This window comes from Symphodus melops, assembly GCF_947650265.1.
Source record: "Symphodus melops genome assembly, chromosome: 2".
NCBI lineage: Eukaryota > Metazoa > Chordata > Actinopteri > Labriformes > Labridae > Symphodus > Symphodus melops.
In genome coordinates this window covers 16,592,030-16,815,548 of record NC_136692.1, presented here as the reverse complement: position 1 = coordinate 16,815,548, position 223,519 = coordinate 16,592,030, and the positions used below count along the sequence as shown (strand labels likewise).

The window sequence follows — 223,519 nt, the reverse complement described above, 5'->3', positions numbered from 1 at the left end:
CTTTTTGTTTTCCAAACAACCATTTATTGAGCCATCATCTCTTTGTGTTCTGTATAGGGATTCTAACCCTTGCATTAACACTTTTCTTATTAACTTTGAATCATGGGATGCAAACAACTCACCTGCTCGGACTAAGTCTTTTTCTCCTTTTCTAAAACAAAACAACAACAACAACAACAACAACCAAAAAAAACCGTGTAAGTTGAAGGTGAGTATAAGATGATGAGACACCGAAGGAAAATAGTTTCATATTTGATATCTTTTTTCTTCTTCTTGTCAGTTTTTAGAGAGAAAAAGGGGACAGGGAAAATGAACCAACCATTCAATGAGATCAAACTTTTGAACTGAGCCAATTCTAGTTGCAGGTTGATGTTGGCCTGAGAAACCTTAACGTACAACTTCCTGCCCCCTTTCTTGTCTTTTATTCATCCCTGAAAGTCAAACCGGACACTGTCCTGGTCATGTTTCTTTAACCTCTGAGCTGCCAGCAGCACTGTGTGACTGCAGAGGTGTTTTTAGGCTGTGACATTCACAAAGGTCAGAGTAAGCTGAGAGAGCCTGTGGTTTGGGAAACACAAGGCAGAAATAGGCAAAGGTCGGGTCAGAGGGAAGATTTGACCTCCAGTGTTCCTAGTGTTCACCTGCTGAGAATGAAAGCATGGGAAATCAAGGGATTATTTTGTTTTGCACAACAGTAAACTTCTCTTAAATGAATTTGAAAAAAAAAAAAAAAAAAAGCAAATTTGCAATTTCCTTGTTGATTTCTAAGTAAAAGAACTGAGCCCTTGTTTTGTGTTGAGCAAGATGAGACAGACACCATTTAAAAATGCACATATTACAAATGATGCCTTTTCTCAGTAAATCTAAAATATGTTTTTGGACATTTTGCGACACTTTGGATCGGCATTTCTTAAATGCCAGTAGTTTATTAATTTTATTAAACTCAAAGATTATACTGAACTTTTCAAAAAGAGGAAATAACAAGAACAAACAAAGAACAAACAGTGACACATTTTATTTTTTATTACTTTTATTTAATCCTGATGATATTTGGCATTTCCTGGGAAACATACAATAGTTTTGATCATTGATTCTGAGATTATGGGCAGAAATGTCTCCAATGAAACCATTTCTGTCCATCCTGCATGAAATAAAGACCCCGGAAGCCTGTTATGGGTTGCCACTGTTTGTGATTTCCTTTAATGCAACTTTATTGGCTACTATAGATACCAGTTAGAAATTGTTACAAGTCCCTACCCAACGTCCTGCTTTTAAAGAGAAGAGAGCGATGACTTTCATTGTAACTTTTGAAAATAAGACAGACTTTTCCTGATTAAGAAACTTTAAAACATACACATTAACATCAACAGCTTGGTCCCCCCTTTAGTGGCTATATATATATATATATATATATATTTTTTTTTTTACATTTGACAAACAACAACAAAGCCCAAACAAAACAGACAAGCACAAACAATCTGACAGTTGGAAAGAACAAACAACAAAAAGTAAATTATTAATTATTATTATTATTAATTATTAATTATTAATTATAAGGATCCCTTCAGAATTCCTAAATTCAACAACACATTTTAAATCCCAGTAGTTTACAAACCAGGACTTAGGAAAAAATCAGTTGATAAAGTATGAATACAATGACTTGTACCCTTTAGATGTGTTCAGAGAAGCCAATCGGCAACGTGAAGTATTTACTTTATGTACTCAAGTTATGTACATGACCATCATTGTTAGCACTCTCAAACAATCATACAACACAAAGCAAAACCTTATTGTTTCTCCTTTCGTTCTCTTAAATGTTCCTCTACTCCTTCACTTTCTCATCTCCTGTATTTATTTATACTTCTCTTCTTCACTTTCTCCTCTGAGGGGATAAAGAAGCAATTTGCAGTGCCCTCACGCCAAAGCTCGAGCTTCTTGCCAAAACCTGTCACCCCAAGGCCACCAATTCTCACCCACAAATCACTGAGGGTGTCTTTCTACATTTCTTAGAACACAAGTTCTACACACTGTTGGATTTTTTTGCAGTGCAAAAAGATCCCTAAAAACAATAAAGATCTAATTGGTATGAAAGCCCACAGCACAACCGATTAATATGTGTGTTTGAAGAAAACACACACAGTAATGGTAATTTCAGGGAATCATGTCGTTATGTGTTTGTTATGTTTGTTCTTAGTGTTCCTCCTCTACTCTGCTTATCCATTGCACAAAGTGCTACAAGAGCAGCATTATGTCTACCTGTCAATCATGGTGTTATACACCTAAAGCATGAAATGATTAATGAAAACTAAACATATCAGGCAGGTGAACACTTGGGTATTGAACACAACTCTAATGACAGAAAGCCTTTTGAGATCAATTATTTGACCTTGTGTCTTGGTTATTAAGATTGTGAGATATCCCACCTGTTAACATAGAGGGGGCACAGCTTATGACCTATATGTAGAGTCAGTAGGGGGAGCTTCAAATGTTTTAGCTTCACTTTTGGGGAGCTCACATGTCATCCATCTGTTTAATAATAAATATAAATAATAAAAAGTATTGACACTTACACTGCCAAGATATTACACATGGAGACCAGCCGAAGGCTACAATCTGGCATATTTACATGCTTATGTTCATTAATGTGCACTGTCTCTTTTCTAAATAAAAACATACAATACAAAATCCCTTCCAGTACACCACTCTCTTCTCAGGGTTTTTTTGTTGGCATGTCTTCCTCCTCCACTGATTTTATCTTATCTGATAAGTAACAAATAACAATTTACCACTGAGAGACTTCATCTTTCCTCAGATTAATCAGTCGAATTCTTCCAGCTTTTCAACAACAGTCCAGCATGATTACCTCCTAATTTTGCTCCTGTAAAAAAAATCAATACTGGAATCATGTGGCCTTCAAATGTTACCCAGACAGCAACTACTCCACAATCGACCGAGTTGACACAGTTGTGTTTGACAAAAGAATAAAGTGTTAGTTTTGGTGACAGCATTGTGTGAGTGTCAGTAAGGGAGAGTGTTTAAACACAGGAGGAGAAAGTAAATCGCCCCTCCTCCTGTCATTCTGTGTCTCTGTCCTTCTGTCTGTAGCTGTCTTTCTGTTGAGTTGTATTAGTGCCAGCATCAGTCAGTTTGTTTTGCTGGCTCTGCGACGTCACTCTGCTGCCAGCTGCACTTCTGACTGGAGAGTGCACATCATTCATTTTAATATTTATGCTCCTTCTCCCTCTCTCCCTCCACCTCTCCTATCCATTTAACCATGAGTCCTCACCTCCTCTCTCCTCCTTTTTATTTCCCTTCCTTTTTATCTTTTATTCCCTGACCCTTCCTTTTACCTCCAATTTGTCCCTCATTTGTCCTTCCCTTTTTCTGTCTTTTCTCCAAAGAATTATCTTTGTTACCTGGACCGCCTCCTTCAAACCTCGTCTTTCACATCAGCCTGGGCATTAGCTGGCATTATTACTGATGAACTGACGTGCCTGTTTGCTTGTGAAGCACAGTGATGACAAGTTTTTTTTTTCCCCCATATGTTTTTATGGATAGGAATTTTGTTTTCAGTGGTTAGAAACTCTGGCTTTTCTATGACTTGGTTTGAATAAGGAATGGAAATCCATATTGATATTATATCCTGTTTCTTCAATCATTCTGTTCATTATAGACATTATACACAGGATGCCAACTTTTTGGGAAATTGAAAAACACCTCATATTATTGATTATCAGCCGTCTGCATGTAGGACTATCAGTCAAATTCTACCTTGTGCTATAAGTATTGCATTTTACCGCCTGCTATTTTACCTTTGCCAAAAGATGTAAGCCAAAACTGACCTCTACTAAAGTCTACTAAAGACTTTGGTTGTTTGTATTTAATGGGGGGGGTTTTTTTGGTTTACGGAGAATAAAAACTTCAATTTAATTTTAAACTTAAATAAATTTATCAGGACAAACTCAGATAACACTTTTGAATTGATGTCTGAGAACTCAATCCAAGCTGAGGCTGTAGCTGACAATCATATGAGATGTCAGACATTTTTTCTTAAAAGGTATCCTATAATGCCACATTTTGTAATCTTTACACTATAGGGTTTAAACTAGAATTGGAAAGTTAGATATAGTTCTAGTGGAAGTCAATGAAAATGACACCTGACAAACTCCTACAATGCTGTGAAAATAGAGGCAAAAACCTTGGCATTTCAGTTGTTAAAGAGAGTGTCTTGGAGTTATTTGTTGTTTCTCATACTGAGACCTGTGCCACTGCAACAGTAGAAATAATTTGGGGTAATGTTTAGTTTGTTAATAACCAAAAAGAGGAGAAAAGTGGAAAACAAGAAACATTTTATAAAACATGACATGAAGTTAATCAGGTTAATGATGGTAGGTAATGACCAAAGCTACAACAAGAGCAGCAATTAATACCACAAAGTCAATCAATCAATCAATCTTTATTTGTATAGTGTGAATTCATAACAGGTGTTATCTCGAGACACTTTACAAAAAGCAGGTAAAGGACCTTACTGTTTGTCTGTTAACATTAACAAAAGAGCAGGTAACAAGACCATGCTCATTGTTATGTTTACAAAAAGCAGGTAAAGGACCTTACTTATGGCTATATTACAAGAGCCCAGCTTAATCCGTCATAGCGTGGCAAGAAAAAACTTCAGAACAGAAATCTTCAGCAGACCCGGGCTCATGATGGAACAGCCATCTGCTAAACTGTGCTGGGCTTGAAATGGGATGGTGGAGATGGGATGAGATTCAGAAAGAAGAGTAAAGTGTCAGTGAAAAGTAAATGAAACAAAAAAGGGGAGTCATTAAAGCTACGTTAATAATATTGTATCCTATTTATCCAAACTCACTGGCTCACACACATTCCCCAGCAGCCAGTTTGATCAAAGTTCTGATGCTTCTTGGAATGACAACCACTAACATCAGCACACGCTGCATTAACACATGCAGAGATGCTTCAACAGGAAGTGTAATACTGCTGCCCTCTTGTGGTGATGCTGATAAGAGGTTGTGTTATCTGTGATGTGTGTGTTTTATTTTATGAGCCAAAGAGAATAAATCAGATTCTCTCCTTCTCCATTTTTGTGTGTATGTGATTTTAGACCAGCAAGGTTAAACAGGACCAAATGCGTCATGCTGACAGACACTGTGACGCAGGAGGGCTCCATGCTGACACATAGAAACCCACACACGAACACACACACTGGACATGATTTAATGATAAGGAGACCAGTTTCAAGGCTTTGAGGCGTCATCAAAGTGAATCATCTGTGATGTTATGAATGGGCTGCTGGGGTTGGGACTCAGTCTGCAGTCACCTAAAGTCAGCATAATTAGAAGAAAAGAAAAAAATCCCATTATTTCAACTTGAGAATGTTATTCCAAGATGTTTAACTCCTCATTTGACCTTGTTATCACGCCGACAGGAAGTGTGCCAGGATTCCTAGCTAATTTTAACACACCCTGTTATCAATTCAGGCTCTGTCACAAGTTGCACATTGACTTTAATAAAAGCGTATTAATTCATTCGACACAGCTTTTCTCTCTCAGATTATCCAAGATACTTAATTTGAAAGAGGATAGATACTTACAACTTCACTTTAAAGCTTCTCTATCTGATACATTTATGATCCACTCTGTGACAGAATACATGTTAGAAGATCACCTTGCCTTTCTCTGAGGAGTCTTTGTAACAAATCAGTTAGTACACAAGCCTCCTGTTAAATTAAATCATTATGATGCATTACAGGGATTAGAAAAACTCTATGGGGAATTTACATTTAAATAAACAATGAATCACTGCTGGAGTTTCAATTTACGCTAGGTGTCAGTAGACACACACATACAGGTTTTAATTAACTCAGAATGGACTTAAAGTTTTAGTATTTTGCGTTACAGTTCACCTCATGGACAGGAACCATGACACACATAGTGTCAATGCAACAAAGATTTTCTTTTTAGGATAAAACAATAGATTTACAAATCAGTATGCAACTGTAAAAGAAGCACTCAGATCTTTTCCTTTTTAAAAAAAGTAGTCAGTACTTGAGGAAACATTGTAGGTATAAACAAATGCTTCAAATCTTTCAGTTTTGGTTTCAGATGATTTCATCGTAATTTGTTTGAAAAAAACAAACAAACTATGATGTAAATAACATACCAAGAGTAAAAGAGCTCATTATGCAGAGTGGCCCATTAGAAAATAAAGTATGCAATATTATGGAATTAATATTGGTGTTGTAATGTGTATGCAATTTACTTTAATGTAGCAACTTTGGAAGGTGTGTCTTCATTCGATCACTTTCAGGTGAATTTCCATCCCATGGATTTAAAAAGCTTCATTTTGACCTATACAAGTGCATCATAATTATCTGCAATGTTACAAAGTGGTTATCAAATAAATTAAGTTGAGGAAAAACTATTTAAATGTTCCCCCTTGACTGTCAGTGGACAAGCAGTTAAAAAAATAGCAGAAAATGAAAATAATCAAGTAAAGTAAACCGCCGATCTGCAGTACCTGAGGTTACCATAGGGTGTCAGTAGAGGACCGTCTGGATGGTCCTGTCTCGCTGTCACATAGACATCGCCATTTGACCACTTTAAGTATATTCTACAACGACTGCTATGCATCATGTCATTTGTTTAATCTTAAACTCTTTATTTGCTAGAATTTAAGATACAATTTGCAAAGCATTTTAAATTTTAAAGCATTAAAAATTTGTATATTTGACCAAAATATAAAAAAATTGCTTTGTTAGCAGAACCAAATCAATAGAACATAGCAAAAGAATAGAAAAAACAAGAAAATAAAATGTCTGCATTAACACCATAAAATATGTAATTGTAAATGTATTCATTCTTTTGGATACATTAGCCCACTGTCAACTTTTTTTTTTTTTTAGCAGTTTACCCCTCATCTATTAACTGGTAAGTTTATATATATATATGTGTGTGTGTGTGTGTGTGTGTGTGTGTGTGTGTGTGTGTGTGTGTGTGTGTGTGTGAAGGTGTGTGTGTGTGTGCGTGTGTGTACGTGTGTACGTGCGTGCATGTGTGCAAAGTCATCTAAATGTTACAAAGTCATCTATATCTAAACCTAGATGTTATTTTTAGTGTTTCATCTGTCCAAAGTAAAACTGTTAGAAAAACCAAATCTGATTCAGAGTGACTTCAGATGCTAATGAATGTGTGAGTATAAACGTGCAGGAGAGTCTGTACGTCACAAAATGCATGACTGCTCAGCAAGTCTCCTCTTTTTCCTGGATAAATAGGAGAGGTAGAAATCATTGATTCATGCTTTATATTAAGGAAGGAGAAATCTGCAGGGATGGTGTCTGTTCTCTCTGAGGAGTGCATCAGGCAGCACTATAAACACATCCTTCTCCTACAGCACGCACAGGAACAGACACATACGTCGTCATGCATTAATGCACACTTCACAGTCATTAAAACTCGGATCATACTTTTTTCCATTACAGTCTACATTTTCAGTAAATAGTCAGACAAATGGAGATTATGAAAAGTAGCAGAACAGTCTACGACAGAATGAGACGAATTGATGGATTTCTTTGTTAAAGTTAGAGACAAAGGGAAGGACAGGTTTTAATGTACTCTTTGTCATGTAAGGAAGTGGGACGCCTCCCTCTAGTACATTTTACTAAATATTTTTGAACAAAGCTGCCTTAATCTTGTCATATTTGTTCAACTATTCTATTTAAATGGTTTGAATTAACAGAAATGCATGACACATCAAAGTAACGAGCCTGCTCTTTCGTACGAATCAGTTGCATAGAAAATGCCTTGCTGCTCTGAATCAGCTCCTCTGTCCTTTGCCATGGGTGCTTCACTTTTAGCTTTGTTGCTACAAGTTGGTTTCCCTGTCAGTCATAAGCTATGAATTAGTTTAATCTTTCTTCATCGTAGTTTGCCTTTCTGTCTTTAATGTTCACATTGTTTTGTCATTTCAGTATTTTTCTGCTAATATGAACTCATTGAAATGCCAAAAAATAGACTTCCTTATGTGTTACTGTCCATTTAATTTGTCTAAATCAGCTTAAATATATGAAGTGAGACACATTAAATAAAGCAAAAAAGTAGTTGATAGTTTAACTAAAAATGCATGCAAGCTTTCGCAAAAGTCATTTTTCAAAGATGTACAAAGAAAGTAAAGTCTTTGTGTAAACTTTAAGTGATAAAAGAACTTTATTTATAAAAAAAATATAGAAACCCAGGTAAAGTAGAGATAATGGAAAACTAAAGCTATTAGTTATTAAGTATTTGTACTTTTAATACTTTTATTTCTGTACATCTGCTGATAATCATCAAGGTTTATACCTCCATTTGTGTCTATAAGTATAGATTTTGTTTTTTTCACGTGTCACTGCCCGCTTCATACATTTATTGTTATCTGGTAGAAACTGCAGTATGTTTAAAGTGCACCATCAAAAGACATCTGCTTTGATCTTCAATTAAATTGGAGAGTTTGAACCTCAAGATGGAGGATTTTGTTTTGAGGAGCAGCGGAGGTATTGTTAAAAGAGTTGTTTTCTATTAGACCCCATTCACATGCTGTCTTGCAAAATTTGCATATTGGGCAACTTTTTTGTCCTGCCCTGCTGGGAGTTTAGATGTTCTTTAAAACAAGTGCAGTACACATTTGTTCGAGAGTTATATTTGTGTTATTCTGCAGGAGACAAAGATTCAATCTTCTTCAAACAAGTTATTTTGTGAGCAACTCTTTGAGATGGACAAAAATGCTGCAAGAGCAGGGTTCGTTTGTTTCGTTGTGTCAGCCTGGACGGGCAGCCAACACAGTCAGCCTCTCAATTAGCTAATAGTCTTAGTTGCAGTAATCTTCCTGAGATGATGCAGCCATTTCTCTGTTCAGAGAGAAGGTCCTATTGGATGGTGATTTAGGGTTAGGCTGCACAACACAACACTCTGGTGATGCTGCTTAAATATGATCAATCTTAGAATCTGACAACTACTTATACTGACTCTTAAAGAAACAATAAGTGTTTAAGAAGGGAACAATGAATGAGTGGAGTACTCCTTCCTGATTGGCTCAATGTTGACTGCATCATTTTTGGTAGATGGCATCCTGTACGCCAGCTCTTTACATCCCTTCTCGCTCTCTCTCTGTCTCTCTCTCCCTCTCTCTTTCTCTCTTTCTTTCTCTCTGTCTCTCTCTTTCTTTCTCTCTCTCTCACTCTCTCTCTCTCTCTCTCTCTCTCTCTCTCTCTCTCTCTCTCTCTCTCTCTCTCTCTCTCCCCGGCTGCCCCCTCTTTGTGACTGGCTGGCTGCCAGCATTTCCCCGTTTAGTAAGGACACTGCCCTACCCTTCACGCCTCGGCTTTTTCTCAATGAAACCTTTACACTAGGGACATTTACAGCACACACACTGGCATTGTTCTTTTGTGATTTATTGACTTGTTAAATGAGTTTAAACTTTCAGTGGCTTTTAAACGCAGTAAAGCTGCTCTCAGCAAGATGTTTATGTAGAAATCCACCTGTCCTATTACTTAAAACAAGTTATGGCTGTAGCACAGATTGTGGGATTGAGGCTCTGTATAGGATCAAAAATGTCTGCCAAATACTGTAATTCAGCAACACCAGCAATGGGTCAGCATCTTCAGCAACTTGAATGAAAAAAGTAAAAAAGTAAAACGGTGCCTCATATATATGACAAGACCAAGGCCAAGGCCCATAATGGGGGAGGGTTGCCTATCCCCCCGTTTCTTAAAATGACATCAACATTTTTTGTATACCCATCCCAGGACCTGCACAAAAAGAAAGAATAGACAGACTATGCTCTAGGGCATTTGACGCCAACAATAGGTTGTTAACAAACTTTTTTTCAGTCAGAACCAAAAGTCGATTTGATCAAGGCAGAGGATGTGAATGATTGCCAGTAGAAACATGCACTCTGATATTATCAGACCTGCAGAGGGCCCATTCAGGCATTTTCAAGAGCTGTGATGGTTTGAAATGAGCCAAGACTGCACTTTTTTTTTTCTTTTTCTTTTTTTTTTTTTACTAATTATAAGCAATCATTTGGTTTAAGCAGACTTAACAGACCAATTTCCTGGTTCAACTTTCATTTACATTCAGTGTTTAAAAAGATCCTTTGAAAGCTTAAAAGGTCTGACACTAAGCCAGAGTTTAAAAAAAATGCCACAACTTCTGGGGAATTTTTAAACAATAATCTATATCTATGTGTTACCTGGTCATTTCTTAACAGCTTGTGTTTGGTTGACAACTAGCCTCCTCATCCTACTGCCAGTTGCCTGATTGACCTTAGTGGTTGTATTCTTCTTGTACACCTTTATCCAAGTTATCCTCTAATAGGCCAGCTGTTAAAAAGTTTCTCTACAAATGGCGCAATTCTTTTGATAGAACATGTTCATCTTGATTTGTCTGAGGGGTAGGCATAGTGCAGACAAAACGTTATGCAAAGGAACAACCTTTTTTAGTCTTATGTGCCAAAGAGCTGCTCCAATATTGGCACCATGGTCGTGTTTGTCCCATAGCTTTTGCCACACTTTCTGTCTATACATACGTAGCTAGTTCACCTCTCGAGTGGCGAAAGGAAATGAGGCAGGGGAAAAGTTAAAAGTCGTGTGATGAGGTATGACGAGAGATAAAGTCTATTTGAATGGTCAAACAAATAAAGGAGTTTCGACAAAGTCCTGTTTGAAACCAAAAGTCAAGGACGACTTATTTTAAGATGTCAATTACAGAGACTTCCCAAATGTAATTAGTTAACAAATAAACAGTTATTTTATACCAAATATGACCTTTTGCACATTGTGATGCACACAGAATCTCAGGACATGTCGTGATGATGTGATGGGTTGACGAGCTTCTCTTATTAAATAGAACATTTTCTGTTAGAAAACATTTAAAATTGAGAACACTTTATGCAACACTACACAAATCACGGACTGTACCCTTTGAGGGGCACATTTGAAGACGTGCCATCAGTCTTCAAATGTGCCCCTCAAAGGGTGCAGTCCGTGATTTGTGTAATGTTGCATAAAGTGTTCTCAATTTTAAATGTTTTCTAACAGAACATGTTCTATTTAATAATCATGAGGGACATGAGTTGCTTGGAACATCCTGTAATCTTAACAGTGTCTCAATCAATTTCTCAATTTTAACCCATTTAGGGATTTTTCTGGTAAATATTACCTTTTGTAGGTCAGGGTGCTATTCAGATAAAAAAAAAAAGAAAGAACATATAATTTGTGGTTGAATGGGTTAAACAATCAGCATGAAATCATATTATAGACAAACTTAATATTTTTAGAATGATGATGGGAAAACTATAACAGCTGTTTGGAAGAGGAAGGAGAAGTATAACATAAGCCCAAAAAAGACTCAGCAGAAAAAGGCTGTAAATGCATACCTGTGTATACTTTGACGTGTGTAATCAGCATGAATAGCAAAAAACAAGAACAACAAGCTCTTCTGCCAACCTATCTTCATATGTCTCCTCCTCCTTTTCTCGCTATCTCCCTCACTGTCCCTGCTCTCCTCTTTTTCACCTTGCACAACCTCCTTATCGCCACCATTCAATCTCACACTCGCTCACTTCTTTTCGCCTCGCCTCTTTTTGTCTTTTCACTATCTCTCTTCTCTCACTTCCTATCTGACCTTAATTCCTGCATTCTCTGAATCTTTCCTCCCCCTCCACCTTACCTTCTCTTCATCTTCCCGTCAGCTGCTTTCTGCACATTTTCACTTTTTTTTTGTTGTCCTTTAATGTTCACTGGTCTCCCAAACCCACATTCTTTTCTTGTTTCTCATTGCTGTGGTGTCCTTTGATTATGTACATTATTTTACTTTTACTATTATTTTTTTCTTTTTCTTTCTTTACATTGTCCACTTGCATTTCCTTTTTTTCATTCTCTCTACTTTACAGTAACTGAGATTGTTTTTAATTCTTCATCGTCACTTTTTCGTCTGTCTCTGCTTTTTTAACTTTGAACTCAGTCAGAGGTAGCCTATTCAGAGAATTTTTTGGTTTGGCTGAGAGTTTTATTTATTTCTAATTGTATTCTCCTCTGGGCTTTGCTAAAAATGCATTCAACAACCATTAATCAAATTTAACCCAATTTTTCCCCTTTTACCACTCCCGCTGTGCATTCGGTGGAAGGCAGGGAAACCACATGGTGAGATGAATGTTCAGTCCAACACACAGTTCCCAAAATAGCCAAATGCTCTCCACTTTTCTCTCCAGTCCACCTGGTCTGGCTTTATCTGAACAGTCCCAGATAGGGAATTAAACATCCCTCCCTATTTTTCTACTTGCTACATGGAATTTAACTTCGGAGACTGTGCTCTCTCTCTACAATGTAAAAATTAAGTAATATAAATTAGCTAAAAATATAAACAGGTAATTAAAGAATAATATGTGCAGGACTAAATAAGTTAACAGTGCAGTGTTTAGTAGTGTAAAAACATGACAAAGTAAATAAGTTATCTTTCACTGTATTTACTTTATAGTGTGCGTAGATGATCATTTAAATTAAATAATACATGTACATTCACATGCAGTGACAGTTTAGTTTCAGGGTTATTTCACAGCAGCAGGCTTGACACTCTTTGACTGTTTAGTGTTCATCAGAGTGACAGCCTGGGGGAAGAAACTGTTGTGATCTGTAACGCTTACTGAAGGGGAGGAGTTTGAACAGTTTGTGTCCAGGGTGTGAGGGGTCTGCAGTGATGCTACCTTTATGTTTCCTGACCCTGGACTGGTATAAGTCCTAGATGGAGGGAAGGTCGACACCAATGATGATATCTAACTAACTCACTAGCATACATTGTACACACAGTACAAATATGAACCACAGCCTTGTATGATTGAGGCAAATTGTGTACAAAAAAAGTTCAAAATAGTCAAATAAACCTTAAAAGTTTGGTGTGTGATAACATTATTTATTGCCTTTCTTGCATCTCAAAAAATATATTGTCATATATTGCCTCTTGAATTTGAACAGAACTAATGGTGCACTGTTATGTCAAAATAAGAAAAATTACACAAAAGACGAAAGGGATTAGCACTGCTTTGGCCTACTCTGTAAAAAGAACGCTGCAACTAATTGCTGGAAATAAGTATATACATATCTTACATTAATATGGGTAGAATAGAACTACATCAATGACTTATTTCAAAAACCAATTCATCAAATTTTAAAACAAAACAACATAAAAACCATAACAAAATATAAGCTCTGCAGACATCAGCTCAGCTAATGAAGTTGTAAATAGTTGAAAATATACGTTTGTAAAATGTAACTGTGTAGTTATCGTCCTTTGTACAAACGTGAGTCCTGCTGGTACCTCTCAGTCTGAGATTTCAGCAGCTTAGACAGTAGCTTACAATTAGTCTGCTAGCCAGCCGGGTAAGAAGTTGGCGCTTGTTCCAACCAACAAGATAAGTCTGCAAACAACTTTACATGATCTCATTGGCCCGATCTAAGAACATTCAACATGCATTGGGAAGCCAAAACCCTCATATTTTGACCACAGAAGATGAAGTGTCCTCACTAAAATATAACGTGTTTCCCTTAAGTGCAGTGAAAGTAATGTAGTAATGTATTAAGGACAGACTACCTGCCATAAGTTCCTTTTCCAGCTTTCTAACCACTCAGTGCTTATTAGACTAGATGTCACATTTATCCATTCCCATACAAAAAGATATACTCAACTGCCCATACTTTGTATATAGTTTCATTCACATACATTCGCTGTTGTAGCAGAGGGAACAACTTTGGGCTCAGTGTCTTTCCCAAGGACACTTTAAAATGTAACTGCTTGAGATAGGGATCAACGACTAACCTTCTAGTCAAGAGACGGCAGATTCTACCACTAACTTAACACTGGTGACTTACACATCACTTATTGGTGACTTACACATCACAGTGACTTACACATCACTTACCACTGGCCTTTAGTTTATGTTACCATTGTTTACAATCCTACTCGTCTTTGAACAGTTATTTTGGAGATATTAGATAAAACTTAATGGTTGTTAGGTAAATGCCAAGGATGAGGGAACTGCAATATGGCATGTGCCTCTTTACTCCCCACATGGACTGTTTTCCTCCATTCATTTAATGCCTGCTTAAACGCTTGTATACAATATTAATCAGACGTATACCAAATAAAATACATAAATTGTATTTTTTAGAAAGTAGCAGTCTATTCCATCAAAATAAATCTCCATTTTCTTGTACATTAGGGAGTGGCATCTTGGATAGAGAGACACAGAGAGGTACACACAGACAGACAACCATCAGTGTAAATGCTGGCAAAATATCAAAACAGTATACTTGCCTTAAACCATGAGTACATTTACACTAAGTACCCTGACTGGCCGATTCAACATCAGAAATTTTTCAGGAAAAACCCAATGCTTGCTTCAATGCAGTATTTGGAAACCAGCCAGCAGAGTCTGAGGGATGGCCAACGGAAAAGCAAATGAAGCACGTCAAGCCCATATGTCTCAGGATGTATAATACCCACCGAGGGGCTGTGATAACCATCCAGCTGGATAAATGTTAAATTTACAGAAGAATCAACCCGAGGAAAACTGGTTAATGCGCTCAGTTTGGTTTACACTTTCACTCTGGGCATGATTGAGCTTATTAATGATATCAAAAACAGGCTTAAAAGGATCCACCTAAATTCAGAGAGTATGAATCTTTTTTAATAAAAGTATATAGTGGATATCCATCAGTAAGTAGATTTCAGTTAAGAGAGAGTCAGGAGTTTTCCTACACTTTCTTATACTTATTTTACAGATACTTTAGACGACGTGTTATATGAGAAACATTATGATTAGTCATTACAAAGCGGATGTAGAGTGGGAACTGCTGCTTTTGACAGTGAGTGAATTATGACTCCTACCTACTACTCTCTCTGATTAAAGATGCCCCCCCTTTGCATCTTTTTCTCACTTAAAATCATTTATGTCGATTGGGAGAGATGGAAGGTTGAAGAGGTTAATTTTGAAAAGAAAATCCTTTATTGGAGATTGAAGGAGAGGAGAGCTTGACTGCAAAGAAAAAGGGCATGAGGGAGATAGTCCAACTGGATGTTCTGTAACACAAAAGGCAATGAAGAGAGCAGGAGTCAGGAGAGAGAAGGAAGCAGGAGTGATGAAAAGGTGCATGGCTGTTAGGTAAGTAAAGTGGGTCAGCCCCATGTCCTGCAGCTTCGATAAGCAATTTAAGGCAGAATTATCCAACATGTTTGTAAAGTCCAGTAGCCCAGTCTAAGAAGACACAGAGAGATTACGCTTGTTTTTACTTCACCATACCAAATTAAAGGAAAGAATTCAAATAAATTTCTCTTTAATAACGCAAAGAACTAGGACAGATTTTTTTTTCTTCATGAGACTTGGTCAAAAAAGACATCTGACACAATCGTAAATGTGCAAAATTACCACCAATTCCTGACCCCATGTGGTGACATGTAGAGTGCAAACAGAAAGTCCAAAAGAGTCCTTTTACCTGGTGGATACATTAATCTTCTTTACTTTTTGGTGAAGTATTTTAAAGAGAGCCCCAAGAGCCATGAACATTGTTTTGGTGATATCTCAAATCATGTTTCATCACATGTGTTACGTAACAGAAATACACAGTCATGCTCAAACTAAAAATAGTCATAATCACATTTTAACCCTAATCCAAGCCATAATCTTGGAAAAAATTATCTGATCAAGTAATTTGGCAGCAAGTATGTCTTCCTCATGAAAGAGGGTAAGAGATGACGGTGACATGGCAAGCTGCATTATTTACATTTTGTCAAGGAAGTAACTTGAGCCTTGTTCACAATTGTATAAAACTTGGACTAAGCTGTGTAAACATCCATCCATTTTCTGTCGCTTTTCCGGGGCCGGGTCGCGGGGGCAGCAGTCTAAGCAGAGACGCCCTTCTGGTGACCAAGCTCCTCACCCAATCTATTAGGGTGCGCCCGGCCACCCTACGGAGAAAGCTTATTTCAGCCGCTTGTATCCAGGATCTTGTTCTTTTGGTCATGACCCAAAGCTCATGACCATAGGTGAGGGTAGGAACAAACATGAGCATGTTGATGGAGCCAACAAGACCACATCATCCGCAAAAAGCAGAGTCGAAATCCTCTGGTCCCTGAACCGGACCCCTCCGGCCCCTGGCTGCACCTAGTAATTCTGTCGATAAAAGTTATGAACAGGACCGGTGACAAAGGGCAGCCCTGCTGGAGGCCAACACACACCAGGAACAAGTCCGACTTACAATGCGAACCAGGCTCCTTCTCCGGCCGTACAAAGACCGGACCGCCCTTAGCAAAGGGCCCCGGACCCCATTCTGTCGGAGCATCCCCCACAGGTCGCCACGGGGGACACGGTCGAATGCCTTCTCCAGATCTGCAAAGCACATGTGGACTGGTTGGGCAAACTCCCTTGAACCCTTGTGCAACCGTTGGAGAGTGTAGAGCTGGTCCAGTGTTCTGCAGCCAGGACGAAAACCGCATTGTTCCTCTTGGATCTGAGGTTCGATTAACGGCCGGATCCTCCTCTCCAATACCCTAGAATAGACTGTCCCAGGGAGGCTGAGGAGGGTGATTCCCCGATAGTTGGAACACACCCTCCGATCCCCCTTCTTGACAATAGGGACCACCACCCCGCTCTGCCAGTCTAGGGGCACTGTCCCCGACCTCCACGCGATGTTACAGAGATGTGTTAACCATGAAAGCCCCTGAACATCCAGATACTTAATATACTCAGAGCGAATCTCATCCACCCCTGATGCCTTGCCACAGAGGAGCCTGCCAACCACCACGGTGACTTTGGCTTGGGTGAGGGCTGTGCTACCTCTGAGAGCACAGCCTCTGCTTCCGCAATGGAAGACATGATGGTGGGATTGATGAGATTATCGAAGTATTCCTTCCACCGCCCAACTACATCCTCAGATGAGGTCAGCAGCTCCCCACCTCCACTGTAAACAGTGTTGGGGAAGCACTGCTTCCCCCTCCTGAGGCGACAAATGGTTTGCAAGAATTTCCTCGAGGACATCTGAAAGTCCTCCTCCATGGCCTCCCCGAACTCCTCCCAGGCCCGAATTTTTACCTCCACAACAGCCCGGGCTGTGGAACACCCGGTCAGCTGCCGATAGGATTTCTTCTTCAGCTTGACGGCTTCCCTTACTTCCGGTGTCCACCAATGGGTTCGGGGTTTTCCGCCATGACAGGCACCAGAGACCCTGCAACCACAGCTCAGAGCAGCTGCTTTGACAATGGAGGTGGAGAACATGGTCCACTCAGACTCAATGTCTCCAGCCTCCTCCGGGATCTGTGAGAAGCTCGCCCGGAGGTGGGAGTTGAAGACCTCGCTAACAGAGGGGTCTGCTAGATGTTCCCAGCAGACCCTCACTACACGTTTGGGCCTGCCGAGTCTGACCGGCTTCCTCCCCTGCCAGCACATCCAACTCACCACCAGGTGGTGATCAGTTGACAGCTCAGTCCCTCTCTTCATCCGAGTGTCCGAGACACACGGCGGGAGGTCAGATGACGCAACCACAAAGTCTATTGCCTAGGGAGTCCTGGTGCCATGTGCACTTATGGACATCCCTGTGCTCGAACTGCGTGAACAATAGACTTTGAATATTGATGGACTGATGGAGTGATGTCGGTGGGCTCCAGAGGCTCAGCAGCAGCAGCCGGCATACTCAAAATCCTGTCTCAGCCTAACTTTTAGTCAACCTAACGACAAGCTGAGAACTAAAGCTGAGGCGGGTTAATAGCCTCTTGAAGAACCCTTACATCACGCCCACCTGTCAATCATGTCAGCTTCACGCCTAACTATGGATAACTTAACAATTTCAAAAAACTTTTTAGAGACTGTTTAAATGCAACCGGTACGATTTTTGTGTACTTAATTAAACTGCTGCGTTTGCTTCTTCTCTACTCTATTGTTGATGTTGTGAATCTGTTGAACTAGCACTGATATAAAACTTAATGAGAGAACACAATTAACATATTGCAGTGCAGATTTCTTTGACATCTCAGAGTTATTATGGTTTTATATTAGTGTGAAGGAGCCAGATTCATGTTCTGGCCCTCACCTGGACCTCCGAAAATCCAATATGTTTTGTACCCAAGCTTAGTTTTTCATCTGTGCTTGATCAATTTTAAATTGAAAATTGTAAGTAATTCACATCATCAGCATCATTGTGTAGCTTCTCAGCCTTGATGGCCAAAGAACATCATCTCCTTGTCTCTTTTTAAAGTTCTCAAAGATATTTAAGTTGTCATGTAGTGCAAAAAACTACCGCCCATGTTTTCAATATCCAGTGGTTAAAGGTTGTTATCTTTTGCTGAGCATGAATGACTTTCCGAATGAAATCTTGACAATCAACTGAATCCCTGAACCACTTCCTGCTGCTTTCTACAGACAGCAATGTTTTGTTGTTTCATTCTGCTTTTGTCCAGGGTTGTTGCTCCTTTCATTCATGTAGTTTTCTTTTATCTTACTACATTTATGGCTGTAGATTTTCATTTTTATTTACTGTATTTATGTATGATAGACGATCAACCCACCAGCCTCCTTCTTTTTTTTTCAGTCTCTTTATCTCTGATCTCAGTCTTCCTTTTCTTCTGCTGTTCATTCTGTTCTCCCCTCCTCTCTTTTCCTCGTTCTATCTGCCCCACTGTGCTGATTCTTTGACTAGAATGCTTACTCCACACACCAGAGCTGGGCCCATTAGCTGAGACCAGCAACACTCCTCCTCCTCCTTCTGCCCTCCTGCATTCCTCTGCTCCACTTCCATTAACCAGCCAATCAATTAATACAGGTTTGAGTCGTTGGAGAAGGAGCCAAAAAAGAGCAATCCTCTAATTAGCTTGGACGCTAGATCAGCTCCCTATATCTTTCTGCCTGTCTGCATAAAACACCCGGTACACCAACACTGCTATTCTCTCATTCTCTCTTACTCACACCACACACACTCTCACACATACATGCACACTCACTCACACACAAACCCTTTTGACATAATGATTATGAGCATTGTAGTAACCTTTCCAAGTATAATCAGGACACATAGGCTCTTATATTTAAGTATACATCAAGTGACCAAATATTGCTTCAATGATTGTTCTTTTCTAACGTATAGATGTGGTACGTTTGTGCTTGTGATTGTTTTGGGGTCCGGAATTTGGCTGGCGGTCTTTTCCATTTAATTTCATGGATCTTTAAATGGGAGAATGTCAGGTTTGCCCAAACATGGGATATTTGTTTTTTTAAGACGAAGTCCTATTTATCTGTATAGTATCTAACCGTTTGTAACAACTTAGCCTTTGCTTGTTTCACACACCTTCTCTCAAAATATGGTTTATTGCTCAAAAAACAAACAACTAAAGAATTTCACATGTTTTGTTCATCCCACATATTCCATCTATAAAAGTTAAAAAGAGGTTCAGGAGATTTAAATAGAATTAAGAACCAAAAAGGTACGTTTAACATAGCCTTTAGAGTTGTTGGACCTGGACCTTGGATATTATTGCACTCTATGAAAATATAACATAATAAGTATAATCATAGCTCCTTTGAGGAACTTTAAGTTAGCTTTGATTTCGGCAGCCCTGTAAAGCTGTTTTCTTGACTTTGCCTCCTTCTTTTTAACATGAAATGAATCACTCATGGAGAATCTTTGCTCCGGACAAAACAGGCTGTCTCTGCAGCATGCAGTCAATCACTTCGTCTGGCACCTACCCAGCAACTGCAGATTCTGGCAATGTGAATTACTATATAGAAATGATCAATCTTTTGCTGATTGTTCTGTCTGCTATGTCATAAAGAGGCATCAGTATTAGTTCATTATGTTGCATATGCAGCACATAACTCCTCACAGAATCTTTAAATATATTAATACTTTAAACTTACTAACTGACAAGGTGTTATGACCAAAACTTCAGGCATAAAGACAGTGTTACACAAACCAATGGTTGTTTTACCGTACTTTTGTATGACCCAAACTTCTATATACAATCTATGTTTCATCATCAATCTTGTTGTCTTTTTTCTGTGTCTTACATTACCTTTACATAACTAACCAACATTTTACATTTTAAATGAAGTATTTCCTGTAACATCAACTGAATTGGTTATGTGCTGCTATTAAAATAGGTTTACTGTTATGACTGACAGTTCACCAATGCTGCTTCTGCAAAGTCTTGCTTTGAAATTTTTATTGAAACTGTTTGGATGTTAATATACATTTTACCTAAAAAAAATTATATATATATATATATATATATATATATATATATATATATATTTATTTATTTTTAAATAACACAAAGTATGTTGAAGTACAAGTTTCTTTTTGGTCTGTCCTTTTTTTTTTTTTCTTTTTAGCCAGAATCCAACAGAGTTACAGGTGACTTAAAAGGAAGAGGAACTAGATCAGTTGCAGTTGAACTTTTGTTCTTCTGTACGGATTTATAGTGAAATTCAACAGATTACAACATCATCATCAAACAGTCCACTTTATCTCATTCAGATTAATATTCTGTATACATTGAAAGAGGCATCTTAGTGCTCCACTTGTCCTCTACTCCTCCAGTGGTTTGTATCAGCCTCTTTGTGCAGATTTTGTGTTAAGGAGCCCAGTTGGATCAGTTGTGTCACTTTACTTTCCCAGAAAGGGTCCTTCATTTTTCAAACTTTTCTGTATCCAGGGCAGAGTTTTGCTGATCATGCAGACTGCGTTTGTTTTATTTGAGACAATCTCATGTTCCCATATGGATTCACACCTGCATGTTTCCAGGCAGAACAACTATAATATTCAATGTTCATTACAGACTGGCTATCTTCCTTGAAATTTCTCAACTGTAAAAGAAGATATATAACCTCTTTATCATATTACTTATTAATTTAGACATTAATGATATGCCTGGAAAGTATACTTGTTTAAAAATATGCAGAACCCCAAAATGACATTACGAATCATCCCTCCATAATGACAAATAAAACATTTCAAACATATATTTCTAGGTCTAAACATTCAAGATTTAATAACTTCTCACAAAACCAACTCATCTGTTTAGAGGATATTAAGGGATAATTAATTAGGGATGTTGCTGATCTGACTAAGGGGTGGATGCCAGGAAGCTAAAGGCCTACCTCAGCTCTACTTCATTGCTTTTTTCTTGGTTGACCGATAGTTCGTTTGAAACAGCCTTTCTAAAATGGTGACTGCCATTGTTGGGATTAAAAAAAAATAGGTGACATTACTTAGACCACATCCATGTTTTATACAGTAGATGTTCTCGTCCTATCATGATTCCAATCAGATATAACAACCTGCTCACTATATGTTATTCCCCACTATCTTTTATGAAACATGATGAATATGTGCCAGTCTATATGTATGAAATACAACTGCATAGAATGTCCCTACAAATGTGCCTTATGGCCCATAGTTGGGGCAGGGACTTCTTGCATGTCAGTCAGGTAATATTGTGAGTATTAAGGAGTGTCTTTAGTGCAATGGTTAGAGAGGATTGATGTGTGAAACAGAGACGAGAAGTTCACCTAGTAAACCACATTGATTGTATTTTACTGTTCAAGTGCATTTTAAACTGGCAATAACAGAGGGAAAACAACCTGTGTGATCATATGGATTAGAGGTTGTGTTGCTTTATACCCACCAGCCCCCAAGCTGCATAAGTACGTTTGTTTTAGATTAAAAGACCATTTATACCTGTATATTTTGAAATCAAAGTTAGTGCTGCTGTTAGGACTCAGTTTAGCTCAACAGACAATTAAAAAATGTTGATTTGAAGTGGAATCAACTGTTCTAAGTGGACAGCTCTCTGAATGTATTTTTAAGCATTTGTATTGCATTGTTTTACCTGTTTAAATTGTACTTGTGATTATATGTAAAATCAACCATTATAGAGTAAAACAAAAGTGCCATTTCACAAACTGCAGCTGAAGTTGTCAATGAAGAAAAAAGCAGCTGACCACGGCACCCTCAAATAAAATCCACTCAGAATTAGGAAGATAAGACTTTTTGTCCAGACAAAATCAGTCTGAATCTTCATATCAGTTGGAAGAAATTCTCAGAAAAATACTCTTCATTTATTTGTTAAATGTTTATTGCCACTCTTACTGTCTGATCTTTTTGTAAAGCACACTCTTTCTCTGAGGCATGTAGAGACATTTTTCCTGACTGAAAAGTGAATATGACTTTGCAATACATGTGAAGTATTCATACTAAGTGGGCCATAATGTTCATTAAAAAAATGTTTTAGACAAATGTGAATTTGCACTTGTCCTGCAGTGTTCTCTCTCTTCTCATCTTCCACCTCTCAGACGCACTTTAGCTAAGGCCTGCTGAGCAAGATCAGAGAACAGGAAGGGGAGGGGGAAGAAGAAGCAGGAGGAGGGGTTAAGGGGAGGGGGACAAGGGGGGGACTTCGTTTCAAAGGGGAGGTGCCAGGGCTTCCTGCGGGGGTTGCCTGTGTGAATGCTCCCTGAATGACAATGCTGCGCATCAGGGCCTCAGCACGACTCCCTTTAGCAGCAGCACACACACTTACACACCCACCCACCCACTCACAGTAGCAGGGAAAGAGCCTGAGAAAGCTGCATGAGCATGCAGTAGCAACAGTCGCAATTACAGAGGTATGCATTGTGCTTAAAAGGAAAAGGAGGTAGAGAGTGCAAATGTCATCCTCTTTAAGCCTTGGCCTAACCATCCTAATGATCTTTTAGCGATTGGCGTGGGGGCCAGCTTGTCATCCCTCGCATCCCACCAAAGCGTATTTCCCTTTAATAGTGGGAAGCACTGGCAGGCTTGTCCACCAGCATCAGGACCACCCCCTCCCCACCGTCTCTTTACCACCCACCCACCTTTTCCCAACACTTTTACTCTCTCTCTCTCTCTCTGTTGTCAGTGGGGTTTTTATCATACCTGATAGTAGCCACTAGTCTATGGAATCAGATGATGAGTAAATCCAGTGATGCTCACAAGTTATGACGTTGAGATGGCATCCTGTAAATAATAGCACAGCCATGAGATCCACTACATCGTGTGGGTTATACACACGGTGTGACCTCAGGATGACTGTAGCACCCCATCAGAGCTTGATGTGAGATAATTTATTCATGCTGCATAAACACCCTATATACCATATTTAGAGAACGTGTCAAGTTATATTTGACAACAATAAAATTAATCTGAAAATTTCAATGGGATACATTTGGGCTGTTTCATTTATAGAAAAGGGCTTTTTGTTCTTTTTAAATGCCAAACAGTAAAATAAAATAACAAACAGAATAAGCTGGCTATCTGTGAAGGCCAACTCTGGTCCCATCAGGCACCAAGCCTTTAAGATTGGAGGTCAGGGGATGTTTCCTGGTGGCCTGAGATTAAGCTTGTGTAAAAAGAATATCAGACAGGCTGTTCCATGCCAAAATACACAGCTTTAATGTGATACATACAGGATAAACAAAATTAACCAAATACAAAAACTAACCAACTAACTAACAGAACTAGTGTGTATTTAGACTGAAGAGTTCTTTGTTACCATGTAATGAACTCTTGGATCACCTACATCTGGTTGTAACAATGTCATTTTATAAGGCCAACTGACATCAGGCTAGCAATAATATTAAACCATCTTTGTCATTGGTTTGTTTAATAATAAGTGACTTTTAATGATTCAAGTCTGTCTGTTGTCTATACTGATTTTTTTCAGGGTTAGCAAATACTTGAAATCTTCAAATTCATTTAATTACATTTATTAACACATTTTGACAAAGAGTTTAATGAACAAGAAACATAAAGAGAGAAAATACGAGTCTGTGTAAAGACATATTAATGCTGTTGCATCACATATTGGACACACAGGTTAACCCCCCCTCTTATGAAGTTTTTATGAGTTCTACATATTCAACCACAGTTTTCATATATAGATCCCACCCAAAGCCCACCATATGGCCTACATTAAGTGTTCTCCCAACAGTTTTTTAGAACAGAAATCAGACCTCCAAAAGATGAGCAGTTGTTCCAAAGTAGTTGGTAGAAGAGACAAACAACGAGCATAACTCTCAAACACTTTTCAGCGTTTGACAGATGGCTGGAGGTATAGTTACTAAGCCACCCTGATGCACGACAAAGGCAGTCGCTTCCAAAGACATGCAGGTGGTGTTCCGAGCTTTCTACTCTTATTTCAGCACTTTGGACAGCGCCGCAAGGCCTTGGAACAAGGTAGGGAGCTGTTTCAGGACCAAGGACAGCTCCAAAATGACCAAACATTCTGCTGTTAATGTACTTTGAATCAATTGTTCTTCTTTTCACATTGTACGGTAAACAAAAATATCTCAGAGACTCAGCTTTTAAAGAGATTCATTTGGCTGCTGTAGAATTTTTATTAAGGGTTTCACTAGCCCCCACCCCCACCCCTTCATGTCTCCACCCAAACCTTCATTTCCCTGCTCTGGAGAGGTGACAGCTTGCTTGGTTAGCCCAGGCAAACAGCTTGCTGAATTGCATCAAAGACGACTCAGATGCCAGAGCCAGACTGACAGACTGCTTGGAGGAGAACGAAGGGAGTGAAGGGAGATGAAAAAAATGCCTTGTTCAAAGTGTCCTCAAAATAACAGTGCGTCCTCAAAAAAAAAGAAAAAAAGAACTCCAACTCTTCAAACTCTCCTCCTGGCTGCACACATGAAAAAATTTAATCTATTGGCAGTATCTTTCTTTCATACATATCAGTAGCTGAAATAACACACAATACATTATATAACACTAATTGGTGTCCTGTTGAGGCCTTAAAAAACTTTTAATTAAATGGTCAAGGCAGATTTTTCATATGTCCTAGTAAGGGATCCTATTCAAGCTAAATTGCATTGGCTCTCAAGGATTACATAACAGTCTTTAAGTAGGAACTCTAACAACTCGAAAATGAATCACCTGTCCACATATCTTACCAACATGTGCGGATAAAACATGGATGTCAAACTTGTACACCCTTATTGTCTCCTTTTCGACCATTTCACCAGCCTTTTTTCCTTTCTTCCCATTACATGGAACCTTCGAGTATACCGCATCAGTCTCACCACACTTTCAGCAAAATGTTTCTGAAACAAACGATGTATCAGCCAGGAAGCTGACTGCATGTCCCTTGTTAAAGCATTTTGTTTGGTACTTTCTCTATCTTTCTACTGTTCGTTTTTAGGCAACACTTAACCAAACTGCCCATTTTACTTGACACAACAAGGAGATTTTATGCGTCCATGTATGAAACCTTGACAAAATGTTGGTATTAACGAACTGGGAAAAGAACACGTTGCTTCACCTTACTTCAAGAGCTTACTCCCTCCTCAAAGATACACGGACAGACAGACACGCAGACACACACGCGCACGCACATACACACATGCACCGGTATACCACCTATTACTTCCACTAAAGGCTTCTGTTTAGCTTGGTAGGTTTAAGTAAACAGTGTTCGTAGCATTTTGGATTTTTCTGTTTGTGATTTTGGCTGTTGGGAGGAGGCCATGACGTGCATCTCTTGCAGGGGCCTCAATCCATCAAACTCCTTTCATTTTGGAAACTCTGTTATGCAACATTTCTGGTGATCATGTTAATATAAACCTTATGATAAAGGTAAAGTATTTCATACATTAGAATTAATCCCATGTTTACTTTCTTACAGGTAAACCATCATCAACCTGGTCCTCCATTTTGATGTTTGTTTTTAGAACAATAAAAAAGTTTACATTTAGATTATGGCTACAGTGGAGCTGCAGCACCGTGCCGTAAACCCATAGTGGTACCCATATATCTCCGTCGTGCGCTATGAGGAGTGGGTTGGGAGTGGGGGAGGCACCGGGGAGGCGCCGTGCGTCGTGCGCTGCAAGGCTTGGCCACGGATCTGCGCGCGGCGCTCGGTTCCCATCAGACTGATCAGATGCTCAGTGCGCGGCTCAACCCCCGACGGCTGACTGAAAGCAGATGAGCCAGAAAAAAGCGCTCCGCTCGTCGGGTGTTCTTCGTTTCTAAGGCAGATCTCCACGGGAATACACAGCCTCAGGACTGTGTTGGCTTACGTCCCCCAGGGGGGTCGAGGGAGAAAGAAACAGAGAGCAGGAGGGAAAAGGAGAGCTAGTAAAACAGAGAGAGAGAGAGAGAAGAGAGACGCTGGACTTGCTGTAGCTCTGCGGGGCTGGTAGCCTCTCTCTAATTTGGGGAGCCTCGGGGGCGATGCTGCTGGGCGGGGATGGCGTTCGGTTTCTGCCCGGTGGCAGAGGAGAAGATGCGAGCCGCTGCTACAACACACCAGCACCGCCGTCGTCCTATTTTCCCAACAAGTGTTGATGATTGTGATGATGCTGCCTCCCCCAGTGGTCTTTTTCTGCTCCTCCGGATCCTACTCACCCGGGATTCTTGGTCTTCAAACGTTGGATTATAGATGATTGTTGTGGACATATTTTTTCATTTAACTTCATCAACTCATCTATTTTATTCCCCGGGGAAGTGGGGAATATATACGTTGTAAGATTGAGGACCGGTGTGTTCTTTTTTTATCTCCAAGTGCGCGCAATCACGCCCAAAATCAGTGAGCGACGCCTTAGTGAGGAGGAGGGGGAGGAGGAGGAAGAGGAGGGGGAATGCCGCACCGTCCATCACCAAATATCAACAAATGTCACCAGGCTCGGATTTTGGGGAAGCCCCCCCTCGGTTGGCGTTTGCATGTAACCCGAGTGGCGTAGTGGCAGTGAGAGGTGGCAGCAGCTTCAGCAGCAGGGATTTCTGCCGTGCCACAACAATCCTTGTGGATATATGGCACAGGAAAAAATGAATAATTAAAGATTTTACTCTTATCTATTTCTATTCTTATCTCGCAGAAGAAAAGGGACCTGGAGAGGGTGAAAAAAAAGACAACTGCAGATCATGTCAAGATGCACTAGGCTGTTGAGAAGGAAAAAAGACGCAGTCTCCAGCCAGGGTAGCCTACTTATAGTGGAGATGTTTGCAACACATCTGTAAACGCACAGCTATGCATTATTTTTGCATGTATTTAAGGTGATCGATCGGTTTTCTTGTTGAACTGCAAGAAGAAGCTCACTCTTTGAGAGGTTTTTCCCACAAACAAACAAAAACAGGATGCCTTGCCTTTTTTCGACGGATAGAAACGCCAAGGCATTGACATGGACCCTTGACAGTTTTCTCACCTTCCAATAAAACCAATCGCGTTTTTTTTTTATCTTGTCAGCTAACTGACTTGCCAGAAATTATATAAACACATCGCCTTCTTTCCGATTCAAATTCCAAACACAAGATCAGAGACACCGTGCGCTTTCCTTCTCCCCTCCCCTCCTCTCCCTCCCCTCCCCTTCTCTTCATTTTCACCTCCTCCTACTCCTCTCCCTCCCCCTCCACACACAAATGGAGGTATCTTCTTGGCGCTGAAGACCTAGGAAGGAGACACAGATAGATAGCAGTGGGAAGGAGAAAGACAGAGTGAGAGACTGAGAAACCATCTCCATTCTGCATGTGTGTTTGGAGCCGAGGCTGATGGAGTGGTGGCATGTGGAGGTGTCGCTCTGAAGTCCCCCCAAGGCTCCTTCCTAACCTCTGGCGTTTGGTGTCTGCAGAATGGCGCGTTTTGGAGACGAGCTACCCAACAGGTATGGAGGAGGAGGAGGAGGTGGTGGTGGCGGTGGTGGCGGGGGTGCCGGCGGACAAGGGGGGCCCGGCCGCGGTGGCAGCAGGCAAGGGGGGCCCCCCGGAGCGCAGCGGATGTACAAGCAGTCGATGGCCCAGAGAGCCCGGACCATGGCCCTGTACAACCCCATACCCGTCCGGCAGAGCTGCCTAACGGTCAACCGCTCCCTCTTCCTCTTCAGTGAAGACAACGTGGTGAGGAAGTACGCCAAAAAGATCACAGAATGGCCATATCCTTTCATACACTGTGAACGAGCTGCCCGAGAGGTTTGTACCGAGAGGTTGTGGTGTGTTTGCAGGAGTGCTTGGTGAGGTGTGGCCATGTGAGGTGTGAAGGGTTTGCTCTGTAGCCAGCCAACACCTGCAGAATAAAAGTTGTGTTGGTCGTGGTGATTTTTCAGTTTGTAGTGGTGTGTTTGTCATTTATTTTCAGATATTGTGTGCTACTTTTGCTTGCAATGTTTGCAGTGTTGTGAAATGTTACATGCTGTGTTTCAAAGAGTGTTGTTGTAACATGTATGGCTCTTTGAAGTGTGTTGATGAGTGCCTTGCATATCCATTGGACATGTCATCATTTAAAAGTGTGTCTAAACTGGAATTTAAATGTCAATCAAAAGCACCCCCGCAGTGTGTCCTTGGAATTTCCTATCTCAGAACGAAAATGCCCCTGCCTATCCATCTGAACTCCTGATTAATCTATGTTTCTGTGCACCTAACATGGACCCTGAATACAGCTTCCGCTAGAACCTGCTGGTGACCAGAGAGAAAGAGCAAGAGAGAGAGCGAGATTGTGTGTGTGTTTGGGCTCCAGTTGTAGTCAGAACTGAGTGCTGATGTCAGCAATATAAAGGCTTAAGCACCATGCAACCAGAAGGGAGAGGAAATGACTCTCCCGCTCTAATTACTACTGACCATATATGGGAGTCCTGTGGCTGGCAAACAGGAAAGCAGTGGAAAAAGCTGTAATTGTCAGGACAGGTCGGTCTGATGCTGTTAAAACCTGGAATACTTTGATCTTTGGCCTGGCCTCAAGTCAGTTTATTTTGGTTTGAACGAAACAGCTTAACCTTGTGAACACTTGCTTTTGGGTTTCTTTGACTCTTGTAGATGTAAATTTAGGCTTTTGGACATATTTTTTATATTTGACACTGTAGCATACAATGAAAATACACTGCACGTTAGTGTTAAAACAAATACACTTTTTGGATATTTCAGGTAAATTGTTTTGTTTAGAAGAATAAAAAATACAGAATAAAAAGATGTTTTGGAGTAGAACTGAGATATATATCAGTGGTTGATATGAGACAATCGTGTAAATCAGTGGTGTCCAAACTTGTTTTCTTGCGGGCCAAAATTGTCGCGTTAGAATCGCTCACGGGCCACAGGGTTTTTTTTTTTTTTTTTTTTTTTAATATTGGAGGGAACTTTTTGCATTTTGACCTCTTCAAAAAATAATGTAAATACACAATAACTAATTGTAGTGGGAAACTGTTGTGTTCTAATTTTTTGTAAAGAATAGTCAGGCTTTTATAGGTCTCCCTCGCTAACAAGAAAAAGAAAAAAAGAATGAAATATGCCATCTGATGAGGCCTGGGGCCAAAATCTTCTGATTCTTCGATTTGAAGTCAAGGGCCACAAAAAATCCACTCAAGGGCCACAAATGGCCCCCGGGCCGCACTTTGGACACCCCTGGTGTAAATTGATATCAATTTATGTGCTGTTCCAAACCAAAAATATTTTACACAGTCCATATTCTGCTAGAAGGAAAACTTTGGATGATTTAAAGATGGTGCATGTCAATAGGATCCATGGCCATTGCAGTGTTTCATGGGGTGGCAGCACCTCTTTTCCATAGAAATCCAACGCAATTCAGGGCTCAGTTGAAAATGCTGCTACGCTCAGCAATGTTACCTCTTGCTTACAGACCATTGCCATGCCAGGACAGATATCTTTTACTTTGTTTTTAGTCTTTTCTTTCTTCAAATTTCCTTAACTGAAAGCAAACATTTAGCATATAGCGCGATTCAATGTAACGATCATGAGGGAAGTGGAATGGGACAACTTTTGTTCCATTGCAACAATCATTTTAATCCTCTAAAACCCAGGTCATGGGTGCTGCCAGCGCAAGAAAACACAAGGTCTAATGTAGTTTGTTCAACTCTTGTTGAAATTCTTACACCACTGTCTGCTGCATAGTATCACATTTGTGTTAACTGTAGAAATACAATTAAAATCCTTCTAACACGGACACGTGTTAAAGAAATATATGTAATATTTTAATGTCGGTATCAGGTTATTTGTACATTTTTACACAGAAATTGGCATCATGTACTTTCTTTTAGTTTACAATTCAATTCATCATTTTGCCTTTAATGCTTTTGTACATGTGACTGCATCTTCACTTTATAACACATTATTAATGGAATTAATATTTGCTTGCACACATTGAAGATGGATGGAAATATAAGCAGTGTGCCATGCGTCACTGAATAATGCTAATTTAGATTTTGCTTAGTACTTTTGTTAACTAAACTGTTCATCAGTCAGTTTGTAGACATTTAAATAGAAATATCCAACAGCTTCATGTAGTGACTATGTTGAAACTGAATTTTCTCACACACACTTAGGCCCCTCTCAAAGATCGGGATTCAGAGCTTTAGCATTTAGTAACATAAAAAGAATTTGTGCTGAAAAACTTTATATTCATGAACACATGCCCAATTAACTAAACTGTTACAAACCAAATGTGGCTTTTGGTTGAACAGGGACAGTTGCTCACTTTTTTTGGCACCTGCTATGTTCTGCCATTCTGAAGAATTTGTCACAATTGGAGATGTCTTTGAAGAGGCAGAGTGAGAATTTTTTCCTCACCAATTGTTGCTCCATAAATCCGAAATCTGAAGCCAGAGGACAAATTGTGCTTTTAGAAAGAATGAGTAACACTTTTTTTTTCTTTGAAAAGCTCTTTGATTGTTTTCTTGTTCACTGTCTCTGCCTGCAGTGCAAACAAATCAATGCAACACCAAATGACCAAAAAGTACATACTGTACGTTTCTCATTAATTTGAATTAGTTAACATAGAGATATGTAAAGTATGTGTTGCATGTTAGTGTATGTTCAGAGAACGAGAAGCAGAAGTTTCCTTATTTGATTCTTCTCAGGTTATTTGACAGTAACTTAGAGCTCCGTGTTATTCACGATTAAACATACGATACAGCCACTTTAGCTGTAATTTAGCTTTATGCAACGTTTTCCAACCGCAACTGATACAATATGACAAAAACGGAGATTTAAAACAGATACAAGATGTTACATACCTTAAAGTGGAAAGAAAGCTTTACGTAATGATAAGTATTTGTAACTTCGTAAAAATAAAAAAAGCTGTATAGATTAAGTTTTGAACCAAATTTTGTGAATTAAAAATTAGATTTGAAATGGAAACAAAACAATAAAGCATCATCCAAACATTCACTCTCACATACTGTATTAGAAAACATAATGGTACCCCACATGTCCACTTCCTTGTGGCTCATTGAGTAATGTGGGACTGTCTGGATACTTCACATTTCAGATAACTTTGTGTTACTTAAGCTAATAACAAATAATGAATCTGCTTTCATGTTTGCAATTTATTGCTTTATGCAAACAGATTTTCAGACATAATTCCTTCTTACATGAAGGTCACTGTCAGGGATGTCCTGTTAGTCAAAGTATTATTAAATTGCAATATAACTAAGTGCAATACACTCATTTTTCTTCCATTTAACAGCTTAATTAAACTTGCATTAAATAAACTGCATTGCATATCTTTATTATATAACTGAAATTGTAATTGTGAAAACATGCCAGGCTGTTTTTGATTCAATTTGAGTTGTAAATAATTCCAAGTGGTCAAACAAAATCAAGTTGAAAACTTAAATTCATGTAACTCCTGTGTTGGGAAAAAAACAACAACAACCAAACCTTAGCTTTACAGAGTCTGTGCAGTTTTGAATTGTTTGCAATGTGTTTTTTTTTTTCAAATGGCAAAGCTTTTCCAAATTGAAAGAACATTCACTTCCTGATTTGAAAGCGAGCTGAGCATATCTCAGCATGCAGCCATCTGTACAGAGGCTGTCAGCCAGGCTCTGCTGGCTGGCAGGTGCAGTGGCTTCTTCCACCAGAGACCCAGAGGACTTCATTATACCTCCCTCTCTCCTGCACTTCCACATTCTCTTTCTCTGTCTCTTTCTCTGCTCCTTTCATCTTCTTCATCTCCTTTCATCCACTGTACAGCTCTTCTACAGTAACTCTGTTCACGTCCTTCTTCCACACTCTCTCTCATCCCTTTTGTTTTGTCTTTAATCTTCTGTTACTCTCTATTAAATTAACAAGATACAAATAATGGCAGAATTCTTCATCATAGAGTCAGTAAATGGGAGGGAGGGGAGAAAGAGTTAAAACATATTGTTCATAGTAGGGGGAGATGGTAAAGCATAGAAAAAAAACCACAACATGTGATAAACCTAAAGTTTTTAGGCAAATTTGGAACTTCTTTTAAACAGAATTTCTGAAAAAAACAATTAAAGTTCATTCAGTGTGTACACAGCGATGGAAAGCTCTGCTCTGATAGTCAATGGTAAAAAAAAAAAAAAAAATTTTAAAAAAAATCACATATCAGTGTCTTACATCTATGTATCTGATAAAACATGGAAATACAACACAATATTAAACCCTTTTAGAAGCTGATTGTAGCTGCATCACAATATGATTACAATTCTTATTGAATGAAACACTAGAGATGACCACCATAGCATTCTGAGCTTGTTGCACTAATAAAGCAGAAGGAACTTCATGTCATTACTTGAATCAGAGCTTTAGTTTAAAACGGACCATTTAGCCAAACTCTAAAATACATCCTCAGAAGTTCCCCTTTCTTCTCTTTTACTGAAACATGCTTCTCTCTCCTGAAAAAAGAATACTATCTAATAAGGTGATAGTTTATACCACCTCTCTCTCTCTTTCTCTCTCTCTCTCTGACCATCTGTCCATGGCGATTTTTGTCAGTGTGGTTTTCACACTGTGCTGGTTGTGTTCTTGACATGTTGCCTATCATGTGAAAAAAAAAAGACAAATGCATAGAGAGGTAGAGACAGAATTTGGCAGAAAGACGAGGAGATAACAGATTAATGAGAGACCCCTCCCCAAGCTCTTATCTTCTAATCCTTTCGGGACAATCTGAAGGTAAAATGTCACCTTGTCTTGGGAACCTACCTGAGTTCAGCTGCCTTTCATGTTAATCTGTGGTTAAAATGGAATACAGAATTTGGTCGAAATCTTAACCTGAGATCACTGCTTTTGACATTTAAAATCTAATGAACAGAATTTAAGTGAGCTGTCAAAGTGTCACTTTTGTATGTACACATTCATGAGCTGTTTTTGAGGTCAGTCATAAGGCAAATATATATTGTTTTCAAGTTTTATTTTGACGTAAGGTTGGACCATTGCACGTGCAACATTTCCAAGTCTTTCTGAGATTTTCCTTTCTTCCACAGAACGAGCTGCCATATTAAGTTGGCTGAAAAAATTGGCTTCCTTGTTTGCATGACATACAAATATTGTATGCTGTCATCTTAAAGCATTTGAATGGTGTCGCTTCCACAGACCTCCTCTCGCCATCTAGACCTCCTCTCCTCTAACCGGACTTTAACAATTGGAACCTTGTCAGTTGATATGATCCTTTGGACTCTCACAATGAAGCGAAACAATAGCAGAGGTCATCTATCCCTATTAAATAATGCTCCCAGTTCAGAATCTCTTCAAAACTGCTCGCTGCATTTGTATTGTGAGAAAACTGGAAGTGTGTTTTGATTCTTTATAGCAGTGCTTCTCAGGACGATATTTCTTGAGCACCACTTCTTTATAGTAAAGTCTTTATTAAGGTTGTAGTGGAAGCATTCTTTAAAAGAGGATAAGCCACTCCTCCCCACTCTTTGCTCGTCAAGGAATGCGTATGACAGGGAGGCTTAACACTGTGTTTCACGACGGTACAGCTGCACTTACAGTAGGGGGCTTTGGTGGGTGCATCAAACCAAATTACTATTAAGGTTACACACACATATATGGAGACAGTCAAACTAACATACACAAATATAAGAAGAATGTAGAAACATGTATGTTTAACAGTGTATATAAATGTACACTGATATGCATGTGTGAACAAACATCAGCGATGCACAAAAACACACACGCATCATTCACTGATCAGCTGCTGGCTTGGATTCATCTGTCTGCTGTGGAACAAGCAGATCCGTTCAGATCAGTCACGGCTGACAGCAGCTCTGAAGTGTTTGTGTGTGTGTGTGTGTGTGTGTGTGTGTGTGTGTGAGGGTAGGTGGGTTGAGACAGGTGATACTGTAACACCTGTTTAGCAGGATCACTTACCTCAGGGGGCTCGGCTGCATCCCAGCACACACACTAACACGTGCACACACAAATGCACAAACACGCACTCACATAGCCCAGTGGTTGGCAGAAAAAGCACCATTTGGGACGTTAACGCTCCACTGTGCAATATCTCTCTCTCTCTCTCTCTCTCTCTCTCTCTCTCTCTCTCTCGTGTGCACTCGCTCTCTCTGTCTCTCTCTCTTATTTTACACAATATTACCTAGTGACATAAAGACACATTAATGGTGATGTCATGATATAACGGTGATACAATACTGTAACCAGTCAACCAATGAAACACAACAAGCCTGTCTTACTGTTCTCCATCCTTTCATCACCTTCACGATGCACTTTTGAAAATGATTCATTATTAATTAACTTACTGTTTATAATTTAGACCTGAGCATACTTTAGGACTCAGTCTTGATTTGGGGCTTAATAGGCAAGACCTGCGACCTTGCTACAATTCACTCAACCAACTTCTGCTGCATAACTTTTCTCATACTTACATTAAATAAATGAGCATATACAAATGGATGACAAGTTATGAAAATGGCTAAATGTTTGACCTCCACTGTGAGGAGGTACAATCTTCATTAGCTTCGGCATAAGCTCGACGCCAGTCTTCCTCGGAGCTGCAGTATACATTAAGACAAATATAGGAACACTTGCATTGTTGATTATCACTATGTACAAATGCTACACAACATTCATCACATCTGCATTTAATTAAAAATAACAATTGACACAAATTAATTAACATAAACTGGAAGAAAAAAAATGCAAAAACCTGTGGACAGAACCTTACGTGATCTTCACAGTCTATTCCCGTCTGTCTGTCTGTCTGTCTGTCTGTCTGTCTGTCTGTCTGTCTGTCTGTCTGTCTGTCTGTCTGTCTGTCTGTCTGTCTGTCTGTCTGTCTGTGTGTGCTTAAGTGTGTGTTTTTTGTCTGGATCGCACTGTGGTTGAAATATGATGCTCCTGCTGTGAGCTCCTCAGCTCTGTGTGTGGATTACCACTACTCTACAATATGTGTGTGCATGTGTGTTGGGCAGTTTTGAAGAGGTCCAGACAGGTGAAATCATCACAAAAAATATTGGAAACCGAATAATTTAGAAGAAAATGGAAGGGGGGGTTCAAAAGGCACAACAAAGCCTTCAAGAAGTAATGTAATGGAGAAAATTATCCAAATCTCTAGAGATCTTTATTTTCTGTATAACAGAGGTGGTTTGTCTTCTATGGCACATAGTCATGAGAGACACTTGTTTCTATAAATTCCTAATTAAATGTTTACAATCCTATATCAATGAGGGTAGATCACAATACCCTAAACCCTACTGGCTTATGCTTCAGGGTCTTCATAATTTTCAAGGCTGAAACAGAAGTTGATGGTGATGCTGCTCTCACTATAACAAGAACATTTTCACATTTCATATTTGGCATATTGGTCTAATGATTAAGATATAGAGGAGAGCGTCTGATAGACAACTTTAACTTCTGAGGATTTTTCCAAGATAACAAAAGGGGTTACACGTTCACCAGGGTGGAGACAGGATCAGAAAGGAGACAAACACAAGTTGAAAGAATCCGTAGTATATTTGGAGGTAGAAATTATTTAAGATACAAAGAGAGAGAAACAACAACTGAAAAAAAGAAATGGAGCAGGGGAGAGATAAAAAGAGATAAAAATGTGAAGAAAGGAATCAGAGAGCGATAAGAGAGCAGTAGTGCCCCCCCCCACCCCACCCCCTGTGTTGAGTCACTGATCTACATTCAATCTGCACTATGTGAATTATTGATTGGCCTTTAGCCAGCCTGTGTGTGTATGTAAGTGTGTTTTGTACGTGTGAGTTGGTGCTGAGATGCTGTTGCTGAAAAGCACAGTGGTGGCGTTTTCTCTTTTCTTATTCTATTGATAGATAGAGAGAGAGAGAAGGAGAAAAATGGAGAATGGTAGAGATTGATGGTAAAACACAAAAACACACACACACACACACACACACACACACACATGCAAGTGCACACCAGTTCACATTGTGATTCATGCACATGTTCACGCACATGCATTCTAGGCTTGCAGATGTCCATAAAACAAACACACATACACACGAAAAATGTTCACGTTCATTTGCCAACGAGCACATTCACATTTTTTACTCTCAGAGCATGTGTTAACAAATTACAACAAACAAGAATACATGCATGAACTCACACCAACATTAGCTGTTTATGTTTGAACCAACCTCGATGGTTTCTTCCACCAGTTCTCCTCTCATTATGAACTCACACATTCCTAAAATGGGTGGCACTAAATTTGTGATTTTTGGATTTCCTGAATGTTTGGATTCAGCGTTTCTTCAGAACACCTGCAAAATATCTGTCGTTGCACACCAGGAAATAGTTTTCAGTAAGCATTTTTCTGTATGTGGGTGGCTTTCTATATTCAAACCCTGTCTCTCCTCTTGCTCACTTGGCTGCATCTCTGGTGTCCTGATAATGTCTCAGTCATCTTCTACTGACTCAGAGTGCATTAATATTCATTTTTATATTTATACTTCTGTGATGGGCAGTTAGACATGATGGTCAGATATTGGTTTGAGTAAATCAGCATTTAGAACATGGAAAGGTTTGAGTTATTTATGTCCTGGATGTTCTGTACCGGAAGGCGACGAGGAACATGGGAAGAAGGGAGTGTTATTTGAATTAAGAGAAAAGAACACAATGTCCTTAATTGTCCATTTATTCGCTCCTTGCAAAAGAGAAACTTTCTTAAGCAGTAGACTAGATGATACGATTGAGGCAATACAAACACTAACTCAAAGTAGCCTTGCAGGTCACAGTTGATGAGGTTTTCAGTTAACAGTATCTACACACCTGTACAGTGCAGAGGTGGATCAAAAACGGTCTAATACAGTTGTAAAGTTATTCACAAGCATGAGAAACATTTCCCCTAACATCCAGAATTGCCTTTTTTGATGCTTCGTAATCAATATATTGTTTGATTTAAAATGTTGTAAGACGAAACAAGGCATGCTAATTAAAGTAACGTTTGGTGAAATTTGCATTTTCTTATATTATCTACATCAATTGATCAATGGATTTATCCAAAGTTTAAAACATTTGACATAACAGTGAATTGTTACGTCTATTTGTTTATTAGAGATTCAGTGCTTTAAGAACGGGGACTGAGAGGAGGGGGGGAGGGGGGGACCTGGCTGCTCCTAATAGTTATTTTGCCAGATTAATGAATGCTGATGTCGGGAAATGATCACCTTAATGATCGTAATTATTGTAATTGAGCTGCAATAGAAGATTATTGGAGGTTCCAGACAGATCAGGAGAGGGGTTTTTGTGATGTGAGGGGTTTATGGGGTTGTGTGAGGACACGAGGAGACCACATAGAGAGCAGGAATGCGACTAAAAATAAAAATGGGCGACTCTCAATGCAAACAGCTGCTCATCTTCTTTCTCATCACTTCTGTTTCTCTCCTGCTCTTCCTGACTGAGCCTTTACACCCTCCCTCGTCTCCCCCCCCCCCCCCCCACCACCACCACCAATTTACTCTGACTGCAGTGTTTGGAGAGCAGATCGAGAGCGATGTAAATGCAGAATGGAGTGAGAAGGAGGAGAAAAAGGAGAAAGAAAGAGGAATGAAAGAGAAGTGACAGGCTCAGTGTGTGTTTGATCTGAGCTGGTTTCCTCCCCCTGCAGCCCTAAGCGCCTCTCCCCACAAACAGGGCCAAGTGCAGGCATCTTAGTCAGTGAGTGTGTGTGTTTGTGTGTAAGCTACAGTCTATGTGGGCAACTGTGTGTGTGGTGTGGGTAGTTGTGTGTGCTATCTCCTGTGTTCTTCACATTTGTGTGTGAGGGTAATATATGCGTTTTTCTTTGAGTGTGTGTGTGTGAGTATCAAAGCTAATTTGAAGGTGGTTTTGTTTTGCAGTTGTGTCTCCAGCTGCTAGAGGCTATTCTTTACATTACCCAACTATCATTGCTGCAGCAAAGTAGTTTAGTCAGTGTGACTGTGTCATCACGACATTGTCCTTCATGTCTGTTTGTCCGTCTCTCATATATGTCATAGATTAGAAGAAAAGAAGTTATTCATATGTGTGTGTGACCCATATCATTGTGAGCTATTTTGAAGAAATATTTGGACTTCTGAACCATCTAAATGAGGTCAGGGTTTCATCTGACAAAACAGCAACAATATTTACAGTTTTTTACATTTGATTAATATGGTTAGGAAGGAAGGACATTTAATTGTTTTTGCGCATTTGCAAACGAGGAAGTACAGGTCTCTATTAATGTGTGCAGAAATCTCTTGTTTATGGGTCACTTTGTTTACTGTATGAAAAAAAGCGTTTAACTTAGGTTGAAATCAAAATATTAAAGGCTCAGTGATACAGAATAAAGTAGAATTTAGTGAGTCGACGAAGTATTGTACAGTACAGTAAGCATTCAGTGTCAACAGATTGTTAAATAAGAATCTTTTCCAGGGTTAACTGATTTGTTGACAAACATTAAAAAGACAAAAAAAAGGCATAAACATTCTGACCTGTACGGCTCACACGATGACAAAATAACGTTTCATTTCGGTGGCATTGACAGTTACGAGGGGGGCTAGGGACCAAGCGGCTATTGCTACTGCTAACAATAGCATAAATTAAAAGTTTTATGCGAGTTGTTTAATTTTGAAAACATGCAAGAGAGTTTTGAAGTTCCATGAAAGTTTCAGTTACACTCAAAGAATGTTAAGACTGTTTGGAAAATGACCCAAAACGACTGAAAAAACCCTCTAATCTTCAACGATGATGTGTTTCAAAACTTGACCTGCAGAAAAGAAACAAACAAAATAACATGATTTCACAAAACAGAAAACAGTTATCAGTTAACCAAATCCAAACAATAAGTGCTCGACTGCAGACAGTCCTGTGAATAGAATAAGAAAATATTTTCTTAAACAAATATTTCCTAAATTCACAATTTAAAGGACTTACAAAAGGAAATGTGCCACATTAACGTGTAAAGAACTCCTATAGCAACAATCCCAATAGTTCATATAAACTGTAAAAAAAAGAAAATAACCAATCATAGTTGAATTCTTTGAGGTTGCACCATTTATGGCCAGTCAGATTTCTAGAGGGGGCCTAGAATATATATGGTGGCCCTGAAGGTCAGCTATCTAAATATTTCACCTGCTTTAAATATATTTCACAAACCGGAAATGGTATGCACATACAACTTGTTGGTGATTGGACTAAAGTCACGTCAGTGCAAACGTGACTCTGTTCATCTGTACTGTCCACAGTGTCTCGTCTACAGTGCTGCTAGTTTCTTAGACCGTTAACAAGAGAATTTTAGTGGTGGAAGACAGGAGGCCTTAAAGTCAATTTTCCTTACAGCTTAGTAGTTGATCATTTGAAGTAAAGGGCAAAATTTGTGTTTACTTGCATGTGCATTTGTTCAAAAACTGTTGGCATCACGATCATGCAGGGAATACAGTTGTTATGGGGAAACAGCGAGTGAGTAGCGCATGTGTTTTCTACACATCCCAAACATACCACACAAGGTCCCTCAAGTGAATTATGTTTAATCTAAAATAATTTTTTCTGCACTTTTGCTGCACACATTTAACTACACAGGTAGTAGAACTGAGAAAATATCTTGCTTCCTGTTAATCTTGAATCTCGGGAATTTGCAGAAAAAACACATCTTTAGCTCTTTAGGTGTGAGTGGGTGTTTGGTCAGGGTTGTTCAGGTGCCAGCCGAGAGGCGAGTCAAGCTGACGGAGGCGCTGCAGATTCAGCAGCATGCCAATCAGCCTGACAACCAATCTGCCACCATACTGTGTCACTTGGCCAAGCCAAGGGATTGGCCCTGTCACTCTGAAAAGGCGGGCCCTGAGGTCACTCATGGCTGTCAATCAAGGCGGCCTCGAGGCAGGGACGCTGAGGAGGATGAGTAGATAAGTGAACGGAGGACAGTCCTGCTGTGACGGGAGAGGAAAGGAGCAGGCAAGAGGGACAGATGGATAAGTGATATGATGCTTTAATGAAATAAACGCTGTGGAGGCTTTAGAGGCAAGTTCATGACGTGTAAGCGGGTTACATCCAAAAGTGAGAGGGAAAGTGGGATAGACTATAAAGGATCTTAATTGAAGAAGAGCGCTTATTGGGCTTGAAATAAAACGTTTTTGTTAGGATGTGTTTCTCACAGCTGTTAAGTTAAAAAAAAAGTTAATCTTTGTGTTCCTAAAGCTGGAATATTTAAAAAAAAAAGAAACATCTGTGTTCAGGACTTTCCAGTTATCCTTGATTAAATAATGAAGTGATACACCTCAATTAAAACTGATCAAGATGAAGTAAATACAAGAGTTGTAATGATAAGTAGAGTAATCATTAGTTTTATCAAAATAAATCTTTTTGTCAACTGGATTGATAGTCAATACATTCCTTTATTATAATAAAATTTTAAGCAAATTATTATTTTATCTTACTTATTTTTATGCTTCAGAATGAACATTTGAGTTTTATACTGTGGGTTAGACAAACTATAACATTTAAAGGCAACACTCAGGGCAAGAAATTAAGACAAAAGACAAAAATGTCCATGTTTTTAACACCTTCATTACTGTATGATATCAAGTAATGCTAAAAAATAATTAGTACATTCATTAATTATGGGAAATTTTGTTTTGTTGTTTCTTTCATCTATGCTAGCTTTTATAAACTAATAACAAAGGATGTCTGTCCCATTACACACTTAATTTAGAATTTTTTTAGGGTCAGTGTTTCTTAAAGATTTGTCAAGATTGTAATGTGTTGTTTTAGTGTCCTGTGATGGAGAAACTGCTGTCCTAAAACCTGTTCTCAGATAATACAATAACTAATAATGAGTACATGTCTTTATTTGTGACATTTGAGGCCTATATTGGACTGCAATTGAATCTGTATTTGTCTGTTCAGATGTAAGAATCAACTTGACACACAAAAAAAGGAGGAAGAAAAGGAGGAGGAGTTGGGGAAAGGAAGGTGTTAGTTCAGCATCAGCAGCTGTTAGTCAGCTCCTCCCTTCTTACTCCCAGTCTGACCTCTGCTGTTGTCCAGAGGGGGAGAGAGAGGTCAGACAAACGTCTGTCTGACTTCACCCTCTTCAGCCACAACACAAAACCAGATCAGATGTTCGTGCTGGAAAAGATTTGTTCTTACTTGTCAGCTCCATATAAGTCAGATTAGTAGATGAGCCACTTTGTTCCTTTATTACACTACTTACTCTTAATAAACAGAACTCTGCATTTCATTCACACTAAGAAAGAAAAGCTTTCAAAAGTCAAAACTGTGTGAGATTGCAGCAAGTTGTTTGCCAGCATTCTGGTTAATCAAAGACAAGAATTACTCAACACTGGGACTGGGGGACTAAGAATTGTATTTTTGTTGACTACGATATGGAAGGTTAAACGTTTGGTGTTTTTCCCACATTTTCAAATTTTGTTTTTCCAAAATATTCCCCGATGGTTAGCCATCCTCCCTTTTGTGTGGTTTGAAAACCTAAAATGATCATATGAACTTTTCTTTTTAATAATGTTTGGTGAATGAGGCCCATTGACTTTGTCTCACCTGGGAATCAAATCTGAGGTTTCAGAGTTGAAGCCCATATAAACAGCAACCTTGGTATTTATCATGTGACCTTCTAGAGGATGTCTATGTCCACCATGAAGGTGTTTGGAAGAGTACATTTTTGCATACCACCATAATGTCATTTTGGTTTTGGTAATAGTCATGGGCATTCCACATTTTTCGGAGACCAAACTAGTCAAACCTGCAGTTGTGTTGTCTGGTAGGATCTCCACCTTCATCAAGGCATCCTCATTGCAATCATATTGATTTAGAAACACCCAACTAAAATCATTTATTGCTATTTATTTTCTTGAATTTTTAAATAGCTTAAAATAACCGACAAACTAAACACACAACACAACCTGCAGCATGATCATGTTGACAAGTTTGAACGGTCTGTTCTCAAGCTAAAGGGTTGTATTTAATGTATCTTTTATGCAATTACCTAAGCATGTTCCGTGAGGATGAACGATCTGTGAGGATTTTGTTGTGCGTCTTAATTAAGCTCGTCAGCATCAGTCAGGAGGATGGAACTGTCTCTGAGTCTTATCTGAGTCTATCAGCCAGCCCCTTACATTAGCTTGGGTCACAGCATCAATACTGTCTCAGATCTCAGGGTCAAAGATCGAATGTTTGAACTGGGGAGGGCGAGACGTCCAATGTCATTAAGTCTCCAAAGGACTTCTGCAATCACAGGGTTGCTGTGTGTTAAGGTAGAAAAGACAGATGGAGAGGTTTGACAAGTAAAAAAGTTAAATACATACATGATGAAATAATAATAATCAATAATAATATATGATTTCTTATCATGTAAATGTGGGTTTTCTATTGAAATTCAACCACTGCACTTCTGCTGCTTCTGTTTATTTCAAGTTACATTACTAAGATGCCATTATTTGAATTTATTCAGGGTAATTATCTCACAGATAAAATAAAATAATCCTTTATTCATCTCATAAACAGAGAAATGTACAAGATTTGACATTTAACTGGAGCTAGAGAACAGCTTTTAATTGCAAAACAGCAACCGCCTGATTGTTTGATTCTTTGTAGTACTGTCATAATAGTCGTTGTAGTGCCTGCTGCTTTGTATGCTATGTCCTCATTGCTTCTTTGTAGCCTACAGCATATGCTGCCCCTTGAGACCCACCCTCTCCCGTCCTACAGGGATAGTCTCCTTCTGGGAAGTGCATGTGTGAACAGGCAAGTCAGGAAGATTACAGCGGTAACCTGATTACGGGAAATCAGAAATTTCCCGGAATTCTTCGTGTGTAAATCAAGATTTCCCCAAACTTTTTTTGTCCTTAATTGTACTGAGGAAAACTTTTGACTCTTGCAGACAGCCAATTCTGAAGATGAGCAGCGAAATCTGCAAACAGATAAGTTGACTAATCACAGTAACAGTGGGACCTCGCCTTCTGTTAATGTGACTACTTAGAAATCTGGCATCAAGAACTGGAAGAAAACCACAGCTGATTGACCATGGTGGTCCACTGTGTGTGTGTGTAGAGAAAATGTGTGTGTATGTACAAAAAAATACCATTGGGGGAGTGTGCTGAGAAGGTGGAAAAAGACAGCGTTAAGGACATAATTATAATTACAGTCTTGAATTCTCTGGACACAGTCACACTCTTGCACAAACCAAGCAAGTTTTTAATTAACTATTTGGCAACAGGGGATTCTGGTATTGGGCTAATTTGAACGGCACATCCCTGCACTCCTCTTCTCCTTGGAAATACTTCCAGAGAGGCAGACAGGTAGCCCTCTTTCTGAGCTCACCTGGTAATTAAAGTTTTTTGCATGTAGACCAGTTCAGGCTGAAATCCCTTGAAGCTGAAGTAAAAATCATCGGGGATGGCAGGCGAGCTAAAGTTAGGCTTCTTTTCTGCTGCAGACTTATCCTCAGTGTAATGCGGATTTAGAGTTAAAGGAGGACAAGAAGGCATAAAAACTGCCTATTGTCTCCTTATTAGAGGTTTTTAAGGCTCCCAGACTACAGTATACCCAGTCTGAACATGGTCAAATCCTGATTCTGTTTGCAGGAAGGGTTCACAATAAGTACAATAAAAAAGATAACATACCAGATAACAAGAAGTGACACTACATTTATTTGTTAGCAGCAAAGGCTCCTAACAAAAGAGTCCTTCACTATTTGTGGTTTGCTGGAGTGTTTTACCTCTCTGAGCATGTTTTTAAAGACATCGAATATAAGCTGTCGTCTGAACACCTAATCACTGTCTGTCTAAGTGTCTGTGGATGATTTTGTATACATCTGATTGTTGGTTTGCATAAATATTTCTATACAGATGTGTGTTTGCATATGTGTGTGCGTGTTTGTGTGTGTGTTTGTGTCTGTGTGTGTGTGTGTATGGTAGTGTGTTTGTGTCTGAACACGTGTGTGTCTGTTTGCCGGTGGAAGCAGCAGTCAGGTGTATGCAGTCTGTTTCTAAATCAGATCGCTGTGTGATTCACCGTACTGATGAGTCACCACAGCAGAACGAGCACAACCATCCTTGTCTTCGGTACACCCCCTTAACACGTGAACACACACACACATGCATTCAGTACCCCAAAGCTGTGTCTTTCTGTGGTTCAGTTGTACATGTATGTGATGCTTGTTTTCATACGCATTCATGTGCATGGAGGGGCAGGTGTGTGTATGTGCGTGTTTGAGTGTGTGTACTAAATAATGGGATAGCGCTCTTTCTACAGAAGTGATTTGGTGACTAATGTAGAAGCTGCTGATGTCATGTGTTTGCTTCTCCTGCTGCTGAACTCCTTATTTCCTGGGCATTCATCATTTATCAGCTAATCACACACACACACACACACACACACACACACACACACACACACACACACTTGTGTCTAGTGTATAGTGGTGTACACTTAACACAAGCTTATTTGCAGCCAGCACAATATACGGGATATCAGCTTTTGACAATTTGCTGTTATCCAATGAAAGATGAGGAAGGAATCAGAAAACCTGAAAAATATGTCATTCAACAAAGCAGCAAGTAGGGATGTGACTGCAAATGTGTGTAATTAAACTAGTAACAGTAGTACTACTACTAGTAACATGCCCTTCTGTTTTGGAAACTTCATCTGCCTTAGGTAGCTGAGTGTAACTTATAGTAACTGTATTAATAACATCAGACATAAGAGGATCTTAATAAAAACTGTTGTTTACAAATGTAGCGAGATTGTATTTTGGATTAACTAAAAGTGCTTCAAGACAGAATTGGTTCGAATTTAAGCCAATGCTCGAGAGCAAAGGACGATCCCAGCCCAACAACTGCCTGTTGTACTACTGTTTACTTGGACTTCTACACATCTTAATCCCATTTACACGTAAACCCCCCCCTCAAAAAAAAAATCCACCTCATATTTCTGGTAAAACTGATTTGAAATTGTAGATTATGATGTTCATAAAGGGAGTAAAACACAGATTACCAAAATATTTTCCAATGTAACACATTCAAAACTGGCAAAGACTTAGTGCTGAAACGTTTCCGTTGTTGTTTTGTATGCTGCTCTTACCCAGCTAAGGGAAACTTGAAGGGCATTTAGTGTGCTGACTTTTCTGTCTCTTTTCAGTTTAACACACTGCCTAAGCTTGAAGAAAAATGAAAAAAAGGCGTTTCATTTGTGAATTGAGCACCATTTCTGCACCTCAATGACTTTGCAAAAGTACAAAAAATAAAGCTGACAACTGTAGTCAACCAAAGCGAACCTTTGTCTCAACAGTAAAGCACATGTTTTGCATGATTCTGTTCGATTCTACAAACCCTATGTATGAACCATGTGAGATTAAAATACAGTTCAAAATAGATATTAATCAAATGACTTACAAAAAACCCCATTAATATTTGACAATTGTAAAAAAGCCAGCGTGCAACCGCTGACAACGTTTGTGAATGTTCTATATTAAACATTAAAGAAGAAGGTTAGGTTAGCAGGAGAAAAAACAAAACAAAACAAGAACAGCTGTTGTGAGAGGGGATACAAACCTGAGGCAACAGAGGAAAATGTGTTACACACCCATTCACCATCCAAACTTTCACACCTCTTTTTTAATAGATGTAGGCATTGGATGCAAGGTGTGTAGACTGCATTCCTCATGTCTAAAGGGAACATTGTTCTGAATGAGTCATTTTAATGGTAATCCTTGGCATGTAGTAAGCCTTGGTTAGACTGACGGATAAAACAAGTGAAAGCGTCTATAGCTTAATGTGACGGTCATTCTTTTGTGCAGTCTTGTACAATTTCATTGTACATCCTGTAGTATCACCCAATCCTATGCCCTTTATACTTTTCTTCACAAATTGTTGCTACTGAGGAAACCTTGTAGGTGCTTGCAGCGTTTAATCCATTCACTGAATGTTCAATTTGGACAAAGCATATCCATTTCCTTTTCTTTGTGCAAAATTGAAGCTTGTAAAGGACTCTGCATTAAATAACAACTGCAAACAAAAGATCTTCTCAGAAAAGTTAACACTTAGATATCATCAGCATGAAAATAACTAACTGTGTTGACAGAAAGCCTTCTTCCGATTTTTTTTTTTGACTTATTGTAAAGTTTTCCCCATTTCATCTGTTAACTTGGAGGGGGCAGGTTTATGACCTATACTGCAGCCAGTCAGCAGGAGAAGCACTAATGCTTGTGCTGATCATTCTGTACACAGTGTATGGTTTCATCTGCAAAACATAAATGTAGATGTTTTGTTCTTTGAGTCTTGCTACTTTCAATCCCAACAGCCTGATTTACTTTGAGTTAATGAGAATAGTTTGCCTAATAAGATGCTTAATATAGAAACATTTGCTTAGTTGTGATGTAAACCTTGTTCACTGTCCTTCAAAATCAGACTGTAAACAAACATTATTGAAGAAAACAATTTCACCACAAATTCATCTCCTGAACTGTGTTTTTTTTTCTTACTGTTGTCCTTGTATCTGCCAGTGGTGACAATACAAGCTGTGGTTGCAATATGTAGAGCGTGAATCATTATATCATCTTAATGTAAGTTTTTGCATTTAATTGAATGGAGATGGTGGCAACTGCTAAACTTTTTGTCTGAAATCAGCGCAAATGGAAGAATTGCCCAAATCAAATTCACACTGAGCCCATTATGTACCTTCGGTCATTTTGCCAAAAGCATTTGGACACCTACACATTTGATAAATCTAGTTTCACTGCAAATAAGCATTATTTATCAGTATTTGGAATTCTTCTTAATCTAATACCATAATTATAGCTTTTAATGCAAAACATGTTTGTTTGTCACTGCATTTTTGAGTATGTACACAAGTGTGTGTGTGTGTGTGTGTGTGTGTGTGTGTGTGTGTGTTTAGCTTGAGACAAGCAGGGAGAAGGAGGTGTTCAGAGATTTGTGGCAAAGGTGAACATTGTGCGTGTAGGCTTTGTGTGTGTGTGTGTGTGTGTGTGTGTGTGTGTGTGTGTGTGTGTTTAGCTTGAGACAAGCAGGGAGAACATTGTGCGTGTAGGCTTTGTGTGTGCGTGTGTGTGTGTTTGTGTGCGTGCGTGAAAAGACAGAATACTCGGTCATCAGTTCTCCTGACAGTTTTACGGCTGCTGAGCTAGCAGGCTGCTGTGGGACGTTAGTTAGCCCACCTCACACATCAGACCTGTGTGTGTGTGTGTGTGTGTGTGTGTGTGTGTGTGTGTGTGTGTGTGTGTGTGTGTGTGTGTGTGTGTGTGTGTACGTGTGTGTGTGTGTGTGTGTGTGTGTGCGTGCCTGCGTGTTTGGCTCACCATGTTGGATGCTGACCTCCGTGGAGCTCCATTGATGTTCCATCTGATCTCATTGACTTCGACTCAGCCTGAGCAACCTGTAGCCTTGAACATGTTCTATTGTACACTGTGTGTTTGCTGGTGTATCAATAGTGTTTGTTTATGAGGTCAGGTGGATTTGACCGGCATCTTACATTTTTCTTTGAATTTTGGAGTAGTTGTAAAAGCTATTTTTAACTTGTAAGGCCAAATATGTTATTCTTGATCAATCCCCCTCTTTAATTAGCCATTATCACATTTAAACTGGGAGAATGTATTTTTTATTGCTGTCGCTGATTTTGATTCTGATTAAACACAATTGTTGAACGTAATTCTTTGGTATTTGGTCAATTTCAGGATTATATTCAATGCATGTTTGTGACACAAGTAGCACAACCTGTTATTACAGGACATTATTTAACATTGGATGTGTAATCCCATGAAATTCATATACTCTGAAAAGTTCCAATCGTACCTATTAAGGCTCATCAGAATTATCGTTTTTTTGTTGTTATTTTTTTCCAATCTATCCTTTCCACAAATAAACATTTTGAGGATGAAGATTAATGTTTCAGGGCTACTAGTTTATTTGTTATATACTTTAACCTTTTCCCATGGCGATCTGATAACTGATATGCGCTCAAATGCTGGAATCTATTTACATAGATTTAACCCAACGGCACTTGGACCAATGTTGCTCTCAACGTGGACTGTTTACCCCGTATCAAAAAAAGGACACTCAAACTGTATTGTTCAACACCTCCTGACTACAAAGTGAAGCCTGATCCCATCTGACACCAAAATGATTGATTCCAGTCAATACTGATTTTGTATTCATGTGCAGAAAAAGCAGAAAAAGAGATTAGTATGAGAATTAGTACCAAATGAAACATGAACAATAATGCTGGAGGAGATCTGCTGAAATAATGATGAGAGAACTTTATTTGAACGATCTTAAAAATCCACTGCATGTAATTTTTTTATTATTATTTTTTTTTTTTTTACTCTGTTTGAATACTTGTTGACTAATATTTTTTTTAAATATCTCAGCATACTTTTTGTCTTTTTCTTCTAAAAGACAACTTTACCCGTGGAGAGTTACCGATGTAAAACTGAATCGCAGTGACATAGAACCAGTCTTCGGCATTCATGTCTGCTCTAAGTTAACCTGACTTGTTTTCACAGTGCATTTGATGTGAGCGTCACCAGAGGCTTTGAGGGCAGCAATGTTCAGCTCCTTCAGTTTCTCATGCTGCCATTTAGACAATCCACTTGGTATTTTCATGTTGGAACCAACACTTTAGCTGGTGGCTCACTGAGCATGCTCCAGGCTCTCTCTTATACACACATAGACACACACACACACACACACACACTCACACACCCACACACACACACAGATACACGCACACACACGCACACAGATACACACATATGCGCACACACGCTGCAGCTGCTTCAGCAGAACTAAAATGGAGATGGTAAGTGTAGCTGTGTGTGTTGTAGCCTTTCCTTGTCTGCTGACAGTAACCTACTTTTATGGAGCCCACTCACTCAGAATGATAAAAATACTGCATTCCTCCCTCCTCTTCTTCCTTCTTTCTCTCTGTTTGTCTTCACTTACAACTCCCCTGATACCAATCTCATCCTCCCCTTTTCCCTTCCTTCTCTCCTTTCTTTTCCCCTGCCCTCCCTTATTCTTTTCCTCTTTAAATCTGTATCTCATTCAAACCTCCACCCTACTGCTTTTTCAGCTATTCTATTCTATTTCTCCTGGATTTTATCCTTGCATTTACAAATGTCTCCTTTCTTTCTTGTTTTAATACCTCTGTGTTTCGTGTTGCCGTCCTTTCAGTTTTCATATATTCTTTTGACGTACCCCCTTCTCCCTCATGATGCTCTCCCCCCTTTCTTCCACTGCTCTCTAACTTTCTTTAACCTCCCATGTCTTTGTCTTGTTCTCTCCTTTTCTACTCATCATCAATGCCTCTCTACATTTCCTTCTCTTTCTATGTTTTTACTAATTTATTCCCCCCCTCTTCTTCTCTTTTCTGTTCTCCTATTTCTTCTTTTATCTGCCTTATTCATGCAATCTTTTACCCCTTTTCTCATATAACATATTTACTTTTATTTATCTTTCTCCATTGATCCCATCTCTAATCTTCATAACTTTATTTAATACCCATCTCTTTGTCTTTCATTCTCGTTCTTCCCCCTCTTCATTTCAACCTTTTTTTGAATTGCATAAAAATGTTTTTTCCTTTTTTCTTTTATCCCTTTCAATCCTCTTCTGACTTCCTATCATGTTGAGGAGATGCCGATGCAGCCGTTGGCCATGCAGGCTGAGTTAAGGTTGTATAATGGAAGGAGTGAGTAAAAAGGAAACGGAAGGGAAGGGAACAGAGGTTGGGAAACGTATGGTGATATGGATGGAAATGAACAGTCGACAAGTATCTTCCGGCTCAAGTGGTCCAGATTAGGATGAAAGAGAGAGGTGACTCAGCTCAGGATAGCTTGAGAAACAGAGGGAGGGGAGATTAAAACAGAAAGAGGACAAATAGAAGCAACACCTTTGGCCTGATATAAAAACAAAAATGCCTCATAGATAGAAGACTCGGGGTGAGAGATAGATTTTGTGGATTTGAAAATCATGCAAATAGTGATCAAATTATGATTCTAAATGTAATGTTATTTAAGAAGAAGATACTTAATCCATCCTGCAAGGGCAAATTCGATTTTACACTCTGGTGTTAAGACATGCTTCACACACATGTAGTCTGAAATACACTTGCACAAACAGGACCGTTTGGACATGCACTAATAGAGAGATGTTAGAGTGAGGAGGCTGCTCACAGCAAGCTCTTCTGAGCTAAATTGGGGGGTTCGATGCCTTTCTCAAGGGCACCTCGGCAGTGCTCAGTAAGTGAACTGGCTCCACACTGAGACTTGAGCCAGCGACCATCTGGTTCCCAAACTAAGTCCCTAGAGGCTGTGTCTTATCGTCTTGGACTTCATTTTTAGTTGTTGATAAATTATAAAATCATTTCAAACACGGCTGTCTCTCTGTTAATATAAAAACGGATCCCTGAGTATACGTCAAAATGCAGAATCTGTACTCAGGGGTGTTAATGTGAGTTTTCAAGAAGTGTTCTGCTCTTATTTGTTGTCTGTTTATAGTCCAAGTAGTCAGGCTTTGGTTTGTATCAGTATCAGAGTATCACTCTGTAAATACAAGAGCAGGTGGAACGCAATAGATTATCTGATAACAATTTTTTCATCTCTAGAAACAGAAATCTGCATGCAAGTGCAGCTAAAGAACTGTAAACCTCAACGTGACATCTGTTTGACACTGTGGGGCAAAAGATTTCTCAGACTCAGAAGGCATCAGAAATGATCAATCTGACCTTCATTCAACATACAAGCACTTTTAAGTGACTTCCTTCTCCCCCCTGAGGACAGACTTGACAAAGCTTGCACTTTTACTTTTAAGAAAGCTGCAAAGCTGATATTTTGAATTGAATTGAAATTGAAAAAGATGCTGTGTGACTAAATACTTACAGTTACACTGAGACTCACCAGAAACAGCTGATGATTCTGATGGGGGGAACAAATATTCTTATTAAAATGATGCAGCATGTCTGACACTTCTGCTGCACTTCTTTGACGTGCCTGAGACTGACCGCAGAGCGTGCAGTGGATATGCAAGCATTGATAAGTGTGGGGCACGATCAGCTCTGGAGTTTGTCACACTGATGGAATAATGCATTTACTTTAATAAGATATTGTAAGAACTGTTTTTTGAGATTTTGCTGAACTCTGAAATGTTTAAGAGGAAAGCGTATCCTTTTATGGTTATGGGTGCTGATTTGAAACATTTCTACTGCTTTGTATTTTTAAATAGAGTTTAAAACTGTTTTCATTTTGTGTAGTTTTTGTAACCCATAGCTTTGCCTTTTGGCTTCTTACAGCTTACAGATTTTTGGGACTTTCCAACAAACACCAAAAGTAAGATTTCAGATAAGAGAAATATGAGAGAAAAAATAAACACTTTAAGCGACGGGAAAGTCATGATAAGAAAGTAAACTTTTTTGTCCTCTGCAGTCAGTAAACTCAGCAACAACCACATTTAATAATTCAGAAGAAGACTAGATTGTTAAAATAGAACAGGACTCCAGATGATGTCTGACCTACAAAGAAGCTGCTCCAGCAGAGTTACCTGCCAGAGACAGAATCAGAAGAACTCTGGTGACTGCTGGTAGATACATCTGTACATTCATTACAAAAACACATTAGTCATTTGATTACTAACACAGACTTTTTGTACAGGTACCTGCTATAAATATAAACTGATATCATGAGTTTATTTTATATAACAAGTGCTATTCTTTGTTTTATTCCTAACATATAACATGCTCGAAAAACAAGGACTTTTCATAGTTTTTTGTAGCCACGGTATTTTAGTCACATGTAGAATGTTTTTATTTCATCTGTTTTTCTAGTATATTCTAAAAATGCCCCAATTGCAATGGCCAAATAAAATCTAATTTCTTCTCTCATAGGCACCCTTTATTTAATATGCTTTGATTACTTGTGATGAGCTAATTAAAATTTAGTTAACATGAAGAGAACATCGTTCAGCTACATGACTACAGTGTGCGTAGAATAAGAAATATGCTGTTGAATGTTAGTTTCAGATTATTTTAAATGGAAAAAGCTCAGATGCATGATGATAGGAGCTGCTTCAGCATTACTGTAGTGTGTGCATGTGCGTGTGTGTGTGTGTGTGTGTGTGTGTGTGTGTATGTGTGTGTGTGTGTGTGTGTGTGTGTGTGTGTGTTTGTGTGCAGCTGTCATCCTCTAGAGATGAGCATGTTACCATGAGTTGCATCATGAAAGATGCGGCACAGTGTTATAACTGTGTGTTTGTGTGCTTATCCATGCATGCATGTATATGTGTGAGAGAGAATAAAAATTGTCTGTGAACAGACGTGTTAGTGTGTGTGATCCATTAAGTGAAATGGATACAATTGCTCTGCTTAGACCAGTAAGGAAGGACCAAGTGTTCGACTACATGTTTGTGTGTGCTTTAGAGGCAAGGGGTGGCATCTATGCATTTCTCATTACTAGCTTGCAAAGTGGTACAGCAGATATTTGAAAAAAAATTGAAACAAGCTTCTTCCACAAATCAAAAAGAGCTGGGGTCAGGGGAAAGAAAACAGAAATGCTCTCTTTTATCTTTCTCTGTAGAGATTCAAGGAGGAGAAGAGTGGAGCAGTGTAAGAGGGAGGGGGGGATTTCAAGGTAGAGGAAGAGAGGATGGGACGATAGACAAGATGGCTGGATTAGAAGAGGAAAGCAAGAGATGAAAACAAGATTTTGAGGTGGGTCGAATCTGCTGAAAGTGAAGCAACGGAATTGGGAGGAAAAGGGGGAGGGTGGGATAGAAAGTATGGAGATATGAAAAGTGAAACAGTAGGAAGAGGAGAATAAAGATTTGGGAAGCAGTTGGTGGAATAGGTTCTTGCTACGGCTGCAAAAGTGGCAGATACAGTGAGCAGTAAAAGACCAAATAGAAATTAATACACAGTAATAAAGTTCATGTTCAGTCACAGCAGTGTAGAGTTGAATGAAATAGAAGTTTATTGACCTTCTCACAAAAGAAACATAAAGTTGCTCCTGGAGTTTGCTGCATTAAATATGAAAGATAGAAGAGTGATAAAAACAAATATATTGTGATTACAAAAATTCACAAGGAGAGTACACAGTATACAAACACACATAAGGGAGACACTGTAGTTTTTATCTATAATGCATTTGAATACATGTTTATTGCACATGAGAAATGTTACACATATATTATTTAATGTGAAAAATGTTGCACACCTACTGTATTGCACATGGGAATTTTGCATGTCAGTAATTGCACTTCGTGTTATTGTAGCCTTCTGTTTGTTGCTTATTTTTATTGCACATCAGTGTATTGCACTGTGAGCTGTTTAAGATCGCATTAATGTAATTACTCTTCTCAACACTGTTCTTTTGTGGTGCTTTATGATGTAGATTTAAGTAAGATACATGTTCGTGTAAGTTTGTAAAGGAGGATTTGTTGAGGAGACCATAAGCTTAATGCCTGCTGCTAATGTGCCATTGGCGCTTTTGTGTTTGAATACTTACAGCGCCTTGCATATTGAAGTGATAGACTTGGAAAAACTTGAATCTAAAACCAAACAAAAATTAATGTACATTTTCCATCAAGTAAAAAATAACGTAATATAGAACAAGAGCGCTGATATAACAAAAAATAAAACAATCACGTAACCGTAACAGATTTACACTTGAAAAACAATACAGTTAAAATAGTTTATAAAACAAAAAAAAGTACCGGTAACAGTAGAAAACCAAGTTTATATCTTGTAGAAATAATGAACTGTACGGGTCGCCATCAGCCTATATACACTGTAGGTGAGTTGAAGCGCCCCCTGTACAGACAGAGGCTGTGTGCCTTCGCTCTCACTCTCCACTCTCACTCCCCAATTCCCAACTCTGTTGCAAACAGACCTGAAATACATCTTAAAAATCACAATATTAATAATATTTAACTGTATAAAATTATATATTAAATGCATGCATTCATTAAAGAAATATGTTGCCCTTGAAAAGACATTTTTAGAATATTACAGATAATTATGCAAATAGCTCTATTTATAGAAAGTAAGAAATATTTTTTTCTCCTGTTGTCATGAAGCTCCTGATGTCGTTTGTGTTTTTTTTAATCTTGTTGTCCAATCAGATTTTTGAAAAAAGATCTGTCCGTTACTTCACAGCAAAATCTGGGTTGAGCCAAGGACAAGTCTGGCTGTGGTTGCCTAGCAACAATGAAGGAATTGGTTGGAGCTGCTCTTTTTTTTTTTTTTTTTTTCAAATTATGGGCTTCAACAAAAAAGGCATCAATGTGCTCCTCGGGTTCTGCAATCTGCAAAAACGGCTCTGACCCAACTCTTAGTTTTCCACTGCAAACGTTCAGTTCTTTGACGAAAGGGTCTTATGGCTAAAATATACAGAATTACTTGTTTTTTCGTTTAATCAAGACTTTTAACAAGAAGTTGTTTGGTATTTTTAAGCAATATACTAAAAGGTCAGCGTCATTAAGACTAAAGAAATAAGGATTTTACAGTGAAGAAAGTTGCATGTATCATCTGTACTTCAGAATATTTCAAGTTGATCATTTGACAGAAGTGGACTGCAAGTTTAAAGTAGAATATTTATTTTTTGAAAATCTAAAACACTTCTACAAAACTGCTATTAATAACCATAAGTAGTATTACATGTTTTTACATACAAATGAACACATTTGTTTTTTCTCATCCCATCCAGGCTTACTGTTTGCATTTTTTAAAGATTTAGTTTGGGGAGGTTGCTTTGTTGTACCCAAGTAAATAATGAGGGTTCATTGGTTAAGTCCCACAGACTGCATAAGTGCAAACTCACAGAACCGGCATATTTCGGTGTTCTTCAGTCTTCATCAGAGTCCTCAAACACTTGATGGTTTGATAGTGGGACAGCATGAGCTCAAACAGACTTAACAGGAATGTACCTCTAAGTCCTCAAGCATGCGAGCATAGAGATTGGGATCGGGCCAATCTGTCTGACTCAGGTCGTGGTTTTGGTTTTTAATGTGTGAACCCAGTAAGACCCCTTCTCGTTGCTGCTCTTTTAGATTCTGACATGATTTCTGCTTCTTGTGGTTCTTTACAATGTTCTTGTTCTAGCAAGAACTCAAAGGCTCAATTTAAATGTTGTCCCTTTTTTCTTGTGGTCGTAACAACCAACAGTCATGATGCACCTGACATCAGCACAAATGTTCATACAGGAAACAGAGGAACATAGACCATCTGTTGTAAATCTTACCACACATTGACCTTCTTTGCAAACTGGAGAAAGCCCCTTGTCTAGAATATAAAACAAACTCTGTTGTTAGATATTTACTTTTGTTCTGCACACTCTCTTCTCTCTGCATGTTTGTGAGGATGGAGAGAGATAGGGCGAGTGAGCAAGCGAGTTCTTGCGTCACTGCCATAAAGGACCTGACTCTTGCTGAGTCGAGTGCTACACAGTTTCATTTATTTGATAAAGCTTCATTTGGTGTGATTTAAAATCTCCCCCTCATCAGGCTCGGCTCCCCTAAAGCACAGCCTCAGCGCCACGCCAAACTGCCTCATCAGCTCAAAACACACACACACACACACACACGCAAACACACACACACGCAAGCTGGTGAACAAGGACATTTTTCACAGGATGACTGAGACGAAGGCATATTTAAAAAGGTGTGGGTAGATTTGTGGAAGCTTGGGCTTGTAGTGTGTAGACAGTGGAGGATTTTTAACAGGTACAGTCATTTATTGTCTCCTTAAAGGAAACGCTTCACCACCGTGGGTAAACTTTTAACATTAAACTGAGAATGCTGGGACAGGTTGTCTTGTAGTAATGAGACAGTTATGTATCTGGGGAATAACTCAATATCATTTTCTCTTTTGTGTACACCAGTAACCAAATGAACCAGCAATATTGGAAGAAATTGTATATTAAAGGTTAATTCATTTAAAGAAATAAAATCATCTTTGTATAGTCAGCCCATTTCACAAGAAAGCTGAAAAAAAAAAGATTATTTGAAAGATTGAAAGACCCAATAATAAGTGACTGTAGCATCAATCAATTAATCATTCATTATTTGTATGGTGCCAGTTCTTAACAACTGTTACCTTAAGATACTTTACAAAAGAGCATATTGGATAATATACAGGCAGGATTTCTCACTTGATTCCTCGCGTTCCGGTTTTCCACACTTTCTTGCTGATGAGGTCGACTTCGGAAAACAGTCCTTGCCTGAATGATGACGGCGATGGTTTAGGGGACGAAACAGTCCAATGGTATTGGCTTGGCGTCAGGCGATGATTGGGATGACACAGTCCGATGGTGCATTCATTAAATCTTTAATGTTATGGAAAAACCCTCTTTAATGTGCCATACTAGTTTGAAATCGACTACTACTATGCTATGCTTGACCCTGTACATGTCAAAACGATGCTACAGAACTACCTACTACGTTGACAAATCATGAAAAGCTAACAAAACAGTGCCAAGATATCTGGTCCTTTATGAATTTCAAAAACTATAAATACATGCGTTTACAACTACAAGTCTTTGAACTGTGGCATGAGTTGAGTGAGAACCCATGCATACTGTACACAGAGAAAACATGTAAACTCCTGACACGAAAGGTTCCTTTCGAGCCACAGATTTCTTGCTGTGAGGTAACAGTGCACCACTTTGCGGACCCAATCAAAATTTATGAAAAGGCCCCAAGGTTAATTTTAAAAAGTGGTTGCCTGGCTTGCCTCCAGACATGAGCTTTGGTAGCTGCAAACTAAAAAAGGGAACGTTACATTTTTACTCATCTTATATTCTAAACAATAAAGTTACTCAGCAGTTAAAGGTCAGTTACACAGACAGTTGCACAGGCAATATGTGTAACTGAGATAGTAGCTTAGACAGAGGCTTAGTGTTTATAAGGATCAGCCCAAAATAATTTGCTCACTTTGTCCTTGCTGTTTGCAGTCATTTTGATATCTTGCCCGAAAGATTTTTCTTGAACTTCCTCATCTCGCTCCCTCTGTAGTAAGTTAATACATTTGCTGGCAATATATGTGTTTGTGTGTGTGTGTGTGTGTGTGTGTGTGTGTGTGTGTGTACACAATGTGCAGTAGAGCAACAAAATATTGCTGATGCCAGTTTTCTCACTGTGTGTTTTGTGTACGATAGTACTACCTGTGCATATTAATGTAAGTCTGTCTACTTGATTGTGTTTGGTTGTGTTCATTCAGTTTGCCTAATGTGTGTACTTGTGTTTCTGTGTGTTCATTTCTTTAATTGTTAGCTTTGAGTAGCCGCCTGCAGTTGAAAGAAGAGATAAAAAGTGAAAGGAGTGTGTATGTGTGTGTGTGTGTGTGTGTGAGTTTGTGTGTGTGTGTGTGGTCAGTATATTTGGCAGGGCAGGGCTTGTTTGTGGCCACAAGAAAGCCATTTTAATTAACAGGAGAGGAACACACACTTTTTGCAGTTCTCAACAATTTTACTGTTGCCAAAAATGTTTCCTCTCCAATTGCTTCTGATTCACCTAATCATTCTTTCTCTCTTAAAACGAAGGTAGAGGGGGAAGTTAGAGACCAAAAGAAGGAGAGGAAGATACTTTTTAGAAGAGGAGAGAAACAAGGAGTGGGGTTGACTGCTGCTGAAAGAAAGGGAGGAATAGAGTAAAGGAAAAGATCTGAGGAGATATAGAGACTGAGGAGAGGCAAAGAAATGACAGGAAACAAGATGGAAGGACAACGCACACACACACACACACACACACACACACACACACACACACACACACACACACACACACACACACACACACACACACACACACACAGGCAGTGTTACCTCCTGCTTTCAGCAGGTTGTTAGGCCAGCAGAGCGTGTGTCTGCTGAATAATAGATAGTGTATAGCAAACTAGCATGTAGTCTGAAGACAAACATGCAAAGGCTGCCTAAGGTTTGTGTAAAAATAATTTCAAACAAAATTCAACAAATTGTTCATACAAGACTTAACCACAATAACTTAACATGTTACATGATAAATGTACGCAATACATTCATACAGAGTAAGAAGTACTGTCAAGTGCCCAAGGATAGCTGCATATTAGCTTTATGCTAGCAGTACGGTTATCAGGAGGAGTAATACAGTGGCAAAAGTGTTGTTTATACTGTGTATCTTCTCTAACTTCAAGTTAGGGTCTTAGGGTCTTGTTTTTTTTTAGAGATACCAAAAAAAGGGAGTAGAGAGCTATATAGACCTTACGATATTTTCAGCATTTTCACCCCACTGCGCTATAGTTCTAGACTTGCAGGCTCAAACTCTTGACAGGTACTCAGATATATTCTTTTTTTGCTCTGACAGCAGGTGTGTGTATTTGTAAATGTGTATGGGTGTGTGTGTGTGTGTGTGTGTATGTGTGTTGTGTCTGTCAGCCGGCATGTGCAACGTACTTCAGCTTTGTCTTGTTATCGTGACGTGAACTCCTCAGACTGACCTGTCTGATCCCCTCACATCAACCAGCTTCTCATCCAGAACCCAGCCACACACACAAACACACACACACGCACGCACACAAATAGTGGCTGTCCTCTGGCCAAAGTGTCAATGTCAATGTTGCATTTGGTAAACACTACAACAGACACGTACCCCAGCACTCACACAGAAACGGACACACACACACACATATACTAAAAGGATAATGACTGGCCAATTAGGCACAGGCTTGATCTGTCTGGATGTATCCAGTCATCTTTGCCCCTCCAGCACACATTACTCAGGCATGGATGTACACACACGCACACACGCGTACACACACACACACGCGTACACACACACGCGCGTACACACACACACACACACACACACACACACACACACACACACACACACACTACAGCACAAACGCTGGATTGAGTGCTGTGAAAAGCTGGTTGCTCCACCAGGCGACCTCTCTGAGTCAGCTGTGTGGTTTGTGAGCATGTGTGTGTGTGTGGTTTGTGAGCGTGTGTGTGTGTGTGTGTAAGTGAGTTTGTGCATGTGCTTGTGTGTGTGTGTGTGTGTGTCTCGATGCATGAATCTTGTTCTCATACACAGTTAGCAGAACTTTTGTCTCTGAATGTTGTATTTTCTGTCATTGCTGTTCTTCTGTTATGCTTTTTGCTTTAGAAAGTTGTGAAGCCTGAACAAAGTATAAAAAAAGACATGCGTCTAAACAGCATTAAATGGTTTTAATACCATACCAGAACTCAGAGTTAACCGGTTTGAAGAGTATTTTCAAAGTCACTCTGTTCTTGAGATTCAAAATACATAAACAAATAGATGAGATGAGGATCCCAACTTGGTTCTGTTCCTCTCTCTCTCTCTCTCTCTCTCTCTCTGCCCACTACACACTCTACCCCTTACCTTAATTGCAATAAAAACACAACTTTTATTTTAACATTCAATGTTGAAAAATATATGGAAAGAAACAAAAGCAACAGAGCAACAGAAAAAGAGGTCAGGCCCCTACATGAGTGCGACTGCTACATCTGTCCAATATCTTTTGCTGATGCACTTCATCCGCTTTGATGAAGGCAGTGAAAGGAATTCAAGTTATTGGCCATAGTGGGCCACACCCTTGTAACATTTGGTTGCCACAGTGTTCTTGTATCTATCCAACAGCTGTTTGGCTTATTGCTAATATTCAACCCTACTTGGTGAGAATCAGAACTGTATGATGTATGAATCTTATTAAGAAGTGAATGTGCACTTAGTTCGTCCCCTCTCATTGAATGATGGTAGTGTTAATGTTGATGAGTTGTGTGTGCGTTTGTGTGTGTGCTCCTTGATCTTAATGTTTAGCCTTAACTCCAACTGTACTCCATTTGAATGGATGATCCTCTGCACCATCATTGCGAACTGTATCGTCTTAGCTCTGGAGCAGCATCTTCCAGATGGAGACAAGACGCCTCTGTCTGAACGACTGGTAACCACACACACACACACACACACTCATGCTCACAAGCAAATGCACACTCTTTCCAAAGATGCACAAAAAATCAACCACAAAAATATACATAAATGGCTAGCTATCACACTTTTACAAATACAATATTCGAACAGGCAAATGATGATCTCTATCCTCTCCTCTTTTTTCCACCCTGCAGGAGGACACAGAGCCCTACTTCATAGCCATCTTCTGTTTCGAGTCAGGGATAAAGATCCTTGCACTGGGTTTTGCGTTACATAAGGGCTCCTACCTCAGGAATGGCTGGAACGTCATGGACTTTGTGGTCGTACTCACTGGGTGAGTCCACAGAAAAACCTTTTGAAAAGCTTTTCACCTTACGTTTATTGTTTACTGATGTGTTTTTGTTTTTCAGTTTAACATTTTATTTGTGTGTCTACGTTTCACTGTTGTCCTTTTACATTGCTACTCTCTATGCAAAACAAACTGAAGGTTTGCAACCATGGTGTCTCCTAAAGATTTTAAATGATGGAGGATCTCATGTTTCAGAGGACACTTCTGGCTTCATGTTTTTCCTGAAGAAAACTCTTCCATGCATTTAAGCCACCTCTGTTAAAAGATAACTTATTTATTCATTCAATGTTGCAACCTGACATACCTGCAAGACCAATGCTGCTATGCCTGCATGACATAGCATGGGCAATGTGTGTGTACTGTGTCAGTACATTAAGATGCACAGTTACGTTTCATTTAATAAGAAAATTGACTACTGAGAATTAAGTTTTGATGAAAGCATGTATGTTGCCACTACGGTATGGTGGGAAAATGACTCCTTTTAGCTAGATGCTATTGGTCCCTCTTCTGGTTTGGTATGTCCTTCTCTTATTATGTCTGTATGTACAATCGGCAAACAAGTTAGCAAGTTAGCAAGCTGCAAGCTAGTTATATAATTTTAACATGAACTAGCCACGTCATGTTGATATCTATCTTGTTTTCTTTCTGCTCTCATCGACACATTTATGCTGCTTGACTTTGGGGTTAAAGCCTGACATGGGAACAGTGGAGTGTGCACATAATGTCTTGGCCACACTTGGGTCTAATTAAACTGTATACATGTAAAACTAAATCTAAATTGACTTCCAACCTCATAAGTGGTTTTAAGTGATTCGATGTTCCTTCTGCCATCATTTTGGAAAGATTTCCTATAGCTTTAAAGGTGTTTTTGTTAACTATTGAAAGTCACTCCAGACTCCAATGACTTGAAACAGTAATTGTACCTTGTACAGATTTAAACACAATATTTAGCCTTTAATGATATTTTCAGGTATTAAGATTTGACAGAACAGTACAGATTACTGTTTCCTCCTCCTTTTACCTTTGTCTCCCCTTATTCTCTGATTTCAAAAGTAGTGCACTTGATTCCTGGTGTTACTGAAAAAGTGTAAGCCAGGTTACAAACGAAACTATAATGCAATATGAATCATAAAAGTCACCTAAAGGGATTCAGATTGATCTTTTATGTTTCTTTCCATTTTTCCTAATATAAGGCCTTTATAAGGTAAGATTTGGTGGGTAGAGTAAGGTCGGTTGTGTATTCTAAGCATGCTCCATTGTGCGAGGGGGGGATGGGCAGAGATGGTAACAAGACATAGTGTTTGCCAATGGGGAATTCATATATAAGAAGAACATACACACATACATACTCAACACTCTCACACTCACACATACACACAAACATAATTTACATGAAATCCTTTTGAATTCTAAAAGTATTTTATTTTCATTATTCTTGCTTCAAAGCCTGAAGATAACAGATCTTCTTATTTTACATGAAATCATTTGAATCATTATGTGTGTTTTTAGTGTGTCTGCATGTGTGAGTGTATACATATAGAGCAGCATGAATCCCCCTCTCTCCTGAACTAAGGCGCAGCAGACTCCCAGCAGAGGTCTGTTTTGACAAGGTGTATGTGTGTGATCAGGGCCGCTCCCCATCCTCAGCAGCCCCCTTCCTTTAATGAGGACACACACACACACACACACACACACACACACACACACGCACACACACACATATGGAGGCTGGATCAGAGCAGCGCTGCAGGGAGCAGCAACCAGGGCGAAGTGAAATGTCACTTCTGCATGAGACGGGGAGCCAGTTTGTCAATATGGCGATAGCTGAGCGAGGTATAATCCGTATGTTTCTCTCTACAGTGCATCTCTTTCTCTACCTCTTTCTTTTGTTTTGTCTTTGTTTCATAACATTGTTTCTATTAGGGGAGGAAATTCATTCGTCCTCCTGTTTGACACAACCATCTTTGCTCAATGCAAACTGTTACCACAAGAACATAGGAGAAAAAATACTGGCTTTGATTTTGAAGTTTCACCAGAGGAATTTGCATTTGATGCTCAGAGAAGCTTAACAACACTGTGAGGATTGGAGTTTAGTAGTAATAATCATATTCTTGACTAAACACCAGATCAAAAAAAAAATTCTAAATAAAAGTACTTGTTGTGTAAGCTATTTACCATTGACATTACATTGGTCACTCTTTAATTGAACTTTTAAAAGCAGTGATAGTCTGGACATAGTCTTGTTTTGTGTGAGTTCTTGCCCATAAATGTATTGGTTTTTGTTGGCAACTGCTGCGAGGTGCGTGCTCATTGGTGGATTAGTGCTAAATCTCTGTAAATAAGAATTATAGAGAGTGCAGATTAGACCTGCTTTGAAGATGAGATTACTTTCTTATTATTTGACACTCTGTAAATAAACTGGATTGTCTGTCAAAATGATCTCCAGCATTAGATCAAAGAGAGTGTGCACTGAAGAATAAGAGCTTTAAAAATGTTTTTTTTTTTAAATGTTGCTAATGTTGCATCTAGACCCCTTCATATTTCCAAACTGGACAATACACTTTTTAAGGTTTGGGCAATTATTGGGCGGGCTTTGTATCATGCAATAACCCAGGCATTAGGACATGACTTTGAAGCCAGAGCAATGACCTTAATCATAACCTGTAAATTAACCATAAAAAATAAAGGATAAAAGAACTTTGTCGTTCCCACAAAAAAGGTTGCAAACAAACAAAAGCCCTCAGCAACGTTGAAGGCCACATTGAGTGCTACCAAGAACAAATGGCTTTTTTTGAGTCACAGATTGCATTATTTTTCAAAAATAAATCCAAAATATTATTTCCAATTGTTACTACTCTGCCTTTCTGTAAGAAAGTGTCTATAAAACTCCCCTCATGCCCTATTTTTTTTTTCAAAAGTACAGCTTTTATCAATTCATTAAAATAATTTTACAGTTTAATTTCTGTCATTGCTGCTTCTGTGTCGCAGATTTTTAAGCTGCAGGAGTTCCGTGTTTGAGGTTATGAATAGTGTAGAAGTCCCAGTGGATCTATAGCTACATACACATTAGTGACATACACATTTAAATTATATTAAAGTTCAAGCGGCATAAGTGTATTTTCAAAGAATTTAAAATAAATAGATGATTTACACTCATATTTTCTCCCAGAAATATCAAGGATTCAAAAATATTAGATCGATTGAGAGATAGGCGAAGAGATATGGTTGCACAGATAAATGGCAGAGCTCTGTGAGCAGCAGCAGAGTGAAGCTGTACTACTGCAGCCATGAGAGGAAAAGGAGGAGGTGGAAGAAGAGAAGGACACGTGACGATGTCTCTCTGTTCCCCTGGGCTGTGGATAACAGGACAGAGAGAGAGAGAGAGAGAATTCAGGATGGGTTTGGCTGTTAAAGAAGGCATGACAGGGATTGAGAGGAGGAAGACCACAGGAAGAAGGGTGGAGTGATTGGTGGGGGTGGGGGGTGAACGGGGGTTGAGGTGAGAGTGATGTATGTTAACGTGAAAGAGAGAGAGACAGGAGGGAGGTTTGGAGAAATGGAGAGGGAAGATGGAGACTGAAAAAGGAGGGAGGAGAAAGAGTGAGAGGAAACAGAAATGAGCATGCTCGGAGAGAGAATCACGCATGTGTGTGCGTGTGTGTGTGTAAGTGAGAGAGAAAGAGAGCGCTGCAGTAACCTGCTTTTTCCCTGCTCCCTATGATCAATCACTCAGCACAGCCTATATAACACACACTCTGCTCCTACCTCGTGCTGCATACAAACACATACTAACACACTATACACACACTGCTGTAACATAGCACACACATAATTATTATGCGTGGCCTATATTGCTGATTATACTCGTATTTCAAGTGTTCATTTATATTCATATAAAACATTTTTTGTTTGAGTGAGAGGTCCTGGTATGAACACAACAAGCTACATGTTTACCATGTTTTGTTACTGTGTGCATAAGAGAGTAATCTTTTATTCCTTTGTGAAGACCTCATTTTGAAATAGAGTATTGGTTTCCAACCTGGGGTCTGCAATGACAACAATATCTGACTTTTTTTTTTTAATGGGGCCGCACTGGGCCTCAGTGGTAGTCAGTCAGCACTGTCCTTGAAGGTCGGGGGATCGATCCCAAGCTCCTCAACAACATGTCCGGTGTGGCAAGACAAATAAGTACAGAAGAATCATACAGAAGAGCAGTGTGTTTTCGGTGTTTTAATTCTGCTCCGAACATCTGAAAGCCCGCCTACCCATATCGCTGTGACATGATTGGCTGTTGAAGATCTATTTCTTCTGTTTTTTAATGTTTGGTGGCAACTAGCGTTCGATGCGCATTAGCAGCCTGTCTCCCACTGGTTGAGCGGTAGAGGTTAAATTCTATCAAACTTTTACTGAACATTTGTAATATTTATTTTAAGAAAAATTATATTATGATGATTGTTGTTATGGCTTTATCGCCCAGGCCTATCCACAGTTTAAAATATTTCTATTTCAAAGAAAAAAAACTGATGCACCTGACCAAATGAATGTACATCAGAGATCTTGGCTGTTTGCAACTACCTGAAGTGTGACGTACACAACCTAATCCCCGAGCATTTTTCTCTGCACCAGTCCAAGACATAATAGTCGCAGAGTTGTTTCCATTTAGTTTTGTAGGTTTCCACTTAGACTGCTGCTGGACCTAATCTGTTGCCTTTTTTTTTAACGGTCATGTTTTGAGCTGTACAGTGGCAGTGACACATTGCACGATGTGGATAATTGCAGAATTGGATTTGCCATCTTGTCTTCACAACGTTCTTAAATTGCTGTCCCTACTAATGTGTTGACCTTGTGTTACTGTAGCTCTTTGTCTCTCCACTGCTTCTAACATACATGTGCATACTGTATCTTTAACCATGTGGCATTAGAAAGACACCAGTTAGCCATCATGCAAACTAATGGTTTAACACAGAGTTTGAACCTGCTCTTCTGTATTCTGTATTTGTTTGAGCTACAATATTCATCACAATATTTATCACTCAGATTTCTGTCAGTGTCTTCCATTTCTGTGGGGCGACTGTGGATCAGTGGGTAGAGTCGTCGCCTCTCAATTGGAAGGTTGGATACCCAGCTCCTGCGAGCAACATGTCCAGTGTGTCCTTGGGCAAGACACTGAACCCCCCACGCCATACAATCAGCCCAGGAGCGCCACTCACTCGGAGTGCAAAATTCAGAGTGTAACCACCTAATTTCCGACTTCACTCCCCATCTTCTTCATACTTTGTCACATTGCTGCAGCAGAGAATCAAAACAGTGAGTTTGAGGACAATGTCTTGAAATGACGCCAGACTTGTCATATTTTACAAAGCATCTGTAAACGTTCTATTTGGAATTGAGAGCAGGATGGATCACCACAAAACTGAAGGGGCTTTAAGAAAGGACCAGTTAAAAAGGCTTCACACGTTTAGCAAACTTTGGTTATTAGTGTGAATAGCATTAGTCTCTCCCTTTCTCTTCCTTTTTCTTTCCTCTTGCAGTCTCTGAGAGCGTACATGTCTGTTCAGTGCAAGTCGTGACTGTGAAGTCTTCTGCCACTGGGTCGTGAAGTGTGTGTACGTCCTGACTTCATTCTTGGCAAACATACTGGAGAGAGAGGGACATACTTGATGAGGATAAGAATAAATGAGAGAGAGGAAACACACATACAGAGTGACTAGTGTATTTAGTATTCAGGGATGACAGTTCATTGATTTAGAGTGCCGTGCTGTGACGTCACACAGTAATCTAATCGTTTACGGTAGACTCTGGGCCAGTCAGTCAATGAGAGGACACATAAACGTCCTTACGACTCTTCTGATGGATGTTCACAGCAACAGCGTTAAAAAAAAAAATCCTTTGTCATTTTACATGTACAGAATATTTATTTTGAAACTGCATACAGTAGTTATGTAAATCTCACAGGACGGGTGTAACTGTAGAATGCACAATATATAATATATTGAAAAAAGGGTTTTCCAGACATGTATAGCTGGCAATGTTAATAAATAAATTACTGGTGCTTTGTCTTTTACGAAAAGAGAACTATCTTCAACTGTATGTATTCCAGAGGACTCTGTTTGGAGCAGAAACTGTATAAAGCATGTGCTGTCACCCATTGGTTTCTGAAGATCAGTTTTGAAGCCAAGCAAATGATGGCAGTTGCCCTTTAGGAAATGCTGCCTTAGGCTAACTTTCTATCAACTTAGTAATAGGAAAAGGACTGCAATGAGGGGAGAGCCTTAAGCCTCCTGGCCAACAGTTACACGTGCTACCCCCATAACGTGTGTGCTGATACAGACAATTAGCTAATAAGACCACAATCATGGTTATAACAGGCTGAAAACATGAAATGAATTTTAACATATTTTTATGGGACTTCTTGGTCTTTTGTGGACACTCAAGGAACTGCTGTTTTTTTTTTTTTTTTTTTGCACTTCTGCTTGATTTTTTTAGCACTGGCACAGGTTAACTTAAAACGTTCTCTGACCATCATCAAGTTCATGAAGTTGGCTCCTACACTTAACAAACACCCCTGATAAATTTGAACTGAAAAATGAGTCATTGATTTGATGTAGATTTTCCTCTTATTTTCCAGTTTTCTTTTTTGTTTCAACACACTAAATGATATAATGTAAAACCACAAAGAAAATGTATTATTTCTTGTGACACGGATTGGGAAACAGAGATTCAAACTATAAGAGTTAGCCAGTTCTTTTTTTTTTTTTTTTTCAAAAACTGCATTTCCTATAATGAGCACTCGAGGGTGTCCCCCAAAATGAGTCAATCCTCAAAGTAACTGTTTCAATCTTAATATATGTGATGAAGCTGCTTCATGGTATTTTCTGATGCCAACATGTTCTTTTTCACTCTTTTGTTTAAATATGTTTGAACCCAATTACAGATATTATTGATATAACGGTCAAAAGGGTTTAGTCTTAATTTAATTTAGTTCATTTCAATCAAAAATAAAAGAAAAAAGAGAGAAGAAAGCATAAAGTAAAAAAAGTAATCTGGACAAACAGTGAATGAGATCATACAAACAAGCTCTCAAATAGGACTAATCCACAATAGAGTGTGTGTGATCCTTATATCCGACATTGTGAATTATCCTTATAGCTCTTTTTTGAAGTGTGAAAAGTGGATGTAGTGTAGTCTTGCATATGAGGCCCCAAACCTCTGCACAGTAACTTAAATATGGGACAACCAGTGAACAGTACAGGATGTGGAGTGAGTGATGATCCAGAACCTGCTTTGCTTTGAATAATACTGAAATGCTGCAAGACAGTTTGGCTTGTATATGTTGTATGTGTAATTTCCTTTTTTTTTAAATTTATGGTCATATAACATTGGACTTTGTTGCCTTGTCTGCCATTGTTTGTGGAATTATTTTTACATCTTGTCTTGCCTCCTAAAACATCACTTTCAGTCTAACAGGGAGATCTCCTGCTATCAGGGATAGATTTGTAAAATCATCTCAGGAAGATTAAAGGGGCAGGTTGTCCTGACATTTTCTAGAAGTCTTCAGTCGTGCATGTGGTATCTGCCATGCATTAAACTTTAACAGAATATTTTTAGACTATTTTGCTCAATAAGGTTTTAATAAAGTTAAGGTATACTTTTATTAGATGGTTATGACACTACATAAACTAAGCATGTGATGTCTAGCTGAGGGCACATGGATGGACAGAAACATCTGTACATCTTACTCTATTCAAAATAGAACATGCCGAAGACTGAAACTGCCTTTTATATCCCTTTTAAGGAGAAAGGGAACAAACTGTGTAGGTGAGACAGAAAAACCCTAAGGGCCAAGATAAACATTTTGCCTCCTGTCGGGTAAAAAAAGATGTCATACTGAGTCACTCCTGTTTCTGGCAAAGGCACCAAATGACACCAGAGCCCAACACAAGGGGAAACAGGGACCTCTGACTCACTTTGGGGACAAACTGCGGCTGAATTTGCGTCACAAGCCGGACTCAGTGGATGAAACAGGTCATCAGATATTTATCTAGGTACTTTGTCTAAGACTTTCAAGGTGAAAAAAAATACTTCACTGTGCATGAATGATCAGCTAACTTTAGTTTGAATCCGGTCTCTCTTCAACACTCAAAAATTAATACAAAATTGGTATACAGGTGTTACAGTAAGCAACCCTGTGAGATAATACTGTATGAACACTGAGCGAGTAAATGAAGTCCAGCAGGGAGAGAAAAATGAGGTCACAGAGGAGAGAGAGAGAGAGAGAGAGCGAGAAGGGAAGTACCTGACTGAAAATTGTCCCTTTGCCATCACTTCCATTATCATTATTGCTCTGCAGTCATTTACAGGCTTGTCACTCTCCTATATGTTCTCCTATACCCTCAAACTCTGTGCCCTGCAGCCTGTCAGCTGCGTTGCTTTAACATAAGGGGTGTAACGTTAGCACTGTAATGTTTGATAATGCTCAATGAGCTGTTCTGATATACCAAAGTATTGGTCAAGGTGGAGGTGAAGATCATGCGAGTGTAAAGAGGACTATATACAGTATAGTGTGATGAGCAGCTTACAAAGTGGTCGTTTAAGAAAGGAAAAAATATGTAGAACATGCCATACTATTCACTCTTTTCATAGTTTAGTTTGAGTTCAGCGAGGTCAAGTTTAGGTGTGATGCAGGCTGCAGTGTGGGCTGCTGGTATCCCCTGATTACCAGAGGTCCTTATGGACTCTTTTTTCCCCCCACTTGTTAGTTCTCTGAGATAATGGACATGGTCTCACTCTTTACAAACACGCATGATCAGGTTACTTGGGACCTGTCCTGACCCCCAATTTCCACTGAAGTTTCCCCTCTCTAATTTTCAGACTTTTTCCAAACAATAAATGGCATATCATTAAAAACAATAAACAGCATGTCACACTGTTAAATATGCACATGTTTAAAAATGGTTGTATTGGTTGTCCTTTGAAGCAATGCTGACGGATCTCTCTTGTGGCTAATACACAAGTACTTACTACTGTACTATAAAAAATATAATATAATATATAATATAATAATAACATAGAATTGTTGAAAACTTTTCACTTATGAATCTAAAGAGTGTATATAGCATTTATTTTAGATGATGAATTCTTGGCTACATACAGTATGAAGATTATTAGCATACATAAGCTTTGTTTTTTCCTGCCAGTGGCTGCTCATGAACTTGACATTTAAACACAATTAAATAGGTAAGATGTCCCTTTACACAAATAATTTTCACTGAAAGCCTGCTTCTGTATGTAGCTCTTTGTGAACACCCACACACCCTTGTGAACAGAAATAGAGCCACAGACACAAACACACACCTACAGACTCAAACACATACCTACAGTTACTGTTTGAGTGCAGCACAATGCGAAAGCATCTGTTGTGCTGAAGTGTCCTTTTAGCAAGACATCTTAACTCCACTAAAATTGCTGGTCTACAGTATCTGAGTCGGACCATGGGCAGGGAAGAAAATACTTGTTTTGTGGTTAGGGCTGGGAAATACTAATATCAGATGTTTTACATCATACCTAAATTACAACTAGAGTGGTAATATTACCTGCTTGTTAGTGGATGTTTTTGGTAGAGATGCACCGATTGTAAAATATCTGGCCAAAACCTGATTTCTGGGTCTGACAAGCCAATTCCTATTTTGTCAGATTCTGATATTCTTTCTTTAAAGAACAAAAATGTTGATAAATATAGAGGGAGAGGGAGTGCACATGCATGGACAACACGGACATTGAACAAAACTACTAGTAGTAGTAGTAGTAGTAGTAGTAGTAGTAGTAGGTACTTTCGGACAAGAAGACACTTGTCCCCCTCAGATGATGGGCACCACACCTCCAATCTGCCAATACATGGTTTACATTGATGTCACTCACTGCATGCAAGGCATGAAAAGTGCGGCTCATGTTTGTAAATCTGACATTGGCACAGAGAAATATTTGAGGGGAGCCATTCTAAATAGACAGACAGAAAAATAAAAATAAAACAAAGGTCTGACTAGTGAAGTCAAACACAATCAATAAAATAAATGAATAAATTAGAATTATTAAAATGCAAATAATATGGAATACTCAGCCCGATATAACTGCAAAGACATCCAAGAAAAAAAAGCAAAACATTTACACATAAACATTTCATTGTATGACATGTTACATGCTTGCAAATACACTAGAGGAAAAACGTGCGCAACAAGGAAACAAAAGTCCATGTGCTCTGTCCTTGTGAGGTCCATGATTCATGCTGGCAGTGGACAGGGGACAGGTAGGACAATACGCTCGTTCATTCACTCAAAGGGAGAGAGAGATTGACAGAGAGAAACAACGATAGAAAATGAAGAAAGGTAGAGAACGATATAGGTGCATGGAAAAACTGGAGGAGAATTAAAGAGATGGGAGAGAATGATGTGTGAGAACAGGAAAGGAAAAAGATGAGTGTCCTTATAATTAATAGACCTATAGAGAACAAGGCACAGCATACCTAACAAACTGTACCTGATGAATGTGTCACTTGATTTAAGTCTGACATTAATATGGAAAATCTGGATTTCTATTACTGTTATTGAGCAAGGCAGCTGTTGATGGAGCTGGAGTAAACATTTTCAATAACCAATGTTTTATCAGAACAACCTTTTAAAAGCAGAGCTGTGGCTTGATAACATCCTTACTTTTCCTAAAGAGGTTTCCTAAAGGGCTGTTGCAAAATGCAACAGGAGGAGATGAACAGTTGAATTGATCTGAAATACAAAGAGTACAATAAATAGACCCTCAGTTCTTTGTGAAACAGAAAGGTGAGCATTTGCTCTTTTGTATCATCAACACTTACACGTGAAGATGACTCCATTATATTGAGTCATACACAATGTAACATGATGAAAAGGCACAAGAAGCAGGGGCAGCCACAACACAGTGAGACTAAGCCTCCTGATCTGCCACCGTGGCACTCACTCTACCTGATCATACATGAAGCTCAATTATGATAAGAAAGACTAAGATAAGAGGGGAGAGAAAGGCAAGAAGGGAAAATAAGGCAGTCTGGGTTGGAGGTATAGAGAGAGATAGTCCATCAGCTGAGTGTTAGCACTCTGCTGAGATCAGCAATAATGTGTTAGCTAGAAAATGGGGGGGGGGGGGCGGTGAGGATGGAGAATGTGGTCAGAAGGAGAGTGCTTCTGCCAATGAAAGCTTCAGCAACCAGGAGACAGAAAGAGAACTGAGAAAAAAAGAAAAAGAAACAGAGTAGAATTGAAAGGAGAGACAAAAAAAGATGTTTGGATGGGAAAAAAAACAGTGTCTTTGATGATATAAGCTTAAGGATTTCTGAAGACTGGGTTGATGGAGCACAAAAAAAGATAAAAAGAAAACACCCCTTCACCTCCAACCATACAGATTTCCTTTCCTGACACCCCTCTTTACCACGAAAATGGATTCTCCCAATAAGCAAAAGTGTTGTACCACCTTGGTAGCAAGGGTCAGGGCGAGTAGTGACGTAACAGTCGTAAAATTCTGCTTAATGCCCTGTGTAGAAAAAAGAGCACGGCTGCTGTGAGAGGTTTAGAGAGCAGAATTATTACATCTTGCCATGATTCTACAGAAAGGTTTACTACCCTTACTATGTCCATGCTGACCTGCACACATTTGCACATAAGAGACAAACATAGAGGTACTCATTGTCCCTGAAAAGTGCTGAATGGAATTAAGGGGAGGTGATTCAAGACACATACTATTCGGCTGTTAAGGAATACAATTATTAAGGAACTCCCTGAGCATAGTTACCAAGGCGTTGCTGTAGGCATTGACAGCGAACACCTACAGTAAACCCTAGGCGATTTTAGACATTTATATTTTTGTAAAAATAGTTTGTTTCAAGGCTGGCAAAAGAGAACTTGTGATATACTGTACATTTATTTTTCCCCCCCAAATCTTTATGTGCAGAATCAGCTCCAAAAGCAAGCTTATATTTGTGATGAAGTCATTTTTTCTTAGTTAACAATATGCATGATACCATTTGTTTATTATTTTCCCTATGTTCGAATATTGTACAAATGTGTGTGTGTGTGTGTGCGTGAGTGTGTGTGTGTGTGTGTGTGTGTGTGTGTGTGTGTGTGTGTGTGTGCGTGTGTGCGTGTGTGCGTGTGTGTGTGTGTGTGTGTGTGTGCGCGTGCGTGTGAAAGGAGGATGAGGGCTCAGTGGGAGGGGACAGGAGCTCACACTGTGATGACACATGGCACTCCCACACTATTTCCACACAAAACACACATAATCCATGAACATATACACACACGAACACACACACACACACACGAACAGCTCATGCACATGTCAGTGTCTGGAACTCGTCCTGGTCTTTGCATGTTGTGAGTCTGTTACTATTTTAGTGAAAAAAGCCACACTGTGATGGCTAGTATTACATATAAACACACTTGTAAATATTGGTAACATATTTTTATATAACTATATCATTTCCTATTTAAAACTATATGCAAATATTTAATGTTTTCTGTTATTAGCTGCTATTTCAAAAGGTTTTCTTAGCCATGCCAGGACTTTCTTTAACAAAGCCAAGACTGTTTTGTCCCTAAACCTAAGTAAACTCAAACATTAATGGTGTCACATTGAAAAACAGATTTTTTCATTTTTATTTTTTTGTAGGTATTATTGACCAATTTAGGTGGGACTCTGTTCTAATTAGACAAGAGGTGGAACAAATACCTGCATATGTGGAAATACAACAAGCCAGTCATAAAAGGGACGCATTGCATCTCTTCATCGCTAGTTTAACTGGAAGTATCATTTTGCTACATTACTGCCAATACACAGTCCTATTTTGCCAATAAAGATCTTGGATTTTACGATGGGGTATATAATCCTTATTGTTACCCAGCTACCCATCCTCTTCTTTTTGGCAACAGTTGTACTGGGCTGGCATCATGTAGCACGACAACCTGAGTCTTATTTTTGAAGATTTGCCCATCAGGCAGATTATTCCAAATCCTCTGAGGCCTGATGAATAAAGTAAACTTATTTTAGTCCTCACTCTGAACCTCTTTTAAACAATTCAGAAATGCGGGAATACAGATGGCCCTTCTGGGGATGAGCAAATCTTGAACTCATCAAAACACACCAGTAACCAGAACAGATCATTCTTAATAGACATTCACAATAACTAATGTATGTGATCACTAATGTGTGTCTGCGTAAGATAAAGCGTCTTTGAATATGTTGTAAAATTAAATACTAGTGTTCAGCACCATGGAGGGACAGAGAAATGGATCATTCAATACCTGTGCTGTATTCTTCATTAGAGTGTAGGCCTACTCGTTGTGTGTGCCATGTGTGCACATATTTATGATGCATGTGTATTCCTATTTGTTGGGGATAAATAATGCAAATCGATTTGATTTGACTGTGAGTGTGTGTGTGTGCTGTTTTATTTTCTGCAGTGCGTGCACGCCTGCTTGCTTTTGTGTGCGCACACATTTTGGTGTGTGTGTGTGTCTAGGTTTGTTTGTGCGTGCAGGGAAAGTTCTGCTACCGTGTGCACCATGGACAGGAGCTTGTGTAAGAGGAGGGTTTGAGGGGGTAGGTGAGGATAATGTGTGTGTGTGTGTGTGTGTGTGTGTGTGTGTGTGTGTGTGTGTGTGTGTGTGTGTTTGGGGTTAAAAATCAATCGTTAGGAGACACACTTGTCTTTACTTCCCTGCTTCTGCAGCAGTGCCAAGATTCCATCAATGAGTGAGTGTGTTGCCTTGGTTACGCTTGCTTATGAATGAGAGCGGGTCGGTAACCGTGGAGACTCGGCAAAGAGAGGAAATGCCGGTTGTCATGGCGACTGCATGGACTGAGGAGAGACTGGGCCAAGGAAAGGTGCGGAGTGACCCATAGGGTTTTCATCAGCAGAGCAATCAATCATCAACTTTATTGTCATGGTTATCGTCATCATCATGTTTAGGTATCCTTATGAAGAGACAGAGATAACAGAATAACATAAACTGCTCTCTAGGTCATGATAGTTTTTCATTGTCCTAGTTTCAGGTTTTAAAATGTGTCTCTTTTAAGATTTTCAGATTTAACATCTTACAATTTAGCTTCATACATTACCTTTGCATTTTGACGGCTTTTACAGATTTAAGGAGATACTAGGGGCTTCCTCTTCTTTTTTCTTTTTTTTATAACAGGTCTGAGTCTATATAACTTGTACACAACGTTTTACTGGGCCCAGTTGTTTAAATATAATCTTATCTCATTAAAGCTAACTAGACTGGACCAATAATGAAAACGAATGAGAGGATTTTGTATCAGGTAATCCAATCGTGGTTTATATCTTGATAAAGTCTCCAGTTTGTGCTGTTTAAAACTTGTCAGTACTCTGCTCCCAGCAGATGGCTTATTAGAGGAACCTTTTATATTACTTTTAAATAGGTCAAACAAAATAATTCCTGAAATTTTCCATGGTAACAGCTACATCAATGCAGTGACAAAGATATGTCTAATATTAGGGTTGTGGGGAAAAAAAAGTTATAAATACACTTTTAACGTATTTCTCCAAAATAGCTGTTAATGAGCAATTTCACACATGCAGGTTTGAGGAATTTTCAGTTTGTGTGGGATTTGGTGCCCCCTATGGACAAACTTCATTATATGATGTCCTTAGATTAAAAGTCTGTATCTAGATCAGGTTGATCCAATCCAGTTTTTCTTTGAAAACGCTGTGACAAGAGTGAACTTGATGACCTGCTATCCACAGGACGATGATCATACTGAAAGTTTATTTCTAAATCAGGACCTAAACCAGAGGAATACTTTCGAGCAGCTGGGCCCAGAAAAGTTCTAAAGCCCACAGATGTAATCTAGTGATATTGGAAAAAGACTAAAGTAAGCCCCAAACTAAAATAGTTCTGTATTTCCTCAGTAATTGTTTTTGTTTTGTTCAATCAAGTCTTCATTTAAATCCAAATAGGGCTGCAACTAATGATTATATTTTATGTCGACAAATCTATTGATTATTTTTTCAATAAGTTGATTAATCATGATTATTTGGCATACTATTTTGGACCACACTTTAACGTTAAGCATGCATAAATGAGAGAAGGAATAGAATAATGTAAACAGCGGTAGCGATACTGCCCCCACCACTTCCTGTAGTGAACTGCAAGTACAGTTTTTCCCGTCCGGTATTTGATTTTACCAATAACAAAAACAATAATACAACGCGTTGACTCTTGAATTCATGCGTTGATTCTTCTCCGTAGTCAATGTATTCAATTATGTCAAGTATTCGTTGCAGCCCTAAATCCAATGCTATGAATAAATTATTCTAATGTAAGTCTGCCATCTTTTTAGTTTGTGAGATTCCAAATGATTAAGATTTCATATATTTGTCTGATTATGGACAATGGATAAAACGTCAAGTGTTTATCTGTCACTTCAGAAATCAATGTCATATTCTTATCCTCTTCCCTAGAATTCTCTGTCCACTGTGTTAAGTTACACATATAAACATTGGAAAGCAAGAGTAATAATGTCTCTAGTACATTAAGACACCTTGTTGTGCTTTAAATTTTTTTTCTTGTTTTTTTATAAGGAAAGTGCACAACATAGTGCAAGAGCTCTTTTGCGGCTGGGGGAAGGTGAATACCCTGTTTGGATAACGTAACCCAGTATAAACTGTGTCTCTCTGTTCATATGCACTCTGCAGGTTGATTGTAAGGTGTTTCCCTCCAGTGCGAGCCTCTGTCATCACAATCCAAACACCTCCTCCCTCAGCTGATACAGCTCTCTCTTTCTCCCAAGAGGCTCTCTGTCAGTATGCCTCTCTTCCTCTCTCTCTTTCTTTCTCTCTCTCTCTCAGCAGTTGAATCTAACACTTTTGACACACAGGACTATCACTCTCTTTCAATCTGTTCACTCTCTGTCACTTGAGGGATTTTCCATCTCTTCCCCTCCCAGTTTGTATTTCTTAAGGGAAATCTAGACCAAGAGTGGAATAAGCACACACCTCCCATATGTGTTTGTAAAATTTCATGAAAAGAAATGATTTTGTATGTTTTTGTCATGTCGTCTCACTTATTCATTATTGAAAATAAATAGAAAGAAGGAGAATTGTGGGAAGCGATTTACGAGAAGGATTAGCATCTAAACTTCAAGTACAAAATTCTGAGATGAATACACAGAGCTTGACACAAATACTCTTGTTTAACATTCTCTAACAACATAAAGGTCACAAGCAACATACATTTTATTATGTTTTTCTCACACTAAGATCAAAATCACTAATTCAAATTACAATAAGTACATCCAAACATCACAGAGCGGCATTAGACATAATGAGCAATTTTTAAAAAAAGCTAAACGCTGCTGCATCGTGGCAGAGTTGTCCAAAGCCTGTCCACAAAGTAAATTATAAAAAAAGTCCATTTGGAGATTTCCCCTTTGTGACATCAGAGGGAGCAATAACTCCTCCTCTATGTGGGTTACACCCATTAGTGTTTGTTGTGCCTACTGCGTCTGCCTTCTCACTGTAAACAATCAAGCATGTTGCTAAAAAGCTCAAGCCACCCAAGCCCTTCCAGAAGGGCGTTATCAAACTTATTTGCACAGAAACAGCCTGCTCTGAGCGAATGTGAAACAGTGGGGTTTATAGGCATGATCAAATAGGATCAGAGTGGATTTTTGGCAAGATACTTAAAAGAAATGTTTTGAGAACCGCTGGGACATATTTGAACTTTTTGAAAAGGAATATAAGATGTGACCTTTTAAATTACTCCCAACTTGACAGATATTGATGTTGGAGAGTACCAGTGCATATGTAGATTATCCAATAACCCAAGTTTGAGCTCCAAACTAAGTGGGGAGGTTTATATATATGACTTTTTGAACAAATAACCACATTAGACATAACATATATCCTCTGTTATACATCATTGAGGTTTAGTACATTCTATGTTAATTTAAGCAAATAAAATAAATCCATAACTTTTACAGAACAAAACAATAACATAATATCAACAATGCTTAAAAAGTTGTTAGCATCAAGAAATCCAGTCTATTCTAGTTGTAATTCGAACATAAACAAGTTTTTTATAGTTACATCATTACCTTTAAATGCATTTCTAGGTTTAGTAAAGAAGTAGGTTAAAACACATTTTTTCACTTTTTACACCTAAAACCATTTTTTAAAACCTGATGATTTTTACCACACACAGTTTAACTGTAACCTTACCTTTCATAAAATTTGTTTGTAAAAGCAGCAGCTTTTTTAAATATTATGTGAACAAATTGTGATTGAATTGAATCAGATCAATAAAATTGAATAATAATTGTCTGAATAGTTGTGCCATTTCATTTCCTCTTCTGACGCTAATTACTTTTGTGCTTACTCAGTTCAATTTCCCTCTCTTTCAATTAAATTCTAAACTGTTCCTCCTTTTACACTGTAGTTGTTTCCTTTATCCGAACAGCATCCCATGCCCCTCCTTCTTTATTCTATTCCTCCATCCATGCTGCTTCCTCTTCTGGCCACCTCAGTGTATTGCATTCCAGGTTCAGTTGTTGCCAGGGGTGACAGCATCCTGGAGGTTTGGGTTGTCTGACAGAAACTGCTGGTTTCTGTCCTGCATGGTTGAATACTGAAGCTCTGCATTCACCCTGAAAAAAGGAGCAGTGCAATCTGTAAGAAATACATCTCGAGTGAAAAAGAGAAAAAAATGAATTACAGAAAGAGTGACACTTGAGCTTTTTGGCTCTATCCATAAATTCATTTAAGCATATGCCCAGCTCTTTGACAGTTAAAATTGTTTCTGATGCTTAGGGATAGTTACTCTTTAGGCTAAATATATGAAAGGGAAAATGCAGTAAAAATATGTTTGTTAACATCACTGTGGGCATATTTTTTATCGTGACCACCAAGGGACTGCAGAAAGTGAAATCAAAAGTCACAGGCAGATGATGATATTTGCCATTATTCACAAAGAGACTGTGTCAGATGTTGGACCTGAGGCTGTCTGAGACTCGCTCTGCTGAAGTCCAGTTTTTTTGAAGCTTTGCATCATGGTCTTAAACCGGGGCAGTTAAAAAGCCATTGAGGTAATGAGGGGCTTGGCTGCCTGTATAGTGTCTGTTAATAAATTACCTCTTACTGGAAATAGCAACGAACCTGGAGAGTCGGAAGAGAGAAAAAAGGGTTTATAGAAAAGAGAGAATGTTTAGGTTTAGTATAGACTCACTCACCTTTGTTTCCCTCTTCCTATTTTCCAAGTCTATTGGATCTCTTTTTTCTGTTAATTTTTCTGCAGAATTAATCACTATCAGGAACTATAATGTTACATCAGGCTTATTTTTTTTCTTTTTGGAGGAATTGTGGGGGGAAGCGTATATGCCCTGCCCCCTATGATAAGCCATTAGAGATAGTATCAAAAGGGTAACGGGGGGAGGACTGTATCCATGTGTACCGTTTGAGTTGGAGAGGCAGAGAAGCAATGTGTGTGTGTGTTTGTGTATGAGCTCACAAGCTGTGCCTCTTGCACTTCCACATAGCCTAAAATGCCATCTACATTCACACACTGGGACACCAGTAATACGCCATCACTGATGCAATGTGTGAGTACGAAGGCGAAATGGCTGCGGAACTATGTTGTGTTTGGGCTACCTTTTTGGATAGAGCTCCTTAACAAATCCAAGTTTCAAAAAGCGGGATGTCCATGGGTGCCCCCCCCCCCCCCCCTATTTTAAGTTAACAAGGGTTGTTTTGCAAGAGGCACTTTGTGGAGTGTCAAGTAACATATTTTTATATTGTTACTTTTTTTTCTAACTTCAGAAAAACATATCCTTTTGGAGTCTGACAAGAGTGCAGTGTATTTATGTGTATATTGGGATGGGGGGGATGGTAGGGAAGGGCTTTTGTATTTTATCAGCTATCACTGCTACTACCACAGGATGCATTGCCACCTGTCTTTTATTAAAAAAAAATTAATGCATTTATTTGAGATTCTGAAGTGTGCTTTCATAATTGATTAACTAACACAGATGTTGTTTGTTAGGACACTAGAAAATACTTTCTTGGAACAGGAGGAGACCAAAATCACTTTGAGGTCTGATTAGTAAAGACAAATAATTTCCTTCAGTTTTCTGATTCTAACTGAAAACATTTGGCTGCAACTGAAGTTGAAAAATTGTCTGGCAAACTTAAGTGCCAATTGGAGCTTTAAAAAAGCAGAAATGATAAAGCTGCAGAAAATATACACTTTATTTTTATCATCAAGGGCTGTTCAATCTTTAATGATGTCTGGGTTAAGGTCAGCGTGGTTCCTCCCCTCTCTTTCTCTCTCTCCTCCTACTCAGAGCATCCCTTCTCTTTACGCCCCCACACTCTCCCCACACCATCCTGTTGAACAGACCTGTCTTCCGCCCCCGTTCAAAACAGAGCATGGAATTTTCCAGCCTGTCTGTGGCTGGCTTTACACCAGGGCTTCACACACGCTACAAGAGAATCACAGACACGATTCAGTTCTTAATATTGAAATTGTCCATTTAACAACAGTTAAAGGCTCTATGCTGCTTTTAGCCAAATAAAAATGTCTTTCTCGGATAGACCATTCGACATTTTCTCATGTGTAAACGGTATTTTAGATTTGAATTCACATTTCTTTACATGTCACATGTCAGTGAAAGTGTATCATTGGTTAAGTTTTTAATTGCTTCAGCAGTGTGTAACACAGTAATGTTGCAGCCATTTTGCCCAGTAAACAATTTTTGGTTATATTGTGATTTGGTCAAAGAGCTCCGGCAACACTTGCAGTATAAAGAGAATCATCAAAAACACTTTAAAATGCAGACATCATTTACACAGGGTAGTAATCCCTACTGGCAGGCCTTCCTGCATGCATCAAACCCGTGCAGATAATACAAAGTGCCTCAGCATGACGGGTCTTCAACCTACCTTAAAGTGCACAAGTCACTTTGCTGTTCATCTCCTTACACTGGCTCCCACTTACTGCTTATATCAAATTTAAAACTCTGCTGCTCGCTCAGAAAACAGCAACCAAAACAGATCCTCATTACCTAAACTCTCATCCTGCATTAAAGGCATCTGATCCAACCTTCACAACAGGGTCTTAAGACGTTAACTAGACTCTTCTCCTTCGTTGTCCCATGGAGGTGGAATAAACTTCCAAACTCCATTTGATCTGCACAGTCCCTTTGCACCTTTAAGAAAACGCTAAAGACAAAGCTCTTTCAAGACAACCTTAATAATGATGATAACGATTGTCTCGATATTATTGATGATGGTGGTGATGATGATGATGATGATGATGATGATGATGATGATGAAGGTAATGATGGTCATTTTTGTTTGAAATTATGACTTTTAAGATGTTTTTATTACGAGTTAGAGCTTTTAAGTACTGGCATCAGTGATGCGCTTTGCCTCTGTGCATTGCCTGTCAGCACCTGTGTGTCCAATCGGACTCAAAGATTGTTTGCACCTACTGACACTGTTTTCACTTTTTTCTAGATCCTTGCTTGTGTTGTACTTACTGTTTTATGTACATCCTTTTTGGTAAAAAGCAAAGTGAATTGTAGAATTGCAAGTCCATCATCTTTGCGGAAATGTGTCACTATAGTAACATTGATAAAGTTGTTACTGCTAAGTGTTGCTGGAGCATCTTGACCTTTTTCATTCTCCATGTACCTTGGTAATTGGTGAAGTTGTGCAAGATATGTGCTGCTAAAGATACATGATGATTTTAAAGAAATAGCCTAATAACTTCATCTCTGTTTTTCTCCCTTCAGTATCCTGTCGTCACTGGGGTCTCAGTTTGACTTGAAGACATTGCGAGCTGTCAGAGTGCTGCGACCACTGAAACTGGTGTCTGGGATTCCCAGTAAGTGCTGGGTTGTGTGTGTCTTCATGTGTGTACAGTACTCTGCATGCTTTACCAATGAGTGCAGTCTCTGTCCTCTTCTTTTTATTTAGGTCAAAGAAGTACATTTTCTCTGGCATTTTGCATCACTTGCTTTTCATTTGCAGCACATTTCCGTTAAGAAATTTGTGACCTATGTCGGCCACGGTATTTATTAACCATTTTACGTTAGGGTTATAAACCTAAGTTACAACTTTATAGATGGTTTGCAGACCATTTAGTGACACATTGTCACTATGCATTTACATTATTATAGATGCTTTATAGGTGTTTCACAATTTATCTAACCTTTACATCATTTGGTAATCATTAATAAAATATTGAATGCAATTTAGAATTGTGATGTTGACTAAAGTAATAAGGTAGCAGCAATAATGCAGTACATCATTTGAACACTCAATCAACATTTTCCATTTTCTTTGTATTGTTTGTATACAGTAAAATAGCTATTAACTAAAGTAAATTCACTTTCCAATTATGGTTTATTGATGATAGTAGTACAAAGTGTTAACTAAATGAGCTTCATTAATGCACACCAAATTTAACATTCAGATGCAATATTAATTAATTTCACTACATGTTCCTTCTCTGATTTTCTTCCTTTGTCCTCCAGGCCTGCAGGTGGTGCTCAAGTCCATCATGAAGGCTATGATCCCCCTGCTACAGATCGGCCTCCTGTTGTTTGTGGCCATCCTCATGTTTGCCATCATCGGCCTGGAGTTCTACATGGGAAAGTTCCACACAGCTTGCTATGATGAATTCACAAGTGAGGATACAATGACAGACAGTACAATGCTGGCATGAACCATTCATTGTTGGTAGCTTCATCCTATTAAGGCTTGACATTAACCATTGAGCCATGAGCCAGCATGCACAATACCATGGCCCTGACCTGCACACCTACTGTATGTCACATAGTATTTGCATGTGTTGTTAAACAAGTCCAAATGCGTGCTGTTTCTTATGCTATCAATGTTTTGCATTAGATAAACGTTACTGTTTTTTTTCTTCTTTTTGCTCCTCAGCTAACTTGGATGATATAACTTCAATGTACTCTCTCCTTCTGTCTCTCTCTCCCTCTCTCTCTCTGAGCAGATGAGATAGTGGACGACATACCGTGTGGAACAGCAGAACCTTCCCGGTTGTGTCAGAACGGCACGTCATGTAAGGGTGGCTGGCTTGGGCCAAACAACGGCATCACCCAGTTCGACAACATCCTGTTTGCCGTGCTCACCGTCTTCCAGTGCATCACCATGGAGGGATGGACAGATATGCTCTACCATGTATGTTATTCTGTCCCTCTGACTTTGTTTTTAATATGCAAGAGTTTCCATTGACAATTTTGTTATTCAACAATTACCACCATTGAAAAGGCATTAAAAAGTGTTGCAATAGTGATTTTTTTAAAGCTCTTTTTCAGATATATAAAAACAAAAGAACTATAGTTCAGCTGCATTAGTTCATAGTTCTCACTTGACAAGATTTACACATAATAACATACATAATATCAATAACATAAAATGATCAATAGAATGTTAATTGCAAACAGGCTTAAATAGTTGATATAAAGCATCAAGCTTGTATTAAAAAGTGTCCGTCACAATTTTCACGATTGGAAATGTTCACCATATTTAACGGACCCAATGGACTAACAGAAAGGCTTAAATCTCAAAATATACTTTTCTAATCTCATTAAAGTTATCAGTGTAAGTGTCATTGTATCTATGGAGGGTATAATCTTTCTTGTGGACCAACCACTTGGACGTCACTTGTGATTTGTCCAGAGGGGTGGTGAAGGGGTTTCATTAACCCTCATGGTTCCAGCCCAAAATCCTGATTGGCTATCTGCCTTGTCAGGCCAGGACTTAAATTAGAATCAAATATTAGGGCTGTGCTCCAACATGCTGCTGGTATCTTTCTTTGCATTTCAATGAGGGAACATTTTGTTTTTGAACTTGAAATTGTGACTTTCTATAAACATCTTTGAGCCCTAAAATAATTCATTTTAAAATGTTTAGAACATACTACTGTGTTGTGTTACTTTGTAAAGTTACAAAATGAATACACTAGAACAGTGTTTTTCAACCAATGTGCCGCAGCACACCAGAATACCCTTTTAATATGAGTCGTTAAAGTAGATCCGATAAGTTGAATTAGAATTTCTTGGTTGTCTTGTTTGTGTCTGTGTGTCAAAATTTCATACCAGCCATGGTCCTTTGTTGCGTCTTTAAACCGATGTCAGTGGAACATGTTCCATCATAAGCATAAAATAGTTTTATATTTGATTCCAAACACCATCAATTCATCCAAAAGGCATTCTTCATCCTCCCCTTCTCTCTTTTAATCATCCTCTGTTTTACTTTCTTTAGCTCCTCATCTGTCTTTTTCTCGCCGCTCCTTCTCTCGCCGCCTCCTTCTCTTCCCCTCTCTATTCTCGTCTGTCTCGCTCTATATTTAACATCTTTCCTGATGGATAGAGGCTGAATTCCACTCTCACACAGGCAGTCAGGAGGAAACCAATGAAAGTTTAATAGAGAACGGGTTGCTCGCACTCTACCATGCGGTATAAAAACTTAACAAACTCGTTAAGCACTTCAGCAGCAGATAATCATCAGCTGATAGTTCCATTTAGATCTTATAAGGGTCACAGAATCAGAATCTCTTCCCGGAACCTGATTTTATCTGATTGTCAGCTTGGTCTGTGGAGCGAAAGAAGTGAGTTTCACTTGATTTTGACGTCACCGAGTGCAGTGAGTGTTTAGGACAGCAGAAGACGTTGTAATGTCTCACAGCGCATGGCGTGTGTCTCTGCACGCAGATGCAACATCTCCGCTTTGAGGTCAGGCTTTTAGATAGAAAATGGGACACTCCTGAGCCAGCATAAAATAGTTCAGGTCTCCTTGGTCCTTAAGCAGTATGGAGAAAGGTGCCAACTTCTGTCAGACCGTCTTTGTGTCTTCAGGTTGTAATGCCTCCTGTTCTATAGAAGACTTTAAAAAGACTTTGAAAGGACTTTCATCTAGCCTTTTAACGTCTAAAGACATTTAAGTTGCCTTTCACATTTATTTCACAGTCTGCATATCATGCAGGATAACTATTTATGCTATTTCAAAACCCATCGTTAACAACTGACATCAGATATCAAGTTCCTTTTAGAGTGTCCACAGTGGTTACAAAATGTCTTCTAGCCAAGACTTCCTCTAGCATGTGCTACATTGTTTACTGTCAAATTAGCTATTAGAGAAGAGACTGTGTATTCAGATAAAAAGAGAATCCCCTTTGAATAAGTCTATACGACCCACTTCAGCAGTATGAGCAAGAAAAAAAATCTATATATATGTTCTTGTGATATACCTTCAATTAATGATTCAGAGATTTAACAAAATTACAACACTGACATGCAGATTTGAAAAAAGGAAAAATGCAAGGTTCAATAGGATAAACCTGACACAGTGGGAGAAGGAAATTGCTTTTAAAATTCTAATCTGTAGAATGGAGGTTGGACCCAACATTTGACCCAACATTTGAAGAGTTGAGACAGAATCAAAAGTTAACCACAAATAATAGTCAGGCAGTTTAGAACACACTAAAACCTAAAACTAGCACATCGGCATCATATCAAGCTGTAAACAAAAAAACATTTAGTGGAATGGGTGACTCTTAAAGGTATTTAATGAAGATTGTGACAGCTAGTAGTATTAAAGAGCTGTGTTTTTAGTAATCAATCTATGATATGTTTGAGTTATGCACGAGGACACACAGACTTAGATGGGAACGTACTGTAGGTATTGAATTTGGTAAATGGCCTTGAGCTTATATAGTCATCAGACATGTTGCTGCAGCAGCTGCTGACCGAACCCCCAACCTTCTGGTTGAGAGGATCTACCTCAGAGCCACAGCTCTCCATTTGTTTATATATTGATGCCATGTTGATGGTATCACACTATTCCCTGTGGTGGTAATGTGCACACACAAAAAAACACTGTAGAAGAAGACTGACAGTAAACAAACAAGGATTTCAATAATGTATGATTTCAAATGTTCAAAGAGTTATAATTGGAAATGTTTTAAAGGTAGAAAATGTACTCCACACCTTTTTAAGAGCACAAGGATACCATCGAAGTGTTATGAAAAACTTGGTTACCAGAACCTTACTGTGCCCAAGAAAACTTGACATCCCACCTTCATACAAAATGTTTTTTTTAATCTTTTTTTTTTTTAATTTAATTGCAAAAATGAGTAAAAACTGTCTCACTTCCAGCCGCTGGTACATAAATATTTATCACCAAAACAGTTCCAAATCAACCAGCTGTATTTCAGACAGAAATGTAGACAGTAGTTTTGGAGATAAAACATTGACAGATAATTGTTGAGGAGAAAATTTGCATTTCAAGTGAAACATATTTTACCTTTCAGGTCGGAGTAACGAGACATTTTAAAGTAATTCATTGTAACACATCTGTCTGTCTGTGTGTCTGTCTCCCGCAGAGTAACGATGTGGAGGGCAGCGCCTGGAACTGGTTGTACTACATCCCACTCATCATCATTGGCTCCTTCTTCATGCTCAACCTGGTGCTGGGTGTACTCTCAGGGTAAGACTTGTGTGTGTCTAAGAACACTCTTAGTCATTTCTTAATGCTAAAAATGTTGCCCTTCTCTTAACATACCTAATACAGTACTGAAGAAGATTCTCAGTTTTCTTTTCCGATTACAGAAAATAAAAAGCAGAAACTTTTTTGGGGTTTTTTTACATATCGGGAATAAATATTCCAATAGTTCCAATGGTAGGCAAATATAGTCCAACAAAATGCAAAGAAAAGCCAAGTTGTGAAGAAAAAAAAAATTGTTCCAGATTTTAGAAAAATAATATATTTTTTTGCATTATAAATTCAAAGTTTGAACATTGAGAAGCAGGTAGAAATGTTGAGTATTAAGTCAAAATGTCAGTCAAAATTGTAAAATTAGAAAAAAAAATACTACTTCTTCCCTTTTCCCCCTTATGCAATACTTGAACATTCTGTATTCGATGTTCTTTGTGTGATTTATATTTTGCTTGACGGTAAATCAGCAAAAAACAAAACAAAACACATCCAATGTGACCACAGTGAATTTGCCAAAGAGAGAGAGCGAGTGGAGAACAGGAGTGAGTTCCTCAAGCTAAGGCGACAGCAGCAGATTGAGAGAGAGCTCAACGGATACCTGGAGTGGATCTGCAAAGCAGGTCAGTGCACACAGACTAACACATTACAGATACAAACTAACAGACACTGCTTGTTCACATTTATAAAAACGTGTAGAGAGGGAAAACTGAAACTATCCTCATGCAGCATGCTAACAATGTGTAACTTCTTTTCTTGCACAGAGGAGGTGATTTTGGCTGAGGATGGCACCACAGGAAACTTCGATGGTAACTTTTTCACTCTTCTATTAAATTGTATTATTGAACTGTTGTCTTACAGCTTGAGCATTCTGCAAATAAAAAACAAAACAAAAGAGTGATGCAAACCATTGCTAGATGTAATATCGTATTCACAATTACAGTTTTTACAAAAAGTAAAATGTATATATGATACATTTCTTGTTTCTATGGGGTTGAATAATGATACAGGACACGTTTTTGTGTGAGTGTAGGGCTGAGCACAATACATCTGCAAGTGACAGACTGTGGGAGAGAGAGAGAGAGGGAGAGAAAATAACATTTTCAAGACAGACAGACAAAGGTCTAATAATGTTTTCTTCATGCTAGGTTCAAGGCGAAGACCAACCCTCAAAACCAAAAACAACAAGACGGAGCTACTGAACCCTGAGGAGGGAGAGGACAACATGGGGGATGCATTAGGTAGGAAAACACAGGGATCCCGGTGAGCCTTCACTGTGATTTCACCATTGAGATTTTTGTTCAGAGCATTTCAGAGGCAGAGGGCGGTGGAAATAAGAAATAAGCATATGCAGTTCATTACAAGGCAGCAAGACTTATGAGTGCTTATTTAATTGATGGTTACCAGAAGAGTCAAAGGGAGCCATAGAATTTGTTAAAATGTATTTTGTGTTATTTCAGCTTTAAGCATTTAAGGGTCAGCCTTATATTTGATTGGTAAGTTTGGGTAATTGTGTAAAAGAATAGAAAAAAAGAATCTAACCCAAAAATTGTTCCTTTCATTTCACTTACCCTGCAGGTTTTGCGCGTTCCAGCATAAAGAGTGGAAAGGACGGATCCCACTGCAATACAAAGGAGCGGCGAATACGATTCCTTATCCGGAAAATAGTGAAGACACAAGCTTTCTATTGGACAGTGCTCTGCCTGGTGGGCCTTAACACCATGTGTGTGGCTGTGGTGCATTATGACCAGCCAGAGCTGCTCTCTGATTTCCTCTGTGAGTAAAAACGTATGCATGTTGTATGTAAAAAAAACAACAACTGTATATCCAGAATTTTTGGAACTCCAGGAAAACCAAGGACGTGACTTCACTGAAAATATAAAGTTAAAGATACAGTCCCTAATGTTTTAAAAAATAAAGCAGACTTGTACAAAAGCAATACCAATTGATTAACAATTATGGGCCTCTATATATATTATACATGTGTGGTGTTTTTTATGGGGGTAAAACTACACATCTCGGTAAATTATTAAATGGTATAAAAGTGGTGACTGTGTCTGCAGACACCCTGTCCTCTGTGTGTATTAACACGTTCTGCAGCATATAAACAAAGGATCATTTTTAATTTCCACCGACTGTCCCCACTTATACTGTATATAGTATCTAAAATATTGATGCATTTTTCCCTGCTCCCATTAAACAGCTCCTACCTTACCACAACAGGTCCTGTGCATGCAATGTCTGTAACTTTCCCATATTACTGTTTTGTTTTTAAGATAATGAAGCATCATTTAAAACACCCCCTCTTGATGGAGCACATACTGTATATAATTTTCTGGACTGTGTCCAGTGTCATTAGCATATGAAGCTGTAGCTGCCAATGGAGTCCATTCATCACCACTCTGTCATACACTGCTGGGCTCGCACTACTTGACTTTTACTTATCAAACTCTCTCTCTCTCTCTCTCTCTCTCTCTCTCTCTTCCTTTTCACTTATCTTCTCTTTTGTTTTTCCTTTACTTCTTCTTCTCCTTGTTTTTTGTCATCTCTCGCTTGCGTCTTTATTTACTGCTTTATTTACTACTACTTCTTTATCTCTCCCTGACCTTACTCACCGTCACTTTTATCCCACGACCCACACCACCCACCCCTGCCTTGTCTTTTCCTTTTGACTTCTCATCTGTTCCTCCACTCCTTTCTTCCTTTCCACTTCCTTTCATTCTTGTCTCCTTCCTTTCTCCTTTTCTACTCTCTGCCCCCCTCTTTATTCCTTCCTTCCTCACTCCTTCCCTTGCTACCTTGGATGCTACTCTCCTTCCTCTCCATTTCTGTTTCTTTCTATTTTTCCTCCCATCTTTCCTCCCTCTCCTTCTTCCACTTGTTTCCTTCTCTTTTCATCCTACCTTATTTCATTACTTCCTTCTCTGTCCTTTCTCACTACTACGTTTTCTCTCCACTCCCTCCTGCCTTTCCTTCTCTCATTCTTCTAACCCCTTCCTTTTCTCCCTACCTTCCTTCTCCTGTTTCGCCTTTTCTCCTCGATCAACTTTTCCTCTTGCTCTTTTGTCCCTCTGTCTTTTTTCTCCTTCTTGCTTTCCTTGCCTTCATTGCACTCTCATTTGTCCTTCCACTTATTCTCTTCCTCTTCTCTCTCCCAGTCTATGCAGAGTTTATCTTCCTTGGTTTGTTCATGTCTGAGATGCTGATCAAGATGTATGGTCTGGGCGTCCAGCCCTACTTCCACTCTTCATTCAACCGCTTCGACTGTGTGGTGAGCACTCACACACACACACACACACACACACACACACACACACACACCTACGTGCACAATCTTGAATCTGAGGTTTGGATGAAAAACACAGCACTCTCTTTAATCAACTGATGTGAGAAACACACTTTTCTCATGTTGCTCTGCGAAAAATGAACAACAGATTCAGACGCATCAATACATCTGCAATAACTGCATTAATTTCCAATGCTCACATTGTGGCCGAGACTTATTGATAGTTGTACTTATGTTATATGCTGACATACAGAACATGGTAAAGTGACACTATATAATGCTGTGTTCATTTAAATGGTAGCAGATTGAGTTTGAGACTCTAAATGGTTTTGGCTGTGGTGCACTGCAGTTTTTTGTTTGTTTAATGGATTCAAACTAATTATCAATCATCAAAAATGTACAAGGTCATGTTAACCTGTCACTTCATAAAGTTTGTGCTCAGGTGGTAAGTTCTGTTTAAAATTGAAGCCAATGCACAATTGCAAGACACTACAGCATGCTGAAAAAACTCAGGAAACCCCGATCTTGAACCTTCTCAGTATACTGTTAAAGCCAATAGGGCTCCTTTTAATAAACACCTCTGCTGCTAGTCAAGCATATAAACAAATCACACCGGAAATAAGTTGAAAGATTTATAGACTGCTTGACAGCTGCCTCTAACATGAGGGATGTTAATCTGTAGGGAGGTATATGAACTGTAATTCTGTATGGCTGGCAGTTCTACAAGTTATATGCCAGAATGTTTCTTTCGTGGTCAAAAATCCTTAAACAGATACAATACAATAAATCCATTATTAGTTTTCTTTTATGTTTTTGTTGTTGTTGTTGTTGTCAACTAACAGCAGGATTTATTGAAGATTTGATCCTCTGCTCATGCAGGTCATTGTGGGCAGTATCTTCGAGGTGGTGTGGGCCACTATCAAACCAGGAACATCATTTGGGATCAGTGTGTTACGAGCTCTGAGACTGCTCCGCATCTTCAAAGTTACCAAGTAAGTCAAACTCACTCTTGATTAAGTGCACACGTCCATAGGCTCGTGCACAAATGAGACGCTTGTTTTGACAATCAGTTGTCTTTTACCTGAACAGTTTTGTTGTTTTTTGAGTTTTACACTTCTTTAAATCTCACTCTAAAAAGACATTTTAATTGGATCTGGCTTCAATGTCTGTAACAATGCTGCTAATTTGAACGATTCTCAAAAGTGTTTTAATCTCTGGAGAGTTGATTTACTGTAAGCCTGGGACAATCCCTCAGGTGTTAACTGTACAAAAAGTTACAGCTGCTCAGCAAAGTAAGTACTTTTGTTTTAGGCCACACACATCATATGAAAATATAATGTCTACTGATTTATAATTGTGGGATAAAATTAAAATGGTTTTCCCGTTTAATTAACATATGCGCAACAAATCTCCTCTATGTTAATTTCCATTTTTTCACATATTCTCTCTCTTTATGTTTCTTTCCTCCTTTTTTCACCTGCTTTTGGCATATCCATTATTTAACGCTCCTCTTCCATCTCAGATACTGGGCTCCTCTTCGAAACCTGGTAGTTTCTCTGCTGAACTCCATGAAGTCCATCGTCAGTTTGCTCTTCCTCCTCTTTCTCTTCATCGTGGTCTTTGCCTTGTTGGGGATGCAGCTGTTTGGAGGACAGTCAGTATCAACAGTTTTCTGTATCAGCTCTTTATTTATTGTCTCTACTTTTGTATGTGACTGTTCATTTTCCCCTCTCTGACTCTTAGATTCAACTTTGAGGACGGGACACCTCCGACTAATTTTGACACTTTTGCAGCAGCTATCATGACAGTGTTTCAGGTAGGATAGAAACACAGAAATGTGTTATGGTAAAAGGTAATTAACCTTCACTTATTTGACAACGGTTTAAAAATATCCTCTCCTTTAAATGCTATAGCTTCTTCTCAGTGCAGAGATTTATAGTCTTTAAAATCTTCTATGATCACTTTTTACAAACCTAACTGCAACAGCAACATTTTGGACATCACGCTTCAAGCCTTGAATCAGTTTTTTTTTTTGAGTTTCTTTGGGAATTTGTGCTGTTTCAGACAAGAGGGCATTTGTAAGGTCAGGCGTTGATGTTAGACGAGAGAGCCTCTCTCCCTATCTGCCTTCTGAATCCTCCCAAAAGTGTTCAGAGAGGTTGAGGTCAGGCCCCAGTTCATAGAATCATATCTGAGTTTAGTATTCTGTAGTTGTGAAACACAAGTTCTCAATAACTATTGAGGATGTCCACATTGTTCCTGGGGTATCTAGAATAGACCAGAGCAGAAAATGCAATGGGTAGAAATCTAAAGTTAATAAACTCTACTTTGTTTATTAAAAAACACAAGCAAAATATTATTTTTTAAACCAGACTGTAATTGAATATGTTAAATATATTTAAAATATTCAGTTAAAAATTCTAGGTTGTAAAATCTGACCTTTTGCAAATGAATTACTCTATTTTCAAACTGTAAGCACCCTTGTTCACACTTGTGTACATCTTCAGAACAGATGAAGCCTGTTTTTAACATTCACTGATGGATGAGGACGGCTTTGTAAAGGAATGTTTGTGCTGACATATATGGCGTCTGAATGACTCAGGAGCCTGCAGTTAGTTGTTATTATTCCTTGGACGATTTAAATACATTTTCCTCATTTTTTAGGCATAAGAGACATGTGAAGGGTGATAAATACGAATAGAATCATTTTTTGAATTTCTTAGGCATAAGGAAAATTGCAGAATGAAGCAATGTTTTCCAGCAGTCCACAGATTTAAAGCACAAGTAAGAAAAAAAAAAAATGAAATTGCAAACATAATCCTCATCACTGAATTAATGAGTAATACTAAGAGTGTAAATTACTGCAGACTGAAGACACAAGTCATAGCTTTCACAGGATATACACCAATACATTCATGACAATTTACAGCGTTCTAAGTCCCAAATACATCAAAGTAGTGCGCTGTTATCCTTGACCTCCTTGACCTACTGTATGTAAGAGATTCTCCTTCACCTCCTGTAGATCCTGACAGGAGAGGACTGGAACGCAGTGATGTATGACGGCATCAAGTCCCAGGGAGGAGTCAATGACAAAGGGATGATCTTCTCCATCTTCTTCATCGTCCTCACACTCTTTGGCAACTGTATCCTACCCCCAACATTTACAAAATGTCAACACAAATTTACAATATGCACAAATGTGATGTGAATATAAAATATAACATGTTCACATACCCCTACGTAAGGGGTTTGCGTTGAATCAAGTCAGATATAGATAATGTCCGTTTGTAAAGTCTCTCTTTTCTTCCTCTTTCCTGTATCTGAAACTCAACACCTCTCCTCTTGAGAAACCGTCCTTTCTTTTTGTCTTTGCATCAATGTTTCTTCTTAACTTTTGCTACCAAGACACACTGTTGAACGTCTTCTTGGCCATCGCCGTCGACAATCTGGCAAACGCTCAGGAGCTCACAAAGGTACATGATCAAACCACAAGACATATTTTGTATAACTTTTTTTTAATCATAATTCAGAAAAATAAGTGACTAACATGAGAAATGTTTTTAACTGTAGTGGTAGACACTGAAATAATCCATAAAACACTGAACATACCAGGATGTTTAACTTTGATTGTCTTAGAATTTTGTCAACATTTGTTTAACAGTTTTTGATTAATAAACTACCTGATTCATTTGAAATCGCATAAGTGTGTTGACATCTCAAACTGAATCATCCATGTGAAATGGTTTTCTGTACCTGCAATAGGACGAGGAAGAACAAGAGGAAGCAGCCAATCAGAAAACAGCTATGCAGAAAGCTAAAGAAGTTGCAGAAGTCAGCCCACTGTCAGCAGCAAACCTGTCTATTGCAGCGTGAGTACACATTAGAATTAACAGGGTACACAACAAACATACAAAAAAATGCTAACACAATTATATCAAGTATCAGTTTATGTTGTCTTATTATTTCCTTTTATCCTCTCAAAATTTCTATTGTTTTTAAAGGTGCCATAACAACAAAGTAATTGAACACAATTAGAAAAATAAGCACCTGTTAATCACCGGAAAACATACAGACATTCAAACACTGATGTGAAAAATTATCTCTTACATACAAACTTCTTTTTTCCCTATTCTTTGATAGAATTCCACACACTGTTTCTTTCTTTCACTGCCTCTGTTAACACCTTTGATTGGCAGGCATTCATATACACGTGATTTGCACACTCACACACACCACCACACTCTCCCTCTTCTCATCCTCTGTAATCTAAGCATGATGCAGTGATTGTTCTGAGAGTGAAAGGAACAGATTCAGGGCTTTGTGAAGTAAAAAAGAGCGAGAGGCGGACAGTCTGTAAAATCTGCTCTTGTCAGCAGAAATTCTGACAATAGGACACATCAAATGATTCTCTATTTGAAGTCACTGGACTCTTCTGTCGCTGTGGTGAAGGGTTCGGCTAGATTAGAAGTCATTGGTGGGTTTTTTGTGATAGTGTAGTTATGATTGTCGGTATTATACTATATTGACGAACATTTAAATTAAGTGTTAGCATTGATATGCAACATTTGTTCTTGAATTATGTTCTAATTTGATAATACTAAACAGCCATGTTGGGGGCGTATGTAAAATAATGTATACATAAGATAAGATTATTAACAATAAGAACATACAGTTATTTTTTTAATCATTCAATGATTTTTAAAAAAAAGGAGAAGATGATGTGAATGAGCTACATAAATACTCTATGTCTTGAGCTGCAACTAAGCTAACATAGCAAGAAATAGCAGGTTATGCTAGCTTGCTGGAGTTTCAGCGTGTTGCTCCATTCCATTCCAGTGTCTCAAGAAATATGTTTGTCGAGACCGTGTCTCTGCTATGGCTTTTGCTCACAACTGTAGAAGTTTGTAATTACAACATTGTTTTTGTTGTAAATATAATCTTCCAGGATTGTTTTTTATGGTTGGTGACGTACCTGAATGTCCTTTCTGTGATTTACGTTAACAAGGGAACTTTAACTGCTGTCGATTGACCATAGTTTCCTCTTTTAAAATGGTTTAAAATACTTTTAATCCTGAGTTTTTGTAAAAAAAAACAAAAAACATTATGATAAGGTCACGCTTAAGTTTTTCCCTGTCAAAATAGTGACTAAACACACGCTTTTGATTGGCATTTTTTACCGTAATCTGTGAGCGCTGTATACCTGTTACTAGAAAATATCAGCCATAATGAATATGAAAAACTGTCATCCCTAACAGCTTCCTCCTTCCTCCACAATTTCCCTTTTCTTTCCTTTCTTTGCTTTATAAAACCTTTCTTCCTTTACTGTCTTTATTAATCCCTCATATTCAACCTTCTTATCACAACTCGTCCACACCCTATAACAGTAAGGAGCAGCAGAAGAACCACGTCAAGGGTAACATGTCGGTGTGGGAGCAGAGAACGAGTGAGATCCGGCGACAGAACCTGATGACGAGCCGGGAGGCTCTCTACAACGAGCTGGAGCAGGAAGACTGGAAGGTGGGAGGGGAGGGAGATGAGGTGAGAATTCCTTCCTCCAAGTCACTAATATACACATATATATGCAGTTTACTCCTGATATATATGATGAATATTTGCGGTGTGTTTAAAATGTTGTCATTTATTTTTATCACTTAAAGGAACATTATCACCCATCTTCACTTATACCACTTACACTCATTTCAGATCAGCTCTTGGATGTCAGTGTCAAGGTATACTTGTCAAGTTTATAAACTAGTTATAAAAATAAAAGGGACTTCATTCACATGTATAGTTTGAGAAAATAAAATATATGTACTATATACAAACTATGATGATAATCAGTCACATGCCTAAAGGGTAGTGTTGCAGACACGGGTTGCTCCATGGGTTGCTGGCTTTTTCAGACTTTATTTATCTATTGGTCATTAGTTTGTCTATTTTTTATGAATAGACATTTGAAAAAGAAAGAAAAAACATAAAATATTTCAAAGGGAAACTGAACATTAGCTTGAAATCTGGTACCCTGACCTAAAACTTGTCACGTTGCTGCAGTAATGTTTAAGTGCATTAAAAGTTGTGTAAGAGCACTGCAATAAAGTTTAAACTAGTGGCTCAGTTGATGTCTTCTTTTCAACCTTGTGTAAAGTAACTCTTTAATAAAATGATATGTAATGCCCAGTGAGTAACAGAGGAAACCCTGTACTAACACAAAGGCATTATGTGGTTTTTATCACAGTGTATTCTGGGTCATGCTGCACTTCACGTAGGTTTGTTTCCAGGGTCTAATGTCTCTTTAAGGAAGTGAAAAAGTGGTGTTATTGCGCTAGCCACTGCTATATGGGACGGCTTGAAGCTGCGTGCTTGAAGGCAATGCATTATTAAAGTGGGGCATGCAGAGAAATTCAGAGCTGTGTACCCAAAGAAAGCAGAGGACCAAAAACTGGAGCGGTATGAAGTAACACACTTCAAAAACAAGAAGATGATTAGGAGTAGACTGGATATGGCTTGGCAAACGGCAAACGCACAGCTGGAGACTTTTTTGGGGGATATAGTGTTGGCAATTTTATATGAAATTGCTCACACAGAGTTTAAAAGGTGGAATGTTTGCCCAGCTGTGTATATTTGTGGCTCAGAAGGAATCTCTTTGGGGAGTTTATACAGGGATTACATATGCTGGGTTTATTCTGGGTGAAGTTTGACATAAACTACACGAATGGAGCCCAAAGTTGGCTTTTTGCCGACTTTGACGCAAACTTTTACCTTAACAATAACTGCAGTTTTTAAAAATGTCCTTTTCTTTAATAAAGGGGCAGCCTATAAACTAGTTTAAAATGCAAAATCAAACAAATAATGTCTCATTCAATGCATTGTCCAGGTCTACATCAGTGCTTCTTAATATTACTGCCATTTGAATAAAAGAGGGTCATTTAAACCATCAACATCTCAGGAGTTAAAAAAACAATATTTCATATCTGAAAGATACACGTGGACTTTTGTTTGTGGTGTGTTTTTAGCCAAATTAGAAAGAAAATAACAACAATTGGTAATGTGAAACATACAAACTAAATTAGTATTTCAAATGTTGATTTAAAGCTCCTGTGGACAGATCGTATCTTTTACCCGCATCATCTTTGTTTCTTATCTGCTGCGGCAAAAAACGATCTAAAACCAAACTGTTGTCGTAGAGACAAGATGTACGTGCAGCGCTTTTCATCTCAAATAAAAGCTTCATATGCTCCCGAGCGCACAGCCAGGGGGCTTTTGTAGTTTATATTTTGTTCTGCTATCCTGCTGCTGTAACACTGTAAATTTCTCCGCTCTTGAGATGAATAAAGGTTTATCTTATTTTATCTTATCTTATGAAGGCATATGTACAATATCAGCCAGCTTCTCAACCATCTAAGAACTCCACACTGGACCTTTAAGGTCAATCATCGAGTATTTGAGTATTATTGAAGTTAAAGATTTGGTTAAAGGTTAATGTTATTTGGCCTTTCAGGTTGAGTTCATCCCAATAACCAGCAGAAATACTTTTTTTTGGCAATTGTTTTTCAGATACGTTTTCAAGTCTGTTCAGGGTTTGAGATAAAACTGAAGTCAAAAAGGATTATTTTTGGATGTAAAAGGAAGGATATTTCCTGAAACAGTATAATATACTTTTCATTTGAAGCCAATAACCAAGGCAAGACGGTGTTTGCTGATAGATAAATTAATTAAATCATTATTAAAAATAATTAAAACAGGTGGAGATGAGGGCCTCCGTTTCAAAACCAAACTTTAACTCAAATTAGAATTAGATAGCACATTTTGGTTGGTTTCTTTGTTGGGCCCCCTAAGATGTATCTGAATTTTGAAGTACCTTAGACTCATCCATTGTGCCCCACTGTGATCCCACCCCAGGTGCCATTTCCACGGCAAGGACGTGGTGATATGAAGACCCACCTTGACCGACCACTGGTGGTCAACCCACAAGACAACCGCAACAACAACACCAACAAAACACAGCCAGGTGAGCTGCCTCTAGACCAGGAGTACCAGCGCCAGGATATTGACCACAACCGTCGAGCAGCCCACCACTACCACCACCACCGCCATCACCATCAGAGAGCCGCTGGGACAAACGTTGGCGAAGGGGTCCAGACAGAGACCCACATGGAGCATGGTTTAAGCTGCACGTCTTTAGGTAATGTTGAGGGCCAGCAGGGAGAGGAGAGACACAGCCACAAGAGCCATCGCGGCCACCGGCACAGAAACCGGGAAGGCCGGGAGGCTCGCAGCGTGTCACCTCACCACCAGAGCACCGGGGGAGAGTGGAAGCATGAACACAGAAGGTCCAGGCAGCACCGCAGGGCAGCCAAGGAGGGGGAGGAGGGCAGGAGGCACAGATCTAAGGGAACAGAGGGCGAGGCGGATAAAGGTGAGGAAGGAGAGGGACGGAAGATGAGACGGCACCGCCAAAGGAGCCATGAGAAGAGCAGAGGGCATCGCAGCAGAATGTAAGTAAAAGAAGGGTTTATTTTCTGTGTGTGTGTCTCAAATTACAACCTTTGTATCAGTGAAGGACTTGGAAGAAACTCAGGCAAGGAACCTTTCTGCTTAGTCTACAGCTAGAGTCAAGACTTACTTAACCTAAGCAAACACATGGAGACAGCAGTGTAAAAACCAGTGGTGTCCTAATTTGTTTTCTTGCAGGCCAAATTTGATGTGTTAGAATCGGTTGCCGGCCACAGGGTGTTTTTTTTATATATATATATATTTTGAATAATATTTGAAGGCACTTTTTTGTATTTTGACCTCTTCAAAAATAACGTAAATACACAATAACTAATTGCAGTGGAGAAACTATAGTGTTGTATTTTTTTTTTAAACCATAAGGCTTTGTAGATCATAATCAAAAGGTTCACAAAAGTTCCCTTTTAATAAAACAACGTTAAATACATTTATTTTTTTGTACTTATTTTTCTGTTGTTTTTGTTGTTCACATTTGTTTTTTCTATTTTTCTCAGAAACAATCCTGTTATTTGGTATTTTTTTGTTAAGGCTTTCTGTATTTAGCTCAGGTTTTTAAATGGTTAAACAACAGTCTGCTTGTTTGCAAAAAATATGCATTTTCGTTGTTAACAAAAAGTGTGGAAAAGCTGTTTAAAAAAAGAAAGAAAAATATTTACATTGTACTGAACATTTATTATTCAATCCTCGCTAACATTAAAAAGAATACATTACAAAATATGCCAATCTGAATGAAGCCTCGGGCCAAAATCTTCAGATTCTTCAAATGAAGTCGAGGGCCACAAAAAATCCCCTCAAGGGACAGTAGTGGCCCCTGGGCCGCACTTTGGGCACCCTGATCTAGACTGAACCAAAACAAAGACCAGACTAATCTGACATAACAGGACACACCTAAGATAGCAATTATGAAAATCAGATATCTTCAAATATTGTGTCCTTAGTAATACGCCGGCAAAGAAGCCTACTATAGATCAATGTTTTTCAGAGGATGGGGGTCTAGTCCCCTTTCTACAACTGCAATAGCTAAGGATAATGAAACTAAATATATATTACCTCTGTGTGACCTGTCTCATCACTGTGCATTGATTGAAGTAAAGATACCAATCGATATGCAATGATGAGGCTGGCCACATAGAGGTTATGTGTATTCAGCTACATTACCATTAGCTGTTGCGGCTCACATTTAAATACTCCTGCTACAGAGGGAGGAGTGTATCACATCATAGTAATGGAGCTATAAATCAGATAACGCACCGGCAATTTAGGGATATCCCCTCAATGTGGCCTTGACCAGTCTTTGAAATATAATCCTGAGTGCCCATATACTGACACTGTCTGAGTAGAAACAGAGACTTTGAAATGTTTAAAGACTGCTTCTGAGATGGAGAATTATGTTAAGTACTACAAAACTGGTGCCAACTAAGGGCACTTTGGGCTGCCTTTTTTCTTAGACGCTTGGTTGCTCGTCAGAAATTGGTTGCACCTAAAATTTTGTCTGGGATTAGGCCACATGGATGCATTCAAATGTTTTCAGTAACTCAGGATGCTTACCAGATTTAGTTTCTCTATGTGTTATTCATAAGGAAATTTCAACACTTCCATTAATCACAATGCTTTCTTGACTTGCATAATCTTTTAGTTCTGGCCAGACAGATTTGACTGATATGAAACATTGGAAGATATTCAAAGAAAGTACATTCTATTGACCAAAAATTACAATATAGCCTCTCACAGACTTATTTCTAAAAGTTCAAAGGGTTCACAGTGTAGTTGTGTTTGTGTTTGTACTAATGGTACAGAAAACGGTGCACTTCTTGTGACATATGGTATCACATCTGGTGTTTTTTGAAAGATTATTCCCTTCTATTACTTAACCCCATTTCATGCTTATCCATGTGCCGTTTCCTCTGCCACTGATTTCTCCTTTTTCTATCTGTCTTCTCTTCCTCTTTTCCTTCCCCTCCACCATCAGGGAGAACCACGGCACCTGTCCCAGCCTCTCCACCACGAGACCCATACAGCAGTACAATGAGGATCTGGACAACTTCCGCAACAACAGCAAGCTGGCCATCGCCTACGAGCACCCATACACCCTCCCACCAGATCACCCTGACCATCCCGACCATGTCAACAACCTGCTGAACTGCCGTGACGCTGACACCCACACCCTGCTCCACAGCATGGACAGCCTGATCCTAACCAGCATGGCCAAACCCGAGTACACTAAGATAGACATGCCCCCAGTCTATCCATACCCCTCAACCAACGCCATCCTGCAAGGTGAGGGTGATGGTAATAATTTAGTAGTAGTAGTAGGTTTACTGCAATCTTGTCCTACCTAAAGAGTATATTTAGAAAATGGTTGCAGTTGTTGGGACATTAGCCATTCTTATCTGAATTATTGTTTCTCAGTGCTGCAAAAATAGGCATAAAATCAAAACAAATTCCTTTGTCTGTCCTAATTGCATTAAAGAGTTGCACCTTAGTCCCTTCATTTGGTAAATTCCAAATTAATTGTGAAGTGAATCACCAAAATGTAAGTGTTTGACTGATAAAATGTAATTGATAAGGAACAAAGGATTCAAGTTAAGTTAATATTCACAGCAGTACTTTCATTGTTGTTTTTTAATTCCCAATTAATGCAATGACTTCTTAAAAAAAGCAGTAGCTGAAAATGACCAAGCGGGTCATAAAGGACTAAAGGGATGATATAAAGCCTAATGTTCCTCTACAGTTCTCTGGACTATCTAAGAAATTCAGATCCGTTTTTACCAAGCGGTTCAGTTCGGTTCGGTCAGCACGCCTGTTGTGGCGTGTCCATAGACTGAAGCCAGGAAAGATTCTCAAATTACAGACCCGTACTGTCCTACTTTTTGGGACCCTTCTGTTGGTGTGCCAAGAATATCGATCCGACCTAAAAAGGTGGAGCTAAACACTGCCGTCACGCAGTTTCATAGCTGACGCAGCTATCGGCATCTGCCTACCAAATAGGCCACGGTTGGCTGTGAAAACACAAACAGGATTAGGCTTAGCCGATCTAAACTGTACCAAACTGTTCTGATCCACACCGGACCACTTAGTGGAAACGGAGCTGCTCCTCAGCATTGTGTCACACACATTCCACTTGTCACTGATCACATCTCCTGTTTCACAGCATGTGGAGCTGTAGTTTAACAGTATAATAGGTCTATCTGACTTAAAACCGTGCACACAAAGTGAATAAGTATGCAAGATGTGCCCTCTACTGCTCAAGGTAAGCTATTAAATGTTTTTACCTGTTAGGCAGGTTTAACATGCTCTTATGTTCACAGGTTGGGTTAAAGCTTTAAGTACAAGTACAGTTGTCTTGATAGATAAATGTATTGTTTCAAAGTAGTTATTTTCATGATGTTCTTGGGTTTCACTAGACATTTTATGGCTGTTTTGCAGAAAATGGTAGTAATCTCCATGATAAGTACATTCACTTTTAAAATCTTTACTTTCTTATCTTACTCTATCAAGTTAATCCGGTTTTATTCAGCTCGGCTGGGGAACATATTTCACGTTTGTCTTTCTAGCTTTGCTGAGGCTGACCTCTTTCTGTCTGTCTGTTCCTCTTCCTCTGTCATCTTTGTTTTACTCAGTCAACAAGAACGCCAACACCGATCAGAAAAAGAACGAGGAGAAGAAAGAGGAGGAGGACGAGGGTGGAGATGAAGACGGCCCAAAACCTATGCCTCCTTACAGCTCCTGCTTCATAATGTCCACCACAAACCCGTAAGTATTTATGTGTGTGTTAACCTTAACTTTAGTCAAACACTGTTCAATTGTGAACACTGTTGATTTCTTATATAAGAGTTTATAAATATTTTCTCTTTCGGTCTGAAAATGCTGAAACAGTTTGGTTTGTCTGCCTTTCTCTGACAACGCGTGTGTTTCTTTACAATAGGTTTCGAAAGTGTTGTCACTACATCCTGACTCTGAAGTACTTTGAGTTCAGCATCTTGTCCGTCATCGCAATGAGCAGCATAGCTCTCGCTGCAGAGGACCCTGTCTGGCCTGAATCACCCCGAAACAATGTAAGATATGGCTCTAGTGTGCATGTGTGTTATCTTCACTTGTAAATGTCTTTGGGTATTTGTGCTACATGTAAAAACATCATTTAAGTGCTTCCCAATTGACTTTTAGTTTAAACAATAAGGGAGTAACGTGCGCTGTCACCTTTTTGTCAGTGTTGACCATCACATTTATACTGACTCACCAGAAGTATCTGTGCAAAATCAGAAGAAACCGGAATATTCTAGTTATAGCACCAGAACAGGAATAATTCTTTTAGATTTCTGTCAAAGAAAAACACTGTAAAAGGAAACTTGATATGGCACCTTAGGATGTGCTCTGCTCTTCTTTGTGCTTGATTATTATGTTCTGTCTTTTTTACCCTCTACTGCTGTGTTGTGTATTTCTTTCTCAGTGATTCATCTTTCTACTGCTCTCTCTCCTATTCTCTAATGTTGTACCTATTTCTCCCACTGTTGTGTTGCTCTGCAGGTGCTGCGGTATTTTGACTACGTTTTCACAGGCGTCTTTACATTTGAAATGTTGATCAAGGTAACAAAGTATCACTGTTTGTTTGTGTATGCATATTAACACAAGTTTTACATCTTTGATTTGCATACAGTATGTACTTGTATGACTTTGGTTGGTGTTTTTTGGGGAATAGTAGTATGTTTGTGTTTATGTGCCTACAAGGCTATTTTTGTGTTTGTCCTGTACGTCTGTTCCCTTATCAATGACAATTTAAAGTGTTAAAGCTTTAATGTGTGTAACTATGTGATTATATCTCCACCTTGCCAACGATCAAAGGTGATATTACTGGAATTTTAGTATTTGAAAATACTCACAGATATCAGGACTGTCGACAGATACTAGTCCATATGCAAATAATGTGCTATGTCAGTAGATGGTGTTTCTCTGCTGTTTTGCACTAATTTATTGCTGGCAAGCTAGTATTCCCATTGGCCCTGATTCTCACAATTGTTACATCTCTAGCTTCAGAAAATATATACATAGCATCTTTATCACAGATGTAAGAAACTGTTAAAAGTGTCATTTGAGATATACATCTTACAAATGCATATACAAAGACTGCTACCTGTCAATGTGAATGCTATTGGCAACCTACAAACACGCCAACAGAGATGTATGTTTCTGCGACGAACCAACCAATTAGTCTCCTGTTATGTACTCACAGTTTTGTCTGCTATTTGGGCAGCCCTATATTATTGTTTGTATCTTGTAATAATAGTGCTCCATGTCTTCCAGATGGTGGTGCTTGGCTTATTCCTCCACCAGGGTTCCTATTTTCGCGACTTATGGAACATTCTGGACTTTATAGTGGTTAGTGGTGCTCTGGTGGCCTTCGCTTTCACGTAAGTGTACCCCTATCCTCTCTCTCTCATCATTTCCACCAACCCAACCACAAACACCAAACACACATTTTTCCATCGGCAGAAAGACCCTCGTCGCCCAGCCTTGTGTGTTGGACACAACAGGCAAAGCTAATCCTTCTCCTCTATTTTCTCAGCCTACTATACTACTTTAGAAATCATCACCTCCTCCTTGTCTTTTTCTACTCTTTTCTCTTCCAAGCTACCTTCTGCTCTGCCCTCTCTTTATCTCCTTCATGTCTTTAAACCTTATATTCTCTTTAAATATGTTCTATTTTTCTCTTGTTCTTCTTTACACTTTTCTTCTTTCTCTCCGCACTCTCCTCCTGCCTTGTTCTTCTTGTATCTGTAGTTCTTTTCTGTCCTTCATTTTCTTCCCCAAAACTTTCTTCTGAGATCTTGTCATTTGTCATCTTACATCATTTCCTCCTGTCATCTACCCTTTCTCAATTTCCATCTTTGTTCCCCCCCCCCGATGAAATCAATCAGCAGGTCTTTCTCTACGTTTCATTTGCATCTTCATCTGGTAAATCACCCCATTTGACACCCTTAACTAAACCATTTCCCAAATGGTTTGAATGATCATCAACCTCTGACCTACACTCTGAAAAGAAAACAGGCTCCTCTTGTTGTGTTATTTCCTTATGATGCAATTTGAAGGGTACCTAAAGGGGACACCAGAGGCACTCCTTCAAAACAATTATACTTTGGCAAATGTCCCCACCTTTTATATGGTGCTTTCATTTTCATTTCAAGTGAAGGAACCCTGAGGGCTAAAAGTATTTCTTTTAGAGTGTAGTCACAATGTCTACTGACCCCCACAAACCTCATCCCTTTCCCCAAACAATCAACCCAAACCAATCCCTCCACTCATTTCCCTTTATTGTCTAATCGTGTACATGAAAAACCACCACCTATTACCTTCTCAACATTTTCTTTTCCCAATCTCCCTTGCTCCTGTTTCCTTGTATATCCTACTTACCAATCCATGCCGCTCTGATAATTCCACCAAACAGGCCGTGAGTTATCCCTTCCTCTTTTCTTGATTTAGAAAACTTTGATCTTCCCCAACCCTTTCCCCACCAAAACTTCCCGAAACCTTTCCTGAAACAATTTCCCGTTACTCTCTGAACTTGTACATTATTAAGCACCACCAACTTTTCTTTTCCCAATCTTCTTTGCTTCTGTTTCCCTATGTCCCCTTTCTACAAATCCATGCCACTCTGTTTCCACCAAACAGGCAGTAAGTCATCCTTTCTTTTTTTTGTTTTAAAGCTTTGAACCCCCCTACCACCCAAAAAAAAACTTTGTTGTAAACAAATCAAGTCTGAGAGTTTTCTCAAACCATATCTACCCTTATTTCCCAGTTTTGTCTGACCTTTTACAATAAAGAGCACCATCTGCTTCCTCTCAAACTTGTTCTTTTTTCCAATCCTCCTTCCCCTGTTTCCTTACGTACATTACTGACCAATCCATGCCACTTTGATAATTCCACCATACAGGCAGTGAGTTACCCCTTCCTCTGTTCTTGCATCTCAAGTCCTGATATTCCCTTAATTTTTGCCTACCGACCCTCCCCACTTTCAAGCTTTGGTTACAGGAAGCTTTTTTCCACACACATTCATTCAAGATTCTCTCTTCCTATGTATCATTACTATGTGATACCTGATTTCCGAACTCATCCCCCTTACTCCTCATCTCTTATTCCTAACAAACAGCAAATAGAGAACAAGGGTCTTTCAGTACTATGAGAGGTTCAACCACCTTTATCACCTACATAAAATTGTCCCCTTATATTCTAACTTGCCTCAGAAAATAAAATTGTAAACCAAAAACCAAACATCATGTTCAGGCCAATTATTCCTGCCATCTCTACAACGCTTCACAAACCTAGAGTATAGTTTAGAAAAATTAGTCAAGTTAGTTAATTAGACCTATTAGTTTTGTGATGTTACTAACATTCTTTAATACAACAAAAACACACAAACCAAACTTCTTTTTGGAACAATTAAACGTTTTGCTAGAGTTGTCCCTCACTGGGAAAAACTCTCTCACAAGACAGACAGACGCTTTGCTGCTGAAAAATGAACTGGAAGTGTCCGAGAAATGTTGGCACCAAGACTTGCTAAGCTGAGTCTGAACTAATCATCATATAGATCAGAAGTTTGAGAACTAGTCAACTTCAATTTGTTTGTTTTTTTGTTTGTTTGTTTGTTTGTTTTAAATGTGTCTGCATTTAATTTTGCAGAATAAACTTTTGGTCTGAACACAGCTTAAGCTTGCACTAATATAATGCTATACCTAGATTAACTAGGGTTTTAATCCTATCGCTATTTCTAATATTCTAACTTCTTCACACAAACAATGTACTGTAAAGATTCCAATGATTATAAGGTACACGATATTGCTGGCCCATCATCTTGGTTTAGCTTGTTAGTATGTATTAATTTAATTTACATGCTGTATGTTGGGAACAAGTGTGGTCCATTGCTTTCTAGCTTGCTGTTCCCTTACCCAACCCCAGCTTCCTTCCTTGTCCAAAGTAAACCCCCATAATCTTTTAGTAATCCCACTGATCCTTCAAATCCTTCAATCACTCTCACACACCTTTCCACTCAATCTCTCCTACAACCATTAAAGCCAACATTCTGCTGTCCAACCGAGCCACACCACTCTCTCCTGCCTCTTCATCTTTTCTCATCCTTTCTGCTGGAAGTCCCTGCCAGTCAGTCTGTGGGGGTGAGGGCACCCCAGACACCTTTAACCCTTTAAGTGCCCAGGCTATCAGTTCAACACAGGGAGGAACACCCCCAAGGATCATCGCCTTACCCCACCCCCGCCCCCCAACCCTTTTCCTCTCTTTTTTATCCACATACACTCAAACATCTATACTCACCCATCCTTCCGACTATGTATACGTACCCGAAGGCTCAGGTATTTAACTCTCCTTCCTCTGCACGACCCGGGGAAATCATACTGAGCAAGGGAGGGTAGGAGGGAGGCATGTTGGGGCAGGATGTGGCAAGTGGAATGGTTTGCTTTTATGCTAAGGTAGTATAATAGATATACAATGTATTCAAAATGTAAGATAAATGATACTGGAAGGACTTCATGTGTATTTGTAAATGAAAACTGAGATTGACTGAAAGAGAGAGAGAATAAGAGACACTTGTGTGTGCATCTTCCTTACTTCTGATAATGTCCAATTAGGGCTGGGGGATTTGAACCAGAAATCAAATCTGGATATTTTTTAGCTGAATGGTGATAAACAATATTCTGTAAAAATGTCACACAAGGACTTTTATTAACAGCCAGCAGAAAATGAACATATACATGAAAAATAAACTACCAGTTTGTGAAATATATATTAGAAAATATGAATATAAAAATGCTCCTTAACTCAAATCAAGTCAAATACATAAAAGTGTTTTGTTTTTTGTTTTTCTGACACAACCAAATACATACAGCTTTTACTTTTATTTTCTTAAAAGGGGTTAGTTGGGTTTTGCTCAGAGAGGGAGAGAGGTGAAGCAGGCTGAAGAGGGACAGAGTGAGAGGAGAAATGACAACTGGTAGCTCTATGGAAAAAACATGACAAAACGTCATTGCAAATTAAACTATATTGATAGATAAAATACTGTCTTGTTTAAAAATGTACCGATATATCTTAAAAACTTGATATATTTCCCAGCCCTATGTCCAGTGTGTGTCTATCCAGCTGACTGTATAAACCTGAACACACACGTACACTGCATCACTCAGAACTCTGTTTATGGTGTTCAGAGTCAATCCCAGGCAAATTATGTCTCCTTGTATCCCACACTGACTTTTCACTATTGTAAACAAAAATATTCACACATTTTCAAAACAGATTTTCCTATTCAGTCTGAACACATCAAAACCTCTGTTTTATTATTTCAGATATAGCTTTTTGTGCTTGTCAGAATGTAATTGTTACCATGAGTTTACTTTGCAGGCAACTTAATGTTTGTTAAAAGTCCTTGTCTTGATGATCTGAAAAAAGTTTCAGCACCAGATTTGATCTACTGATGAATACTCAAAACTTGTGATCGTATTACGGAAAGGTCCGTGGTTGATTGCAATATGAATGAAGACTGAATAATATTCAAGGAAACCAACAGCAGTATTTCAGCATAAATAAACCAACCATCAAGTAGTACGGGGAAGGTGCACATCAAGTTTTTAAAAGCAAAGATCAGGAGCAATTTCAGGACTCATGTTGTGTAAATGTTTTAAGTGATAAGCCAAATAACTTTGATTTGATTTAACATTTCCCATCTGAGTCATTATTCAAGAGGGGCAATCCTTTACTCTTACAGTGTGTACAATTTTAGAAAGTTCAACGTTTTTCAAGTATGTTAAGTCACATTATTTTAGCTTGCCATGATGTACGTTATAGTGCGTACATGATGTAAAACTACCTAATGTATCTTAAATTTAATATGTACACGTTTGTTGTGTTTGGATTATCATACTTTTCTTACTTGACCAGTCCTTCTCTTTGAGAATTTTTTGGTCCGCCACATTAGTCATCCACATATGGACGTTCAATTGGCACAATATTATTTGTGCTGACATGTTATTTTAACACATTACTTGTAACAACCCCTAAACCCCAAAGATGTCCTGGGAATTTCCCAAACCTCTGTGAGACTTCCATTATTGTTCACATACAACTACATTTAAAATGGAAAGCCTCAAATTATCACCAGTCACAGGTTCTCAAAAAAGAAAATCATTATTATACAGCAAAGAGAGAAATGTTCAATCAAAGTTAGATATTAATCAACAGCTAGTTGTAAATTGATAATCACTCCGCTGCTGCATCCTCCACAGCATGACTCCTCGCCAAAGTAAAGATGCCTCCTTTCCCTCCTCTGCTTGTCTCTTCTCGTCTCTCCTCCTTTTCCCTTGCCGTACCTTTGTCTTCTGTTTCCTCCATAACCTGTCTCCCTCTCCTCATCCTGTTTCCTCCTTTACCTTTTCGCTCACACCACCTGCTCCAAGGCTGAGCTTTTGTACACATGTGCTCAACAGACTAGTATTTCACTGTGACGCATGATATTGTTCCAAAGCAGGTACATGACGGAACCATTGTCGACAAGGAGTATTTGCATGGTCAGAGTGAAATGGCTTCACATTTAAATGGGTTTTAAACACAACAAATAGTGCTTCTTGCTCCCTTCATCCTCCAGAAAAAAAGAAAAAAAAACTGAATGAAAAATTGAGAGCTGCATGCCGTTGCAGGACTCTGTGTGAATGCATTTTCATTCTATCAATGGTGTGTGTGTATAGGATAATACACACAAATCCTGGTTTCTTGAGTCTCTGCTCATGATGAATTTCCTGAGTTTATGTCATGTGCTTGAACATGTCAAGAAAACCTGGAACCAGCCTTTTTTTTCCTGCCACTGTGCAGATGTGCATGCAGAAGAGCTTTGATAAAATCCCACTAGATGATTGCACATCTAATGAGGGCAATTTGTGCTGTAGGCCTGTTCTAATTGATCATTATGGTGTGATAAAATATAATCGGTGTAAATGGATGCAGCAATCGAGATTCCTCTTCCAACTGTGAAGGTAATTCTTCATATAGCTGGTATAGCACTGCAGAAGGCTGCCAGGAGGGAAGGAGGGTTTATACATGCAGAGTCTCAACCAGGGGCAAGACTGATTAAAGACTTCTCATTATAGATATTAAGAGAGGTACATGGGAATTAATGTGTGGGAGGAAATGTTGTAATCAAAGCGGAATAAGTGTACTACAGCAGTAAATTTAGATTAAATCATGTATTATTTCTACTAGATTATTTATTTCTACTGGATTATCTCAGGGTTATTGATTTATTTGATCATAGCTCTTTTCAGATTACAATTAGGATCCTACCATAATATGTCATATATATTTATTAAATTAAAGTGACATTTTATCCTATTTGTTCACAGCAAAGCTGCTTACTTTGACATTCTTACCTACACTTGTGAAAAAAAATAGAAGAAGAACATTGGAATCACCGTTTTTAACATTAAATGCAGCTAAAGCTGACATTTTATTCCAATAATTTTCCCGACAGTCCTTTTTTCTTTCTGAATATTTGCAAACTGTATTACAGCTTAAATTCTTGAATGAAGTGACAGTGAAGTATACTCAACCAAAATGGTTTTACTCAACATTTTTTGATTCATGAAGCCAGCTTTTATCTTATTAAATTGATCCATACAACATTTATAAATAAAGATGTATACACCTTATAATGTGTATATAGTATACATAACACCCATCATTTACCTTAAGTAGACTGGTATGTATGTAGACTTTCCATAAACTGATTATTGAGATGATAGATGAGTGTGGGATGAGGATGTAGAATAAGATTTCTTAGCAGGTATTTCCATCTTGCTGTCCTTCCTTCTTTGTCTGTCTCTTATATGGATGTACTTTTTCTTTCCTGTTTCTGCCAACCCTCTCTCTCTCTCTCTCTCTCTCTCTCTCTCTTTCTCTCTCTTATGTCCGTCTTTGTGTGTTTCTCTATCTATCAATGTGTGTCTCTGTTTATGTGTGTGTGTCTGTCTTTCTATCTATGTGTTTTCCCTCCCCTTCCTTCCTTTTTTCCCGTCCTTCTCGTTCTCCTCCTCTTCCTCTTTGGTCTCTGTCACTGTCTTCCTTTCTGTCGCTGTCACTGACTCTTGCTGTGTCCACCCTTCGGTGAAACTCGACAGGAGCAGCACCCGGTAAAGTTCTTCCTCATCCCCCCTCCTACTCCCTCCTCCTGCTCTGCTCCCTTCTCTCCACCAACCGGATCAAATTGGCTTCTCTCTCTTTCTTTCTTTGTTCTTCTGACAGTTCGTACTCATTGTCACCGTATTGTACCGTCGATTAATCAGCCTATTGTACCGTCCCTTGTTCTGTCTGTGCCAGAAAAAAACATTCAAACAGAATGAGAGTTCATTGATTGACTAATTTGATTTGATGCCCTACATTTAGTCCTACAGGTGTCGATTGTTTGGGGCTCATTTAAAGATCATTTTTATTTGAGGCTGCAGTAAAGTTTGTTTAACAGTAAAAAACAAACATATCTATAGTGAGACTCAAAGTGTGTGTGGGAGCGTGTAAGTTCTTGTGCTAGTGTGTATGCATGTGTCGGGATGCTTTGAATTCCCTACACCTCTGGTCTTACTGGGCTTTACTCTAATACTCCTGCTGCTCTGATAGAGAGACCTCAGTACTGCTCCACTTCTTAGGGAGAAGGCCAATTGATAATCGATCAAGTCTCACTTACACACAAACACACACAGATGCACACATAGATACACACATACACATAGTACGTCCAAGACTCAGACTCAATCAATCAGCCTGGAATTGAATTGTCTTTCGTTTTCTGCCACGGCAACTGCGTTCATAGTTAAAGAGTGAGCCTTGATGGACAATCTCTGTTCTGCTCAGGTTTGGCAGACATCAATGCACCTTCTTCTTTTTTTTTAAATCAATGCCCATAAACTCACAGTAAAGATCAACTCAACTTTTTACTTTCTTGACACCCTACATTTGCCTCTCTGATATTGTTCTATGGGCACACAAATCATGAGCAGAATCTTCAGGTGTGGGTTTCGGGGCTGAAACAATGGAATTCACATTCTCGTGAAGGGGTTTGTCTTTTGGGCCATAATCAATTCCTGCGTTGCACCCATGGCTCATTTGATGCTATTGGTGCAACTTGTTTGTTGGTGTTGTTTGACATGCGATATTGTGTTCAGAAAACGATATCACATGTCCCAAGAGTCTCACATAGCCTCTGTTTTCTGTTGCAATTAGGTTGCGGTAATGGCTGAAAACAGAATTCTGAAAAAACCCTTTCCTGAAATCTAAAGTTCAATGAAGGGAAGCTATGTGAAACATTTACTGTTCACCAGATACAGGATTATCAACATAATCCTGGCCATGTAATACGTAAAACTTTATCTGATCACATCTAAAACTCTCATTTCTTCCGAAGAACCGAAAACAGCGCTTCACTGAAAAAGAAAGAAAGAGGTTTGGCTGGGCACTCTGCCGGGAGATGCCTGTCAATATGGAATGACTGAATGTCTATTGTTTGATGGTGAATGTTGCAATTTCAATGCTGCTTGTTGGTGTCCATGAAACCAAACAGTCAGGCTACTGCAGCGCTTCCTCCCACCGGTTTCATGTTTGACGTGCACTCAAAAGTTTATTTTCTCTCCAGCTTAAGTGACTGAAATCTTTGATGGACTGCTTAAATGCAATGTACATTGTCTAAAACTGTCACATCTTGTGTTGCTTTATTGACTGTCAGTGGAGGGATTGTTTTATTTCACTTTAAATTAGCATATTTGAGCCCTTAAGACAATACAGTTGATATTAGCAAATGGTTTGGAAGGAGCCCTTTATATTTGTTCCATCTCTTTTTTTCACCATTTTCACACAACAGCAATCTTCCTCTTATGTTGTAGTATTGTAATTATGTTGTACTGTCAGGAAAGCAAACACTGAAGGATAATTTTTTTCGTTTTACAGCTATCAGTTGATCAAAACATTTTTTGACGTTTGTTTTTTAAATAGATTTTTCATTGATAGTAGAAATTAAGTGAAAACAACATTTTTATAACCTAGTTGGTAGAAACAGCTTCCTAGCTAACTTTGATGTATGTAACAAAGTTATACACAGTTTAACAAAGTCAGTTATTAGCCTAATGATAGTTAGGAAGAGCTTGAATGCTAACCGACTTTAATTTTGTTACACTTATAAAGTCCTGAGAGCTCAGTCAGAATTGCTAATATTAGCAGTCAACACTTTCCAGCTAATCTAGTTGATTTAGCTAGCAGATAGCTTACATAGCCTTATAGTAAAAAACACATATGCAGGCTGTTGTCTAGCAGTGGCAATGCAAACTTGAAATATGACTTCATGTTGGGAAGTTGTGACAACAACAACAGAGCAGTAGCCCACTACATTAAAGCAGCATTTAAGCTTCCTAGTTGTAATATGACTTCAGAAGAACATGTCTGTTGTGTGAAAAAGGTAGATTCCACTATACTGCTCTCTAATTGAATGTTGTTGTTCCTGTGCTTTTGCTGACCTCCAGGGGGAGCAGCAAGGGAAAAGACATTAGTACGATCAAGTCCCTTCGTGTGCTGAGGGTGCTGCGTCCTCTTAAGACAATCAAACGACTCCCCAAATTAAAGGTAAGGCTCCTCTGAATTAAATTAAATTAAATTAAGGATATGTATAAAACAGTTATTGGCACAGAGGTTTGAGGAAAAATGAGCTGCTCACATATTAGGACAACAATTTCTTTATTTGTCTTCAAAGCAGTCAGATTTTTATTTTTAAGGCTTCTCGTATTGATTTTATTACAATTTCAATATCAAAACAGGCCCAATACATCAAAACAATCTAACTGGGAGATGATATAGATGGCTGTGAGTAAATCTCAAAGTAAGCCAAACAGTCTGTCACCAACTAATAGTTTAGAGTTGGTCTTTCTCATTTTGTTTTCTCTTCAGCGCTGACACCAGCATTTCTCCGTAGGTACTTGAAAGGTTTCATTTATCATAAATATGGAAAAGTCATAGTTGAAAAAACATAATTCAACATCTTTAATTCAGAATTTCTGAAATGTCTCATATCTGTAAGGGTGGCCCGGCCTTGAAATTATGTAAAAGATTATTTCAAGGCTGTATAACTGAGTCTTCAAAGTCAGTGTATAACATTTGCAAACAACAGCTAACCACCAGCTAAAATACATTTTAAATGTCTTGTGCTTGCAGGCTGTGTTTGACTGTGTGGTCAACTCTCTGAAGAATGTGCTGAACATCTTGATCGTGTACATGCTCTTCATGTTCATCTTCGCTGTGGTGGCCGTGCAGCTCTTTAAGGGCAGATTCTTCTTCTGCACAGATGAATCCAAAGAGTTTGAGCGTGACTGCAGGTTGGTTTATCCATATTTGGTTTAGTGCTGTTAATTCACAATAATAACAGTACAATAGTTGTTTCTTCATGTTTAATATGAAGTGACTCAAGTAACTAAAAGCTTACCAGATTGATCAAAGATTGACCCACAATTCTAAATATTTCACATAGGAAGTTGACGTGAAAAGGTGTGGTGCTTTTCATAGTGCTGCCGTGAAACATGTAAATGCTATTCAAAAATGGTTGGCGATGTAGGTCATGTTGCTGCTCCACACAAAATTAGTCAGTTTTAACAGACTAGATCAAGGTGGCTTTAAAATGTGACCTGACAATTATGCATAGTATTTGACTTATATTTGTTCTCTTAAAAGCCATTTTATTTGAGCCTACCAGACTGATTGTTTAAAGGAAGTGGATTTTTTGATGGGGTTCAGAAAAAGCAATAGCATGGTTTACATTTATTTTTAATACTTGAATATCAAAAACATTATGTTTTACTAAGCATATTACACTCAAAGAACTATCCTGTTATTCATTGCAACTGATACTTTGCTGAAGTATTTGTGTGAAATTATAGCAACATTAACTCCTGTTAAGAGGGTAACATTAATCAAATGGTGTCAGCTGTGCAAATGCTGCCATCTTGAGGAGTTTCAGAAAATTTCACTGGAGAATCTATTGCAAACCATAACATCCATAACATGTCTGTTCAGCGATATCCAACATGTTGTGCACACCCGTTTCTGAATGTTTTAAGCATTTGATACAATTGTGTTTTTCGTCTGAAACCTTGTGTTTTCCCTTCAGGGGCGAGTATTTGGATTATGACAACGATGAGGTCAAAGCTCAGAAGCGGGAGTGGAAGAAGTGGGATTTCCACTATGACAACGTGGCTTGGGCCCTGCTCACCCTGTTCACTGTATCCACTGGAGAGGGGTGGCCAATGTGAGTGGATTAACATAAACACATAACTTATAGCAATTGTTATCCGATCCTTGTTATCATTATAACCTTTCCTTTCCTTAACAATCAACTTTGTTTATTTTTTCCATCATATTTTTTTTGCAGGGTGTTAAAACACTCAGTGGACTCCACCTATGAGAATCAGGGCCCTAGCCCAGGATACCGGATGGAAATGTCCATCTTTTACGTGGTGTACTTCGTTGTTTTCCCCTTCTTCTTCGTAAACATCTTTGTGGCTCTCATCATCATCACCTTCCAGGAACAGGGGGATAAAATGATGGAGGACTACAGTTTAGAAAAGAATGAGGTAAAGAAGGAATCAAGGGTCACATTTTAGCAACAGAAAAAGCTTTAAAAGCCAAAAGGGAATGAAAAACAAAACTATTATCAAAATATGTTCTCTTCTCCTCTCCAATCTTTTCCTCCTACAGAGGGCGTGTATAGATTTCGCCATTAACGCCAGGCCTCTGACTCGCCATATGCCGAAGAATAAACTCAGCTTCCAGTATCGCATGTGGCAGTTTGTGGTGTCCCCACCCTTCGAGTACAGCATTATGGCCTTAATCGCGCTCAACACCATTGTCCTCATGATGAAGGTAGAAGCCTGCCGTCTATCAGTTTTTATTGATACTTAGATTAAGAGCTCATGTCTCATGTTTTGAATTGTATCTATAAAAGGTGGGTGTATTTAGTTTTTATAATTGCCATTTTCAGAACTTGTTTCCCATTTAATTTTCTACGTTGCTACTTTGTTGGATTTCTATAGAGTGAAAGTTGTACAGTACAAGCAACTAAAAAGTTGCACTCTATGGTAACTGTCCTACAGTAAAAGGCAAACACACAAAATGAGTATTCTGAAGTGAAAAGAAGGGCCATTTTCATCATCACCATGGATTATAGATGGCCTGTTCCTTAATAACATATCAACATATACAAATGTTGTTTGAAAACAACGCTTGTCTTTGTGATTCTAGTTTGACGGTGCTTCAGATACCTACGATGAAGTCTTGAAGAACCTTAACATTGTGTTTACCACATTCTTCTTCATGGAATCAATTCTGAAGATCATCGCTTTCGGCCCTCTGGTAAGGCTGTTTACGTCATCCCATTATTCATTTATAGAGTGGGTTATTTCAGTAGACAGATCCAGAGCATGTTCTTCCTGTCCCTGAACAACCCTGAGCATACGGTGCCGAATGGCATTCACGCTATCAGCCGCTGTCCAGTCTGTCACCACGGTAACACCACCACCAGTGGCCAGGGGTGTGTAATGGATTGCCCTCTGCAGGCTTCAGCTCCACAAGGTTGGGATTGGTTACCTGCTCTCTGTCTTTTTTTAATGTGTCTTTTTTCTTTTTCTTTTCCAACAGAATTACTTCAGAGATGCCTGGAACATTTTTGATTTTGTGTCTGTCCTTGGAAGTATCACTGACATTTTAGTGACAGAACTAGGGGTAAGTGCCAAGGAGCTTTTAAAAACTATACTATTTGTGCAGCTGAGAATAGTTAATGCTGTGTCACATACAACATTTCAGTTGCCAAAAAAGTCAGTCCCCTATCTAATATCTGTTAACTGACTTTTGATCAGTTTCCATCATCACAATTTACTGTTTATTCTTGTTAATAATTATTTAGTAACACAATAATTGCATTTTTCTGTAGCAGCCTGTTAGACTGTAGATTTACATGTATTATGTTACATATATCTTTTGATGGATAGAGCACAATATATAGTTCTTCAGTCTTGGACAGTAAGAAGCAATCCTTTAACACAGAACTCCAAATGGTCGGCTTGTGTCTTCCAGTCACTGTAGTGAAGTACAGCTCCAGAAGAGACCTGTAAAGTTTAATGTTGAGGGTAATGTAGGGATTTAATTGTATGAATGATAGATTATGGCATTAATGTGATGTGAGTGTACACAACCTTAATCTTATTGCTGACTATGATTTCTTTGTATGTCAGCTCCTTTGTGTGTTTTATGGTTATAGATATTTAGGAGAACATTTGTGACATTTATTAGAACATTTCAGCCCCTCTATGAAGTCCAGATGCATTAAATAAATGGACCTTTATGTTATGTTATGTGTATCCTTAATTTACCTCTAAACTTCTTAAATCTGTCGGACTGTAATTATAAGTCTCTCTCTCAGTAGGGCTTCATGACCTGTTGGTTAGTTTGTGCATCCCATTTGAATCTGACCTGCGATTCCTTCTGCACTTGATTCCCCACTCTCTGTATTTCTGATTTCCAACTCCTATCTATTGTCCTGTCTCAAACAAAGCCAAAAAAAGCCCCACAATATATATATTTTTAACAGAATCTTTCTCTCAGCCAAACTGACTCAATTCACAGTTGTTGAGCTGATTACTGCCAAACAAAACTTTGTTTTCAGATGAAGACACCTTTAATTTACTTCCTCGCTGTCTGAGCAGACTTTAATCACTGTCTGCCTCAGATCCTGAACTGATCATTTGAGACATCTCATTGATTCCATGCCAGCTTGAAGCATCTGACCCACTGGTTGAGCGTATCTCCTTTCTCCATAGGATAGCTAATTAAGTAGAAGCTTCTAGTGATCACAAAGTGACATTGACAGGTTGCTTGTTCCAATAGTTTTCTTGTGTGAGCTATGGAGACTAAATTCTCAAAAACATTCTCCTTGGACCAAATTCTTTGTAAAAAGCCCAGTTCCTTGTCTTTTATGCTCCTGACACACAAGACAGCCAATAATTCATATAAGGGAAAGAAGAAAGCTCTGTATACAATAAAACAATGCCAAACTAGTTGGCTTATTTCCCAAAGAACTGCAATAGCTTATAAAGATATACAGATATATCTTCCAAACTTGAAGAAGTCCTTTTACTCGATGCAACTTATTTTATCTGTTCACTTTCCACCCATTTTCGTTTAGTAGTTTTTATGTAATCCTGCTGAGAAAAGTGCCATTACATTATTAGCTATAACTTCCATAACAAAGGCAAGAATGAGAAGTATGGGTCAGTGAGAGGAATCATTCAACAACAACTTAAATACATTCATGGTTTAAATTTAAATACGTGAACAAAGCAACCTAATATACCTTCATCATTTGGAATGGGAAAATATCCTTGCCTTTGACCACTTTGACATAAGTTTATTTGTTATCATACATCATGCTTTTCCTGTAAAGTCGGCATCAAAGAGGGGCTGATCTATTGTATCTGTTGTTGTTTGACTTGAAGTTCACTGTCTTTTTAATGACACCCATAATGATTCCGTCTTCCTCTTCTATCTCTTTACATGCTTTCTTTAAACCTCTCTACTTTGTTGGCGCCCTACACCCACTCCCCTCCTCCTCTGATAAAATCCATCCAATCAAAATGCACTATGAAATCCTTCATCGTGTTCTCCATCCGTGCTGCGCCATGACATGTGGTGGTGGTGCTATTATGATGATGATGATGGTGGTGGTGGTGGTGGTGGTGATGGTGTGCTTTTGGCCCCAATCCCCTCACCAATTAAACACACGACAACCCACCCCCCCCCCCCACCACCACCTGCCCTGAAAAAATGTATTTCACTCACAACCCAAAAAAAAAAAATCTATATTTATAAAAAAAAAATATCTCCCTCCCCATTCATCTTTCTACATCTTCAAACATGTAGAATCTGGTTGGTTTGTAATTTATCTCTCAAAGCTCTCTGCTGCATCCTCATTGGTCATGTGTACCCCAGACCCATTCCTTACCCCCAATCATCCCCTCGCCCATTACCCCTCTTAACCTCTGATTTCAGTGCATGCGCTCACTGGATGTTAATCTTTCAAGTTTTGTACCGGGTGATATAGAACAGTGCATTTTAAATGTAATACACTGTTACAGCATAAAAACACAAAGATAAGATAACAGTTGATACATTTAGCAAATTAATTAAGCAACATCAAATCACAGTAAGTGATTTTGTACTGAATATCAGTGATTGTTGAAGCTGTGAGTCATTCATAGGCTTGAGATCTGAAGATCACCACAGCAGTGATGATGATCACTACAAGATCACAATCTGGAGTGTGATATAGTTTACGTCCCGCAGTTATATTGAGTCAAATAGTAGTGAATAGTAGTTCCATAACTTAACTTGTACTCAACTTTTGCCAAGCAACTTTTTTTGTTGTTTGTGTCCATGGCAACCACCGATCAGCTACTTAGGGTTACATACATTTGTTTTAATTATTAACACAATTAAAGGCAAGGTCGGTAATTTTCGAAAACTAGCATGATTTTGAGAGTAGTATCATCTTTTTCGTTTCTTTTTCAGAGCACATGAATTATTAATTACTGTCAGGACCTAAAGACAATTTCATCCAAAATCTTAAAAATGTTTCTGGTGAAAATTACCTACCCTGCCTTTAATCATGCAATTGATAAATCTAAAAAAACAGTTTTATTATTGATAGAATGAAATCAAACTCTCCTAGTGCAACTAATTAAATGAAGTATAATTAGTCTATCATATGCTTGGCGACAATGGCGCAGACTGGTCTGCATGTGGGCCAGTTCTTTTTTTTCCTCAAGTTTGCTGCCGTGCCAAACCATGCCTGCACTGAGGCTGTATGCTAGATCTTTCTCCCTCCTCCTCCCACCTCTCCAACCTCATGCTTCTTTCTTGCCTTGCCTGTCGACCACACAGTGCAAGGACATCACCAGGGAGTCTGGCTGCTGTACTTTACATTATTCTCTCTGTGACTATGTAAAAAACATGCAATAAAAATCTGCAGTCTGTTGGACTGAATCCATATGAGGACCACAGTTAGTGGCAAACTGTTAAGCAGTTCATGCTGGAACAAAACCGTGAAAAAACTACCATCAAGAACCAGTCTTGCTTGGATACGTTTACTTTCCTGATTTTTTTCCATTGACCAGATGTAACCATAACAATGTTCAATGCACAAAAGGATGTATTAAGCAAAGATAGTTTGTGATGGACATAGGACCAGTTTTGTTGTGCAGAATTCTTTAAAAGCAAACAGTAAAAAGCTTTTCATAGCAGAAAAAAAGTGTGAAAATACAAGGGTAACTAAATCAGGTGCTTGCTGTTAGGAGTTTGATGTCACAGTCCCAAGCCACGCTCTTTAGCGTGAAAATTGTGTGTGTGTGTGTGTGTGTGTGTGTGTGTGTGTGTGTGTGTGTGTGTGTGTGTGTGTGAGTGTGTGTGGTTGACAGGCAAAGTGCATCGTGCTTCATCTAATGTGGCCTGCTTGCCCCCCAGAGATCAGTGCATTTGGTTCTCTAAAAAAAAAGCGTTCTGCTGTACCAGATTGGATGATGACCTTTAAACTCTTTGCTCTTTAAAAATATTTCTCTTCCTTATTTCAACTGTCTTTCCTTCTTTTCTTTGACTTTTGACCTTTTATCTATCCTTCTCTCATTTATACTTGTACCTGATACAAGCAATTCTGTTTGAAGTTGGTTATGTTTTTGTTGGGTTTGACCACCTTCCCCCAGTTCTCTTTCTTCTGCTGTTAAGTTGTTTTGTTTTTGTGTTTGGTAGAGGGATGTTGTGCAGGTGTTGTATATTCACTTGCAGTGAAACTGACTGTGTTCTCCCTCCTGTGCTGTAGAATAACTTCATCAACTTGAGCTTCTTGAGGCTGTTCAGAGCAGCTCGCCTCATTAAGCTCCTAAGACAGGGAGAAACCATCCGCATCTTACTGTGGACCTTTGTCCAGTCCTTCAAGGTATTCAGTTATCAAAACATTGAAACCTCATATTTAATTGAAATACACACAAAGACAAAATATGAAATAGTGAAATGTCTTAGTTTTTGGACAGTAATTTATGTTGTCCTTGTGTTATTTTCAATTTTTTGTATTTCATCACATTCCTTTTTGTCCAATTATGAAAACAGAGCTGGAATTAAATAAATAAATAAATAAAAGAGGGCTTTGTATGGAGCCCTGAGGAACACCACATTTAAAGTGGCTCTGAGATAAGCTAGCTCTTTTCCAAATGACAGCTGAGGAAAATCTCTGACACAGTTTTTTTTGGTTTAAATCATACACATCAGTAGATGTAGGAAGGGGTTTAAACATTTTTCTTCTAATGCACTAAATGCACTTATTTTGACTGTTATTAAGAATCGCAAATGTCTGCTTTCTCTGAAGTAGAATTCCTATTGACGATTTTTTTTAGCCTTATTAAGGAATTACAAGATTGACACAACAGTACTTTAACTGTTTAACTGAATTAAAGAGAGAGCTCTTACTATTCAAAAAAGATTATAAAAGCATTAAATAATGGGTAACATCTATGTATTGTCTCTCTCTATTGTTTTGTGTAGGCCCTGCCATATGTGTGCCTGCTCATTGCCATGCTCTTCTTCATCTATGCCATCATCGGCATGCAGGTGAGTACAAATGAAGCCTATTTCTACTTTTAGTTGGATTTGTTGTATTTACAGGTAAAGGGTTAATTGGAAGCTGGGTGTCAGAACATTTGAATGATGTAAAGTTAATAAAAGGATCCTATAACGGCATGGCGAAGAGATGATGCTAAAGATTCACAAAAAGCTGTATATTAACCTGATGTTTTGACATGTTTGCATGAAAAGGGCAGAGCAAGCAGCATGTGACTAATCACAGACATGATCAAATCTGCAGTCAGTAGATGATCATGTTACACCTTGAGCAAACTTCTATAGTAGAAAATATGAAGAGGTAAAACACGTAGGCTACTCAGACTAAAATCAAAGGCTTTTATTATGTCTCTGCCATCATTAGTGCACCTCAGATTTATCCTAATAACTCCTGTTTGTTCACCTAAATTCATTCCTTGCTTAGATTTATTCTCATGACAGTTTAGACGTAATACCTCAGCTGCAGCCTTGAGGCTCACAAGCAGAACGGTACTGTGTTTATAGTCTATAAATATTTATTTAAAACTATAAATCAAAGTCATAACTACATGTTATTTTACATCTTATAAACACAACTAGGCTCCTGTGCTTTCTCAATTTCTGTTGAAGGATGAATATACTGCCAATGAAAAATGATATGGTTAAGACAACGTATAAACTATTGGTGGTCTCTCGCTCCTCCCCTCTCTCGATCAGCTCACTGAACTCCATACTATCATCTAATTAGTTGTTGTCTTTGACTAATTGGGCTGTGTTTTTAAAGGATGATCTCTTATCATTAAAATAAGCTTCTCTGGAGTAGATTGAGTGTTACAAGCACAGGTTACAAGATTTATTCAGCTGGGTAAGGAACTAAACATCTTAATCCTTAAAACCCAATTTTACCCGTCATTTTAACCAGATTAGCAAAAACCATACTTTGAATATACACCCCAGGGGTTGATGTTCAAAATCTACTTCACACACAGCTACCATTGTGACTCTATTGTTTTAATTTTACCGTCAGAGCAGAGAATAAATCTAATGTTTCCTTGAACTGTGGCGGGTGCTTTCTTTGTCCCGTTGTTTCTGTGTGTAGTTGTTTGGGAATCTGGCACTGGATGAGGAGAGAAAGACTGCAATCAATGATCTCAACAACTTCAGAACCTTCATCATGGCCCTCATGCTACTGTTCAGGTGAGTCTTTAAGCTTCCCTTTTATAGTTAAAGGAATAATGTTCACAAAGGCTTCCTTTCTAGAATGTCTGTCCAGATGTTTACTTTTCGTTGGGTTTTTCCACTCTCACATCAATCATGAAGCAGTGAAAGTTATTGAGATTTGTCAGATTTTAAATATTGATGTCATTTTTATAGCAGCATTCCACTCGAGCAGGAAGCCACATGAAAATGGCTGCTATCTGAATTAATGTATTAGAAAAAGACTGCTTTTCCAAATAAATGCTCTAAGATGTGTCCTCCCTTTTTCATGTATCTCTTTGTGTTCTCCCTCGTACAGGAGCGCCACAGGTGAGGCATGGCATGATATCATGTTGGCCTGCCTGGGAGGTAAAAAATGCGACCCGAGAACAGGAAACACGGAACCTGAATGTGGCAGCACCTTCGCCTACACCTACTTTGTCTCCTTCATCTTTCTCTGCTCTTTCCTGGTAAGACAAAAAAACCTCAGAATGCCACCACAACCAGTTCCATTGAAATTGTTTAAAAGTAAATCCAGTAAACCACATGTTGTTGATAAAAAATATATGTATATGTGTGTGTGTGTGTGTGTGTATATATATATATGTATGTGTATGTGTATATATATATATATATATATTATTGTTCTTCCTTTATAATGGTTGAAGTGTGGATTTATTACCTGTATTCTGGATGGCACATTACAGACATGACACGAGTCATCAGGCTTGCTATGAGATTATTTACCTTGTCCATATTCCAGATGCTGAATCTGTTCGTGGCTGTCATCATGGATAACTTTGAGTATCTGACCAGAGACTCATCGATCCTGGGGCCGCATCACCTGGATGAGTATGTAAGGATATGGGCCGAGTACGACCCTGCAGCCTGGTAAGTGGTGCACAAACGCTCATACACACACAAGGCAATGTAAAAACAGAAATACACACTGGGATGGACAGATAAACCGTAATATACAAGATTACACATTTACACATGCATTTTTTTTTCAATTTATAATGATCTAAACACAGTAAGACAGTCTTTTTCTCATTGTAACACATCTGTTAACCCCTGACTTTCTCTCCCAGCCCAAAATGGGCAAAGGCTCAGCAGAAGTGTCATAATCAATCAAGATCTACATCAAGGGATGATCGACATCCTAGATTAAGTTAAAAGTTGGCCAGTAAAAAACTGGCCCGTAAAAGCAGAGCATTCTCTCTTTACTTTTTTTCTGAAATGTTCTGCCTTCTTCTAAAATTGCACAACTTCTGCACAGTTATGATGAATGTATCCCTCTCTTCTTCCTCTTATCTCCTCTGTTTGAGTTTGTGTATTCTTAGTGTCAATAAGTGTTCTTCTTTTCCTGTTCTTTCATTTTATCTCCTCCTTTTTTCTGGATCCACTCTCTCTCTCTCTCTCTCTCTCTCTCTCTCTCTCTCTCTCTCTCTCTCTCTCTCTCTCTCTCTCTCTCTCTCTCTCTCTCTGTATTCTGTGTTCCTCACCTAACCTCCCCTCCTTGTATTTTTCTTGCAGTGGGCGCATACATTATAAGGATATGTACAGTTTATTACGAGTTATCTCCCCTCCCCTGGGCCTTGGCAAGAAATGCCCACATAGGGTGGCCTGCAAGGTTTGGACTAAACCCCTAAAGCACAAACTTAAAACGCAACCTGCTCGCCTTAGAGACTGGAATGAATGTCGCTCTTTATCACTTTTAAAACAACTAATTTCCTACTTCAACTTTTTATTTTATGGTTTGATTTATTTCTGTTTTGGATTGCATTATTCACTTGTTTTATTCTCATTCCACCATTGAATCATATTTTGGGGTATGGGTTTCTGTTTTATATGCATTCTGACATGACAATGAGAATGTTTGGGACAATGCAGAAATACACACACACTCTAGTATGCAATCACATACACACAAACACACACACACAAACAAACACACACACCAATAGCGGTGTGTGAAGCATGAAGTGGTGCACTGCACTTGCTATTGTCTTCTGACTGAACGCTGGGAAAATGACACTGCTGTTCTTATTTTGATTCAGTATTATATGTCAACACTAGAGTTTAGACTCCAGTCAGCCATTGTCTTTTATTTCTGCTTGCTGTCTACTTTTTGCCTGGGCAGAAAATGGTTGAGCAATGTGCATTGTTCATGTTTGAGTTAGTGTTGTTTTTTTATGGTGAGGGGGGTGGGCTTACTTTAGTACAGAGACACTTGCAGAGAAGGCTTGGTCTGAATACTGTAACCATGTTAAACTACAAAGCTGTAAGACAAAGGCAAGTGTTTTCCAGCCATGTGACATTAAGGCTCAATGGTAATAGGCTATAACTCCCAAAAGTCTAAAAATCTGGTCAACAGAAAAGGGAAAAAGAGTCATATGTAATATGGTCCTCATTCTTAGTAGAAACAATAAACAATTTAAAAAAAACCTACAGAAACAACCAACACAAAGACCCACACAATCTCTCAAACATTTAACAATGTGCAATCTTCTTTGAACTTACAAAGACACAAACACTGTTTATAGCATCTTCTGGCTGAATTATGGTCTTGCTTTCCAACTGATGGTTTGCAAAGTTCCATTGAAATGAGCTTCTTTAACATTTTGTGAACACACCATAAGGGAAAACATTTAAAAAATAATAATAATTAGTTTATTTATTTATGCTTAATAGTGTGTCGTTATTAGGTTACCTCTGATTATAGCCCATCACAGGGTAAATTTGCTGATAAACACATTTAATTATTTTGCCTCCTTGGCACATGCTGGTAAAACACTGTGCTATGCATTTTACAATTATCAATTTTACATTTTAAAGCCCCGATGTGTAAGCCCTTTTAACAATCCCAGTTAAACACGTAAACACAATAGAAATTCACAATGTTTTCAGTTCAATTTCTTTCAACTCTCCGTGTATTGGGTTTGAATTGGACGATGTTATGCTGAGATATTATTGCAAAAATTATGCATTTAAAGTGGCAAACAAACATATTAAGTGTCAAACAGCAGTTATTTAGCTGATAACATGCAGTGCTATTGTCCTCCACAGGCCAAACATTGATGACAACTGTTGTTTTCGGCCACGCCTCAATAGTCTTTAGAAATGGCCTTGGAAAAAAACGATTTTCTGTCATTAACTGTAATGTTCACTCATTTTTTGTGCATTCTTTGTGTCAATTTAAAACTTTAGTGTCATATAATCTTTTAATGTTCACTATTTCATGGTAGACCAAATGTTTTAATTCTACACATGGTGGCTTTAAAGATTTCAGGTATCAGTACCTTGTCAGGCCTGTAACAAGCTAAAAAATGCTTAAAAACAAGTGTCTAGGCATCCACATAATAATTAAATATCTTCAAAACAAGTAAAACTTTTGCTTGAATTAGCAATAAAGTCACACTTCTTAAACTAGCAACAGCAATCAGCTCTTGTGTGAAAACAAAAGTAGTCTAACTGTGTCTTCCATTCTTCTTTTTGGACATTATTATTGTCAACTCTGTCATTTTATTTTACTCCTACGACTACGTGTATGCTGGAAGTTTTGTTGACCACATTTGAGTAAACAGACCTTTAGTGGAGAATGTAACAGGCCCTATGGCTATAGTTTTTATTATTTATTATTTTATTATTATTATTATTATAATTATTTATTATTCTCTATTCCCTTAAATACTGTATGAAAGTGTCCAAACCTTCTCTGTTTGTGTCTTTGACATACTAGGGAAAAAAGAACTAGGCAGGGTGTGTGTGTGTGTGGTTAGGGTCAGGGACTTTGGAAATAAAAAGCTCTTGTGTCCACCAAGTACCTCTTCATCATGTTCTGTGTCATCATGGGAAGACGCTCATGGGAAGAATCTTTGCACATGATGTTGATTTACATCTGTCAAGATTATTTAAAAGGTGCTGCATTCCTTTGACTAAAACTTCCTTCAAATGCTAAAAGGTTCACTTCAGCCAAATTACAAAAAAAGCATGCTTAACCGAAGTAGAGGACCTTCAACTTCAGAGCTTTTACTGCACTAGTTGCCAAGCTTGTTTCTAGATTAGCATCCCTCAGTGTTTATTTTCACAGAGTTTTTACCTGTATCTGCAGAAGTGTCTTCCACTTCAAACAAACCTACCTGGAAAAATTGTTTTCCTTATCCTTAAGTATTGCTGTCAAAATATAAAGTCTTATACAAACAACTTGTTCCCATGGCACCACCTAATGGTTTGCCTAATATCCCAAACAATCATTACAATCCCATTAGGTTCTTATGCAAGGAAAAACCTTATTCAGGACTCCTGTAAAAAGGACAAGTCATTGATAACACTTCAAGCAATGGAAGATAAACTAGTCCTCGAAGCTGATTGAACCATTTGGCTCAGCCGTTAGTCAGAAAGCTAATGTTATGCTAGCAAGATTTTAACTCAATAACATTGCGTACAGTGGACAAAGAGTAATTGTAATTTAGAAAAATGGAATTCACAATTCTTATGATATGTCCTGGAAGGCGCAGTCTGAAGTAGAGGGCCAAACAGTGAGACAGTCGCTTGATATCAGTCAGCTATGATGGACAGTGACAAGAGCTGTAGTGGCAAGTAAATTCGCTTAAATTGTACTCACTGTAAATCTATAACCTTGTGTTCGTAAAACTGTGCCAGCAGAGCAGGATAGGTAAGCTACAAGAAGTATTTTTGGGATTAACTTGGTCTAACGGCCCTGCACTGTTGGAATATCTCTTCCCATGAACACCTCGAGGTATAGATGTGAGCAGAAGTTCCTGGTGGACAGAGAGCTCAGTTAGGGACTGCATTGACTTGCCATTGTGACTCACTTCAATCTCTGCAGCGGTGCTTTTCTTTGCCTGCTAGAAGCCCCGCTGCCAGTTCTATTCGAGTGGCGAAAAATCTACAATCCCCTTTTCACCTCGCATAGAACGGTATCTCAACGACAACTAACTGAACTAAATAACACCTCCTTCAAGCCTCCTCTTCTTCCTCAACCTTTCTCCTTTCTTCCCTTCCTTCCTCTCCTCCCCCTTACTTTATGAAGAACCAGACTATAATCCATGTAAAACACTCTCTCTCTCTCTCTCTCTCTCTCTCTTTCTCTCTTTCTCTTTCTTTCACCAAAACAACCACAGATCCAAAGCGATCAAAACAATAACCTCTGTATTTGTTTCCCCCCCTCTTCCTTTCCTTTGTTGGTTTCTTTATGGTTTTCCTCCTCGTGTTTCCTCTTCCTCACACACCTCTGTGCGTCCCCCCTCTCCCTGCCCCTCATTGTTTTTCTTTTGTTCGTTTTCACATTATCTGTCTTCGTTTGTTCTGTCTGTCGTATGTGTGTGCGTGTATGGGTCCAATGTGCGAATGCATGTGTGCATGTGACGTCTATATGGTTGTTTGTGTGGCCACTCCAGCGGCCGGATCAGTTACACAGACATGTATCAGATGCTAAGACACATGTGTCCGCCGCTAGGCCTCGGGAAGAGGTGTCCTGCCCGGGTCGCCTATAAGGTAGACTCGCCCCCCACCTTACTCCTCCAACTCCCATCCCAAACCACCACCTCCACCTTCTTCTGTACCTCCTTCTCCCACCATTCACTTCTTCCCTTCTATTACCCTCCAGTCTCCGTCCTAAGACCTCCCCATCGCTGGGGAGAAGAGCCTCTCCTCTGCCATCTACCCCCACCCCCTGTGTCTTTTCTCCTTCTCCTCCATATCCCTCCTCTTTCCCTCCTCCCAGCAGTGTTCCCCTCATTGTCTGTAAGTGGTGGTTATGGTGGTGGTGAGCGCTGTCCTCTCTTCTTTCTCTCCGACCGCGGGGATGGAGGGATGGGCTTTTGTCGTGAAGTGAAGTGAAGTGATAGTGGAGTGGAAGTCAATTCTCTTTCTTTTATTTCCTCCCGTCAGGCCGCAGGAGTAAGAGAATGGAGGAGGCTTTGCCAGTCCTTCTGCAACCTGCACGGACGCATGCACGTGCAATACACAGACACGCTATTGTTCCAGTCAGAAAACAGTCAGAGTAGATCTGACAAAGAATTTGCATTTTCCATAACAATAAATATTGAAAACATCTTTATGTATTTTAAAATGTGTTATCTCAATGATAATGTTGCCTTTGAACTACAATTAAATAGTTGTATTTTGTGTACGTTTTCTAGGAGGCAAAGTTATGAAACCTGAAATAACTGACTGTGTAAAACATAATCAGGCCACATTTTCAAATTATGTGTTGAAGATATGATTATTTGCGCAATACCTAAAAACAGAAGTGTCCTGGTAATGCCAAAGGACAAACACTTACTTGTGATCATATCTTAAAAAAATTTAGCTGATCAGTAAATCAAACAAGGAACAGTAAATGCTTAGTAATTTGTATGTGGAAATCTATTTTGTAGAGGCCCAATTACAGACTAAAATGAGATTATATAAACCAGGTATTATCTACATAGTGCAAGTATTTGCTTACGATGCAGGTACAGAAGGACCGGAAAGGTTGTCTGTCTTCTGTTCTCTGCGTCTCTTATTCCTGTGGATGGCACTTCAGTGCTCACATACACATGCCAACATTGCCATACACAACCAAGCTGTGAAGATATAAATGATAAGAATGCATAAAAATGTGTCTAGAAAAGTTATGGCCCTTTTCCTTTTTCAAGATACGTTTTTTTTTTTTTTTTTCTGACACCCAAGGATTCCTCAGTTTCTTTGGGTTCTCTTTATGCCTCAGACCATCAGGGTAAAGATTTGGTCTGAGTTTTTCAGCATCAGCTGTTGTTTTGTCTTGTTCACTCTTTCTCTCCATCACAGTAGTGTCTCAAACCTTGTGTCCTTTCTTTCAACCTCTTTCTTATAAACATCCAGATTCAACAGTATTGAAAGTTAAATAGTTGTCGAGGCGGTTTCAGCAAAGACTTAAAAAAAAATGTGCACATCATGTTTAAAGTAAAAATAAGCTGTTCAAAGTTGCACATCAATGATAAGTGGCCTGTAAATTACCACTAAAAACAGAGCCGACATCTTTTCAGCTTTAATGCTTCTATAAAAAGAGTTGTCCTTTACATTTATGTTAAAATAGTAATCATGTTTTGACCTTAACCACTGCCTGTGGTCAATATATATTAACAATGGTATCTCCTTGTTGCTGGCCTTTAAAATAAACCATTACAGTTTCACAAACATTCTGAGTGGTCTATCAGTGCTCAAGCTCCTAAACTGTGCCAGCGACAAATGAGACAAATAGACGATAATTATGGCATTACTGGCATAGATATAAGGTAGTAACTTTTCTCACTCTGACCAAATTTGACCTTTACTGTAAATAAGGTCAGAATTGGGGAAAGTACAGGTTTTTTGGACCAGCATCGGAATATATCAAAAGCCTGACAATCAGTCTTTGGTGACTGAACAGAAATACTTTGAAATACTTTCAAAATTATATTTTGAAATTGTCCATGAAGCAAAACTTTGAATCTGAATATCAATTTCTTTCTTCTCTGTCTTTTTCTTATCACTTTTGTCTTTCTTCAAAGTGCTCTTCTTTGTCCTCCTTTTCCTCTCCCTTTATTTCTTTTTTAATTTTCCCAAGCCTGTTCCCTTTTTATTCTCTCCTATAGCCTAACTTTCTCTCAATCCATCATTCCTTTGTTGTTTTACTTCTGTCCAATCGTCTGTCAGCCATCAGCCACCATCTTCATTCCTTCACATCATCCCTCTGTCCATCCCAGCTAGCTCTGTCTCTACCTTTCCCCTTTAGTTCTTCTTTCTACTTGTTTTCAAGAATGTATTGGTAATGGCGCCCATCACATACTTCAGTCATCAGAGCCTTTCAGTATTCACTGATAAAATTCCACAGACAAACTCCATTGAAGGACCTTCTGAGATCCAAAGTGCTTGTGTGTCTGTCAGAATGGATAATAGGAAGGTTAGTCCCTTTTAACCGTTTTATCACTGAGTACCTCAAATGCATAGGAAAAGCTCAGACCTTCCCTTTGATAGACACTATGCCTCATATGCAAGACATAGTATTTAGAATTGATACAAAACAATGTTTTATGAACTGAACTCATCTTAGTAAAGTTATGTCTGTTGTTTTTAGTCTTTGTCTTTATCTCGTCTTGTTCTGTAATTTTCGGTCCCTGTCCTCTCTTTCCTTTTCTATTCACTAAGAAACTAAGTTTCTTCTCTTAATTAGTTGACCTACAATCTCTTGAATCTTCTTTTCTCTTTCAGTGTTTCACCACCTTTCTCTCCCTCCTCATTCTCAGCCCTCCCCTTTTTATCTGTAACTACATCTCATAACCAAGCCTAGAGTTGCCTATTTTAACTCAACTAACTGATGTCCCTACCATTTGCCCCCTTGATAGACACCCCTTCCCTTACCCCCATTATTATAAAGTCTGGTTGGTTCAAAACAAAAGAAAGAAACGTCAATCATCTCTTTTTGATCTTCTTTATATATTTTTTCTTCTTTCAGGGAATGTAACAACTCTAATCCTCTCTAACTATAACAACCCCTTAAGACACTGCACCCGTTTGCCATTGAGAGAGATCTTGATTTGATATGAATTCTATTATCTCTTAAGAATTTGAATTGATTAAGGGAACCTTAACGTGAATAGCAAAAAATGATCTAAGACATTAATATTAGGATTAATCCAGTTGGATTGAGGATACTCTCTTTGCGCGGATGCACGGCTGCTTGTATATTGTGAAAGTGGATTTTAAAGGAAGTCCAGGGGTAGTGGGTTGGATGGATGGGAAATTTTCGGGTTTAAATGGCAGTGAAGTTAAGGCATGTTGCATGCTCCGTGTGTCTGGGTTTGTGGGATTTTTTGAGGGGGTGTTGTGTGGTTTTGCATCCTTGTACTCTGTCGCATGGCGATGGGCGACCTCGAGCCTACCTGCCTGTCTGTTGCCTGCCGAGCGCTGTGGATGTTGGCTGATGCCCTCCGCCTCCTGCACATCTGGCTTAGGGCATGCCCGATACTCTCACACACTCAGATACACACAAGCAACCTCACAATCATTGTACTGCTGTGCTTGCCATTGTTAGTGCCCAACGCTCATGTTCGTAGGTAAACTCGATGGATCCCAACTGGTTGGAATAGGAACGTCAAGCGGTGCCTGATGGCCCAGCTTGTTTCGTTCTATCCACAGGTTTCTCCATTGGTTTTACCTGGTATAGACATGTTAAGACAGGGAACCTCCTTATGGGTAGGGGGAGCTCTATAGCAGATGCTAAAGTAACTTTGTTAACTGCAATCCTCTGAGAAATGGCACAAGTACTCCAGTGATACTGTTATTGTTCTCCAGTGGACTTATTTTGTCTTTCTAATGACTCCAATTAAGCACCCTTAATTGCAGTCTGCAAATAAATATGTGTAAGTGGGGACAGGGTGGGATGTCGAGATGGGATTGGGGTGGGTGGTTGGTGTATGTGTACTGTTATTTTTTATATCTATATGTGTGTAACAAGAAAGATGTGTAAATGTGCCAATGCATTCACACATTTAGGGAACATGGGCACAGGTTGGGTCGGAGGTCAATCTGGCTCCGATTGTTCTTCCTTGTGGTTCTCAGCTCTCACAGTTGCTTAACAGCAGATGGCCCTCATTGGATAGTTGTGCTGTCTCGTAGAGTATCAGTGGAAAAACAGGAGATGCAGCTACTCGCATAGTCAAGTTTCTATCCCCAAGCAATGTTCTTGCATGAGAAAATACACGGATAATAGAATTAACTCGCAGTGTAAAAATGTAAGTACTTCAAGCTGAAGTTCACTGACTTGACTTATTAGGTCTCAGTGACTCAAACATAAGACACTTCACGTCTTTCTTGATTCGACAGTCGTTCCTCTCGGGGAACCTTCAATAAAAGCTGAAGAAATACAATCCAACTCTAATTGGCTGTTGTCTATGGAGCTCTCTCAACTCTGTCCCCTACCCCTTTCCCAAACCCTATTCCTGGAGGTTCAGGCATGCCAGACTTAGCAAGGACATATACCTTTCTCATCCTCTCATCCTGACTGGCTCTCCACAGAGGCTGCTGCGCATGGATCTACCAGTTGCCGAAGATAACACGGTGCATTTTAACTCTACCCTCATGGCTCTGATCAGGACAGCACTGGATATAAAGATTGCCAAGGGTACGCCCCAATAGTATTATCATGCCTTCAATTCATCTGAGTTCCTGTGCTCTCTTACATTCTTGGGTATTCCTGGGCATTTCATGGGTATAACTTTCTCTTGTAAATTGCTTTCTACTCTAGATTTTAATAGAATATGTGACAGAACTCTGTCTCTAATTCTGACACTAACATATTTCTTTTTTGTTTTGGATGAATGTGTGCATGCTTGAATGGCTAAATCTATTTCTTCTGGCCTACCTTCTGGTCTGTAACTTCTATGCCCTTTGTTAACACATGTCGGGTGTTTGCATATGTGTGGGTGTATGAATTTGGGCTGTCCCAAATGTTTGATGTGTTTGTGTGTGTGTGTGTGTGTGTGTGTTCGGGCACTCTGGGTCGCTGGGCTACCCAGGCGGTGCAGACAAGCACCAGATGGATGCAGAGCTCAGAAAGGAGATGATGGCTATTTGGCCAAACTTATCGCAGAAGACACTGGACCTGCTGGTTACACCACACAAGGGTAAGTTGCAGGAAAAATGGTGCATAGTGGTGTTTCTGTGTCCGATCACCAACTCACCAAGAGGACAGCTTCCACCAACCAGTGTCATTCACTGCTTAGCATCTCCTGATCAGGTCACTGCAGCAGGAACACATACAGTACAAATATACAGAAACAAACACCAATATAGACATTGTACCTCAAACATCCATGAAGTGTAGAGCTACTTCCCTGATTTTCATTAATTTAGGCTTTAAGATTCTTAGTTGTTTAAGATATTGGCAACTTCCTGGCTTATCACATTAAATTTTGCCTCCATAGTGATAAATTGTCCACTGACTGGCCAACCTGTAGAATTCACCATGAAAACTACAGAGGCATGATTCCTCACTGGTTTCCCACTCTAAAACAAATAGTTTGTGGGTTTTTGGAAGGCCTCCCAAGTCATGGGGACTAGTGCAGCACAGGTGTGTTGCTGGAGCTACTGAATTAAAATGTCATCATTTAAGAACAGGCAGTGTAATTACCTTTAGATTAGTTTGGATTGGATTAGTTATTTTATATTGAATTCTCGCTTGACACGATGTATTAGGTGAGACAGCTTAGCCTGGCAATGTCAGACAAGAACCTTAATGTCAATTTCTGATTTCCAAATAACATTATCGATATATCACTCTGGATAGTGTAACCAATTTAAGCAATCAAATGTTTGTTGGAGCTTCGAGTTGCCTGGATAGGAAGCTTACTCCAACATCCAATTTATATATTATTTATAAGTTCAACATAGCATGCAGCTGTTTGACACGACGAACGTCCACCCCTTACCACTTGCATTATATGTGAACATCTGTTGTTGAGAACCACACAACAGCAGGTCAAAAGTTTTCCACATAAGCATTATCTGTCTTTTATTGTTTACAAAACAAAGGCCTCCAGAGCACATACAACTTTGCCTGCTCTTAAGTGCTTGTGATTAGCCTGGTAACATGATGATGATTGCATTTTGGAACTTGTTGCCTAGTAGTCCCTGCATTTTTCCATACAGTGCATACACGCTAGCCACTACAACACGTGTACAGGTGCATCAGAATGGGCTTTGTAGTACACACGCATGCAAGGCTGATGGGTCCACCACTTCAGTTAGTCCTGATATCAGGGGATGCCTGCTATAGAAGATCCTCTATAGAAGTCTTTTCACTACAGGAAGCGTTAAACTTGTATAATAGACATAGGCTTTTACATTCGCATAGGATGATTTTCTGATAAATCTGTGGAGAAAGAACATTTTAAAATCATTTTGAGAATGAACCAGCATTATGATGCATGTGTATGCAATACTGCCAAGTTGTTTGGCTAAACGCATGGCATCAAGTCAGGTCTAAGACATGCATTGACATGTCTTATTCCCCAATGGTAAAGTAAGATATGTTTTGACATATCTTATCACATGTTGGTATTGGTTTAAATATGCTATAAAAAACATGTTGCCACGCCACTTTGAAAAGGACACCATATGCAAGAAAGCTAGATATGTAGTTAGGTTATTGTGCAGACAAAACAAAGCTCAGTATTTTTCTGATTTTAAATGTTTAGTGTTTTCCATCCAAACTCTGGGGATATTTCCAGTGTTTTTAGAAAAAAATTGAGCTCCTGTTTTCCCAGAGATCACTTATTTGAGGTGTCAAATGGTTTCTCAGTGGTGTGGCATTTTGTCCTCTGAAGTTTTGATATGGTTAGATTATTATAAATAGGAGAATGATTTTTTTGATAATGTGTAGATAAAGCATCTGCCTGTGAAAAGACTAATGGCTTTTTTGTGTTAATAAATGTAAAGTATAGTTGTATTGCATCTGACTGTTGTACACCAGCAAGTGAACTCAGCACTGTTTCAGTGAGGATTCATAGGGGATGTTTAGACAGTGGTTACAAATGTTCCTTCAATCCCCTCTGAATTGCCCCCTGGGGACAAATAACGTTTTTTGAATTGAATTGAATTCAAGTTAATATGAGCATTTTAGTTTCTACTAGGCAAGTTACTTCCCATGTTATTTGTCCCTTAACATTTTAAATTATGAACATTTCATTGCAGCTTCCAAATTTGTCCATTCCCATATTTCCTGAGAGTTAATCCATACTTACTCAGATGTACATTGTCAGCAATATTATCCCAACCTAACCCCTTTAGTATGTCCAACTGGTCAAATATGTGTCTCCAGGAGTTGACCTTATTTCGAAAGTAAGTATCTTTGCAATAATGCATACTTAACCTAAATGGTATAAGGTAATAGACATTAAACATTAAAAAGTCCAGTGGGGAAGCTTGCTTTAAATTCCGGGTCTTGACTGATGAAACATTATTCTCTCATCTGCTGGTGTATTCTGCATGCTATTGTGAATTTCTCTGCATCAGTGGATTTTTTTCAATCTGTGTCTGGTCCCCCACTCCCATCCCCCCCACGGCTCAGGGTCCCATCCCACCCGGGTCTAATCTTGCAGGGTAACTTGTCATTTTTTCAGCAGCCACAGACTTGACAGTGGGCAAAATCTACGCTGCCATGATGATCATGGAATACTACCGGCAGAGCAAGACGAAAAAGATGCAGGCACTTCGAGAGGAACAGGTAGACTCCATCGCAAAGAAATATCCTGAATGCCAAAAAAAAAGTGTCTTGTTCCGATTTCTTCCTCTTCTAGGCCCCTTTTTTTTGTATCACTCTCTCTTGTGCTTGGACTGAATTTTGCATTTCTACTGGATTTAAAAGCATAAGAACTAAGTCTTATACGATTAAATCCAATATAAACTCTCAGTTAAAAAATACACTTAAAAAAAAAACTTCATACAGCCTGCACTACTCCCTTGATAGCATGCTACCAGAAAATCGTGGTCCTTTCTATTGTAGCTTGTTGCACTCTTAGCCAACCTTTAACTTTGAACTATGCTTGCCAACAGAGGTATCTATGTAGCTATCAATTTTCTCTGGCTAGTTAGCATCTTTTCCTTTTCCTGCATTGGACTTTTCTTTTCCTTTCCACCACGGGCTGTTTGAACGCAGTGATGAGGAGTAATATCACAGCTTTACTCGATTGACAGCTTTGGTTTTTTGTTCTTGGTATTATTCTGAAAAATGATGATGATACCACATGGCCTTACCTTTTGTTCCCCTTCAGTGCTCTTTCCCTTCTGTCAGTGAATGCCTTGGAGATGCACTTGCTCCCGCTGTATCTGTATTTTCAGTCCACATGTAGAAACATCTTTCCTCTCATGCAGTACCTCCTTCTCACTCCAGCAGCTGACATCAAATTTCACAAGCTACAAGAAAGTCAAAATTTGCTATGCAGGTTTATTGAGAACTATTTCCTGTGATTGGATTGTCATATTGCGGAACAAAGGAGTGCATTGATGGATGGAGAGCATGCTAAAAACCTTTTTTCCATTTAAACTGTACACCCTTGCAAGTATGTTAAGTGTTGATATGTTCCTGAATGCAGTCATCCCACTGGAATGAATGGAAAGGTCCATATAGACTCTCTCAGCATCAGCAGTACACAAGGACTTCAACAAGTTCTTTGCCTGTTTGTTTGTCTCACCGTCTCTATTGTGTAATTTCATCGTTCCTCTCCTCCATTGTGATCTTTTTTTGACATTATGCCCGATACCTTTAAAGGAAGAATCCACCCAAAAATGGCTTACAAAACTTATAACCAATGCCTTCAAATATTTACATTACAGCTACAGATAAGTATCAGAATCTTTCTGTGTTTCTAAATCATCAGATTTAGAAACACAAAAGCCCTCGTTATCAAGTTTTTAAGGTGACCTTAATTATATAGAGGAAAAAAAGAAGAGAAGAAAGATTATTTTCCTTCAAAAATACCAACAGATGAATCTAGACTGCAACAATTACTCCTTTATTTCACATTAAGATGGCATAATGGAGACACCCTGGTGATCAAGAATGAGATAACAAACTGTACATGCACGTCCGTCTGTAAATACACAAGTATTTATCATAACTAAAATAACTTTCAGCTACATGTAGATGGGATATAGAAGCATTTTAGAAACAATAAATGAAATGGATCAAGCAACAGTTTGGTAGGAAAGATGCAAAGAACTCCAACAGAATTCTAACCATTGCCATAAAGTGTTTGGTGAAAGTAATGATGATTCATAGACTGGAGACACAAATTGGTAAAGGATGTGGCAAAGGGTAGTAGTGAGCCTACAAATGAAAAATAAATGAATAAAACACCTTCGCGCTGCACACAAAAATAAGAGCATTGACTGATCTTAAATTTTGTCTTGGAAAACCGAATACATAAATGGCAATTTAAGAAAAAATGTTTGGACTGGATCACAAAAAAGTAAAACACACTCTGATATAACACCTGGTCTCATGTGACAGTTAAAGGCTGGATTTCTCTTTCGTCTTTGTTTCATAACATTCTGTGTATTTCTCAAGTCTTATTTGTTGTCCATTGTTCTCCTCAGTGTTTGTTTGATATGGCACAGAAAGAGTTCCGTTTTCTGTCATTATTTTGTCTCTTCAGTCTGTTGTCTGTATTTCTCTGTTCGTGTCTTACCATGCCATCTTTTGTCCTTTTGATGCTTTCCCTTTTATCCTTCCAGGAAGCGATGAGACCCTGACTCATCAAGCTCTCACTCTTTGGTCAATCCAGGTCGATTGTCACCAAGTTGCTCTAACCAAACATCATTCTCTCCCATCTCTGTTCTCAAATCTGTCTGTTTGTCTGTCTGTTGTCTGGGTGGCTTTTGGGGAGTTGAGTGGAGGTTCCTGTGACCAGTGACTTTGTATGTAATCAGTAAATCACAGGACCATTTGTTAGAACATAAGCCACAGCTGAACCATGACTTCAACAATGCCAGCATCTTTATTCAATGTTTGGTTTTCAGGTTTTTACCAGGCAGCTTTAACAGGAAGCATTTGTTTACACCTCCTTCAGAAACCAGACAAACTCATGCATAAAGATAAATCTGTAATGTAAGAGTTAAGGACTTCAACACCAAGTGCCACTACAAAATGTATATTCCCAACATGCCCAGGTATATAAACAATCTTTCTTAAAGATCTGTTTTTAATGATCCTTGTAGCCAATCAAGCTTCCTGTCCAAAAGTTCATTCTGATGTGTCAGATAAAGATGTGGATGTGTATCTGTTTCTGAACAAGACTCCATCCATCTGCACTCACTCAGAATTCAGCTATTAGCAGTTGACCACTGGCTGTTGTAGTCATGAACCATCTCCCTTACACAACCCCCGAGAGGACTCCATTAACCCGGATTCCAGTGTGGGAGCTGTCTCGACTGGTTCAGGATAAGATATCTTATTCTCACAAAATGACATATCACTCAAAAAATCTTCCTTTAAGAAGATTGTTTGGTGATTATTTTGAGGCGAATCATTTTTTGATTATGTGTTTCATGGGTGTGGTAGTTTGGTCTAATACCTGTGATTTAAGACCTAATGTCATAGGTAGAAGTTCCTCTTTGACACTGATCTAAGATGATTGTTCCCTCCCTGAATTTTAACCCAAAAAGATGCCATGGCAGATAACTTCAGAGTTCTCTTAAACATGGTCACACCTGTTCAGTGTGGTAAGCCCATCTCAGATCAGTGCTCTGGAAGGGAACCTTACCTTGGCTACCCACAGCCATGTGCTTGACGATGGTGCCCCCTTGTGGGTGCATGCTGCGAGTGCATCCTGTGTTTGTGTCCTGTGTCTGCCCCCTGAGTGTGCCTGATACCAGCCTGCAGGCCATGTCGTGTATCTCACACAGAACCGAACGCCATTAATGTTTCAGCGCATGGAGCCACCCTCTGAGGGAGGGGGCATGGACGGCCAGGGGGGCCAAGGACTGAACGGCCTCCCCAGCACCCAGCCAGACAACCTCAACAGCATGTGAGTAGACTGCAGAGGTGGACCGGGCACCTATATGTAATGGATTGAAATACATGGGACACAAGGAAATCAAGATCTGTATTTAGGATGCAGGAAATCTAAGAATCCATCATTGTTAAATTTTTGGATCTGGGTGACATTTTATGATCATTTTGTGTCTTTTCAAAACAATATTTTTATGTAATGTAAAGCATGTAAAGAAAATTATATAGCAATAGAAGTGATTTATCAAAGGGATGTGTACAGTTACTTTTTTCATTAAATCAAGTATAATTTCAAATCAGCCATTTTTATTTATTCAAATGCTTTTATTTGAACAAAGCTTGAGATTTAAAAAAAAAAAAAATCTGCTTTACACTTTAGAATATTTTGGGATTATGTTGACATTTTCTTTCCAATAAAATCAGGTACTGATTGGTAAAAGATACCCCATGACTTTTGTTCAACTAGGATTTTTTTTTTTTTAGTAACAGGCCTATTTATTTATTTTCTGACTTGGGTGTTTGTGTGCCAGACCTCCTGAGGGGGGCATGACTGAGAGCCAGTCGTTCCAAAAGACGGGTAACTGGAGCCCAGATAGACCCTACCCTGAAGATCTCCACGACAGCCGCCACAATCCACAGGTAGTATGAGCAAAAGCACACAGTACATGCTGTCACCTTTAATACACACACAGGTCCAGAAGATGTGTATCACTAATGACTAATTATTCATTAGGATATTAATAAACACACTGTGAGGAAACAATCCTCATGATTTCTACTGTAGCACGGGGGGAGGGGCACAAAAAAAAGGTTGACCTTTAAAACAAGGTAAACTGGTGATTTTAGGTGTGGGGGGGGAGGGGGAACTCTAATATTCTTTCTCCCTCAGGTAAGTCTTTTGTTTTTTCAAATAATCTTATCTCATTCACATCTAACTTCAAAAGTGGATGGATGGGAATGTCCAGTGTAAGAGATGATGACTGGAATCTTTTGTCTAAAACTCAAAAGAATTCGGCAAAACTTAATCCACTGTCTTATCGCTGATATGAAGTCATTTGTCTCAGCTGTGAAGGGATTTGAGAGCTTCGCCTGAATGACCAGTTTGAGTGTCCTTGTTGTGAAAAAACCTTTACTCCATAATCGCTCTTACCAAGGTTGTAGCAATCTCCAAAAGAGTAGTTGTGTGGTATACGAATCGCTGGATGTTGGTGCTGTTACTTCAGCTTTGCGAGACTGTAGTCTCTCTCTGTCCTGTGAGCTCTTTTCTTTTCAAACCTGCTTCTCTGTCCCTTTCTCCATCTTCCTGCTTGAAGTCCCCATCTCTCGTACTCTTGTGATCCTTACATCCTCCTCTCAGGTCAATGGCTAGGATTTGGGAGAAAATGTGTCTCCTCCTCACTGCCCCTTCCTTTTCACTTGTCTGTCTGGATGTCCCTACTCCCTAACCCCTCATCTCTCTCTTCAATCCATGAACAATTATTGAACTTAAAACATGTACAAAAATTAGAGATTGAACAAGATATATAAATAAATAATAAATAACTACTTATTTTAGTATGGACATGCTTTTGCACCAACATGACTAGGAAAAGTTAACCGAAAGGTTGGTTTCTAATAAGGAACATTTTTTTATAGGGTATGTTATATAATTAAACTGTCAATTTTAGTGCAGACCTTCTTTGATACCCTGTTACATTTGCAGTAGACAGTGCTGAGAGGATGGAGTCACAGCACCCTCTGCAGGACAAAATACGAGTTCACACAATTTGTAAATCATCCAGATGTTTTCCAGTAGCAAAAGCTATGGAAATCATACTGTATATATCTCTAAAACCTTGATGCTGGTATGTCATTGATAGGCTCATAGTGGCTAAATGTTCAAAACACGTTTTGGTCTGGCTCCATTATGGGTAGTTGCTTTAAAACTACTGAACCACTCTTATAAACACAAATCTCAGAGACTCAAAGGTATTATGTAAACACAGAGAAAGGTTGTAACAGTTAATTTAAAGAACATGTTGCTTTTAGGATAAATGAATTTAAGTCTTATGTGCATACAAGTAGCAAAAACATGACAACCTTCTTTGAGATTTTATTTAACCTCACACCTCAGTCAGCGCTTCCCATGACTAGTCAACGCCATGTCAGATCCCCATTCTCAGCTGGCAGTGGTCACGCCCCCTCTCGTTGTGTTTTACAGACTGTAGAGATGAGGGAGATGGGGCGGGACGGGTACTCCGACACTGAGCCCTATCACCCTATGGATGGGCATGGGCGGACCCTCTCCATGCCCCGCCTCTCAGCAGACAACCAAGTGAGCACCTTCATACCGCACTCACCATCATCACTGTGCCTGTTAGCAAGGACAGTTGAAGCAAATTTGAAAAGTCTCTGTTTGCATCCCAAACAGAGAAGTGTGATATATTTAAAAATGCTTCTTGTTTGGTACCAATCAAAAGTATAAAGATATGTTTTAAACAAAAACATATATCTATTTTTTGGGGAGTGGTGGCAGTTTTAGCTGACGTTTTGTTTTTTTTGCATGAAAAACACGTTGACGTTATACAAAATGTTTTACAGGATGCAAAGAAGCATTGAGACTTTTATAGATTTTGCTTCTTCCGTCTGGACTCCCCGTTAGTCTTCTTTCCTCTCCCTTCCACCACCTTCCCTCCACCTCCTCACTCTCACTCTGCAGAGCTCCAAGAAAGCTGCATGTTAGCGCTGGAGCAGAGCTGGAGAAGTGTACTAGATATGTTTAAAAATTCATATCTAGAAGAACTATATGTTTAGAGTATCTTGTAGCTTTCCATCTTCTTCCCCTCCATTTTCCATTTCTATTCAATCCTTGGTGTGTCTGTCCTGTGTTAACTGTGGCCAGAGGTAATATTTGCTTGGATGGAGAATATACAAAATAAAAAAAAAACATTCTTGATTGATTGTTTAAAAAAAAAAAAATACACCCACATTCAGCAAAAGGTAAATAAACTGCAGTTTACAAATTCATGGTATTCATCAAGTTTATTTGATCGTATGTCTAGCCAAGCAGCAGCTATGGCATATTTGTCTTTGTGGGCAAGTTAGCAAGGAAAAGTTGAATAACTTTAGCTGATTTTTTTTTTTTTAAATCACAATTTCAACTTCTTTTCTGAAGTTCATTGAATACAAATCAAAGTGTGGATAATCAGGCATACAAGGTAAATTGCTAAATGTGTGATATGCTGTATTTTGTTCACTCTGGGTGTCATAGTGTCGGTCCACCGGCAGGTTTTGTAGTTTGAGCATGTTCTCTACTTGTGAAAATGTAAGGGAACATTAAAACCACTTTAGTAGTAACCCACAGACTGTATGAAAGAAAAGGATATAGCGATTGGTCTCAAAAAGAAAGCCAAAACAGAAGTGTTTTAACCTGCGTTCTATCGAAAGACCAAGAGGAAGCGGCTCCTCTGGTTTCTAAAAGAAGTCAGATTGTTTTGTCGACCTAAAAAAGGTAGCATCCTTCAAAGGAGCCAGTCTTCGTAGACCCATACCCCCTTTGAAATGAGATGCATGAGCAGCTATTCTTGCCCTTACCTTTTTAATTTTAAATGCCACAGATGTCGCTTTTTAGCGAACATATCTAACATCATGAAACTGATTACTTTAAAGATAGTTTGAAGTTTCAGGGGCCTTTTTTTTTAAGTTAGTGTTGGTAGCTATTTGATTTAGTTGAAATTAATTTATTTAATTGAAAAGTGTATTAAAGTATTAATTCAAGTAGTGTAAAGTATTATTTGTCTGCTTCAGAGTCCCCCAGCTCCTTGGAATCAGTAGTTAATGAATCGGGGGATATTTTGAGCATTCTTTCCTTTGCCAAGAAATCAACTTCACAGGGAATAAACAATAAATAACATTTATTAAATTGATATATTGGTTTATCAGCAACATTTAAAGAAGCCCTAAAAAGGCACAACCTTTCACGCACAACTGTGATGTAACAGGTCTTCAAACGTTCCCATTCAAAGGAAGCTGAAAGGTGTTTAACAAGGGTGACGACGTACTGTGCAGTTGTTGAGTCGACTCAATGAAAAATCCCTAGTTCCCCATCACTTGTCAAAATGTCATCACTTCTAGCTTCAAACATCACAATGGCAATGGCTGAAGTGCCCCTTAAGACTTTGCAACTGATTATTGGTTCTAAAATTGGCTCTGTAATTATTTGCATGTCCCCATGTGATTAAAGAAACCTCTTTTTATTTCAGATTTGTAGCCACTCAAAATGCTTTGTGTATGTCTCCGTAATACACTTTCACAATTCGTTTCGAAAAAACCTGAAACGGAAGGGTTCAAATTGACAACGTATGAATGTTGAAAAATCAAAAAGTAGGACATGTGAACTTTCCCATGAAGCCCCTGGCTACAGTTACACACACATTCACAAACACACACCGCTGCATTAAATCATACTCAAACATGTCACTGCATTGGGTCATGTGGCTCTCACTTTGGTATGTTGGTATCTCCATGGAGTGTATGAACATTAAGAAGACGAGGTAGAAAGAGTGTGAGACGAGTATAGCAGGTGTCAGTCCAAGAAACTATCGTTTTTCAGTCCTTTAGGTTTCAAGTTTATGAGTGATGAGTGAAAATTTGGTATATACAGTAAACACTATATTGTAAACCAAAGTGTTGTTTTATGGTTGGCAAGTTGATGAGTTGAAACTTTATTAATTCTATGATGTGTCTGCTCATCCACTTAGCTTCATACTGTACACTCTTAAATATACTACAGGGCTAAAAGTAATACGTTCACGTTTTATATACGTTTCATGGCTAATAGTTATCAATTTACACTAATACTGAAGTGACTGCAGTATTTTCAATTAAATATTCTATAGAAGAGAGTCAAATGCTAAACTCTTCACAACTCACAGTTGGCTTATATTTACTTTTACTGTTTTTATGCTTGTCTTTTCAAAACACACAAGGGAAACAATCAACACTAGGAAACAGAAACACAGAACATTATGGAAAAAATGAAAACTAAAACAAGACGAAACACAAAACCAAACCATGACAGACCTGAGCCTGTGTCCTCTAATGTTTTTTGGGGGGGGGTTTTTGCGCTGGCAGCACCTACGACTTCAATTTCAGCGTTTCTCTCCGGGACTTACTGTTACTATATCAGAATGTTGTCCTGCAGCACTTCTGTTAGCTCAGCCGTAAAAGTGATGTCTGGTTTAAATGTTTAATATATTTAGTATCTGCTTTTGGTCCAGGAAATGTTACATCAAATATTACATAAAACGCTGTTCTGGCATTGTCTGGGGACCTGAAAATTGTACCCTTACAAAAAAAATGAGCTGCATGCATGAGATAACTGTGCAAGGTTAAGGATTAGTTTCTAGATATCGTTTCTTGGAATAGTTTATATTTGGAGCTCTACCTCTTCTGGATTTTGATTTGTCGCTGAGGGAGAGATGACATTGACAAGTGGCGGTGTTCCAAAAGTTGTCACTACTTTTAACTTAGTGCTGTGAGCACGGAGACAATAAAATGCCAACTGGGTTTTTGCACTTCGGGCACTGAAAATTCTGAAGTCTATTGTTTTCATTGAGAAAATGAGTAACTGCCAGCGCAAAAACTGCAGTTTGGGGACCCCAATCGAGTTTGTCCATCAGGAAATAATCTCTGCAGCATAGAGAAATGTATGGTGCTAACATGATTTCTTTAGAGAAATCATCTTAACAAATGATGACCACTTTAAGGCTGGAGTAAGATGCAAACTAAACCTGATGAGTGGGGTTATTGACCATGGGATTATAGTGTTTGAGTCCTCCCACTGTCAGAGGAAAAGGGCCTAAATGAGAACATGTTAAATTGTGTTCAAGAGAAAGGAACACCTATTGCCTGGTGATAACTGCTAGCTTAACACAGACCTAAGGAAAGGACTCCTGCAGCACTCTTTGTTGATTTAAACAAACTCTATCTGAGCCAGGTCAGGTTCCTATAACACCTGTTCTGCCTATTAGGTCAAAGTCATAGAATCATTATTGTTATCTCCTACTAAGAGAAAATAAGATTTGTTAATGTAGTTAGATAATGACTCAAAATGAGTTGAGAGAATTATCTGGGTGCCTGGGTGTGTCCGTGTGAACGCGTATTTATGTTTTGGGTGTACACTTTATTTGTGTGTCGATACTTACTGCCTTCTAACATTGCTCTGCCTTACAGAGAGCTCATGCTGTTTCGGTAAGTGTGTGTATGAGCGTGTATGGATGCACATGTATCTTAAATTGTCCTCTGTCCTCTCTTGCTTACTGGCACACCCACCTCACTCTTCTGTGTGTGCATTGGCCTCTGAATTAACTCGGTTCTCCCTCTTTCTCCTCTCTCTGTCCTTTCACTACCTCCTTTTCCACCCTATTCTCCAATTTCTTTTATCCTTCTCTTCATCTTCCCCATCCCTTTTGATATATATGTGTCCTTCATCTATTTCATTTCTGTACTTCTTTTAATCTAAATATATATATATATATTTTTTTTTTCTCCTTTCTCCTTTCCCCATATCTTCATTCTGTTATTCTCTGTCTTTCTTCCCCCTATCCTCTTCTTGTCCTGGCGGCTATGCTATGTCGGGCCTATGCTCTATGCGTGTGTGTGTGCTACACTGCTCTGCTCTACGTATCATCTCTGTGTTTGCCTGCTCTGCAGCGGAGGAGACACAGGCCTCGCGGAAATAACCTCAGTGTATGTACCTCTCTCTCCCTCGATCTCTTTTCTCTTCCTCTCCTCACTAGATTCCTCTATGCCTCTTTCAATTATCTTCAAACTTGATCTGCACCAAAATGTAGTTGATGGTTGTTTCTAACTCTTGTAAATTGCCATGTGGGTGGGTTTGACCATCTGTAATACAGCAAGGAAGGTGACAGTTGATATCTTTGTAGTCATATTAATTCCTCAGGCTCTAAAGGCACAGGCGGTGCCTGGGAGGGACTAGCGGGCGCTTTAGCTAGCTAGTAGTAGTAAACTTGTGACTGGCATGGGGAACCCTAAATCTCAGAGCACCTGCTCTTAAAAGATGAGTAACCCCATAGCTCCAGCAAAAAAAATATTCTGTGGCACAGCCAATGTCTAAAGGACTTTTCGGTATACCAACACTACTTATTTGGCATTCAGCACAACTGAAATAGGAACTAAAATCCCAATTTTCCAGCAGGTCACGCCAATATTGTGCAGGCCCAAACATGGGCTAGTTTGAACGTTATTTTTTAATTATGATGGTGTTTACAGTATGCACTACCTTCAATTAAGATGTTGCACAAGCTTAGGTAAGAGGTATAAGTCATACCTCGAATCTCCCCCATAGTAAATGTGATATCCATAGTAAATTTCTGGTTGTCACGGAGCATCAATTTGAAAGGTGGGATAACTTAGAGGATGAGGAGGACTTGTTAATTAAATGACAACAGTTAACAGATTAAACGTATGTGGTGCAACCAAAGAATGACACAACTTTAGTGCAAAATTTACTCATTTCAACATTTGAGAGTGGACGATGCACACTATCGAGATAGACGTTATATAGCTGGTGAAACAGGTATAAACTCTTAATTTTATTCCTCTAAAGTACTTCCTTTATACCCAACTCAGTAATCATCTATTCATAACCAATCATTCTCCAATCAGGTCAGGCACAGATCAACTCCCTGCAACAATTGTGTCTGCAACTAAAAGAAAGCTATTAATAAGAGATAAAAACCAAATTGGTGACCTACTTTTTGGAGCAGGCTGACAGAGACTTGGATAATCATAAATGATCCTTGTTCTATGTCATTATCTTATCAATAGGCAATCAATATATTTCCTCGAGTTTGGTTGATGAGTGTGACAGGACCGTTGGGCTCAGGCTTATTGACAAAAAAGATGGGCAATTTCATTTCTGTCAAACCTCACCCATTGTACTTTCTTGAGACACATAATAAGTGTCAGATACAGTTTAGATCTGTTTTTGCAACACAAAGAAAAGTCCTCAAACTAAATGTGTAAATACACAGAGAAACAAATACAAAAATTAATGCTTGGCTAAAAAAAAGTATATTCTTATTTCAAAAGAAGAAAGTGAACAGATGTGTTTGTAGCAACATTTAAAGTGGACACATGTTCTTTTTTCCATTGGATCTAATAAACAACAAATATGTGGTCCACAAAAAAGATAGAAAAATGATATGTGGACATTTGTTTTGAAAGACATGAAGCGAATACATGAAATTCACTTTTTGAAATTAAAAGGGTAACCATCTGAGAAGTGTTGATGCAGTAAAGCCCACCCACGTGGTACTCAAAGCTCTTCAAAACCAACTGTGACCTAAATTCAGTATTTAAATATACTTTGGTTGCCTTTCTCCTTATTTCAATCTCTCCTATGAGCTCTTTCTCTGTTCCCCCTCTCTCTTTCTCTCCCTCCCGTGTCTGCTCGTGTTGAGGTCCCCTCTGCTTTTCATCGTTTGTTCTTTGTTACGACTTTCCCTTGGAGTTCAGCCGTTTTGCAGCGTGTGTGGAAGTGTGTGTTTCTGTGTTTGTGTTTTATCGTGCATTTCAGTCTGCTGCATTGCCGCAGACCGAGTCATGACGAAAGCATGGACTGGCCTGATGTGCATCTTTTGGCCCGTATGCAGGGTATTGGGCAGCTTCGGCATGTCAATAGTCATGCATGACATGGCAGAGCTGAGTCTTGCCATTGATGTGATCAACAGGAAAGAAACCAAGGGAAAAAAGGAAAAGTGCTGCCTTTACAGTGACTTGTGCAATGGGTTTGAAAGGTGGACTGTATGTGTGTGAGTGTATGTGTAACTATATTAAGTGTATGCTTTATGGTAGAATGCTGCTGGCTTCACAGAGGGCATGCATGGCTTGTATTGAACTGTTTGAAGAGTGTACAGACAGCCGTATGTGTTGTGCAGCTCCTCTCTGGTCCAGCCTGCTACTTACAGACAGTGATGTGCTTTGTCATCAGGGTGGTGAGGCTTTTTGTTCTGGGTTTAGATTAAGCAGGATCCTATCCTGGTCAGAAGAGCCAAATGATGAACCCAGCAAGACAACCCAGATCAAATCCAGACTTCCAGTTCCTTTTTCACCCTGATATGCAACTGGAGAAACGTTAATGTTGTGTGTGTAATGTTATTATATGGGATCAACTCAATGATCCTGACCTTATTTTAAAAAAAGGTCTGAGGGCATCAACAAATGGTTTTCAAATAATATTATGCAGATTTTTTAAATTGGGTTCTTGTCGAGCATTTTGACCAGGCTCTTAATTCATGGAACATACGTTTACATCATCCACATGGCAGTCATGTTTGATTACTCTAATACTCTATTAAAATGCTTCTTGGATGGTCCCATTTCCTAGTTGGGAACTTATTTTTTAGGGGCATGATCAAGAGGTTTAAGTCACAAAGAAACAACATGGAAGGTACAGTTAAGTAGCTTTAATGTAGGTCACTATAAGTGAACAGAAACCCAACAGCTTACCAGATTATAAATGATTGAGCAAAATGACGCATTCAATATGTGAGCAAAAAAAAGTTTGTTTAATCTAGCAAGCATTAACCTAGATATTCCATGTGTCTGCGAAATATGACATCAATGCAACATTTACTCTGGCTCTTAAAGCTGTTGTGTGAACTTCAGGTGGGTTTTTTATGAATTTCCAAACCGTTGTTTGACCAAGACAAGCATTCTTTTTTTCTTTTTTTTTTTAAGATTTAATTTTGGGCTTTTGTGCCTTTATAGAAGAGACAGGACAGTGAATAGAGATGGAAATAACGGAGAGAGAGTGGGGATTGACATGTGGGAAAGGAGCCCCAGGTTGCATTCAAACCCGGGCCGCCCGCGTTAAGGACTATAGCCTCCATATATGGGACGCACACACTAGCCACTGTGCCACTAGTGCCCCATAGACAAGCATTCTTGATAACAAAATATATGATAATGGCATTTTTGTAATTAGCCAGATAAGAGACTAAAAAACTTAATTTAGGTTGTTCTTAAAAGTCTATACTTCTATTTTGTTTATTTTATCTGTTCAAATGAGCAATTGTTTATCAAGCCTTTAATATGAGAGAATAATGATGAAAAATAACAGTACTAATGAGAGGGTGTTGAACACCCCCTGTTCCAGCTTCACAATGGAAAGAATATGGCTTTCTACCTGGATTGTCTCTATACTAAATATGGCTGCCATCTGGAAAAGTCAAGTCAACTGTTGTGCCTTGTGCATGTAAGGCATGGTTTTTATAACCGTCCATGCTTGCTCTCTGTCCCTCTGCCTCTTTTCTCCCTCTTTCTGTTAGCTCCCTGTTTACATTTCTCTGTCTGCTTTATTCCACCATGTCTTGGTAAAGCAGCATGATAATACATTGTCAACAGCTTAGTAGTTCGGGTTTTAAGTGCTATGGTTCAAGCTACTTGATTTCAACTATAAGTTTTAAAACATGATCTACGGTGGGTCAAATAGTGCTTAGAAGTCATGTAACTGATTTGTTTTGGATCTGATGGGTAAAGGTAACAGGACAAAAGAAGAGGCAAAGTGTTTATTAAAAAATAAAAAAGGCAAAACATGAATTTTCCTTAACAACTGTTATATAATTTGGTTCTGCTATTTGACCCAAGTCAGATATTGTCATTTAGTCGGCACATATACTTATTGAATACATAATCTGAACCAATATTTGCAGCTCTACAGTAGTGCCAGAAACGTGTTCAAAGTCAATGAAGTGAAGAATGTTTTCATCTTACAACTGAAAATGGACTAAAGAAGTCAGCATGCATTCAATCTCGTGTTTTTTTCTCCTCTGTCTTTCTTTCTTTCTTTTTCTTTTTCTCTATTTTTTGTATTATCTCCTTTCTCCTTGTCCCCCCTTCTGTACTTTCTCCCTTGCTCATTCCTTCTGTCCTCGCAGACCATTACTGACACAAGTCCAATGCATCGCTCCACCTCCAGCCTGGTCCATGGGCGCACAGGTCGGGGCGTGAGACTAGACGACTACTCCCTGGAGAGAGTGGTGTCTGAAGAGGGTAGACACGGAGGACGCAGGCACAGAGATAGGAGTCATCGTGCCTCGCAGCGCTCCCTGACCAGATACACCGATGCAGACACGGGTGAGTCACTGTATACCACACTTAATGTACATGTAACTTATGACATTAACAGTTGTAAATATCATGATTGTGTCACACATTTTGAAGCTCAGCAGCTTCTTTTAGCTTTATCATAGAAAGGTGGTGAACCAAATAAACCACCTTTTTGTTTCCATTATGCAACATTCAAACTGAGTTCTATTACTAACTCTGGATAACTTGTGCTTTAAACCCCCTGACCTGTGCCTTAATTGTCTCATTGGTTGATCCATATGCACAAATATCAATCATCAATCAGTCTATACCTATCTATAAATCCAAGAATCTCTGTGCGTCTGTCTGTGTGTTTGTAAGTCGAGTTTCATCTGTTTCAACCATTCGTACGATCAATGTCACACTGTGCTGGTGTGTTGCTCAGGACCCAAAGAAGTGCAGTGCTGATTGTAAAGTTATCCATTCCTAAAGAGCCTACTCTTGTTTCAGGAACCTTAGCTAAATATAGATTATTTCTATAACCTTCGTTTTATCTAAAATCTAATCAAGTGCTTGCTAAAGTTAAGTGACTTTCTCCATGACAACAGTTTATTTGAGGACCTTCTGTCAGGATTCCGGTTTCACTATAATACTGAGACTGCACTGGTTAAAGTGACATATAATCTACTTCTATCCTCAGACAGGGGACTTATCTCTGTACTTGTCCTGTTAAATCCAATTCTCTACACCTTGGCTAATACTATAAGGAAACCTTATTTTTTTTAAAACATATCCACATCAAGGAAGTCTGATGACCCCTTTAAACACTGCGTTGGATTTTCCTCATGAATGAATGATATAGTTGTACTGTCTTTTATGTAAGCCTTAAATGAACATCACAATTTATTCAATAACAATTGCTGAGGCATTTATGAACAATCTGTTCAAAAAGCTAAGAGAGCATCATAGTATTCACCACGTTTTATGTAACTCAATTCTTCGCACAAAAAAGTCCTTCAGAGGAGCACTGTGCCAGCAGATAGCCCACTTCATCACTAATTGTGATTGCAAATTGCATGCTTGAGCTGTAAAACTAATGCAAGCTGAGCTGCGACTGTTAAACTCTAAATCCCCTGTGTAATTTGAGAGCCCTCTTATTTGGTTGTGAGGATGCTTGTCTGACTCCTGGACTCTGAAGTATGATGGTGTTTTCAATAAGTGTTCTTTTCTCTATGTTTGACTGTACAGATATAGTAGATTATTTTGTAGACGTTTTTTAATCTAAATCCTCTTTAAATGAACTTTTGCCATGTAGAAGAATTGTTTATCCACTACAGACATCTGTTGGTGAGGTGAAGAAACAAGAAGTATTGTATCTACAAATGTAAACTGAAACATCTCCTTGCTAGGCCTGGGCACAGACCTCAGCACTACGACGCAGTCAGGCGACCTTCCACCTAAGGAGCGTGAGCGGGACCGTGGCCGGACCAAGGATCGTCATCATCACCATCACCACCACCACCATCACAGCTCTATTGACAAGGAGCGCTATGGCCCAGACCGCCACGACTACTCCCACAGGCCTCCCCATGATCGCCACTGGTCCAGGTCACCCAGTGAGGGACCTGATGGACGAGGACACAGACAGGTGGGCTTTAAACTCCTCTGAGTTTTAAGAAAAAACTAATATTGGGTAATGTCCAATAGACTCTTCTTCTTTTCTTGCTAATTCCACAGATGTAGCGTTCCTTTTTTAACAAAGACTAATGGAATACATTTGAAGATCCTTTCACACATGAACTCCAGATAATTTTAAAGATTATGTCCAGACATTTCGATCCTGAAAGGCCATTTCACCCCTGGCCCACACAGCAGGGGATTCTCCATGTTGGTTGTGTTCTCACTGCTTGCATTTGGTTGGTTGGCTGGGGGATTGAGGTGAGCAGCAAAGAGTATTAATAAAATAAACTCTTTCGTCCCCAGAGCTGTCACTTCATGTAAAAAAAAATGTTGCCAAATAAATTTGACAGATTTTCTGTACATCTTAAGACTTTAATTCAGCAGAACAAAATTTGATCAACATTTGCGTTTAATAAACTGAGCATAACAAAGTGATCGGTCACCATGTGGATATGATGAATAATGCCTCAATAAAAGCCCCATTATCCAAGACCATGTTTTGTACTATCATTATGGGTGCTGGCAATGATAAATTATGTCAGAGGTTTTCATATTATTGGATAACTCTTAAACATCTTTAAACATTTTTCATCTTTTTTAAAGCATCTTTGTCTTTTAGTGATTATTTTATATCTTAAAGGTCTTTATAGTTGTTTGAATGTTGTTTGTCTCTTTTTACTATCTTAATCACCCTCACTGTAACATTCTCTCACATTAACAATTCAATTGTGGGTTACTTTAACCTTCAATTATTATATTTTTATGTTATATATAATATTATATTTAATTAATCATCCATAGTCAACATGAAAATGAGAAGACAATCAAACATTTACCTACGTCACGTCATTATGAGCCTTAGTCTCCACAGACAGTGTTTACATGGTATGTCTGTCATTAGCTTGCTTACTGTATGTGTAAATTACACACTGAGGTGGTGGAACATCATAAAGATCAATTCATTTATTCTCTCTTTTGTGCTTCCTCCAGTATCTGTCTCTTCTTTCCCAGTAGTAATTATCAATCGATCCACTTTTTCACAAACATCGAAGAAGCTCGCGAAACAGTTTTTTCTCACGTGTGCCACCTCTTAAGTCCTCTCGCAAGCCCCCCAGTGGAGGTGTGTCTCACCGGTTTAAAACAGCTGCTTTATATTATTCCTAGTTAAACAATGCTGTGTCTTTTAAACACATTAGAGTAGGTTGTCAAATATCTTATCCAAAAGAGTTTTAAGAAACTGGCGAGTTTTCAAAAAGGTGAAGGACTTATTGATTTTTTTGTGAAGTGAGCCATAACTCTTGACTTTTTCGTCTTCTAGAGAAACTGTTCTATTACCAAGTAATAATTCACACAAATCTAAGCACAAACTTATGGATTTCAATTTTTTTTCTTTTATCCTTTTTTCTTTATCACTGTTTTTCTCTCTTTTCATTACTCTTCAATGTGACATTTGGCTTCTTAGTGTAAATTCTTTGCCCCATCACTGTCATTTTAAATGATTTTAAATGTTGTCTCTTCTCTATCTTTCTGTCGCTGTCTCTTCACCACCTCTTTAATGTATTCTGGTCTCTGGTGTTGTTGTGGTGCATTTTGATTTTCCTTGTTTACATTTTACTGTAGGGCAGTAGTTCGGTCAGCGGCAGCCCCGTCCCTTCGACCTCGGGGACCAGCACTCCGAGAAGAGGCCGTCGCCAGCTGCCCCAGACCCCTGCTGTCCCCCGTCCACATGTCTCCTACTCCCCTGCTGTCCGCAAACCAAGCTATGGCCCCCCCGGGCCTGGTCGTCTGCGCTCTCCCTCCCCCCGACACTTCTCCCCACCAGACCACGACATAGGCTACCACCACAGACCCGCATCAAGACAGGCTTCCCCACACCACGGGGGCTCCTCATCCCGGCACGGTTCGCCACGCTCCCCAAGGCACCAGTCCCCGCGCTCACCCCTCCATGGCTCGCCCAGATCCCCCCACCGAGGCCGGTGGAGTGGGCCTCTGCCAGGAGACAGTCTGGAGGGTGATGGGCCCTTCTATGAACGCGACTATGAGTATGAGCGGCACCACGAGCCCCCTGCCTATGAGCAAAGCCTATCCCATGGGAACCCTCACTCACATGGAGGAAATCCTCACCCACACCCACGCTCGCCTAGGACTGCCCGCCACGGGCCTCCTCCACCCCCTCACCCACATACACGTAGGGTGCCTAATGGCTACCGTTCATCCTCACCTTCCCCACATCGTAGGGGGCCACCTGGGGTGCCTCCCCATCCGCACCACCGCCCTCCCCGTGCCCGAGGGCCCCGCAAGGGCCCGCATGAACCTTACAGCGAGACAGACGAGGATGACTGGTGCTAGCAACCCCAGGGAGCAAGGGATACGGGCAGGAGAAAAAGAGAAGAATAGCAGCCTCTGGTGCTCTGGCCTTGGTTATGTAGTCTTTAGTAAAGCAAAGTAGGGGGACATTTTCTTGGGGTAGAACACCCCTCTGAGCCCTTCAACTTCCCCCCTAAGACTCTTAAAGAGAGGAGGGGCAAATGGGATGGGGGTGAAGGTGCTGCAGATTTTGTGTGTAGGACTCAAATTAGTGACGGAGCAGCACACAGATGAAATGACAAAAGACAAATCCAAGACAACTAAAAGGCGCGGACAGGGCCCAGTTTGACGCTCTCTCTCTCCAGGTCTCAGAACTACACGTTGCAGAATTCAATGCTTGACCAGCAAGGACGGGCTGCACGAGGAGGAAGAGAGAGAGGTGTGGGAAAATCAAAGCGAGGGAGTAGCATGTAAATGGCTGGGGATTATCACAGTTTACGAGGCCTAAACGCACTTCTCCCAGACGGTTGTCTTGTGGGTTAGTATTTTCAGATGTTTACTGTCTGTAGCTGGCAAGTCTGCAAATTTAGCTGGAACATGGAGTCCACTACTTTGACTCTGCTTGTTTGACTGATGTGTGTCAAGAAAAAAAATATAACAAAAGCCAGGAGCCCCCTACCCATACATGCCAAGCTATGCCTCCAGAAAATCACACTTGAACAGTTAAGAACAACAATGAAACTTTACATGACAAACTATGAAAAGAAAAAAAGGGAGAACAACCACTTTATCTCTAACCTTTTTCCTTTCCAAGCGACAGAACCAGGAAGCTCCGCCTATACTGCAAAAACCAGCCATTCGCAGCGCTGGCTGATACTTGATGAGTTTTATCATCTCTGTTTACTGTTAAAGACTCACTCAATGCTGACGGAACTGGTGTGACATCACTTCCTGTCCGGTGTCGGTCGTGGTTGTAGTGGAAAGCGGCAGGGCAAAGTGTTGTTTTACTTCCTGCTAGTTGCGCCATGAACAGGGTGGGCTCAGGTAACTTGAGAAGGGAGTTGGGCACTTCGTCAAACTCCGTCCTTCTCTGTTTCTCCACTCGTCACAAAACAAGGGATGACCTGACAGGAAATGACATCACACAGGTTGAATGTGGCGGAGGAGAGGAAAGGAGGGATGGGGAAAAGACTAATTTCTTCAGTATTTCTTCTATTGATTACTTCTCCTTCTTGTTCTTCTTGGACATTGGAGCTTGGTTCTTCTGTTGCATTTGCTCAGCCTCCTTTGATCTTTTAGATCGTTGAGTCCAAAATTTGATGGAAACCTGCATGATTGATTAAATACATACTAGAGAGGAAATCTAACCAGTGTGGGTGGGACCTGGGGGCTTTATAGAAAACTTTGAATTTAGGTTTACAAAAGAAGTTCTCTTCTTTCAGACACTCTCTCTCTCTCTCTCTCTCTCTCTTACATCTCAAATGGAATTTTGGTTAACTTTTTACCTAAAAGAAGATCAAACTTTCGGCTATTTTGTCTGTTTTGTCGGTTCAAAAGTTTCTATAACTTATTAAAAAAAAAATTGAAGAACAGTGCAGGGCCACATTTAAGTCTCCTGTTCTTGAGAAACAAGAGGGAGAATGAGTAAGGGGAGAGACAGACTTCTACCACACTTGATTTGTTATTTTTGATGATGATAGTCTTATGAATAATAATATCAATGTCAATGCAAAATGACACTGACAATGATGATGATGATGAAAATTATGATTGATGATGATTGATGATATGTTGCTGTAGATTTGTGGTCATGTTATTTGGGGTTTATGTGTGCTATGTCCATTTTGTTTACATGCATTATATTTTGATCTCCCTCCGTCCAATGACGTTTACCGGGTTCCTGATGCTTTCTTGCAACATTTGGTGCAATTGTGGCTTAGGAACAATCATTAGCGTTGCGTGTTGTAACGCAACTCTTAAGATACACTCTCTATTCAGAAGGTTGGAGGGCAGGGGTGCTTTGGTACTTGACTTGCAAGGATGTATGGGGTCAGAACTCTTGTCAAACCAGCCCAAAGATCAAGAATTCAGACTAAGAGGCCAGGATAAACCAGAAAGCTGAGAAAGTGGAAGAGTTTTATACTGCAGAGATTTCAATCAAGCCTGTTTTACAAAGGATGAATTCTTCCACCTGCAGCCAAAAAACTACTAATCTCAATGTTTCCCTCTGTCAGGTTCTGTAGCGTTTGTGAGATTGATTCCTTACAGCACAGTATTGGTGGTATAGTGTAGGTGTCAGTATTATGTGGTGGTGTTCTCCTATATAAGCCCAGGGGGACAAATATTAACACACATTATTCGGCCTCTCCCCCCGACAGGACAGCCTCGAGGCCACTTCCTGGTTTCTAGACCTGGAGTGAGATCCCTGCTTAAAACTATCTCCTGCATCTTTGGAAGATCCAAAAAGTCCAGTCCTAGTCAGGAAACTTGGATGTAGCCTTGGAGATGCCATATCTGTCCGATTGTCAGTCCGTCCTTTGTTTGCCTGTCTGTGCCAATGCTGACCCCAAGGCCCCCTCCAGCCCCCTCTCTCAGGTCTGGATAACCAGAGAACAGTCACCAAATCACCGATCCAATCATTCAAGGTTGTAGCAAAACTGAAATATCCTCTGCCAAAAGCCACTTCAGTATCCACAGACCTCACTTTCCTCGTCTATCTCAATTATTTTCTGTCCATTTGCTTTGACATCTGTTATTTCAGCTTGCAAAAGTAACACTAAAGGCATTACCGGACAGAAAACACAGAGGAATAATTATTTCATCCTTCTTATTTTGAGGGACAATTATAGAATATTCAATAACTCTAGGACATGAAGATAAAGTATAGATAAATATAGATGATAAACTACGTATAAATATAGGTATAATGCAGTAGATGTAGTTAAAGATAACATTTTTAATAAGAAGAATTTCAAAGATTTATTTATTTATTTTGCATACCGCTCATGACACAGTAGATGATCCAGCTACTCTTGGAAACCTTGCACTGTTTTTTTCACAGTCGCTGAAACCAGAAATGAACCCTTGCCCACGTGTTCTGACTATGCAGACCTCATAAGCGTCCTCATAGTATTCTTTCGTAAGGATTAATTGCATCGCTGTAAAAGGGAATAATAATATAGAAGCACTCTGATTAATGAAAATGTGAAGATTGACACCATGTTTGCACACATATCATGACATCACACCCCCCCCCCCCCCCCCACACCCCCCCCCCACACACACACACACACACACACACACACACACACATTTCTATCCTGTCCTGAAATGTGTTCCTTACAGACCTGCTGTTAAGCATAGTGTAGTAAAGATTTTGGGGGTTGTTTTCTTTGTTGTTAATTTGTTCAACAGAAGTCGAGGGGCATACACCCAAAACCCTTCTGCTCTTCCCTCCCCTCAGGAGAGGCTAGGAAGGAACCCCTACAGAGCCACAGTGCCTTCTGTATCAGTCACAGTCATCAGTACCCAAATCTCCTCGCCTCTAGCCGCTCACACCTATCCCCCCATATACACTCAGTAGTTGTTGTGATCAACCAAACTACGCCTTAAAAGCCAAGTCTAACTGTCTCCCATGCTAGCATAAACATATTGTGAGCTGTGATTTGAGGACGGGGCCCTGTGTGGCAACAGCCATGAGGCTAGCCTTGACGTATAAAAAATTCATTATCAAGTCTGGCGTTAGATTAACTCCCTTTCAAAAAAAATATAAAAAATTTCGCTCTGCTAACCAAAAATAAAGAATCCGGTAATGGAGAATATTAATTGTTGATACTAATGATGTTGCTAACAAGCTAGCCCTCTTAGCATTCCCTCTCTGTTATACCAATTCCTAATAAAAAGCAATGCGAAAGAGCTAGCAAAAAACCTGATGATTTCAGGTCTTCTCAATGAGAATGTCCTTACCTGCACCACTTGTCAGTGAATAGTCCAGCTCAAGTGTTGCCTGTTTGGCACGCCATTCGCCAAAGTTTGAGCACTGGCTGTATGTTATTAAGTAGTGTTAGGTTTTTGCATATTGTGTCCATCGAAGAGATGTCGCGGGTACAGTTTCAGAAGGTGTAGTATAAGGTTTTCAGAGGTGCAAAGCAGTTTGCTTACTTCTCAGGTCCAACTAGAGTTAGGTAGCTAGCTAGTTAGCAAATGTAGAAAAGAATCAGCTATGAAAAAGCAGGTCAGACATTGAGTTATTGTATGGTTTTACTTGGCATGGGGTCGGACCCAGACCCCTCCTGTCACTAACCCTCAGAACACACACTTCCCCATCAGCAGCCTGCAGACACACCAACACTTGAGTTCAAGTGTTCAAGTGTGTTGACTGACAGGAAAAACCCACCTCCATATTGGCTCCACAACAACACTTGCTTGTCCAGAATTGTAACAGCAGATCCAAAACGGCGATGCACAATGCCCTTGTGTAAAATCAAGTTGTGTTTTTGCTTTTCTGAGAACACAACCATTGGGGGATAAGAGTGGACACAATTCTGTCTTGTTCTTAGTTCCAGGGTTTTTTTATTTTATTTTAAATGGGGTATAGGTGTTTTGCAAGGTGTTTTTTCTCAGTCATGGCTTTTCTCCAAATTGGGTTTCTACGAGTTTACCCTTCAGTCTCAAATTCTAACTAATAATGGGGTGAAAGAAAAACTAACAGGACAAACCAACCCATCCACTCACTTGGCTGTGAAATTGTGTCAGTGGGTTAGTCTTGAGGCAATGTGTTGACAAAAACACTAATAAGGGCTCTCTTTAAAAAAAAAAAAAAAGTACACAGTGGGTTTTCATGTACAGTTGTGCTACCAAAAGTTGTGCTTATGTAGCTGAAGCCACACTGTGGTCTCCCCTTTGTACAGCACTAGATGTGTGCATGCGTGTGTGTGTGTAGGGAGTTGAGAGCAAGGCAGGGATGGAGAGAGGGGAAGGTGGGTGGGTGGGTCAAAAAGCAATGAGAGATTTTGATAATTAGAATGCCCTTTTGTGGGGTGGACGGGGGGATTGTGGGAGAGAGGGCAGCAGCAGAGGTTGTAGTGATTAAAATACACAATTTCACAATGGCACTGGACCACTTTTCAGGCTCATCATCATACTCAGAAGACATTTTATCATTGTCACTCGATCCACACATTACATGGTCACACTTTGAGGGGGGCTGCAAGAGGAGAACACTACGGCTTGTGCTGTGTGTGTGTGTGTGTGTGTGTGTGTGTGTGTGTGTGTGTGTGTGTGTCTGGAACTTTGTCATTGTATGTTTACAAGTGTTTTGAGGTCTGAATGAGCATATTTGGTGTGGAAGCTGAATATTTTAACAATTGATTAATCTGGCAAATTATTTTTTTTATGTTTAAACACTTAGTCATGTTGTTTATAAAATATCCAAAGAGTGTTGAATAAAAGCCAACATTTGTACATTTCATACATTTTCAGTTAGTTTGGACTTGGCTGGAATACACCCATTTATAATTAAAAAGTAAAGCTTTCAGTTCCCGAAATGCTCAATATTGTAGTTTGAAATAAAACTATAGCAAACCTGACAAAAAAAACAATTATAATAAGGTGCACATAACAATGAAAATGCAGGGAGCAGTTACAGTTGTTCCAAATGCAAAAGTATGCAAAGAAAGTTCACATTGTGAAAATAGATAGAAAAGCATTGTTTTTAAACAAGGATATCGGACAGATAAAGATGGTCCATCCTCCAAGGACCCACAATTTATAATTTTAATCAATACATTAAAAAAATATTATTAAATGTCATATTTTTAATGGTTAATTAGTCACCTTATTTTTTCAGATTATATTTTGCAGTGTGTGTGTGTGTGTGTGTATCTGTGTTCTTTATATATGTGTCTGTGTTCTTATGTGCAAGTGTCCTGACACCATCAGCTACAGTAGGTAACCCGCAGTGCCTTAAACTGTACAGGACACAATGATTTCTCCCTCTGAAATGGTCCCAGTGCACGCACTCAAGATTTTCATGTCCTCATCCCCATCTTCATCCCCTTTCCTCCCTCACTCACTCACTCCTTATCTCCTTCTGGGATCATTCAAATAAGCCTGGATGGGTGAGGGGTTTTTGGCGGGTGGGATTTCACACCCATTATCTTCCTTGCATCTGTTGTATATTTTGACTGTAATTCCTGTGTATATAATCCATAAACAAGTTCATCTTCATTAATTCTGTCTCCTCTAGCTGTGTTTTATTCTTTATTCTCTGCATTTTCACACATGTTCTTTGTACTCATATTCCTCATGCAATACCATTCATAAACACAAGGTGGTGGGATTTACCTTTCACAATTATCACTCTTTATGCAAGGTGTACAGTATGTCTCTGTACGCAGTGTAGGTTGACTGAGTTCATGCCAGTACATGTGGGTGTGTTTTGTCTGAGAACGTCAGTCTGAAATGTTGTGGATGTGTCTTTGTCTGCACATTCAGTTCTTTATGAATTCAGCAAATATTAGGGATGATATTTTTGATCATTTCTTCTTCTTCAAATCACTTTCCTTCACTTGATATGTTATATCAAATAACAAAATGTTAATGCATCATTAAAAAAAGCTTGTGGAGACTATAAATAAACTGGGAAGAAGACCTAAAATATTATATCTGAAAAGAACTGCCTAAAGCTTCTGCTCGCTGTTGGCTGGTCACAAATAATTGCCAAAAACCATAACTGGCTAGCCGCTAGCTGCAGACACAAAGGAAAGCATGCATTTACATGGACTTGTGTCTGTCTGTGTCCATGTGAAACATGAGATTGTTTAATATACTTTTGATTATTTTCGTCTTCAAAGTGGGTGTAGGCTTCCTGATTCAGGAAGAACCACTTTCTGCCATTTGCAAGTCAGTCAATCATTAAAGTTTCAAAGTTTTACACTGCTAATGGTTAGATACCAATACTTGATGGCAAAAGTGTTGAAAACTGTGACCTTCTTATGCGTTCAGCACACACCAAGCAACAGTAGCATTCACAGTGGCTTTTAAATAATGTCAAATTAATGTCACTGATGCTCTGTTCAGCTCTTTTGATCTAACAAAAAGTATACCTGATTCCACAGAGTTCCACTTTCATAAATGTTTTTGAAGTATCAACTGAGCCAAGCACTAATTTGACCTAAAATGAATATACTTGATAAATGTAATCTAATTAAAAAAACCTAGTTTCTGTGGAAAAGTGGTCGACAAAAGATATACATATATAATTGCCTTAAATACTGCTGATGGGGAGGGAGGTGTGCAGCCCCCAATCCTAATGCTCTTTGGTTCAAGCCATCGACGGTCTCTCCCCACATTTCCCATCACTCCATGCTTTTCCAAATAAAAAGTAAAGGCAAATCCCATAAAAACAATATTTGCTGATTAGAACTTCTAGCTAGGTAACCTAAAGCATAAACTTGCAATGAATTACCTTTGTGACTGTTCCAGTTCAAGTGTTTCCAGTTTACTGTTAGCCATTGATGCATGAGAGTTACAAAATTAAGTAGCTAACTGCTAGCTACTGAGGCATGATAGTGTTGTCCAGCTTACTGTTAGCAAATGACACATGCAGCAGACACAGAGCTATTGTAGACTTGCTTGGAAGCAGAGCTTGTGTTTGCCTGATTAGATTCAAGTCAGGCTCCTAAGCTGCTTAAATGTTAGCTAGATGATAACTTTGTTCATCTAGTGCTGGCTAAGCAGATACAGAGTGTTTAAACAACTATGTTATTACATTTTAGAGAGGATAAATAGCACATACGCACTAATTAAATTAATTATACCATAAAATAATAGCCCAATTTAGTCTCTTTTTTTTTAAGCAAAGCTGGTAGCCTAATGATAACAGTCCTTGCTCAGTGCTAATGCATATGGATGCATGACTATGGATTTGGTGAATGTTATCAAAACTTTTATCCCTGATACTTGATGTTCTCATTACTTCTCTGTGCTGATTTACAGTCAAACTGGTTCCCTAGTGACAAATGTGTCTCCTGGTGTTGCCACAGTAAACCTCAAGGCCCCTCTCTCTGTTTCCATCAGTTATTGTATTTATTTCTTACTCTATCCTCGTCTTTTTTTTTTCATCACCACCAACCCAGTAAAAACAAGTTGCTCTCAGAAGTTCTGTCCTTATGTATTTTTGACAAGACAACCGAGCATGATTGTATTTTCTTTTTTTGTAACAATTTGTAGCACTCATTTCATATTCCTCTGGAACTTTTTTCCGTCACTAAACAATTAATTGTTTAATTTATGCTAACTACTATTGAATTTGATTGAAAATGGGTTTGGTTTTGCTAAAGCCACATTTTTTCGATTATCTAACACAGCAAAAGATTGTGCCATTTCTGTCTACACTTTAACAGGATTCCATTTTAAAAAATATTTCAGGGGACTCTTATGTCACTCTACACTCATTTATGTCACAATGTCCCCATTTATTGCTGATATTAAGTACTAGTTTTACTGTAAGTTCTTTTATGATGCTTAGGCTTGTTGGGGAAAATAACACCCTACAACAAGCAGTGAGGGATTAAATATTTCAAATGATCCATACATGAGGAATCACATTGTTGTCAGTGCAGAAATGCATTTGGGTATATATCTGAAGCAACTGCAGCCATCCATTCCATCACCAAGCAAATCATCATAAACTCGACCCAGTAGAAACCGAACCAGTGCCACAGTAGAAAACCATACAGAATTCACTCAGCAAGTGGGGGAGAAAAAATAAAACATACATGGCAATTTAAGAAAAAAGAGAAGTATTTAATTACAGATTTGCATGTGCAATGTGCATGCCACTATGTGGGGTAACAAGTCAACTTCAGGAATAAAAAAAAATAAAATAAATATAAAGAAAAAAGTATATATAGGCTATGTAAAAAATATATATAGATAGATGTTTTTAAGAGCAATGTGTTTCTTTTGTTTCTTCTATTTTTAAAAACAAAAAATGCCAAAAAACTTGACCAAAAAAAAAACAATAAAAACCTTTGAAAAATCATCCTGATAAAAAAAATGGAAATGACTTTGGTGATGAATCAAAGAATGTTTGTTTGTTATATTTGCCAGTTATTTCACGGGGGTAAACTGTGGGACATGGATAGCTAACACTTTAACTAACATTACAAAAGGAAGAAAAAATATTTTAAAAAAGGGGGAGAAGGAATATGAAACTTTTCCTTGATGAAAAACAATTCCTTTGAGAGTAAAGAGATGCCTGAAACTGAATCTGGTGATGTTATTCCCATTTATTCCAGCTACGAAATACCTTCTTTCTCTCTCCCTCTCTCTTTCCCTGACCATCTCTTTTTCCCACTCTGTTTCTTTCTCTATCTATCTGCAGTTTCTACCAGTGCATTTTGTAATTTCAAACAGATCTCTTCCTAAAGAACCAGAATAAACCAGAGGAATGCATTCTACCTGTTTTCTTGTCTGCCTATTATTTGCACCCATTTACACACAGAAACAGTAACACACTGGATTAATCTTTTCTTTTCTTTTTTTCTTTAAAGATGATAATTATTAAATTGATAAAATGTGTTTAAATAAATCAATATTTATTTAGAGTACCTATTTATTAAACAATCTCAAGATACTTTACAAATAGAGTAGCTCCGGATACTCCTCTTTTGTTTTATTATTTACAATAACCCATCATACTTAAGACCATTAAGCAAAGAAAAAGCAGCAAAGAAAAACTTCCTTGTTGGAGATGAAGAGCAACTACAACAGATTTATAGGTCTGTATTTAGCTATCATGCCTGAATCAAGAATAGCAGGCAGCAGCTACTTTAAATGGCTGTGTTATAGCCTGTTAATATATAGTTTTTATCTAAGCAGTGCTAAGGGCAAGACTTCCTGAAGAAGCTTATAGTTGGAGTAGGGTCTACAGATAGGTTATATGAAAAAAAAAAAAATAGTCAAGGTTAATATGTGACAGAAAAATACAAAAGACAAAATACATTTTAAAAAGCTGTAGTAAGGAAAAAAAGATAAGAGGCATCGAATATAGCAGCCTTAACAAAACAACAGTGATCCTTAGCTGCTCTTATTAGCTTCCATTCATACACTAAAGTGTTGAGTTAATGTGAAATATTAGTAGGTCACTAACATTTATCACAAGTGCAAATGTTAACACAGTGATATACATACTGCACAAAACAACAACAATAGTAGCCTATATAAGTGAGTGACTGCAGTTTTCAATACAAACAGACCAAAGTGACACAGCCAAGCTCAGCTACAAAGAATCAAGAATAATTCTTTCGTTAAAAGCCACTGTAATTGGTTCCTTGTGGGAAGCTATAGCATTATAAAACAAACTTATTCAACACAATTCTATTAAGCTGAATACAGTCTATAGGAGGAAGCCAAATGTTACTTTCAAATTATCTGATATAGGAGGGTTTGGTGGAAAGACTTCAGTTTTTAGCTTTAAAGGCCAGATGTTAGAACAAGGTTTAATATGTGGTAAAACATTATATGGGGGTATGTACACCCTGTGAAGTAAATTCAGTCCAGTAATGAGAAGAAACCAGCTATTCCTTTCATTATCAACATCCATATGAAGTTTACGTCAGCAAACATTGATTTGCCCAGTGCTTTGACAGGACCATGATGTCTTGGAGAAATTGTAATACATATTTGTGTGTTGTCTGCGCAGTTCTGATAACAATTTTTTTTTGTTTTTTCTAATCTGAGCAAGTGGGAGCATGTAGACGTTAAACAGAAGAGGCCCCAGGATGGATCCCCGGGGAACGCTGAAAGTAATTTTTGTTTGCTCAGATTTGAAGTTACTGATAGACAGGCAGGACTCAAACCAGTTTAGTGCTTTGCCAAAGACTCCAACCAAATTTTCCAGTCGATCGAGTAATAAATTGTGGTTAACTGTATCAAACGCAGCACTGAGATCAAGTAAAACTCAGACTGAAGTTCTGCCACTGTCTGTGTTTAAACTGATGTCATTAAACACCTTGACCACAGCTGTCTCAGTGCTGTGATTTTGTCTAAAAACCTGACTGGAAGACTCCGAAGCAGTTATTTATGTAGTGATATAAACTTTTGGGTTTTTTTAATTATTATTTTACTTTAAAAAGGAAGATTTGATATAGGCCTGTAATTGTTCATTATTGACTTGTCAAGTACATGTAGAAGCTTTTGTCAAAATAGATGTTTTTTACGTTGGTCAATAAATGTGCTTTGCTATCAGAAAACGTCCTACATTTACACATAAGCATTCACTTATCCATTTTTTTTGTTTACATTGCGTTTTGGGGTTTTTTTTGCAGCGTTTGTGTCTTTGCATTTGTTTTGGGCTTTTGCATTTGCTTTTGAATGTGCAGCATTTCTGAATATACTGCTCATTTTTCTAAAGGTTTGTCATTTTGTCAATTGCCAATCATTTGATCCTTTTCTGGCCACCCATTGTCACTACAAATGGTAAGCATGGTGGTGCAATATCACTTCTCTTTTCATGAAAAGCAAATCAAACATATTTATCAAGATACTATTCTGAATCATTTAATATAAATATATTTGTCACCTGAAAATAACTTTCCTCAGCAATGCTTACCTCATATTTAAATAAGGTTTTATTTGGTCTTGATTTCCTTTTTAAATTGTTTGAAAATACATTTTAAAATTAATAATCACTCAGTATTTCCAGCAGGCAAGATCATGTGAATAAGTGAAATATGAATGAGAGTATAGGAAGCAGCCGCCAGATCACAGGTGAGACTATTCTCAATTCAATACACAGAAGCTTTCTTTTTCTTCTCCTTTTTGTGTTCAAAAATTTGAAAAATGTTGAAATGAAATGCCTCCTCGTGGAACATCTTCAGACTGCCCCCCTCCCATCCTGCTCTCTCCTCTTCTCTGTCTACGTCTAACAATACGTCACTGCTGTAGACTATGACACACACACACACACACAGCAATTTGCTGTGCTCTAGACATCCCCCTCCCCATGTGGTCACGTTTTATTGACATTCCTCATCCTTTTTTTTTCTTTACTCCTTCCGCTCCTCCTGCAGCCCTCCCTCTCCACACATCTGTCCTTCCTCTTCCTCTCCGTTTGCCTGTCTGTATCCCACCTACTCAAACACATGCTGGGTGGTCTTTGTCTAAACCATAAAACACAATAATAAAACACATTTCTAATTAGATTTTTGCTATAAAATACAATTATAATGTTGGCTTTAAGGAAATTTAAAAGAATTAAAGCATCCTCTCCTGTCATACAACTGCATTGTTAACAGTACACACACACACACACACACACACACAAGGCCAGATGTATCAGAGAGCTCTGTCCTCTTGCAGCTGAGTCTTAAAATAGACTCCACCTACACATTATGTCGCCCGCCAGCATGGGTGCATCACTTCCTGTCTCTGCCAGCTCTGCTGCTTGTGCCAGACAGATACACACAATCAGGCATTGTCGCATACTATTGGTCAGTCCTTTGCTGCAATCAAACATCTCAGTCAGTCACACAGCCAGCGTTATGAGATTAATTAGATCATGTGTTCACAGCTTCTTGACATGTGATCATCAAGTGATTACGCAAACACAGAAACACACACACACACACACACACACACACACACACACACACACACACACACACACACACAACCGCATGTCACATGGTATAAAGCAAATAATTACTTCCTCTCTTCATTTCTCGAGAAACACATGGGTTTCTCAGCAACTTTCCATTGCAGCATCATTTCCCATTCAATATGCTAGAGGCTATGTAACTAATACAAGCCACAACATGACTACAAAGAGATACAGATTTACTACAAAGTTACACGATGATTATGATATAGATGAGTAGAAGCCACACAAAAGAGACACACCAAACTACTTTTAAGCAGCAAAAGAAAGACATGGGAGAAAATATTAAAAAGACCACAAACCGACAAAAAAAACATCACAAGACACACAGCTTATTAAACAACTCATAATGACTGAAAAGATGTGGAAAAGGTTACAAAGAAACAAACCAACCAACCACAGAGAGAAACACAAAACTACTACTACTACTACTAAGCAAGGGCACTTGAACCACAAGGAGACACAAAACAGTAAGGAGAGATGAACACAACTACTAAAAGGTACCAAAGAAGAGGATACAGAACAGGTTAATAATCATTATCAAATAATAATAACTTTATTGATATAGCTAAATGCATCGTTTCTTCAACTGCCACTTGATAGCTTTTCATTGTTTCTTTCCAGATGTCCTGAAATACTTGTGCACTTTGTTTTTATTATTATTCCCATTCCACATTCTTCTGCAGCCACCTTGTATGTGTTCAGCTATAGCTCAGCGAGTCTGTTCTTCCACAGCAACCTGTGGGTGTGTGGGTTCTTGTGTTGGCTGATTGAGGTTAAACTATTCAAGAATGACCATAAAATTAACAGTCAGGGATTGAGAGGGACAACTGTCATGTATGTAACGATCACCTGAAATAAGGATTTGGTTTAATTTATTGGCATTACAAAACACAGGTTTACTTTGTAAAAGCGTTCAACAACCCTCTTTTCCAGTGCTCATTGATCATAATGATCATTTATATTGATGTGGCACCCAAACATGTCTTTTAAATAGGTTTTAGAACACAACCTGTGGTGTGCGTTTATCATTCAAACTAGCATTTAATCAAACCACATACTGTAGATGTGTCACACCTTGTGTTATCTTTCACAGCTCTGGTCGATGCTTACATGCATCCTGTGTGAAGATGTTTCCCTGCGCTGTTCTTTTTTTAGCTGCGAGCTGTTCAGCAGCCGTACGTCACTGTGACTGTCTGCCCTCTGCTCTCTGCATCTTAATCAGGATAACAACACATGCAATGTGCAGCCATCGCACTGCAGGAATCAACCACGGCATCCATTACTGAAAGCACATTTTGCTCGGCTGCTGTAGCTACACATTGTACATTTTGTTTGAATTGGAATATATTTGTTTGGCAGGTCATGTAAGAGGTATTTAATTCACACTGCTCCGCTTAATGGTTATGTTGTCATAAATACCGCATCAAAAGACTAAAACCATTGATGAGCAAGCATCATGGATATGTCTTACCCATCTGTATCAAAGAGCCCCATTGTGGTCCATTTTGTAATACAGATGAAGCAACCGAGCACAGCACTTTGCTGTTGAATTTTTACTGTTATATCAGTGCTACTAGTTGTTGAATGTATTCACAACTCATAAGGGGAAAAGTAACCACTTGCAAGCAGAGAAGAGTATGAAGCAACATCACTGCATGCATGACAAGTGCACCAGCCTCTCACTAGTTGAGTGATAAACTTCATCGCCCCCCACCCACTTGCTCACAAGCTCTGGCTGTTACCTCCTGCTTTCACTCTTCAACTTAACCCAACTACACAGGAACAATCTTAATCTTGAATCTTAACTCTTGAATAACCATGAATGTTTAACATCAGTATGTTAGCTCTAACAATGTCAAGCCAAAATAAATTATTTAAAAAAACATTCTCTCATACATATAGGCTTAATAGATCAAGGACAGTAACAGTGTAATGCAGCAGAAACAAGAGATATACAATTTTCATTTCTTGTAAAGCTGAAAGAAAAGAAAAAAACCCATCAGCATCCTTAATTGAAAAAAACAGCACTTCTCGTTCCATTACAGCACTGTTTGTTGACACAGAGAGCACAAGCCCACAAATTGACGGCACGAGATAAAAGATCCAAAACACCATGTCTGTGTGCTGCACTATCCTATGTAGAAAATATTAGCAAGTAAAAACTCATTTTAACACAATCTGTTTGTTAATTCTATTGTTTGATATTAACATGGGTATTTTCTCCACAAGGACATGTTGTTCTCTTATCGAAGCAACTGGAACATTATGTACCACTGCTGCTAACAATGTATGGATCACGCACAGATTTCAGACAGCAAGACACTGACACTCTTTGAATCTCTTCTGAGCAGTGTAGCCAACATGTTATCTTTCCAAATCCTGTGATGCACTTATGTGACACATCTGGGGCTCACTAGATGTCCTTGAAAATAAAACGTGGCGTACTTTAAGGCAACACTTGAGACACATCTCCTGTGTATTTGCAGTGTTTCTTTAGTTTTCTAAAATGCTGTTTCTAAACTGTAATCATCGGGTTTACCTCCTACACATGCTTTCCAATGTTTTTTTACACTGCAAAGGGTAATAAACTGAACTGATCATCATTTTGGGTCTAAGTTCAGCCTTCCATTTATATCTTATCCTCGCAGGTGCACTTTTACAACCTGCTGTTCTTTGTAAATCACAGTTCATAAGAACAGAAGGCATTCTTTATGTCTTCCTTGTCATTTGACAAAGACATGAAGGATTCAGGCGGGGACAAATGAGGCATGGTGCAGGAGTGAAAAGTGGGTTGGGCATCAGTCCACCCACACACCCAGAGGCCTGACAGGGGTACAGTTAGGTCAGGAGCTTAATCCTGCAGGGATCCACCTTCTGTTCTGTTCTTGACAAAAATGTATGCTTAAAGGAATGTTATCTTACATGCTATAAAAGCAGTCTGGTCATACATCCTACTTGTAACGACATTCCTATTTTTTTTGTTCGAAAAAAAGGTTGAAAGTATGTAACAGTCTCTGAGATGGATCCTTCAGATATTTACCTCTTCCTGAAAAGAAATGAGAAAGATGAAGATTAAAGAAAATGACACAGCACTGATTAAATTCCAAACGCAATATATCGCCTTGATGCATTCTCTCTTTCACACTTCCTTTGCTTTTGTGAACTATTTTGAGATAACACTTGATTGATTGATTGAATTGTGTTTTACCAAAACAACTGTTGTATTATTTTTTTAGAGATCACTTAACTTTTTTTGTTATTTTAGCGCTTCATCAACTGGAATACATTTTTTTCTGGCTTTATCATATCCCCAAGGCAAAGCCTATATGTCTTATAAATCTCTAAAATTGGCAGTAAAACATAGAAACATGAGCCTAACCAGTGGGTAAACAGCTGTAATGATGAACGATATTGATGATTCATTTTTTTTTCTCACATCCTACAAAAATAAAACATTACTCCTCCGCTTTTATCTCAGGTTTCACAGGGGGCCAACGAAGCTGAGATATCTCAGAGAAATCGCCCCCATCCTGGGTATCACTTTCTGAGTCTTCTTCACAATATTTTAAAGCTTATAACAATCGTCAATTTTTCCATCACCTAATACACAAATCCTTTTACTGAAGTAGTTTGCATGGACAATGTGGTTTCGTCATAAACTGAAATTAATGTGCTTTGAAGACACTGCTTGACTAAAGTTCCTTTTATGGCCATTAATACAAATGCATCCTTGAATCCTCTCCAGTTGTATTTTCTATGTCTGCTTAAAGACAGATTTACATTTGTTTTTAAAAAAGAAAGAGCCCATATGACCCATATTTTTAAGTTAAGCTTGTGATGTGTTGGGCAGATCAGGGTCACTGTGATAAATAAAATCCTCATCTGTGGGGTTTATGTGGACATTCATATGCTGAGTGGATATTAGGAGGCTTTGCCGCTCTCAGTGTGATAATGCAGCTGCTGAGCCTCAGATAGATGAAAACAACATGAAGACGTAAACATGGAACATTTGGTATTGGTGGCTCCTATAGGTGGTAATATTATACACGCTTAGCATGATTTATTCCAACAATCATATAACTTACCATCACATTTTTATATTCTCTATGTCATCAGCACCCTTTTCTGGGTTCCCTTTCTCAATATAAGAGAGAAGATGATGATGATGATTGTTTTCTTTCCTCTGAAAGCTATTCACCTTGATTATTAGTCATAGAACATTCTGTTGTGAGGGGAAGTCTTTGACCTGTGTTGTGTTTGTTTACTTCTTAAAAAAGACAATTTGAAGAAAAAACATCAGTCATAAAAAAAACGCTTGATAAATGCCAAGAGCAAATGTATTATTTCTAACAATGAATCATGCTGTTTTTACTTTATCACTGCTGCTACTGGGTATTTTTTTTAAGTTAAACAATTATCTGTTTGAATTGATCATTAATCAATTATTAACAAGTGCATAATCACGTTGTTACTTTAATGGTGGAACCCAATCATTAACTCATTAGGAAGGTACACATATAGGCATACCAGCAGAAATCCAGGACTTTTGCCTATTGTGTTATAAATGAATTTACTAAGTATTACAATGAATGCAGACATTTTTTCATATAGATGCTGATTAATGCATAGTGTTGTTCTTCATGGGAGCTGATATCATACATAGTGAATGTAAAGACAAGAACGGAAACAAATAAAAACATTCAATTTCACTACAGTAATCTTTGAGCCGAGACTATCTTAGCTATTTGGTGTTCAAAGTCCTGTAAGAAAGATGGGAAAAAAAGGTTTAGGTCTACTTTGGGTCTAGGTAAATCAATACTTGTGTCACCTGACCTCAGCCTCTCATACACCCAGCAGCTGGATCAATGTTTGTTTAAAAGATACCATGACATGGTTCCTTTGAACTTCCTGATACAGTTTACCTTCAGAGGTGACCTCAGGAAACCCTCTGAGTGAAACTAAAATGTTGCACAAGTGAAGTCATCACAGTTTGTTACGACAACACTGACATTTTCCACCTGTCGAACTTTATCTCCAGATCTAATTCTCAGGAAGGCATCTGAATAGTGGGTTTAATGGATTGTATTTCAAATAAATAATACATGGTTGAAATTACACACGTTTGTTAAACTTTAACTATCATTTAACATGACAAAAACTACAGAGATACTTTTATAATTATAGAAACTATTTCTTTTGACCTTTGGGGCATGACATCACCTTTATTCCTCATATCCTTATTATCCTCTCAGCCTTAATAATATTTTTCCCTTTTCTTCTTCATCATTACTCATACTTTTTTTTCATCCCATTGAGGATGATGATGATGAGTTTATTGGTATATGAAAACCTGAGCAACCAGAACTACCTGATCAACATCACCACATGTTGAGTTTCAGGGTGTTGTTTTAGCTTCAGGTGATCTGGCTCAAAGTCAGTACTGCTGCTTCTTATGATGATGATGATGATGATGATGATGATGATGATGATGATGATGATGATGATGATGATGAATATTATGTTGAAGAGGCCCTCAGGCTATAAACACCTGCTGCTGTCTATTATTCAGAAGCTCCAGCTGTGTTGCGTAACTGGTAACTCTTTTATTAAAACCCTCTCTGGATTGGTGTCAGGTCATGTTGGGAAGGAAGGATGTGATTCAGAATTCTGTCATAATCCACAGGAAGCGGTCCGACCCTGGAAGCTGCTCCTGTGTGTGTGTGTGTGCGTGTGTGTGTGTATTTGAATGTGTGTGTTATAAGCATGAGATTAGTGTTGCAGGCCAGACTGGCGCTGGCTTGTACCAACCTCCTCCCTCTTTTAAAAGGATTGACCCTGTGATCTATGGCCTAACAGACTTTTGTGTACAAGTTATAATACAGTATAAAGAGAACATGACCACGTTGCACTTTCTAAAGTGTTTATTACAAATATTGACACCTTAATACAAGTTAAAAAAAAAGCAGCTTCGAATGTGAGGTAATCTTATTTTTCACAGGTAAAATATAAGACAACATTGAAGTGATGTTAAAAAAAAACAAAAAAAAAACATACTGGGCTTCCAACACCATGTGGAGAGCCTGTTTTTCATGGCACTGTGGCCGATTTTTTTTAGGACAGTCCCAAAGCAGTAGTATTGATCACTCAAAGTCCACAGCAGCAGATGAATGTTTGTAAATGTATGTACACTTGTGTGGCTGCCACAATTGTCCTTCCTCTTTCAGTGTTTAAGGTTGATATCCCGGAATACAAAGGCAGGAAATTCCCTGAAGCCTCACTTTCGGTGTGTATGTGTTCATGCGTGTGTTCGTGTCTGTGGTCTTCTTCTGACTCACACCACTCTCTGCTGATTCACACATACATACACTTCGAGTCAGCAGTCACTTGTTCTTGTTTGGACTCATTTTAACTGAAGGTGAATCACAGGGTAACAAAAAGCAACCTAGTTAGTTCCATCTCTGTCTTCCTCAAAGTTTCCGGCCACATTTAGCTCTCTTTGGCCCGGTTACTTCTTCTTCTCCTTCTTGTTTATCGGGACTTCATCCCAGGCCGACCGGAGAGGTCGCACCATGGCCCCAGTAATCCCTTTGTCCCGGGACCGGCTGAAGTAGGTCAGCCCCTCAGTGCGTAAAGGGATCACATCGCCCTCGTCGGTGATCGAGGAGTTGAGAATCACTCCGATGTAAAGTTCGATTGGAGGCTACGTTGTCCCTCCATCTGTTCAGAAGGCTGATATAACCCGATTTAGAGACAATGCGATCAGGGAGTCCCCGGCACCGGAGCGACAGCTGCCCGGCGGGGCAGCATATCTCTCCTCTCCGGGCTCCAGCCTCGCCCTCTTAATCGGGAGGAAGTCAGGCGCAGCCGACGCCTTGCCCCGGCGCTTCCTGGACTGTCTCGTCGGGCTCAGGTTCTCTTTGTCCTCTGTAATTTCACATTCTTCATCCGTGCTGTCCGGTTCCTCTCGGGCCGGCTCACATGAGATTAGTGTCGTCTGGGGCTCGGGCGCGCAGGGTTGTTGTTGTTCCTCCTCTGGGTCGGAGCTAGTGTCCATCCGCTCCTCCGATGAAGGACCCTCGCTCTCCCGAGAAGAGTGGTAGATGTCCCTGGCAGACCTCATGACCAGGGAGAGTAGGAGGCTCCGGTGGAGTCTCAGTCCGCCTCTCTGGGTCCTGGAAGCGTACAGCTTATTTATCGACACGGCTAAAATTCGTCTGGCTTCGGCGTTGACTTCCATAGCGGCTGTGACACTCATTGTTTTGGTTTTTTTATGCGTAATAGTTATATACAGTTAATTTGGCACTTTTGGCACTAAGACAAACTGTTTCTGTCACGAGAAAACTTAAGTTTCTACTTTGTATTCTTTCTAGGCTCGGATCTTAGCTGTTCACCAGTTGTTGTGCTCTGAGAAATGACAGCGCTTCAGTGGAAGGGTGGCGTTTTATTTCCCCTTTGACGTAACGTAGACTTCATTCCCCAGTAAGTGAAAAACAGGCGCCGCCCACACCTGCTAGCTACACACACACACGCACGCGCGCACACACACACACACACACACACACACACACACAAACACATGCACACGCCTACACACACAGACGACATTACATCTACATGTCTACCTTTTTTCTCCCAGATGATTTGTATTCCCATTTTTTAAATTTGTTTTTAAATTTTTATATCGACGTTCTGCTGCAAGGTAGCCTATTAGTTCATAAGTGGTTAGAGATTTCCAATAGGTTAGAAATTCATATAGGCATAGAACAATTTTAAATGCATCATTGCCTTAGTTACTATTAATATTTTTAAAAATATATATCTTAATCTGTGAATTTTTCAAGCAAGTCAGCATGGAAGAAGATGTTTTTCACACTTTATTTACAGGGAAAACAGCTCTTGCAAAGATGTACAAAAATTGGGGCAGCAGTAGCTCAGTCTAAAAGGAACTTGGGTTGGGAACTGGAGGGTCGCCTGTTCAGGTCCCTGTGTGGACCAAAATATGGAAGTTGGTCACCTCTCGAGCACCGCCAAGGTGCCCTTGAGCAAGGCACCCTTGAGCAAGGCACCAAACCCCCACCAACTCATGGGCCCCTCCAGTGGGGGCAACCACTGCACTCTAACGTCTCTCCATTACTGCATGTCCCCAGGTCCTGCTTGTGCATGTGTGCCATTCAGGCCTGTGTGAGAAGCCTGTCTCTACAATAACAGAGTTCAAACCCCAATTTTACCCTTAGGGATTAATAAAGTATATATAAAATAGGAATAAATAAATAAAAATAAGCTTAACACAAAACACACAAGTAGGCTAATAGTAGTCTTACAAAGGTAAGACATCTGGAAAAAAATGAGTTGGCCAAATTGGCTTTATACTATAGCGTGTCTACAAGCTGAGATGACAAATTACAAGCCATATTGCTAAATGCCTTTATAACTTTTGTGTAACAATTCAAACTATTTTAAATAAAAGCACTGTTTAATTGTATGATGATTGAAGAGGAATTGTTGGACATGTGTTGTAAAATATATAAGTGTTATAGAGTGTGTTATTAAATATCAAGCTCAAGATGACGTCAGTCACTGTTTACGTTCAGGTAAATGCTGGTATCGAGAAAATGACGTGGGAGGAGGAAACGTGTCTATCTTTTCTCGGGAGTTTTCTGCTCTAACCTACAGATACAAACGCACTACGTCACTCACTCGCATTCTCAGCATCCATATATGGCTTTTCCGGTTGTAAAGCCCATTGGGGACGCGCACAGTGGAAAAGCCATGACGAGAACGCGCATCCGCAGCCCTTCCTCTTTCTCTCTACGCTCTCACTCGTCCCCGCCTGATTCCTCGCTCTGTGTACCCGGGCACGGCGGCGATGACGTCACCTCTGCACCATATAAGGAGTTGTCACCGGTGTGAATTAGGTTACAGCAGGGCGGTTCACACGGCCTGCTGCTTTCAGTGTAATCTTATAATAGACAGCCAAACCAAGGTGGATATTCTCCGTTCAGAAAGTGTCTATTGTAGTTTAAACAACAACAATGCATAGCAAAGGCATACAATATACACTGACATTTACTCTTTTTTTGTTGTTGTTGTTGTTGTTGTTGTTTTTACCATTGCCCTTGTTTTTTATAAACAGGAACACATTTTATATTTTTCTTTGCAAATGTGATGCCTTTTTCCCCTTTCTTTTTTATTAGTAGTCCTAAGCAAATAAGCAAAGTGATTAACAGTTTCAAACTCTTAGTTATATTTGCAATAAGTGTATGCAATTATTTGGAAATAACAATCACAATGAACAAAAATAATTGACATGCCATAATGAAAGGACACAGCAATTATGCACAGCTCTTGAAACCCACATGACTAACTCTGGCTGTCGTACAAGTGTCACTCAGTGTTGGATAACTGCTCTCTCAGAGTGCAAATTACACTCGTTATCAGTAACACTGGCATTCCTCTCCCCGAGTGTCAGATGCTGTAAAAACATAGAAGCTGTAACCATGGCAGCCTCTTCCATCACTATTTTTGCTTCTGCATGACGTGTACTTTGCACTCCAGATACTAACAACACCAATGGATACTAAATGTGTCAACAGCAAGTTTAGCCAGATGTTACAGACCACAGTGGTAAAAAAAAAGTAGAAAAACACAACTTTGAATGAAATCAACTGTCTAAAAAAAAGCAGCAGTCTACTGGTAGTTTAAAATGAGAAATGTCACTATCTTAGATGTTTCAGCATTTTTCAGCTTTAAAAAATATTAGATTAGAACCAGGTCGGCTTGCATGTCAATGTATGCTGAAGGCAAAGCAAGCATGTTTTCTGTATACATATATCTCAGTTCAAGCAAAGAGGCCATTCAGAATGAAAATCAGAAATACTTTATTAATCCCAGCAGGAAATTCAGTTACCGTTGCTCAAAAACACAGTACTGAACAAAAGAAATAATTTAGACTGTAATAATGTAAACTGTAATTACTATTTGTATGAGGAAAGCAGTGAGATAACAATTAAAACCAGATGAAATTAAAACAAAGTTTGCATATTTTAGTGAAGTAGGCTAGCTAGTTTTATGTTGAACTCAAAGCAATAAAGGAAATACAAATGTTGTGAGAAAAAACACAAGACACAGAACAAGATGATAAATACATTGACAAACAAACGTTACAGGCTAAATAATATATAGCACTAAACATTCTATTCTTAAAAAAGGACTTTGATCTTAATACTTTGTTGTTGCTGTCGTGTGTCCGTCTTCTTGGATCTTTTGTTATACTGTAGGTGTTTCTATTCTGAAGAGAATGTATGGAAGTCACCAAACTTTTAGTTCTTTAACATACAGGAACATTTCTGCTCAACCATTAGTTTCACATGCACTGCCTGCACCTACTAACCATATTTTGCATTAAATGAAAAATTATGAAGCGAATCTATTGTTTTTGATGTGTGGTGCAAGTGTTGAATTTTTTTTTTTCACACTACCCAATGTGCACAGAAAATGCACATTTGGTTAGTAATTCTCTGAACTGAGTGGTTCGTAAGCAAAGAAAACAACCAAACATGGCTTCACTTCAAGCCTGTACCCGACTCGTCCCCATGGTGACTGTGTTATGAGTGATTATGCTTAGACTGCCTCCGCCTCAGGTCAAATGGGCGGTGGAGTAAAGGATCGAGTGTGTGTGTGTGTGTGAGTGTGTGTGTGTGTGTTTTGTGTGTGAGTGAGGGTGGGGCCTGTTTCTCCAAAGACCTTCAGTATTTCTAAACACTGGTTGGTAGGATGAGGAATTGACCCAGTTGCCAAGATATGACATGTGGTTTGTAAGCATGGAAACAGTTGCCATAAATAGCATTACATAATGGTTAAAATGATCTCTTTCATTGTGAACTTCTGCTGTTGATATAGCCTTAAAGTTTGAACTGTTTTAAATGTCCTTTAAAGAAAACAAAGACAAGAAGTACTGTAACAAAACGTTTGATCTTTTGTTCTTTAACAAAACATTTATCCTTACATGAAAAAAGCAAGTTTTTGGCTGATATTAATTTAAATACACTCTTTGAATCAATTTTCTCGAACTTTTAAAGTAAAGCTTTTTTTTGAAAGCTTGTAAAATTCATGACACATAAATGGATGGGTCAATGAATCTACCTGTTAACCATTCAAATCATATACTTTACAAAAGAGCAGGTAAAAGATCTACTCTTTTTGATATGAAATTGAAGTTAAATAGACAACAAAGTTAAAGATCCTGGGAGGAACTATTGCTTTGTTTTGATTTGTCTGCCCCCTGTTGACAAATGTCTTAGCTCTTTGCTGATCCCACCCTGTACTTCCTTTACATGCAAAGAAGTGCTTTTTGATTACACATGACATCGTGCTTTCTTTAGCAGTCAATCATATCACACACTCTGAGTCTTTGTCTTGGAGTTACAAACAAAAGGATGTTTTGGCTATCACCTATCTAACACCCAATGACAACGGTGACAAGGTTTCAAATAACGGCTTAGAAATGATCCATCTTGTTGCCAGTGGTCTCTTTTGCTTTCTTAATTCATATAGAGGCATCGGTATCAGCTGTGTGCTGTCAGAACCAGATAAAAACGCCTCCCTGCAGCTTTAAGAACATAAAGACAAATTGTTTTGAAAGTTAAAGCTTCTCTGATTAATATTTTACTTTTACTAATAAATCACATGTGTGATGTGAAAAAGTCACGTACTGATGTTTCCAAAAAGCATTATCACACCTGGCTTTGGTTCTAAGCTTCAACAAAAGAAATAAAACGTTATCGAGCAGCTGTTTAATGGAAAAGCTTCTCTGATCCATCGTATTAAATTATGCAAAATCACTGACTTCAAACAGTTTAATGCAAACATTTAGTGTGTCACAAATTTCAAAGTACAGCCAAATTGGCAAAAATTGAATAGAATTTTACACCAGTTGATAGTGGCTTTCAGGTTTAAATGTGAACAATGAAATGATTTTGATTTCAAACTACTCCAGAGTTGGCAGGTCATTCTGTTGAAAATACAGTCTGCAGGATAAAGTGGATGAGCTGGTTGTATTGCTCTGCTGATGTGTGACGCACACCTTGATCTTTGTTATGGTTTTCAAGTGCATCCTGACATCATTTACAATCAATTATGATGTAGTGTTTGGCATTTTCTTTTCTTACTTCCTTGTAAATTGGGCATCAACATAACACAACAAAAGAGCTGCTATGTTAAAAACCTCCAAGATAAAAAAAGAAAAAAAGATTATCACCAACTGAATGCACGGCAGCTGCAGCAAGTCTGTGATTCCAAAGTTGAAAATAGGTCACCCTTACAAGGAGAACTTGAAAGCATTATAATGGGAATGGGTCAGGGTGTCTATTTTTGGACTTCTCTGAGTGTTTCCTGCAGTTTGTTGACTCTTAGCCAGCTTCTTTTGTTATTCTAAAGCACCTAAGTTCATTTCTGACTTTGCTCTGTTCCAACACAGTTTTTTTTTTTTTAAATGAATCACACTTTCCACTCATTCAGATACGCACTCAGCTGAACTGGACAGCAAGTTGTAGAGATAAATCCAAGTGTTGCAACAAAAAAAGGAAATGAATAACCCACTATTCTGATTTTCAAAATACCACCTAAGTTGTGTCAGATAAAACATGTTTCTAGAGTTCTGGAATCCAGTGGCCTAATGGTAAGTTTGCACGCTTCATGTAAGGAGGCGGGTGGTACGGACTCTGTCCCTCCTTTTCCGCATGTCATTGCCCTTTCTCTATTTGTCTCATACTCTCTCTCTCTCTGATTTTAAACTTTATCCACTTTCCACTAGTAAATGTGTTAAAAGCCCCATATAAATACATAATAAAAAGAAATGTCGCTGGTGTTTGTTTGATTTTTGGAGATTGTTCTTATCTGAACTGATCATCTATTATTAGTTTACTGGTATGCGTCAGGTGAGGGTTGATACTTATCTCTTCATGTGTTTCTTAGTGAAGGTCATCAGTTGGTGATCCTGAAAAAAAAAGTTCTGGCATCTGTATCAACTTTTAAATGCTGTTTGTTTAAAACATCCCCTGACAAGAATACAAACATCTGAAATAAATCAAATATATTTAGAATGTATAAATCATTTATACATGACTCGAAAATGAGAATGTAATCCTTTTTTATGTTCCAATAAGCAGGGAGAGTTATACACCTTTCATTTATGGCAAGAAAACAACATTTTCTATCACTGAGTTTCACAATAATTACATTTTATTATAACTGAAATCAATAAATTCATTCGGCAACTAAGGTTGTGCTATATCATGGCTAGAATCATCAGGCACTGATGTCACTGCTGTATCATTGAGAAAATGTCCCATAGTATACGTGTATTGTTATGATAGTGACTGTGCTGTTTTATTTATTGTTAGGGGAATCCCGCACAACATTTCAAAGAGTTCCATCATCAGAGGTAACCTGGAGTCATGTGATGGGAAACATGACAAGTCTATAAAGGGCTCCTTATAGAAAATATGCAGACAAAGCAGGGATGTTTTTCATATTAACTTTATCCAGCATTTTCATTGGCTTGACCCTTAATCCATCTCAATGCAAACGGATCAAATTTAACCCAAGGGTAAAAGAGTTTCGTACAACCTCTAGGTAGAAGGGTTAAATGACTGTATTATGGTTTTCGTTCACCAGTATGTTTTTCTCCAATCTTTTCTTTATTGTGTGATTCCGCTGAACTGCACACAACATTGAAGGCAATTAAAAAAAATAAAGTATCGTATAGCGGACTCTGCTACTCCTGTGTCATTTTTTTTTCTTACATCATGTCTTACCTCAGGAGAGAAAAATGTCACTTAATTTGATGAGAAATTGTTAATCACACAACTGTCTTGAAATGAACAGGACTGTTAACTTGATCACAGCTATTTTTTCAAATGACCAAAGCTGTATACCATCCAGTAGGATAAAAGCTCTTTTAACATTTCTGACTCTCTGACAAACACACTATGACACTAACTGAGTGTTAAAACTGTGAGTTTATAACGGGGTCTGTGAGTTTTCACAGGACAGGGAGAGAGGAAGAGGAGGGCAGGGGGAGCAGAGGAAACAGGCTGAGGACAGGAAGGAAGGAAGGAAGGAGCTGAACAGGACAGGGTGGGATGGAGAATGAAGCCCCCACAGGAACAGACACAGATGGGAGGGACAGGAAACCTATAGCTGTAAAAAGGGAACATGCACACAAGACTGAGGTTTTTGCTGAGCCAGCAACAGTCTGAATTGATCCACACCTATGTACTACTTAATCTACTTCTTTACTACTCATCAATTTTTAATCAGAGACCCTTGTTGTGCAGAGGACTTTGATTGAAGACACTGATACATGGTTCAAATCGAATTCTGGAGGAGTTTTATGGTCTTTTTCGAGAAAGGATGAAAAGATTACAATTATTTTTGGAACAACAAAAACTATCATGAGTTTGATTTTAAGTTGATAGGATTGCCTTATATTTTCGCAGTGCGTGTCAGCTCATCTGTGTTTAAGATTTGATTCTTCCTAAAATATAAACTACGTGTTTAGGTTCAAATGCATTGTTCTCATGATGCTTTTGCTTGCTGCAAAGCTCTTTGTAAACCCATTTTAAAGGTGCTGTATAAATCACCTCAGACACCTAAATATAATTAACAACATAAAGACCTAGTCTAACTTCGAGGTAACAAGGACCTTATTATTATTATTAGGAATTATTTCATCATTTTGATTTTAAAATAAAGTTTATTATAATACTTTTGACTTTTTATTTTTTATTTTTTTTTACAAAAAAGGCATACATCCTATTTGTTGTGTTTATTTTTTCCCCTTAAAAGCTATTTAAATTAAACAAAAAGGCTTACATCTGGCTGAAGGTTGACACAATTCTGTGGTTTCTGACAATGAATGGCCACTAGCAGCTGATAAGAAGTTATAGGGTTCTCTTGAAAAAATAGGTAACATCTACACTGTTTATACAGTATAATTTGTGTCATCTCCATGATTGGTATACTGTAAACAACACATTAGCATTTATTATAATAAATAACTTTACAATGATAATGGAGTAGCCTAATTTGCCTGTTTAGTTTGTAAGGAAAATCCAGTGTCAAAATGTCAGAGGCAAACATAACATTGAAAATTAAATAGAAAATATAATATTGTACATACAAGCATATATGCAAAGATAATAGGCAATGAGGCTATGAAAAAATGAAATAATAGAGAAATTAAAAAATAGGTAGCCTAGGCCTATATCTTTTTCACACAACTTTATGATAGGCCTAGTTAACATGAAGCCAGAAATAAATTGTGTTTGTACATGTGTGTTTTCAGTGAATGTTTGCTCTTTTTAAAGTCTATGGTTCACAAAGAGTTAAATTCACACTATCCCGCAACAAACACAGGCAGTGATTGCATAGACGTCACCATGGCAACTAATCTAACACAGATGTGTACAGTACCAGTAACTCCTCTTCTGTTTCAACAAGCCCACTTCTCCAAACACCAAAGCAGTTTTACTCCAGATGTTGTTACTGAAACTCGTGTAAGCATCTACAGGCCACGTTTAAAGCATAGCGCATATTACGAACTGTTTATGCATTTTAAGTACGGACTTTTTACAGTATTTTGAAGTGTTGCATTAGCCAGCATGTCATCAGACATCCGATAGTTGGTGATGAGACAGTGTCGCCCTCATAAATGACAATAAATTGATTTTCTGTGGTAAAAAAAAACCCGAAGTGGAGGAATCCGCAGAGTATCATTGAACACCCTCTGATGTTTTCGTTGTAAGTGCGCATGCGCTCTGATTAAGGCGGAAGTAACAATCATGTCGTTAGAAGACCCGTTTTTCGTTGTGAAGGGGTAAGAATTTTACAAATAGAAGACCTAAAACTTACCGTTTCCTTTAGCCAATTCTAGTAGTTAAATGGTTGAAACCTAACTCGATACACAGTTGTTATGTTTCCATTAAAGAAAAAGTTGTTTTGCCAAAGTTAGCTCAGCGGCTAACTGTAGCTAACTAGCATCGGCGCTTCCAGCAGCAGGGTAGCCAGATTGCTGATGTTTGTTAGGCTTACTGAAGAAAGAGTAAGCTCTCAGATTTGATTTAGTAGCCGTCAGTGGAAACACCTTTCATGTTAGCTAGTTTGCTCGGCGCTGTGAAGTGAGAGATGGATGTGAAATCTAACTTGTGTGTTTGTTTTGGTTAAAGGGGGAGGGTCGCAGCAGACTACATCCAGGTGTCTGAACTAGTAAAGTCAACTAGCTGACAGCTCATGTTCTGCTTATGATTTGTTTGTTTGTGTGTGTGTGTGTGTGTGTGTGTGTGTAAACAAAGGGAGGTGCAGAAGGCCTTGTCCCGTGCTCGGAGCCTTTTTGATAGATGGGAGGAACTGTTGCAGGATGGGACACAGGTGAGAAGACCTCTTCGACCTTTAATCAGAATATCACCACATAAATCATAACCCCGAAAACCATGATCCTCTAACATACTACAATTTAGGTCCAAACAGTCCGTCCTGACTGTCTAAAACACCCTAAATAAATGTCATTATGATCATCATGAGTTAAAATATACTGTATGGTATCAAAGGAAGGTCATGACGTGATTTATCAGTAGAAGAAAGTAAAGCAAATTTAAGCAATTAAGCAATTTAAAATGTCATTGAATAAGGAGATGGTTTTACCAGTTTGTATTCATATATGCCACAGACAATGTTTCTTTGGGACATGAACTGGCGAACATCGTGAATGCAGATAATAAAACGACTCATTTGATTTTTGTTTTTAAAGAAAACATTTTTTCCAACGACTTCCCATGATTTTAAGCTTCCTCCGAATTCATGTTTTCTTTTCTTTTTTTGTGACGTTTTCACCATTCACAGACCAAGCAACTGTTGAATCATCAACAAAACAATGAACTAATGAACGGGTAATTCAAGTATTTGTAGCATACAGTCCCCAAAGTAGTCCTTACTTTGGTTTAAAACAACGATAACAAGAATTCTACACTCAAATAAACTCCATGTGCTGTTCAACGTTTGGTACGTAAGCCATGTAGTGAGATGATTTGCTCAATTAACTTTCTAAACATTTAAAGTTCTGTTGATGACATTATATTGGATGTTTTTTTTTTGTAGTTTTCATTGTTCGATGATATGACTCACCTGCAAGCCATTTAAAACACTACAGTCCTGTAGTGTGATGTTATGTGCATTCCTAACAAATCCCCGTTCAGGTTTTTGCAACACCATCTTGAAATCTATATTTAGCACAAACATCGTCTTTTACTCTGTCATTGTTGAGTGATGACTCACACACCCAGAGAAGAGAAGTATATTTAGTCACATGGTGTTTGCTGCTTTCTGTGTTTTCAGGTGAGTCGTGATGAACTAGACTGGAGCACCAATGAACTGAGGAACTGTCTGAGGGCCATAGACTGGGACCTGGAGGACCTCAGTGAAACCATCAGTATCCTTTGCACTGAAGAAAAAAACTAAAAAAAACCCACAACTCTTTTCACAATCGTCACGACCCCCACCCTATTAACATGACTAGTGGAAATGTCTTCAGCCAACCAGCCCACCCTCTTTTTGTATCTTTACAGGAAGTGACCAGTGCAAAACAGTCTTTGTCTTTTGTTTTCCTCTTTATAATAATAATATCAATGATAACAATAATAATACATTTGTTTTATATAGCGCTTATGACAAAAAGACAAAACAACAATCAGTAACCAAAACATAAACTATCAACGTAGGGGGGAAGGAGGGGACTTGGTGATTGTAGGTGATTTTAAAAAGGTGAGTTTTTAAAGATTTCTTCATGAGAATAAGTTTGAATAAATCAACAATTTTAGTTTTATTTCTCCCACAATAGATAGAACTTCTAAATGAATATGGATTTGAAACAACAATTCTGCCTGACAAATCTTTTTTTTTTTTGTCTTTTCCTTAATGAGAATTTTTTTCATTTGCATGTCGGGAGAAATGTTGCCTATAGTAAAGTCAACAAATGACTTAAACACCAAGGTTATATAAGTAGTGTGTAAAAGGTGGGACAGCTAATGTTAGCACACTTTGGTTAACTCGCAGGTTCATATTGCACATACTGTACATTGACATGGAAAGACGGTGATCTGAAAAAACATTGAGCTGTAGGCCTTTTTTCTTTTCTCGAGTCCTTCACTGAAACAGCTTTAAACGCAAGTAAACACGTAAACATGAGGTCAACACGGCTCCAACAACATTACAGCCAGCAGGACACTCGTGACTCAGTTTCACAGTTCTTTTACTTTACTTTTTTTATTCAATAAACTCCGTGGTCGCTCTTGATATGATGAGAGTCAAAGAGAGACTACAATAATGTCGACAATATGAAACACTTCACCAGGACTGCAAAGTTTTTCATTTTATTTTTTCAGTTAAATTGATATTGAAATAAAACTTAAAAGGAAGATTTATTTCTCTTCTCTACCAGTCGTCATCTTCTCCTTTGACAACCAGTTTGAACTGGATGTGTGTAAAATGAAATAAGACTTTAAAGTGACTTTAGAGAACCGTTTGGTGGATCACGTTGTCGACACGTTTGTCTCCAGAGTCAACATTCAGTTGGTCCAGATAAAGGTTCGAACCTTCAAGACTCCTGCAGTGTGTGTCAACAACCTCAGGTGACCAGTTGGTGTCTTTAACCTGCTCAGACATCGTGGAGTCGAACCCGGGGAAGTTTAAACTGGGAGACGATGAACTTCAGGAGAGGAGAGACTTTGTGGAGAGAACCAGGTCAGCCGTCCAGGTAAAGCAGAACTACTCTACTTTTTGTGGAGAAAATCAACGTGGGAAAAAAAAGAAGTGATCGCACTGACAAAAATGAAGTCATATCTTTGCAATTTGAAAGAATTTGACATTTTTAAACACAAGAAAAATCAAATATAATTCAAATGCTCCGAATAATAATGCAATCTGAGCTCTGACTATGACCTACATTTCCTTTGTTTGCCCTTAATTCTCTTGACTAATGTAATCATTGACTGAATTCTTTTCACGTTTCTCATGTGTTTTCTTTGAATTATTCATCACGTTTAAACCCTGCCCTGTGACTCTGCACAGTGCATGGAAAACATGACTGAACTAGAAATAAGAAAGAAGAATACAAACGTCAGACGATCAGTGGCGTCTAAATCATCAGATTTTCTAAGTATGGCAGCGTTTCTTTTTCACAGGAGCGTTTTATTGTGAAGGAGGCAAAACGGCTGGAGAGAGACACAAACATTACCAGGAAGGACTGTGTTTTGTTTTGGCAACTCGAGTGTTTCTAATAAAGACAAAGTCCGAGACGAGTCACAGGCGCAGCTGAAGCACAGAGGGGGGCGGGGTTTATTTCTGTTTTCACTGTTTGTGTTCTTATTGATCATCCATCAGTACCTGTCCGTCTCTTCATATGTTATCCAGCTGAACTGAATAAAACGTCCATGTTGAGGGCACGGCGGTAAAAATGACTCGCACGAGTCTGACGGTAAAAGGTCGAATCCTTCAAACAGACCTGAGGAAGAATGAGTCATTCGAGCCAAACGGAGAGCTTCCCTGAGACGGAACAAACCGTTTTCTGACGTTTCAAAGTCGCCCGCCAGCTTTTGTGGCGCAGACGAAGAAGAAGAGTTAACTGAACAAAGCTGTCTGCGCTGGTAGAGAGAACTTCACTGTGATAGAAAAATATCCAGTTGAAAAGGGGAAGTGTACATGAATCAACATTCAGAAGGATGTAAATGTACCCGAGTTAGCCCAACGGCTCTTTTTAACCAACAGTCCCTTTGAGGGATGTTGTTCGGCATCATAGAATGAAATATAACCTGCTAACATATGTTCATTAGTCATGCAGTGAGGATTAATTGCGTGTGTGTGTGTGTGTGTGTGTGCAGGAGATGAAGGATCAGTTGTGCAGCCCCTCTGCTGTCGCTCAGGCAGAGAAGAAGAACAGACAGGTTGGTGGATGTTTAAACTCACAAGTCCTTTAAATACACGAGATACAGAATACACTTAAATCAACAACAAGAAAACAAACTTTATCCAACGGGTTCATAAAAACATGACACTTTTCCACCTGATTCACCCAACCATTGATTTTGTCATGGTGTGAGTGCGGTCAGAGGCAGCTGTAAAATAAACCTTCGAACCCACATTGTTTCACCGCTTGGTCAACTTTTGTTTGCCAAAAGTTTTTTTTCTTTCCTCCTGCTAACATCATCTCCTGCATGTGTGTGTGTGTGTGTGTCCAGGCTCTGCTGACCTCGAGCGGTCAGGACAGGTCATTGGGATTGGAGGCTCATATGGTGTCTGCAAACTCCAGATACATCGAGGAGCAACAAGAGCAACAGCAGGTAAAGAGGGAGGGGAACAGGGCAGAAGACATGAACATAAAAAGATCCAAAAGCATAAAAAGAAGGCCCTGTTCTACAAATTAGAGATGAGGTTGCGTTGCGTGTTATTTAAGTGACGATCCTTTCTGTCAGCCTGATGCTCTTTTCTATTCAGTCATGTAAAAGATTTGGAAACGGATTCAAATAAAAGGTTTGTACGTTGTAGGACTGGGATTGAGAGCACAGTGAGAGATGATACTTCCTGCTGTGTCGCAGGGCTTTAATAAAAACGAGCTCTCCATCAACACACTAAGAGTCACGCTGTGAACAAAGTGACAGAGACTTAACGTGGGTGGAAAGTCGAGGGATTTTTTTTTTTTATTTATTTTTTTTTTTTTGCAATGTCAAAGCAAGAACAAGCCGGCGCGGCCCCGGGCGAGAGGCAGAAAATGGCTGGACGTCTTTGATAGATGACAGTGAACACTTCTGACTCTGTGGGGGATTCAACTTAAAATGTGTCAGTCTTCTTTTTTTTTTTTTACAAAAGTGCCTTGTAATAAAAACACTTTCAGTTTAACGTCAAAGTAGAACATGAGAACATCTGGACACATCAGTACGCTAGATTTAAACTTGAGGATTGTGATTTGATTCAAGAACTTTTTTTTTTGTATTGAATTAATTAAATATGGCTTCTTCACTTCCTGTCTGTTTTTTTCCCTGGTCTTTAAAGCCCCCCCTCCCCCAATAAAAAAATAAATAAAAATAACAGTGTTTGTTCACAGTCCTCAATCTGTAAGTGTGAAGTAAGAGTGTGGATCAGAGAGAACCACACAACACTATGTCAGCCAATCAGCCACAAGAAGCTGAGACATGACATCACAGTGATAAAGATTCAGATAGTGAGGCTTGTGTACACACAGGCGGTTGTGTGAGGTGTTCAGCTGCCTATAACAGCCTATTATTATCCTAATATCACAACATCTAAACCCTAAATGTGACGTATCAGCAGTTAGTGCTGAGGTACTCAAGTCCACCACTCGGGTTCATGTCTCTCTCTCTCTCTCTCTGTCTCTCTGTCTCTCTCTCTCTTTGTGTTTCAGCTGATCATGCAGGAGCAGGATGAGCAGCTGGAGTTGGTGTCAGGCAGCATCAGAGTCCTCAAAGACATGTCAGGACGCATCGGGGACGAGTTGGACGAGCAGGCCGTGTGAGTAAACGCCACCTACTCCTCAAGCACACACACCATGACACACAAACCCTTTTTCCCCCCCCTGTGACAGATAATGGCACTCGTATACTTGGTGTTCGTCTGTTTACAGCTCAAAGATAAGATCTTTAATGGCACATTTTTCACTTAAATAATTTGTAATCTTAAAATTTTATATTGATAAAAAAAAGTATGCATATGTATTTATTATAATGAGGTAGACTGAACCAGGTACGTGTTCAGGAAGTAGAACAGATAAAACTTTCTCATCAGGAAACACGGACTCACCTAGAGTCACCTAAGAGGCACCCTAACCCTCGAACTCTCCTCTAGCACCACCTTCAGGACAAACATCGTCACCCTCAGACAGACGTGCATCAGTAGAAAAAAGGCCCGTCAATACTTTTCTTTTTCGGAATCATTTGTCTAAGTCGCTGGATACCTTTGTTTGAGTGTCATTAATCAGCTTCCATGATGTGTGGAGGCTGTTCGACTCTGTTTCACTGACGGTGTGCTCCTCTTGTTGTTCAGCATGTTGGGGGACTTTGGAGACGAGATGGACCAGACGTCATCCCGGATGGATTCAGTGCTAAAGAAGCTGGAGAAGGTGTCACACATGACCAGCAGTAAGTGAAAGGAAACCAAGGAAACCGCCATGTTGATTGTGTTGTTTTATTTGCCCAGATCCAGAAATCAATTATTTCGACATGCACTGTGTCGTTCTCTCACTCTGTGGATTATTTTCAGCGAATAGTTTGGATTCTAAAATGTGCTCAAAGAGTTCATCGCTGTCTCCCTGAACATGAAGCGAAGTCGTCAAGGTTTTAACGTTAAAGAGCTGCTGATATTTAGGAGTGATCAGTAAACCAAATTGGTTTCACATGTGTCACTGATAGTAGTAAATATGGCGCGGGAGGCAGGTTAGCTGGTAAGCAGCTTATCACAAAGACCAGAAAAGGAAAGAGACAAAGACATAGCTGGTCCCAGAGTTTTTCCTTTTTAGATTTCTGACATTAGAAGTCTTCTCAGGTTAATGCTGCTGAATGTTTTTAACTGAACAACTCTGTGTTGACGTTTTGTTCCTTAGGTCGGAGACAGTGGTGCGCTATCGCCGTGCTTGTCGCCATACTGCTCGTTGTCCTCATCCTCTTCTTTGCCCTCTGATAACCGGTGACCTCTGACCTCTCGATGACTGCGTCCAGAGTCTCCTCTCTGATAAAGGACGGATGGAAAGATACAGGATCAAGGGACGTGTCCAAAGTGGTGACCAGCAGAGATCTGAATCCTCCTCTCTGCTTTAAATGATTTATCTGAATGAAGCTGCTTTCAGTAGAAGGGAAACTCCCCATGTGGTATTTTCAAACTGGTACATTTCGGTTCTTGATGGAAAAAAAAGTTTGGTACCGAACGAGAAAGGGCCCGGGCAGGAGAGTAAAAAGCATTTCAAGGCGTATCCAGGATGTTTCTTTACCGGTCATTACTAACACGGAGGTTTGAAACTCACATGAATCAAGCGTTTATTGACAGTTAACTTTGTTTTGTTGTTGAAACTGAAAATGTAAAACATTGTTTTGTAACGTTAGGAGTTGTCTTGTTTTTATAATCAGTGCTACCTTTTGAATGATGCTGACTTACAACTTCATTTTAAAGTGCTTTAAAGAAGAGAAAGTATCTGATGATAGACTGTAAAGTATTGGATCTTTACGAATCTTTCAGTCAGCCTGATTCTCGGCAGCGCTCACGCTGATCGATTGGGATTTAAAGAAACTGAGGTTTTTGTGTTTGAGGCCGACAGAAGCAGCGTGAGAGAGACAATGAGGGGAGGGACCGGGGGTTTTTCAGTGTTGCCTTAAATCTATTTTTTTATAATGTGACTGTGCAGTATGTTAATGTGCCTATATGTCCAAACCAGAGAGAGAATGTATCGGCAAGTATCAGAAGAGAGCAGAAATAGAGACACAAACATGACAGCAGCTGATCTCACTGATCAACAGATTGATGTATGGAAGGGGGACGTCGGCTGCATTGAAGCCTCTGAGTGAAGATGATACCACATGCAGATTTTTCCACACCATGCACAGATCCTAGATCTTCTTGCCAGCGGACAGCAACGCTTCCTTTCAACCCCCCCCCCCCCCGATCTGTCTCTTGACAGGTGATGTGAGGTCTGCAGTGTGCCGTCTTGGTGCCCTGCAGGCGGGCGAAGCACACGATTGGCTGTGGCTTTGTTCCTCTCACTGGAGCGATGAGAGACAACCTTGGCTGGGAGCGAATGGGTTCGCCTGTTTTATTGAAAAGCTTTTGCTAATGAGAGGGCGAATAGTTGCTGGGCAGGATGCCTCTGACAGAAGCCTTCATTTAGGCTCACAGCGCCCTCTTCTGGACTCTACAGGCTATGTATTCTCTTTGTGTCATGTCAGGTGATGCTGCCCACGCTAGGGTGTGTGCAGTACTGTATAATATTATATACTGTAAAGGATAATGCTTTTAAGTTGTGTGAATTACATGTTTCCTCTACACTCGGATGTTTAATCCTGTCTGATTTGTTTCACTTTTGACTCCAAGTTACAGAGAAAATTGTTAATTTAAAAGCAAAATTTTATTTGTACTCATTCTACACCAAAAAAAAGTCCAAAGTCGCTGTCTCTCACGGATGTCTTTTCCTTAGAGCTCGTATTTCCTCCCCTGTTCGTGTGTGCTTTTAATGTCCTCTTACATATTCACGGCCTCACCCCCTAAACGCTTCAGTGAGGAAAATGAAGTGAAAAAGGGCTGCGAGCATAAATGAAGCACTCGAGTGATTTTCAGTCGTGAGTCAATGCAAGACCTCACGCAAAGCAGAGGTCTGTGGGGCTAAAGGCAGCTTTAACCACACTGCTTTAATTTTCCTGTAAAGTTAAAGTGTTTTCTGTTTGGATTGAACTTCAAAGGACAATCCTGAACTGTCACACCTGCATCAGTTGTTTTAGCTCATGTTGAGAGTCAAATGACCATGACAGATTTATTTATACAGCATGTCCTAAATGAGCACTTTGTGAAGGGCTGTACACAGACCCGTCGCCAGACCTTTGTCTTAGGGGGGGGCATATGAAATGCATGGGGGGACACAATTATTATCAGCCAGTACGCACATTTTAATAATCCTATACTGTATTCGCGCAGCACGCAAACATCACGTTAAACATAACCAACTGCAATATGACCCGGTACACTAATAAATGATACTGTAGTCATGTATTCAATATAAATGCATCCTTGATTTTGTGGCAATTATTTAAGTAACTTTCAAACAAAAATGTTTAAGATAGTATCTGATTATTTTAGTTGCAGTAAATATAATCTGTTTAGGTAATTCTAAATTAAGAGAATTTTTAATGAATCCAACTCAACAGAATTTGTCAGTTTTTAGTTGAAGAGCACTTCCTGTTATTTTGCACCTTTTTTTCTGCTTTTGAATTCAGCAACTATCGTCTGGTCACAGGACATAAGAAAGTGTGAATAATTTAACTCAACAATTTCATTTGGTTGACAAAGGAGAGTTATGTTATACTGTAATGTTAATGACAACTTGTGGGTGTATGCTGCGCGTAATATTTACAGTCTATGATGCTACCTTACAAAACGAAATAAGCAAGCAAAGTAATCCAGAGAGACAGAGACACTGTTGAGGTAAATTATGCATGTTGTGTTAATGTAGGTTATAGTGTGATGATACTGCACCACAATATCAGAAAGATATCAGGAGTATTTGCACAAAGAAAACAATAAGCTTTATTTTGAAAGTTAAATTGTAAGCAATTGCTGTTAATCTGCGGCCAATTTTCTACACTAAAATACTGTTTTGATCTAAAACACTTAAGAACTGTAGTTAGCAATGCATTGTGGGATGGTTACCTTGAAGCAAACTGACAAAGGCCATAAACAGTATACTGATGTTTTAAATTACAGGACACTACAGTATTATTATTTTTTTATAAAAAAAGAGGGTGTTGCCTTGAGAACTTGGAGCGTGATCACTCGTGTGGTATGTTAAGTTGTTTTTTGTTTCTAAACATGCTACTGCTTATTTTTCTCAGTTTTCTTTATTAAAATACATAAAGACATCAACTCCTGAATGGAGACTCTTTGGAGGATCATTTGAATTGCAGTTTTCAGAGAAGGAAACAATATGAAGGACATGTGCTACAAACCAACGAGACCTGCTTCATCAACATGCATTGGATTTTAAAACTACAAATTAGACTCTTATTGATATCTTGTTTCATTGATATTGTGGAGGATGTTTGATACAGACAGATCCTCAGTAGCATTAGCTTGTCTAGGTATTGATTTTAACAAGTAATTTATGAGTGAGGCTTAGATTTACATCGTGTAAAAATATCTATCTGGGCTTTAACAATATATTTAAATAGGTACAGTATAAACATTAAGACTTAAAGAGATAAAGACAGCCTAAGCTTGGAGCGATGAATTATTATAAATTAATATAACTGATGTGCTTTAGTGAAGCCTATTGTGCGATTCAGGTAGTAAGTTGTTCTTTGATTTATTCACCAGATTGAAGAAGGAGACAAACGCAAATGCACAGATTACTGTCGTTAAAAAAAGGTTGCTATAAAAAATATTAGAGGTGGGACTTGATTAAAAAAATTTAACTAATTAACTCAGGACTTTCTAATTAATTAATTGAAATGAATCGCATTTTAAGTGCATCACAATATTTGCCCTAAAAAGCAACACTTTTCAATCTAAATGGATTTTAGTGGATGAATGAATACAATGCATGCAATTTTACTTGCTTCTCAGTTTCATAAAGCTGTTGGATCTTGTTTGAAATTAGTTTTTCTGCACAGCAGTTGGAAAGTTGGTTCAATCGTTGCTATCTTTAGTACATTTTCTAACCCTGTATCTTCTATCACTAATAGATAGATAGATAGATAGATAGATACTTTATTGATCCCGAGGGAAATTCAAGGCATCCAGTAGCAGTATACAGACAGGCAGGACACAAGACATTAGTTACAATACACACCTGCTGTCCCCCCTCCCCTCTGTATACAATAATCCCCCAAACAAGATTTAGGAGCCCCTATGTGACTAAGAGTAAACATAATTACAGGTTAAACCTGTGCAGTTAGCATTAGCATTAGACTTAAACTTATATAGCATGTACATAACCTGTGAAGGAGAGAAAAACATGTGCTGATTAAAAGAGACCTGACAGTTAAAGAGCCTGAGAAACAAAGTGCTGACCTTCTAGAAACTAATTACATGTGCATGTACAGAGGTGTTTGAGGTAGTGCCAGAGGTGTGAGTACAGTCATTAAACCGTCAATGCAGGGATGCAGGCTGGGCCATTAAAGTACTCAGCAACATAAAGGTGTGATTAGCATTAAGTCTCCAAAACAGTAAGGTGAAACCAGGAGTGATTAGGGTGATTGCCATTAAAGTACCCAACTATTGAGGAGCAGATTAGCATTAAGTGTCAAAGACAATAGAGTGAAACTTGACCTAGTTAGGGTGATAAAAGGGGGGGGGGGGAAAGTAAAAAATGAGTCCAGGGTTCACCGTGTGCTTCTTCCCTGCCGTGACAGTGAAGTGTTGTACAGTCTTATGGCCAGGGGGACAAAAGAGTTCTTGAGTCAAGTGGTCTAATAGTGGTCTACATTCCAGAGCAACAAATTTAGCGAGTGAATTTCTAAGTTTATCAGACGTTGAGTTACTAATTTTGGTCCTGAAGCCAGTCATTTGGTCGAGTTTAGGCTTCTTGTTTGTACTTATGGCGGAGCTAGCACAGAGCGAGTGTGGAGCAATGACAACAGTTCTGCGCTGTTTATAAGGAAAACTGTGATTAAATTAGTTTATTTTAATTAATTAATCGTAATCAATTGGTTAAAGTCCCATCCCTAAACGAAATACACATTATTAACTAAATGGTAAATGCTGACTTACTCCAAATATATAAAAAATAATACATAGTTGTCGCTAATGCTTTGCTACATTCTAATGTTATGCTACATGCTATGTTACCTCAGTTGCATTGCATAAAACATAGCAACAAGGCTAATGCTCAAGCTAAGCAACATGCTATGCTACATCACAAGCTCAGAGGAAATGTATGACACAAAACACCCAGGCTAATGCTAACGCTACACATAGTCATGTAAGTACATGCTCATACTTCTAAGAAATGCTGCAGCTACATGCCAACAGAATGACAAAAGGCTAACCACATTACAAATGCATGTGGTAATTGCAATGTTTAAACAGGAAAGAACACCTATATTAGACTAGTTTACATGTTGAGCTTTTGGGGACTCAGACTGTACTTTGATACACATTACACATTGACTATTGTACAACAAAATATTTTATTTATTGTTACACATCAAATTTTTACCACTTGGTCTCTGTGTTTATCACGAAACACAGAGGACCAAGCTCTGCACCATGGGCAATAGGGCTTTCTCTGTTGTTGCCCCAAGAATGTGGAACACTCTCCCTGAGCACCTGAAGGCCCCACAGTCTACAGCTACTTTTTAAAAAAGCCTAAAGACTCATCTTTTAGAAAAGCCTTCCTGTAACTTTTGCTTTATGTTTTATTTACCGTTTTATCCTTTTAAACTCTGTAGCACTTTGAGATTTTAAAAATGTTAAGTGCTTTACAAATAACATTTATTATTATTATTAATAAATATATCTTGCCGGTCACCTGTTGCTCCATAGACTTGAGTGCACTATTCTCTTTCATCCAGTGCCAAACAGAGCTGAATATATATTGCATCATCTATGGACAAGAGTCAGTGTTGCAGCTAGTGGTTGCCCAAGCAGCTGGAAACACCATGCCTGCCTTTGAGTCATCTGGGCTCTGAGCTCCACTTTAACCACTACCCATTATTGTCAGCCCATTTTAACGCCTTGGGATGGACATAGTTGGTCCTGTAGAGAGATGCAAAACAGGAAACCATTATATGCTAGTTATAACAGGCTATTCTACCAAATATCCAGAAGTCTTTCCATTGAAATGCACAGAGGCAAAATAAGTTGCTGTGAAATATTAACTAATTAGGGAACTAACTTTATACTTTATGTCTACTCTGCTGAAACAGATGTACCAGTTACTTGGTATCAGGAGACTCAGGATCACAGCAGATCATCCTTAAACAGATAGGCTAACGTACAGTAGTACTTTAACCAGACCAAGTTTGCACACAACACTGGTACAGACTGGAATCAATGGCTGCTCTACCTCTTTGCATGCAGGTAAGTACCACAATCCTCCACTAGTTTCTCTTTTGTATGGACATGAAGTTTGGGGCCCATTTGCACTGTTAAGAGCGATCTGGGAGGGAGGCAAGGGGAGGGGGTATCTGTTAACGTTGTATTCTGTGTAATCCAGATGAGAGAGCGGCTGGAGAAAATGGAAGAGCTGGCCCAATCGCACATGGCGGACACCCAGCAGCAACAAGTCCTGTTATGACAAGTTAGACAGGCCAGAACCTTTGACCCAGGACAGAAACTCTTGGTGTTCCTACCTGGTGATAGAAGTGTGCTGGATGAAGAAGTGGATGAGCAATACTTAACTCTCTAGTGACCTGGTAGACCATGATCTCAGATGGCAAACTGCTTCAGGTGAGATCTACCTGTAATTCAGAAGTTTTCCATGAAAATCCCTTGAACAAATATTGTTGAGTATGACATTGTTGTGAGAGAAGGTGCAAAGATGAGAGGTGTAAAATTTAAGTTACAGGATCCCTGGGCGGCTGCTGGCCTCACTGAGGAGGGAGGTATTAGTCCACTGCCCAGAGAGCAGAAGACAGTCCCCTGAAACTATCCTTCATGAAACTGCCTTTATTAAAAGTCTTGTTTTGCCATTATCAGTTATTTTTCTTTCTTGTTGGCCTGGGTCGACCAGAGAAATTCTCAGCTGGGCTCTTTGTATTACCTGTGATCAACCTGCAATAAACCAGCTTTTGACTTGATCTCATTTGGTCGCGATCTTCCTTTCAGATAAGACGACACAACCTAAAAATCTTTCAACTGGTGACCCCGATGTGATGTCTGATTGACAAGACGAGTCTGAAGTTAAAAGGAAAAGGAAGACAGGGATTTTCATCTAAACTGGCATATTTCTGACGTATATTGACATCGTAGAGACTTCCCAGGGAAGACTTGAATTTGTGTAAATATCACACGGTCATTGTCAATCATATTGGAAACAAAGGGTGGTAATAGGTAACTAGTGGGATATACATTGTGAATTAGAAATGAGGGTGTGGTCACTACGGTCCGAATTCAAAGCTAATCCGGAGGATCTAAGATTGGAGGGCCCGGACTCTCAAATTAGTTGAGAGCCTAGAAACTTGGCCTTCACTCCTTGATCGGTAATGCATCATCAAATGTATTGGTGAGACATTATTCGGACTAAATTGATTCACACGTGTATGATCTGTTTGACCCTTACATAAATTAATAATGGCAGAAAAGTGATTGAAAAGTGGGAGGATGGAAAGCCCAGCATGGTTTTGTTGGCATTGCTTACCATATGGCAATCATGGAAACAGGAGTTTGAAATGAAAGACAGAGAAAAGGCTAAATTTTATGCTCCAAACTTTTAAAACTAAAAAGTAAAATGTTTGTCTATGTTTATACATATTTTAAAAACATTGTTTTACACTGTTTACACAAAACAATTAACAAATTCTAAGCTATATATTTTAAATTTAAAAGCAATTTTTGCACAGTTAAAAACAAACAAGCTAAATGTCTTTAAATCTTTGTTTGTATTAAATATTTTGAAAGCAATGGTTACACTGTTACAAAACAATTAAAATACCTTTTAAGCTGTATATTTTGAAAAATGTTAAATTAATGTTTGCATAGTTAAAACCCACAAGTAAAATGTACTTGTATACATATTTTAAAAGCAATTTTTTTAACTGTTTAAAAACAATCTTTCAATCTCGTGTTTATTCAGTGTTTTGTCAACTGTTGCAATCTCACAATGATTCAAGAGGTACGTTTAGACTTTCAGACAGTTCATTTTATTAGTTTCTTTTGTAATGGTTTAGATATTATGCCCAGTTGGAAAAGTGTGTGTTCACAAGCACAAGTGAATAGACACTTTTTCAACTGGGCATAATATCTAAACTGTTAAAAAGAAACTAGTAAAATATAAGTACTAAATATTTGTATAGGTTTTTTTCCCCAAAATTTTCTTCTAAACCGGGTGAGAAGGGGCGTGATGCGGGGTCAGGAAAGGTCGCATAAAAACACATAAAAACATGTATTTTAATTTAATTTAATCTTTTTTTAACTCAAACAATTACTATTTCCCTCCAACATGTCTGCATTACTCTGTGGCACAGGAGAACATACACAAGTACACTTAATTTAAATTTTAACTCTGTTTCACCGACCTCTCGCATCATCCCTCCCTGCTCGGTGACATCTACTTGATATTTTTGTTTAAATTTGGTTAATTTCTTTGTTTGCTTTATTTTAATCTACTCAATTTAAACAGATTATTCTTTAGCAACTGATTTCAGTTATATTAGCTCAACTTTTAACAAGGTTAGATGTAATTAATAATCATGTGTGCAATCTGCTGCCTCAATTTTATTGAGTAGTTAATGTGCATCTCTTTTTACAGTGTAGCCTATAGCCTACACCACATAAGAAATGTTATGATGAATATCCATAACACACTTGACTATACAACATATTAGATGTAACACCAGAAGCATCTCTCAAACATTGCATTTTAAAGCAGTCAACAGAGGGATATGCATTGACATGTAACACACACATACGCACACACAGACTTTGAAACTACCGGTACTTTCGAGTTGCAGCAGCGCAACGCTGTCCTCTCGCCAGTCCTCCTGTCAGTACAGCTGGAGAACCTTCTCATCCTTTCATCTGGACTTAAACTTGTTTAAGGTTCTTTTTAAAAGCAAGCTGAATCAGCTAGGCCTTGCTTCCGAGCAGCACACTGCGCCGATGCTCTGAGAAGACGCTTTGGAGCATGGAAAATGAGTTTTCACACATGACTGTAGAAGCTCCTAAAGTTAGGGCATTTGCAATTGGGAAAAAAAAAATTACAAGCATATTTCAAACAGTAAATCAACCTGTGAAAGAGCTGCGGTTATAATTGCACACATGAATTTATTTTGAACACACTTACAAAATGTTAGCTGAGCACATTTTTTTCAAACATCTGAAATAATCTTCCACCTGCCCTCTGTTCTGTGAGATCAGGTTCCATTCAGGTGACTGTCTGGAAAATGAAGCAGCATCTCATTGGTGTTGAAGGTGAATTCTCAGGAGCTCACTTCTGATAGTAATGTTCGTGTATTGTCTGAAGATAGACTGTCACATAAATGTAGCTTCAGTAGTTGTACACATGACCCAGCAATGTAATGGTTTCCACCAAACGATACAGTTTGGTACGGTAAACTCTCATCTTACTTGTGTTTCCACAACCAATCGTAGCCTAATTTGATCAAAGGTCAGAAAGCCGTGAAATAGTGTGACATCATAGTAGTAGTTTTGGGTACCAAAAAAGTAAGACAGTAAGGATGATGGATCCCTTATTTCTGTACCATTCCCAACTTTTGATGGTGGACACACGAATAAAAGTGTACCATGCTGTACCGAACTAACCCAGACCGCTTGGTGGAAACAGCGCTTTAGAGCTGCTTGGCATAATTAAGGAGAATACATTATTAATTTCTTTTTTTTTTTTGTTCTCTGAGTCATCTGATGGGTTTTCCGCAACTCTGTGCTCTTCATATGATTGATGGAAACCCCTCGAGGAGTACTCGGCACAATAATGACACTAATGTACAAAGTCCCTCCAAAAATTACCTTCATTAGAAGTTCTTCAAAGCCACACGCTGCTCTGCTTTATGACTTAGTTTTTTCCCTTTCTCTCCAAACAGAAAGGTTCTCATTAGCGGGTGAACAGACTGAAGACACAAAAATGTGCAAAAATCCCAAACAAGTGAAACATGTTGAAACTACAGAAACATGCAACGAATGTAAGAGCTTCATAGTGCCTCCGTTTCTTGGTTGCATACTGTTCTCACTGCCTGTCTGCCATCAGCTTTTCACAGCTAGTTGTGTCATTTGCAACTCTTCTTTGATGTGCATTAATTCTTGACTTTTAGCCTGTGTTTTTGAGTTTGCATTGTTTCTAGATTTACAGTTCTCCATTAATAAATCTTTTTAGTCATGAGCTTGTTTTCTTAAAGGAACATATTATGAATAATCCCCTTTTTTAGTGTTTTTGAACATTTATTTGGCTAACCTGAGTGTCTATCGAGCTACAAAATTTAGAATAAATCCATCCAGCCCTTAAGTCATACCACACAGAGAAAATGCTCTGTTTAGAATTTTCTCAGTTTGTGACATCACAAGTTGGATTTTGGTAAGAAAATACCCTCCCCTCCCCTGGTATCTCCACCCATGGACTCCATTGGGGGGTCACATTTTTTTTCTGGCAGCAGACCCATCATGTGGCGTTTTGTTTGCTTTAGCTGGAAGAACAGAGAGCGTGTCCCCGGTGGCTTTATGACTGCAGGGAGATCTGAGGACATCGGGGGGGGGGGGGGGGGGGGGGGGTCTAACACATGCAGACCTGCCTGAGAAAGTCTGCAGCATCAGGGTGACACATCCTCTGGTTACTTTATTTTTTATTTTTAAATCTTAAAATCCATCTTGTATGAAATCTGTTACAAACTGAACGTTTTATTTTTTTTACATTTTGGGACGCTGATGGCCAAGATGTTTTCATTTACTCCAATATGTGTCCATTTCTCCTCATATCACACTTCATTCTTTAATTAGATTTCAGCTCTGCCCAACAATATCCCGCTGCAGTCTTCTTCTTTGGCCAACAAACTTCCATACATGCTATCTTCATCAGTCATTTATTCAAATATTCATATTCAGTGATTTGATCATTCACTCAGGACGACTACATGTTGCCTTATCGACATTTTGTTCCACCCCAGATGGATTAAGTTGTAGTACCAACAATATTTAAGGTCCAAGAAAAACTCAAATAAAGGGCATCTAAAGAAATAAGGACAACACATAATCCTTTTTTTTGGCCCATGTTCAGAAAATAAAGTTTTGTATTTCACCTTTATAGATGATTAAAAGGCACACACAGAAAAACATTTTAAAAAACTCCACTGGAACACGCCAAGGTAAATAAAGACACATTACAGCCAAAGGGTCAGACCTGTTTGTTAAAAACATTTTAATTCAGATATTCAGATTTTTCCTCACTTTGAATCAGTCTGGTTTCTTTTTGTCTTTACAGTAGTTAATGTGCAATTATCTTTATTACTGGGTCACAGTTAGGAATTCACAAAGTTATTGGCACTTGGAACACATGGGGAAAACACTGGCATGTACACAGGGGGGCGGGGCAGGGGACGGAGTCAGGGCGATCAGTTGGATGTGCAGGGCTGGGTCACACGGCAGGGTTTGGGTAAAGGTCTGGGGGTGGGGGATGGGTGGGGGTGGGGGTCGTATGAGTTTCTGTGTGTGTTTGGCGGGGTAAGGTCGGTATCTTCTTTGACATCAGTAGACGCTACTGCATTGTTTGTTTTTGTTCGTTTTAATAGACTTTTTTTTTCTCCAAAAGCTCTTCTTATCTTACGTCACTTTTTTTTTCTGGGTTATGAAGAATAATAAAGAATAATACCTCATGCTGCGAGTGCACATCTAACAATCAAACTTTGATAGTGCTTCTATGTCATAATGTACAGTTTATATATTTATATATTTATACTGGAAAAAACGAGTAAAAGAAAGAGTTCTGCAGTTATTTTTCACCCGACTACACCAGAGACAAGGAAGAGAGGGAATAAAAAATAGTCATTCTCGGTTGCTATGATCATATATATGTAAGCCCCGCCCCCTTCCTGTTCTGTAGCATGATGCTGAGGTAAGACTGTGTTGACATGGAGTCCTGTTTCCTGTAAAAACCCTGCGTTGAATGCATTCAAAATGGTCCGAGTGCTCTGCTGAGGCTTCCCGGTTTGTTCCTGAAAAACAAAAAGAAAAAGAAATGTACCTGCTTTGTAACGGCAGCCACAGCAGCTCAGAAGCTGCTCGCAGCGCTGACATATCTGAGGGGATTAAGGTCTGCTATGGCTGAGAGCTCCCGAGGTAAACTGGTACTTTTTTTTTTAATTTTAACTGCATCAGTGACACGAAGCCAGGCACACACACGACCTGCGACACGTCCTGAGTGTGCAGGCGTGCGTGCGTGCAAGTTTCTGTATCTCAGAGGTTCGCCTGTTTTGTAGTCATTTGTACATTTACAGTATATTTACTATTTGTGAGTGTATGAGTTGTCTCTGGTGTGTGGGGATTTTTGAGGAAAAAGCGGAATAAATGTCTCTGGATAGAAGACTACAAGACCTGCAGAAAGCAGGGAAAAAGAGGAGATGAGGGAGGAGGGTGGGGAAAAGGTCGGGGCGTTTGAGGTTGATGAGGTCCAGCCTACGGTTTCAAAGATCCACTTCCCTCGCTCCTCTGTTCTCAAGTTTAGCCAGTTTTTTTTTTTACACACTTAAATGACACAACTTCTTACATTCCTTCAGGCTCTCGGCAGGGTTCCTACTCAAGAAAAATTCACCCTTTGATTTCCCTCTGGTGTAGCTGTTGCACTCAATACAGCACTTTTTTGGTTTTCTACACTTAATAGAACACATTAGCTTTCTAATAAAACATCTTCTCCACATAATATCTGGGCTTATGTTTTGTTTTTAATTTCTGTGAAAAATCCTCGTTCAAATGTTCTCTGTACAGCAGAAAGATAAATGTTTGGCACAACATGGTAAATATTTTCAACTGTCTGTTTTCTTTTAGGAGGTGGTGGAGACCAAAACAGAGCAACAAGGACAGGTTGTTTTTTCGGTGAGTGGATTTTTGTGTGTGATTCAGAACAGTTAGCTGATAGAGTTGAGAGGGAGAAAGACTTAAGCTAGGTGTTCCCTTTGAACAAAAACGTGATTTTATGACACCAGATCGAGTGTTTGAGGGTGAATTTTCCTTCAACAGTTTGATTGGGTTCCGAAACAACCAACTACCTACCAAACCCCACAAGCGTTCTGACGATATTAAACCCTGGAAGGAGAGTCGTCCATCCAGACGGCTTTTACTTGATTTTAAAATCAAACCAACTGAAGGTTCAGGACTGTTTTTATATAACACTAAATATTTAATCCTTATTTGGGTCCAAAGCTATTAAAAGGGACAGTAATAATTGGCACATGTCAATAGTAAGGTTATTAGTCACAGGAAATGCTGATCAGCATGGCCCTTTTATCGAGAAACTTAAGTGTCGGCACAGAAACAAGAAGCTAACTTGAAGAAAATGCCACCCAGAGGTGAATGACGGTATTGTCAGCACTGAAATTTCTATCAGCAGGCCAATTTGTTTGAACTCTCCTCCCACACACACCACACAGGTGATCATTGTGCACGACGAGTGACATGTACCTCATACAGCCTGGTTTCAAAAACATCAAACTGTCCCTTTAAATGTCAAACGCTTGCTGGGTTGTTGCTGTCCCGTTTTTTGTTTTTTGGATTGTTTTTTTTTAAAACACAAAAAGTAATCCGAATTCACATCAGTGCTTGGATCTGTGTAGGAACCCTGTCAGTCTTCTCCAATCTCCATCCTCCACTGGAACCCTTCACCCACCTAAACTCTCCCCCCTTTAACCCCATGCAGAAGAGAGAATGCACAGTCTTTGCTCCCACTTCCCACCTGGGGGGGAGACAGGTCAATGGGCACATCATCATCATCATCATCATCATCATCATTGTCTTTACAGTAAACAACCAAATGTCATTCAAAAAAGAGAAGATAAAACATACAAATTAAAAAAAGGGAATAAAAGTACAAAAAGATAAACACAACAAAAATAAGGAACTTACAAAAAGAACCCTCACATTAAAACTCCATTCCCGCCCCCCTTTAAAAAAAATGTAAAGTATCGCTGTTTAAACCAGCATCCGACCCACAGACAGGGAGTGACAGAGTGAGCGTGCTCACAAAGGTGCAGAGGACTTTGGCTCTACTGGACAGTCGAGCACTCGCCCAAAGGTGCTTTTAAAAAAAAAAAAAAAATGTTTTAAAGATTATTTCACTCTCTCTTTGTCACTTTTTTCTCTCTCTGTGGATCGGAAATTGAGACGGAGATAAGAAGCAGAAAAACAGACGGATAAAGTCGTGGATGGACGAGTCTTTAGAAAAAAAAGGAAAAAAAAAAGAAATTGTCTGTGGTGCTCTCTCTTTATGTCTTTAGGAAGTCATGTCAGCAACTTTCAATCGGCCGACAACTTTTTTTTTTTTTTTTGGCATCTTTGGCCCACGTTTGGTGGATGTTTCTGCTGGTTATCGTCTTGTGTCAGATTTTGTAAAAATGAGCAGCAGAAGCCTCCGGCGGTCTGCTGTTAAGGTGCTCAGGTGAATACAGTGATCAAGACTCTTTAGTTACAATCTTGGCTTGTGTAGGATCACTGCTTCGTGAGATATTGCCCTCTGGTGGTGACTGCAGGTACTGCAGTGGATGAGCCCCCCCCCCACACACACACCGCCTCTCGCTACACTGCAGTAGCCACTGGGCCACCAGGAGGGCGTTCAAGAAAAGAAAACATTCAAGCAGCAGTAGCTTATTCTTTGATAAAAGCTGGTAGAGTACCAGGTCAAGTAAAGTGAATTTTGGTCGATTTTTTTTTTTAAAGGAAGTTCATGTCAACTTTGAGAAGAAATATGTTGCTATAGTCACAAGACAACACACTTTTTTCCCCCCATGGAAAGGTAATTACCAGAGCAGACATTCAGACTTGTAGTCTTAAAATGATGTGAGCCCAACAGTTTTTAATTTGTCTCAACCGTCCATCCATCACTCGATCCATCCATCCATTTCCTGCAGATCTCGCCTCGACAACAGCTGCAGTACAGTAATAACCAAACATGTGGTCCAGCATTAGAAACCCGTCCTCTCTCCCCGCAGCACCTCAGTCATATGACAATGCAAAAATATGTGGTTCTCTTTCTCTAAACTATTTTACAGCTAAACATGTCTCCACCTTCTCTTTTTGTCTTTTTCTTTTAAACAACTTGGCAAACTCTACGTACGCGTGTTAATGTTCAAATTGTTAGTACCATCTGTGTTCAAAAATAACTCTCAAAGGGCTACAGTACACTAACTTCAAATGTAGAAAACAACAACATAACAGCGACAGAAAAGGAAATGTATAAGGACATCGAAAAAAAAAGAAGGAAAAAGAACGTGAAATGTTTACAAAGCTCTTCTAAAAAAGCACGACCGAACTCGCCGCTCAACATGAAACAAACAAAAAAAAACTGTGCTCACACGATAGCTGCCCTACAAAGGTTAAAGGTCGCATGAAGATTCTGTCTCTTTTTCTTTTTGCAGGGCAGTGGATTGTTCAAGAACGTCTTCATTCTCTTTTCCTCTCAGCAGCATCTGCCAACAGAGATATCTAAATATCTATTTCCTGTGCTTTAAAGTACGCCATGTTTCTCTGAGAAAAAAACAACAACCAAAAAAAAACTAAACAGTTTAAAAGGCCTAGTGCACCTAGTGAACAAGCTGAGGGTCCCGATGAGAACACGCCAAACATCGCCATCCGGCTAAAGACGTGAATTCAAACCTTAAGAATCACAGCGGTGACGATCTCTGCCTCTAAAGTCGTCCACAGTGACCAAAGTCACTGTTGTAGGATTACAAGACTATTGTTCGAACGCCAGCTTTACAGCGAGTCACTTCCTGTAAAATCAATCTAAGGTGGAATCAGGAACTTTAACTAAATCCCGTAACGTGTTTTTGTTTTTGAACTGTTTCCGAGCGTGACGCTTGTAGTCCAGATGTTGCATCGAGCGCGTGAGGATGGGATCCATCGTACTGCGAACAGAAACGTTCCTTCACACGACGTCTCGTGACCACTTCCTGTTCCGCGTCGTGCTTCATCTCTTCACCCCCTCTATCTGCAGACGTGAGACGGAGAGTCACGCAAGCTAACAAACGAGGCAGAACAGCGGGCCAACACATCGGGCTGGACCAGCGTCTTGACTTGAGAAAAAGAAACTGGCGGAGAGTTTTTTTTTCGTTTTGCTTTACATCCTGATCACACGTTTGAAACGTGGAAAATGAAAAAAAAAAAAAAAAAGTCCAACTGTCGAGGCTGACGTTAAAGTGATTAAAAAAAAAGTCACAGTGTCTCATTAAAGCTGAACAGCGGGTGTGTGATGTTTAAGAAGGAAATAAGAATAATTGTCCCCCCCCCCAAAAAAAGTCTGAATATGTTGGGGGGAAAAAATCATATATGGCTACAAAATCTTTTCACTTTTAGTCAACTGACTCCGCATTAGAGGCACATAAAGACAGAAAAACAAAAAAATAAACTCAACTTTACTCTCAGCCTTTTGACTTCTTGTCTTGACATCGCTCAAGAAAACGTTTGCTCTTATTTTCATTCCTGCTCCTCGTATTCTTCTGACCTTACACTTAAGACAATTTGATATCTTTAGAGATTTAGTGCAATTTGTCCTCCCTCAAAAGAGGAATAAAAGCTCCTTTTCTTTGATTGTTTCACGAATCTTGATGGAACTTGTCTCGCTGGAGTCAATTTAAGACAAATCTGTAGTTGATTCACTCACAACACCCACCCCACTGCACCCAGGGATTTATCCCGGTGGCATGGGGGGGGAGAGAGAGTCCATCACCTCCTCCTCCTCCTCCCCTCTCCCTCTCTCTTGTCTCTTTGTCTGGATTGTGGCTTCGCTCGTGTGACGGCAGACTGCCGCAATGCCTCATCTGTCCTGGGAGATTCTTAACAAACGTCTCCTCCTTAGGAAGAATGACACCCCTCCTCCCTCCTCAAGTCTGGGATGATTGTAATTATTTTTTTAACCCCGTCTTGGTTTAAACAGTTCGGTCATTTAGCGCGTCATGATTGGCTGCATGTTCTCGAGTAGATGTTCTGATTCGTCGACGGCAGCATTCTGGGGCAATATGGGGACAGATAGACCTTTCTTTAGCGATACTCAAGATTATTTAAAGGTGCATTACACACACTAAACCACAACACGTTGTCCCGGGAGAGGGGGCTGAGCAACACACACACACACACACATACACAGACGTACCTACAGCCACTTTATTTGCATTCAAATATCTTGTGTGCACACAAACAGACACCAGCAGTGACATATTTGGCAGCGTCGACTGTTGCACACACGCTCACACACACGCACACAGGATGATGCAGATATACGGGTGAGAGTTTGCATCCTATGTAGAAAATGGATTCGACACAAATAAAGAAGCGGTGGATGAAAAAAAAGAGAGGATGGTTTACGTAATAAAGTGTCTAGGGACCAACTATTAAGCTCCTTCCTATCTGTGTGTGTGTGTGTGTGTGTGTGTGTGCGTGTGTGCGTGCGGTCGAGAGAGAGGCGGGGGTGAAATAAGGGAAAGATATAGCAACGTATCCATAGAGAGGAGACGAGGAGGCAGAGAGCGGTACACAAAAATAATAACAGAGACAGACAAAGAGGAACGTTTGAGCGTCCTGGCCGAAGTTGTGCTGCCGTCCCGAGTAAAACTATATAAGTTGAGGGGATGTTTGAGAAGGTAAAGAAATAAAAGTCTGGAAAGAGAGCACGATTTTGGATTTATATCATTTTAACAAGAAGTAAGTTACTCATCCAGGAAACAGCTGAGCCGTCGCGAGCAACATGGCCGACACAGTGTATGTGTGCAGCTCTGATACACGTATGGGCTGTGCTGGGGATGTATGTGGCTCTGCAGATGTGTGTGTGCGTGTGAGGCAGAGGAGACAGACAAAAACAAACAGCCACTCATCTCAACCTCTGCGCACATACCACCCACTCACTCACACACACACACACACACACACACACTCTCACTCACTCACTCACACACTCTCACTCACACTCACACACAGTGACAGACATGCGCAGTCACAGCATGGAGCTAGACACACGTATGCAGCACATAGATCGAGACGAAACAGCAGCAGCCTGACGCAGGCATGCGCAATACACTCTCTCTCTCTCTCTCACACACACACACACACACACACACAGAGTGTCTCTGTGTGAAGCTCTTTGGAGCGAGGAGGCAGACATTAACATGCCATAAATGGAGATGCAGGGAAGGAAACGGGGCTGCAAACATACATTAATATGCACATACGCAGCACACAAACATTAAAAACACACCCACGTATTTATGTGCGCCCACCCACACACACACACAAAGCCTGTACAAACAGCTCTCAAAAAAGCCCACTGCTGCAACAAAAAAGCCACACACAAAACACACACCAGTATGCACGCATGCATTCACACCAAATCATCCAAGCGTCCCAGCACCCCCCCCCCCCTTTCATCCCTCCTCTCTCGGGGTGGTTCACACTGTCCTCTTCTTCCCTCTCTATCTTTCCCACTTATTTATTTTATCTCATTTAAGGCGACGTTTTTTTTTTTTTAAACAAAGACTTGGAAGAGAAAAAAATATATATAAAAAAACAAAACAAATGTGCAAACCCCTCGTCCCTTACACCCCCAAAAAACATGATATAAAATATCATGTGAATATATATATGTATAAAAAACGTAAACACTGTGTTCCTCAAAACCAGGCTGTGAAAATCAGACATTATTTTAATAACACCGGTTCACAAAACGTGAACACTTCAACTTTGGGTTTTTCTACCGATTCATTTCAATGATTCAATTTTGTGCCGCGACGATTCTGAGACAGTTGAACAACAACAACTTCACCTTGACAGTCTGTGTGTGTGTGTGTGTGTGTGTGTGTGTCCACACTTTCAAACAATGATTCACACTTCATTACAGCAGCTTCTGATGCCCCAGTGGCTTCAAGGTGCTTCACGGTTCTTGTCATTTCAAAGTAAATATTCTCAAAACACAGACATGAGGATCAGAGTCAGGAAAGAGGTGAGTCTACCATTTGTTTAAGATTCCTAAAGTCGTTTCATGTTTGGGTTCAAAAGGGTTGTTCCTCCAGATTATCATCATTTACAAAAAAAACCAAACAAAAACAAAACACTCACTGGGAATACCGAATCCAATACGACTTTACAGCTGTAAGGAATCAACACTCAGGACACGTGCCAATACAACACATAACGTGATTTTTGAGACCATAACTAAAGTAACGTTGACCATGTAGGGAATGTTTTGTGTGGACTGAAATGTTTTCGCTGTGATGCTCACTGGACGCTCAAGTTTTGTCTCCTGCATTCTTTGATTAAAACATTTGACAGTCATATATAAGTGGTAAGCCAGTGTCATTTCTTTCAAATGATATATGTGTGGCACTTCTGGATTATCTTTTCGAATCAAACACCATGTACACTCCCCTCTTCTACTAAATGCTGCCCTCTACAGAAGTCATTCTGGAGCGTTGGTTTTCCAAAAATAAGAAATCTGGCCTTCAAGCAATCGCAAAGTTCTGGCAAATCTGAGGTCAGTCTTAGGCTGTGGAAATATTTCCTTCCTCAGGATATGGGGTCTGCGCTGTCTTTTCCACAGGAACAATGTTGGAATCCAATCTCATCCAAAAAAATTTTGGCAAAATGCCTTTCACACAGAGAAACGATGCAAAATCAACTTCTTTATAACTTGTAAAAAAATGTTTTTTTCTGATTCTGAGACACGCTGCTCAAATCTTTTAAACACATGAGCAGTTAGCGCATTGTTCCTACAAAGATCGAATCTATCGCCTACCTGGGATTGATTTAGAATTTCGTTTTAACCAAAGACTGGAGAATCCATTAGGAGACGCACAAACCCATTGAAGATCACAAAGTGGAAGTTGGCCTGAAGCCCTGATGATGAAGTTCACACTGAACAGAAGAAAGTCGCCGTCTCTGCATGACGTCTCTGGACGTCATGTTGTCTAGAGGAAAGATCTCCGTCTGCGCTCCAGCTCATTCTCAGCCACACAAGGAAAGTACGAGCGGGGAACGTGACTGTAATCTGACATTCAGGGTTGTTTCGGTGCCAACATTCTGCTGCGGTGTTCATTATTTAGCAGCTTTCTTTTTGTAATGACCTCACATAAAGCCACAAACTCGACTGTCGGAACAACAAAGACCATTTAGATCCAGCGCAGTGGATGGATTGGAAACTTTTTCTTTTTTAGCTTCATAAAACACAAACTGCCATGAGGCTGAGTGTTTACGTGGGACACACAGCAGCCTCTCTGCTTTAGACTGATTCCTCTTTAAATCCCACATCGTGTTAGCGTACTGTAGCTGATGCGGCTGACAGCGCCCAAATGCATATTAGCATGTCTGTGTGTGTGTGTGTGTGTGTGTGTGTGTGCTAACCGCAGTGATGGGTGAATGAATCCACTGAGCATGTGAAAAAAAAACACAGTCTGGCCTCCCCTCTCTCTCTCTCTCTCGTTCTCTGCTGCGGCACACACACCATTCAAACACACACCTACACACACACACAATGCTGTGCTCCTTTTGCAATGTAGCAATGCCTGAATTAGCACCTTTGTCCACGCCAGGCGAGCATGCAGCCAAGCAGCAGAGCCTGAGGAAACTTGTGCCGCTAACTGGCGTTGCTGCTAGTATTCTCAGGGGAAACATTTCAAACGTGAGCGAAAAAAAAAACCCACACAAGAACGCGACTGCCCGACTTCACACACGCAAACACACACACTCAACTGGTTTCTCACTTTTGGATTATTCATACACGTTTTCAGATTTATATATATATATATAAAAAAAAAAGAAGAAAAAAAACAGGTGATAAAGTGGGATAAAAATTTGATTTCAGCTTCTATTTAGTCTCTTTTTGTGCATTTTTCTTTAAATAAAAAAAAAGCCCCTCTCTTTTCTTTCGGATAAAAACGTAGTTCGATTGTACTCATACCGCAGGAAGTAACAGTGCATTACACGCAAACTCTTTGACAATCATCAGTAACATGTTGGCCTTTGCAAAACTCACACATGAAAAAAAAGTATGATTCTTAACACAACTAGTACAACAAAAGGATTCTTTTTAGGATAGAAAAAAAAAGAAGGAGGGAAACGTTTTTGTTTTTTTTAGTCGAACAACGAATTGGGTTTTTTTCAGTCAAAGACGTTTCTTAAAGGGCTGGTAGGTCCGTGTCCCAGCTTGCCCGACACTGGGTCAAAGAGCGGAGGTTGGGGAGATCATCAACCGTGCCAATATACATATTTATAATAATTTGAACCCCTCGCTCTCCAAGATGAAATACAGTGAACTCACGAATGAAGAGGGGCTTCTGTACAAGCTCGCTCACGGACGCTGCGGTCCAGACGCTCCACCACGCATACATTCAATATAAAAAACAACAGTGTTATCGGAGTTTGAGGAAGGAAATATCCCTTTCTCCAAACAGATTCCCTCCCCTACCCAAACCCCTCCCCAGGGAATATCGGTGATTGATTATAGTAAGAAAAAAGGGCCTTAGTGACAGTACGCACTCTTAAAAAAGATCACAAATAAAGGCGGAACAATCAGGTTTGAAAAGGTTGCAGAGGAATGAAGAGATTGAAGGGGGGGGGGGGGGGGGGGGGGGTGTGTGTCAACCTCCTTCCTCTGCTACCTTTCACTTTGTCTTTCTATCTCTCTCCACGCCAAAAGAAAGGACGACCAGAAGTGAAGCATTCTGGGCTGCAGGGAGAGAGACAGAAATGTAGAAAGGAAAGAAGAACGGACAAAAAAAATGAGGCATAGAAGAAGAAACAGACCCCCCCCCCCCACAAACACGGCATGGCGCCTAAGGGGACGAGCGACAGGTGTCATCGCTTCTACCGTTCGCTACTCGTCACCTCAAGGGAAATACCGCCCCTCCCTCCCTCCATCAATCTGTCCGTCTGTCCACTCATCTATCTGTCCGTTCACTCACTCAAAACAAAGTGCTGCCGTCTCCTCCTCCCGCCTGGAGAGCGTCTGCCTGCGAAGCTCCGCCTCCTGCTTCGTTAGTATTTGTGGCGGCGGCTGCTGCTGCTGCCGCAGCCACAGCTTCCAGGGAGGCAGGGTCAAAGCCTTGCTCCGCTCCCAGGCCGTCGGCCTCCATCTTCACGCTGTCGGCCAGGAAGGCGGAGTAAGCGTCGCTGTCGGCCATCAGCAGCTTGAGCTTGGGGATCCAGCTCTTGCGGACGACGCGGCGGGCGTTGGTGCACATGTCGGCCGCGATGGCGTTCATCTCGCTCTCCTTGAAGCTCGGCGCAAAGTTCTGGCAGTAAACTGGTAGCACAGAGAAATGTATGTTTTAAAAAAACGGAAAATGGTGAAGAGACAGAAGAAAAGATGGTGAACAGGCTCACAGATGTTGAGGCCATTTTTTTTTTTTCTTTTCCCTTTCTTCACGGTCAAAGTTGTTTATTCCAGCTGGTTAAACACAACCTGCGAACATCTGCCTTCCAGATACGTCCAACCACCATCACGTTTACTTTCAGAATATCCCCGGGAGGTTGCACTCAGGTCTGTTATTTTAAACTGCCTTTCCAAGAACTGTGTCCGGATTAACTTCACTTCAAGCGTCTTGAGGCTGAGTTGGATCCGGGGTGACGACCTGTAAGCGAGGTCATACCCCGGCTCGGCTCGGCTGCAGGATTTCTCGCATGGAAGCAGCTTTTCAGCCTTCTGTTTCAGCCGTAAAGTTCCTGTCAATCAGTCTCAGATCATGAGCAGCAGCTTCAGCTACAGTCTGCAATCTGATCAGGAGTTACACTACGATGCACATTTGTAATGAACCCTGAATTCATGCCCACATTGAATTTATTTAGCGATTTGTGGCTAATAAATGTAACATTGTTGATTGATTAAAAATGTAATGAATCTTCTTCTTAACATTTTTCAATGACTCTAAATGTGTCACACTGAAGTGCAAGGACTTACAGCCTTTTGCAACACAGCCCAGAAAGTTGATTTTAAGATTTTGGGTTGTCTTCTTTAGAGTTTAAGTGGGGGCCCAAACACCTCTCGATTAATCCCATATTAATAATCAATAATAACAATAATAATTGAATCATTTACATGATTTGGATGTCTGCTTTGGATTGCCATGAACATTGTCACAAACTCACGGTGTTCAAGTACGGACGGATCCAACTCACATTTAACAGCATGCAGCACTCTGTTGTCCAGCGGTTTGCGACTGGGGTCATTGGTTGAAGAGCGGATGCCGGTCCCACAGCTATTAGCCAGAGTGCTCCTGAGCAAGGGGAAAACCCGTTAGAGAGAACTGTCTAAATTACAAATGTGTTGTGTTTCAGTAGCAAGCAGCGCCAACGCCTTTGAGCAATGTTTAGTAACAAACAAGAAATGACACAGTGTGGGTTGTCCTGTATCTGTCGACGTGTATATGTTGATGACTGACCTGTCAAAAAAAGCGGCGAGCAGGCGTCGGAGCAGCACTTTGTGGCGTGTGCCGGCGCTGACGTGGCAGTTCATGAGCTGGGCACGGGAGATGAAGACCGAGGTGCCGCTCACCAGCTCAAGCTTCTCGGCCGGGTCGCCCTCCTCGTACAGCTTCGGGTGGCAGCGGTTTCCGATCTGGCTGATGAGCTCAGCTGGCAGCGACGCCAGGTCCTGCCGGGACCGGCTGCCTCTACTCCCCCGCCCGCCGCCTGAGTCTGGGGCCAAGTCTGGAAGAGCCTCAACACGCTCCCCGACCACTGAGGAGGGAAGGAGGAAAGATGGTCAAATGTTAAAAAAAAACAAAAATCCCATCCCTGTCATGGAAGAAGAGTCGATAAAGAGTCTGAAGGCACAGAAAAGAACAAAGAAACAAAACATTTCTGTGACCTTACAAAAACAGTCATTGTATCTCTCTGAAGAAAGTGTTTAATGATCTTACCACATACTGGAGAAGTTACCTAGTTAGTCAGTTTAATTGTATTGCATTGATGAATAGGAGCTAAAACACCTCATTTACACAATAAAACAAACAAACAAAGGCAGCGCAAGACCAGCTGCTCAGCGACATAACAGAGGTCGGCAACTGACTTTGACCTAAAGGTCTTTACTTTTCATTTTGCGTGAAACTTTGTAAAACAATCTCATCCTGTCAGTGGAGGAAACGAGCTGTTTTATCCCGATGGGCTGAATGTTCACTGTGTCGTTTAGATCGTTTCTGACAGAAGAACAGTTCAATAAACCGCCCAGAGTAATTTCTGTTTAAGAATGAATTCATCATGGAAATAACAAGCAACTTAATCCAATCTGTGATTCGTTTAGCAACCATATTTTTGTGCTGATAGCAAAATCAAGTTGGCCACGCCCCAAATCACTGTGTGTGCCCGGCGCTTTCCTGTACTCAATACTACCCTTTATTTTTTTAGATTGCGAGGAGAATTTAAGAAACAAATAAAAACACAATTTCCTGAGAAATAATTAAATCTCATTTGCAGATATTGTTCAACTGATTGTTTTACACATTTTTTCATGTGTTTTGAAATGAGCTCAGTTTGTTTAGCGTTCTAGATTTTGAAAAGTTAAATAATAATAATAAAAAACAGCAGATGGTCCCTCTGATAAATTATAAACAATTCAGAAGCTGAGGGCAGGATGCTCAACTTTTAGTGCTGTCTGTGCTTTGAACATTTTTCGCCTCCTGGCTCCCGTACGAGGCCGGCTCTTTCGAAACACAACACGGTCACAGTTAGAGATCAGAAGACGACAGCGTGAACTTGAGCGGAACTCTTCTCTCGCGGTGTTTCTCACCTGCTGCTCCAGCGTTCAGCATGCTGTACATGGTGTACATGTTGCAGATCTGTCTGTACTGTTCCTCTGCGCTGTCCTCTGCGATGTCGTCCTCCTCTTCATCGTCGTGGTAGCTGATCGGCGAGTCGCTGGTGTACATGCTCAGTGTGCCCGGGCTGGTGCCTTCAGGAGTCCCGCCGTTGTTGTTGTTGTTGTTGTTATGGTTACTGTTGACGACTGCTCCTCCTGCTGAATTGGCGCCGACCATTCCGGCTCCGCCCATCATGGCTGCTTGTCCGCGCCCAGTGGTGTCCTGGGTCGTGTTGTTGGAGGAGGAGCAAGAGGAAGAGGAAGAGTAGCGTGCGTTCTTCCTCATCCCGCCTCCGCCGCCCCCTCCGGCGCCCCCGCCCCCGTCACGGTTAGAGCCCTCCCACAGCCGCTTGGCCACAGGGGTGCAGACCACCGAGTATGGAGAGCCCTCGTGCTGAGAGGAGGAAGAGAAGCACAGTTATTCATCTAAAGCTCAGGATAACTTAAAAAAACCATTTTAAAATGTCTACCGTAAATTCCGTACTATTGAGCGCACCTGGATATAAGCCGCACCGGCTAAAAATAAGTTAAAAAAAATATTTGTACATATATAAGCCGCACTTGATTATAAGCCGCAGGTGTCCACGTTATAACAGAGCTACTTGCACAGAAAGACGTGACATAAAAACTAAAAATTTGTTTAACTTTTAATTAAATGCGTACTGTAACGGTTCATGTTGTAAAGTCAGTAGTTGATAATGTGTTCATAATTCCGATTATGTGGAGAGTCAGTGAATGCACCAGCGAGAACGTGTTGAGTGGCTGTATGAGAGAACGCTGGGGGAGAGAGTTGGATTGTTGCGGCAAGTTATGTGTTGCTCTCTGCTGTAAACGGCATGGTCACGGCCGACAGTGACCAGGTTATTAAAAGCTGTTATTTGAACGCTCTCGTCGTCCTTTAACGTCCGGACGGACGCTACAGTACTACCGGTAACATCCGCAAATACGAAGCCTAGTGGAAATCCTTTATCAAACAGTGTCTGTAACACGGCTGAAGAAAAAGTCCGTCCATTCACTGCCTCAGAATGACTTCATTACTCACTTTCCTCAGTGTCTTTTTCGTTGTCGCTGTCAGTTTCAACTTAACGTGCAGCAGCTCTGTTAGCTTCTTTGACAGCCAGGTCGATCGCCTTTAACATGAAAGCTGCATCATATGTATTTCTCCGTATGTTTTCCATGATGAGGGTGCGTGCATGAAGCGCAAAATGACTGATATTAAGATCCGATGTGACGAGGACAAATGTTTTTGCGGCACAAGCTCATTGTCCCCCAAGAAAAATCCATAAATAAGCCGCACCGGAGTAGAAGCCGCAGTGCTCGAAGTGTGAGAAAAAAGTAGCGGCTTATAGTCCGGAATTTACGGTATATTGTTGATGCATCAAATGACCCTGAATAACCCTGTGTACCTTTTCAAAAAGGTTTCATTCATACTTTATTCAGATTTGACTGCGTTAGTGGAAAACCAAAGCACCAATACAAAAACTACATCGATACGAAATAATGAAGGAGGCCTCTTCATGACTGAAAACTGGACGATTCTGCTATCTCAGTGTGTGACCAACTTTCTGTTTATGCTACTACACTTACACACATCAGCAAAACTCACCTGCAGACTCACACGATTTCACGTTTTATCTCACAAAAACAAGGTCACACTGGTCGTGTTTGTCAATAAGCACAAGTGCAGATAGATCGGATGTCTGTTTTAGGCTAAAACTGTGATGATGATGATGATGATGATGAAGCTCACATTGCTCTCACAGTGTAGCCTCTCTCTCTCTCTGCGCAGCAAACACCCTGATATGCAGATTAGCACCTGACATCACAAGAAAACTATTTTGGAGCTGCACACAGATGCTCTTCAGATTGTTTTCCATCTTCTCATTAAACATGTATTTTATCTGGCATGACTCAACACTCGTGTTTATATAAAGACTTTATAACCGCCCAGACAGGCGTGCAGCAGTCTGAACCTTCACTTTTAATACCAATCTATTTCCTGAGAAAACTTGAGAAGAGACATACAGGAAGAAGAGGAACAACGAGTGTGTCCTTGTGCGCAGGCGGCAAACTGCAGCACTTAAAGGAAGTCGAAGGTTTAGCTCTTTGATTTTGTCTCGCATCTTCCCCAAAAAAGGCGAAGCACCGACACATAAATAAAGAACATTAGCGACAGCTATGTCGCTAACCTCGAGTGCAGAGACAGTTGATGGTTTCAATTTCAGCCTGAGACATTTCGAATGTTATGGCTGTTGTTGCACAAGTAAAAAACAATACTGAGCAGACAGAAGCCCGTTAATGATTCAAAAAACATGTTCAAAAACAGAACGCAGGAACGCTGAGCTGAACTCCAAATCCACAATGACCCCTATAGTTAAAGTTAAACCAGTGCAGTTTTAACGATGAGTTATGCAACCCCATGTTTGTCTGATGAGACGAGCATCGACATCAACAATCGTCGTCATGATCTATTTGCTATTTTTGACGAGCTACACCCCTCGACAGCAGCTAGCTCGAGCTCCTGTCCACAGAGACATGGAACATTAAAAATAGAATAACCATCAGCTCCAGCTAGCTAAACACGTTGTCTTAACACTGTGCTCCTAACAAACAGCTGACTGCTGTCACACCTTTTCCTAAACATCACGTAAGACAGCTGCCATAAAACCACGTGCTGAAACAATCCTCATCAAAGTCTGCCACGTTCTAATACTGAATACTGATTCAGACTGTCAGTGATTGTTTTATTGGAGCATTTAATATGGTAGATGACTGAATACTGCTGCATGGTAAACTGGGTTGAACTTCTACAGACAGACAGTCCTGGTTATTGTGTTACATCAGTTAGGTATGGATCTTATCAGTCCAAAACCGTTCATTCATCCATCCATCTATCTATCTATGTATTTATCTATTTATTTATTGACATGCCCCCTCTATGTCAAACCCGACATAGAAGCGATATGAACTACCACACTTGTGCTGATGATGGCTGCAGCCATGGAGACTCAACAAGTCACTGCGTTTTTGTGTCGTTTACTTCACACTGGTCCCCAGTGAATTTTAGAATAGATTTCAAAGTGGATTTAATAGTAAAGGCCCAGGATACATTTCGGACAGGTTTGAAATGTTTTGCCTCAGGTCAGCGTGTACAGTCCAGAGTTATTATCCGATTCTTTACAAGTATTTTCTATCTTTTGTCTTTGGATATTTCAATCTTGTACTCATTGAAGGAGTTTCCCTTTGTCTCCTTCAAAACCCCCTCAGCTCATTAATACAGAGGGTAATATGATCCACACTCAAGCCACACCAGCAGTCTCCTTCACTTTCAGATTCTATAAAGTGGTTCACAGCTCACACCATTTTAAAAAGACCTCTGACCTCCAGTAGGCTATCATTATTTTTGTTGCCTATGCTATATTTTAGAAATAACCTTCATCTTATGATTTTTTCAAAATATGGATGGTTGGTGTTTCTCTAACCTATTCAGCTCCCGTTACGAAAAAATATATATTTTATAGCTGCTGGGAGTGAGTTGTGAGTTTCCTTGAAAGTTGATCAAAGCCTTTTCAAATCACCAATTCAAAGAGACACCTACGCAGACGACGTTAATGATTCTCTCAGACTACTTCACATCTGATAAAAAGCCTTCATGCAGCAAAGCGACTCATCAATGCAGCACTTTGCTTGTTTTAAAGGGATAAGAGGGGACCGACCTGCTGCTGCTGAGATGTGGGCTGAGGAGTGGAGGCCGTCTGTTCTGTCTTCACCTTGGACACCAGTGGGAGGGGCGTCAGACAGGAGGAGGGTCGTCCAGAAGCTGTGCCAACGACGCCGACTCCGCCCCCTCCCACTGTCTGGGTGACGGGGCTTTGAGGCTCGGAGGTTGGGGTCTCCTCGACGTGGAGACCCTGGGAGTCACAGCTTGGTGATGAGACCTGCAGGTGAAGTAATATTTAGATGGACGGTTTCATTCCACTGACGTCATTATCTTTTTATAATCTGCCACTTGACGAACACTGATAATATTTATGTTGTTAGATTGTATTTTGTAGTTGTTGGACACATTTTGTATCACACTGGACTATTACAACTTTGCACTGGACTTTAGGGTTGACGCGTGTGTAGGTACAGGTCTTCTCATGAGATTAGCAGATTTCTTTGACGTGTGGCCTAAGAAAGAACAATCTTCAGTAACTAAAAAAAGAAAGGAGTCCAGCGGACTTTGACGTATTCAAATGAATGGACTTGAGTAAAATGTCACAGATAGGCCTTATAATGTGTGATTTAACTCTGGTTATTTGAGGATATTAGTTGAATACATAAAGGGTTCAAAAGAACACAATTCAAGTATTAATGTGTGAGAAATCTTAAGAAACGTTTACAGATGAAGAGGAGAATGTTTCAAATATTTGGGAAAAAAACAAAACAGGTTTGAAAGGATTCCCTAAAGATTCTCTGAAAGTTTTTCAGATCTTTTTAACACCACTTTAAATGACATTTTTAAGGATTTCACACCGTACCATACAATACATTTAAAGGACACAAATTGAAGCACAATTCATTCAGAGAAATGGCTTATACTTTGGTATATAAAAAAACAACTATGAGCTAAATATTATAATAATAAATAGAGCTGCTTCAATAATTCCATCAAACTCAGGAAACAAAAATTTGGAATGATATTGAACCCAGTACAGATAATCTCATCTTGTTTTCCATATGATATAAAGGACATGATTCCCTTCTTTTGCCCACTAATGCAACAAGCACTAGAGGCGTTTTACTATCTAATTTAAGTTCCTGATAGTTCTTAATAGCTTGCCAAATTGGCTGGTGGAGTAGCTGAATGTCAAAACACCCCCGTGTCTGGTGGCCATTATTTTAATACTGGAAGAAACTTCACACATTCTGCAGTAGTAAATACTCACATGTGTTTTTGTTTTTTTTTCTCAGCATGCTATACGTAAAACATAGCTGGTACCATAATAACTGTGTCTCTAGAGAAGAAGGGGTTAAGGGCAACTCTCAAGGAAAACCAGCTTCTGTCATTAATATGCAGATTTATGCAGCACTGCACTCTGAATCTAATCACATCATCTGCTTCTATAGAAGTAACCTGTAGTGTCGCCACCACGTCTCAATCACTCTGAGTCAGGAGAACGTGTCTCCAAACACAGACGGCCCCGTGACAACATCATGCAATACAAAATGTCACACACACACACAAACAAACAAACAAACACAGGTGCTATGAAGGTAGCATCTAAAAAAATTCATGCAATTCTGTTATTACAACGACTTCAAAAGTAAACATGTCATCTTATGTTACAAATCAGCAGGTTTACCTTCAGGAAAAACTCGGTGCCTTTCTCCATTATCTGTTGGATCTGGAGGAAGCCGGCAGTGTACATGAGCAGGAACTGGTCTCCCACGTTCATGCTGAGGCGTCCCGTGTAGCAGAAGGCCAGGATCTGCTGGAAGCTCTGCGGCTGCACGGCCGGGGGCAGCTCCACGACCGAGCTCTTCCCGCCCGCGTTGAACAGATCGCGGAAGTAGGAGCTGCTGGCTGCCAGCACGGCACGGTGGGCCTGAGGGGTAAATAGAGGCAATGGGGAAGTTAAGAGAGCTGCTGATCAATTAACAGCTGAGAAAGGTAAGCCAGGAATAAAATTAAAAAAAAAGGAAAAACAAAGATTCTCAATGAAGTCCTCACACAGTGAAATCCATATATTAAAAAAAAACAAAGCAGATATTGGATGTCTTTAAGTGGTTTGCTTGAGTGTGCACCCCTAACCCTAACAAAAAATAGAACAAGAAAACAATGTTTGTGTATCTAAATTGCTTCATCTTGCTCTTTTTTTTCGAAAGCTGTAGTCAATGGAATCTATTTACAAAAACACATAAGAGTGTCGGGGTTTTCCGAGCGCTCCGCCTTCTTTTGTGCAGCCACTGTGAGTTCAACATTTTCAAGCTTTCAGAACGGCACTGCTTACGTCACGAGCACTCTTTTCAAAGTATGACATATTCCAGTATTTTTCGTGACTTGTACCCATATCCTCTTTGTTTTTTGTCTGTTCGGGTTAAAATAAAAAGCAACGTAGCTATTCCCATAAGAATGTTGTCATAGAGACGGGAAAGGACGTGTAGCGCTTTTATTCTGCTGAGTGTACAAGCTAGCACTTTTTTTTCTGTGATCTCAACCTTTTATGGTAGCCAATCCAGAAGCAGCAATGGTCCAATCCTCGCTCATCAGTCGTGCTTGCTAACATTAGCTAGCTCTCAGCGTGGGTAATGTATGGTTGTGTCTGACATACTGATGTACTGCCTGTACTATCTTTGGATCCGTAAGACATCCAGCAACATTCGTCTCCATTGAGGGCGAGCACTTTGGATTCTACGATCCCCGGGGTTTGAGGAGTCTTGAGCCTGCCGTATTCATTATGCAAAGTCTGCAAAATTCAAGTGCAGCATGTTGGGGGAACGATTTAAAGGCCTGAGCTCACATCATGTGACGCCACCCGGAGTTGAAAGCAGAAAAAAAAAAAAAACGGCTGAACAACTGCTGACAGGCACACACAGCAAGTCTTTACCCATCTGCCTGCAACAACAACAAAAACAATATCCATCATCTGTTCCACTTCAAAAGACCTACAAAGCCATCTTAATGAACGGCTTCAAATTTATGATCACGTCATCTTTTCACTGACAGATAGCCCTCTTACTTAGCCGACTGTAGCCCACACATTGTATTCATGCTGAAGTGCCGAGCAAGTTCAGCAGAAACAAAAGATCTCTTTGTTTTTGATTATCCTCAGTGGATTTACATTAAAAAAAAAAAACCTGTGTGCTTTTTAATGTCAGAATACTTATAGAGAAGAATATGTGTGGTAGCTCTCCTCAAGTGCACGATGCAATCACAAGTCTGTCAGGATGTTAAAATGTCTTTTCCGCTACTTCATCCAGTGCACCTCTTCATCATGCCCAGCACTCTGCAGTCACTCGCTTCACGTTTCATAATTCTAGCTGCTCAGCCACTGATTTGGAAATATTCAATCAAAGTGTTTTTGGCACCTTGAAGGCGTGTCCCTTGACGACGACGGAGACATCACAGTAGAGGCCCTGCAGCCGCTGTTCGTTAAGACACTCCAGGATGTTGTTGCCAAAGTTAGGGATCGCCATCTGCAGCGTCTGAGCCATTACGCTCCGGTCAGCACCCCAGGGTCTGCAGGACAACAGAAGAAAGACGTTAGAGAGGGAGACGGAGGAGGAGATCAGGAGACATCGGAGATGAGGAGAAAAAAGTGGAAAAGTGACGAGAAGAATAAATTGAGGCAAACTTGACAGAAGTAGGAAGAGAGGACATCAAATAGAAGAATCAGGGTAAGTCAAGTCTATGATGATTAATAAATTAAAGTATTTGGTAAACAACTTGAATTCAAAAGTCGAACTTCCAAGTGAAAGAGAATTTTGGGCCACTAGCGACAGTTATATAAGCCAACTTTTTTTTTTTTTTAAACCTCGTTTCATTACATCTAATTCTCAGCTAATAAACTGTTTGGTGGTTTGTGGCCTACTTTGTTATTTTCTCATCACTTCGTCTCAGTCAAAACACAGCCGCTTACATAACTCTTCTATCGCACTCGTCTTTGTTACAGAGACAACACGTGATCAAAAAGTGGAGGAGACTGTCAAAACTTGTGACGTCTGTGAAAATCTCTCTACAGTGGACTCTTTCCTTTGGTTTTTCGAGTGCACAGTTTCCACACAGGACTACACTCGAATACCAAGTGAGGTGAAGCAGAAGTAAACAGAGCAACGGAAAGGCAAGTCAAGTACTGATCCACTGATTAAAAAAAACAACAAAAAAAAAACACTTTGTTTACAAGATCACGACCTCCTAGTGATTGATGGTGTACAAGCTTAGGGGTCAGGCTGAGTATTGGGCCAGGAGCTGGCTCTAAGTGGATGATGCTGAGCTCTTAGCCTGGCTGCAACCCAACACAAACCGCTAACAGGAAACAATATGATAGTGATGATGAGCCCTGCTTCTCGCTGGGAGGGAGACTCACAGAAAAAGACCTGGTAACCTCCACAGCGAGCTGCTACATCACCACCAGCTCGTGTTGTGAACACAGCGTCGATGCGCTATGAGGCAGCAGCAGCCAAGGATCTAAAGGTCACACGGAGGGTAGACATCTTTGTTTGTTTCCAAGCTTTGATCAAACAACACCCAGAGAAATTCAGGCACCCCAGACATAATGAGGAGCTGCAGCAGCAGTTCACTACACTGAGCTGAAGTCGGCTGTTTCACGACTTTCCACTTTTTTTAACAAGAAAGTCAACTTCTAAACATTTTAATCAACTTCTCTTCTTATATACGAGTCATTCTTTTTTAATGTGAGGTTGCTCATAAAAGACGTGTTAAAACAAATCCTGAATTAATACACGAGTAGCACAAATAATGAGATTTAAAGAAGCAGCCTGTTTTTACGGCACTGGAGCGACTGAGAAGACGTATGGGCAAAATATATTGTCGCAAAATGTTTAAAACCGTAAAAACATTGCACACTGTGTGTATTGAGATAAGATGGTACCGTGGGGTCTCTGGTGAGTCCCACCCTCAGTTAAACTTGTACTTCATCAGTTTTTGTCTCCTCTTTTGTTTTGGCGTCTACGTCCCAGCTTTCATACCAGAAAGTGTCTCACTGATTTGCTGTCCATATTTGTATGGGTTTGATCACATCCCTACACGTGACAGAGTATTCATATGAAGTGGATTTAAGTCAATGTGACGTCATCAACCAGCCGTCCTTTTTCATTTGTAGGGTTTAATGGTTGGTGGAAGTTAAGATAGCAAGAGCAGTAACTCATGGACACCGAACTGCCTGATGGGATATCTCAACTCAGAACCTCACGCGAGTCACCAACTGATGCATCCTTGGAAAAAGGGGCGTGCCATATGAAATGCAAACTCGTGTAGTGGGACAGTAACTCGACTGCTAATGACGACGTGGGTACGCCAGCACACAAGAAGAGAGAAGAACAAATATTGATAAACGGTCAGCTGAAAGCATACCACACCTACTTGCCACTGATTCTACGTTAAATGGAACAATCATTAAAAAAATAAACACTATGCTGCAACTACTGGAGTTTCCTGTTAATTAAATTAAAAACTTGGTCGGGAAACGTTCATTGAGCTCATCTATCAGCTCAGAAGATAAAGAGTCATTTTTCACCGACTGGTATACAATCTTCTTTTGGCAACTCGTGGACCAGACAGTGCAGGCTCAGAGCAAACCCTCGTTGGTTTATTCCAAACCATGAAGCTTTGTCTGTAAACTATGATTGATGTAAGGTCCAAGAATCCAAGCTGTGGACTCCTGAAGGTTTATTTGGCCTGATCAACCATTTAAAGACCAATTCAGCCTAAATGAATAATAATAATTTATAGTGGCTGAAGCTAACGTGTGTTTGAGTGATTAAATACTGTTAATTCACCCTTCCTGTCCCCGGTGCGGCTGTGTTTTCAGAGTGTGACGCATGTCGCTCTCGGTCTGTATAAACGTCATGCATTTCAAATATTAATACACATTCGATTGTCGTGTTCAATTCAACTTCATCATTACACGTTCACATTATCATACTTGCTATTCAAAGCCGGTCCAGTCATGAACGGACTCGTCATTTCTGCACCAAATAACTACCAGAGTTCCTAACTGATCCGTGTCCTTCCTTCCTGTAGTTTAAGGTTTAGGACACTGGAGAATTCAAAAGAAGTAGGTCACCTAAAAAAGATGTACAGCATCACCCATGACTGGAGTGCATGACTAAGAATGTCCAAAAACAGCTGCATCCTTCACCTCAAGTATTAGAGAGGTACTTTTAAAATATCTTATCAAGTCATTAATGTGTATCACCTTGTCAACAAAAAGTCTTTATTACAAGTCAGAGATATAAAAAGAGGGCAGTGTCA

The 223,519-nt window shown here is 39.4% G+C and overlaps 4 protein-coding genes across 4 annotated transcripts; 2 read left to right on the top strand and 2 right to left on the bottom strand.

The window, feature by feature from the left end:
• The first annotated feature begins 25,896 nt into the window (after positions 1–25,896).
• cacna1ab (calcium channel, voltage-dependent, P/Q type, alpha 1A subunit, b) lies at positions 25,897–162,870 on the top strand. Its single transcript, XM_079336713.1, has 48 exons — positions 25,897–27,978; positions 60,085–60,190; positions 60,372–60,511; positions 81,356–81,447; positions 82,100–82,252; positions 82,582–82,769; positions 85,975–86,078; positions 86,592–86,707; positions 86,849–86,893; positions 87,233–87,325; positions 87,663–87,860; positions 89,243–89,355; positions 90,250–90,362; positions 90,893–91,024; positions 91,114–91,186; positions 92,393–92,513; positions 92,776–92,843; positions 93,133–93,239; positions 94,755–94,887; positions 97,270–97,865; positions 99,851–100,158; positions 101,502–101,634; positions 101,807–101,936; positions 102,406–102,465; positions 103,180–103,286; positions 112,431–112,530; positions 113,116–113,276; positions 114,065–114,202; positions 114,326–114,527; positions 114,652–114,816; positions 115,195–115,305; positions 115,591–115,674; positions 119,819–119,935; positions 120,538–120,603; positions 121,691–121,788; positions 122,108–122,258; positions 122,552–122,679; positions 123,325–123,421; positions 131,833–131,938; positions 132,333–132,440; positions 134,937–135,040; positions 138,220–138,341; positions 138,856–138,964; positions 140,526–140,639; positions 145,019–145,054; positions 149,269–149,467; positions 150,829–151,067; positions 152,720–162,870. The coding sequence occupies exons 1-48, from the start codon at positions 27,680–27,682 to the stop codon at positions 153,446–153,448; spliced, it is 7,212 nt and encodes a 2,403-aa protein (XP_079192839.1). The 5' UTR covers positions 25,897–27,679; the 3' UTR covers positions 153,449–162,870.
• Positions 162,871–171,976: 9,106 nt separating this feature from the next.
• Positions 171,977–173,534, bottom strand: ier2b (immediate early response 2b). Its single transcript, XM_079338196.1, has one exon. The coding sequence runs from the start codon at positions 173,326–173,328 to the stop codon at positions 172,795–172,797; it is 534 nt and encodes a 177-aa protein (XP_079194322.1). The 5' UTR covers positions 173,329–173,534; the 3' UTR covers positions 171,977–172,794.
• Positions 173,535–181,841: 8,307 nt separating this feature from the next.
• On the top strand, positions 181,842–190,181 carry stx10 (syntaxin 10). Its single transcript, XM_079338654.1, has 9 exons — positions 181,842–181,950; positions 182,426–182,501; positions 183,465–183,558; positions 184,787–184,881; positions 186,005–186,067; positions 186,362–186,463; positions 187,543–187,649; positions 188,181–188,275; positions 188,737–190,181. Exons 1-9 carry the CDS (start codon positions 181,916–181,918, stop codon positions 188,811–188,813), a joined length of 744 nt encoding a protein of 247 aa, XP_079194780.1. The 5' UTR covers positions 181,842–181,915; the 3' UTR covers positions 188,814–190,181.
• A 9,719-nt stretch (positions 190,182–199,900) lies between these two features.
• nacc1b (nucleus accumbens associated 1, BEN and BTB (POZ) domain containing b) lies at positions 199,901–220,761 on the bottom strand. The gene is made up of 8 exons (XM_079336727.1): positions 220,615–220,761; positions 218,889–219,131; positions 217,257–217,478; positions 213,472–213,934; positions 212,126–212,423; positions 211,863–211,960; positions 210,650–210,990; positions 199,901–203,632 (listed from the first exon to the last, which is right to left on the bottom strand). Exons 1-7 carry the CDS (start codon positions 220,738–220,740, stop codon positions 210,650–210,652), a joined length of 1,791 nt encoding a protein of 596 aa, XP_079192853.1. The 5' UTR covers positions 220,741–220,761; the 3' UTR covers positions 199,901–203,632.
• Between the last annotated feature and the right edge of the window lie 2,758 nt (positions 220,762–223,519).

What these genes read in the sequence shown, in the direction of transcription:
- cacna1ab (XM_079336713.1), top strand. Translation starts at nt 27,680, where the DNA reads ATGGCGCGTTTTGGAGACGAGCTACCCAACAGGTATGGAGGAGGAGGA. An exon ending in ATGCAGCTGTTTGGAGGACA is followed by an intron (nt 91,025 to 91,113) that starts GTCAGTATCAAC and finishes TCTGACTCTTAG; the next exon opens with ATTCAACTTTGAGGACGGGA. An exon ending in GAGTTTGAGCGTGACTGCAG is followed by an intron (nt 113,277 to 114,064) that starts GTTGGTTTATCC and finishes TTTTCCCTTCAG; the next exon opens with GGGCGAGTATTTGGATTATG.
- ier2b (XM_079338196.1), bottom strand. Translation starts at nt 173,328, where the DNA reads ATGAGTGTCACAGCCGCTATGGAAGTCAACGCCGAAGCCAGACGAATT.
- nacc1b (XM_079336727.1), bottom strand. Translation starts at nt 220,740, where the DNA reads ATGGCTCAGACGCTGCAGATGGCGATCCCTAACTTTGGCAACAACATC. An exon ending in CCACATCTCAGCAGCAGCAG is followed by an intron (nt 213,935 to 217,256) that starts GTCGGTCCCCTC and finishes TCCTCCTCTCAG; the next exon opens with CACGAGGGCTCTCCATACTC. An exon ending in AGTGCTGCATGCTGTTAAAT is followed by an intron (nt 210,991 to 211,862) that starts GTGAGTTGGATC and finishes CTGTGCTACCAG; the next exon opens with TTTACTGCCAGAACTTTGCG.
- stx10 (XM_079338654.1), top strand. Translation starts at nt 181,916, where the DNA reads ATGTCGTTAGAAGACCCGTTTTTCGTTGTGAAGGG. An exon ending in TGTTGCAGGATGGGACACAG is followed by an intron (nt 182,502 to 183,464) that starts GTGAGAAGACCT and finishes CTGTGTTTTCAG; the next exon opens with GTGAGTCGTGATGAACTAGA. An exon ending in AGCAACAAGAGCAACAGCAG is followed by an intron (nt 186,464 to 187,542) that starts GTAAAGAGGGAG and finishes TTTGTGTTTCAG; the next exon opens with CTGATCATGCAGGAGCAGGA.